The following is a 243,650-nucleotide window of genomic DNA, read 5'->3' as shown; positions in this document are numbered from 1 at the left end:
ATTGTGGGGTGTGTTTGGTGTCGGTGTCGGTGCTGGGGTTGGGATTAGGATGAGGGGTCTTTTTATATATTTTAATGTATTCTATTTTTAGTTGTTTTTATGTACAGCACTTTGTGTTACAATGTCATTGAAGCGCTTTATAAATAAAGTCTGATTGATTGATTGATTGATGATGATGCATTTGAAGCATTTCATTTTTTATTTTCCACCACATTTTAATTCCACCAGATTAGTTTTGTCCTGAAATATTGAAAACGTGCATGTATTTTTGGTAATTTCGGTTAATTTGGTGTTGATAATTATTGTTAGATAAAGTTATTTTAATTACTTTGCATGCGCAGTACTCTTTAATTGGCACAAGATGGCAGCAGAGCTCATTCTTCTTCAGGCTGCAGCGGCGAATTTCAAGTGCATCACATCTGTCAGTGACAGGCACGACGAAGCAGGACCGTTTCTGTGAAGTTTGACCAGTCCCTCTGTAGTTTGCATGAGGGAAATAAACAGCCTTCAATTTGTCACAGACACAGTGAAGTAATGTTCCCTTTTTTAGGTTACCTCCCTTGCTCTATTGCCCGCATTTACCGCCATATCCACTTGTATATTCTCCCAAAGGATGCCTTTAATCAATGTTTTATACCCTGAAACATGCTCCTGACGTGTGAGAAATGTGTCTTCAAATCAGGGACACTGCAGTGATTGTGACCCGCTTTTGGGATGCAGTGAGGAAGAGGAGAAGAAGGGGGCACCTCATGATCAGTGCAGAGAGACAGAGAGAGAGAGTCAGTCCCACAGTGTTTCCTCGGCAGAAGACAGTCCAGTCTGGTTGCTTCAGAGGAGACACAGACTCGACATGTCCCGAATTGTCTGCTGCAGGTAGGTGAAGAAATACCAGCTATTAGACTTTGCAGACACAGACTGCTTAATTAACATGGGAGCGTTTTCCCAACATGCTCGAATATTCCGTCTGCTATGTTAATTAAGCTTCAGCCTTTAATTGGTCTGCATGTGCATGTAGGTGACGGTGTTGGGAATCTGTCCTGTGAATGACACCAGCGGCTGTAGAGCTGTACACAGACAGCTGTCAGAGGGATAGAAGAGGATTTAACCTGGGCACGTCTCAGTTATTATGTGATGCCTTCAGGGGTAAAAGTTGAAGAAACAGTCGCAGGTTGAAATGGATCAGCAGCTTGGTAGGAATAAATCAACTTCGAGATCCTCAGTTAAAGCAGAGGCAGCTGTCCGTGGTTCTGAAACTGACTTTAGTATGATACAACAAAAATGTAAACTCTTACATAGAAGAAAACAATTTGATAGGTTTCAACTGCAGATTTAGTGCAATAGGAATAAAATAAATGTGCCTTTATTCAGGAATTTATCATCTGTTCCTTCATCCCTTTGAATAATTTGTGAAAGAAGACAGGAAAGCGATGATGTCTTGCAACATTTTAAGAGTAATTACGCAGTTTGAACAGTTTAACAAGTCAAATAAGTTTAACACGTAGAGCTGCAACTATATGTTTTCACTTTTGATTGTCTGCTGGATATTTTCTGGATTTGATGACTCATACTGCAAAAAAAAAAAAAAAAAAAAGCCAGTGACTTGTGAAAAATATGTTCATCACCATTTTCCAAAGTTGAATACTATATTTTAAAATGCCTTCTTACATCAAACCATCAGTATATATCTAAAAGATATTCAGTATGATTATCACAAAGACAAAAAACGCATCAAATCAGACAGATCATTTTGGATTTTTGTGCTTTAAAGCCGACTCAAATAATCAATAAGTCATCCAAATAACTTCTGATTATTTTTCTGTTCATCTTTTTCTTGTGTCATAGACTACAGCTTTAGTTCCATGGGTGAAAAAGCAGGTTTAATGCTTCATGTCTTGCTTTCAGGGTGACAACAGTGAAGCAGAAAAAGCTGAGTTAACTTCCATTTCCTCCAAAGTGGATTGATGGACCTCTGTTACGGCCAGGAGGACATGATTCTACATTCAGCACCTGTGGCACAATGTCCAATATGATCACCCTGACTGCCATCAGCATCTTGTACTTGCCTGTTTTGCTGTTTGAGGCATTCGTGCTGTCTAAAGGCAAGTATGAGAGGTCACTGGTGCCCAGTTCTGCTTCTCGCCTGGTGGCCAGGATGGACGGGGATATCATAATCGGGGCACTCTTCTCGGTTCACCACCAACCGTCAGCCGAGAAGGTGGCAGAGAGGAAATGTGGAGAAGTCAGAGAGCAGTACGGCATCCAGCGAGTGGAGGCCATGTTCCACACCTTGGACCGGATTAACTCGGACCCGAACCTGTTACCCAACATTACTTTGGGCTGTGAGATCAGGGACTCGTGCTGGCACTCGTCTGTGGCTCTGGAGCAGAGCATCGAGTTCATACGAGACTCACTCATCTCCATACGTGACGACAGGGACGGATCCAGGTGGTGCATCGAGGGGGTCCCTTCTAGTCAGCCGCCACCATCAAAGAAGCCCATCGCAGGGGTCATTGGGCCTGGATCGAGCTCAGTTGCGATCCAAGTTCAGAACCTTCTGCAGCTGTTTAACATCCCGCAGATCGCATACTCTGCCACCAGCATCGACCTCAGTGACAAGACGCTGTTTAAGTACTTCCTCCGGGTGGTGCCGTCAGACACTCTTCAGGCCCGGGCCCTGCTGGACATCGTCAAACGATACAACTGGACATACGTGTCTGCAGTGCACACAGAGGGTAAGACACATTTACAGACAATTAATGTTTATATAGCTTCTGACCTTTAACATTTAAGTTTATTTTGAGGTAGTGCCCTCTAGTGGCCTCAGTATGGAGGGAGCAAAAGATGAAGTCAAGTGATGTAATTAGAGAGAGCAGGTCCAAGAGGAGGGAGTCTTGAATGAGAAAATTGATGCTCTGGTAAGGATAGCCAGCCAGTTTTGTTTTGTTGTCATGGATTGTTTAAAACATGGACGTAGTCTCTGTGATGTCATCCATTGGTTTATTGGATAGACCTTTTGAAGCCCAGTGATGGCAGTCGCCAAATTGGAAAAGCTGACTCAACCTAACTTTTGAGAAACCTAATGAGAGGAGGCAACGAGGTGAGGTTGAGGCTTTTAGCCTTTTGGCAAGCAGCTTCCATGGACCCAGCCATCAGTGAACTCAGCCACGCATGATTGTGCAAATTTATATAAAACTCTAAGTCTTGATCAAATTGAAACAGATCACCCCCCCAAAAAAATCTTCCCCCCATACAGTGTATATGAATAAATAAATGAGCTACACACCAATTATTCTTTTTTAAACTAGGCTGCAAACATGTTTGATTTTGTTGTAAATAAGTGCATCTTTACATGGTGGTTAATGGGGATACCTGGGCTTTTACAGCTGGACACTTGAGGAATGCATGGCCAGCCCATGATATTGCATTAAAGCTGAACAATCATTCATGTTATTTTACTTTAAAGGTTTACTGCATCAGTTTGGTAAAAAATTGCAGACCCACAACATAAAATAATGATCGAAATTTAAGTGGCAAGACTAAGGGGATTCAAATTTTGCCCCAAGTATTTAAGTCTACCCTACATCTCCCATGATGCAACTCAATTCCATTTTTCATTTGCTTCACATAACCAGTTTGCAATGAAGGCTTGTTACTGTGTGATTGAAATCACAAGCCAAACTGAAATAACCCTGAAGAAATCAACATGACATCATCAGAGTTCGCTTGAAGTCTCTGAAATACCTCCTCCACCACACAAGACTTGATGTAACCGCAGGATGAGAACATTGCCTTGTTCCAGTTCAACTGGATTATATGTGTATAAAAAGTACCCATTACATGACTCAGTTGTTGCTTTCTTCAGATTATCATTGTAAATTAAAGTAAACAGAGGAAACATAGAGGGGTTATTTTGTTAACTTATCCATTTTAACCACTTCATCACTGTTGTAATCATTGCTGTATTTTCTATAACATCATAGCATGTTTCTCATGTGACTGATGTCAGAACTGCTGCTCTAACAGCAGGGGGCTGCAGACAGTTGTGTTCTTGTTTTTGAGGCTTATTCACTAGAGGTTTGTATAAACAGAGATAAACAGAGGGCATGTCAGAGGAGAGAACAGTGTTTACTGTGATCACATGTAAGGTCGACTTTTTAAAGAGAATGTACAGATTGTTTTTAGACATCAAAATAAAGAATGAAAACATTTAGAGGAGACATGACTCTTCTGAACAACTTTCTCTTTCCTTTCCTTTTCCTCTTTTCTTTTCTTTCCTCTTTTTCTTTTCTTTCCTTTCCTCTTTTTCTTTCCTTTCCTTTCCTTTCCTTTCCTCTTTTCCTTTCCTTTCCTTTTCTTTTCTTCCCTTTTCCTCCTTTTCTTTCCTTTTCTTTCCTTTTCCTCCTCTTCTTTCCTTTCTTTTCCTTTCCTTTCCTCTTTTTCCTTTCCTCTTTTTCCTTTCCTTTCCTCTTTTTCCTTTTCTTTTCTTTTCTTTTTTTTTCTTTTTTTCTTTTCTTTCCTTTCCTTTCCCCTTTTTCTTTTATTTTCTTTCCTCTCCTTTCCTTCTTTTCTTCTCTTTCCCTTCCTTTACTCTTTTTCTTTCCTTTCATTTCCTTTCTTCCTTTTCTTTCCTTTTGCTCCTTTTCTTTCCTTTTCTTTCCTTTTGCTCTTTTTCTTTCCTTTCTCTTCCTTTCCTTTCCTCTTTTTCTTTTGTTTTGTTTTGTTTTGTTTTCTTTACTTTCCTCCTTTTCTTTTATTTCCTTTCCTCTCCTTTCCTTCTTTTCTTCTCTTTCCCTTCCTTTCCTCTTCTTTGCTTTCCTTTCCTTTCCTTTCCTCTCAATTCCTTTCTTTGTTTTTCCTTTCCTTTCCTTTCCTCTCAATTGCTTTCCATTTCTTTCCTTTCCTCTCCTTTGCTTTCCCTTCCTTTCCTTTCCTGCTGTAACAACAGGTAGATCAATAGTTGATGAATAAAATCATTTTGGAAGAGATTTTACAAAACAAAGTAAAAGATCACAGAAAAGATGTGTAATAAGTAAAACAAAAGATCAGTGAAAAACATTGTATGATAGAAACACTTAAATGTCATATTTGATGGTAGATATTGATGTACTCCCTGAAAGAAACAAGCTAGTACAGCATTTCATTTCAGCAGAACATTAACAACAATACGAAAGCAAAATCCCAAGTCTTGATTTAGTCTCTAAGGTGACATGGACCCTAAGGTCCCGATATATCACGCAGTAACAAATAACAACCATGACATGTGTACCTGAATCTTTAGAAAGTTAACACAACTGCTGTCGATTTTTAATGAGGACATTTGAGGTGAGTTTGTTAAAACCTGATAACAATCTGATCTCACCAGTTTCCAGACTGAATTAAGATCCTAAAAATGACTTTTTGACTGTCTTGACGTTGTACCGTCCAAATGCTCCGTTTGTCCTCAGAAACATCAGCTGAGGTCACTCTAACCCCGTTTGCTCTGCTTGTTCTGCTCCTGATTCTATAAAAAGAAATCTGGAGACATTAAGGGCCTCTTAAATGCTAAAGGCAGAGCAGTGTGTTCTCAGCAAACCCTCCTGGAAATAATTTTAGTGAGAAAGAAGCACAATTAATCTCAAGTACTGAATACAGAGTGAAGCTGGAATGAATCCAAACCCATTGATTCTCTCCTTTCCTCCTGTGAATGACCCTCCCTTAACAGCTGCTGCTTTTTTTTTTCCCCTCAGGTAACTACGGAGAGAGCGGGATGGAGGTGTTCAAAGAGCTCGCCTCACAGGACGGCCTATGCGTCGCCCACTCTGACAAGATCTACAGCAACGCAGGCGAGAAGCACTTTGACAGGCTGCTGAGGAAGCTGCGCGAGCGTCTGCCTAAAGCTCGAGTTGTGGTGTGTTTCTGTGAAGGGATGACGGTGCGAGGGCTGCTCATGGCCATGAGACGGCTCGGAGTAGCTGGAGAGTTCCTCCTAATTGGCAGGTTTGTTGCAGATTGTTTCCCGTGGGGAGCTTTTGTTTGGTCTGTCAAGGTTTTTTTTGTCTTTATGGGATAAAAAGCAGACAAGTTTTCTAACAACATTGATGAAAAGAACCTCCTCTTTTATATTGTTCAAAGCTGCTTCTTACAAAAACATGAAACTCTGTCAACACACTAGAAACCAGACTTACTAGCATTAAAGTAAGAAACAAAAGAAATCATTGTTCATGAGAGTGGACCCATTTTCTTTCTTATTCTTCTCAATAATGAGGATCATTTTCCTGACAACCTTAATTTCAGTCTTATTCCTAACCTCTCTCTCTGAGCTGTAGTTCTTTCAATCATATCTTATTTCCCTCAGTAGTTCTTAGGAGATTATAGATATTCACATTTTCATTTTCGCTTGTGTTGGCCTCAGATTCAGAGTTGAGAAGTTCAATCTTTCAAAAATAAGACAGCCAGTCTTATTGTGTGCTTTCCAGAGGCAGATCACAGAATTCATGCATAAGCATTTGAAATGCTGAGAAGGATCCAAAGGGGAGAGGGAGACAGCGGCAAAGAAATCACAAAGCTCAGGACTTTTTCTAGAGCAACTTACAGACTTTCCTTCTTTTCTTTTTTAACAAGCAGAAATAAAAAAAACAAACATATTTTCTGAGGTCCGAGGTCTGCAGGGTCCAGAACTGACCAACTCCACAATTTCTGAACTATATGACCTTTTTGGCCTTTGTGACAGTGGAGGAGCCAACATCTGTCAACTAATCATCTTTTTAACATCCAACATAACAATCTGATAACTAATTAAAACTAAACTTCCCAAAAAAAAGGACACTAAAATCAACATAACAAGAACTAACAACAGCTACAACAGAGAGCATGTTTGAGAAAAAATATTAAATGAGTGTTTTGATTTTAAAGTTTGACCTATGTCCCATCTGTTAAAATGGAGGAGTTGGGCTTTACTGGTGCGTTCCATTTGATCTAGGAAATTGGGAATTCTGAGATGCCAGTTGGATACGTATTCTGGAATGCACCCAATTCCATGTTGGAAACTTCAGTAACCCCAAGCTTGAAATCCAAGATGGTTGCTTCCTGCATTAACAGTAAAATAGCTGCACTTCAAATAGTCTTTATTGACAACTCAGTCTTATTTTGTATATTAAAATCGATCTCACTGTTTGTATTGTGCAAGTTCTGTAGACATGTTTTCATGTTACTTTTGTGTGCTGACTATCACTTAGGGCCCGATCTACTAAAGGTTTGCATGTATAAAAAGACGCGCAAACTTGATAGCGCGCGCAAAGCAGACGTACTAACCTGATGCACCGAGGATTGCGTCTGTCAAATGAGCAAAATAGCATGCGCAATCCATTTAGTGTGTTTGCCTTCATGAATATGCAGAATACATGTTGATCATCAGAACGCGCAAAATACTGGGAGGAGGAGATGCAAATGTAATCATTTAGCACACGCAATGTGATCTATCAAACCTGCATCCGTTTGCGGTTGGTGTTTTTGCGTCTATATTTAGCACGTTTGAAAGGCAGGTGCAAACTGGCACAGCGTTACGCACAAATGGCTGCGGTCACTGTGGCGAGAAGGAGGCATAGGTGCAATGACAGATGACGGAGAGACAGAATCTTCCGTGCGCATGTCAACATATTTGGACTGTCAGAAATAAAAATAGTAGAGACATATCGTCTATCCAGCAATGCCATCTTTGAGCTGCTGGATGGCCTAATTAAGGGCTGATTTGGAGCCAGTCACAAAAAGGATCCATGCCATATTAGTGGTGAGTGTTGCCAAGAACCTCACAATACGATACGCATCACGATACGTGGGTCACGATACGATAGTATCACGATATCACAATATTGTGATATATTGTGATATTCTACACAGTACACTAAGAACAAAATAGAGATGGTGTATATGTAAATCACACAATATTACTCAAAATTGAAAAGACAAATGAAGTCAAAACTATTTGATTGAAAACAACTTTTCCACTTTAATGTTTTTGAATTACTGAAGTTGTATTTTAGTTCCAACTCGGCTAAAATGTGAATTTTCCATCGATATTAAGATTTTAAATATCGATATCATATTGCACGTCAAGGTATCGCGATATATTGCTGTATCAATATTTTTTCCCAACTCTATGCCATATCTCCTATGGAGAAATCCCTTGCATCACTGCATTTTCTTGCATGCTAACAATGCTAACAACAACAGGAGCTAATGCCTAAACAACTTTCTGTCTTTGTATCTTGAATGTGGTCAACTCAAATATGACAAAAACCCTTTGGACCAATACTGCATTCAGTCACCAGGGGGGGCTCTTCATGTTGTGGCTGCACTTCAGGGAGCAGTTTATGCTATCCATCGTCACATAAAGTCTGTGGCTGGAATATAACGGATAGTGATTATAGGATTAGATTTGAATGAGGCCAGTAAGTTATACAGATGCTGGCAAAACTGCATTTCTGTGAGGCCGTTTATTGGTATAATAAGACGTAGTTACAACCAGAATATGTGCTTTAAATAAAAAGTTCATATGGAACTAAAATCTTTTTTTTCCTTCTGGGAGGAAAAGAAGCTCTGAAAGCAGAAGCGGCTTTGAGTCAGGCTCAGTAATGAATAATGCATCCTCGCAGCGAGCTCTCCCTCTCTCACTGTCAGATCACAGGCAGGACGAGCTAATATGGGACAGCACCTCCAGCATAAGCCGAGGAGCGTGGAGTAGCTGAACATCAAAGCTCGTATCAGCACTTAAAGCAGACATTCCTTCTTTGGAGCGGAGTCTCAGCTCACCTCCAGTCCTGTTAGCAGCACCTGAAAACAAGCTAGCATAAAAGCTGGCCATGGTTCATTTACACAGAGCGCTTCATTAATGTGAGGCTGCTTTATTCACAAAGGCTGATGAGAAGGAGTCAAATCCTTTTTCTTTTCCAGCATGATGAAAAACAAGCATGAAAAAAAAAAACCTAAACTTCCACTCACCCCTTCCACTTGAATTTGCTCCGTAGCTTAAGTCTCCACGGAAGATAAAGAGGGCAAGTTTGGAAGAGTGTGTGTGTGTGTTTTCTTTCTGGGTCAAGGAGAACACTGAAAAAGGAAAATGTTTTTAGAGCAATGCAGTAAGTGAACACATGCAGGCCTGAGTAACAGGCCAGCCATAACGCCCAAGGTGCTGGTCATCAGCCATCCATCTTCTTCTTCTCTCTTCTGCTGCGTGGAGGATATAAAAAATGGCCGTTCTCACACTTCAGACTCCACAACACACTTTATATATATCTCTTTATTTAAACTCGAAAATCATTGAGAGCAAGCCCTCATTTACAATGACGACGAGTATATAAAAGAAACATTAAAATGCATGACAAGCAAATAAAAGATATAACCCTAAAAGAATGATGATCAATTAAAAACAGACAACAATTAAAAGTAATGTTACAACCATTGAAAAAATAATGTTACACAAAGTTAGTGAAAACAGGTACAATCAGAGGTTAAACATTTTAAAACTAATGATTTAAAATGATTAAAAGAAACCAGTGCATTTATTTTTAAAGTGCTTTGCAGGGAGTTCCATGCAGATGGTGCAAATACGCAAAAGGCAGATTTTCCCAGCTCAGAATGAACTCTGGGAACCTGGAGAGTGAGCCAACCAGTTGATCTGGTATGTTTTGCTCCAGAAGACCAAACTAGCATCGAAGATAAATATGACGGTAGCATTCCAATAAGTGCTTTATAAATAAACAAGTAAAAATGCAAATCACGTCTTTCTGCCAGAGAAGACCATCCCACCTTTTGGTAAAGTATGCAATGATGAGTGCTGGGTAACACTTTACAATAAGGGTCCCTTAATTAGCGTTAGTTAATGCATTATTAAGCATTAAGTAACAGTTTAATAATAGTTTAATAATCGTTATAATGTATTACCTAACATTAACTAACACATTAGTTAATGCATTAATAAGCAGTTAACTAATGTCCACTGTTCAGAGTTAATTAATACATTATTAAGCATTAATAAAAGTTACAAAACTTAATTAGTTAACCATTAGTGAATGCTTTCTGGACCCTTATTGTAAAGTGTAACACATGTATCCCTTAGGTAACGAATTATAAATGCTAAACTGCCTCATAAGCATTACTTAACCATAATTAAGCATTAGTGAATGCTTTTTGGACCCTTATTGTAAAGTGTAACACATGTATCCCTTAGGTAACACATACTCTGAAGCAAAATGAGTTGAAATGTATTTGAAGCAACACATATAAAGAATTCAACACATTTTATTTAGAATAAAACAGATAATCACAGATAACATCTCAACTGGCACAGAGAAGTACGGTGGCCCTGAGAGCTCACAGCACTGCAACTTAAGAAAACACATGCAAAAAGACAAAACACAAGAAAATTAAGAAAACATCTTCATCAATTTGACAACACATGCGCAGCATTTGGAAAACGCGATGCAAAGACCACAACACAATACATTAGAAAAACGCTGCAAATAGACAGCAACACAACAGAAGTGTTTCCAGAGGACACTTAAAAGTGATGCACACGCTTATGCTAATGCTGATGCTTATGAGTCAGTTTAGCATTTATAATGTGTTACTTAAGTGATGCATGTGTTACACTTTACAATAAGGGTCCAGAAAGCATTCACTAATGGTTAACTAATTAAGTTTTGTAACTTTTATTAATGCTTAATAATGTATTAATTAACTCTGAGCAGTGGACATTAATGAACTGCTTATTAATGCACTAACTAATGTGTTAGTTAATGTTAGGTAATACATTGTAACGATTATTAAACTATTATTAAACTGTTAATTAATGCTTAATAATGCATTAACTAACGCTAATTAAGGGACCCTTATTGTAAAGTGTTACCGAGTGGGGTAACTATCACCAGTAATAAAACGTAGGGCAGAGTGAAATACAGCATCAAGTGGCTTTAATGTAGAGGCTGAAGCATGCCTGTTATCAACTCTAAAGTGAAGTTCAAGCTGTGTAGGAAAGGATGTTATTGTGCTGTAATCATGTCTAGTTGACTCCTAGTCTCTTTGTTTTGTTAAATGATTCCTTAAATCTAGACCTGTCCGACACTTCAACTGTATTCTTTAGTTAAGTGAACTGGTTCCTGGTTTGGTGGTGTCAGATTCGTATTATAAGGTTGTACAGTGTGTGTGTGTGTGTGTGTGTTGTGTGTTGACGTCAGAGCTGTCGGTTTCTGGCACTCACAATGTTGGACCGAGGGGAGTGTGATGCTGAGAAGCAGATGGCCAGGTACCGTTGATACTGTCACACTGGACATTCATTGTCAGCTCATTCTTGGAAGTGCCAGCCAAGCCAAACGTGCTATTATTGGCTTCTGTTTCGCCAAATGTGGGCTTTTTGAAGGCTGGCTGGTGATATTTTTGTACTGCAGATGAACTGCATTTTTGTTGAGTCTTCTGTATCTGAAAAAGATTCTGTTTCAATCTCAACGATTTATTCTTTTGCCCCAGTTTTACATTTGTCTCTGCAGGGTAAAATAGCTGGTGAAGCAGCATGGGAACTGCATCAACACGACACCAAAAGCAACTGTTTTAAAGAATCTGAGCGGTTTGTTAATGTCAAAAGAGAAAAACAACAGAAAGACTCTATACCATTGCACAGCATATCTAATTAACCTTCTGTGAGGAGTCTCTAACTGGTAATAAAAAAGATTTAAAGATGATACTGATGCCTCTAAATGACATAAAAATGCAAACCAGACCATCAGCAAGGGTGTTGATTATGTTTTTATGTGATTTTTAATGCGGCTGCCACTGGAAACGTGTCAGATGTGATGATTTACTTCAAGCTGCTCAAACAACTTTGTTTTCATTTTCCACAGTGAAGATTAAAGATCAAATTAAAGAAACAACATGTTTTTTTAATGAGGAAACTCAAATGATCTTTATGTCCCGATTAGGGATGTACATTTTTAGTATTTTCCGTGATCGATTTTTGGAAATGTTAACGATCAATTATCGATTAATTGATAAAAAAATAATTATTATTCTTACGTCAAAAACAATGCCAAATAGGTTGTTTTCCCCCTCAATTATATTTTCTACAGCAACAAAATGCAAATAACTGACAGGATTGAATACGGGCACACGTTTGACACGCAGAATATCAACGATCAGGCTCATTAAAATATTCTCTGCGGACATAATCTTATAAACTGAAGGCTCATAATACTAACAGAAAAGTACTTCAGACTCTCAGTGTCCAGTTTTCTGTCTACTCGTTCTTATTGAGAAAAATCAACATGTGTATTCGGTCAGGTGTCAGCCAGGAGCACAACCGGGTCAGAATCAGTCCCGCTGGAGAAAAGCCCAGACGGCTCTGATGTTGCTGGTCTGTAAACGTAGCGTACCAGAATTTCCCACCTGTCTGTTGCCTTTGTATCCAAAGGTGGAAATATCCTGTTTAAAGCTGTCAACCTTTGTGTCCGTGTTGTTGTTGGCAGCAGTTTTGTATTGATCCTCTTTTAAAAAGCGCACGTGGAGACCTGACGCACAGCCGCAGCCGCCAGCTGAGCGTCTCCGCTGTGCGCAACACCTTTAAACAGCTGATTCACATCCAAACATGCTTTAAACTTAAAACACCTCCCTGTTAGCTGAATGTAATATGAGACCACATGATGTTTGTTCCACGTGACGGAAAATTGATAACAAAAATGTGTGTTTCGAGTCATTTCTTAACAATCAATTAATCGATAATCGATTAATTGTGGTCATCCCTAGTCCTGATGGCAATCAATACATAATGCGTTTTTAAAAAAGAGGTAAAAAAAAGCTGCTATCTACAGCTGGAGTAAACCTGGGAAAACACCAACCAATCACGGTCATTAAGGTCCAATTTATGAAACCAATCAAATCCCGTCCAGCCATTCTGCCCGCCTCCTGCAAAGCGTACATTTCCCCGGCGTGCACTCCGAGTCCCCGTCCCCTGCCTCTGCTTCCCCTGACTCTACTGACTACCCCTCTCGCTCGACCCCGGGCCTGTCCCCTCTGACCTGATGAGGTACTTTGGAAGCTCATCAGGACTGTAGTCCGGATCAGAGTCTAAAAAGCTCTCACCACAGGGGCTCTGACAAGCAAAAGAATTAATGACATTTAGTAAGTCCTACAGAAATGTAGATGTATTGTAGCGTCTGTCCGGATGCTGTAGGGATGACGAGCCGAGTCTTGAACACGTTGAGTTTTAATAACCGGTCACTGTCGGCCGTGATCACGCCAACCAACAAAACAACAATCAATGTTTGAATGAATGAAGAACTTCTCCTCTTGTCTCTCCTCTCTCCCGCTCGCTGTGAGTGCTAACAATAGCCATGTTTGTTTGTGTTTTTAACTTTCACTATGATAATGTTTTGGTGAGGACCGGTTTTGAATCAGTCACGATCATATGGCCATGAATCAGCGGCGCTTGTGCATGTGAGCTGGGGCGTCGTTTTGGAGGAGCTCCGAGGGGAGGGGGGGAGGGGGGGAGGGGGGGAGGGGTTAGACGGAGTCCTGAAGACATGCTACACTCAAACTCATCCTAGTTTTCCGTGACTACCAACCCTAGCTTTAACACATGTACAGGACAGGATTAGCAAAAAGGCTAGAGGTGCAGCTTTGTCCACAGGGGGTGCCAAAAACAACACAAACTGAAAGTCCCTCACAGGAGCTTTAAGAAACGACACTAAGAGTCTAAATGTATCTTTATATCTCTGTAAAGCTGGTACTTATGGCAGTGTGTTGAGCTCAATATTAACTATAGACAGTATAAAAGAAGTAACATTTATTTATTATGATATCATGGATGAAAAGTCAGGACAGTAACATCATTATCTGGAGACTTTCATGGCTGTAAAGAATTGTTGAGATGCCAAGCTTGTTGAAAGGCCGATGTTGCCATCCCTTGCTGTGAGCACAATTTAGAACAAAGCAGATGATAGTCAGGTCAGCATCATTTAGAAGCAGTAATATACTTTTATAACTCTTTAAAGTTATTGCCATTTTGCGTTTGTAATGTTATATCATGTTCTAATTGAGGTCATACTTCTCACTCATGCAGCTTCACACAGTATATGCATCACAGATTGGATTCCTCACTGCTTGATGTCGCGAAGCTGCATTTGCAACTCAAATGAGCCTTTATTGAGTTTTGAGTGTTGATTCAAATGTGAGGTGTCAAAAAGAAGCATTTGTTTCTCAGGCTTGATCTTTTGAGAAATGCAAAATGCAAAAAATGACATTTAAATAGCTGAGCATTTAAACTATAAATACAAACAATGACTGGTGAAGAAACAAAATCACACGTCCAGAGTCTGAGTCTGTGAGGAGGCCTGTAACAGAACTAATCTGTGAATTCTCACCAAACTTGTGATTGTGTCTGTGGAGACTTTTCTTTGGCCTATTTCGGCAAGTACAGTGCGTATCCACTCCACTCAGCAGGAAGGCTGAAACAGAAACAAAGTCAGGGCAACAAAAGGGAGAATCTTTCTGCAGGATTCAGTCTGACACCGGTTTGTGAAGTGGCATGTTGCTTCAAACGTGATAGACTTCTGCAGCATTGTGAAAGAACAAACCTTCTTCAGCCAGATACAGACTCAAATACAACTTTCAGAGTTTGCTAGCTGCAGAAACATGTCATATTAACAAATATAAACAGCATTTACAGTTGGGCTTTAAAATCTGGGTAGAAATATTGCATCTGCAAAAACAGCTGTCCTTAGATGCTTTGTACAGCACAAGGAATAAATGAATGTACAATTTGGCCAAAACATGTAAGTGATGAAAAGAAAACACTAATAGAGTGATTAAAATGATTAACAAAGTCTTTTTGTTAATCTTGGTTCATGTCATAAAAATTGAACAAGGACACATTCAGTCATTCAGTCAGTGCCAGCAACTAACTATTATCCTGTTTGTTTCTTTTTCAGAGCTCCTTTTACAAAGTCAAAGCTAGGTATATACACCATCCTTTAAATAAGCAGCTAAGTGAAGACAGAACATGATTGACCCAAGTTTTGCTGCACCAGCTACCAAAGAAATTCCCCCCAGCAGGATTAAAGATTAGGAAATAAAGCTGTGATTTAAATGACACATTGTTCTGACAGCTCAGAGAAATGCGGGGTACATTTTGTCATCATAAAACTTATATAAGACCTTCATTACACCTATTTTTATTCCTTGAAAAGTCTAAAAATGTGGTAACTTATGCAGCAGACAGATTTTGTAGCTGGACCTGGATCTACTGGTCTCTTTCTCCTCTCTGCAGTGACGGCTGGGCAGACAGGGTCGAGGTGGTGGAGGGATACGAGCAGGAGGCAGTGGGCGGCATCACCGTAAAGCTGCAGTCCGATGAGGTCTCCTCCTTTGACGACTACTTCCTGAAACTCAGACTCAGCACCAACACCCGTAACCCCTGGTTCCCCGAGTTCTGGCAGTACCGCTTTCAGTGCCGCCTTCCCGGACACCCGCTGGAGAACATGAATTATGCACGAAACTGCTCAGGTAGCTAAACTATCCGTCAGCCGGTTGTGATGTTTCCTGCAGTTTTTCAAGTTTACAGTTTCACGCCGGTGTGCACACCAGCTTGTCTTTTTGAACTGTTGTGATGTGTTCAATGCCCAGAGGACGAGCCAAAAGGTCCTATAACTGGAACATGTCCTTTAATTATGAAGTAGCCTGCCAGAAGGAAGACTTCTCTCTTAGTCAGTCTGATAACTTTTGTCATATTGTTTATTTTTGTGGCACTTGGCTTTACAGAGGATGATGATCTAGGTAAATTACATCCTTTTCTCTTGCAAAGGAACGTACTGAATGCATCGGCTTAAGTTCTTGGTTCCTCGAAACAGTGCTCATCAAGCATGTTTCACAAACATACCTTTGAGTTCTGCTTACACTGATTTCATTAAAACAAACGTACAGAATAAACAGCTTATATATTTACGTTTTCAATTAATATTATGAGTTTCATCAGATCATTGAATCTCTAAAATCCTGAACAAATTATTTTACTGGATCTTATGATAAACGTAAATATAAAATAATGCATGCAGCAAAAGACATTTTTTATAATTTCTCATAATATTCTTGAAAATATTTGATTTTATTTTATCCTCCCACATCTCCTCAATTTCTGCAGATTTCTAATAAATCCTTTCCTTTTTTATTTGTAGCATTATTCAAAGGAAACGAGTCCCTTTGCATGTAGCCACTTTCCTCAGTTTTTAAACTGTTTAATTTGTAAAGTTTTCACATCATTCTACTGAATAGAGCTTCTCCTCTTTTTTACGCACATGACTCAAGCTTTGATTCATAATTAAAAAGCTTGTATATTCAACAATAGTTCATTGAATTTTGATTTTGCCTCTTATTGTTAGTGGAGATATAGTTATTGTTTGCTGTCCTGTCACTTCTGTTGTTTTTATTTTATTATTTATATTTACTTTTTGGTGTAGAACTCCAGGATGGTGAGTGAATCCCTCTGAATGAAACTGTAGTCTCCTCACTTTACAATATGATATACATAGAGGTTAACTGATATTAAAATAGTATATTAGTATAAAGTTTGTATTTTGGAAAGCTATTTTCTCTGAATGTGCTTTAATCTCAGTTAACCTCTACTATATGAAGCTATTGGGATGTTTTTAGTTGTTTTTTATGTCCCTCCCCTGAGAGCCCAACAATTGACTCCGGTCCGCTCTCACTTTGTGTCTCACACCCGAACTGGCATTAAGACAGTCGTATAAAACAACCCAATAACACTCAGTGTGATGGTAACTGGCTGGTCCAGCTTAAACTGCATGTAGCCACAGATACAGCGAAGCCACATTGCGATTCACCAGATTAACATGACGGCCATGCTCCTCTGATATCTCACTCAGGGCGGGAAACCCAAATGCTGTTTTAATTTGGTTCTGCTGTTTCCCTGGTTGTAAGTCGTAGAAATGTACAATACATCATAACCTTTTCTATTCCAATGCTTCTTGTGACTGTAAAGACCACTCAGAGTGAAAATTAGAGGCCATATTTAAAGGTAAAACAACACATTTTAACCAAGCTAGCTGCTGTGAGGAACATTTGTTTTGTATCGATTCTGGCGCCCCCTTGAGGACAAAGTGTTACCTCTTATCTCTTGTCCTGTACATGCAAAAGTAGTGTTTTCAACAAAAGCCTCATCCTGTTGTCTTTTAACAGTCAACTTTATCAGGCAATGTGATTATTTTCCATGAAAACAGTCAAATAAAGTCTGTTTCTGAAGCAAGATGTCCATCAGCTAGTCTGACACCTACCCCCCCCAGGGCGGTTTCAGGCATTAAAAATGACAACAGAGAAGGTGTCAGTGTTGTTGTTGATGATCTTGTTTGCCACTGAAGGTCATAAAGAGGCATCAGTATCATTTTCAGTCTGTTTCTCAGCAAGTTCAAAACTCCTCACAGGGCCTTTAAGTTAGAGCAGCTAATGCTAGCACTGAACTACCTCCTAGCTAATAATGCTCTGGCAGGGAAGTATGCTACTATTGTTCTTCCTATGTGTAGTGTTACACTACCAAAATGTAATATTAGATTTAATCATTTTCCTAGCTAAGTGCGACATTAGCTAAAAGGTGGTTGAATGCTAACTTTACGCATGTCTGATAGTAGCTAACTGGTCATCTAACGTCTTGTTTTAGCCTGAAATATGGCCAGATTTCCCTCCAGATTTTAGCTGGTTGAATTAGAAATGGTGACATGATTTGTCAAATACCTTTAATTCAAGCGACTTACGACCTTGAAAACTCAGTGTGACATTACACCAACATTTGAGCTTCCCAGCCCAAGCATGATGTAAAACAAAAAATGGCCGTTGTGTGAATATGGTCATTAAATAACATATATTTACAAAAGCACTTATTTGTAGTTATGTTTAGACAGAGACGGATAACTAGATGTCCAATCCCACTGTGCAGCAGTCGCTCCTCTGTCTGCATGCTGTCATCCTGACATCATTTCATCGAGTCTGAACCTCACACAGCTCAGTGAGTGAGGCGAGCGTCTAAGCCAAGAAGCTGTTAAACTAGGTCATCACCAGCAGTTCCCATCGGACGTTCACCCAGCTGCTACGAGACTGAATTCAGTGTTCATGTGTTTGTTTGAATAGACACTCAGTTTCCCAGCAGCCTTTTTTATGACTTGATTTCACACAATGATGAAAACAACACGAGCAAGGGATGGTGATCCTCATAAAGCCTGTCAGCTTTAGAGTTTAGGAAAAAGACAAGTGTTGTTTCTGACAAGGTTAATGACGAATTATGTCACAGTGAAAATATATCTGCAAGGTAGGCATGAATGTTTGCCATGTCTCTGAGGACCTTGAAAGATACTGCAACTGATTACAGCATCAACAGCATCAGGGACAGGGAGTTTAACTACAAACTAAAAGATAGTCCATTTCAGTCCTGAGAGCGCCCTTAAATATTACACTTTACATTCTTATAGAATAAAAAATTTTTTTTTAGTAATGTTTTATAAAACAGTTCACCTTTGAGATTCTTTGTTCTTAAATTGAAAAATATCATGCTATCAGATGCACCTAATCTGATTTGCTTGTCTTGCTTCATAATAATGCTTTTGATAATAATCATCAAATTGATAGCAGCTCAGTCAATGTAATTGAATTTCAAATTCATATTTCAGTATCACTGCGACAGAGATTAAGTCTACAGAAGTCAAGAACAAGCTAATGTTGTTAAGTATAACATTTAAAGGGGAAAATCCTGTTATAGTTTGGCACGCTGTATCACTCCCCATCAGGAATTACATTATCAGCTGCTCCATCACTCTACACTTGCTTTTCATAAAATATGAAACAGCCTTTTGGAACAGATTCAGGGGAAACAGAAGGGTGAAGCAGAGAGTAAATCACTTTGAATCACTTTATTTTCAGTCCAGTTAGCAACTGCAAATGACCACCTTCCATGTATTTAGAATAAAACCTAGAATTCATGTCAAAAAAAAAGAAAACTTATCTTTTTGCGTGTGCTCATTAAAATTGATGATGACATTTCTATCAGCTCCAGAGGAAAGTTTAAAGTAAAATCAATGAAAGGAAGAAGGTCTTTGCTCAGACGAAGTTGCTTGTCACGTAAGGAAGGTCTCCTTTGTCTAAATTTGTTGTATTTCTCTTATCATTAGGAAAAAACTCAGACATTGCCTAGAATTTGATATCATCAATGGAAATAAGCATAGGCGTTTCAAGACCATTTTTGGGGGGTGCTGAAGGCCCTCTAAATTGAATACCAGCGCCCCTAAAATTTGAGAGATTTAAAAAATTTTTTTTTACTGTATGTCCTTTTTAACAAGCTAGAAAAGTTTCAAAACCATACAGTACTGGGTTGAAGTTGAAACGTAATATTTTAACAACAAAAATACAGCAGCTCCACCGCGTTTTACATGTTGTGCATTGCATTTCAAATGAAAGTCCAAAAAATAACTCCAATGTGAATTTATGGTATTTTTGGTTCACACTATAGGGTGCTGGTTTACTCCAGAAACATATACTGTTTATGTGTATGTTGAGGAGCTGCTGTATCAAAATGAGTTGTCTCTCCTCAGAAATTAGGGTTACCATGTTTCTCTTATGATTCCAATCCATTCCTCTTTTGCTGTGGCTCAGCATTTAAATAACCTTTATCAGATGTGATGGTTTAGTCACAGACTTTCCCAAAAAGTGTTTTACTTTTCTTTCACAAATGTGGGAATTAAATTGCATTAAAATGTACAAAACAGTGAAATGTATCTTGCCCGTGTCAGCACCTCTAAACATCCAATCCTAGAATCACCCCTGGTAAATTAACTCTGCACCTAGTTGATATCATCTTTGTTGGCCTCATAAAAACTGTCTTTCTAATTCCACTTGGCTGTTCAAAACAGTAGCCTTCTAGTGTGATTTGTTGCCACCATGGATGTATAATAGCTGCCGTGTCTACTGTTTTAGAGCTGCAAAGAGCCACTGTTTCAGAGAAGTCCTCAAACACATGGTATTGTGCTAGCAGATAGTGATGCATTAGTCAAAAGCTAGCAAAAAGACGGATTCTAGCACTTTTCTCCACATGTTTATTGGCTGAAATTTTTTGAATGATGATTAAAACCTTTAAAAACACTCATTAAATTAGTTTTCTGTTAAAGAGCAGTGTTTCTTCAACACTCTTCTGTGGGTGGTTATAAGAAGGGTGTATGAGCTGTGCTGCGGCTCTTGTGTTGCCTTTAGGTTAGGATTTTTTTCAGTGTAATGACTTAGGCTAGGAAACAATAGGCATCATATCACATGTACTGTATACACCTTGAGTAGTGTACAGCTGTCCAACATTACTGTTTATGTGACCCAATGGTGTAAACCAAGCACTGTTATTATCAGCCAATATACAAGTTTTAGTTTGAAATTAGTATGTGAAAGAGAAGAGCTGCCAACGCACGTACCTGGTCCACTTTTTCTACATAAACAGATTACAAGCATGGCCTATGAAATGACATTAAGCTGACATCTTACCTCAACATTGAGCAACTAAATAACCTGCTTAGTCTGCTTCTAGCTTGCATTACACTGAACTGATAGGGTGTGTTCGAACGTCACACGCTGTTTGTGTTCAAATTTGAATCATTTTTGTGTCATTCGCTCATCGTGTTTGTCTGAGATTAAACAAAACAAAGACAAGACAACAAATGTAAATGTATCAGAGAAGTTGGTTGTTTTTTTCCGCTTGAGGACACACAATTTCATTGGCACAGCATTTCAGACTGACTCTAATTGAGTCCTGACTCATAAATGCAGAAACGGAAAGGCTTGCCATGGTAACAAGCTTTCTTTGAAGCCATTTTCTGAGGCTTCCAGTTCCTCTAAAGCAGTCTCCCACTGAGGCAAAGAGGCGTGGAGCTGGCTGCCTGTTTTCAGAGAATAATTACAAGAATGTTCCAGTGAGCACCCTATCATTCCTTTGTAATATGTTAAATCATGTTAGATACACCTGTAAGGGACACCTGAATACAGACCAGATTTTGTACTGCATTAAGAAGCTACTGCTTGCATCAATAAAGCATCCCCTGTGAGGCCTCTCCTTGTAGAAATAAAAACAGTCCTGAAGATGAATCCTAACAGTTCTCTCATGTGTGGGCAGGTTATGAAAATCTTGAAGACAACTACGTTCAAGACAGTAAGATGGGCTTCGTCATCAATGCCATCTACGCCATGGCCCACGGGCTGCACGACATGCACACTGAACTCTGTCCGGGACACGTCGGTCTCTGTGACTACATGAAACCTGTCGATGGCAGCCACCTGCTGGACTTTCTTCTCAAGACGTCCTTCGCAGGGGTCTCTGGAGAGGACATTTGGTTTGACGAGAACGGAGACTCACCTGGGAGGTAAAATACACTTTCTTTGCATTCCTGAAGATTCTACATAGTAAAGTTCTCATATTTTGGTTTGCCAGAGGTTTGACACTCCAACCACTCAGGTAAAAGACACTCAGGGTGACCTACAACAAGAAGCAACTCAAAGCAACTCTCGTGTCTCTCCACTGTCAGGTACGAGATAATGAACTTTCAGCGTGTGGAGCCTGGTGTTTATGACTACATCAACATCGGCTCCTGGCATGAGGGCGTCCTCAGTCTGGAGGATGAAATGATGCAGATTAACCGCAGTGACATGGTCCGCTCTGTCTGCAGCGACCCCTGCTCCAAAGGAGAGATCAAGGTGACCTTTTGATGCTATATTTATAATGCATGTTGGCTGTAAATCTCCATGTATTAACTTTGAAGCCCAGTCATAGAAAAGCATTTACTCTTCTTTAAATAGGACAACAGTTCTGCATTTTATTAGATTACAAACTAAGCTTGGTTGACACATGGCTGAACGTACTTTTACATTTGTCTCTGCATGTTTTGTTGGTCAGGTGATCAGGAAGGGAGAGGTGAGCTGCTGCTGGATCTGCACTGCCTGTAAGGACAATGAGTACGTCCAGGATGAGTTCACATGCAAGGCCTGTGAGCTGGGCTGGTGGCCGGACCAAGAACTTGAAGGTAGGCAATCCATGCTCTCCTATTAGTGAACTCTGACCCCCTAAACACTGTTCAAGAGGATATGAATGGTTTCCTCAGAAAGTAAACTGATGTACCTTTTTCCCAGGGGTCAGAGGATTGATGACACCTTCATATTTTTGTTAAATTTACCTTTATATTCAACCAGTAGCATTTTATTTGGCCTAACATTGACAACAGACAACAGAGGAAAAAACTAGCTATGTCCTCTAATCAAAAGACTGTAATAAAGATGGATGACATGTCAGCTCCATTAAAGTGAAGCCTGCCTCCTGCCAGTTATATGATGTTATAAAATAGGGATATAACAAATAGGGGACAAATGTGGGACTTAGGGTGCTGTGTTTACACCAGATTATTAACAAACCCCTAAAGCTCACTGATTAGCGCGTTGTGAGTGTGTGTTTAGTCTGGGCAAAACCAATGCCTTTTAAAACTTTTGTATTGGAACACGTTTTCGTCTTGACTTAGCTGGCAACTTCCTGGTGCCTCAGCTGGTTGCCAACCAACCTAAAGATGACCTCAAGAGTGCCAGGAACAAGTCAAGCCAAGATAATAATCAGTGTTTAACACTCTGAGATCAAAAGGTGCTTCAAGGTCTATTTAACTGTTGGATAGAGCAAGGAGATCAGTTTCCTAGCCTGGGGAGCAGACAGATCTGTAAGATTGGTTTTGTTTGTACTTGCAGGTGTACTTCAGGCCAACTCAGGTGTACATCGGGCTATTCACAACTGTTTACTTAATGTTGGTTGGGTTTAAGCTTAGCCTAGACATTTTAGAAACTACCAAAGAAGATTCTTAATCTACTATACTCCCGCTGAAAAATCTGTAGTATGCACCTGTTGGAAATCCAACACTATTTTTCTTTTCAATTGGTCGTGCAATGTTAGACTGGAGCGGCGCAGCTCAACTTTTGAATGATCAGCAATGCATGTCATAACCCATGAGTCATGATATGTGACGTGTTGTGTCGTGTCATGTTCTTTCGTTTGGTGTCATTTTGTGTCGTTCCATGCTGTGCCGTGTCGTCGTTTCTTCTTTTTCTAACCCATGTATCACATTGTGTGTCATGTTGTATGGTGTCGTGTCATGCCATTTCTTGTTGTGTCGTGCCGTAACGTATCGTGTCGTATCAAGGGGTCGTTTGCCAGTACCCCGCCCTATGTCCAACTTGCTGTTTCCCACTGTTTGTGATTGTTATGCTATGCTAAGTTAAATGGCTGCTAGGTGTGACTTGCAAAAAAGAAAATCATCTAATTCTCAGCAAGGATGTGAGTAAGCAGATTTCCCAAAATGTCTGACTGCTGCTTTAAATCACCCAAATTGAATTTCTTGGTGCGATTAATTATAGACATTACCCCTCATGTAATTAAAACAGAATGATGTGCTGGTCTGTGATTTTCATCTTAATATCAATTTGAATTTAGGTTACTTCAGCGGCCACAGGCTGTGATCCTGTTGAATGACTGATGCTGTCAGAGATTAAAGGAGACTTTTTTTGCTTTTATAACAAGCTGTTGAAAGTTAAGTTCTTCAAAGCCTTTTCTCTCCTCATCCCCCGAACTGTTCTCCCCACTGTTTGTCCTGCTAAGATTTTCGCAGCACTATTTCATAAAACCTGTTCTGTCCTATTTTCATCGCTTTCCCATGACACCTGAGAGCCATTCATCATCCTCACCGTTTTATCCGACAGCAGCCCTACTTCACTTACCACTCTTCTGGCCCACTTTCAAAGGCCTTCTGTGCTGTTTCAAAGACAAGACACTTTCTTAATAGGATCATCCTGCCTCTCTCTGCACTGTTTCACTTTTTTTTTTTACTTTTAGCTACACATAGAGACGAGGAAATGTGAAGCCCTGGGATGACGTAAAAAATATTCTGGTGCAATTTCTAACCCCAGCCCTCCTTCTGTTACACAATGAATAAATAAACCAGCTTAGATTAGGTATTCAAAGTGTGTTCACAACATGAGGCAGGCAGGAGATCTAATTTAGATCCATGAAAAATGGAGTGATTTACTTTGTCCTGCTGCATTGCCCCCCTCTGTCGCTGGCCGCAACCCAGCCTGGCCACGGCTCAGTAGAAAAAGGTTTATTTATAGTTGAGCTAGAAACCTACTTTGGGACCTACTGTATTTTCTCTGACTTATATCTATTTGATTAATTTTGAATGTTTCCATACAATAAGGTCATAAAAGTCTAAAAGTTTTTGTTCTTCCTCTCAAAATGACCAGTTTTGGCATTTTTTTTACTCCAAAAAACACAAATCTGAGCACCAAACTGATGCTGAAATGATGAAAAATGCATGAGCTGCTCTGGGTATACTTGGCTGTGTGCTTATGCCGTTGTGTTTTTATCCTTTTATCTTTCTCAGTGTGTGAACCAATCACTCTGAACTGCCTGGAGTGGAGCAACCCAGAGTCCATCATCCAGGTGGTCTTCGCCTGCCTGGGTATCCTGATCACTTCATTTGTGACCTTTATCTTTGTCTTATATCGTGACACGCCTGTGGTCAAGTCCTCCAGCCGGGAGCTCTGCTACATCATCCTCGCTGGGATCTTCCTCGGCTATCTGTGCCCTTTCACCCTCATTGCCCGTCCAACGGTATTCTCCTGCTACCTCCAGAGGCTGCTTGTTGGACTCTCGGCTGCCATGTGCTACTCCGCCCTGGTCACCAAAACCAACCGCATCGCCCGTATTCTCGCAGGCAGCAAGAAGAAGATTTGCACCAGGAAACCAAGGTTCATGAGCGCTTGGGCTCAGGTGGTCATTGCCTTCATCTTGATCAGTGTCCAGCTCACTTTGGAGATCACCCTCATCATCATGGAGCCTCCTGAACCCATCAAATCCTACCCCAGCATCAGAGAAGTCTTCCTCATCTGCAACACCAGCAACTTAGGTGTTGTGGCTCCTCTGGGCTACAACGGCTTGCTTATCATGAGCTGCACTTATTACGCCTTCAAGACGCGCAATGTCCCTGCAAATTTCAATGAAGCCAAATACATCGCCTTCACAATGTACACCACCTGTATCATCTGGCTGGCTTTTGTGCCCATCTATTTTGGTAGCAACTATAAGATAATCACCACGTCCTTCTCCGTTAGCCTCAGTGTGACTGTAGCTTTGGGCTGTATGTTTACACCAAAGATGTACATCATCATTTGTAAACCGGAGCGAAACGTTCGCAGCGCCTTCACCACATCTGATGCTGTGCGCATGCACGTTGGGGATGGCAAGATAGCCTGCAGAAGCAACAGCCTGCTCAACATGTTCAAGAGGAAGAAGAACACAGGAAACGGCAGGTATGTTCTTTAATTGAGTCTGTGAGTCCTGCTCCTGAGGCACCTCAGGGATGCTGGTTTTACTGTAATTCCCTCTCAAAGGGAGACTGATGTCTTACTGTATTCACTTTGATAGAGACACCTGTTGCAAAGTGTGGCAGATATAGGTCAATGCTCAATTCACAAGGCATTTGACCTTTGAACTTATGGTACAATTAAAACAAGCGTCTCTGTGTGCTGAGGGATGGCAGGTGGAATCTCAGACAGTGAATAAAGGGTTTCTGCAGAGTTCACAAGACAAGTTTAAGAGTTAATGTAGCATGCTTGATACCACAGAAAATGGTAAACCAGCAGTAAACCAGCAGTAAACCAGTGGCCTTAAAGTATTTCTGACAGGCAATTTTCTTGTCCTATTTTTCCAGCAGAATTAAACCATGATTTCTGTTAATTGACATGCCCTGCTCTAATGGATAAAAATGAAGTGATGAATAAACCAATGAAAATTCCTGTAAGTCTTTGCTAACACCAACACTTAAACTTAGGTTGATGAGCTACTGCTGAAACTAGTAAGAGTGACAGTGCCTGTAATGGGTTTGCTGGTTCCTGCAACATAGCCCCGAACATTTCAGAACTAAAACTACTATCATCGGCAGGCAAGTAGGAATATTTAAAGGTCCCATATATTGGTATTTTTTATGTTTTACAACATGTCATAGTTGTCATTTAATCAAGGTTTGAATTCAAAACATATTTTATTGTATGGGACCTTTAAATGGATTTGTATTTATGTATTTATTTATTTAAAGGGACAGTGCATATTAATGAACATTTCAACGTTTGCATCAATGTAAAATGCCAGAGTTAGCCATAAGGCTAATTTTCATCCGTAGTCCCCGGCAGGTCAAAACAGAGTTCATGAAAACAGTACATCATGATAGCATGACAATGAAAACAATAATATATCACAAGAGCATAATAAATTATCCTAAAGTGCAAGTTAGTGCATTAAAGTGCATTAAAGTGCCATAGAGCATAATGACACGAATGTCCAGAGCTGGACCAGGTAAAACATGGACCAACATATCAGAATATCACACAAGTAAAAGTGCATACCTTAAACCCGTACAATAACACACACGCACATATACACACAGACGCACGCACATGCACGTACTCATCATAGACTGTATAAAATAGGTACACATACACACAGAGAGACAGGGAGAGACAGCAATGGATATAGATTAGTGATTACAGACCTGCTGTTTCTTGAGCCACAGTTAAATTGAAGGCTTTCTCTTAGTCCTTTCTCTCTTAAGTAAACTGACTTCAGTTAGGATTTGAAAGACCTGCAGATACCATAGAATATTATGCACAGTATATATTTTTTTAGATGAATGTATTCTTTATTTTCTTTATGCCTATATGAACCTCAGATGCTGTTTTTGTCTCCACTGTTCTGGGTTCCTGTGCAGTAACAGTCGTCTTTATTTTGTTCATAGTTCTAATGGAAAGTCTGTGTCATGGTCTGAACCAGGTGCAAGACATCCTCCAAAAGGGGATCACACGTGGCACAGATTGTCAGTACATGTGAAGAGACAGGAAGCAGGTTCCAATCAGATGGCTGTCATCAAACCCTTAACTAATACCTACCAAAACAGAGGCATGGAGTTCTCAAACCTAAGCACTAAGACTTTGTATAATGTGGCAGAGGAGGACGAGGGTGATCCAGTCAGATACAATCCCCCTTTCACTCCCCCCATGGTGGCCCACGGGCAGATTCCTGGCTGTGGGCTGATAAAAGACACAGAGCAGGGGATGGAGATGTATACACGTCAGCGTCTGCAGTCACTGTCCCACCACCCCATCATGGACCACCTGCAGCAGGCGAGCCTGGCTGCTAAATTCAACAGTGACATCCCTCAGCTTAATGATATGATTAGCATGCCTGAAGCTGTTAGCGGTGGCATGCCCGTGTACCACCAGGCCCACCTCATCCAGCAGGAACCCATCCTGCCTGTGCACCTTGACCCATTTGATGAGGAGCCCGACTCTCCTCCAGAGGAGGAGGAGGAGGAGGAGATAGAGAACGAGCAGTTTGGCCTTCTCCACGGCTACATGTACAACAACTCCCAGATCCATGACGAGGAGGAGGACTTGGTTGAGGTAAAACTAGCCATGGAGGACTCTGTGGCTCTGATGCCTCCCTCTCCTTTCCGAGATTGCGCTGCTCCTCCTGTGAGCCCTTTCCCCAACTCGCCTGTGTCCGAGTCGATTTTGTGCAGCCCTCCAAATGTGACATATGCCTCAGTCATCCTCAGAGACCTAAAGCAAAGCTCCTCAACTCTGTGAGGGTGCACACTCACATTACCTGTTGTAACATATTTTCAAGTTCATGATGACTCGTGTTGTATATGATGGAGTTTAAGGAACCATGAGGACTGACAAGTCATTTTCCACTCTGTAATTGATAGCTTTTACATGATAAAGATGAACGAAGCGCCATGTTTTGAAATTCTCTTTGATGTTGTCTACAGTAGTGAAAGGATCTGAGTGTTACAAACATATGCTTACAGAAGCTTTTAAGATAACATAGATTTTGTGCTTATCAGACAAACAACTAGGATTGCTTATGTACAGTCATTCATATAAATAGATTTACTAAAAAATAGGCAAAATATCAAGCAGATGAGTTTAATGATTTTAAACAGGACAACTTAAGGGTAAATATAATTTGTATGTGATGTAATTTGTTCCAATTTGTCTACAACATTTTACACAGTGTGTTTTGTGCTTACAAAGAATGACAGAAATCCTGATGAAATGATCGGACATGACATGGAAAACACAGTTTTCCTTTCTTAATAAGGAGAGTTTGAAGGGAAATATGATTCTACGATACAATACAAAGCAATACATAACAAGCAGTAGCTAAGTTTAGCATCAAGACCAGACTAGGTATGGGGGAGTAGCTAGCCTGGCTTAATCACAATCCTCATTTTTACACATTTTTTATGATGGATTCTATAATTAAGTGTTAAATAGTGAGCTGAAGATGTGTTAATAGGTACATTGTGAGACTTTTTGACAGAGGCGAGCTGTTGACCCTGTCTCCAGTTGTTATGCTAAGATGTGAAAGCAACCTTCTAGCATAAGCTTTATGAATTGTTTGTAAACATGAGCCAAGACAGTAAATTAGCGTGTTTCCCATAGACTGTATAAAATATGGACGTAGTATCCGTGACGTCACCCATCTGTTCCTGAACGCTGTTTTGAAGCCAATCGACGGCGGCAGCCATATTGGAAATACGGAACTCAACCAGGCGGAGTTTGAGCCTCCTAGCAAACAGCTATGTGTTCCCGATCGGGAGTCAAGTCAGTCATGACCTTATTTGGGCAAACACTCGTAATCTTGATATCTTCTGAACCGTTGCGTTAGAAATAAATTCACCCCCGTACAGTGTGTGCCGATAAAGAAATTAGCTACGTAGAGCCAAGCTGTTTTTTTAACCAGGCTGTAAACATGTTTATTAATGCTGCAAAGATCGTCTTTTTTGAATTGGGGTCTATGTGGTTTCCGGTGTTTCTGCAGCCAGCCTCAAGTGGATTCTCGATGTATTGCAATTTATAACTCTTCCACATGGGCTTCATAGTTTGAGACCGGGGGTTACCGCTTGGTGTTTCCCAAACATCTTCCTCTAAGCTTGGAGAGCAGAATAAAAGTGCTCTCTTTTGAGGGAATCAAAAGGTGGCACGTCCATAAAAACCTCTCGTTTGATAAAAAAGTGAAATAATTATCTGTGAACTTTTGACTGATACAGTACTGCCAGGCAATGCACTGACTGTATCACGAATGTAGCAGCAGACAAGTGCCACATTTTCATTGAACTCTTTGTTTTGTATGTTTATCTGATTTCTATGGTCTTGAAATGCAAGTTCAATTACTTTCAAGTTTGTATCTTTTCTATATAAATATCCAGTTTCATAATTGTAGAGATTAATGCATAAGATAAATAGCATACATATGTTTTGTGAATGTATGAATTGTGCGTCATATTTTGATATTAAGATGACATCTGTATGCATTACAGGATTAACTCATTTGCTGTGTGTGCTTCTATTGTGTGAATCAGTTTCGTTATAATAAGACTTTAAGAGCCTATGAAAACCATATAATGTGAAGTGCTAATGTTGCTGTTATAAGTACTACTTGAATAAGGTATTTGCAGCCTGAGATAAACACAGCATCATTAAGTCTGCTGTTTAAACAGATATTTACTGTAGAACATTTAAAAGAACACTTGTTTGATTGGAGTAAAGTACGTTTTATATGCTCTTGTCTCTTGTTTTTCCTGGTGTCTTCTTGGCCTTGACTTTGTCTACTCCAGTAAGTGTTTTAAATCAAAGGTCAAAGATTTACGGCCGTGCTTTGAAGGAAAAAGGAACAGTTAGAGTAAGAGACAGCACTGGTAAATGCAGGTCATTTAAAGCCTTTGAAGCATGTTTATGTTCTTTCACTTTTAGCTGGACATGAAGAAGACCTAGTTTTCTTCTAGCTTGGGACAAAGATTACACCTGTGCCTGTCAGCCATAACATGGCAGGGAGCTCTGTGACATTATGCACAGACAAGCTGTTTAAAGTTTTAGTCATTGGGGATTTAGGTGTTGGAAAGAGCAGCATTATCTTGCGCTATGTTAATAAACGCTTTGATGAAGGATACAAATCATCTATTGGAGTGGACTTTGCTCTGAAAACAATCGAATGGGATCGCAATACATTGGTGAGACTGCAGCTTTGGGATATTGCAGGTAAGTGTCAAGAAAATGTTGTTGCAGTTGTCTGCCTTAAGCCACAATGCAAAGAATTACATGCAAGGAACATGACTCTGTAGCTTCCAGTGTAACTTCTAGAATTATGCTTTAAAAATTAAATACAATTGCCTTGAAATCTGGGTCTAAAAATCAGTAACTTCAAAATACTGCCAAAAAATGAAGCTGCACTCATGACACATCTGATGCATATCACATCAAGCTAAAGCTACTTTAACCTTTGAACTACATGAACCTCAGCAAAGAGTGGTTTACATCCTTTTTTTGTGATAACAAATAGTTACCTAGTTTGAATCTACACTTCAACAACCCAAACTTTGCAGAATAGCACTGCAAAGGGTCTCTTTGGCATCTCTGCTCTTTTTAGCTGTATACTACATCCACAAGTACATTCAACATACTCCATTTACGTTTGAATCATTATTTTCAACAGCTGTTTTGGGCGAAAATTTGATATGGAAATGTTTTTTTTTTTCAGTTAGCTAGCTATCAGCGATTTCCCAAGACTGATTCAACTTAGCTATGACTGTGGCAACACACACATGTAGCCTCCTAGCTTGTGGTTGCAGTTATTATGAGTGTCCTACTTTTTAACGAGGCTATCAACTTAGCAAGCTAATTATCATCTCTGAGAAGTCAGTAAACACTTAAAAGGTACATTTCATTGTATTTATCTGTTGTTAAACTATCCATTGGTATATTTTATTTAAAGCACACAGCTAAATAATTATGAAACTAAATTTAAAGCTGCTGTTGGTAGGAATGGTGTTTAAAAACATTACTTTTTATCAGCTGGGTTTGGAGAAAAGGTCATAATACTAATCGGTACTCATCTGTAAGTGGAGTAATTTGAGACTATTGCGAAATCTCTGTGTTTTCCAATGCCTTTGTATCAAGCAAAGGTATTATTCCCCTCGTTCCTGTTATCACGAACCAATCATAGCTACTCCCCAACCCTCTGTCCTGATTGGTCGAGTGGCCGATTGGCTGGGAAGCCAATACTTCCTCATTAACGCGCACAACGATCTTTTGTGGGCAGGGTTACGACAGCAGAGAGGGGATGGGTAGTGTTGACATCAAGCAACAACCTCTGGTCTCAAACTATGAAGCCCATGTGGAAGTGTTATAAACTGCAATTCATCGAGAATCCACTTGAGGCTGGCTGCAGAAACACGGGGGGTGAATTTTTTTCTGACGCGACGGTTCAGAAGATATTAAGATTACGAGTTTTTGCCCAAATAAGGACATGACTGACGTGACTCCCGTTCGGGAAAACATAGCTGTTGGCTAAGATACTCAAACTCCGCCCCTTTACGTCACACTGTGCCTGGTTGAGTTCGGCATTTCAAAACAGCTTCAAAACAGCGCTAAGGAACAGATGGGTGATGTCACGGATACTACGTCCATATTTTATACAGTCTATGGTTGACATTTGAAGTCTCTCTCAGAACTGATGTTTATATCACGACTACCAACAACAGCTTTAATTCCTATGGGAAGTTTCAATATCTGTCAATTCTAAACTTGCTTTGTAGGGTAGCAGGAAACTGTCAGCACATCACTTTGAACTTAATTCTGTTGAAATTTGGTGAATTTGTGGATAAGTAACCTTAAACATATGTTAATAGTTTCCTTTCTTCATTAAATTGAATTGAATGATTCAAAGAGTCACTAAGCCACTCACACAGCAATACAAAAAATAGACCCTGTGTCATTGCAGTAAGGTAAAGATTGCATTTGACTACAAAAAAATAATTATATGTTTGTATGATGGATTTTCATTCTGCCTGGAAACTTTAGCTGGTTATATTAAAATGTTTTATTGAATGTTTTCACAGATCTTACTCTAATTGTAAGCTTTGTCCATTTTTCTAGATATAATGTTGTTAGCCTCTCACTTGTTATATTTTGATTGCGTTTGAGCTAACTTTAACCTGTGAGCATCTTCTAGGTATCATTGATTCTATCTTTAAAATTAATTTGATCACAAGCTTTGTTAAGGAACACTACACTGATTTATGTTTCAGGTCAGGAGAGGTTTAAGAAGATGTCCAGAGTGTACTACAAAGGTGCGTTTGGAGCCCTGGTGACCTTTGATGTTACAAAAAGCTCCACCTTGGAGGCCGCCTCAGAGTGGAAACAGGACCTCGATAGCAAAGTGTGTTTGGACAGCGGACGTCCGATCCCCGCCATCCTGCTGGCTAACAAATGTGACGTGGAAGGAAGAGACGCAGACGTGGTGTCCTCCTTGGACGACTTCTGTAAAGAGAACGGCTTCATGGGCTGGTTTGAGACCTCTGCAAAGGTGCATGTTACACTTCAGTCATTATAGGAGAAGAGAAATCTGTCTGCAGTAGCATTTAGAGATAAACAGACATTTCTCAGGGGTATTATTGGCAGAGTTAAGCCTGGGTGGAATAAAAAATCCTGTTACTGCTGAATCAAACTCTTAAATTCCTCTTTCATTGCTGGCTCTTTATTAATTGCAGCTTTTCTAGTTTCATAGTCCTCCACTGCGTATGACCAGTAGCTTCTGACGCCTCTTGTTATCACATGCAAAAGAAGTTACTTTATAACTGACATTCATTGAGTGAGTTACTGAGTCACTTCTCTGAATTTATGACTCCTCTCTGCTACTGTTTTATTGTGTTTATTATGTTTCAGCAGCATCACTGCTGTCTTAAAGCTCCTGTGAAGAGTTTCTAGCTGGTTATGAAACAGACTGAAATAAATATTAATGCCTTTTTATGAGCCACAAAAACAAACAAGCCCATCACTATAAGACCATCAGCACAAACAGAAGCTGTTGTTTATGCCTGAAACTGCTGCTAGGGGGGTTGATGACAAAGAAAAACTCAAACAGCATGCAACAGAAACAGACTTTTTTTATATTTCCACAGCACTGAGTTTCAGTGAGGGCAGCACGGTGATGAAGTGTTTTGCCTCACAGCAGGAAGGTTCCTGGCTGTAATCCTGGCTGGTGCATTTCACTGGGTACTCAGACTTCCTCCTACAGTCCAGTGAAATGCTCCCTAGGTTTATTGGTCACAGTATTGATTGATCAGTGATTTGACTGTGAAAAGAAAGCAGGATGAGATTTTGTCAGAACTCACTTCTGTTGCATGTACAGGATGAAATCAGTGTATAGATGCAATGTGCCACTTTGTCCACAGGGGGCGCCAAAAGTTGCTCATAGGAGCTTTAAAAAAAGCTGAGCAAATGTATTTTCAAATATCAACTTTTCCTAAGCCGGAAAAAGAGCACTGCTTTCACTTTTGGATTATCGACTGCTTTTTTAGTCTGAGGAAGTAGCTGAAATTACACATGATTATATTTGCCCATATTTATTTTTTATTTTTGTCCAAAATATAAAGAAAAGTAACATATTTTCTCAAAGGTATGTGGCAGGCATTCATTATTGAGTTGTTTGGGTGTTTTTGAAGTGAAAGCAAACCAACTAGAAGGTTATTTTTCCATAAGCAAAGTGTCTCTGCTTTTACATAACACTGTTTTAATTGATGGGCTTCCTTATGGAGTTATTTATGTAATAATGTGCTTCTTGATTGCTTTGCATTGCATATGACAGTCATTATATTGCATTATGCATTAAATCTCAGCTCTTCCTCTGTAGAGTCACCAGCAGGTCTTGCAGCCTACATTTAGAATTGTATGAGCTTGTACTGTGCTATAATTGTGAACTTTAACACCACAGCCTTACAACCTGCTCATAAAACATGTTCAAATATTAACAAGCAGGGGAAAACTCACAGCCAGGCTTTAACACTGTGCCAAAGATGTAGCGCAATGGATGCATACACAATGCACTAAATCACATCTCCCCCTTTACCATTTATAGGAAAATATAAATATTGATGAGGCAGGTGCCTTCCTTGTCAAACAAATGATGATCTGCGATGCTGGCCTGTACATTGAAAAGGACAACAAGGACGAGATCAAAGTGAGTCAACCTCCCGGGGAGAGTCAGAGCCAGACATTGTGCTGCTGGAGACCACAGCTTTGAGAGAAAGAGACAATCAACATCAGATAAACGCTTCATATTTTTATATTTCCGCCCTGCCATATTACCCACTTATGTGTGGACCGTGTGGGCTGCCTCATAAACACCTCTGCTGAGAAGATCAGGCTCTCTGATAGTCCAATGACACTGTCAGGCTAATAAAGAGATCAGCATGACACACACCCTGCTGGGAGAGGCTGTGACACTCCCTCAGATGCTAAGACTTGCTTGTGATTGACCGACTATAATGAGACAAGAGACTATGAAACCCTCAACACCACCTATTTCTAAAACTCAACAACAGCCACAGAAAGAAAGAAATGCACAAAGATGTCTGTCTGTATACAATCTGTGAAATATTCCCCATTAAATGACAACAAATTAAATCCCAGCTCTGAGTGTTACTCGTCTGTTATGCAACCCATGCATAAAATTATCTGTTAATGACTTCACAGTGAGATGAGCTGAGACCCGTGCATGAACACAACCCGGCTTGGTATGGCCAGTAGCAGAGAAAAGCTATCAGCGTGACCTCATTTTGGTGGAGGGAGGAAATGTGTGGGAATGCGCTACAAGCTACACACTACAGACACACACAGCCCAGAGAGGACGAAGTTACACAGCGTGTCAGAGTAGAAGGAACAGATCAGAGAGCATGTTTCCAATCAATGTTAGGCCACACATATCTGTAGATCCAGTACTCTGAGTCTGTGGAGTCCTGATCGTTAAATGAAGACACAACTACATGACTGTGTTTGGATTGTTTTCTGTACACTTTACAATAAGAACAGTTTTAGGATGTTCTCTTTGTGATGTAGACCAAACTATCACTATCATCAGCCACTGTCAGTACTACAGAAAAGAGCCATCAGAATAGTTCACAATATTGATTTCTGTGAACACACAAATTCATTGTTCCTCAAATCCAAAATATTGAAATTATTTGACCTTGTGGATTTTAAAACTGCACAAATTGTGTACAAAGCAAGGAAAAATCTCCTTCCAGGAAATATTCAAAGATTGTTCTTTGAAAGGGAGGGGGGTTCTAACTTCAGAGGGAAGTTAAGATTAAAGATGGTGAGTGTTCGGACCACAAGGAGAAGTTTTTTGTATTTCTGTGGAGTAAAACTGTGGAATAGTCTCAATATGGAGCTGCAGCAATGTCTGAACATAATCCAGTTCAGGAAGAAGTATAAAGAAATGATTTTCATGAGGTACAAGGAGGAAGACAAGTGTTGAGAATCACAAGGGGTTTGCTTTTGATTATAGGTGTAAATATGAAGATAATGAAGATTTGTTTTGTGGGAGTGCAGTAGTATAATGTCAGATAATAGTGAATGAAGGGACAGGATTAGATACATTTTAACTTCTTCCTACTCCTTTTCGTACATGTAAAGTAAAATGTAAAATGTTTTTTTCTATTTTACTTTCACATGTTTGAAATAAAGACAGCAAATTAAATCATTAATCCACTTAGCTACCGTCCCAAGCTTCTGAAACTCCTCATGATGCACTATTCTGAAAGCAGCAGTATGATTCCTCACAGAGTGAGCGACATGTTTGTATTGTCTTGTTGAAATCTGAGTAAAGTACAACCATGTCCTTAATGCTCCCTGACATGTAGTGAATGAAACAGGTTATTTTAGCACACCTATCCATCCTTTGCTGTCCTGTAGTTTTACTTCTCAGTGTCCTTGCTGTGCATCTTGGGAACTGCTCCACATCCTGCCACCTGATACCTACACACACAAGCTTTGTCCAAAATCAGGCCCCATCGGTGCACGTCTGCTTTTGATTTAAAACTTGCACCTGTCCACGTGTGAAACCCCATACTGCTTTTTAACACCAGCATTTATACACTTTGCTGATCAAGTAAGTTGCAAAATGAAAGCCAGGATGATAGTTTACCTCCACTGTGCCTGAGGGAAAGAGAGGAAAGAAGTAAAACACAACTTCTAATTCTGGATTTATGTCCCAGATACTGGAGACCTAAATTCAGAAGTCAAACAGGGAAGCATGGCCCTGATACTTTCCTACATTGACACAAAAGCTCAGCCTTTTAACTTGTTGTTTTTAAATACGACTGTCTGAATGGAAGCCCCGCTCTCCACCACAGATCCCATCACTTGTGCATTATTGATATTGCCCTATTTTATCTGCCCTCCAGTGTGCATTGTCACTGGCAGCTTCCTTCATATATTCATGATAGCATGAAAATTTCACTTTCCTCAAACTTGTGAATAGGTTGAAGAGGAGTGAAGCAGTAAATGTATCTCTGCTATGCTTCTTGTCGCACTCCTACAGTGTCTCCAGTGACCCATTTTAAAGTGGCTGTTCTGAATAAAGTATTAACTGAGTGTGGAAAGCAGACAGAGATACCAGGCTGGTGTTTCAATCTACACGTTTAATCAAATCTTTGACATTAGAGAAAAGAAAAAGAAAAAAAGAGTAAGAAAATGGCAAACACTGAATCTGTTCAAAACATGCCACAGGCTGAACGAACCTGACTGTTCAAAACAGGTCATATCCTGCATTATCAAGGCAACCAATCAGGGGTAAGCAATCCATATGTTGCTGTCCATGGTGCTGAATTTTGGCTGAAAGAGGAGCTCCCAATAAAACGCTGCCAGATTGCAGGAGGGGGGAATGTTAGCAGACTACGCCATCTAGTGTGCAAGACATGCATGTGCAAAAGGTGGCAGCTTTTAATTCAACTGAGTGAGGAAATATGACGCAGATGGGATTTTATGACTGATATGACACTGTGATTCATCTTTGTGAAGGGGTGGCTGCATGGGTAAAAAGTGAACTCAGCCAAAAAGTGAAAACTGCAAATGTCCTTCAAAAGACACTCCAGGGCACACTGTGGGGTTTGTGTGGAATATCAATCCCCCCTTTTTTTTTAACATGGCAGAATATCTTAAAAATAGCTGAGGCATTGTGACCGACTCAGGTCCTCGTCAGGTGGATGTGCATGTGATCGATACAAAGACCTAGCAGGGCTCCTACTTCTTTGTCTGTATGTATAACCGGCTAAAAACTCCTCACAGGAGTGTTTTTCTAAATAGCTGCATTCCAACACTCTATCTGATTACATTGATGCTAACTACAGTACATACTTTACAATATAGTTCATATCTACACAAACTGCCCCCAGTGACTGTGCCAGCAGTATGTGAATGGGATTAGTTCATTCTGATGGGCACTTATACACAGCAGCCTCTGCCATCAGTGTGTGAATGTGGTGAATGTAACATGTGATGTAAAATCACTGTGAGTGATCAGAAGATTAGGGAATGGGCTCTATGAACACAGTCCATTTACCATTTGTCACATCTTAATTTATCTTATGTGCTTTTATTTTCATAGTTTGACCTGGATTGAGATTAGATTTGCATTGGGTATGTGTATAAGTGGTATATTTTTAGCATGGAGACAAAAACATAAAACTGGAATATATCAGAACATTAAGAAATAATGTAACTAATGTAACTAATTAACATTCTTTTGTTTATTCACTTTTTCTCTCTTTGAGACTCCAAAGCCCTCACAGAGTAAATAACGTGTAACAATCAAAGTGACGTGCTTCACTTCATTATAAAACAGTGTCAGAATAAACCACAAAGCAGACTGTGTTCTTTTCCCCGTATGTTTGTTTCAGATGTATTATTTAAAGTGTACTTCTGTGTTCCTGACAATCTAATTTATTTAAATTACCATCTAGATTACAAAGCAGCAAGTAGAGAAATGTCAGCCAATGAAAGATATGGGAATCCAAAATGACAAACCACAAAGATGATCATCTTACGAGGTTTTCAGCAAACCAGATTATCTGGTTTTCGAATTCTCTGCGGAGGTCAAATAACCTCATTTTTCCTCCTTGGGGAACAGGAAGGAGGCAATACGGCCTATTTTCTGGGCACACACAATGAATGGGATCTTGAATTAAGAACAAAACCATTTACAAAGGAACAAACCTCCTATCATATTACTGTGGGAAAGATCTTCAGGAAAGGAGACGATGCATGAAAAGCCTTTAAAGCATGGTTTGAATAGTTCCCAACGAAATCTGTGGCACATGTTTCAGACTGCTCATGTTTGTGGTATTTAATTTAAGCAGACTTCAGGCTTTTGTAGCTATCACAAAGAAGACACATTTTTCTTTCCCAGCCTGGAGTTATTTATTTGTTGCTTCTCAGCCACCAGGGGGCCCCCTACAGCTAAAATGTGAACTTTGGGCTCCTTAATTATTCTTTACCACAATGAAAGTCAGGATTTATGTACATATATTGGGATAAAGAGACCCTTAAAAAATAAATAAAGCCGTCCAAAGACTTAAATATGACATTGTAATCATGTATAGTTTTATATTTGCATTTTCCTTGGCATAACTTAATCATTTCCTCAGTAAAATGTATTTGTTTTATTAACAGGGGTTAGAAGGACTCATTCAAATTAAACAAGTGCAACTATAAAGGAACTTACAATTAAAGGCACTCTTCTTACTTCTTAGAAGCCATTTCTTTTTTTCATAACATATTCAATTATTTTCTATACATTCTTGTTTATCTTTTGTGTTTGTTCAAGATTCAAGATTCAAGATTCAAGAAAGCTTTATTGCCAACAAGGAATTTGACGTGGTGAATGGAACACTACTTAACAAAAAGACAGTAAGAACACAACAAGACAGTAAGAGCAATAAATAATAATAATAATGATAGTCCAATACGCCTATATAAACCTAAACACAAATTCAAAAATTCTAAATGAAAATAAAAATACTATCTGTACAAAGAAAGGTATAGAAGTACTTTTAAAGACATGAACAATATGTTCTTATGTTCTGCCTTTTTATTTTTCTGTCACCAAGTAGGCTACATTAAAGTACATGGTCTAATGCCTTGTATCTTTACATAATAATAATAATAATAATAATAATAATAATAATAATAATAATAATATTATTATTATTATTATTATTATTATTATTATTACAATAATAGTAATAGTAATAATAATAGTAATAATAATAATAAATGTTGAACTAAATTTTTTTTTCCACAGGCCCTATTCCTCTTCCGTAATAGTATCAAACATGTAAAACAAACCGCTGTAACTGTTGTGAGTAAACGTTTGTTTGCTAATATTTCTATCGAGGTCACGTAATCTGATGGGTCACAATATTCACCATAACACCGGCACAGCATCCGGGTGAGCGCAGTGCGCAGACTCAATCCCCGCTGCAGTTGACTGCGTTTCCGTAGCCAGTTTGCTACCCGCTGAGCCCTGGCCGGGGACACAGCTCACGGAAACGATTGATCCCGATCGAATAACGTTAAAGCTGGCCACGTAAATGGCGGATTAACACTCATATCGGCAAGAACTCGCGGAATCAATGTTCGACACTCGGGTGCTTTTGGAGAGTGCGCTGGCAACACCCTCCGTAACATGTGAGATGTATAAAAGATATTAACTGTGCGTTATTACGGCTAACTAGCTAGCAGCTCCCCCTCTCTATCCAGTTTATGGTAGCTCGCTTCATCTGTTTCTTCAACCGTCGCGTCTGTACCGGAGGAAAATGAAGAAGTTTAAAATTAGGAAGGTGCTGGACGGGTTGACAGCAGCTTCCTCCTCCTCCTCCGCAACTGCCCAGCCGGGTGCTCCCAGGGAAAACGATGTCGTCCAGGAGACTCTCCAGTCGGAGCATTTCCAGCTCTGCAAGGTGGGTATCCGTCAATAGCGGCTATTATGAGAGTGTTTCTGCACACTGACAGTCAGATGACAGCAGCGTGACCAAACACTGGTGTTGTTTTCATGCATTTCTGCAGCACAGCTCAGTGGCATGAACTAAACACATCACTTAGCACGCAGCAGAATAAGAGAATAAAGAGAGTACAAGTTATATCTGTAGGGAAATCAACAGGGAAGGGTTTTTAATTACTGGCTGCTGAGCTTGGCTGTGTCCCATGGTTGTATCCGGGCTGTCAGAGCACCATGGCTGTTTGCATTGCACTGAATCGTTGCCTCAAGTCACTATTTTTCTAACCTTTCTGCAAGTTCCTCTCTCCCTGCAATTTGAGTTAAATGCCAGGCTCACAGTTTCTCAGTGCATCTTAATGAAACGCTCAGATTGTGTAGAATAAGATGTTAAAACGCCCTCTGTCCTCACCGGTCACCAAGAGATCCCTTCTCAGGATGATTCAGCCATGGAGGACACAATCCACATCCCTTGTTTTGTTAAAAAATGCATCCAGTTCAGCTCAGGCTAAGAGTGACAAATCAAGTGGATATTGTTCAATAAAGAAAGAAGAGCATGGCTTATTTCTGAGGGGAATATACACAAGCTGCAGATAAGGCAGCTGATGTAGCTCGATGTATTTGATGAGTTGAGACCTTTTCTTTGTGACCATGTAGAGGCGCACAGATGACTGCTGTCTTACATAGAAATATTGGGCGTTATGACTAGAGCTTGAATGACAGTTTTTTCAGACCATTGCAATCCTGATTTTGGAAGGGGAGAGCTTTATTGATCACTGGTGTGGCAGCCAGAAAATTAAGTTTGTGACAAGGAAGAAAAATAGACCTTTGATGCGTGGGTAAAGCAGCTATTACAAAACCAATATTAAAATGAGAGGGTTCACAGAAATCTGTTCTCAGATATCTTCATTATAGCATCATCATGTCAAATGCCCAACTACTTCTAGTGCAGATCCTAGCCTGCCAAGCTGTGATAATCTTCTATATGAGCTTCATACATGCAGAGAGATTTGAATGTGACAACATCATTGCCAAATGTTTTCTAAAGTTTTGTATTCCTGTGCAGTTTGGAAAACATGTACCGATACTAGAACATCAGTGCTGTGATTATATCGGCCCAATACTGGCCTAAGGATGTATCAGTCAGACTTGTTACTATTGTCAACCAATTAGAAAGCGGGTCACAGTGTGTATAGATACATATCTGGATAAAGCTTTATCAAGTGCATGGAAATAAAATCTCAAACGCTGCTGTTCACAGGAGGAACAGTGACACACTCTTGCAGTGCGAGTAAGTGGCCATTGTTTTTAAGCAGACTTCAAAGTGGCCTCATTGTTCAGCGCACATGATCCCCCCCCCCCCCCCCCCCCCCCCGCCCTCAGTGTAAATTTTTAGTCATGCATATTAGATTAATAATCCAGCCCGTAAGGTCTGCCTGCCTGGAGAGGTTTCTGCCTGTGTGAAATGTTTGAACATCACGGAGAGCCAGCCCACCAGCTCCTGCTGCCCCCCCCCCCCCAGCGGGGAGCAGAGCGGGTCAGGTCCCCAGGTTACAGGGCCATGGCATTACCTGTTACATAATGCTGCTGTTTGAGCTGCACACGGCTCATGCATGGCTGGGCAAGGTTTCCAACCTGAAACAATTGAGATGGATGATGATAACATTTTGGTGGCAGTTGATTGAGAGGGGGGGGGGGGTAGGATCCGTTCTATGAAGTGCACTCTGTTAGCTTAAGGAGGGATCAAATGAATTTATTGCAGATGTTTTAGAGGATTCAGCCTGCACACATGAAAAATGGATTTCATCCAAGCCCCCAGTTGCCTTCATGTTTATGCTCCATCTCATTATTTTTGATAATAAGACAAATTTTCCACATTAATGGATTAGATTTCTGGGAGCTTCTGAAAATGTTTTTTTTTTCTCTGGTAAAGGCAGCGTGACTGTGTAGCAGATGATTGATTATCTGACTGGAGCTCTAATATAAATTCTGCTTTTTCCTGCAGACTGTGCGTCATGGCTTCCCATATCAGCCATCCTCCATGGCTTTTGACCCCGTGCAGAAAATCTTGGCCATCGGGACTCAGACTGGAGCTATGAGGCTGTATCCTTTTCACTTTAAGGAGGAGCGCTACACAAGCTAAGTAAAGCTTGGATCATTCCAGTGAATTTTACTACATCCTGCACTCCCCTCATGCACACACACACACACACACACACACACACACACACACACACACACACACACACACACACACACACACACACACACACACACACACGCAAACAACACACACTTCCTGACATCCTTTTTGAAAATGTGACGTTACAGAGCCGCCCTTCAGCATTCCATAAAGCCTGGTGCAGAAAATGACCTGCCTTTTCCTCCTGTCATCCAACACAACACATCTAGAAACCCAAACCTCACAGCTGGGCAGCACAGGGCTCCGAGGTAGACGGTATAGCTGGAGTGTGTGTGTCTGTGCAGCCAGCAGCCTCCTTCTCCTGGAGCACCAGGCTCATTAGCGCTATCTCCGCAGTAGCATGAACAGCTCCTCCGCCATATGCCGAGGAGCCAACCTCATCAACTGTGCTGCCCGGTCCGTGCCAGGATGCCACTTCATATGTGCTGTAAACATCACCGGACCTGCACAACACACACACAATCAAGCTGCTACGGTGCCGCGAGGCCCCACGGGCAGCTGGGAGTCAGTTCTGTTTGTATTCAGGGATGAAGATTTGTTTTTACAGCTAACCAAGCTACTTCCATGAGTCACCGCAACAGAACTGCCTTCAGATTCCAGGCTATTAAACACGGCATGTGATAGTGAAGTCATGTCCAGGTTATTCTGTTTACAGCAGGTCCTCAAGGTTGGCCTGTTAGCGTGTAAATACAGGGTTTCCCTTTTGTGATGAGATCCTGCATGGGAGGCCGCCCACTTTATTTAGCTCCTCATTACAAGTGGCTTTGTCCTCGTCTTTATCCACTCTTCAGATTAAGAGAGCATTGTGTTTACAAGGCGACACCCAGAGAACACACACAAACACACACACACTGCTCCCATGTAGTCCTAATGTGCGAGGTGGAGCTGATGGGATTACTGTCATTCAGGCAATAGGTCCATTTATCAAAAGACAGGCTGCATCGATCCACCTCATTGCCCCCGGAGTTTGGAAACGCTGCCACAGCTCAGTAGACATAAGCTCAATGAGGTGTCTACAAGCAATAAATGTCTGCTTTTACAAGATCTGTCTCTACTACAGTGTTTTAATCAGTGTAACTGTAGATACTAACCCCCTCCTCTCCCCCCTGTCTCCGTCTTCTGATACGTGTTCCCTGAAGTTTCAGCCCTTTTTTTGTGTGTTGTTGGAGCAAAACGAAATGGCAATTAAAAATAATTTGACCCTCACAGGATTTGGAGGCCAGCAGTGACAGTCAAAGTTTAGAACTTTTTTAAAAAGGAAAAGTTGCAGCTGACTGCTCAGGCTCAAGTTTGTTTTGATGAGCTCCCATCACAGACACACTGTCAAACAGAGGAGCTAAGCAGCCTGTAGCTTCTTCCTCTTCTTTTTAAAACAAGGAAGTTCAAGAAAGAAGGCAGAGAAAAGTCACAGTTTTTCTTTTTCACGTCTCAGAGAGTGTGATCAAGATAACTTCCTGTCACGATGACTATCAGCTGGGTTCATGAGAAAACCTGCTGATGTTGAAACATTGTGGTGAACCGAGCTGGTTTACCCACAGAGGAAGTGTTGATGTTGACGTGGGGATGATTGAGTGTGTACTGGATGTCCTTGTTAAGGTGGAGAGCAGGATGTCCAGTTTGTAGGAGTTATTTTGGGGCTTATTGGACAGGAGAGCTGGAGATAGACAGAAAATGTGAGGAGAGTTGGGGACAAGGAGGACTGTGGGGCACCTGCTCTAAGACTTCTTTTTAAATACATGATCCCAGTTTAAAGCAGTTTGTTCTTCTGATCTGAATATTGCAGCAGGTACACTGAATGTAAGGCTGTGTCCACTGCTGTTTTTGATTTGGTATTCATATTGCTTGTTACATGCCACTAACAAACCAAAATTCTGGAGATGCGCAATATTTCAGCCACATATTGGTATCAGCGACCAGGTGACCGATATCGTCCTATTGGTGTGTACCCAGGGCGTAAAAATAACTCCCGCCAAGCACCAATGGCGAGTAAAAAATTAGTTGGGTGTGTAAAACAAAAACACACACCCGCCAGTGGCCGATGGAAAATGTTGTATTGCATGTGAGGTTCTGTTTCCATACTTTCGCCCATTTCTGCCGACTGTCAGGCTATTTTAACCCAAGCGGCGTGCTGTACTTGTGTTGTGATTTGGTACATTGGGAACAAGCGGCAACCTCCGGTCTCAAACTATGAAGCCCATGCGGAAGTGTTAGAAACTGCAATTCATCAGGAATCCACTTGAGGCTGGCTGCAGAAACACCCACTTTAACTATTCCATATAATGAGAGCACAGTAGGTCACTGTATCAACAGATATAAAGTTTAGTCAAATTGGCACAGCGGCCCACATGTTCACATACAAACAAAAAATCAATATGAAGTACTCGGCCTACTCACCACTGTCTGGACGAGCCTTAAGCTCCGTGGACTTGTCCACGATGCACTGTATGTCCATTCTTTGATCTGTCATTCTCAATAGATAACATGACATGTCCACTCAGTCTCTCCTGTCCCATCGTGCTCCTCAAGGGGTTTTAGTTAGTTTTAACTTGGAGAATGAGCGCTCACTGAGCTGCGCCAGGCAGCTCTGCGTAATTCCTCACCTCGTGCTTGCAGCAGTGTGTTGGGGTGAATTGACTCAAACATGTTCCCAGTTCCATTTAAGCTGGTGAATCTTTGGGACAGTTGCTGGATGATGATATCAGGCATTAAAAACGTTCACCGGAAAGTTGCTCCCTGGGACAGTGAGGCGACTGTCTTCATCCAAGTGACGCCTAACTTTTCTAGAGCAAGAGTGGCAGACTAAGCCTCATCAAATCTCTCTCTAAACTCCATCAAAACACTGATAGAGTTTTGGAGAAGAGTAGATGCGTTTATTTCATCGGCAGATCTTCTGTTTTTTCTCGCATCATTCACCTTTTCACAGATGGCCTCCCAAATCGTGTTTCTAACGCTGAGATGTCTCTGCTGGAGTTCACCGATGTGTTTATTTCCCTCCTCCACAAAGATCTCCAACTCCATGGCTTCAAACTTCATTTATCGCTTAAGACCACTCTGCTCTCTCAAACTCTCCATGATGACAGCCGATAGCACACGCAAAATCCTCGTGAAATAGGGCGGTCCGCACCACTTTTGCACTCGTTATCATTTGCGCACGCAGTCTTAGTAGATCACCCGCAACACGCCCAGAAATAACACGTGCAAAATTATTATTTGCACAAGCAAATTAGCGCTCGTTATTTGGGATCTTGGTAGATCAGGCCCTATGAGTTTTTGCCCAAATAAGGACATGACTGACTTGACTCCCAGTTGGGAACACATAGCTGTTGGCCAGGAGACTCAAACCCCGCCTCTGTACGTCACACTATGCCTGGTTGAGTTCCGCATTTCCAATATGGCTGCCACCGTCGATTGGCTTTAAAACAGCGCTCAGGAACAAATGGGTGACATCACGGATACTACATCCATTATTTATACAGTCTATGGTGGCGACACATTCCCAACGTGAAGCCACCACAAACAAAAAGGATAAACAAAGAGGCAGGAGACGATAGAGAAGAGGAGCAGACAGCTAAACGGAGTGATGTCACTATATATGACGTTTCAAAGAAAACTAGAACATTGACAAGGCTGGCCAACCTCGGTCCTGGCTAACGAAAATGAACACTCAAGAATAAAACCCAAGTACAAACACACAGGAGTGGATTTTTTTATTTGGCCGGTGAAAAATATTTTTGGCCTGTACATTTTTGGAGGTCACTAGCCAATGGTAGATGAGGTAAAAAGTGAATTTTACGCCCTGTGTGTACCCATTGCGGTAGCCATGGTTTATCTGTTTGCATCAATTTAGTCTAATCTTTATGATGACAAGCTAGTGAGTCTCGGTTTGAGCCTACTGTAAGGTTTGTGGTAATGGAAGGAAAAATACTGCCTATGAAAAAAACAAGAGCATTATCATGTTGGTCATTTTCATTATTTTTACCTTTTATTTTACTGCTTCTTTTTAACATTGTGGTCATTTGATAAACTTGCAACATGATCTTTTTTGTTTAAAAGAATAGGTGACGCTGTAGTTGGTGAGGTTGCGACAGCAGGGAAACTTTTAGATACATTGCAATAGGCGTCCTTACCCTATTTAAAATGAGTCCTGTCCTGCCCGCCTCCCACAGTTACTCTTCCCTGCATGTGTCTGATCTTATGACAGTACACATCAGCAGTACAATTTATAAAGACTCCCAAATAAAACAACACCATTTCTGAAATTTGTTTCACAATATGTCATCATCTACGTATGGACAAGGTTTGCTAACGACGTGGCGTTTCAAAACGATCCAAAACTAATGTAGAGCAGAATGACATTGATTGGCAACAACCAGCTGCACGTTCCTTTAAAACAGCGGTTTCGTATTGGATCTGAGACGTCACATCTCAATCAATTCTTTAACAGGAGGGATGTCCTGAAGGACCTCTCTCTCTTTGATTACTTGAGGAGCTTGTGTCAGGCGCTGCAGGTTGTTGTAAGTGAGAGGCAGAAAGCAGTGGGAGATTGTCTAGTTCATTGATTTGAGATGGCGATCTTATACAGATAAAAAACAAATATTTACTATATCAAAATCTTCGCTGAATATACTCGGTCAAACCCGCCCAGGTATCGTCTGTGTGTAATAGAAACATTGAATTGCTTCTTAGGGAGTTTGTGATTGTGAAGATAAAGAAGCTTTTGAAGCAGTTATCTTTTTGTGTGTGAAGAAAATAAGATTAAAGGATGTCTTGTAATTTTGGATTATCAAATGTGCTTATTTAAAGATGGCGTAGTGGGGATGGCAGGGTTCCCATGCATCCTGGAAAACCTGGAAAACAGTTGACCAGTTTTCCAGTCCTGGAAAACACCTGGAAAATGGGAGAAAAAGTAAAATGTCCTGGAAAATCACATATAGTCCTGGAAAATTATTCCAACATGACTGCGTGTGACCTGACAAGGTTAAAAAAAAACACATCCCCATTCAACATTTGTGGCCATTTCTGTCATTCAGTTCTATTTAGGTAAATGTATGCACTGATCCTCTGATTATCATTATTCATTTATTTATTTCAATAATCAATCAATCAATCAATCAATCTTTATTTGTATAGCGCCAAATCACAACAAACGTTATCTCAAGACGCTTTTACAAACATAGGAGGTCTAGACCACTCTATGTCAAATTATGAACAGAGACCCAACTTCAAGGCAGGGTAAGACTCAGTCTGACCCCACCTTAATCCACCATGAGCATTGCACATCGCAGTATTTAGCTAGTTACAGCGGTGAGGAAAAACTTCCTTTTAACAGGCAGAAACCTCCAGCAGGACCAGACTCATGTTAGACAGACATCATGCCTCGACCGAGTTAGGCAGCTTCCAGATTCCTTTGCTGGCTCTTTTGTTTGTTAATTGTTACTAATTTTATATTTTTTGAGAAAAGAGAAAGCTGAGATGAGAGTTGCCCATCATTGTTACTTGGTTGCACTAATAAAGTGAAGTGCTGTACATCTGTGGTTGCATTATTCTATAATCAATTTTCTATCATTTTGAAGCATGTAAGAGATGATTTCATGGATAGCCATATACTTTCAATGTAGACTTCCACTGAGAGGAACATATTAGACTATTTAGGAACTAAATTAGGAACTAAATTTAGACTGTCATACCAGCTTGATCATCACTGAAAATGTCCTTGAAATGTCCTGGAAAATGATCTCTGGAAAAGAGTGGGAACCCTGGGATGGGACCGACTTTAAAATGTTTCTTTTATAAAATATGACGACAGTCCGATCCGATCCGATGCGTCGTTCTTTTTCAGTTGACAGCAATGACTCAGTGTAGGACACGACCAAGCAGCAACCTCCGGTCTCAAAATATGAAGCCCATGCGGAAGTGTTATAAACTGCAGTTCATAGAGAATCCACTTGAGGCTGGCTGCAGAAACACCGGAAACCACATACACACCCATTCAAAGAAGACGATCTTTACAGCAGAAATAAACATGTTTACAGCCTGGTTAAAAAAATGAGTGTAGTCTGGATAGTTCATTTCTCAATCGGCACACACTGTAGTCTTCCAATGAGAGGCACAGCTGACTTGATTGACAGGTGGGAACACTGTAGCTGTTAGCTAGGAGGCTCAAACTCCGCCTCTTTACGTCACACTGGCTTGACAGCAGCAATATGGCCACCCCTGACGATTGGCCTCAAAACAGCGCTTCAGAAACAGATGGGTGTTGTCACGGATACTACGTCCATATTTTATACAGTCTATAGTTTATCAGTGTAATGTTTTTTATTTAATGTGATGAGGAGGGTGGTGGTGTTTGGCCTTCTTAGATGTGACAGGTGATGAAGGACATGAAGCGTAGGGGGGTAGAGAGCAGAGTAAGATCTGCACCAAAGAGTCGAGGATGAGGACTGTAGCCTCTGTACATGGGGCGCATGCTTTTAACTGCTCAGCCACCCAGCGCCCTTAAATTGTCATTTTCAACATCAGAGCCGTTATCAGCCCAGATTTCCTCCATCGATGCGTCCCTGCAAAACTCTGACACATTCAGTTAACTATTATCGCAGCACAATCACATGACTGAAAGCTGAAGGCAGGAACTGTTACTTGAACTTTGTCTCCTCAAGAGAGAGCTGTGTTTTTACACGCAGTCACACACACACAGCTGACTGGTGTGACTTGGCTTGCTGTGCTGCGGACACAATCCAAGACACAAAATACTGCATGTCCTGTTAATGAGGAAGAAGTCTAAACAGGATTTTGAGTCTGAAACATGGTCGCCTTACATGATCATACGAAAGGTTTAGCGTTTAATTGGCAGTGAGGAAGCGACAGAATGCCCTACTGAAATCTTGTTTTGTGGTTTGTCATTGTAATTTCCTGCTAGCCGTGAAAATAGCACGGCTCAGCAGCTCTATTAACCTACATTGCATCAGAATGCGCTCAGACTCCAGACACCTGTATACACACACTGATGACGCACAGAGAAATAAACAGGCAGTAACAGCACCTCGTATTAACAGATATTAGGCTGCTGAAGAGATGGAGCATGTAATAAGGAATATGAATACACCACAGTGTTACTCATTAACATGTTCTGCTCTTTAGACTGCTGCTCTTGCGCTTATGTATTCACAACCAGCGGCTAAGAAACAGACTTAATGACTCTTCCTCCTCTCTCCTGGACCTATGCGGACATGATTAATAATTCTGACAAATGTTTTACAGAACTTGTGGGGCCAGGAGCTAAAACTGGACATAAAAGGTCACAAGTTCAGTCTCTAACAGCCCTCGCCTGGCGCCGGCTGGAAGTCTGAAAGTCTGCGTTTGCCTCCATCCTTCCCATGTGCAGAAACGATGCCCACCGTTGAGTCCTGAAACTCCTCCGCAAACCCCACCTTAGTTTGTTTAAAGCACCGAGGGATGTTTGATCACAGCTGGGTTGATCCTGTTCGGTCGTATTCTGCTGTGTCAGCGCGAGGCGGCCTCAGAAAGTGAACACAGCTGTCTGTCTGTCTGCGGAGCTTTTCATCAGCATTATCACCTCAGAAGAATGAGATGCAGATCACCTCTTTTTTGTCTCTCTGTGATTTGATCTCATGCAGCTTCTTTCTTCCTTTGTTGGTGTGCATGATTGGTGCTCACACTATCCATCTGTGGAAGTGATTAAAGGCTGTTTGAAGGAGCTTTCCCTCATTATGCTCCTCATATCTGTGCTGTTTGTGGAGGTTTTAGTGGGATTCATTTCAGGCCTGGTGCCACTGTGGAGCTCTGTGGTGTTCCTGCCATGCTTGCAGGCACTTTGGCTCCTCTTTTAGATCACACAAAGGTCAAAATCGAGTCTCTGTATGTAGTTTTTGCTGAATGGGGTGCTCGGCTGTGTTTTTAGAATGGACAGATATAGCAGACGGGGATTCTCTGACCTGAACGTACTCTGGGATATATAGAAAGAGAGTGGAGTGCAGTTAATCATGCTGCCGTCATACTTGCTGACGCATGTGTATTAATAAGTCAGACAGGCCCACTGATTTTATTTATAACCCACTACTTCAACTTGTTTCATGTTCCTGCCAGGTTCTGTCTCAGAGTGCACTAAGTTACAAAAATGAAGAACTTAGGAAACTTGATGTAGATGCAAAAGTAGCTTTAATAGACTTAAAATCATGATCACTGTATAATCAGATAATCTGCATAACATGTGACATGGTTTCTCCTGTATTCTGCATGAACTGTTTTTGCATTCGATGGTTCTTCCTTGACTGATCTGACTTTCAGCTTCGGACGTGCGGGCGTGGAGTGCTACTGTCAGCATGAGAGCGGTGCTGCTGTCATCCAGCTTCAGTTCCTGATCAACGAGGTTTGTAGTCATAACCTGTCCCTCGTTTCCTTGTTTGGTTTTCTCCCTCTTTCAACTTTTCCCCCCTTTCACAGTAAGTCTGTCATCTGACTCCTGCTTGTCTGCTCTGATTTTACCATTTATTAAACTTATATAAAAAAGAAAAAGCAAGATCCATCTGGACAGAACAAACCACCTCATAACAGATCCTTGTCTCAGTTTGAAGAGGACTCGTACAGTTCTGGACTCCTGTGTCTGTATTTGTTATGTTGTCTGCTAATAAGCGTCGCAGGAGCTGTATTCCTCATCAGAGCTGCAAATCTGAACATCTCAGAAAAACAAATGCTTGGACACGAATCAGCATGATGAGAACTAAGCACGCTGACAGAAAGCATGTTACAGTAAAATGTCCCTGATGTGTTTTTTCATTTTAAAGTTTGATCCATGTCCCACCTGTTAACATGGAGGGGGCAGGCTTTATGATATACAGTACAGCCAGTCAGCAGGGGAGCACAATCTGTTTTGGCCTCACTTTTGGGGGCTGTCATGTCATCTATCTTTTTATTTTACCTACAGTTCTGACCCTATCCTGTAAAAACATTGACATATTCTCTCTGACCTGACGCATTGGTTTCTGGGTAGGGGTTTTGTAGCCAAATGATGTCGGTCTTCATATTGAGACATGAGAAATATGTCACATACTTTCACATTACCTGTGGTACCAGGGTTTTGTCAGGGATTTTTGTCATGTACTTAATTACTGTGTGTGTCATAGTTGAAAGGAGCGTTCTCTCTACACTGGAGGTGTACTCTAGGACAGGGGTTCCCAAAGTGTGGGTCGGGACCCCATGGGGGTTGCGAGACACCAATGTGGAGTTGTGAGATGTCTTCCAGATTTTAAATTTTTTTTTAAGTTATCCAAATTTGCTTATTTTACCCATTATTGCAAAATATAGACAAAAATAGTTCCATTTGGAATAAAACCCTGCAAATAAGTACATTTCATTAGTTCTCTGCCTTTCTTTGTTATTATTATTATTATTATTATTATTATTATTATTATTATTATTATTATTATTATTATTTATTTATTTTTAATTATTTTAATCATTATTATCTAAACCATTGTTTTAACATGTATTTACTTATTTTATTTATTTTGTGTTCATCTGATCTCGTTAACTCTACCTTATTTTTAACTTTTCTTTCCACTCTTACTTATTTTATTAATTTTACTGTGTTGATTTTCCTTTTTAAGTATTTCTTTCTTAATCATGCCTGTTATAATTTTACCATGGCTGTTGTTTTCTGTCTCTCTGTTATTCTGTGAAGCACTTTGGGCTACATGTTTTTATGTATGAAAGGTGCTATATAAATAAAGTTGAGTTGTTGCCAGATGTCTCCTAAAGTTAGAGTTAGGGTTAGCTAACAGTTGATTAACAAAAGGATCAGTATCAACCGGGTAATTCACAGCAGCACAGGAAACACAGCCACATCTGCATGCAGGTAAATTATTTTGAAGTATGAAGCAACATGTAACCACTTTGAGGGACAGTGGGGGTCACGAGTCTTTGGCACCTATATTTTGGGGGTTGCAGGTTAAAAAGTTTGGGAACCCCTGCTCTAGGACACCGACTGTAGCGCATCTCTCAAGCAAGCATGTTTTCAAAACCACCGGTTCCTGGCCAGAAGCCAGGCAAAAGTAAATACATAGAGAAAAGAAAATCACCAGAAGAGTCGAGGGAGAATGAAAGAGAGTATGAGGGCAGAAGGGAGAGAAAGTTCCAGCCGCACTGGAGTTGGCTGGAATATGATGCAACTAAATATTTAGTCTTTTGCCAAATCTGACAGTCACTGCCGGCATATGCTGATGGGTAAGTTCAGGATAGAAGATATAAGGTCACTTTTTAGGAACGCCTTTTAACTCTTCTGATGTGTACATAAATCAGGACATCTGCTAACTCAGCTACAGTAAAACTGACTGACCGCTGACTAGAGCTGGGCAATATTGAAAAATGTGTTATCACGATAAATATCAAATCATGATTTCATGTAGATTTAAAGGCAGGCTTTTGGTCCTGAGTGAAAGTTGGAGAAACAAGACTGTTTGTTAACTCAGCTCTGTTGTTTAGTTCTCTGATTAGCTTCTTGAATCACTCATTTCTGACGGTGATAACAGGAAGCAGGTCTTTTGTGTAAGATGAGATTTTTGTGAAGTTTTAGTTTGTAGACTCTTATTTTTCACAGGTTAAGATCTTTTGATTTAGATTTACAACTGTGTAGTAGAGTATTGTTTTGAGTAGTGCACTCGCCTTTAAGGTTACTCAAGGTTAATTGCTCAATTACAGGTTTAAATATCTTGTTTGTTTATCGAACATTTGCTACATTTATATGGAGAAAAAAATATATCACAATAATTATCATTACTGAATTATCGCCCAGCCCTACCGCTGACTGATAACTGCGTCAGCACAATCCCAACGCAGGGTTAACAGGTTAACCAGCCATTACTTAAACCTGCTGACCATGAAGGGCAAACAAAAGTGCACAATAATAGTGTTTCTCTGAGCATTTGGCCCCTCTGTCAGTCAGCCCAAGGTATTCAATCCTTGACTGTTATTTTCCAAATCAATAGTAATGTTCCTGGGCCAGTGGTTACAATGCTGGGGCCAGTGATCTTGGCCTGAAGGTTAATGTCAACCCCTGATGAGTCACTGGTAGTTGTGTGAACTGTGCTGTGACTGAACACATTAGGCACTTACACACTGCCATTTCAAAGCGGGTTATTTACGCCCCTCGTTCGCCTCCTCTGCTATGTGTAACGGGCTCGGGCCGTGCCTCTTGCTCTTCTGCAACGCCGTAATGTGATGTAATGACACCCTGGGACACCAATAATACGAGGTTTCAGGGTGCAATGTGTAAGAGGCTAATGTTGATGTTGAATCTGTGACCCATATATACCCCTCAGTGTTTCCTTTACTGCTGTGTTCTCATGATAAAAGCTTTAAATGTAGAGCCATGAATGAATGAACTCCTGTGTTTCTGACTAGGGGGCGCTGGTGAGTGCCTTAGCTGATGACAGCATCCACCTGTGGAACCTGAGGCAAAAAATCCCTGCAATCCTGCATTCTCTCAAGTTCAGCCGGGAGAGGTACAGTGACTTCTTTTTCTTTCTGCTTCTCTATTCACAGTGAGGCTGCAGTTTTCACTCACGCTGATGAAAGTTAAGAAATGTTGAAGAGGATTTCACAGCCGGACACATGCTTATCAGTTTATAAACAGCAGGGTTGTTGCAACACTGTTTTGGGGAAATAATGCACTGTAACTGTGGTACTGTTATTGTTGTTATAGGTTCAGGGAGCTCTGTAGCCAAACACATACAACACTGATGGGAATGTATCTCCAGCTGAGATAGCTTAGAACTCATCTCCAAACTTACATTTCAACCATGTTCTTGCACCTCTTCAGTCAATTCAAAATGCTACCCCCTGAAGTGTCTGCAAACTTCCCATATGTGAGTTTTGAATTGGGCGTTGTTATTCTTGAATATTCATAATGAAAATTACACAATTCATTTTGAGAGCTACTCACTAACATACCCAGAGAGCAGCTATTTGCCTTTTTAAACTCATCCTGAGCCTCCTCTGTGAGTGATAATCAACAGCTGCTTATTTTTAGCAGAGGGGCCATTGACTAAATGGTACTTAAAAACACTACAAAGCTATCATTTTTAGCACTGTACTCACAGCTTAGAGAGCAGCTAGGGGCTTTATTGCATGTGTATGCTAACTGTTATAACACAGAGGCTAAGCATCTCGTGACGATCGCTAATGAATGATGATCAGGCGGCATGGCGCCTGCTTCTACGATGGACTCCTCTCCACTGATTGTCCGTTATGTCATTGGTGTTTGCAGAGAGCTGTCAATCAAAACCCAGGGTCTCATTTATAAACGTTGCGTATGAACAAAACCGGGCTTAAAAGTGGAGTACGCCACTTTTCACACCAAGTTTGTGACGTGTAAAAACAAACTTGAAAATGTAAGCAACCTCTGACCCATGTGTACAAAGATTTTGGAGGCTGGGGACATTGGAGATGCAGGCGGTGAGAGGGTGAACTGAAGTCAGATTGCGTTTTTATACCTTTTACACTTTTAATTCCGTTAAAATCAACAGTTCCAAGTCACCAAGAAGAACTAAAACCAGCATATTTTATTCAGACCTGTGGCTGTAGTGAGCCATTTCCAAAAAGCTATGTGAAGATAAAAGCATGTCCTAAAGTCCAACAAATATTTAATCAGCTGCTCACACTCGTCACATCTTCCACACCTACTTTATTTGTTGTGTTTATGTTAAACCACGGGCAGTTCTCACACAGTTATGATGCATACTCATACTCAGTCATACTCCAGGTCAAGTTGGCGATGATGGAAGCAGCACATTAGAACTCTCACTCATGGATCAAACTTGTGTCAGATAATATCAGAGAGGGGGAGAGTCAGCTGATTGACGTGAGCACTCTGGCTTAATGTGAAAAATCAGTGTGGGTCCTGTAAACATGTAAACACTGCAGTGACACTCAGGTCTAATGATGAATGATGGATGCACCGGCACTGCTGAAGGACTTTGTGAAGCTGCAGCATCAACGTGGTGTCACTCTTTGATTTGATGTTCCTGAAAAACAAACAAACTAGGGATGTAAATTTCAAGTATTACCCCTGATCGATCTTTGGAAATGTTAATGATCAAATATCGATTAATCATTAAAAAAATGTTTTCCATGTCAAAAACAATGGCAAATGTGTTTTTTCCCCTGAATCAAATTTTCCTTCACGGCACAATGTATATAACTGACGGTATTTAATATCTAGGGATCGTATTGAGGAGTTCAAAATGTTAAACACGCTGAATATCAACGTGTGGAGCAGGATCATAATCTCAGCGGACATACAGTCATAAAAGTGAAGGCTCAGACTTCAACAAGGGAACTGAACAGAAACATATTTCAGACTCACAGTGTCCTAGGGGTGAGTATTGGCAAGAACCTCACGATACGATACGCATCACGATACCTGGGTCACGATGTGATAGTATCACGATATATCACGATATCACAATATTGTGATATATTGCGATATTCTACACAGTAAACTAAGAAAAAATAGGGATGGTGTATATGTAAATCACATAATATTACTCAAAATTGAAAGGACAAGTTAAGTCAAAACTATTCAATTGAATAGAACTTTTCCACTTTATTGTTTTTTTAAATACTGAAGTTGCATTTTAGTTCCAACTCGGTTAAAATGTGAATTTTTATTATTACAAAAATATCGATACTAAGAGATGAAATATCAATATCATATTGGAGGTGAAAGTATTGCGATATATTGCTGTATCGATATTTTTTCACAACTCTACAGTGTCCAGTTTTCTATCTACTCATTCTTATTGAGAAAAATAAGCATGTGAACGTGGTAAGGTGTCAGTTTGTAGTGCTAACGGGTCATAATCAGTCCGACAGTGGAGATAAAAAGCGCTCGTGGAGACCTGTCACTCAGCCGCAGCCCCCAGCTGAGTGTCTCCGCTGTGAGCAACACCTTCAGTCAGCTGATTCTGAAACATGCTTTAAACTTAAACCACCTCCCTGATAGCTGAACCAAATATGAGACCACATGATGTTTGTTCCATGTGATAGAAAATCGAAACAAAAAAATGTGTTTGAGTAAGTTCTTAACAATCAATTAATTGATACTTGATTAGTTGTTGACATCCCTAAAACAAGCCATATGTGCTGCTCTCTATCGTCCACTTCCTCCACAGGCTCCTCGCATCCTGGGTCAGAAACTTGTCCTCCTATTGACCTGCTCACTCATTCGTATGCATTTGTATTCCTAGCTTTAAGCTGCTTTATGTTCAACATGTATGGACGAATGTGTGTTTGAAGAGAGCGGAAGATGACGCTGATCCACTTGAGCATATTCTCAAAGTGTACATGCCCTGGGTTTTTATAATTCCCAAGGTTTTTTTTGGGCACACCTTTTCCAGGTTTTTAGCATCTGTACACTTTTAGCATGAATTGATTCTACACACTGTTTTATAAATGAGACTCCTGATCTGTCACCCCTAACACAGCTTTGAAAATAAGAGTTGAACTTGGTTTTCTAATTCTTATTCACATTTTATTTTGAATTCTAAATGCCTCTCGAATATTATGCCCTTAATGCATTTCTTTATATTAAATGCTCCATTTTCAAAAGCTTCAAGTTACATAAAAACATCCCTGAGAGATATGTGCATGAATAAAAAGTCACACACAGTAAACAGTAAAGTTCAGTGATGTACTGTTAACAATATAACTGTAGTGTATAGCTGAATGAGTCTCACCAGTTGAGAGAAGACAGCAATGTTTACTCTGCTCTTCCTCCCTGCTGCTCTATATATAGTCCGGCTTCATTAGTGTGACACAGAGCAAGGCCTTTGTAATTAAATCTTAGTCACTCGCTACTCCTTCCAGTTGGAGCACCATGATTAAGGACTGGGGTGACTCTTTGATGGGACTGAGTCATGATGAGATAATGAAAAGGCAGGTTGTGATGGATCCTCCTGATCTCCCCCCTGCAGAATCACGTACGTCCACCTGCCCTTCCAGAGCAAATGGCTTTACATCGGCACAGAAAGAGGAAACATCCACATCGTCAACGTGGAGTCCTTCACTCTCTCAGGCTACGTCATCATGTGGAACAAAGCCATCGAACTGTGAGTCTGTGTTTTTTTCCCTCTCTCTTTTGCTTACTGACTATTTGCATATCTTTTTTTTTTGCACTTGTGCGAGTTGACACCGAACCAGGAAACTCTGAAATACACAGGAGTGTGTTTGCAGATACAGTGTGTGTCCTGTGAGCTGAGAATACTGGAGCTCTGATCAGTGTGAGGGCGGCACGGAGGTGGTGATTGTGCCTTGCCAGAACTTGCTGCTGAGACTTCTGGGGGTGTTTGCGGACTGATTTAACGGAACATCTGTGATAGGAAATGCCCACTTGATAACCCCGGTGACTATCTCTGTGTCACCCACTCCCCCGTGTAAACACACCCACTGTAAGGGATCACAAGGAGCTTTACATCACATCCTGTGCATCAGTGAATTTTGAAGATTTCCTGCAGGAGTCAGATACACCTTGGCAGACACCATGCTCAGGTAGAATTAGATTTCAGTGTGAAAAATCTGTCACCCAGCACACTGACTAATTACTTCTAACTGTATTGGTCACAGTAGCATCGCACGGCCTGACTGTGAATGAAGGAGCCCTGAAAATAGAGAGTGTGACCATCACTTTCAGGTCAAACCCCAGCCTGTAGTGCAACTTCTTTCTTGTGCACCTGAAATCATTTCAGAAAGACTGGCAGCTCAAATTGGAGGAAGAGTATTATAGTGTGTTTATGTTTGTGACTGTGTGTGAGGCTGCTGGTGAATCTGATACATCGCTGTTTTAGATCTGGGAGTTGAAAGTGTCAGAACACCAAAGTATGCAATCAGCTCAGATAAATGTCTCAGAAACAGACAGCAGAGACCAGGAAATGATTCTGGCTGTCTGACTGTGCCGATGATTAAAGAAAAGAGCTCCTCATTGAAAAACAAAACATTCAGCCGTCTCTTTGTGGAGGAGTTTGGTAGAAAAGTCTTTCCAGCACACGTTGGCTGTAGTGACGCACAGCAATATCTGTGAGTTATTGGTAAAGTTAGATATCCGCATCAGTCCTGAATGAAGAATTCTGACATGACAGGCTGATAAAATGTTGCTTTAATAACGCTCACGTAACACAAGCTGCCGAAGCTTGACTCTTCAGGGTGTCAAATGCCATTCACTGACTGCACCCTCCAGAACAATCGCCTGCAGTTTGCACCTCTAAAAATGCCCCATAAAGAGAATAAATGTAAGTGACTTTAGTTGAAAGCATTGTTGTAGTATTTCTCACAGTGAGGGCCTGATTCACAGAAGGATTACGCAGCCTTTGCGCCAAAAAGACATTGTCTAATTCAGCATGCAAAGGGTTAAATGCTCCACAAACTGCGCTGCAGAGCAAATATCATCTCTATGTGCCAGTGTTGTTTGCATACATCTCAATGAGCCATTACACTTTCATTTGGAACAAAACAGGCCCTGTTCTATTCAAATAAGCCTCACTGCAAATAACACCTGATTCACAGCCATGTGCAGTTAGAGTGAAATATTTACCGTCTGCTGAGAGCTGGTGGTAACTGCACCGCTGGGTTTATAAGTGTTGTTACGCTCAAGCTTTCCAGTGATCAGAACATCAATTCCACCTCTGAATGACCTAAAAACTTACTGTTATTATAACGATCAGGGGTTAAATCAGTCTGTCTTTACACACAGCAGAGTGTGCTGCTGTTTGCTAGCTCGCCTACCGTCTGAGGTCGCCGTATTAGAAATGCTGACTCAACCTAACTTTCAGTCGACCTAGCAAGAGGCAAAGAGGCAGCGTGGAGGCGGGCCTTTAGCCTCCTCGTTAACAGCTACAGTGTGCCCGGCTGTCAGTCAAGTCGGCTGTGCCTCTACTTATGCAAAGCTCATAACCTTAATATCTTCTAAACTACTGGGTTAGAATAAAGATCTTCCCCTGTACCGGGTCGTAAACATGTTCATGTTTGCTGTAAAGATTGTGAATGGATGTGTATGTGGTTTCCAGTACTTCTGGAGAACAGCCTCAAGTGGACACTCGAGGAACTGCAGTTTTTAAGACTTCCACATTGACTTCACTTCTCAAGGCACAGGGAGATTTCAAAATAAAAGCACATCTCCAAGATACCAATGTAGATTGTTGTTTAGAATTTAAATCAGTTTGATTGGATCATTGCTCAGCCAATCACGGGATCAATCCAGAGTGATGGATTATTACATGCCCTGTACAAACAGGGAAAAGTCCATCATTTCTCTAAACCTTGAACTAGGGCTGGGCGATAATTTGATATCAATAACTATCGTGATATCATTTTTCTAAATATAAATTAGGGCTGCCAAGATTAGTCGACTAGTTGGCTAGTCGTTGACGACCAAAATTAGTCGACAACTTATTTAATAATCGACGTCATCGTTTATTTCTTAAAGCTTTGTTTTTCTCTCAAAACTGCCGCTGTACCTTCCGCTGTCTTGTCTGGCATTCTGTCCTTGATGCACATGCGCAGTAGTGGTAATCCGGGTCAGCCGTGATGACACCGTAAAAGTTATGCCCAAACAGTATCATGGCTAGCCGGCTAAGGAGCTCGAAAGTTTGGGAGCATCTTTCCAAAATAAAAGAGAAGGATATGCAATGCAAAGAACTTGCCTTGATGGTATTATGAGGTATGCACAAGCATCTGAAAAGGAAGCACGTCGTGGCTGATTCAATTTCTCACTAAGAGGGACAGCCATCTCGGTAAGCTAATTGGCTAGTTAGCTGCTAACATTAACGTAAACAGTGAGCTATTTACTTAGTATTCATAGTGCAACTATACATAGTGCATAGTTTTTGGCTCCATTTTACAATGCACTAAACATTTACAGCTAAAAATGTTAAAGGCCAGAGTTGTGCCTTCATTTTATTTTGCACTATCACATTAAAAAATGTCAGAAATGCTGCTACAAGCTGCAAAGTTCATTAAAAGTTGAATGAACTATCATCTTAATTGTCTTTATTTTTAGTTAGCAAATACCTTAAACACTTCAAGCTGGAAATGAATGATGGTTATATAAGCTGCAATTTATGTATGATCTGATTAGTCGACTAATCACAAAAATAATCGATGACTAGTCTATTATCAAATAATCGTTTGTGGCAGCCCTAATATAAATAAAACAAATGTGTGATAAAAATTCAGTATACTTAACAGAATAAGAAGACAGCATTTAACAGCCAATTATGTCGCAGGGTGAGAGGTAGGCGGGGCTTAAAGATGTTTCAAGCAGAATGTAAACACAGCTGAAACGGGCGACAGTGACACTGAAGAAAACACAAAACCTACCAGCTCAAAGCAGAGTCTTTAATCTGACACTGTGCTGACTCAGTGTTAACGATTAACTTGATTAACTACACTTTCAGGATGTGGGTAAATAAATCTGATTATGCTAATTATCTCAACCTGAGAAAAATAAGAATCTACAAACTAAAACTTCACAAAAATCTCCTCACACACAAAAGATCTGCTTCCTGTTAGCACCGTCAGAAATGATGGATTCAAGAAACTTATAGGAGATCTAAATCCAGATACAAGCTAACAACAAACTGTCTTCAACTTTCACTCTGGAGCAAAACATCTGCCTTTAAAGGTGACATCATGCAAAATCGACTTTTTAATGGTTCTCTACCTGAAATATGTGTCCCTGGCATGTCTACAAACCCCCCGAGAATGAAAAGAATCCATTCTGCCCCTGTTCTGATTTCTCCACCTTTCTGTAAATGTGTGTGAAACCAGCCGTTTCAGACTTCAGTGGTTTTGTTACGTAACAACAATATCCGGTCTGTCTGTGAGTCAGAGCTCGGAGCTTGTTCAGCCCATAGACTGTATAAAATACAACTCAACTCCTCCTCCATTTTTCATTCCCTGCACACGTGTGTGCTAACAAGGAGCTTAGGAGGGAGGCATGCTAGTTGTAGGCTGTCTTAATAAACACAAAGGTCGGTTTTACTCCCCACGTCTGCAGATTTGAAGATCTAGTGGATGATTTTTATTTTTCATGGAAAAGTCCTAGCGCTAGTTAGCATAGCCATATAGCTACATGTCGTAGCTGTAGCTGTGTACCAAGACACACGTCGACATGCTGACAAATAAAACAACAAGAAACACAGAATCTGTGACCAATCCTTCAGAAAGGTCCTGCTACAGGCGCCTCTCCGTCAGGATCAGATTCAGAGGGTTGAAATAACGCAGGTCTGTGAGCAGCCGCGTATATTCAGCCAACATGTAAACATTAGATCAACGTGCCGGAGAGCCGAGGCCACATCCACTTCCTGAGGGGGCGTGGTCAGAGAGAAAACAGAGTGTTCTGAGGAGGACTGAAGAAGAGGGCTTTTCAGGCATGCCAAAATCTGATTTCAAAGTGTTTTTTTGAGCATAAACTTTAAAGACATGTTTTGGGGACCTCTTAGACCAATATATATTGATGAAAAAAGCGTGATATGTCACCTTTAAATGTAAATGAAATATCGCCCAGCTCTGCCTTGAACATTAACTCACTCTCTTACAGACAGTTTGAAAGGATCAGAGTGGACTTCTTTATATTCTTATTTTCCTGCAGTAAACAAAGCCTTATATAAATAGTTTTTAGTCTCACATTCACACTTACAAATGGACCTTATATGATTCTACAGTGAAGAGAATACATCTATGGAAGTCTTAATATTCATATTAAGACTTTCAGGAAAGAGTAAGCTTACTGTTTAGTAAAATGGGGATGAGCCTGCCTTTAAGGCTATAACTCATACAGTCCGGATACTTTACTCTCATTCCACATTAAAAACAGTCGTGTAGATAAACGGCATCTCATGAAGTGATTACCGGCAGCTGGAGTTTCTCTCTCTTGTCCGTCCCTGCCTTTCTACTCAGTGCTACATCTGCGACTGTATCGACTCATCAGCAGCAATGAGATCATTAGCCGATGGAGCCAGACCACATTCAGAGGCAGCAACACTTTCTTTAGGCCAGACCTTCACTTCCTCTGTGGCCCTTGCTCTGTTGCCACGGTGATGCTGTCTCCACACGCTATAATCTCTCACAGACCCTCAAGTGACCCTGCTCTCCCTATCTCTCTCTCTCTATTTGTCTCTCTCATATGTCATGTCTCTCTCTGCTGCACTGATGCACATTTTCATCCTATATTCCTGCTTTTTTCCCCTCGTGCTCAAACAGAGACTCTGGCTTTTTATCTTGTCTTCTCCACCTCTAATTACCTCCCTCTCTTCTTCTCCCTCAGAAAGCTGAACATAAACAGTATTTATCTGACTTGTTTAACTCTTAAAAATGCACCATGTCATTATGCAGAATGAAAATACTGTTGGATTCTGACACAAACCTTCACTCTGTGTCTTCTTTATTCTATTCTTGTCTCTAAAACTTGCACAGATCCACCAAGACACACCCCGGGCCTGTGGTGCACATCAGTGATAACCCCATGGATGAAGGAAAGGTAACGCGTAGTTCAACTCTGCAGAGCCTGTGGATGTTCTTTAAGATTTACAAGATAACAACTTTATCCATTTTTTGTCACCTGATAGCGTACCTATCTTTTTTCCTCCTCCCCGGCGCAGACAATACGATGTCGATAAGTCTTGTTCAGACTCGGAGAGGAACGGTTGCAGACCATTTCCTACAAATTACAATGTCAATAACAAACATCACATTTTGTGTCTGAACTAATGAGCAGAGGCTCCTTGTTAGACTAATCGTTTACAGAAACAGTCCACTCTGTCACATAGAAGACGGACCAGAATGCATTGCTCACTGTAACAGTCTAAGTGACTGCGGTAGTGACCATATCCACACCCTGTTAGTCTTCATAAAATATTAAGCCAGCTAACAGATTAATTCACCCATACATCCCTCTTCGGTTGAATGCAACAGGTTAATGCAGCTTATTGAAGATTTCAAAAACACAGAGTGATAGTGTTAGTGTTAGTAAGTAGTGATTTAAAGTGTTTTGAAGTTCTTGTGGTGTCGCTGTAATGAGGAACATTTCTTCCCATGACACCAGATTTCTCTCAGATCCTCCAAGACTTCATCGTACGTGTTTTTCTTCCGATTCTAAGGATAATTATAGACGCACTACTGGCAAGAACACAATGTAAAAGCTATAAAAATACTGTGAATTGATACAAATTGTGTATACTTAGAATTATGATGCAGTGGTGTTAACTCCAGGCTGAGTTATATGGGCAGAAAGTGGTTTCACAGCAATCATCTGAGCTGTGCTCTGCTCCTCTTGTTATTGCAGCTTCTGATTGGATTTGAGTGCGGGGTTGTGGTGATGTGGGATTTGAAGTGCAAAAAAGCTGACTACCGCTACAATTATGATGAGGTAAGGCATTATTTCCTCTCTGCTCCATTGTTGTGAGGGTTAGTTTGTTCACTGTTTTCTCACTTTGGTCCCAACAACATGTGGGGTCATGGCGGGATTTATGTTTTATGTCACTTTCAACACACAAGAGTGAACGGAGACTAAACGTGTCCTCATGAGACCTGAAACGGCCGCCCATTAAACCTTTTTATGACTTTGTCTCAGGAGCTTCCATGGTACATGACTGTTTCACCAGTTGATCAATAAATAATAAAGCGTGTCATTCATGTAGAATTAAGACTTAGATAAGAATGATATCCAGTAGATTAAATAAAGTCCAACAATTTACTATGTTGTAATAATTACATTAAATCAGACTCTGCAAAAAGTTTCTTCTATGTTTCAACACGATAAAAAAAGATATAAAGGATATGATTGGTGATGGTGTGTATTTTTGGGAAGTCTGAATGATATTCTGTGAAAGACCCAAAAGCTACAATGAAAAGACATAACCTTATAGACAAAGCCTGAAACATCTTATCCCCCTGTGCCAAACAGCTCAACTGTTTTACAGAAACTATTAAAAACTCTTCAGTTAGCTAAACTGTTCAACTGAGCAACAGATCTGCAATCTTAGTGTAACTCATGAAGCGATATGAGACAGTACGATACAATACAATGCTGTACAATATGATACTGTAATGTACAATACGGTATGATACAATACGATACAGTAGGACACGATAAGATACACTATGATATGATACGACACGACATAACAAGATGCAATACGTTACGACCAGATACGTTACGACAGGATACGACAGGATACGTTAAAGCACGATGCGATAGGATAAGGTACAATATAGTACAATACAGTGCGGTACGATACAACAACATCTTTACAATATGATAAGATAATACAATACAGTAAGATGAGACATGACATGATACGATACGTTAAGGTTTGATACAATACTACAAGATACAATGCGATACGACAAGATACGATACAATAAGGTAAGATATAATACAGTACAGCATGAAATGATACCACAAGATCATTGTGGTACGATATGACAAGATACGACACGATACATTACAGCTAGTTACGATACAGCACAATACTTTACGATAAGGTACAATACAATACGGTGCGATACCACAAGATGATTACCATATGATAAGGTAGGATACTATACCATAAGACAAGGTATGACACGATACGTTACGACACGATTAGTTACGACACAATACGTTACTGCATGATACAATACAGCACGATATGATAAGGTACGATATGATACAATACTGTACAGTACGAAACTACAAGATCATTATGATACAATAAGGTACGGTACCATATAACAAGCTACAATACGTTACAGCACGTTACAGTACAGCATAATAAGTTACGATAAGGTACGATACGATACAATACGGTACGATAGCAAAAGATCGTTACAATATGATAAGGTATAATGCAATACAGTAAGACAAGATATGACATGATACGTTACGACATGATACGATATAATAAGGTATGATACAATACGATACGATACCACAAGATCATTATGGTACAATAAGGTACGGTACGATATGACACGATACAACACTAAACGTTACAGCACGATACAGCGCAATAAATATGTTATGATAAGGTACAATACGATACATTACGGAACGATACTAAAAGATCATTACGATATGATAAGGTATAATACAATACATTAAGACAAGAGATGACACGATATGATACATTAAGGTTTGATACAATACAACAAGATACGATACAGCACGATACATTAAGGTGATGAACACAATACATGAATGGCTCTGCAACTGCAGAGTTTTTCACGTGTTATTAAATTGATAAATTCCATGTCCTCTTAAGTTCGAAGCTCAATGTTGCTAATTGGCACAGATACAAGCCCCTTAAATGCCCACATAAGGGCAAGAGACTGCAGTGCTATGCACAGAATTCACAGACTGGATAGAAAAGGAGAGAGATCGGGAGTGCTTTACCTAAGGACAAGAAAATGACCTAATGGTCTCATCCTGATCGTTTTTTGTCTTTGTTTTAATTGTGACGCACTTGTGATGCAGCGATTCTGAAATAACTGCTATATTGGAAGACAGTCATGTAATGATAAATCACGGTATCAGATTAACTAAAGAATACAAGGTAAAAGGTATAGTGCAGGATTAATGCCAAAGGTACTAATCTGCATGTAAAAGCAGTCCCTAACAGATACACCCTTTACCCCTGTTTACATCACTTTCTCTGAAACCACAGTGAGCAGCAGTTTTAAGAACTTGTTCACCTGCTTTTTAAAGGTGAAAGTATATTTGTAAAACATTTTCAAAGCCTTGTGTTTTCAGTAGCAACAAATGAACCCGAGAGCCGCAGAGGCTGAAGAAGTCCGATGGGTTTAGAGGTTGACTAATGTGTTCTTGGTTGTGCTCTTGTTACTTGTTGACAGTAAGAGAGATATAGAACCTTTCACGTGATCTTGCCCACAGAGCTGTCACAAATGGTATTTGTTGTTGCACAGCTGTGAAATGTGCGTGCACTTTCTTCATCACGCTCTAATGATGTGCTGCTGTGGGTCTTTCAGGCGATCCACTCAGTCGCCTGGCACCACGAGGGTAAACAGTTTGTCTGCAGTCACTCTGATGGCACGCTGACCACATGGAATATACGAGCTCCAGCCAAGCCTGCGCAGATCATCACACCACATGGTAGATGCTTTTATTGTTTGCACACATACACACTCAATGAGGGGGATTCATGTGAAGCCAAGTGTGTCTTTAAAAGCACGAAGCTCAGAGTCCCTCCTGTCTTAGAGGTGTGACAGGTCTATAAAAGTTAGGGATTGCGGCAGCATGTTTATGCATGTATGTGTATATAGTACCCGTGCTAGTTGTAATAAAATGCATTGGTGTCTTTTTACCTCCCAGGAAAGCAACCTAAAGATGGAAAAAAGCCAGAGCCCTGCAAGCCTATCCTGAAGGTGGAGTACAAAACAACAAGGGCGGGGTAAGTGTGATGGAAGCAAGTCTCCACCCATCCTGTGTCTCAACTGACTCTGGTTTGAATCCATGTCCTGTTCTCAAAGTGCCCTTTCCTGTAATTCTGTCACAACAATAAAGAATCAAACAGGCTGGTCCTGTTGTTGGCCCTTCTGCCACGTCTAATTATTTCTCTGTTTCTCCGCTTGTTCTGTTGTGATAATTAGCTTAATTGTTTTCGATTATGACAAATGATCTGTCGTTGCATGTTGATTATGTTTTGATTATCATCAACATAATTATCATCATCTGAGGAGAACAAGATTTTTGCTTCAATGTCACAAAGAAGGACAAAACTTTAAAAGCCCTGACATAAAAATATTAACTATTCCTCTGAAGATGATCTAATTATCCATTACACTTTTTCCTCAGGTGTTAGAGGACAGGGATTAATATAGTCATCATTATAATTAAAAAGTAGACTCCTCCTTTTGTAGATGCTTCAGAAACGGGGGCAAAGTGTCTCCAGAGGAATCACAACAGTAAAAATTTGGATGTCCCTCTTCAGCCATTCACCACTGATTGGACTTTGTAGCTTTGGAATTTATTGAATAAGCAATTAAAATGTATGTGTGTGTGTGTGTGTGTGTTTCCTGTTCTCAGGGACCCATTCATGGTCCTATCAGGAGGCCTGTCTTACGATACAGTGGGGAGGAGAGCCTGTCTGACTGTGATGCATGGAAAGAGCACTGCCGTCCTGGAGATGGACTACCCCATTGTGGATTTCCTAACTCTGTGTGAAACTCCATATCCAAACGGTGAGCTGCCACACTCAGCCTGGGACCTTCACTTTATTTGTCTCAGTCTTTATCAACTCCCTGTCATGACATCTCAGTTAATTTTTTTGCTGTTGTGTGTCTTCTTTGTTGTTGTTGCCAGACTTCCAGGAGCCTTATGCTGTGGTTGTCCTCCTCGAGAAGGATTTGGTCGTAATAGACCTCGGACAGATCGGGTATTTATAATGCTTTCTTATTATAGCTCTATGGAAGAATTCTTCTGTCTGCCAAGGGCGTGTCTAGAGGGTTGCATGGGGACCCCTGGAAATCAGATTGCCGCCCTACAATCCTAAACTTTGATTGGCTATTTACCTTGTCAGAGGCGGAGCTTGTGTTCAATCATCCATTCAGGCTGCCACTAGCTTTCCTCACACTTTAAAGAAGCATATTTTAGTTTGTTGATACTGCAAATTGACAAACTTCATCTTTTTTGAGTTCCTGAATTATACAAGATTTATATGTAACCACTCTGTTAAGTTACTCTTTAAAGTAATAAAATTACACATGCATTACATGCCAGTTTTTATCTTAGCAGTTCAATTGCACGACCCATGCACAAAGGCTGCAGCCCTCACACTGGGTGACCTGGATCTGATTCCGACCTGCGGCCTTTTGCCCCATGTCACTCCCTAGTCTCGACCTAGTTTCCTTCTCTACCAACTCTCCTATCTAAATAAAGGCATAAAAGCACAAAGATAGACTTAAGAAATATACTGATACACTGGAATAAAACATCTGCATGATGCCTTAGAAATAAAACTCATTTGTGTGGTTGGTCTGCACAATTTTTTTCTTTTTTAAGTTATAATTTTTGGGGCATTTTTGCCTTAAATGGACAGGGCAGCTGAAGAGAGATACGAAATCTGGGGAGCAGAGAGGCGGGGAGGACATGCAGTAAATGGTTGAGGCTGGAATCGAACCTGCGACCACTGCGACAAGGGCTTTGGCCTCTGTATATGGGACGCGTGCTTAAACCACCGCTAGGTCAACGGCTCCCCTGGTCTGCACAATTTAATTTAATTTAATTTAATTTAATTTAATTTAATTTAACTTATTTTTATTTTTGGGGGACATTTTCGCCTTTAATGGACAGGACAGCTGAAGAGAGACAGGAAATGTGGGGAGTAGAGAGTGGGGGAGGACATGCAGTAAATCGTTGAGGCTGGAATTGAACCTACAACCTCTGCGGCGAGGGCTTTAGCCTTTGTATATGGGACCGCTAGGCCAACGCCATCTGGTCTGCACAATTTATTGCTCTTTCAGGCCACCCTAGATCAGACATAGTCTGGACACGCCCATGGTCATTGCAGGTCAAGCTTATAAACACACATTGTAAAATTTCACAATGTACAAACACACACTATACACATACACATTATACAAATACACTATACAAATATACATTATAAAAGGGTTCTGCTTGTTATAGCTGATCATCTCAGTCAGAAATATGTGATTCAAACGTTTCAGACTGTAATAGATGGCAGAATACAGTCACCAGGTGATTACACAACTGTGCTGTTGTCAGAACGAAAAAGTCCACAAGAGCTGTCACAGTTTTTCACAAACTCTTGTTCTCTAAAGGTCCCTGAAAAAAAAAACAGAAAGTCCAACTTTAATTAAATACAAGAGGGAATTGTTCTGTAGTCAAGCATTACTTTATTACTTTACCCTCAGTGTATTGCAACTCTGTTTACCATTTTATTCTAATCAGACAGAAAAAAGGAAACGCTTTAGTTTCAAATCCCAGGCTTCTGTCTTTGTTAAAAAAGAAAAGAAAACATTGTTTTTGCTGTTGCATCACGCAGCGCTGGTGAGTGTATATTATATTTTCACCCAGTTAGTTGAATGACTTGAACGCAAACCATCAATATATGGTTAAAGAAGATACACACCAAGCTGTGTGCCCAGATCACTGTGGTTGTTTTGAACTCAGTTTATAGAGAACTGAGTCATTACCAGGAGGATGAACTGAGGTTAAGGTTTGTCATATACCTGGATGTGAAAGTGCAGTGGTTACAGTCCACGTGACGTTTGTTTATTTAAATAATGGGATGTTTCCTTTTGGTTTCAAAATCAAATGAATTAGTTTAAATACAAATTCATCGTCATTTAAAGGAACTTGTTGACAGATCAGTCGAGAGTCTGCAGCAGCATTGATTTGCAGCAAAGGAGTTGTCGTTGCACCTCAAGATGATAGACATATGGAGATAACATGCAGACATGTTTACTTTGAAGTCTAACCTATGACACTTTGTCTTGGCAGGTACCCAATATTTGAGAATCCATATCCCCTGACTATCCATGAGTCACCGGTGACCTGCTGTGAGTACTATGCCGACTGCCCTGCTGAACTTATTCCTGCACTTTACTCTGTCGGCAGCCGGCAAAAGAGACAAGGCTACAGCAAGAAGGTAAATCACTCCACTGGGCATCTCATAGAATGCTTTTACATTACAATTAGGGATGCACTGATCCTTCTTTTTAGGTCCCTATACCGATATCGATACCTGGGCTTTGGTATCTGCCAATATCGATACTAGCCGATCTGATCCTGGTATTGAGTTAACAATCTCTATTCCTTAATGTGAGGATAGAATCATGTTTTGGCAACTTCAGGCTTTTCTGACTTGATGGTGAACTGTACCTGGGTTCCAAGTGCTAAACCAGAGGCTGGAATCCCTTCATTTCAAGGATCCGGAACAATTAAATCCAATAATAACCTGTCTGTTTTTTCACACTTTGAATCCATTAATAGAAGGTTTGCTGCTTTGCAGTCGGCTACAGCTGACGTAAACTTCCTCCTTTGAACTCCCATTATATTTTTAAGCGCGACTGCCATCCATCGAAACATTACCGCTGCACATGTATCAGGTTTCTGGCGGAGTTGTTAGCAAAAGAAGCGTGACATGCACCTAAACTGCAGAGCCTCTGTAGTTACCCTCCATCATGCTCCACTGGGCAAAAATGCACAGACCGGCCGGCTCTGATGACGTAGGAGACGCACATGGCTGTTGTAAACACAGAGAAGCATAGAACTGAGATGAATAGATCTGCCATATGGATCGGCACTATACATCGGCCCCTTGTCACTGATATCCGATCTAGCTTTTTGAGTCCGATCTAGCCGATATCCCATACCAGTATCAGATCGGTGCATCCCTAATTACAATAACAATTTAAAGCTCCTGTCAGTAACTTTCTGTTTGTGTTGTTTTTGGCGTCCCCTGAGGACAAAGTTATACCGCTTGTCTCTTTGCTGATCTTTCTCTAAACATGCATGTTTTCAGACAAAAGAAAACTTGTCCTGCTTCATTCTTTCAGTCTAATGTATCACTTAATGCAGATCTTTGCTGTGGACAATGTAAACAAGTTTTTCCTTAGATTACTTTCAATCCTCTAGTCTGACACCTACCCTCTCGCAGTGATTACAGGCATTAAAAATGACAGTAAAGACATTGTAAATCTTATTGGTGATGGTCTGATTTGCTTTTTTTTTAGGTCCTAATAAGGCATCCCTGTCAATTTCTGTTTCATAATCAGCTAAAAACTCCTCACAGGAGCTTTAAGGAAGCCTTAAAATATCGGTTTCATGTGAATTTCATTCTAAACTGAACACGTGTTTTTCCATTTTCACAGGAGTGGCCCGTCAGTGGAGGAAACTGGGGCCAAGGCACTCAGAGTTACCCAGAGATCATAATCACCGGGTAAGTGACTTCTTACTCACTAATAAAGTAATCAGTTTGCTATTAGAGTCAAATGACATCCCATGCATTGTTCCAGTGAACTAATAATATACATACATACTCTTTTATTCCTGGTCTCATAAACAGACATGCTGATGGATCAGTCAAATTCTGGGATGGTTCTGCATGTGAGTATTTTTATTTATCGATTCTAACTTATTCTAAGGAGCTTTTTATAATTATTTTTTGACTGTGGTTTGTCATGATATGTGACACATAGGTTTTTATCATTGAAATAGTAAAAGTCAAAGCAGTAAATATCTTTATTTGTTCAAATACTTTTATTTTGAAAGTGACAAATGCAGAGAATTAGAATCATGCAACGTTTTGAATTCAGGGCATATTATTGAGTTTAGCCTAGTCATAATATTAGGTTGTTCATACAAACTTGTTGATATGATGGTTTTGCAAATATCATGGTCATTCATGCATCATCTTTGAAACTGTGGAAAGAAAGAAGCAGAAAAAAAATGTATGCATGCATAAACAAAAGAGACAAAGTTTTGGATAGTATTCTGTATGTTTCAGTGACTTGCTTTCTTGACTTCAATATGTATGCTACATACAAGTGGTTCTACAAACATTGAGGTTAAGACTAATTTGAAAGAGCTTAGACTGATTCTCTTTGCCGTGGTAGGCTCTAAAGTAGCTTTCTTTTCTGTTTAAGCATCTGTATATTCAACAGTGTTGTCTGCATAGAGAGTAAATCTACTACCTAACACTGTTAAAGAAATAGTTCATACAGAAATCACATCAACTAATCCAGTAGGCACACTCACTCAATATTTGAAACACACTCTATCACACCTCTCTAACTCATATTCTTCTGTTCCTCTTTAAGTAATGCTTCAAGTGCTGTACAAGCTAAAGACTGCCAAGGTGTTTGAGAGGACTCGCGGCAAGGAGGAGAAGCCCAGCACAGATATTGTAGAGGAGGACCCGTTCGCTATCCAGACCTTGTCCTGGTGCCCTGAGAGCAGGATACTGAGTGTGGCAGGAGTGTCTGCCCACGTTATTGTCTATAGATTCAGCAAACAAGAGGTCACTACTGAAGTTGTGCAGGTAGGTGCACAGTTAATGTCTGTTCAGAAACATGCAGAATTATGGTTATGCATATGTATCACTGTGGAGGTCTTGGGATAGTTTAAAGGTCACATGTGGTTAGAAAAGAGAGATTTTCATTTGTTTTGTACGGTGGCCCTGAGAGCTCATAGCACTGCAACTTAAGAAAACACGTGCAAAAAGACAAAACACAAGCAAATTACAAAACACGTGCAAAAAGACAAAACACAAGCAAATTGAGAAAACATCTTCATCATTTGACAACACATGAGCAGCATTTAGAAAACGCACTGCAAAAGACCACAATACAACACTTTAGAAAGCGTGTTTTTCTAATGTGTTTTGTTGTGGTCTTTGCAGCTCGATTTTCTTATGTGTAGTTTTGAGATGTGACCGTTATTAAAAATGAGCATTTTTGACATCACCTCTTTTGTTTAGCTCTTGGAGGTGCGGATGCAAGGTGAGTTTAGTGACGGGGACTCTCCTGACCCAGGAGGGGAGCAGACTCCCACCCTGCCCACCCCGGCAGCTTCCTCCAGCCCTCAGGAGGGCGAGCTTCCAACTCAGCCCTCAACAGGCAGCAACTCTTCAGATGGACCGCGGGACAACATACCATGCCTGCAGTATGGACTTAAACATTACCTTCCCATTTTTTATGTGTGAATTTTACACTCGGCTACTAAACTCAATGCAAATCGTATGTAGTCCTCTTTACAAAAATGTTAAAATGATGTACACTACCAGTCAAAAGTTTGGAAACACCTTCTCATTCAAGGGTTTGTATTTATTGTAATGATTGTAAACACTGTAGATTAATACTGAAGACATCAAAACTATGAAAGAACATATATGGAATTATTGAATGAACCAAAAAGTGTTAAACAAAGCAGAATCTGTTTTATATTTTAGATTCTGTAAAGTAGCCCCCTTTTTCCTTCATGACAGCTTTGCACACTCTTGGTATTCTCTCAGTCTGCTTCATGAAGTGGTCTCCTGGAATGGTTTCTAATGAACATGAGCCTTGTCAAGAGTTCATTTGTAGAATGACTTGCCTTCTTAATGTGTTTGAGACCATCAGTTGTGTTGTTCAGAGGAAGGGTTAGTACACAATGGATAGCCCTATTTGACTACTGTTGTAATCCAGATTATGGTAAAACCAGATTATTTCATAGTTTTGATGTCTTCAGTATTAATCTACAATGTCGAAAATAATTAGAATCAATAAAAAACATTGAATGAGAAGGTGTGTCCAAACTTTTGACTGGTAGTGTAAATGTTGTGACAGTAAAAAGGCGAGTGAGAGAATAAGAGTGATAACAATGATGTTATTGTCAGTGTAGGTTACCCATAGCTGATCATTCTTTCTTCCATTCTTTCCTTGGTATTGTGCCCCCTCCTGTCTCACCCTGCTGTGTGTTTGATGCAGGGTGCGGAGCTCCCCGCTGAAGCAGTCTCCTGGCTACCAGGTGGAGCTGGTGACCCAGCTGGTGTGGGTGAGCGGGGAGCCACCTCAGCCAATCACAAGCCTGGCTATCAACTCCTCCTACGGCCTGTAAGTCCACGAAACCAGCACGCCTGATATTTTGACACAAGTTCACATTGCTCTATGCCAACACTTGTCTTGATAGTGATGGTTATCCCTTTCCTGTAGCTATCTTTGTGTGTCCAGAAGCTTTAATTGCATCCTGTCACACGGAAAGCTGTAAATAAAGCCTGCCTGTATCATTACAAGGAGTTAGAGCAAAAATAGCATCCTATTCTCAAGACCCGCTCAGTGTGTTCTATCTCCTTGTGTGTTTCAGTGTGGTGTTTGGAAACAGTAATGGTCTGGCTGTGGTGGACTACCTGCAGAAAACTCTGCTCCTCAACATGGGCACATCAGAGCTGTACAGCCCATCTGACCCCTATCAGAGGCAGCCTCGCTCCCCACGCAAACAACGGCAGCCCTCGGGAGGTAAGCTAGCGGCACAGGCTGCTCATACTTACATAAAGATTCACATTAAACACCTCCAGTATCTGTTACTTCTACATATTTTAAGATGCTTCACTGAAAGGCTCTGCCTGTATCTGTTGGAGGTTAGTTAGGGATGCAGGGCTGACACTTGGCAGCAGCTTTGACTTCGCACCATGAGCACCGCCCCCTGCAGTAGCTCTTGTCCCTCAACAGGGGGCATCACTGACAGATTCTCCATCTGTTCAGTTGGAAACACCAGATGATCTTTGCAGTTAGAGTGAATGCAGTATCAGTGCATCAATGTTTACTTTTGACTCTTGTAATGATAAAACACATGATTCAGATGGATTAGTTTGTTTCAGCCTTGTTGTTTCTGTCATGTCTTTTACGATGTTTTTGTCTCTGCCTAATCATCCTGTTTGTACTCATTCTTTTGGGTCTCAGAGGTCTGCTGCTAGATTTGGTTCTCTGTCGTGACAAGCACATTTTAATTAATGCACACTTCACAAATGATTCTGGTTACTCTTTTCTTTTAATGAGAAATCCTGCAGCAAGCCCCCGAGACTCGAATCTGTCTTTTTCTTTTGCACTTCTGATCATTTTCCTGTCTCACTGTTTCTACTGTCGGTCTCTCTCTGTGGTAAAGACGTTCCACCTGTGACTTCTTGCATGTCCAGACTTTCTAACTTGTATTCTGACTCTGTGAAAAAGCTTCGCACATCTCACTTCAGTAAGTCATGTTGTGTGAGATTTTCTTCCCCCTCTCTACAGTATATTTTCTCTCCTCTAGGGCTCCCCCTTTATTCTCATAAAGATACACTCCCTGATTTTGATGCAGCGACCCCAAAATCCCCCAAATCCTCTGTATTGACTTCTTTGAAACGAGAACGGTGAGCTTGGGAGACTTGAGTGCACAAAAACAGGCTGTGTATCTTTGATCCAAGCCACATATTTTCCTAGACAAACACCACTGGCACCTTGAGCCAACAGGCTTGTTCTAGATTTGTGGAGTGAAGTCAAATGTGGCTTATTTATTACTCTGTGTAGGTAGCTGTCCCTGTCTGTGTTCAAATTAGCAACCCTTTGTTATTTCTGCTGAATGTTCTGTAGGAGCTGACGTATACTTGCAGAGTAGAAGTAAATTCTGCTGTGTTTAATTAAAACCTTTGTTCCTCCTGCAGCACTCTGTGATTCCAACGATGGACCCAACCCTTCAGAGGACCGCTGCAAATCACCCACCTCAGGTAAGCTTCCGTGACCCCGTTCCTCCCAAAATAGGTCATTTTATCATTTTGAAATACCTTTTTTTTTCTTTCAATGATTCCATTTGTCACGTAGGCTCTACCTCACCTTGCAATTCAGATGATGATCGAAAGCAGAATTTCATAGAAAAGGGTACTGTATGTTTAAAAGCTGCATGCCTCCTCTGATTTGACTAGAAATGACTGCAGTTGTCTGATTTGTCTCTTTAAACCTTGTTTTCAGTGAAGTGCAAAAGCAGACGTTTTTCCAAGACGGTTGCACATGACTTTGGTACTGTATCATTCACGTGTCTTCTCTCTATAGACTGCATATAAAAAGTGGACATAGCCCTGTGAAACTATTTAGGTTTTCTCACCCTTTAAGTCTCAAATGTTGCATTTGGGCTGTTTTCATGATTGACTTTTAAAGCTAGAGGTAGTGATTTTTAGTTAAGAGGGTGGTGCTAATCCTTTAGCTAACACTAGCACTAGCTTAGTTAGCAAAGTACATCCAAAATTCGCTGAAATTGTGATCCTTATTGGAAAGCTAGTTTTAACTACTGAAGAAGAATGCTTTAAGTATAAAAAATGCTGAGTCATGTCATAAACACAAGTTACCCAGCTCTAATAAAAACAATAAGTGCTCAGTGAAGAAAAACCACCCTTTAACACCCTCATCTCAATATTTATGCTCAACCAGTAAGTCATATAAACAACACATGGCCTCTTATGCCCCCCAACACAGAGATGGGGATAGATGGGCAGCGACAGACAGTACAAACAGGCACCTCTCTTCACAGATGTTTTGTTAAGTAAGGCCCATGACGCCTAAAGGAGACTTAACAGTTTGCTCCAGCATTCAGGAACTACCCCCTACCATGCTAGCTCTCACCTCCCACCATAACCACACACCAAAAGAGAAAAAGAAAGAGAGAAAAGTGTGTGGAGCAATGTTCGAAAGAGGACAGGGAAAGTAGAGCAAGAGCAAGAAGCCTGTTTGGGGTAGGACTCAAAGGGTTGGGTTAGGCTGTATGCTCTACCTTCCCCTACTCCACCAATCTAAGAAGGTAAGAGAGGGGAGGAAAGAAAGAAAGAAAGAAAGAAAGAAAGAAAGAAAGAAAGAAAGAAAGAAAGAAAGAAAGAAAGAAAGAAATAGGTTTGTACAAGATGTTTCAAAAGGTCAGTAAAAGCAGAACCAAGGCTAGAAGCCTGTTTTAGCTAGGACTCACTCCCAGCACGTTAGGCTGTACACTGCCTCTCAGCCTATGCTGGAGTAGACTGTATGCTCTACCTTCCCCTACTCTACCACTCTAATGAGGGAAGGTATGAGAGAAAAGAGAGGAAGAAAGAGATATACAAGATATTGTAGAGAGGACAGGTAAGCCAGAGCAAGGGAAAGTAGCCTGTTCAGAGTACGGCCCATCCTCGCTGGGTGAGGCCGTACACTCTACCTCCCCTTACTCCCCCACATGTGTGAGGGAAGAGAGGAACAGCAAAGAGATGAGTCCGTAGCTGGATGTTACACAGGACTTCCACCAGATCTGTGTCTGGTCCGTCTCCGGTTCGGCCCCGTTCTCTCTGTCATCCATCAACACCCATCGGTTGCTTTTTCGGCAGGACCGCCGCACAGCTGGAGTCGTGTAACCGAGGTTTTCTCGGGGTAATTACTGAACCAAAGATAAACCTCCTCCTCCTCTCCCCAACCACGTCGTCTTTCTGGTCCTCTGAAAACCTCTCACCTGTTGACTCATGACTGTGTTATCACCAGATCGTATTTCACTTAACTACAACAACAAACCTTAAGGCCAAATTCCACCAGGTCTGTCTCCGATCCGTCTCCGATCCGTCTCCGATCCGTCTCCGATCCGTCTCCGATCCGTCTCCGATCCGTCTCCGATCCGTCTCCGATCCGTCTCCGATCCGTCACGGCAACAAATCTGATAGGTTTCTATTCTAGTCAATTTGTAAACCCCCACTGGATCTGCTCCGTTGCGTTCCAGCTGCGTCTCTGATCCGGCAGGTCAGAACGCAATGGTTCAGATACATGAGACTTCTATTTTCACCGGATGCCGGAGCACGACGCACCAATCTCAACAGAGCAGATGGAGCGGGACAGGAAGTCAGGTTTCACCAAAACAAAATGAAAACATCCGGTTAATTTTCAGAATAAAACACTCTGTGTTATCACCAGATCGTATTTCACTTAACTACAACAACAAACCAAAGTCATGATGAGCGGAGCCAGGCCTGGAGTCAACAGGTCAGAGGTTTTCAGAGGACCAGAAAGACAACATGGATGAAGAGAGGAGGAGGAGAATCCTTGATTCAGTGATTGCCGTGGGAAAACCTCGGTCACATGACTCCAGCTGTCCGGCGGTCCACCGGTGGGTGTTGACAGACGAGACAGCATGGAGCCGGACCGCAGCGGATCGGAGACGGAGTGGACACGGATCTGGTGGAAGTCCTGTGTTACTCCTCCACTCTAAGGAGGCAAGAGAGAGTAGGACACTTTTGTGGTTGCTGGGATAGCAGCATGTCAATCATGAAGCAGCCCCACCCTAAATCATGCCCTACTTCACATATACTTGACTCTAAATGGGTACTTTACAAGTCAGATCACTTTGTTACAGATCTCTACAAGATCAGATGTTTTTAAATGAGCTGCCCCCCTGCTGCCTGTTCTTAAATAGAATGCAGGGTTAAAGCACTGCTGCATAGTCTGCATGCTTTCAACCTGAGGCTATATCCACTCTTTATACACAGTCTGTGATCCTCTCTAATCACTGGTTCTCTCTCTCTCTCTCTGAATGACAGCGATCTAACCACACTGTGCCTTAATCCTGCGTCAGTCTGTGCATCTTGTGCCAATGAAAGAAAGACGTGCCATTATGAAATGTGATTTTGCTAATCTTGGTCTGGGAGTTATAAAGCTGATTTATGAAATTACTGAGGATTCTTTATCAATTGCATGACAGGATATCTTTCTTATTCCAGGCATTAGATTTTCTATGCATATCATTTTTTATGCTTTTTTTTAAAATGACTTAGCCGGTTGCAACACAAATCTGGACTGAAAGTAATCATACAAACCTGCCAAATGTTGCCTTAATACTCATTCAGAAGCATAGAAAATCTGCATCATGCCTTAGTCTTTACAGTACGAATGTCTAACCATGTCAGTTGAATGTTTCAGTAAATGATTTCTCTGTCTGTGTTTCTGATTCCAGGATTTCAGCTCAGTGTTTTAACTGTTTGGCTATCTGCTGATTTTCTCCTCCTCCTACTCCCTGTGCATAACTATGTTCACTGAATTGCAATTACTTTACTTCTCGTCCGCCTCTTGCCTTGTTTGATATTACAGGCCCTCTGCCGTCTGTGATGCCTCTCAGCCTCATTTGTATTCTCAGGGTTTCTCTGAGGGTGGTTATAGACTGAAACAGACAACTTTTGGGGGTTTTATTCTAAAAATTGGCAACACTCCTGGTAGCTGGCACCAACTAAAATCAATTAAGATGTTTTTGAAATAGAATATTGCTATCACAGAAGCACAGAGGGGCACCAAGTAAGACGGGAAGTACTGCATGTAGGTCCTCAACAGTTGTCCTCAAGTGTGTATCACCACCCTTAAGAATTTATATCATTATTTCTAATCAGTTTTCAATGATTGTGACAGAGAAAATACTGTCACAGGTAACTTAGAAATGATCTTTTTGTAATTTATTGAAATTATCTTTAAAAGAACTTGTAGCATCATTCTCACCTCATCAAATAGGAATGTTTGTTTCTGTTACAGCCAAGATGTCGCGGAAAATTAGCTCATCAGACCATGGTAAGCCAAATCCACCAGCTTCTAACAGCCTTCATGTTTTCCTACAGGTCTTTAAATTTTGTCTTTTGAAACTGCCGCTGCTTCGTGTTCAGCTCACAGCTGTCAAATAAGTCTGCTAATTGTTTAGGAGCAGGCCGGTGTACATGTGAGACTGCTGCTGTTTCGGGATGTTTTTTTTTTCCTGTGAGATCAGACAAATACTCTGTTTGCACTGTTAGCAGAGGAGAGGTCCAGGCGCTGGCACTCGATCAAGTGTAAGAAGCCCCTTTGTAGTGTGAACGAAGGCAAAAAGGAGACGGAGAGGAGCCAGAAGGGGGGCATCTCTAGAACTTTGTCAAATTACATCTCCTGTGAGTGGACCAGCCGTGGTCTGACTTGGTCTGAAGTGGGATAACCTGGTACTAACCCCCAACTGCTGCTGGGGCTTTTATTCTGAAAGGGCTGATATATGACACTAATCTTCTCACCGTGATTGTTTGATTCTTTTTGAGGAAGCTCAGCCGACTCGACTCCTCTAAGTGTGAAAAAATCCTGCTTTTCTTGTTTACAGTATCTCCCTGTGAAGCGCACACATGACGGGCGGAGTGTTTGAGCTTCCCTCTGTGTCTGTGTTTCTGTTGGGATCCATCATTAGCTTGTTTTAAAGAGGGTAAAAGCTTGTGCTTCAGCTGCCTTCAGCTCAGTAATGAGCCATGAATAATTCTTGCTCTTTAAATACCAGTTCTTCCTTGGGAGTCCCGGTAGTACTACATGCATTTCTTCAGCACTTTTTCACATTGAGAATGTTGTTGCCGGATTTAATTGCAAAAAAGACATTGCGGAAACCATTGCTGGAAAAAACATGATTGGCTATAAATTGTGCGAGAGCTTCTCAATGTCAAAAATCTGTTTTGGTGAGCAGACGTCGTCGTTAGGTGCAAAAAATAGACAGAGGGATATCAACGGGGACTGTGCTCCACTGAATGTAACGTCGCAGAAAAAAGCTTCATCATATTAACTTGTTGTTTTTTTGCCGTGTGGATTTCATGCCATTAACATCTCTTACTCTCCTGTTTGTGCAGTTAATCCTCTTCTAACTTCCTTTTATGCAGAACAAATAATTTCCTCATTCTCCTATTTTTCTTTCTGTTCTCCCTCCTGCCGCCCAGACGCCAAGGACAACTCATTCACCCGCTCACGTAGTTCTAGTGTCACCAGCATAGACAGAGAATCTCGAGAGGCCATCTCCGCCTTTCACTTCTGTGAGAGTTTCCCCAGGAAGAACGACAGCCTGGTCAGCCCCTGTCTGCTGGTGGGGACCACGCAGGGCGCCGTGATGATGGTGGCCCTCAGCCTGCCGCCCGGCGGGGACCAGAGGCTGCAGCAACCTGTCGGCATCTCCTCCTGCGGTAAGAAACACAGCTGGACTTGATCTTAGTCATAAGATGAGGAGTCTTATGAGACTTGGGACCATTTAAGTGCATTGTCAGTTAAAATGATCAGTTTAAGTTAGACTGCAACAGGACAGCAGCATGTTAAGGTTAGACTTGGGCTAAAAACTGAGTAATGATGGGTTAAAGTAGGATTTTGTATTCAGATCATTATTTCATTTTATTGCACCAAAAATGTGCAGGTCCTTGAGTACAACCTTAGAGTGTTGGAAAGAAGGAAATCATTTAAACCAGCACAGGTAGATAGGACAGAGGGGAACAGAGGGGAACAGAGGAGAACAGAGAGCTAAATTTAGATTGGGGTTTGGGCCACTTATTTGTGTTATGCAGTTGCTCCAAATGAAGATATCGACTCAGCTGTCCTCTCTGTTCTCTTTTAAGAAATGTTGCACCAAGTACTAAACTGCTTGGTGTTTGTTTACTGCAAGGCTTTCTTTTCCCACATTCAGAAAAACGAACTCTCTGATTCTTCTTTAGGAACCATGGCCAGCCTGAAAGGAGCCATTCTCACTATGGCCCTATTGGATGCTACTGGAGCTCTGCTGCCCCCTTCCTACGAGTCGTGGTATGACCCCAATGCATCAGATGAAGACAAGGAGAAGACCCGGAGACGCAGGCCGGCCTCCCCTCCCTCGTCACAGGAGGGTCAGGATTCACAGTTCGCAGTGCTGTGTTCGGAGAAACAAGCCAAAGTGCTGGCTATGCCCTCGCAGACCCGCATCTACAAACACAACATCACAGAGAGCTCCTTCGTGCTGAGGACGGATGTGGTGCAGATGGCAGGAACGTACTGCATCGCTTGTTTCTGTGCTAACGGACATATCATGACTCTAAGGTATCACTTCTGATTTCTACGCTCAGAAGGAACGTATTATTAGGATATATTTAGGTATAATTAAGTGTCCTCTCTGTTTCATGACAGTTTGCCCAGTTTAAGGCCTCTGCTGGACGTGAACTACCTGCCACTGACAGATATGAGGATAGCCAGAACGTTCGGCTTCTCTAACCTTGGTCAGGCCTTGTATCTCACCTCGGCCACTGAGATCCAGAGGATCACCTACAGCCAGGAGACCTGCGACAACCTGCAGGTCAGATACTCCTAATAGAATGAGATTTGCTCCGAGACCTTTGGTAACCTGCAGATCAGACACGCTTAGTGTCATTTAGTCTTTACTAAATCCAATAACTCTGGAGAGAAGAGTGTAATGCTGGAAGAAACAAACGAGGGTGCAAACTTTTTAGTTTGCGTTGTTCTTTCATTTAATGTTACACTCTTTTATTTTGCCTTCTCAGGCAGAATACCAAAGTCTTTAAACAGACACAAGAGGCCACATCAGGATTATTATTTAGTGCATTTATGTAGTAAAATAGGTCGTTATTATGTGCCTTGATGTGTTTCTTAATCTAAGCAAATTGTATGTAAGTTAACCCTCCTGTTATGTTTGTTTCTTAGGAACAGCAATAATGTTCCTGGGTCAATTTGACCCGGGGCATATTTAATCATCCAAAAGTGTCAGAACCCAAAAAAATCCAAATAAACATTTTTTAAATCTCATTATTAACTCCGTTACTAACCATTTAAATCAGGATTTAGTGCAATGGTGTTCTTTAATCCTCACAGATCATGGTTCATGAGGATAACTCACACGTTTTTCATTTAAATGAATGTTCAAACTTTTTTTAATGTACATTGGAAAGACCTAAATATAAATACAATAGATTTTTATGACAGATTTTTGTCTGTTGTATTTTAAATTGGGATTTTTTTTTTTTTTTATAAAGTGACACCTCTTCTGTCACATGCTGCCCAGATTTTGATGCTGTATTTAGCTGGTTTGGAGGGCTTATATTGCCTAAAATGGAAGGAACTTCTGAATGCCTCTAGCCTTTCATCCACTGTGACATTAGGGCCTGGGTTATAGAGTAGTGGAAGTTGCTCTACCCACTTGTCCCTCACTGTCCCAATGGCTGCCAGCTTGTCTCTATTTGATCCCAGCTCCTGCAGATATGTGAAATATGTGAAATGAACCATTTTCATTTTATATGTTGATTACGCTTATTAACTCAAACAGAAGAAGTTTCATTCTGAAAAAATATCATAAAAACATTTTTTCATTTTTTTTTTTACTTTGAAATGGGTCAATTAGACCCGCAATATAACAGGAGTGTTAATGTCCATTTAGCTGAACCATGGTATTTATATTGAAAACAATACTTCATACTTCAGGTCAGGTCATAATACCAGGAAATAATCAGACTGGCATAGGTTTACATTGATGTTTGTGTCGTCCTCAGGAGATGCTCAGTGAGTTATTCACTCCTGTGGAGACACCAGAGGCTCCTAACAGAGGTTTCTTCAAAGGACTTTTTGGGGGCGGAGCTCAGTCTCTGGACAGGGAGGACCTATGTGAGTATCCTGACATCACATTGAATATTTCAATGAAGGGGTTAAGTTAGACAAGGTGAATGAGTGCAAGATTATAAAAGTTAACTTGTGTCCTCATCCAGCTCTCCTTCTTCTCTGAGCTCTGCGGTTGACACACCTTTAAAAGTACACAAGGCAAATGTCACGACTATTTACACTGCTGCTGTTATCCCCACAACTCGTGGCTTAGGTTACTTTGTGTTAATTGGTAACTCAAAGATGCACTCACTTGATCCAATGCTGTTGCCAGGATTGTGGGACAGGATCCAATATTAAATATTAGTGCACCAAAACGGAAAAGGATGATTTTGCCACAGTGTCAACAAGCAGGACTAAGTTGTGCCAGAAGTATTTAACGCAGATATTATGATATGTGTGATCTGGTTATTTCTGGTGTTGATCGTGTTAGTCAGAGTTAACTACCATTGTCAAGGGGTTTTGACCAATCAGAATCAAGAAGTCAACACAGCCAGGTCATTGCTTAAACAGCTGGTTAATAAGGATGATTCATTTCTATTTTGCAGATTTGCTTGTTTATGTGTCTTTTTAGGGCAACATAATCACACATCCATTCACAAACATGGAACAGAAGACAGAAAGAGGGGATGAGGAAATGCATGGTATAGAGATTAAAGAGGGACATGATTATGAGGCAACTTTCAAGATGTGCAGAAATGCTTTTTCGTGGGATACATATTTAAATAACCACAACAGTGCAAATTTGAGATTATTTTATATGTTTTGGGGTCTTAAGGAAGTCGTAAAGTCTTCAGTGTGATTTTAAAAAGCGTGCAGTAACCCTTTAACATGTTAATCCTATTACTCTTTTTATCTTTGGTAGTCGGTGAAACAGCTGCCGGTAAGGCGTCTCGCAGCCTGGCGCAGCACATCCCCGGCCCCGGCAACATGGAGTGCATGAAGGGTGCAGCGTCCGGGGTGGTAGGTGACCTCGCCCGTGCTCGGATAGCTCTGGACGAGAGAGGTCAGAAACTGGGCGAGCTAGAGGAAAGAACAGCAGCCATGATGAGCAGCGCAGAGTCCTTCTCCAAACATGCCCATGTTGTACGCACCGGATAAGTCTTTGAGCAACTACAACACTATTTTCCCATGAACTCTTTCTCTCTTTCTGTTTCTGACTCATTCCTCCTCTTTTCTGCTTTCAGATGATGCTGAAGTACAAAGATAAGAAGTGGTACCAGCTCTGATGGCAGCGTGTGGAGCTTCGGACTCTGTAATCACGCACACCAGTATCTCTGAGGAGCTGCAGGTCCCAATTTTTTCTCTTCTCTATTTCTCTCCATGGGGGGTTCTGCTTTACAGACTCATGCTTCTGTTCTCAGCACAAATATCATACACTCTGGCATCACCTCAGTCACCTGAGGACTGCCGCCGAGTACACACTGGCCGAACCCACAGAGTGAGAATGGAAAGAAATGGAAGAAGAGAAGCCCCTCAGAATCTCTCTCTTTCCACTTCACCTGAGAGCGATGGAGTTTGTTTAACATCAGTCTGCAAAACTGGAGAGAGGGGACCTCTCATAACCATCCGTCATGCACTCAAGTATATCTTACATATATAGCCACACACCCTGCTGTTTTGTTCTGAAAGAGAAAAGACAATTCTGCAAATCCTGTACTTGCGGTGGCCTGATTGCAATTGCTCTCTTTTCCTTTCTCTGCCCTTTATGGTGTCTGCAAAACCCAGCGGACTAAAACGAGGAAAAAAGTCTGAAGATGCGTTTGTATCAAGTCGACATAGATGTGAATATCTATACGAGTGATTGAATCAATGAAGGACTTGAGTGTTTATTTTTCCAGTCTAAATTATTTTGAGAGTTTGATCTTTGAGTTTTTCTTTCCTTTGTTTTTGTATTCTTCGTCCAGAAAGGGCCTTTCAAGCACTTCAAGCAGTAGAGAGTAGACAGAGCAATGATGAACCTATTGCCTCTCACAGAATAAGGGCTGGTAGTACACTAGTTCATCAGAGACCATTCCTCTTACAGCATCCGCCAACCAAGTTGTTTTCGGTGAGTGAGGAACAAGTAGCGAGCTTTCTGGGAGTCCCTTTGGCTTTGTTTTAAATCCGATTATTTATTGGAGCAGTGTCGTTTATAGGAGTAAGTAGAAGAATTTGTACTATGGGCATTACATGTATTTGTTTGTCGTTTAGGTGCACAAAAAAGTGCTGAAAATGTTTACCCCTGATGAAGAGTTTACATTAATCTATCATAGACATGAAGAGTTGATACACTGGAAGCCCTGCTGCAGGTCTTCAAGCTTTTTATGGGGCTGTAGCTAAGTATGAGAAGGACGGCGTGTTGAAGGGCAAGACAAAGATTGTCCTCGCTATGTTTAGCATAAATGTATATTTTGGTTACAATTTTTAGTTTTTGTGATAAAGATTCTATCTATACATGATTATCAGATTTCTTTTTGTTTTTTTCCTGAACTTGATTTCTGTCTCGTTTCTCAATGTGTAGGGAAAAAAGCATGTGTCTCTAACAGCACAACGGTAAAGGATGCTGTCTTTGTATTCGTAGCTGCCAGTCGACATGACCAAGCACCCCTGAGTGTTTCACACACACTGTGCCGTTGGTCATCTCTCTGAACCATTCACTTCAAAACTGTTTCTCTTCTGCCTTTGCCTCATGACGCATATATGCTAACCTCTACCTATGTGTATGTCTGTGTGTTTGTGAACATACATATATTCTGGAATATGTGTATGGGCGCCAATATTTATAATACTACATAGATGCAGTGTATTACAATAGGTCTTTTGAGGTTTTTGTTTTTGCTTGACAGTGTTTTTCAATGTGATTAACTAGAGTTCTATTGTAATTAGATTTCTTTTTCATGAGGTGCAAGGATATGCTGCTATTTGTGTCAATGTAGGAGCATTATCTGTCGGTCTTTAATTTTGAAAAAGAGAGACAAGACTTTGTCGGTCCAGATTGCTGCCAAATGTTGTAAATAACACGACAGCTGGACACAAATCTGACAGTGCAGGTTCAGGCAACGTGACATACTGTACACTCGCGGCCATGTTCTTTTCCGACACCAAAGAGTTGCTTGATTTCACAGAGTTGTCTTGATTTTTTTTCTTTTATTCTCCCAAATAGTTTGGAGTCGGTCTGGATTTTTTTATCTCTCTTGACTCAATAAGTCTGCTGTGTGACAGAGGGAGAGAGTGGATTGGATTGAGCTTCTTTTATGGGCATGTCACCCTCATCACCCTAACTGCTGTGTTCAGAGGACAGGCAAGGTGAACCTGAAGAGTTTCATTCCAAAATGAGAGATCCACCAAAGAAAATCATGTCACACTGACTTTAGGAAAACAGTTGCAGACATGATCAAAAAATTTCAGACGTATTTGATTCATTTACTTAGAGTATTAAATCATATATACTTCAATCACGGCAAGAGTGTTTTCTCCAAGATGGATGTGAAGCCTTTTGGAATAAAACCCTTCACTTTTAGTTGACTGATTTTAACCATCACTGCTGTAAACTACTGAGATATAACCCATTGGAAAGAGCAGTGATGTGGTTTTGCACTATTTTTTGTATTTAGAATAATTCTGTTAGTATGATTTTTTATGTTTTGTGTCCCATTTTCTTGTTTTTTGAAAGGACCAAAACATGACAGAACCTATGCTTATCTGTGTCATTTGCCAATTATGCTGATTGCTTCACTCTCAGATTTGTTTTCATCGTCAGGTTAATGATTCTATGATATATTTATATATTTGAAGACAAATATATATATACTTTTGATTTCAATAATCTATTAAAGATACCTTTAATGTACTTTTGGGATAGAATCACTGTCCTAACTATGGTTGTGCATATTGATCCATCATCCAGACATGACAATAAACATTTTCTGGTTCTATATCGAACGTGCTCATCTCAGATTCAAGCTTTGCTACTGCAGGAGGGTCTTCTCCTCCTGGTGGGCCGCTGAGTCTTTCTACAAAGTGTGGCCTCGACTTTAAAGTGCTTCAGTTTGCAACATATATGTCCTAAATGGTCCCTTATTGCACATTGAAGGATGCATGATATTAAGTGTTTACAAACTTGAAACAACCATGTATTATCCCTCTTAGAGATTGTCTGTTCTGGCATTTGTATTTACCACCATGTTGAACAAAAACTGAAGTTCTTGTCACACATCCAGAGCGTGTCACACTTTTCTTTGATCATGCCAACTGTTAAAGTGTGAGAGAGTCTATTTATTTTATCGGTGCATCTGTTTCTATTACTGTTTGCTTCATGAAAACTTCTTGCTTTCCCTGCGCTGTAGAAATGCATAGAAAGCAAAGTTCGTCTCAGAGCAGCGTGCAGGAGAGCTGGAGGGTTTCTCAGTCGCCATACTTCCATCCATCCGTCCGTCTGTCTTCTGGGATGAATATCTGTGGAGTTGCAGTATTTTCTCATAGTAGGCAATTTTTGTACAGTTTTATTAAAATAAATTTCACATGGATGTCTGACTTAATCTGCTGCCACAAACAATTTAGACTGTAGATACAGTATATATATATTATTGTGCAATGGAAAATAAATGTAAAACCAATCATTACTTCTCTCGTCCTGTCTTCTCTGCCTCATGGTTTCTGATTTTGTTTCAAAGTTAAACCTTTACTGGTGCTTTTATCTAAATTCTCTGCAGGTCAGAGGTCAATCAGATCGTGAAACACTGCCTTGATCGCCTTGAGGGACAGCCGGTGCATCCCTGATCTATGACACAATTTAAATACATATAGAATTGAGGTAAAGAGGCTTCATCAAGTGGCACAAATCATTTGTTTCTTGTCTTTTATTTTGGTTAAAAAAAAAAGTGTTAGAAGATTTATCCTTTTAAAAAATATTTTATTGACTTGCTCTCCTGTTTCTTGCTTTACTCTATATTAAAGCTTGTAATATTGTAATTTCTATTCCCTAGAAAGGAACAATCTTTTGTTATGTCCGTTCCAACATTTTCCTCAACACACTCTTAAAAAATCTATTCTTTCATGCTTTGTGATTTATATAAAGATGTTGTGCAACCACTGGTAAAAATGACTAGAGTCAAGTAAAATTTGTGTTAAATCATAGGGATCCATTACTCTGAGAATACTAATATGTATATAAAGGTATTTGATTAACGATATATCCAGCTTAGACATTAAGGTGTTTTTGGTTTGGGTACACTGACTAAGCAACTTAAACATATTTTAATAGGAAAACAAAATTCTGAGGAAATATACAACAGAATGCAGAATGTGAAATGGACACAGGTGGAAGCGTTAACATTGCTTTACAGCAGCCCCACTAATGAGGCAGCCTGCAGTGTCTGCAGACATTATTTGCTTACTTTTCATCAGCCTCATGAGAGTAGCCATTGACCAGTGCTATTTCTTTAGTCATTAATAGGCCTGATTAATCGGTCTGTCTCTGTACTGTTGGTCTTCCATGTATTCTCCCTCTAACAAAACCTGGAATCAGATCATGGTACAAATTTATAACATTGCCTGCACGGAATAAAAAGAAAAGTGCCGTCTATATAATTTTTTTATTTTTATATACTTACTTACCTAGCCTTTGTACAGAAGCCCTAAAAGGACATGATTCAATACAAATGATTTTTTCTGTTTTCATGAGATAACAAGTTAATTTGGTAGTTATCTCGACTTACTTTTCCTGTGATAATGGGATCATTTATTTAATTTTATCCAGAGAACAAATAGCAGCCTTGTAGTATTTGTTGCATACATCTTATAGTTATAATTATGATTACTTTGTTTACCTATTTAGTGGTGCTAGTAACATTAGTGCATTACATTACATTACACATTAGTAATATACTGTATTATAATTATCTTTGCCATATTATATTATGTTATATTGCATTATTATTGTAACTACAACTCACGGTCATATTACATACCCATATTTATTTTTATTTATTGCTTAATTTGTCATTACCAGCCATAATCACACCATGTCAACCTGTCACTACTGACATTTTTAATACTGCCTGTAATTACTTCTATTTAATCTAAATTCCATTGTAACGTTGTATTTATCTAAATTGTATTCTAGCTTTATTTATCTATTTTTATTTTTACTTATCTTATTTTATTTGTATTTATTTATTTATTTATTTTATTTTATTTTATTTTATTTTTATTTTAGTTATTGAAACTTCTTTCTTGATTGTACTTATGTCTGGGTTGCTGTAAGAACTGAATCCCCCCCCCCCCCCCGGGGATCAATAAAGTAATATCTTATCTTATCTCTTATCTTAGATAAACCACCTGAAACGTCTTGTAAGAAAATGTATTTTTATTCTTTACTGAGGCAACATTTTCTTAACAAGGTTTGTGAAAAATAAATAAATAATAATAATTAAAGAATCAGATAACAGGTTTGTCCTCTTACCTGAAGTTTCTTGGTTACAGTATTTTCAAATGTGCTCCTTCTATGTTCAGTACAGAAGCCCTAAAAGAACATGATTAAATCCATTTATTTTCTCAGTTTTCTGGTTTTATTTTTCAGAATAGAGAAAATAAAATCAAACATGTCCTTTTATGCCTTCTGTATCTATGTGTACACGTGTAGATCTATTCTTTATTATTTTGCATCATTATGTGTCACCATGAGCAGATATTGTATCATCACACGCACCGCCTCCATCCACCACATCACACCCATCATCACAGACCGGATCAACTACAAAATACTTCTCCTCACCTTCAAATCCATACACAACCTCGCCCCTCCATATCTCTCTGACCTCCTCCATACTGCCACACCCGTCCACACCCTCAGATCCTCCTCCTCCATCCACCTTACTGTCCCTCCTGCTCGTCTTGTTACCATGGGGAGCAGAGCCTTCAGACGCTCTGCTCCCCAGTTCTGGAACTCTCTCCCAACTGACCTCCGTAACACTGACTCACTCCCACATTTTAAATCCAAACTCAAAACCCAACTGTTTAAACTGGCTTACTCCATCTGACCACAACTCCTCTGTCCATTCACTTCAAACTTTTTAAATTGTGTTTTATTTACTGTTTGTTAAACTCTGTTTGTTTTAATGTTGTAAGGTGACCTTGAGTTTGTCAAGAAAGGCGCCTATAAATAAAATGCATTATTATTATTATTATTATTATTATTATTATTATTATTATTATTATTATTATTATTATTATTATCTCCTCTCCTCTCCTCTCCTCTCCTCTCCTCTCCTCTCCTCTCCTCTCCTCTCCTCTCCTCTCCTCTCCTCTCCTCTCCCTCTCCTCTCCCCTCCTCTCCCTCTCCTCTCCTCTCCCTCTCCTCCTCCTCTCCTCTCCTTCTCCTCTCCCTCTCCCTCTCCCTCTCCTCTCCTCTCCTCTCCGTCCTCTCCTCTCCTCTCTTCTCCCTCTCCCTCTCCTCTCCTCTCCTCTCCTCTCCTCTCCTCTCCTCTCCTCTCCCTCTCCTTCTCCTTCTCCTCTCCCTCTCCCTCTCCTCTCCTCTCCTCTCCTCTCCTCTCCTCTCCCCTCCTCTCCTCTTCTTTCCTATCCTCTCCCTCTCCTCTCCTCTCCTCTCTCATCTCCTTTCCTCTCGTCTCCTCTCCTCAGTACTCTCTCATCTCCCTCTCCTCTCCTCTCCTCTCCTCTCCTCTCCTCTCCTCTCCTCTCCTCTCCTTCTCCTCTCCTCTCCTCTCCTCTCCTCTCCTCTCCTCTCCTCTCCTCTCCTCTCCCTCTCCTCTCCTCTCCCTCTCCCTCTCCCTCTCCTCTCCTCTCCTTCTCCTCTCCCTCTCCCTCTCCCTCTCCTCTCCTCTCCCTCTCCCTCTCCTCTCCTCTCCTTCTCCTCTCCCTCTCCTCTCCTCTTCTCTCCTCTCCTCTCCTCTCCTCTCCTCTCCTCTCCTCTCCTCTCCTCTCCTCTCCTCTCCCTCTCCCTCTCCCTCTCCCTCTCCGTCTCCCTGTCCTCTACCTCTCCTCTCCCCTGTAGGTCTGAATCGCCCCTGCAGGTGGCGCCAGTGCTCGAGGAAATCCCATGATCCACCGGGGCAGAGACCTCCTGCTGCAGAGAGAGGAGCCGGGGCTGAGGAGCAGCATCCTCACTCGGACCGAACCGAGTAGATGAGGCGGAGTGTCAGCTGAGACTGCTGGGATGAATGAAACAAAGACGGGGGACACTTTAACAGAGAAACCTTCAACCTGGTGAGACGGGGTTTCGTGAAGCCGGTAACTTTGAGGCTCAGTCGACGACAGAAAACTCCCTAAAGGTGTCTGAAGAGGGGAGTTACACACAGACGGACTCTAAGTGTGCGCTTAATGGTTCCAACAGTTCACTTCTGAGCTGTGCTGACTGAAAACAACAGTTCCTCCTACAAGGGATTCTTCCTTTGCCTCCTTAAATGTGAAAGGTAAAGGTTGAGTCTGTTTTTTACTGTTCACACTGAAGACTTGTGCAGAACAGGGTTTTAGTTCATTTAAAGGACGTTTAAGTTGCTTCAGTCATGCACCTGTCTGCTGTCCCACATGTTTACACTGTCTATAACAGTAGATGGGAGAATTGCATTGTTGAATGTGTGTAAGCTGGAAGTTACATGGACCCCAGAGCTGGATTGCCTGCAGCAGCAGTGGATATGAAGATGTGCACTTAAGGTAGGCTTCATCTGTACCCTGTTTTTAAGATGAGCCAAGGACCAAACCTTGTCCTGGAGTGGCTTTCTAAGCTCAATCTGTCCCAGTATGTGGAGTCCTTCATTGACAATGGCTATGATGATTTGGAAGTGTGCAAACAGATAGGACAGCCAGACCTGGATGCCATAGGTGTCCACATCGAGTACCACAGACACAGGTTGCTCGCAGCCGTAGAGAACCTAAAGGAGGAGGACAGAAGGAAAGCACCAAGCTTCTATTTTACCTTAGAGCCTCTGGGGACTTCAACCTGCAACCACTCCTCCTCACACCCTGACAGAGAGGATGACTTCAGGACTTTGGGGTCACACTCACACACATCAGGAAAACACCAGGCCTCCTGTCCTGGAAACCATAACCTGAGATTCACTGATTGTAATGACTTTGTGACTTATCCCAAACTGAAGCTCAAGGTGCTGATACGGGATAAACTGGCAAAGGATGGAATCAACCTGGGAGAGGCACCTTACACCCACAAGGTAGGCAAACTCTACTTTCTTTTTATAGAACATCACTCCATGCTGACTCTTGAAGTGCTGTCTTAAGGGGTTTGATACGCCTGCTGTGTTTGGTTTGTGATGAAGAGTGTGGCAAATTTATTTGATGGTGCTGACGTTCACTGATTGTTCTTTATTGCATCAAGGTTTGCTGTGGCCTCATGCTCACCCAACTCTGCTGACATTTGAAGTTATAAATAGAGTGATAGACCATATGTAGCTCTGGGCTCTGCTTTTGGCGTTATTCTGATGAATGAGAGAAGTAGAAAAAGTTTTGGCACACTGTGATCTTCATTATGCTTAAAAAATATTGCAAAATCCATACAAGGTAGGGCTTTAAGTTGATCTACACAATCTTAGTTTTTCTGTCATGCTCTTACAATACAAACCCAATTCAAGGAAAGTTCACGCTGCATAGAATGTTGATTTAAAATCAAATTTGGTTGGTTTGCAGATCATTTAAACCTCAAATATAATTGAAAATATCACAGACAACATATCAAGTGTTGGGAATGAAAATGTTTATTGTTGTATGAAAAAAATATGCTTTTTTAAAATTTGATACCAGAATTTTTTTTTTTTAAGTTGGGATGGGAACAAGAGAACACTGAAAAAGTTTTGCAATGCTTAAAGAAATGTCCAGAGGAACTAATAATATTAATTTGTAACAGGTTATCAACTTGATTGAGTATAAAGTGGGCGACCCAGAGAGAAGCAGAGTCTCAAAGGAAAGATGGAAAGAGGTTCATCACTCTCTGAGAGCCTTTGTAAGAAGTTACAGGATAATGTTTCTCAGTGTAAAATGCACTGAATTTAGGGATTTCATCATATTTAATACAAAATGTCATTCAAAGATTTGGAGAATCTTCAGAAATCTCTTTGCAAAAGGGCCCACAGGTGTCACTGCATTAAAAACCGACATTACTCTGTAGTGGAAATCACTGCATGGGCTCAAAATCACTTTAAAAAAAACCCCAATGTATTTCTTATAAGGCAAGAATCTGGGAACAGTTCCCTTTAAATACTCCAGAAACGTGTGTCCTTGTATCCCAAATGTTTCCAGTGTCCCTTGTCCCAACTTGTAGGGGCCAGAATGTTGATGTGCATGTCTTATTTGTTAACCGTGATTATTTCCTTTTTATGGTTGGCTTCATTTCCAGTTGGGTTCATGGGTGTGGTTTACCTTTTATCTACCTGTTCAGTTGTGTGGTGGGAGGCATACAAAGAGGGTGAGTGGGTTTGAATATATTTGTTGTCCGCCATCGCCACAGTCATCGTCATGAATCATCGTTTATTAAGATCTTTTGTGGTATTTGATTATTTTGAGCCTTTTGTTAATCAATAGAAAAACTTTCATGGACTTTGATTTTGATTTATGGCAAGACACGTCACAAACACGAGCTCACTTTAAAATTTAAAATGTGCATATCATTTGTAGAAAACAGCCAAATTGTCCAGTTGAAACATGATACATTATCTTTGCTCTATTTTCAGTTAATTAATTAAAGGGTTTCAATGATTTGCAAACCTTCAACTTTAGTTTTTATCAACAAACACAGCTTCCTAACTTTTCTGGAGTTGTGGTTGATCATTAACTTTTTAAAGAGTTGTTTTAAAGTCATATTCACTTTTCTGTACACTGCATGCACAATTATCAGGCATGTGAGTATTTTTGTGAATATGTTAAAAGCTATGTTAACAGTCGTTTTCAAATTTGTCAAGAAGTCAGATATTGAATATATTTCTTAAACTGTGTGGTTAAAATGATGCTTTTCAGCTGTATTTTTAAATAAATGCAGAATCTGCAGAAATGAGTGTGCCAAATTATTATGCAAGTTGATGATAAGAGCATATAACTTGTGAAAATTAAAAACTAGGCACCATTTTAAACGTTCTATTGATTGAAAATAATAATATTTACTACAACTGTTTTCAAACTTCAACAAAAACAACTGTTTTCTTTACATTTGTTACAAAATAAAACTGTTAATGTCTTTGAAACATTTCAAATCTTCAGTGTTTCTCTAATGTCCAATATAACCTCCTTTTCTTTCAGTGAGGGTCAGAGGTCACTGTAAACTGATTTAGTTTCTGATGACTTCTCTGCTGACTCTGTGAGCTGTACCTTGTATGTCTTTCCAAAGATGCTCTTTGAGCTGTATTTCTTGCCATTACTGTAAATTATCTTCTTTATTATTGACCACAAGTTCTCAGTCGGGTTGAGATCAGGTGAGCAGGCAGGCCAGTTCATGAGGCGATCCTCTTTTGTATTTTCCTGCATGGAGGAAAAGACATTCAGCTAAAGTGAAAAAGATGCTAGTGTTCATGCATGAGCACAATGCACCGTCACATGCCTCATGTTATTCTCATGACAGGATGGCATCTCAGGGCTTTAAAGAGGATCGCCTCATGAACTGGACTGCATGCTCACCTGATCTCAACCTGACTGAGAACTTGTGGTCAATACTGAAGAAGATAATTTACAGTAATGGCAAGAAATACAGCTCAGATCTCTTTGGAAAACCATACAAGGTACAGCTCACAGAGTCAGCAGAGAGGTCATCAGAAACTAAATCAGTTTACAGTGACCTCTGACCCTCACTGAAAGAAAAGGAGGTTATATTGGACATTTGAGAAACACTTTAGATGTTTCAAAGACATTAACAGTTTTATTTTGTACACAAATGTAAAGAAAACTGTTATTTTTGTTGAAGGTTGAATACAGCTGTAGTAAATATTATTATTTTCAATCAATAGAATGTTTAAAATGGTGCCTAGTTTTTAATTTTACAAGTTATATGCTCTTATCACCAACTTGCATAATAATTTGTCACGCTCATTTCTGCAGATTCTGCATTTATTTAAAAATACAACCAACGTAATTTGAAAAGCATAATTATAACCACACAGTTGAAGAAATATATTCACTATCTGACTTCTTGACAAATTTGAAAATGACAGTTAACATAGTTTTTAACATATTCACAAAAATACTCACGTACCTGATAATTGTGCACGCAGTGTAGTTGCTACCCCAGAATCACTAACAAGTATTACCCTCTTCATATAATTCCCAGAATGAAATTCAACATGGACAAGAAAATGCATGAATCGTTTTGCATTCAACTGATTTCAATGCTTTCCATCAAAGCTGTTTCTCTTGAATGTTGCTGTGCCATCTTTCTGTACTATAGATCATTCACAAATACAAAATTGGACATTGGAGCTACGCTGGCACAAACTTAAAGCATATGAAATTCATTTCTTTCCTCCTTGATTTTTAGATCAGTCGCTCTTTCATTCCCAGGACTGTTCAGGGGGCTTGATGGTAGTGTGTCCACATGATGAGCACAATAGTGATGTCTGAGTCTCTGCTCTGAAACACTGCAGATATTTTGGCATTATGTCATGCAGTTAATTCACAAATACCATGCTGCACATGTTTGGCTTCATGGAGGTCAAATTACCAGAATCAATCAGTTTGGGATTATTGTTCTGTTGCAGATAGCTCAGCTTGTAACTGTACGGCTAGACATAATCCTTACACTTCACAATATCCACATAAATATCGAACAACGGTTGACCTCTGACCTCTGTGTGCAGGTCAGTGGGACAATGGATCTGCCAGCGATGATGACAGATGTTTTCTGCACGGATCATACATTTACTGACAGCATGCTATTTAATTCCTGGGATCTTCTCTGCTCTGACAATCGTCCAGTCTGTGTTGACTGCAGAGACCCTCAGCTAATGTAATTGCAGAGGATAGTTATTCTGCTTTTGCCAAATCCATTCAGTCTTTAATACACTCAGTGACTCTGTCCGAGGCCAGCTGAGAGGCACATTTGGCACATTTTCAACAGTCTGTCAGTGTCAGTGGCCGGCATGATTGATGGGTACTGGATTTGATTGAATCACAGAAAACTGATGTTGACCATTAGACAAAACATGGTCCACTGGTGATATGATCTGTGTTAGCTGCATCCTCACAGACTGTCAGAACGGATCTCTGCGAAGTGGCTCTGTTTGACACGTCTCCAGAATATCCTTACACTTTTAGACCAGAGGCAGAGTTCCCGAGTTCCCGAGTTCCCGCTCCTGGCGGTGGCACTTAGCCAAGAGAGAACTTTACTTAACTTGAGTGCTTTTATACAAGCCTTCCTTTTGTGCCGCTTTATGTACCCCATAATGAAAGCTACACAATGTTTGGTTATTCCTGATTTATTCTAATAACGGCAATGTAATTGGAAACATTTATTTTACCCCTCTATGGTGCCATTGGCTTTAAAAACAGTTTGATCTTTACAGCAGCACTGTGCGTCTCTGCCGTGTTCTCGGATACAAACATACACTGTTCATGAAAGATTCAAAGGCTATAAACTACTAAGTGCAACTAGGCTCTCTGTGGTTCACTTCCAGCCTTTTCTTTTATAGCTAACATCCAGCTCTTGCATAGGCAGATTCATGCAGGAGAGTTTCTTTAATTTGTTCAACCAAAAAGCATCCTCATCAGCTGGAGTAAGCACACCCTGCTGGAGCACTAGTTCATCCACAGGGCAGAAAGTGTGAGGATGTTACTGAACCAGATTTTAGAATGGGAAAGAAGCTTTATTTATGCTCTGCTAGTTAGCTGATGCAGCATGTACAAAGTACAACTGATCTCCCCCATTCATGTTTAATTTTGCTTTTACAGCTTAACTCTGTGCTCAACATTTGGCAAAGGCATGGTATGTCATCCTGCTTCACTTCTGTAGGAAACAGGCCGGCGTTTTTGGGCTAATTAAAGTCCTCAGTACTCACATTATGAGGACAGGCATGAGGACTCCATTTATTCTTTGAATCTAGAGGATAAGCTTGATGGGGAGCAACTCTTGAGTGATCTGAAACAGGCTGAGAGAGGCTCTATGGCTCTTAGTTTAAAGCAACTTAATCTGTCTGGTTAATCAGATATTATCAGTTGCATAATAGTGTATAATGCAGTTATGTGCGCCGGTTCACTTTCTCACCAGGAATAGCACAGATCGGCGTAAGGCTAAGTTTGGCAGCAATACATTTTTGCCTCTTCTTTGAGGCATGTCCTCAGGCCCTGATCTGACTACTCATCAGGTCCTGATCTGACTACTCATCAGGTCCTGATCTGACTACTCATCAGGTCTAGCAGTTGTTTGGATGTGTAATCCCACTGCCTCAGGTTGGATAGTGCAATCAATTCCCAATGAGTAATGTGTGTTACTGACTCCCCAGCATGCATGACTAGATCACAAAGGTCCAGTGACGTTAAGAGGGAGAGAAAAAAAATGTAATGCGATAAAGGCTTGTCGAGCTGTAAGTGACCTAAACGCTGGCACATCTACCCTGATGTGAATTAGGGATCTGTACAAAACAGAGGTTATGCAAGAGCAACATGGCCAAAAAACAAATGTAGCCTAAAATGAATTCCAAGAACATTAACAAATGTGGACTTGTCCTTTACAAATGTAGAACCAAAACCTAACAAATCCAGATGGAGTTTTGATACAGATCCAAAGGTCTGCTCATCACATTGTACATTGCTTTGATGTTCACACAAACCCATATTGACCTGATCCAGGGGTAACCTGAGGTCTAAGTTTAAAGGTAGGTCGTTACAAAAGACATTCACAATCAGTTCAGCAAAACTGACTCCCTGCACAAAGTTAAATGTGCGTTTTGGTTAGTATAAAGTGTGTAACCTCAGTCTCATGATTCTACCAGTCAGGCGCCTGCGCAGGCCTTGGCGGCACCATGCAGTGCAATGTCAGCTTCCTTGGGGGTTGTCTTTTGGCTCTACATCTTACAATGGGTGTAAATGAAGGCACATTGTCCATTCTGTAGCGATGCACCGATCCCACTTTTTAGGTCCTGATACCGATATCGATACCTGGGCTTTGGTATCTGCCGATACCGATACGAGCCGATCCGATCCTGGTATTGATTCAACAATCTCTATTCCTTAATGTGAGGATAGAATCATGTTTTGGCAACTTCAGGCTTTTCTGACTTAGTAAACCAAAATAAAATAAACATTTTTAAAGTGACAGTATCATTAATCAAGAGATTATAAATGTGTACCAGCAGTTTGGTGAGTTTATCTTCATAACCAACAGATATTACAATACAACTGTAAACCTCAGCAGTGGATAAGAGGAATTAAATATTCTGTATAAAAAAACTGCTTCAAATGAGAAAATAAAAAGTATGTCAACGTAGTGTTTCCCCCAGAAGTACAGTGTACCTGTGGCAGAGAGGAGGGCTATTCAAATCATTGAATATAGCATTACTCTGCCCAGCTTTGCCCTTACTGTTTCCCTTCTCCGCATCTGCTATTGTGACAATATTAATCAGCAGCACATTTTATAAAGACACTGATGACGTAGGAGACACACATGGCTGTTGTAAACGCAGAAAAGCATAGAACTGAAATGAATAGATCTGCCATATGGATCGGCACTATATATCAGCCCTTTGTCACCGATATCCGATCTAGCTTTTTGAGTCTGATCTAGCCGATATCCGATACCAGGATCAGATCAGTGCATCACTATTCTGTATACTCTCAATGATGTTGACCAACCTGGTTTTTATGTTCAGTACTAAAGGAGAAATGCCAAACTCTCTAGAATGAGCATCAACACACCCTAAAAGAAGCAATGTGGAGGCATCTCCTCCATGCTTCCTCCCTTCTTGATGAAACACATAAACCCTGCTTTATGTTCATTTTAAAATTGGTTGTTACCTCCTTTAAGATGAATGAAAAGCTTTCCCGATGTGCATCAAATGATCAGCTTTGTCATCTAACAGCAAAGCATTCATTATGTTGATCACGTCCAGACCCTGATGGGAAGGATTCCCCTTTAAAGCCGTCTTAACAAAAGACTTCAAATCCCTAGAAGGCCTCATCAGAGTGCCCGCTCTGAAAAACATCCTCAGAATGGGGAACAAATGTTAGTTGCTCAGAAGATTCCCCTGTGTTGCGCTGCCAGAGGATCGGAGGACAAGCAAAAGCAGCAGGCCTCTTTTGTCCGAGGAAAAGCCCGTCTGAATGGAACCTGGCAAAATACGAGCTCTGCAGCAGCTGACAGCTGTCCCTGCTTTTGTCACAATGAAGAAGGGACTGAATGGAACTGTTTTCAATGAACAAGGTTGGGTTTAAAACACTAGCCCCGGTTTCACTATGAGGACTGGTGCTACATTATATTGAGGATGACCTGTAAATAAGAGAAGAGGTTTGCATTTTCATGGTTGGTTACATCAATTGTTTTTACATTAGTTGTTCATCCTTTAAAACAAGGCACCTTGTTACTTGTGTGTAGGGTTGCAAAATTCTGGGAATTCTCAAAGTTGGAAACTCTCCATGGGAATAAACGGGAATAAAGCAGGAATTGACTAAATTGAAGGTTGGGAACTTAAATATAGTTGGGGGAAATATATTTTAGCATAATCCTGACTGAAACAACCAGATTTCATCAAGTACAGTTGAATATCTCTGCTATTCCTCAATCACATGCACATAGCACACTGCTTACTGCAGGGCTATTGAGACCACGCCCCCTACATGCACTTTTTATTTGCATGTTGAATGGGACTTTGTTGGAGGGAGAGGGGCTCTTTTCATTTAACATTTTGAATGGGTTGGGTCAGGGGGATGAGTAATATTTAACTCAACATTCATGTTTTTGTTCTTCAATGAAAGAATTGATTGTTCAATAAAATATTTAACACTTGATAAAGTTCTACTTACAAATAAATCTGTTTGAATTGTATTATTTTGGATGGATGTCTGCTTAGAACAAAACAAATATTTAAGCTTGGATTTGATACCTTTCCATTAAATTCCCAGTTAATTCCCATAATTTCCAATTTGGTATATTTCCAAAATTCCCCAGATTAACTTCCCATGGAAATCTACTGGAAATGTTCAACCCCTTTGCAGCCCTACTTGTGTAAACGTTTAGCCAGCAATCACAGCAACAAGTTCCTGAGTTTGAGGACTGCTGTGAATTTCTGGTGTTTGCATCTCTTCCTGTTCCCCCGTCAGTCCCTCCCTTTGCATTAATCAGGTGAAACGTAATCTCAATATTTGTTTGAGTATGAATTGCTGTCTGCCTAAGATTACTCTGTGTCTGGCTGCGTGTATGACAATCCATAATGTAATCTATATAATCTATACATCCACATTTGGTCGTGTTGCATTATGATCTATCCATTACCGCCATCATCTTCCTTACCATGCAGTCTACCCTTGGGTGGGCCTGCTTATGGCCTCTATTCATGTTATGTCAGTATAGATTAAGTCAAACCACTGGGCCATTACAGGAATATTGCTGGATTATTGCACTGATGGTGCTGAGGGGGGGTGGTTGAACAGTATTGCACACAGCACTCAAAAGCTTAACATGCCATTAACATACTAGTCCCTCATAGTTTGGGCTTCCATACATTTGTGTCCGGCTTGTTTCTCGTGCAGTCGTCTGTTCCTCTCCTGCACATAACAGGACGGTACAAGGACAGCTGTGATTGTACCAGCACATTTTCAGCCACTCCACATCACATCACAGCTGAGTGGTATCAGAGCTGCATATGCTGCTCACACAGGGAATACTGTGCTATGTATAATGTAAACCTCTGTGTTAAGCAGGGCATAATCACTGACCTATATTTGTGAATTTAAGATTAGAATTGCCCGGGGTCAGTGGACTTCGAGGTCGAAGATCAGACCTGCGAGCAGCTTATTGGTCTTTGTGTATCTGGTTAATTTTCTCTTCAGACAGCTCTGTCGCTTTCACAGAGAAATTATTCAGGAGAGCATCTGGAAGGGCTTTACCATGAGACACCAAGACAAGTGAATCACGCACACAGCAACATAAATAAACATGCTTATTCTGGACTGAACAACTTGAAAACCAAAGAAGGGAGGGTCTGGTTTTTTAAGTGAAAAATATTTTGCTTGGGAAACAGTCCTCAGTCTTCCTTTGAGTTGCTTCAGCTATTGTATAACAATGCAAAGTAGGTCTTTGAGACTAATGGGCGCTCTCTGAATTTAAATCACTGTGCACTGGAGAAAACCTCCTTTGCTTTGTGGCAGACACACGCAAGAGACAGCTCAATTGAGAGAGGAAGTTTTTTAAGTCTCTATTGGAGCAAGTACACAGCCCAGCGCTGAATGCTTTGCATTTACACAGACTGTTTCTGGTCTTAGAGAATGATACATTGAGGTACATAAAACAGTACTCAGCTGTGGTCTGTTAACTTGATTTATAACGGTCACAAACACATATACACTCATTATTTCCCCAGGGCAAATTAATATGTCCGTCATAAAGCAGTTGAATGTTTGCACATCATCATTGATTACCAGTGGTGGACAATAACAAAGGAAATGTACTTGAGTACAGTACTTAAGTACATTTTTGGAGTATCTGTACTTTACTTGAGTATTATTGTTTGGGGTACTTATTACTTTTACTCCACTACATTCAGAAAACAATTATTGTACTTTTGACTCCACTACATTTCTATCAGTGCTCTAGTTACTCACTACTTTAGCTTTGATGTCAGCTCATGAATGTTCTTCTCTTTTCTGAAATCTGATCCTAAGACAGTAAACTGTGTTTGTGTAGTTCTGTTTGTCTCAGTGGTTTAGTCGTACCTGTATATTGTGCTTCTCCACGGTTGAACGTGGAGCAAACACAGAGCAGATTTCACTCAGATCAGACAGCTCAATTGAGAGAGGAAGTTTTTTAAGTCTCTATTGGAGCAAGTACACAGCCCAGCACTGAATGCTTTGCATTTACACAGACTGTTTCTGGTCTTAGAGAATGATACATTGAGGTACATAAAACAGTACTCAGCTGTGGTCTGTTAACTTGATTTATAACGGTCACAAACAAATATACACTCATTATTTCCCCAGGGCAAATAAATATGTCCGTCATAAAGCAGTTGAATGTTTGCACATCATCATTGATTACCAGTGGTGGACAATAACAAAGGAAATGTACTTGAGTACAGTACTTAAGTACATTTTTGGAGTTTCTGTACTTTACTTGAGTATTATTGTTTGGGGAACTTATTACTTTTACTCCACTACATTCAGAAGACAATTACTGTACTTTTGACTCCACTATATTTCTATCAGTGCTCTAGTTACTCACTACTTTAGCTTTGATGTCAGCTCATGAATTTCCTTCTATTTTCTGAAATCTGATAGATAAGACAGTAAACTGTGTTTGTGTAGTTCTGTTTGTCTCAGTGGTTTAGTCGTACCTGTATATCAAACACAGAGCAGATTTCATTCAGATCAGACAGTTCATTTAGAGGTGGTAATAATGGCTATAATTCTCCACCTGAGCACCCATGGTCATATCTTCAGCCCGTGTTAGAGGTTTTTGAAATGAAGAATGATACGTATGGTTTGAAATGTTCTCCCTGTTTCCTCACATACAAACAAACAAACATTCACAGTCCAACTCAACTCAACTCTACTCAGTCTGGGTTCCTTTTCCACCAGCCTAAGTACCGTCTCACGGTGGGCTGGGTCGTCATAACACAGCTGCGTGAAACTGCGTTAACATCATTTTGAATGCGACACAAACACAACAATCACAAACAATGGATGTTCCCGTTGGATCCGTTCGTCGGCCACCTGACCCAAAAAAGTCTGGACCTCGTCAACGGACCCTGGAGAAACTTTGCGTGCAGACATTGTTCAGTACTGATGTCGTTTTAAAAAAAATGGCGGGTTTGATTCCTGTGTTGGGCGTTGCGCTCATGACTCTTCAGTGACGACATTCTCTGACCAATCAGTGGCCAGCAGTCCGTCGATGTCACCTTTTGGTATCGGCTCAGCTCGCTTGGTGTCTGACACGAGGTACCGTGCCCATGGAAACACAACACAAACTGGGTAGAGTCGAGTCAAGTTGAGTAGAGTAGGTCTAAGACGGGCCGGTGGTAAAGGGCCACTAGTGTCTGTTTTTATTCCATGGTATAGTTTGTAGAGATTTCAAGTAATGGTTTCTAGATAAACATGATGTAACAGTATGTACTCCTATGTAGTCTTGACTGCCATCATGCTTTGTGAAAATACAAAGTTTAGAGATATTTTAAAAAGTACTTTGAATACTTCAGTATTTTTAAAAGCAAGTACTTCAGTACTTTAACTCAAGTAATAATCTGACTGAACAACTTTCACTTGTATTGGAGTAATATTTGACCTGGAGGATCTAAACTTTGACTTAAGTAATGAAGCTCCACCACTGTTGATTACCAAAGATAGATCAGTATGTGTACGTACGTATGCCCTGCAGTTTGAATTACATCTGAACCTTAACCTGTTTGGGAGAATTTTCCATTCTTTCAAGTTTCAAGTCTTAATATACAGCTCAACCAGGACAAAACTCAGGTTTTAGTCATTGGTACTGGACCTCAGAGAGAGAAACTGAACACCAAACTCCAAGCACTGGCTCTAAAACCATGTGAGCAGGTGAAGAACCTGGGTGTGATCTTTGACTCACACCTCAGTTTTGAGCCACACATTAGAGAAATAACAAAAAAGGCTTTTTATCACCTAAAAAACTTTTCCAAAGTGTGTCAGTTTCTCTCTCAAGCCAATGCAGAGACACTAGTTCATGCTTTTATAACCTGTAGAATTGAATATTGTATTGCTCTTTCTGGTCTTCCCAAAAAGAACATGTCTCAGCTTCAGCTGCTCCAAAACTGAGCTGCTAGAATGCTGACAAAGACCAGAAAGAGAGCCCACATCACACTAAATGTAAAGTCTCTGCATTGTCTTCCAGTATCTTTTAGAATAGATTTTAAGATTATTTTATTGGTTTTTAAATCTCGTAATGGTCTTGGCCCTTCTTATTTATCAGATTTGCTTTTATTGTATGAGCCAGTGAGAGCCCTCAGGTCTTCAGGTTTGTGGACTTTTAATTGTACCAAAATTAAGAACTAAGACCCACGGTGAGGCAGCTTTTTATTATCACGGCCCACGTCTGTGGAACACCCTATCTGAAGATCTGAGGGCTGCACAGAGCATCAACATTTTTAAAGCCAACTCAAGACCGACATTTTTAGTCTCGCTTTTAACTGAGTTTCATTCTTATTCTTAACAGTTTTATCTATTTATTTATTATCTATTTCAAAATTAGGCTCTTTTATTCTACTTTATTTATTTATTTATTTACTTATTTATTTTAAGTCTCACATCTTATTTTCTTTTAATGGTTTCATATTTTAGTCTTTTATTATCTTTGAAATTGAGTTTTAACATCTTGTTTTACCTCCAGTGTTTCCTCATTAAGATAACATGAGAGGGTTTCCTCAGTTCATTCAGCAAATTATTTAGATTAATTATTTTATTTTATTTATTTTATTGTTTTTATTACTATTGTTGCATATTGTATGGTTAACCTTAGGCTTGTGGGGTGGGTTTTGGGTTGGGGCTGGGGGTGGGATCTTTTTCTTCATTTATTCTATTTGAAGTTGTTTTTCTTGTGCAGCACTTTGTATTACAATGTCATTGTATGAATAGCGCTGATGGATTGAATATGAGAATATGGAAACATGTATGTTTACATTTGTTTGTTGTTTCCTCTCATGAAGTGTCCTACAAGAATAAGTAAAGCAGAAAACACAACTGAATCTCTGCTGGTGAACTTGTCTTAGTTCATGTACATTATTTTCTCAAATTAGATGAACCACTCAACTTGATGAATGAGCAGCTCTACATTGGACTTGTTAAATAGATTTTTTTTTCAGTGCTTGTTCATGACCATTCTCTCTCTCTCTCTCTCTCTCTCTTTGAGTATTGTGTCACCACCACAGGCCCTTTGACATCTATGAGCCATATAACATTGACCTTGATCACGTTCCATTACAAGGGTCAAACTCTGCTCTGTGCTGGGCTATTTTTACTACACGGGCAAAATGGGGCCGTTTCAGCAGTATTTTTACTCAGTCAAGCAGAGATCAGAAGGCTTCCCTTTGAAAGAGAGGGACCATTCATCTAATGCACTTTTTTTTTGTTATTTATTATGCATCAGGTTGTGCATTTTTCATGATTGGATGCAATGTTTTGCTACATTGTAAAGGTTTGATGTAATTTAGATCACTTCAAGACCCAAGGGCCTTACTTAAGCTGCACAGCTTTTTATTTCATTCATTCTGTTCATCTTTAACATTTTCTACTCTCATGACAAAAGCATTTTAAACAATGTTAGAAGTATGTTTCATATAAATGCATATATAACTGTCTAGACATCCTCTGGCTCACTGCAGTAATCCATCGTGGCGTGTTTGTCTGAAACATAAACACATTTTTGCGTGACAATCAAAGGGACTTTTCTCTTTTCACAGCCTTCATTAGTGATATTGTGAGCTATTAGTCCTATACGTCTTTTGAAATCAGGTCATGTATGGATTGCAGCTGATAACTTGTGTGTACATGCTCAGACCCAGTTTGTACATTAATGTTAATTCCACTTGGTGCATATTAATAATGTGACTCATTGTGATGCATTGCATTAAGTAAGGGCTTTTTAAACAGGATGTGGTGTTGATCAGCTCAGGATTATTCTTTCTTTTTAATAAAGACAGAACACATTACTATGGCAGGATCTCTCAGTTAAATGTCTTTTTTTCTATAATCTTTAACTTGTAATTATTATGCTGCATTTTAGTCTTAGTAATGTTCATCTGAAGAGCAAAGCTGCCTTCTGTGCAGCTTTTCAGCTATTGAATTTTGAATGAACACCCCCTTTTTTGCCCCAGATTGCATTCAAACAGAGCATCCAATTTGTGGGACATTGTATTGATTTTTCCGCCTAATTAAAAGCTTCATAAAGTCGAGCCCCAAACTCAAAATCTGATTAGAGGGGTTAGGAGGTAATATGATAAAGCAGCTGCCACTTTAAGCCATTTGGTCTGAGTTTGGATGTTAGAACTTTGGAGTCACTGCTTCATTTATCAATCTATTTGCACTCTCCAAGCAGTGCATTTGATATATGGATGAATATCAGAGAAAGACACTAATCCATGCTTTTGTCTTTATCTAAATGTGCCTTTTTCACATCCCCTCCACACAGACACTAAAAGATGCCCACAGCTCATTCAAAATGTAGAAGGATTAAAGGAAACCAGACAACCAGAGAGTAGACACGACAAATCTCTGCTGTTGTTTTGTATTCGGTTTCAGAAGCTTTTTTTACTGCTCAGCCCAGCACTTAGCTCTCTTCCCATAAAACCCAAATCTTTTCTGAATAATGCTTTCAGACAGTCATGAGCTAACTGCATTCCTCAGGTTGTCTGGAGCTAGAGTTTAACTATTTCCAGGTCCAAAGTCTCAGATGAGGCAGGTTAGATACTGTAGCATCCTTCCAGATTGCCTTTGAGATACTAGACTATATATTTTAATTCAAAACAAACAACATCCAAGTTTTCAATGTATCATATCTTGTGAGATATCAAATGTTGACAATGTTCTTGCTTTTGTTGTGTTACCATCTCCACTAACTCTCAGTCATGTTCATGTAGATCCAGAGGGATACAACTGTAGTGAAACGCACACAGACGAGAAGCCTGCAATTCTAGTCACAACTCTCTCATTTCTATTCAGTTTTTGTAAGCAGCATGTCTCCTAGAGGCTTTTGTGAATCAAACATGAGTTCAAACAAGAGTTAACCCTCACTTTCAGAGTGGGAACACCCACTGAAAACACCCACTGAAAACTCAGAGATCCTAACAGTTATCAATCAATCAATCAATCTTTATTTGTATAGCGCCAAATCACAACAAACGTTATCTCAAGACGCTTTTACAAACAGAGCAGGTCTAGACCACTCTATGTCAAATTATGAACAGAGACCCAACACCAAGACAGGATAAGACTCAGTCTGACCCCACCTTAATCCATCATGAGCATTGCACATCGCAGTATTTAGCTAGTTACAGCGGAGAGGAAAACCTTCCTTTTAACAGGCAGAAACCTCCAGCAGAACCAGACTCATGTTAGACACACATCTGCTGAGACCGAGTTGGGTCTGGAAAGACAGATAGAGGGGAGTAAGAGAGAGAGGTGATAGTAATGAGACGAGTCGTAGAAGCTGTTGCCGCTGGAGTCCAGCACGTCCGTATCAGCTGGAGTCCAGATCGTCCGCAGCAGGAGGACGTCTACGGCAGCTCAGAGGAACCTACGAGACAATGGAGCTCAGGGACTCCAGAAAGGTCTATGGTTAGTAACTTTAATGGGACAGGCAGAGTTAAAGTAAGTGATGAAGGGGTTGGGGGGAAGGGGGTGAGCTAGGATCCCAGTGTGTCAGTGTGCCAGTTCCCCCGGCAGTCTAGGCCTATAGCAGCATGACAAAAGCTGGTCCAAGCCTGATCCAGCTCTAACTATAAGCTTTGTCAAAAAGGAAAGTTTGAAGCCTACTCTTAAAAGTGGAGAGGGTGTCTGCCTCCCGGCAACTGCACTAACAAGCAAAGAATGGAGAGCAGTGTGGTAGAAGAGTCACCAAAACTTCAACCTTATTTAAAAAACACAACAAAAACGATAAAACAGTCTATATAAACAAATATGTTTGAGTCCTTCTTGCTATCTTCTGATTCCTAACCATAGACTGTATCAAATATAGACGTAGTATCCGTGACTTCACCCAAATCCTTTCCTGAGTGCTGTTTTGAAGCCAATCGACGGCGGCAGCCATATTGGAAATGCGAAACTCAACCAGGCAGAATGTGATGTAAAGGGGCGGAGTTTGAGCCTCCTAGCAAACAGCGTTGTGTTCCCAACCGGGAGTCAAGTCAGTCATGTCCTTATTTGGGCAAAAACACGTAATCTTAATATCTTCTGAACCGTAGCGTTAGAAATAAATTCACCCCCCGTACAGTGCGTGCTGATAGAGAGATTAGCTACGTAGAGCCAAGCCGTTTTTTTAACCAGGCTGTAAACATGTTTATTAATGCTGCAAAGATGGTCTTCTTTGAATTGGCGTCTATGTGGTTTCCGGTGTTTCTGCAGCCAGCCTCAAGTGGATTCTGGATGAACTGCAGTTTATAACACAACAACAATATTTTTAGCCTGTACATATTAGTCATGCCTATTGTTGTTCTTTTGTGTCTATAGTTGATTTTATTATCATTATTATATTTATATTTGTATTTGTATGTCTTATTCTTATGCCTTTGTACAAAGAGAGCACAGTTTACCAAGACAAATTCCTTGTGTGTTCAGCATGCCTGGCCAATAAAACTGATTCTGATTCTGAAGAAACACAGATGGAGACTATTTCAAATTTGACTAACTGACTAATCTAAGGTCAACACAGTCGCCTGCAAATTAATCCTGTACTGATAATCTCATATCAGGCAAAGATACCACCAGGAGGTCTACGACACATTTGGTGCCTCTTATTCTATCCTTGCAGGCATGCAGCCAGAGCATCTCCTCATCGATGCCCTAAGTAGGATTTTATTGGTTGTTTGAAACCAGCATACAGTGCTCTACTTCAACACCCGTCTGAGGTTGATTCCATTGACCCAGCATTCTCTGTACAGTATGTCCCGCTTCCACAACCCACTTCCTTAATTGGTTTGAATAAAGGTTAAACACAACTTTACTTTGGGACTAATGATACCATCAAATGACGTGTTATTAATGACCTGACTGATCTTAAAACTAGAAGTGAGAGATGACAAGAGAAGTGGGCAAGTTTTGGTAAGGGAGGCATGTCGATGAAGTGGATCAAAGGTCAAATGCAAACTGTCCTGTGTGATCAAGACCTTCAGAAATGCATGTAAGACACCACTCTTATAGACAATTTTATTAGAAAAAATGTAGCTGTGCTATGTTTATGCTCCTGAATGACAGGCCTGCACAATAACATGCAATATGTGATAACATAGTTCAAAGTTTGACATTTTAAAGGGTGCATTTGAGCAATAACTCACAGTTATGTCTTGCTGCTGTTCAACAAAAAAAGAGCTAGTTATTTTACTGCATCAAAAGGGTGTGAAAGCCTTCGTGCCCAGTCTTCCATCCATTAGGGAAACATATATAAATGTATTTACTCTGAGCTTTGAGTGTGTTTACTCTGTAGGCTCATTTTGTGATGAAGATTAAATTGCATGCAGCTCTACTGTACATGTCATGTATATTTCTGAAAAGGTCAGCGACACTTCCGTGATTTGACTTGATAGCTTTCAGTCAATCTCAGGCTTCCAATCCATCTGTGTGATGTGTTGGTGCATTAGTTATACAGTACTTGAGGGCCAAAGGGGATAAGCCTTATGTCACTGTTACAGCTGGTGCACTGTACCATGACATGACATTCATCCATCCATGTCAGGAAGGCACTGCAGATCTTTTTTTTCTGTTTTCTAGCAGTTGCTTTGGTACACTTGATGTTAGATAGCATCCAAAGAACCTATTTTTCAACATTGAGGAAATCCAGTACTGTATTAGATTTGCTGTTATTGTAGCTCCTGAGTGGTAACATGGTGGTTGTTGGTAGGGATGCATGATATTATCAGCTCATTATCAGTATCAGCCGATATTGGCTTTAAAGGTGACATATCACGCTTTTTTCATCAATATATATTGGTCTAAGAGGTCCCCAAAACATGTCTTTAAAGTTTATGCTCAAAAAAACACTTTGAAATCAGATTTTGGTCTGCCTGAAAATCCCTCTTCTTCAGTCCTCCTCAGAACACTCTGTTTTCCCTCTGACCACGCCCCCTCAGGAAGTGGATGTGCCCTCGGCTCTCCAGCACGTTGATCTAATGTTTACATGTTGGCTGAATATACACGGCTGCTCCCAGATAGCGTTACTTCAACCCTCTGAATCTGATCCAGAATCTGATCCTGACGGAGAGGCGCCTGCAGCAGGACCTTTCTGAAGGATTGGTCACAGATTTAGTGTTTCTTGTTGTTTTATTTATCAGTATGTCGACGTGTGTCTTGGTACACAGCTACGAACATGTAGCTATGTGGCTATGCTAACTAGCGCTAGCACTTATCCATGATAAATAAAAATCATCCACTAGATCTTCAAATCTGCAGACGTGGGGAGTAAAACCGACCTCTGCCAGAAAGGCAGCGGGACCTTTCTGAAGGATTGGTCACAGATTCTGTGTTTCTTGTTGTTTGATTTGTTAGTATGTCGACGTGTGTCTTGGTACACAGCTACAGCTACAGCTACAGCTACAAACATGTAGCTATGTAGCTATGCTAACTAGCGCTAGCACTTATCCATGATAAATAAAAATCTTCCACTAGATCTTCAAATCTGCAGACGTGGGGAGTAAAACTGACCTCTGTGTTTATTAAGACAGCCTACAACTAGCATGCCTCCCTCCTAAGCTCCTTGTTAGCACACATGTGTGCAGGGAATGAAAAACGGAGGAGGGGTTGAGTTGTATTTTATACAGTCTATGGGCTGAACAAGCTCCAAGCTCTGACTCCGTGACAGACCGGATATTGTTGTTACGTAACAAAAACACTGAAGTCTGAAACGGCTCGTTTCACACACATTTACAGAAAGGTGGAGAAATCAGAACAGGGGCAGAATGGATTTTTTTCATTCTCGGGGGGTTTGTAGACATGCCAGGGAAACATATTTCAGGTAGAGAACCATTAAAAAGTCCATTTTGCATGATATGTCACCTTTAAAATAAACTATCAGATATCGGCCAAGACGCCGTTATCCGCCGATATAATGAACCGATAAAATAATGTGCTGCTGCACACATGTTGGGCTCATGTTTTAAGTTAAATCTGAATTTAAGCAGCAGGCTGTGAGGTACATGTAGCTGACTAATTTAGGCACATTTACTGTCAAAGAGTAAACCATTTAATTTAATTTGGGTTTAATTGCTGTACAGTTGGAGTTTTCACATGTTCCCTGTGAACAGGTTAGGTTTACTTACTGTGGCAAATGTGAAATTGGCCAAATTTGCCCTGGTTGTGGGGATTGTTATGATTGTCTCAGGGGGAGCATCATCCAAGTTTTAAGTAGGATGTATCTGTTTGTATGAATTTTGTTTGAAAGCAATTGTCACAAATAAATATGCAGTTTTAAATATTTTTCTTATTTTGCACAAGAAATTAATATTACATAACAAATGTGATAAGAGTATCACCATAATACTGTACGCTAATTCCAATACTGAAGAGAATTGATGATCTCTGCAATTAAGTGTGCAGAAAAAATATCGGTATCGGTAAATGTAAAATTGTAAAGTTGTAAAATATCGGCATATCGGATATCGGCAAAAAATCCAATATCGTGCATCCCTAGCTGTAGGCTATCCCGCTGAGAACAGTCAGAGAAGTGATATTTCAGTAATTCTCTCAAATGGACTGCTGCATTCTGTCCTTTCTACTGTAAATCCAACTGTGAGGACGAGGGTGAAACAACAGTCACACATCAGCTCTGGTTTGACTGTTTGTCCAGTGACCTGCAGTCCCATGTAGAAGCTTCCCGACAGAGTCTGCTGCTCCCTCCGTCCACTGGTACTCTGCAGTAGAAGAGTTCACTGCTTGGACTCCATCCAGCTGTGTGGTATTGGTTGGATCAGACCAAGGTCTGCCCATGCTGTACAACCAGCATTGTACCTGACCTTTCATCGAGGCTGTGGGCTCTTTTGTGGAGAAACAGTCAAGGTCACACTGACTCCTGTAGTGCAGTGAATACTGTGTCTTCATAACATGACCCACATTCTTCTCCTCTTCCTCTCCACATCAGCTAAGAACCTCTTCTCTTATAAATTACATATGACACGTCTACTGACACCATTGCATACATTAAACCACAACAAACTGTTAGCTGAGCTGCTTCCCTGATGATCAATTTGCATAATGTATGGCAGTTCTCTGATTCACTGCAATGTGAAATTAAGAGGATATGATTCTTAAATCCATCCCTACTGTCCTGTATTTGGTTTCCTGAGAATATGTAATGTGCTTACTTGATATCCCCTTGTCAGCATACATAATGTATTCATTCCAAGAAAAAAATATGTATAAAATTCTATAGTTATATGGAGCAGCTGTAGCACATTTGTTTGCTTGCCTCAGATTCAGCCATTAGCCTCTTTTTTCAGGCTCAGTGGATTGTTATGAGCTTATGTGAACTGTTTGTCATTTTGTTAGCTCATGTGGAAAGCATATAGAATGTTATCTGCTGAATATACATATTGCAAGTCTGAAAAATGAGGGGGAAATAACCTTAAAGTACGATTAATGCTCATAATTCTAAGATAAAGGAATGTTTTTGTGCTGATGCTGGTTAGATGTAGTCAATGTAAGTGGAGCAACAATTACTGTGTTTTCTTCCATTTAAATCAAACCCATCTGTTTGTATAGACTTGAAACCCGAGCTTTCAATAAATCACAACAACTTAGCATTATTCTGAAAGTAGGAAATACAAAACATGTATACTGATTGATTATGTAATTCAAGATTTTTCTCAGAGAGCATGATAAAAAGCATAGCCTGCCTTTTAGTCAACATCTGATCCACTGCCTCCAGTCTCCAGATCACGCAACCATTATCCAAATCGACAAATTGGGCCGATGAGTAATTCAATCTAGACCACAATTCAAACTCATGCAACTCTAACACAAACTGCATCCTCCTCTGTTTCTCAAAGAGAACGAACAGCACACTTTGAATGTTTACTTGTTAAAGCTCAATGTTATGGTGTTTGTTAAACTGGGGCGGCTGTGTTTGGGAGCACCTGTCAGGGTTAGATCAAGTTTATGGAGTCAAAGTGAGGTTATTGCTCAGGGGGCTGTTCCAGAAAAAGTGCTGCTCTATGCAATACAAATTCAGGCACTGCTAGTGTGCTATGTTGCACCTCTGCTGGCCTTCATCAAAAATGCATTACTTTTCTGTGTTGCAAATTTTTAAAAGGGGTAAACACTTGGATCCACTTAAGTGTAATAGACTCAAGTCACGCAATAAAGAAAAACATAGCCATTACTCATTTTAAGACCTTCACAGCAGCACTGAGCAGCCTGGTGTTGAAGTGAAGGGTTTAGTTGTTGATAGAAGCCTGGAAAAAAATGTTTATTTTGTTGTTCTGTTTCTTTTGGAAATCATTAAATTCTATTCAAGATAATTAAAGCTAGGGTTTGTAGTCACGGAAAACTAGCATGAATGTGAATGTAGCATTTCCTCAGGACTTTGTCTCCTGATGGCAGGGATTGGTTGGTGTTTTCTAGGGGTGAGCCTGACTAAGGATTTTCTTAGTCGAATCTGATTCATCAGATTTTGCTCATAGTCGACGAATAGTGGAATGTTTGTTGTTTTTCCTTATTGACCCAAAGTCTGCATGATGGTGACCTCATGACAATATTACACATAACCCTTTACAATTAAGAGACTCATAGCTTAAAGTAAAAGGGACAACAGAATATTATAAGTATAAAACTTCATGCAAAAACAACGAGGTGATGAAGGAGAGAGAAAACTCAAATAAGGCCACCATCCATTAAACATGGAACAACGCTCCACTATAGAGAAAGGAATCAGGAGATATTTAAACAGTGTTCACACAGCAGAGAGCAGCACTGCAGAGGGTAGTTTGTCCAACTTAAGACTAAACATTTGTATAATGTTCAAAATCAAACCTGAACCAGCTAAAGGGTTTTTAAATCTCTTAACAGAACCTTTTAAAACAGTCTTTCATCACGTCTTTGTCCGCTTGAGTCTTTTCAAACTGTACGTGAGGAAAACCATCGTGTGTACGGGCAGAAGTGCGCTCCTGTCTTTGTTGACTGTAAATCCTGTCTTTGAGAATATCCTCTCTGATGGTGTGGAGGTGGATGGGATGCTGTGGATTGTTTTTGAGGCTTCAGACAGCTTTGGGTATTCCTCCTCGTTCTTTTGGCCCCGTACAGTTTTTGTGTGGTCCAGTAATCCTTGATCTCACAGCCCTCTTCATGAAGCTGCTCCTCATCTTCATCACTATTTTTAGGATCAACTGAAGTTTTATTTCCTGACATTTTGAGCTGCCATGAACGTAGAAAGATTTAAAGACTAGCTGAGGTACGTCTGCTCCACAGCTCCCGCTAAATGATCCACCTTTAATTACCAGGGGAGATTTAATTACCACTTTAAGGAGATTCAACACTTCAAGAGCTGTTCTCAGAATTACATTAAATAAGTCTATATTTATATCAAAATAGGCTAAATGAGACACTATTTTTACGGGAAACAGGAAAATAATGGTAAATGGACTTGTACTTATATAGCGCTTTTCTAGTCTGGCTGACTACTCAAAGCGCTTTTACACACTACTCGTCACATTCATCCATTCATACCCATTCACTCACTGATGGTAGAGGCTGCCAATGTAAGGGACCTTCAGTATTAGCTAATCTCATTCGTACACATTCACACACCGCTGAACAACCGAGGGAGCAATTTGGGGTTCAGTGTCTTGCTCAAGGACATTTCGGCATGTGACTGCCGGAGCTGGGATCGAACCGCCAACTTTCCGACTGATAGACGACCGACTCTACCCACTGAGCCACAGCCGCCTTAGACATTGAGCACCCCCATGGTTTGAATGGAATGATCCACGTTATATATGCAAATATTTGACTATGAGATTGGCAGTCGACTAAGGCTCGTTAGAACGAATCGTCGAATATTCGACTATTTGGGGTCAGCCCTAGTGTTCTCCCAGGTTTACTCCAGCTGTAGATAGCAGCTTTTTTTACCTCTTTTTTAAGAACCCATTATGTAGTGATTCCCATCAGGACATAAAGATCATTTTAACCAGTATAACAAAAAGTGGATCTAAATCTGACTACCAACCCCAGCTTTAAGAGATTTTTTTGCAACTTGAAAATATGTTATACGCTAACATTTGCTAGTAATCATAGACTATAAATAATGGACGTAGTATCCGTGACGTCACCCATCTGTCTCTGAGCACTGTTTTGAAGCCAATCGTTGGCGGGAGACATATTGGTATTGCTGAACTCAACCAAACTTAGTGTGAGGTAAAGAGGCGGGGTTTGACAGCTACAATGTTCAAGCCCTTACAGTCAAGTCAGTCATGTCCTTATTTGGGCAAAACTCGTAATCTTAATATCTTCTGAACCGTTGCATTTGAAAAAAATTCACCCCCGTACAGTGTGTGCTGATAGAGAGATTAGCTATGTAGAGCCAAGCTGTTTTTTGAACCAGGCTGTAAACATGTTTATTATTTATGCTGTAAGATCGTCTTCTTTGAATGGGTGTGTATGTGTTTTCCGATGTTTTTGCAGCCAGCCTCTAGTGGACGCTCGATGAATTGCAGTTTATAACCCTTCCGCATGGGCTTCATATTTTGAGACCGGAGGTTGCCGCTTGTTAGTAATTAAAAAATGTTTACTAGTTAGTGTCTAAATCTTGCATCCAGCATGTCTGTTCAAAGACAAGTTTAAAAAACAACATACTTCAAATCAACAAAACGTGACCTTGCATAAAGCCTTGAATTCTTTGTCTTGTTTTTCATCAACTTATTCCAGGCTGCATATCTCTTTCATCTTATCTGAAGACATGTAGCAACTCTTTGAATAATGGATATCACTGGTTTTCCTGCCTCAGTGACGGTGCAGATGCCTGTTCCTCTAAAAGAGCTTTTGAGTAGCAGGCCGAGCCTCATGGGAAGGCAGAGTGGAGGAGTACAGTGGAGTGGAGTTCTTTCTGTAATAGTTTTGTAAGACTGGGCATCCCTGAGGTGAACACTGGCCAGCAGAGGAACGGTGATAGTACTGTAAAAGTATCATCAGAGTAGCACTGAGTGGGTGTTGTTGTGCTGTAAACTGCAGGAATCAGGGCAAAAAGGATTCTTGCACTCTGGGAGGCTTACCATATACCTATATTGATTTATATCTGCACAGTACACGAGTGCAGTTTCACCTTGTGGTCAGTTTTCTCAAGCTTTTCCTTGAGAACCTTCAAAGTTAGCGGTGGTAATGTTTCTCTGTGGACGTGGCGGTGCAGGAGGGTTTGGTAGGGCTCCTCTCTTTTGCTTACATTTTTAAGTCTCACTGTTTACAGTAGAGTCTTTGTAGACAAGGAGGATTAGGGAAAGGGTTGTTTCTGTTAGTATGCTTAGTCTTTAATCTTACAGTAGTGTTGGGGGTTACCAACTGTCAATGCAATATAGAGATTAAAGACTGATGGTTGAAAAGGTCAGCTAAACAATAAACATAAAAAAACATGGTTCAGTTGACATCATGGGATGATATGTTGTGTTGAATCGGATTAGGTTGCAATATCAAATTATCTGGGTTTTTTTTCTGACATGACATTAGATTAACATGTTTACAAACCCTCAGCTTTGATAGTTAGGTCCAGTTCATGTAAGGTCTTCTTGTTCTAAACTTGAGAATTGAGGATTGATCCCTAAATCTGTGTGTTTTCATACAGGTCACACTTTCATTATTTGTGTCAAAGTAGATCTCAAGGAGGAAGGGCGGGGGTGGGATAATGTTATAAGATAAGAGATAAGAGATTCCTTTACTCGTCCCACAACGGGGAAATTCAAGTGTTACAGTAACAAAGTAGACAGTGCAAATAAATATATAAAGCAAACAAGAGCCTATAAATGAACAATTATTAAAACTTTATTAGCAATTAGAATTAAAATCAAAATTAAAGAGGTAAAAAATAAGCATATCTTACACACACATATATATATTATTGGTTATAGAGTCTGACCACTGCAGGAAGAAAAGACCTGTGGTATCTCTCTGTGAGACACCGCGGGTGAAGAAGTCTGTCACTGAACGAGCTCCTTAGTGTTGTTATGGTCTCCTGGAGGGGGTCTGACGTGTTGTCCATCAGAGAAGATAGCTTTGCTATCATCCTCCTGTCAGACACCACCTCCACAGGGTCCAGAGGGCAGCCCAGGACAGAGCTGGCCTTCTTCACCAGTCTGTTCAGCTTCTTCCTGTCAGCAGCAGAGATGCTGCTTCCCCAGCAGACCACTCCAAAGAAGATGGCTGATGCCACCACAGAGTCAAAGAAGGACCTCAGAAGAGCCCCCTCCACACCAAAAGACCTGAGTCTCCTGAGCAGAAAGAGTCTGCTTTGTCCCTTTTTGTACAGTGCATTTGAGTTGTCTGACCAGTCCAGTTTATTGTTCAGGTGAACACCCAGGTACTTGTAAGATTTCACAATCTCAATGTCTGTTCCCCTCCACCCTGTTCACTGGTGTGGGAGGAGGGGGCTTGTGTCTTCTGAAATCCACCACCAGCTCTTTGGTCTTTTCCTGCGTTGAGCTGGAGGTGGTTTCTCTGGCACCAGACTGCAAAATCCTGCGTCAGCTCTCTGTACTCCCTGTCGTCCCCATTGGTGATTAGGCCAACAATGGCGGAGTCGTCAGAGAACTTTTGCAGGTAGCAGCTCGCTGTGTTGTGGGTGAAGTCTGCAGTGTAGAGGGTGAACAGGAATGGAGCCAGAACCGTTCCCTGGGGGGCCCCCGTGCTGCAGACGATGGTGTCAGACTGACACCTCTGGGCCCTCACATACTGCGGACGATCGGTGAGGTAGTCCAGAATATATATATATAATTATAGGCACTTTATTACCGTCTGAAGATGTACATGCCATACTGCCTCTGTTTTTATACCTGTATTGCACACTGATTACCTCATACAGAGATATGTGTATGCACTGATTTTGTTTTTATATGTACTGTCTGCCAAAGAAAATCAATAAATAGAGATAAGTAGATCTCAGACCAACCACAAAAATACTCTTTCACACTGCATTCCAGTTGAAGAGTAAATCTGTTACCTTCTATTTCTAGAATTAGAACTGATTTAAAAGCTGAATCTAGAAAAAACTACATGGTTAACATGTGGTTTTCATTCTGAAACTTCAGCGATGTGTGAGCAGAAGTGGAATTAACTGGCCATTTCAATTAATTATCACTTGATTAGAGAAGTCCCTCTGGCACAGTTATATCGACCCTACTCAGTCTGTCTAATTGTAGTTCAGATCCCAGGTTACAGTCAGTGAAAGTCTTTGTTTCAATCCACATCTTTAAGGTGGGAAAGAACTAAAAATCATCCTTTTTATTGAGAGAGTCATTGTATGTTGATTGTGCATTATTTCCATTGCTTTCTAGATAATTACTTATTGATAAACAATGGCTTCAACACAACAGCTGCTTTAATTATTCATGATGTAATTGGGGTCATGTATTTTCTGTGGTGTTCAGGAACAATCACAGATTACTAACATTACCTTTGAGGAGAAAAGGACATTTAAAGTTGTTTTTATACACTTTTCACTGATAGAACATAATTGCATTATGGGTCTAATTTGATCTGAAAAGCTGGACTTTAAGCACTGCAGTGATTTTCTTCCCTGTGGTTCAATCTGATACTGTGTGGAAGGCACGTGTGGACGTACTGTTTGTCACTGAGAGTAGGGGATGTGGGGGACTACTTTGTGATTCAAGTGACTGACCTTGATGTGATCTGATAATGTCACACAGAACCAGGGGAAGGGGCATTGCAGTCCCTCTGTCCGTGTGCAGCAGTATTTTTTTCTCGCTCTGTGTTCTAATGCAGAGGTTATACGGTGTTTCAACATCCCATTGCATCACCATGAAACAATGTGCATAGATCGGATGTATTCAGTTTCACTTTCTAAGGATATAAGATCTCAGCTGCAAATCTGTGAGGCTTTGAACGCCATCCCCAGTACAATGAGTAATGTGGAGCTTTATTTGTGATGCTTAAAGAGCTGAGAAATGTTTGAAAAACTGGCTGCAGCATTTCAGAAATGTGCTGGTTCAAAAGGATAATCCACAGACCTCACTGTGAACAGATTCCACAGTGGAAACACCTGCCTCTGAGATTACTAAAAACTGGCATGATAACAAACCAGTAATATGAAGCACTTTAAATCCATCCCCACCTCTGCCTCACCTCTTATTTATGCAAAGGTACAGAGGGATTTCCAAAAGCTCTGTCAGAAGTCATCAGGGATTATTCAGCTATTTGGGTCGGTATTACTTTTTGTATTCTGTACACGTATTATACCAAAACACACAAACTGTCTCCGTCTTCTACCACCGGCATTATTTTCTGAACGGTGAAGTCTGGGTAGTTGTCAGCTCAGCGGCACCCCGAAGGAGTGCCTGAGTGTCGCTTTGTGCCTCATGGAGTCTGTTTTAGAAGACTGACAGGACGCCCAGGAGCTACTTCATTCAAGACTCACCCTGACCTGTCTCGGTGCCCACTCTGGTCAAGGCACCAACAGTCACCCGTCTACACATGACAGCTGTGGTAGCCACTGAAGCCCGGAGTTCACCTTTGCACTAACAGGTTCAGATGTTGGCTTGTCTGCTGGCGTTTACTTGGCTTTCACTGGGAAAAAAAAACAATTCCATATGGCACAATGAGGCCACCATACCACCGCACCAAGACCTCTGGCCCCAAGTCTGGTGGGTTCCAGTCTGGGTGATTCACGGGTGAAAGTGGAAGTGCCTCCAGTCACACATCTAATGATTCTCATAGTAATACTTTTGGAAATGGAGAGATCTGACTCATCAAGGTCTTGATCCTCAGCCTGGCTCTTGAGTTTTATCTGAATGGACAGTTTGCATCTTTCCTAAATGTCACATGGTTATGATGTCACCGTTATAAGCTGTGCCAAGCTTTTATTGACATTTAGATACAGAAAATCCTGGAAAAAGGTTGTGCACAACAGATAGTTTAAAGGTGAACATATTGGACTCTTCATTTGGGTAAAATGTCAGTTTGTTTAGAGAACATGTATTTATTCAGCTTTCAAGGATACATGTGTGAAAATCTCTTCAAAATAAAAGAAAAGACATTCATTTATAAACAAGGAGCGAAAGAAAATAGTCTTTGCAGCTGAAATTAAAAGGAAGTCAAAATAGTTGAAGCATTTGTTTTAATCTCTTTGCTGCAGCAGATGGATGGGGGTTATCTAAAGGGCAGGGTGGGGGTGTGCCTTTTAGGAAAGTGTTAACGGTGCTGGAGTATGTTGCTTTAGACGGACACTATGAAATCTGTTTTTGATTTTATCCAGATGAAGTTTTTTTCCATTTAGATTTTTCTGCATTCTGGGAAACGTTCAGAAGTTGAATGCCACCCACAAAGTATTGTTTTCTATTTTTACAAACATTTTATTTGAGCAATACATTATATTGAATTTTTAAAAATTCAAGAAAAACAAATGCACGAAAAAATGATCACCATTAATGAATTAATTTAACAAGAGTACAGTCTAACGTGCTCTTTTTGTAAAGTGCCTTGGGATCGTTGATAGTGATTTGGCACTTTGAAAATACAAATTGATTGATTGAACACATACTCTCTCAATATATATAGACATGTACACTACCAGTCAAAAGTTTGGAAACACCTTCTCATTCAGTGTTTGTATTTATTTTTAATGATTGTAAACACTGTAGATTAATACTGAAGACATCAACACTATGAAATAACATATATGGAATTATTGAATTAACAACAAAGTGTTGAACAAAGCAGAATATGTTTTATATTTTAGATTCTGTAAAGTAGCCCCCTTTTTCCTTCATGACAGCTTTGCACACTCTTGGTATTCTCTCAGTCTGCTTCATGAAGTGGTCTCCTGGAATGGTTTCTAATGAACATGAGCCTTGTCAAGAGTTCATTTGTAGAATGACTTGCCTTCTTAATGTGTTTGAGACCATCAGTTGTGTTGTTCAGAGGTAGGGTTAGTACACAATGGATAGCCCTATTTGACTACTGTTGTAATCCAGATTATGGCAAAACCAGATTATTTCATAGTTTTGATGTCTTCAGTATTAATCTACAATGTTGAAAATAATTACAATAAATAAAAACATTGAATGAGAAGGTGTGTCCAAACTTTTGACTGGTAGTGTGTATATGGAAAACAATAAACTGACCTCTGCTAACTGAAATGACCGTACTCTTGACTCTTGACTCGTGACTTTGAAGTGAGCAAACACTGCGTTCCGCCGGTCGCTTCCTCAGGTTTTCCCATCAAAATTTAAACGGGCATTCACAGCTGTGAACAATACCCATGGTCACATGACCAATCAACATTTCACCATTCAATATCACACAGTTTATTGTATGTTGACATATGCTGTTCCCTCACAGTAAAGTCAGAGTAAAGTCATTTCAGTGTGTGGAGGTCCTGGGCACCTGAATACATAGGTTGGCTGTGCATGGAGAGCCCTATTTAGCCCATATATTGAATTCACAAGACTCTCCTATGGTTCCTCAATTTGATTCATGATAATGTCTGTTATCATATTTCCATCGGGAAGCCAGAAGAACTTCAGTCAGCAGACCGAAGAGAAGTTTCAGGCTAAAATGTCATTGTGGTTTACTTGGTCTCTTTTGTTGGACTTCCTGTCTCTGTTTTTACTGTCAAATTGTTTGTGGTTCTTCAAATGCGTTGCATGACATGAATTTTGTGTGATTCCTGGAAGACGCCTTGTTTGCACACCATGAGCCAGCGTCCGCCCGCAGGCAGGGATGATTCTATTTGTGTCTCACATCCTCTGTGCCTTCATGTTTCATGCTCGAGTGTTTCAGTGTCTAAACATATTAATGATAATACTCATTTTCCTGACAGTGGATCTGTGTCACGCAATTACATGGTTAAAACTTTGACGGCTTGAACTTTAAGATGTTAGTGTTCAAAGTCTCTCTTGATGAAACAACGGAGTAAACAAGTGAGAGGTCAGAGTCGCTGACATTTAGCTTTCAGCTTTTCGAAATTTCCCAGCTGAGGCATCCTAGCAGAAAAATTGATCCAAAAGAGCCACACATTCTCCATGGATGACATGAGTCAGACCGACCCAGACAGATTTTATGGATGAAAAGGAAGTTGTGTTTTTTGTGTGTGTGTGTGTGTTTACTGGTAGGGATCATGGGTTCAGACAGTGTTTTTTAAGATGCTGATATTTCCTTTTGGGTGTTTGTCGACCATGTCGGAGGGAAAGAACTAAGACCATTTATATATCATCAAAGTAGACTAGTGCATTGAAATGCATGGAGCTTCATCAATTAACTTTGCACTGAGTCTAAAGCGTGGTGTGTATCGACTGCCTTCCTTGCCTTTAATGTCATACTCAAGGTTACGTCCATTTCCGTCTCCTGCTCTCATTACTCTCACAGTTTCATCTGATGCCTATTAGAAAGTATCAGTAATTGCCTCCGTGGTGGCCAATAAAATCTGTGTGAGGAACGTGACTGTGTTCATCTATTAGCTCATTAGCTCTTCAGAATGACACATTTATGGCTTTCCCCATCGAAGTTTTACATACTGGATTGCATGCCATGGGGTTTTATTATGCTGTAAAACTGGTTTTGTTCTTTAATCCACTTCCTTTGTTCTTTGACGAACAGAGGAACCCCAGAGGCATGATAAATACGTAGGTCTGATATAATGGATGTGTTCGGTGTTTAGCCATGCTTTAAAACACCAGAGCAGAGGTAATGTTGAAATCCTCGTTGTTTTCCCAAAATGTTCCACTTTGTGATCATCAGAGCGGATCCTCATCGTGCCCCCTTTACTGAGATTTTCCCACAGGACAGTGTCTGGACCATTGCCGCTAATGAAACTGTTCCAGTGGCTGTCCTCGATTTTCATACCGCTCTGTGAATGTGATTAGGTTTGACTTTCTGTGTTAATCAATACAGAATGAATCACTAAAGGGACCTTCAGACACAATGTGACAGCAGCAATGCTGTCCTCTGAAACCAGTTATTTTAAATCACTTGTGCTGCACCACAACAGCTTCCCCTGCGTCATGCAGAGTGTAAGCTGCTCTACGCTGTGAGACAACACTCGATGTGTGCTCATCGATGGATAAGCTCACATCAAAGGGCCCTGGAATTGGCAGCTTGGCCTTTATTTAAAACATCCCAACATGGAGCGCAGTGATTGAGAATCAAGGCTCCCTTTGGATGGTCACTGTCAGTTCAAGTGATATAATCAGTTCCACACTTTATAAGCATGATGTTAACATCTCAGCATCCACAAACAGTACTCACCACTGTAGGCTCATTTACTGAGCTAATGATAGTCAGCTTCACTCTGAAACAAAGAGTTAATTCAGTCTTGATGACAAATTTGACATCCATGCCACTATCATTTAAGGTTGGTAGATTTGAATAAAGTGAAATTTACTCTCTACAGCTACTTAGAAAAAAGTTTCTGTTTTTACTAAAAACTATATCTTTGTTCTTTTGTTTCTTTTTTTAAGATGCTTTAGGTGACATGGTTTCATATGCATACTCTCTGGAAACAGCAGACTTCATTATTATCTATTTGGAAAACAAGTGTTGATGCTGTCATATGTTCTCCGTCAATATGTTGATATCTGTTCTTGAAAAGACAACTGTAGGTTCACATTTTTTAATGTTTTTTTAGGTGTCATTCACACTAGAGAGAGCGATTAATTGGTGCAGTCGATTAATCGGTTGGACTGATTGATCAGGCTGATTAAAGGCACTTTGAAATAGTCAGCCTCGTCTAATTGCTGCATTCAGGAAGTGTATTGAAATAATAATAATAATGAGAATGTCTGCAGACACTGCAGGGGGCTTTGCCAGTGTGGCTGCTGTTGTGATGACATGTTTTCTCATCCTAAATTAGATTAGATTAGATTAGATTAGATTAGATTAGATTAGATTAGATTAGAAATACTTTATTCATGCCGGGGGAAATTCAGTCATTAAAGTTGCTCCTATACACAATAAGTAAGAATATCAAATAATATTAATAGAATAAGAAGTTAATAAGATATAAATACAAATAATAATGATAATAAAAATATGTACAGAAGACAAAATAAGCTATGTAGAAATGACAGCATATCAAATCCAAAACAGCTACTGGCTGGTGTTTAATGTGCATTCTGTTGTTGTATGATGTGTAGAATAGTGCAGTTTAGTATTGCTTCCAACATAAATATCATGTTCTGAGATCTAAAGCAATGTATCTATTTTTTCATTGATTAATTAATTCCATCTAAACATGATACTTGCTAAGATAACCACGTATATTTGATTGTAATGTGCATGGAGTAATGGATGGTATACTATTAAATTGTTTTATTTTATCATATGCAAAAATAACAACAGCAACATGAAATCGGCATCACATATCAGCCATCAGCTAACCTGCCCAAATTATCGACATCTGCCCTTGAAAAAACAATTACAGTTCACCACTAATTCAAACCACCTCCATTCTAAAAAAAAAATTGCTCTTTTTTTAAACATTCATTACTGATTTTTGTTGATGTGATCTCAAACAGCCCGTCTAGACTGACAGTGTTTAATCTGAGGAGATGATTGAAGCTCTGGTAACAATAGCTGCTCATCCATATTTATAAAACCTCAAGTTGGAAAGTTGTATCAGTCCTAGTTAGAGCTGCTGAGTTATTTTTGGCTTGTTGTTTTTATCTCTGAGAGAGAAATAATTAGCCAGCCTCTGCACACAGCCTCAGCTGCTTCCCTAAATTCAGCTGAGATACAGCTGGATGGAAGACAAAAAAACAAAGAAGCTCAGTGTTTATTGAAAACAGACTGAAAATATCAAACTTATGGATTCTGATAAGGTGCATAATTTAATCAAATCGGGAAGACATGACTGTGATTTTGTGAACAGGTACAGCAGAGGAACATATGAAGACGTTAGAGCAGGGGTGTCCAAAGTACGGCCCGGGGGCCAATTGCGGCCCAAGGTCCATTTAATTATGGCCCCAAGCTTCCATCTTTAAATGTGTTATTATAGCAAAGAAATTAATCACATTCTGAATCATCTGTACATTTGCAGTTTCTTTCAAGCGCACAAACAAAACTAAAGTCAACCCAGAAACATCTCAAAAAGCTTCACATGGACTACTTTTATAAATTCAAAGCTCTGAATATTCTGCAGGAATATAATTAGGAGGAAACACAAGAACTCTTAAAGTTGACAGGTTTTTTCAAATTAATGTTTTTATCATGATGTGAAAATGTTCTTGATGAACAATAAAAGTTCAGAAGACACAAGACAAGATCAAAATTATGAAATTGTGCAGAAAAGGCAAAATTTGGTGCATAAAAAATAGTTCAGAATGCAGGAAAATAATTATTTAGCTCTTAAAATGTCGTCTGCTGGTCAGAAAAGTCTTAAAAACAACATGAAAAAGAAGTGTGATGAAATCCAGATCGTGATCCTGTCATAGAAAAATAACGAGACAATATTTTTTCCCCACATTGCCCGACCTTAAGGAAAACATTCTACAGAAGAAGATAAAGTTTGCTAATGTATAAGTGGCTTGTGGAGAACTGAGGACTTCCTAGTTACTGATTTATTGAGAAAAACATGTAAAATAATTGTTATAAAATAGAGATTTCATATATAACTTTTAGGATTCCTAAGTCACCTAAGTCTCAGTAGGAGCCACTGGCCCTGAAGTATTCTGACAACATCAAATGTGGCCCTCTTTGAAAAAAGTTTGGACACCACTGCGTTAGAGCTTTCAAAGGTAACCACTGTTATATACCAACACACAACCATTACAGTGTTGAATTCCCCCAAAGTTAAGTTCAGACAAACACGCTCTGCCAACTTCTGTTTTATACTAAGTGTCTACCTGTTAGTACAAAGGGAACATTTGAAAGAGGATGTGAGTGTTGGGATGATAACCGTGATAGGGAAGCTACACAAAAATGCACGATCTGCATTTCTGTGAGAAACGACAGGAAGTAGTTTGACAGTTATTGTAACTGCTCGTCCTGCAGGATGGACAAAGCAAATAAAGATGTCCTCCCTGAACCCTGCTGTGGCCAAAGTGTGCAGGTGACCTTCTTTAAGGGTCGTTTGGTTTTATTTTAACATGATAAGAAAAATCAACACATGATAACAAAAACAACAGTTCCTCACTTTTAAATCTATCAAACTTATTAAATATCAAACATGTAATGACGAAAACAACTGATTCCTTTTACATTCAAACATGCTCACAGTATGTTAAAGAATACACTTTTATATGTTAGCTAGCCTCTACTCTGAGAGGTACAGCTTAAGCTAATAGAAACAGGATCATGCATTCAATTCATGAGTGAGTAAACAACTGACTGAACCTCCAAGCTCATTTAGATCTCTCCACACATAATCACTCTTCCACGTGCAGCTGAGACAAACAGAGGGCCACAGCTGAGTTTGCATTTCAACAAGGCTGCGTGCAAGCTGATTGAAGGTTACATGCAAAGTTATTCTATTCTGCTCCTCTGCCGTGTTATAAGTTAAAATCTTCTCTTCTTTATACTTGCCTGTTAATGTTGAGAACTATCGCTGTCTGTGGTGAACCCTTAAAGTTTCATCACCACTTCCTTGTTCATTTCTTGTCTCATTTCTTCCTCACCTTGTCGTGGCCTTCGTGTAACCTGCAGGTGGAAAGCTTCTTACTAAACCACTAAACCACAGTGTGCCATTGTATGAGCCTTTTTATTATAGTATCCATTTTTAAATGCACAGTCATAATTTAGAACCTCTAAGAATGGAATTCGTGACATAATGTGACAGCATAATGCCTCTTTTCATGCATCATCAAGCAAATGCAGGCACCCAGCTGTAGTCCAGAGTGGTAGGCAGAGTGGGTGACAATGCTACGGAATGATAAGGGATCACGTTAAAGAGAGAGAGAGGGAGGGAGAGAGGGAGAGAGAGAAACAGGGAGAGAGAGAGAGAGGGAGAGGGATGAAGAAGAACAAAGACGAGACAAGATAAGAAATGAGAACACAAGAGTTATGAAAAAGGAGATCAGGAGAGAGAGGTTGTGGTGGAGTGTGAATTTAATCAAAGGTTGGCCCTGCCATGACAAAAGGCTGCACGGAGAGGTCAAGATTTCAATTCAGAAAACCATCCATTGGTTATTGAAGTTTGAAATCCCTCTGAGGGTGTGAGGGCCTGATTTGGATGAGCACTCAACCACAGCTTGTCTAGTCCACATCGGTCTGACCCTGAGAACCAAAACGATTAACATAACTTAAGTTTTCATGTGAGTGAAACTCTGATTTACTTTGTTCAGTAAGAGCCGACTCAGATGCGAGTATCAGTCCTTTGAATCTTTTATTGTCTCCATGATATTGATGCTGAATCTTAAAATTAAGCACTTTTCATTAGTTTCTTTATAAGTCATGGGGGAGGACTCATTTATTATCACAATTAAATTAAATTGCACTCAGAGCCATATGATATAAATTGTACAACCCACTACATGGAGAGGGTTTATAATGCATGAATTTAATCACTGAATTTTTTATTCCTGAGTGCTTCTGCTTGACTTAATACGGTTTATGCATTTTGCATTATTAAAGTTTGTATGATATTTTTACAACACGGCCATTCAGTTCTTGTAAATGCGACCCAGGAAAACCCTGTGTTCAGCTTTCTCCTTCAGAGCTCAGATTCAAAGAGCTCTTCACAGAAACTATAGTGATGAAAGCGTTGGTGTGGTGTCTGAATGAGGAAAACAATTCAATGTAGAGATACCTAAACTAACATGATTCCATTTTTTTAAATACTAAATTCAAAAGAAATCTGATGAAGTTTAATTATGTTGATATTAACTTTTATTTGCAGAAGTTTCAAGAGCAGGAAATATTTAATTGCTGACAGCACACACTAGAGGTGTGAAAAAATATGGATACAGCAATATACACTTGAGGTCAAAATGATTATCCCCCCAAGAATTCTGGAACATTTTCCTTAAATTCTGCCCAATGTTTGAATCATTGATAAAACTTGATATAAGCAAACATTCACCAGTGTTCTTTAGTAGCTTTGGTACATTTTGGAATGTAAAATACATTTTTAGGATAACTTTATATCAAATATAGTGAAAAATGGGGTGGTCAAAATGATTAGCCCCCATGTGATTTTTTTCTTTTAAAACATACCTGAGCAGTCAGTTTGTTTCCTAACAACACCTGTAGGTCTGTTGGCTTCCTAACAACACCTGAGCATTCAAACAGCATTGAGATTTACTTAAGGGACTCCAAACAGGGCACTTGAACACGTTATTGAGAGGGACTACTCTTACTAACCATGCCAAAGACAAAGGAAATCAGTCTTGAGCTCAGAAAGAAGATAACGGAGGCTCATAACAAGGGGGAAGGCTATACTGTCATTTCCATGCGTTTTACAGTGTCTAAAATAGCTGTACGTCGCATCATTGCAAAGTACAAGGAGACAAACTCTGTTAGAAACAAACCTAGGCGTGGTAGAAAACACAAGATTTCACTAACTTTGCAGAGGAAAGTAGTCGAAGATGTCAACAAGAAGCCCCGGACATCTGCCAAGGTGATTGTTGCTGACCTGACCTCCTCTGGAGTTGATGTTTGAAGGAGCACAGTTATGAGGGATCTTCATCGTTGTGGGCTTCAGGACCATCGTCCCAGAAGAACCCCTTTACTCAAAGAGCAGCACGTCAGAGCCAAACTGAGGTTTGCCCGAGAACATTTGAAAGGTAAAGATGAGTTTTGGAAGTCCATCTTTTGGTCTGATGGAACTTTTTGGGCATATGGATGTTGTTCATGTTTGGCCAAGAAAGGGAGAGTCCTTCAACCCTTAGAACACGGTCCTCAGAATTAAACATGGTGGAGGGAGCATCTTACTGTGGGGCTGTTTTGCAGCCTCAGGCACAGGGAGTCTTGTTCTGGTGCATGGCATCATGAAAAAAGAAAGTTATGTTGACATTTTGAGGGATAATGTGAAGAACTCTGCTCTTAGTCTAGGCTTTGGTCGGCGCTGGGTCTTCCAACAAGGCAATGATCCAAAGCTTACGTCAAAATTGGTCAAACAGTTCTTAAAGGACACCAAAACCAAGGTCCTGGAGTGGCCTGTACAGAGCCCAGATCCCAATTATGTTGAGAATCTGTGGCGGGTGCTCAAAGTGAATGTCCATGCTCAGAAACCATGTATTTTGGACCAGCTGGAACAATTTACATTGGAAAAATGGGCCAAAATCCCTCCAGAGACGTGTGCCAACCTTGTAGAGAACTACTTGAAGAGATTGTTCTCTCAGGTGTGGCTCAGAACGGGCGCACTATTGACTACTTAGGGCCAGGGGGCTAATCATTTTGGACATGCCATTTTTACCTTTTCTTGTTTCAATTCATTGCATCAATAAAATATCTAAGTCAAACATAGTGAACATTTTAACTTTGTTATTTTGGAAACACATAAACTATGAACACTTGTTTTTAACAGTGATTTTCATGGAGAAATCAAGGGTTTGATCTGATTTCACAAGGGGGGCTAATCATTTTGACCTCAACTGTATCGCAATACTTTGACCTCTGATATAATATCGATATTTCAACACTTAATATCGATTTTTTGTTAAAATAAAAATTCATATTTAAGCCGAGTTGGAACTAAAATACGACTTCAGTATTTCAAAAACAATAAAGTGGAAAAGTTGTTTCAGTCAAATAGTTTTGACTTAATTTGTCTTTTCAATTTTGTCAGTAATATTGTGTGATTTAAATATACACCATCTCTATTTTGTTCTTAGTTAACTGTGTAGAATATCACATTATATAACAATATTGTGATATCGTGATATATCGTGATACTATCGCAATGTGACCCAAGTATTGTGATGCGTATCGTATCGTGAAGTTCTTGCCATAACTCACCCCTAGCACACACCCGTCTGTTGGTTCTTACACGTTTTCTCAAGGAAGTACAGTCATGATGCAGAGAGATGAGAAAAACCATGGCTCCATTTTACAATGCAATCCATTCAGCGAGAAGCTCTGATTCATTAAGATTGACACAACGCATTGATTGAGAAATGTGTCTGAGGATGTCAGCTTCCTCAGAGGGCCAAATATTGACCAAGAGATCAATTCCAATGAGTGATTATGCATATTTAATCACACTGTCAGCTCTATTGACTTTTCCTGTCTTGAGGAAAGAAAGATCTAATCCAGGTTTTCTAAATTCCACCATGAAAATGATTTGAGAGAAATATATTAAGCTCCAGGAGTTTCAAAAGCTTCCCTATAAAAAGCAGATGAAGAATCTCATCCATCAGAAGAGATGTCAGACACTGAAAGTGAGCCCTCTCTGGGATGTTGGACGGGATTTCATCTTCATTTAAAGATCCTCATGCAATTCTTATGATGTCAGAGCATGCTTGGCTAGCTGCGGTTAGCATCCATTAATGGGTGTAGTGGCTGGAAGGTGGAAGCCCTTGGAACGGCAGAGGAGGAGAACGTCTGCAACATCTGGGAGCTTAGAGCAGGAAGCAAATCGAGTCGGACAGGAGATGTTGTCATCAGGTCTGTTGGGCTGTTTGTAGTTGTCAAAGGGAGGCATGTGTGATCAGTGAGCACAATCTGAACGTTTGAAGAACATCACCCAAGTGTTACTCTGCAGCTCTGTGAGAAACAGATCTCCCAGAGGGGCGAGGGAGCTGACAGAGATACAAGCTCTGATACGAGATAACAGGGTGAAGTGTTGTCAGGAGCATCTTAGAGGGATCTTAGTAAGCTCTATTTGTACACTGATTCCTAAATATCTGTCAGTGTCTGCAGAAAAGAACACGTGTACACTGCAAATAATTTGGCACTTGCAAAGATTTGAATTCTTAGATTGAGACATGTTAGATGAAGGACCTTGTTTTTAGAGTTCTTTACTTGTTTTTAATCTTTGTATGTATGGTTGAATCTTAAATTGATTATGAACATGTCTTTTTGTCTCAATTAGTCTGAAAAGTCTCATCAAAATAAAACTTGTTCCAAGATGGAGTAACAACTTCAAGTTGCTTGATTCAAAAAGGCATCTATTCAAGACACAGTTCAGCTTGTATCTTATTGATTGCTCACAGTTCTGCTGTATGGTGATATATAGTATATGTTGTTAGTCCTGACATGTATTAAATGTTGACAGTAATCCAGCTTGCTGTTGTGGTTTCTGTAGAAACATTTCAGAGGTATATTCTAAGAATAAGACCTGGTTTAAAGATTTTAGTTTTGGTTTTGAGATGGATTAGGGTTTATTTTAAGATGAGCCAGTTTATATCAAGAAACAGTGTAATCATAGTTTTCTAATGTTGAGTCATTTTTCACTTAAACTGGTGTTGTTTTTCTTCCCCAGGCCTTCATTTGCTCAAATTAAGTATCAGAATCAGAATCAGAATCAGAATCAGCTTTATTGGCCAGGTATGCTTGAACACACAAGGAACTTGAACTGTGCTCTCTTTGTACAAGGCATAAATAAATACAAAATAATGGAATGACATTTTCTTTGCTTATATTCAGTATATTTCACTTCTAACTGTGCTGTAGGAAGTTTGTTTTCAAGTAGTTTGAGCTAAAAAATCATCATATTCTACTTATTTCAAACCTTTTTAATACTTTTCAGAGCCTGCTTATTTCTAGATTTAACAATCTCCTTTAAAGATTTCTTATCAAGTAAAATGAACTTGCTGCACAGACTTGCTTCTTTTTACCCTTTTTGCAGTGTAACAGCTGGGTTGATCAAATTGGCTGTGCATGTTCTCCACCTCTCTGATTGACTTTAATGTAAACAGCCACCATGCTTGAAATCCCTTCATAAGCACTATACTTTGTTTTTCAAATGAGTCACTTCAGGTCATAGATCTGTTTCTTCTGTTTTACCTAACTCATTTCTGTGCACTGTGCCGTGTTGTTTTCCAGAGTCTCCCCTCCCTGTTTTTCCCATGAAAACTTTGAAACGAGAAACGTCCACAGGGTATTTTCTTTCCTGATTGCACCAATCCACTTGTTTTTCACACCATGTGCAATGACCTCATTCTGGGGCCCCACGATCTTACGTTGCGTGATTGACAGCTGCCCTTGACTCCTGCGTGGTGTCTCGCGAAAGGATCAGTGGGTGCTGTGGTCATGTGAGGGCTGAGCTGCTGCACTGATGATATAGCAGGAGACGGTGTGAGCAGGCAGTCGTGTCTTATAGGATCACGACACACTCGCACAAGGGTAATTACCCCAGAAAGTGGGGTGAGGGGCAGATGAAATGATTTCAGCACCTCTGAATTAAACATGGTCCAAGGGACACTCACAATCCACAGGCTGCTTCTCTCCCAGCTCAGAGCCATTCATAGAGCCTTTCACAGCCCAGGAATACTCACGGTCTGTTTAGGTGTGAATCGTATTGAATTTAAAAGAGAGAGGTCTCTATTTGTTTTCAGCGCCACTGAATTAAACATGCTCCATGGACTAGGAACAATCTACAGGCTGCCCCCCTGTGCAAAAACACACCCAAATCCAGAGGGGATTTAATACACACACACAATTTCCATGCGTGTAATTTAACTGAAATTTAAAGGGGATGATTCTCTATTTGATCTCTGCTCTGCTGAATTAAACATGCACCAAGGAGCAGGGACAATTCAGTAGCTACACAGGGTGCTTTTGCAATAATAGGTTATGCATATTACCAAATGTGAATTGTGCTGCATTCATAGTGAACGGCTCTTTGGAGACCATTTCCTACGGTCTTAATCTGGCCCATGTGTTTGTGGCTAATGTTTAAAATCCCTGATCAGGTTTTCATTTAGTGTCAGAGACAAAAGGTTTGTTTATGTGCCTCCTGTTTGCCCTCCTAATCTTCTTTGGAGTTCACTCCTGCATCCTTTTTTTAAAATCCTAACTCCTGGCTGGTTTCCCTCGGTGTCATGAATTTTTATATCTGCTGCACGCGAGAAAACAATGCTGTTTCTCAATCCCTCATTGAAAACAGCCACCATCCTTTTATATCCTTCACACAAATCCTGATCCTCTAACACTGCTTCAGAGTCAGTGCTGTTTAGTATCAGCAAACCTTCTCTCAAATCATGTTGGTGGCTTTTCCTCTTTTGTCGACGAGCATGAGAGAGCTGGTGAGCAGTGCAGCCGCTCTTTGTCTCTGTCAGCAGGGAGATATTTGCTCGGTGAGTGACGGGAGGGGAAAAGTGGGAGCAGAGCTGTGTGTTGCTGACCTCACCATGCAGTTCAAACATGACCAGGTACTCTATATTCAGTGTGTGTTTCTGTGAGTGACAGCGTGCACGTCATGGTGCGACCCTTCTCATCAGAGCCTCATTTGGGACTTGTCAAAACCCACTCACCACTCAGACATGAATGGTTACGATCTTCCACTGATCCCCTTATTCTCCTCAGGGGGCCCTGGGGCTGTCGATCTGGACTTGGCCCTTGGGTGCTCCGGAACAGCAGTAATTCTCCCTCTCTCACACACACACACACACACACACACACACACACACACGCACACACATTTCTTAAGTCTATAAGATATCACTACAGACACATGAATGAAACAGATTTTGATTGCTTAGTCTTGCATGAACTTTTAGACTTGCATTCGAGGTGTTATAAAGGAAATTGACACCCTAGTGTGTTATGCCCAACATTATACTGTTGGTACCAATGGTACAAAGTCAGTTGCACAGTTTAAAGCCACATAGTTGACAGTCATTTGAAAGTTGTTTTATACATGGTGGAATTGAGATGTTATTAAATTCAATATATATATATAAGTTTAGTTCTATGTTCTTAAATTGCAAATATATAATAAAGGCAGAGCGTAAAAACCCTCAGGATTCAAGTTTGAGTGATTTAAATGTTAAAACTATATCACTAATGATTACATGGCTGTCCATGTTGTGCTAAAGTGACCTTAAATAGCCTGTCCAGGGCTCCACTGTATGATCTGTATCTTCAATCAGCTCACAGAGATTGGCACCATGACAGGTTAGTCTTAGAACTGGAGTTCAGAGATTGTGTGATTGATAGTGAGCCCAATCCCCTGATCATATGCGCTAGTCTTTCCACCTTCTTTCACTCCGCTGAGCTCAGAGAGATCTCCTCAGGGATCAAAGATCAGCGGAGTGCTCACGCGCTCCAGGTTGGCACAGAGAAAAATCAGGTGCCTTGATGTTGATCGGAAAGGAGCTGGCTGACAGGGAGGAGTGGCGTCTGTCTCCATCTCCGTCTCCTCCTGTGCTCCGATGTGATGGGCAGAGCGCCGCTGTGTAGCCAGGCGGAAAACTGCCCTTTCTGGCATGAGCTGTTTCAGCCCTTTGGCACCATAAGCAGAACACAACACTCCACCATCTCCACCGTCCATCTGCAGCTTGGTTTAATCTGCTGCCTCCCGCTGCAGATCTGACACTGCTATTGTTACCCCCTACTGCTGCTGCTGCTCACTGCACTGGAGTCAGAAGTCAGTCACTAAAGATAGAGATTAGAGGTTGTAGGATCGTGATTGGACAAAGATGCTGAGGGTTATTTTGCCACATTTAATCTCACAGACAAATGCCAGAAGCAAAGGAGGTCACCGCCCTGAAACTTAATGCCTGACTGATATGATGCCTTTGTTGATTTTTGTGGAAACATTGCAGCAGAGGAGGAAATACCCTAACACTGTTTTTTCTGGATTGACCTTACAACTCTACTCAGAGGCTCAGTTGTAAAGTGACCCCTTTATTAGCTTATTAATGCACTCAGAATTTCACCTTACATTTCATTACACTGAAAGCTTTTATACAAAGAAAAAAAAAGCTCACCATCAACACTTTGTATAGATGAATATATATAATATTAAGTTTCCACTTCACTGTGTCTTATTTCCATCTGTTTTTATCACCCTGAGCTCTCTATAGATGACACATCCACTGAGTAACTGACTGAAAGAATGATGTGGATTTAAGAGCTACTATTTGCTGCCACCTTCTGGTCCACAAACTGCAAGTGTTCAAATAGATTTGAAGGCCCTCAAAGTCTGGTAACATTCATCCAACATCTACAAAGATGGTCTTTATTCCTAAGTAGATCTGCAGCGTCATCAGTGTTCAGGGACTGGACTTGATCCTTTCCTACTAGAGGTGGAGACATAATCAACGCAGCGCTCTGAAGACAGGCCAATTGGATTGAAACTCTTACAACAGAAATCTCTTTTGGTAAAATTCACCTATTTATTTTCTTTATTTTTTCTTTATAGTTTTAATAATTTTGTCATCTTTTTTTAATATTCATTCATTTGCAGAATTTTATGTCTTCATGCAACAGAAAAGTGTATCTGCTTCAATCAATAAAAAGAAAAGGATGAAAAAGAAGGGAGCTGAAGTAATAATAGAAACATAAGGAGAAAAACAAGCAAACAAAAAAGGGTGGACAAATTGTCACATAAGATCATAACCTAGTCACTTCATTATTTCATAGCAAAAAAATAAAGATAATTAATAAAATAGTAATAAATCAATCAATCTTTATTTGTATAGCGCCAAATCACAACAAACATTATCTCAAGACTCTTTTACAAACAGAGCAGGTCTAGACCACTCTATTTTAAATTATGAACAGAGACCCAACACCAAGACAGGATAAGACTCAGTCTGACCCCACCTTAATCCACCATGAGCATTGTACATCGCAGTATTTAGCTAGTTACAGCGGAGAGGACAAACTTCCTTTAACAGGCAGAAACCTCGAGCAGAACCAGACTCATGTTAGACACACATCTGCTGAGACCGAGTTGGGTCTGGAAAGATGGATAGAGGAGAATAAGAGAGAGAGGGAGCGGTGATAGTGATGAGATCCATCCATCCATCCATTATCTTGACCACTTATCCCATTAGGGGTCACGGGGGGCTAGAGCCTATCCCAGCTGGCTTCGGGCGGAAGGTTGGGTACACCCTGGACAGGTCACCAACCTATCGGAGGGCTAACACATGGAGACAGACAACCATTCACACACACACTCACACCTACGGGCAATTTAGAGTGATCAATCAACCTGGTAAGCATGTTTTTGCACTGTCAACCCACACATACACAGGGAGAACATGCAAACTCCACACAGAAAGGCACCTGCCCAGCCGGGGATTTGAACCAGGAACCTTCTAGCTGTGAGGCAACAGCGCTTAGTGATGAGATGAGTAGTAATATTAATAAAAAAACTACTTCTTTTTGTTTTTCACAATTATGGGATGCAGGACCTAACGTCTCCATGGACCTAAGATTACATTTACAAATTAGATCTCATCCTTCGAACAGCTATCCAAAGAGATTTGAAAATCTGCAATGCACACCTGATCTAGATTGTGTTTGCACCATGTCTGTGTCCATCTATAGACTCTAAAGAACACATAGAAGCAGCACTCAGGAAGCTTTAAAACAAAGCCTGAAATAAGTCAGTGTGCACACACAGGCCTTCTTTGTTCCTCTCAGTGCTTGCTGTCCCTGTACTGAGAAGAACCTGATCCTGCTGACTGTAGCTGGAAGATGTGCTGATTAAACAAATCACAGATGCTCAACCGGTCATGTTGACATATTTATTTTCATTCAGTCGTCATTTTTTTTGATAAGATCCCACAGATCAATTTCACTGACTTTTTTTTTCAGATTCATTAAAGCTCCAGTGAGGGGATTTTTACCTTGTTATGAAACAGCCTGGAATTAACGCTGATGTCTCTTTATAGCCTATTAAAGCAAACGGGGCCATCAGCAGCAAGACTGAAAACTTCTATAATGTTATTATTAATGTTGAAAACCACTCATGCAGGGTAGGTGTCAGTTAAGACGATTTACAGCACTCTTCTTCAACAGCCTTTTTTCACACTTTCTGTGGTGAAGATTCTCAATATGTGACACATTTTGTTATAAAAAGTTGTGTGTTTACATTTTACAGCCATGCTCAGTCTCTGATAATACCTCTCTAGTAGTGTGAGATTCAGAAACGGAGAAAATCACAGCGACTGTCGCAAATGTTCTCTTCTTATGTGATTTAATGCAGTTAGCATTCTTCTTCTTCTCTTTGCAAATGCGGTTAGCAAACAGCTCTAAGATAATCAAAAGCCACCATCTGGATCTGGCGGGAATACCGTATTACAACCGGGTACCAGTAAAAATGATGAAAAAATTGCACTTTTTTAAAATGAGAAAATATTCAAAGTAACTCTTTGATTTTTACAAAGTGAACGAATAATCAAATATTGGAAAATCATTGTCCATCCCTACCTCGTACCTCTATGCTGAACTTGTCCTGAACATGTGCCACTCACTCCCTGAGTATGTGCTGTGGAAAAGTTAAAGAACCGTTTGTCAGAAAATGTTGGGGCGCTGGTGGCCTAGCTGTCTAGGCGTCCCACCCGTAGAGGCTGTGGTCCTCGTCGCAGAGGTCGCCGGTCCGACTCCTGGCCGGGTGACTGTTTGCTGCATGTCTTCCCCCACTCTCTTCTTCCCACGTTTCCTGTCTCTCTTCAGCTGCCCTATCCAATAAAGGTGAAAAAAGCCCCAAAATATATATATATATATAAAAAAGAAAAAGTAAAAGTTACACATAAATCAATATAGAATAAAAGAGGTCTAGTTTTGTCCACAGGGGGCGCCATAATCAACACAAACCAAAAGTTTGTCCGAGGAGCTATAAATCTAGTTAGCATTTCCTTTTAGCGGGATGAACCTTCACCAGTATTTAAAGGTACTGTGAGGAACTTTTGTTTTGTATCGATTCTGGCGCCCCCCTTGTGGACAAAGTGATACCTCTTATCTCTTGTCCTTTACATGCAAAAGTAGTGTTTTCAACTAAAGCCTCATCCTGTTGTGTTCAACAGTCAACTTTATCAGGCAATGTGATTATTTTCCATGAAAACAGTCGAACAAAGGCTGTTTCTGAAGCAAGATGTCCATCATCTGGTCTGACACCTACCCCCCCCAGGGCGGTTTCAGGCATTAAAAATTACAACAGAGAAGGTGTCAGTGTTGCTGCTGATGGACTTGTTTGCTATTGAAGGTCATAAAGAGGCATCAGTATCATTTTCAGTCTGTTTCTCAGCCATTTCAAAACTCCTCACAGGGCCTTTAATGATAGGGAAATTTGAAGGCTCCCTGTAGATGTGTTTACCTGTGGTAGCACTATGGCACAGTGTTTTCACATGTGACAACCCTTTTGTTTGTGTTATACAGCACACATGTGAGATACACAGATTTGTTGTAATGACTGTAACCTATGAACGACTGTTGATGGCTGTAACACGTGAAGAAATAGAGCAGAAATGCCAACACAAAAGTAGTGAAGAAGAAGGCTACAAGTTCAAAAACATGTTTAAAAAATCACATTTTGAGCACAAATCAACTTTAGATATTTGAATGAGAAGTTGATGTGAGAACTCAAGGATGCTCATGACATTTTGTGATGACACATGTAATCACAAGAAAAGTCCACTGGGTATCTTTAAGCCTCTTTAAAAACACAGTTGATTAAGTGTACAGTTGAGTAGGACGTTTAAAGACAATAAACAGTCATTAAAGGTTGACAGCCTTCTTTAATACTGGGTCAGGGAGAAATCTCCATATCAGCAGAGGGAGACATATCTGACCGGTATTTAACATTTCTACGAATGCCTGACACATCACTCCAACTCACTGCAGACATAAACACGCAGGCTCACTCTCACACACTGAGAACTGGTGGTTTATTTGAACATGTGAGTCAGCCAGTCCCTGTGGGCCGCAGCTGGAGAGAGTAGAGCGCCCCACCCAGCAGCACCAGCGTCACATGTGGTTGCAACTCCCCTCTAACCTCCCCCTTACCCCAAACTCGCCCCCCTCCTCCTCCTGATTTATGCGTGCCGGACACCCCTCCCCTTCACTTCAGGATGTATTGTCCTCCACTCACCGAGCTGAGTCAAAGTTTCAAAACGGTGTCGTTCACTCGCAGCAGAGTGGAGCGACTGAAGAGAAGCTAGTGCTGGGGAGCTACTGTTGGCAGCCAGATGCCTGTTTGTGGTGAGTGTATTTTTATGTTTGTACCGGAATGTGCTCCTATGGTTAGAGCTGGTAGTTTCCCCTTGATTCAATGGGAAAACTTCAAGTCATATGTCCTTGTTTTTATGGAAACTTTTAAGGCATGCATCTTTCCCTGTGAGGCTGATTTATTCAGCTAATGAAGTTCACTTCATTCATTTAGCAGATGAAATAAAGACAAGTCAGAGCTTGTTCTCATGATCTTGATGACACATGACCACACCGCTTATAACGTCTGAAGTCTCTTATATGTTCTTTTACGTTTATATTTGTGACATTTTGGACATTTCTGCTGAAGTGATAATCCTTGAGTGACATTTGATCAAAGTGAAATACTTTGAATGGTTAGAAGATGAATGATGAGGCTGTACAAAGGGTTTGGTAAGGCTTTAGAGAGTTAGTCATTCAACATGAGATCTATTTTATCATAGAAGAGTTGACCTATGCACACATTGTTTTCAGTGGATTGTATTTAACCTAAAGACCTATTTGGCAAACCTGCTCTGTTGCGTCAGTCAGATGAAGTATTCTCTGACTTACTTATCTCTTATCAGAGCTCATCATAAAACATATTGTTTTATTTAAATCCCCTGACACTTACTGTGTTGACTCTTGGAGCAAGTCGATACTTCGCCAACTCTTGTGTTCAACCAGGATGAAGTGATACTATTTGCTGATACTTTGTGACCCAGGTCTGGTTTCTGAAAGGGTGAGACAGGACAGAGGAACTGTAAAAACACTCATTAGACACTCAGGGCCCCGGGGGCACGTGGATCTTTTGTCTGCCTATGAGATGCTGAGCTCCTGAGAAATGTGACACCACACTCTCCTTTTCAAGCCTCAGTGGTTGATGTCTCATGCTGCAATTTTGGCTTACAGACCATTAATTTGGAGACAGAGGGAAACACAAGGCACAGTGGAATATTTTCTCAATCTGAAAGTATTTCAAGCTGGTAATTGGTACTCCATCATCATTGTTTATTTGATCTAGCATCCAGGTCAGTTTGTTTTCCTTGCTTAAGCAGTGTTTACATTCATCTGTTACAGGGATGTACACATGCACCGTGTCTAATAAGCACTCAGGGCAAAGCAATATCATGTGGCTGTGTCACAATAGACTGTTTATGTGGATCAGCAGCAGTCTGAGGCAGAAGAGCGTCCACAGCCAGGCACTGCGGAGCTTCTCAGCCGGCCTCGGCCTCGTTTCTTAACTGTATGAAAAGGAGCCAGATTTTCAGGCCTTTTCCACCCCGGGGGCATGTCATTTACTAAATGAATGGCCCTCTTCTCTGGACAGTTGAGCCAGTCACAGTCTGTCATGCCACAAGACAAGTGAGCCCACAGTATTACTTTTCACTGCAGAGGACTGTATACAGAGAGAACATTTGCATCTCTTCAGGAAATGGTACAAGTGAAGTTAGATAATATTAATGTGTGAAACAACTCATGGACAGACTGGATACTTATTAATCATCTCACAGCTTGTATTGTCTACACAGTCATAACTTCTATATACAAATGATACATAAGAGTGTAGAATCTAGAAACAGGGGTCTGGATTTTGTAGTACATTTGTAGTCTGAGCAGTATTAGCCAATCATGAATCAGCAGGCTTTGGAGTATACAGGAAGACCTTTTAGTATGGAGAGCAAAAGCAGGTAAAACACACAACACCGGCTTCTATTGGCGATCATTTGATAACAATTTATTTTTCTCTATAAACAGATGTGTTCATGCAAGTGCCGCTAACAATCAGTTCTAAATTCAACATTTAAACTTGAGTGACAACGCAGCCTGACGTTGTTTTTTACACAAGCCAATCAGCATTTAGATTGTCATACTTCCTGGTATGCACCAGAAATGATCAATCCAACCTACATTCAACTAACAACCAATTTAAAAGTCATTCACTCCTCCTCACACAGACAGACCTGAGAAAGTTTGCACCTTTACTTCACACACATCTCTTTGGTGGTGTCGTTATTTCAGCAGACTTAGGACCTGTAAAATTCTCAGTTAATCGTGAGAAAGTTGGTTTCTTTGTGGGTTCACACTGCTGAAGTAAGCCTCTGTGTAAGGTTGGTCCTACTGATGACTTCTTGGAACAGATGAACAGGAGTTAGCCAAAGGGGGTGTTATGAGCCAAAAACTATAAATCTATGTTGCAGATGTAAACACCACACAAATGGAAGTCGTGTCTATAAGGCTTGAATGCTATACTGGAAATAATGAAAGGTTAACATCAATTCCCAGAGGCATATCACTTGGTGTCATCAGATGATTGCTGGTGGATTCCCAAACTGATACAGTATTAACTCATGATCTCCTTACATGTTGGATAGCCCTCAGAAATCAGTTAATTTATAACTCCAATAAAGCTCTGGGAAACCTACTGGGGAAAAAAACATATTCATTTAAAGATGATTAAACAAACAAGGTATCCAAACCATCAATGAGCCTGAACTTAAAGGTTTTTACTTTTCTAGACTTAACAGGATTTCATAGGTAGAGAGATCCGTCACTCAGGAGTGGGTTGGATCAAATGGAAGTAAACCAGTGAGTTAACATTTGTGATCATCAGCTGGATGGAAACATAGCTTCTGATGTTCTGTTTATGTCATGTCAAGTGTTGATTTTGGCGCCCCCTGTGGACAAAGTGATACCTCACACTAGGGATGGGCATTTCAAGCCAAAATACTATTCGATAATCATTGGCATCTATTCGACTATTATTCAAATAATCACTCCCCCCTCTAACACACACACACACACACACACACACACACACACACACACACACACACACACACACACACACACACACACAGCTGCTAGCGGGCACGGACAGCGTCTGTCTCGGTCTCCATGTTGGTGTTTCTGTGACATGGCGTGGCGTGTTTGTTTACAGTTAGCATTCTTCTTCTTCTGTTTGCTAATGCGGTTAGCAAACAGCTTTAAGACGCTCTACAGCCACCTTCTGGAGGGAATACCGTATTACAACCGGGTACCAGTAAAAATGATGAAAAAATTGCACTTTTAAAATGAGAAAATATTCAAAGTAACTCTTCGATTTTTACAAAGTGAATGAATAATCAAATATTCAAAAATCATTGTCCATCCCTACCTCGTACCTCTGTGCTGAACTTGTCCTGAACATGTGCCACTCACTCCCTGAGTATGTGCTGTGGAAAAGTTAAAGAACCGTTTCTTCAGCCTGCTGTGTATGACATGGTCTGACACCCACCTCTTTGCAGCTGTTTCAGGCATTAAGAATTACAACATCAAAGTTATCAGTGATGTCGTTGATGATGGTCTTGTTTCCTTTCCTTGATCATAAAAAGGCATCTCTGTTCTTTTCAGTCAGTTTCATTACCGGGTTAAAATTCCCTACAGAGATGTTCAGAGAAGTTAAGGAGTGTGTTGCTGTTACTGACAAAATCCAAAGTACCTGCACTGACAGATTTAAATAACCTCTTCAGTCGGGCACAAGTCTTATTCCTCTTTAGGACTAGAATGAACACATGTGGTTTGTTTCCTTCAAAGGTCTCTAAGGCCATAAAACTCAGCGAAATTCCTCAAATGATTTATCTATTTCATGTCTTTTTTCCACGTAACTTAAAGTAGCACAATCAGAGGAAGCTTAAAAAGGTTACATCCAGAAGAATCTGCTGTATTTCAGGACAAAAGCTCATCGGGCTGAGTGATTCCTTCTTCTTGTGATTTACGGAAGACTGAACCCTGGCCTCTTGAATCAGCTCTCGATGACTGTGAGAGAGCGTAGTGAGAGTCGTAGCTGCGTCACAAGGTACTTCCTCCTCTCTGGGGTCAGGTCTGAGGAGGTCTGAGGAGGTGAGAGGGGTCATCAAGCAGGAAGACAACAAGCTGGCAAAGACTGAGGCAATATCACAGCTGGAGGTCTCTGATACTTTGACACTCCTGCTGCTTTATCTGAGAGTTTCCTGTCTGTTTGTTTTGCTGGTGACCGTACTAAACCTTGAAACAATGGCTTTAATCATTCAGCGTTTACAGTGTTTGCTGCCGTTTGGCATCTTGCTCAAGCACTGTTGGGTGTCGTTTTCCTCTTCTGGTCTCTGGTGATATCTCCTTAAAGGTCTCTTTATCTCTTTTAGGATGGCTCCGTGGGGAACCTTGATGACCTGGTGCAGGAGTATTCACAGTATTACGGCACCTCCCTGAGCGACGTGTGTGAAAGGATGGAGGAGCTACGGAAGCGCAAAGTAGATGCAGAGATGGTAAGAAAAAACCCTCATCAGTCTTTTGCTTAGAAGTTTAGATCCTTACTCATCAAAAATAATCTTATCCTGGCACAATTTGTTAAGTTAAGTGCTGCCATCTTCCTTCTCACTGGGATTATTTTGAAAACAAGTTCATTCACTTTCTTGAAAGATGGGCACCAGCTTAGCATAAGCCTAGAAACACGAGGGAGCTGCTGGTTCTGTCAGAAGGTGGCGAAATCTGGCTGCCAGCTGCTTCAAAACTATCTTATGCATGTACTTAAATAAGTTTGTTTACCAAGCCTGACTGTTTCTCCTTTTTAAGCCAAGCTAAGCCAATCAGCTCGTGGCTGTAGGATCATTTTGTGTAATAAAAACATGATACTGGTATTCATTTTTCATCTAATGCTCTGCAAAAAAATGTGCAAGCATGGTTCTTAAAATGTTGAATATTTCCTTTAACTTAGTGTATTTGCTTTTGTGTGGTTTCAAGTGTCTGTAAATGTTGTGTTTTCACTGTTAGCTTCTTTTGAACACTTTACACGTTTGTTCCAGATTCAGGTTTAAAAATACAAACAGTTCAGTCCCAGTCTCAGTCTGTTTCCTGAACTGAAAGAAGTCCAAACACCTGCAGACTCCAGCACAGCACTAACAGAGGTCCTAACCAGTGGCACAGAACTGTAGACCAGTGTTAGTCCTTATTGTGGGCTGGCAGATTCAGCAAACTGAATATTATTTCTATTTCTGTGTTCTGGTGACACTATAATTTACTCCTCCACTTCCTCTGCCTGTGTGTTTCAGGGAAAGGTTGACTCAGTGGCCACATCACTGCAGCTCCGCTCTCAGCTCCAGGTGAGTGTCCAGTTCTGAGTGTGTCAGACCCCAAGAGGAGAAGACTTCCTCCCCTGTGCGTCAGCAGAGAGGCTGATAAGAGGCAGGAGAAACTGCTTGGTCATTATTATCCTGATCAAAACCAGAGAGGAGGATTTAAAAAGTGACGTTTGAAGGACTGTGATGAAGAGTTGAGACTTATTTGGAATGTTAGAAAATAGATCCTTAAAAATAATTATCTTTTAGTGTGGTTTTTGTTGCCACTATTCTAAGATCTATCACAAACAGAAAAATACCAACATTATTTTTTTTATTACTGTTTAGTTGATTGTAAAAATGGTTGTTATTCGAGTTTTATGGAAAAATATGACTTAAGAGACACAAAGCAGCTCTAAATTGAGGCTTTGGTTCTTAATATATTTAATTATGCTCTTTTTTCATCCTCTGTAGGAATCCCTTGGACTCAGCAGTACCACCTCAACTCCAGAGACAGAGAGAAGGTAAAAAAAAGAACAAAACTAATGAATGACTTTATAATTCAGTGTACGTTCAGTGATCACAGACTCAGTATCACTGACGAGGTGAGGCACTGGGCATCAGTAGGAACACATGATTGGAAGGGAAAGCACCAATAATCACTGTAATGTAACATAACATGACATGGGACTGAAAGTGTTGTGTCTCTACCAACTCCATTATTGTATCATTCTGACATGATGTATCACTTCTTAAGCTGACCTGCTCTTCCTCCTCTATCTCTCTGTCACCTGGTGGACATCTGCCTCTCCTCTGCTTCCTGACGCCCTCTCATCTCATTTATGAAACATTTCTGTGTCACCTCAAACTTCCTTCCTCCCCCCATTGTTTTTCTTTGAGGGATTTCAGAGATGAGTCATATGTTGTCATTGGAAAGCTGAACGTGATAAAGGAATGGGGTCATGACTAATAATAAAGCAGCATATTGCTCTCATTAAGCTTGTTAAAGAGTCTGGTCTGTAACGTTCGCAACTCAGACGGAAACACTTTAGACACGTCGTTTTTTATAGCTCATGTTCAATAAGGTTATGCCACTGCCCCCTAGTGGGACAAGTGTACACTGATGCAGAAGGGAACTGAAACTAGTATAAATAACATAATTAATGTTTTAACATCAGTGTTTTAAGCATTATTTTAGCAGATATCTGATGAGTTTGAGGTTTTTCTTTCTTCTCTGTGAGTTTTTCCAATGAAATCAAGATGAACTGGTGCTTTACATTTCTTGCTTCTATCAGGGTGGGCTTTGTTCACCAGCTACAAAACTTCTTTACTTTAGTAGATATACATTTAAAAGTCATCTATATATGTACATATATAGATATATATTTGTATAGTAGAATTTGAGAGAGGTTGTAAGTGTTGATGTCTCCCTCTGTAGTCCTGAATAGTTTTATTATGAGGATGGCGATGTGGATGGCATAATCATTGTTTCACTTGATGTGTGGCTCTCAAAAGAAATTGAAGCTATAAGATATTTTTGGCAACCAAATCAAAATATTATTATTTAGCAATGATAAGATTTGGTTCCAGAAAATTCTCCAGAAAATGTTCCAGAGACACTGAGTCCCTTTTTAAAAAACAGATGTCAGCTTCTAGATTTCATAGCAATTATTATTATATTTCTTCAATTCTTTATTTTTGTTATTGGACAGCAGTTTGTTAAACAGAGCATTGACATATAAAAGAGAGAATAGTGTTCATTTCCTCTTCAGTCCTCCATTTTTAAAGATTATTAGAGCTAAATACAACCTGGGGGAGACAATATGTATACATTAGAGTGAGCCAGAAGCATTTCAGGAAGAGATAAGTGACAGAAAATTGATCACACACAAATAAAACAAGATTTCATAACAACTTTTGCTTGTGACAAACAACATTTTTAGTGGCAAAGCTAAAGAAGTCAAGTAAAGAAGTAATTATCTAAATAATAAACCACAACAAATTTCTGATCTGTTGGCATCTCATACTCTGACCCAACACCAGCAACAAGTGTCAAGAGAGAGAGAGAGAGAGAGAGAGAGGAGAGAGAGAGGAGAGAGAGAGAGAGAGAGAAAGAGCAAGAGCAAGAGCAAGAGAGAGAGAGAGAGAGAGAGAGAGAGAGAGATGTTTGTTGTTGTTAGTATTATTTTTGTTGTTGTTGTTAGTATTATTATTTTTATTTTTATTATCATTATTATCTTTATTATTCATATATTTTCTTTCTTCTATACAGCTCTGTTAGTTTAACATTGAATCTTATTATTCTGTAATTGTTTATAATTTTGTGTTTTATTTCTTTTTAAGCTTTAGCAATGATTACACATGTTTTCCATGCTAATAAAGCCCTTTGAATTGAATTGAATTGAAATTGAGAGTGACAGAGAGAGAGAGGGACAGAGAGACAGAGAGAGAGAGAGAGAGAGAGAGAGACAGAGACAGAGAGAGAGAGAGAGAGAGAGAGAGAGAGAGAGAGAGAGAGAGAGTTATTGAGAACTGACAGCCCAGAGAGATGTAGATTGAGAGACAGGGTGTGAGGCAGACAGACAGATATAGCTCCCAAACAGTCCAGAGACACGTAGAGTGAGAGACAGACACACAAACAGAGGAAGAGAGAGAGAGTGAGGGTGAAAGTGTGCAGAGAATGCAGAGGCCACGTTAGCGCTGCTGCGGCTGCAAAACCCTGACTGGACATGAAAAAAGGCTCCATTGTTCCTGCGATGGCCGGAGAGCACTGACCTCTGTTCATCAGCCAAGAGCAGCCCGTCTTTTTCATCACTTTTGACTACTTTGATTTCCCCCTCACTGTGATGCCAGTGTCATGAGAGACAGAGCGCTTTTGTGATTCTTTACTTTTTTTATTTTTGAGCTGACGCAAGTCGAAGGGATAGAAAGACATGATCTGGGAGATGGTAGGATAGGAGGGAAAATGAAGAAAATAACTTGGGAAAACAGGTACTGTGCTGCTCCGGGCTTTAAATCCACATCTGAACTCTTTAAATTAAGTTAATGATGTGTTTGGTTTTTAGGTTTCCTGTGCACAAATCCAGCTCTGATGATGGATCAGGAGGTAAATATTATTTGTATTCCTTTTGCATCTGTCATAAACTTAAAACCTGTTGTCCAATCAGAGGGGTGCATTTTTACAGCATTTTATACACTAAATTGAGCTAGAAAAATGTCTGTTTTTTTTGCATGTGTAAGTGATTCTATGTTTAGACAATCAAATATTTGTCTTTGTCTGTAATGACATTGTAGACTGATAGTGTTTTGAATAGTAAGAGCAGCATGATGTGAGAGAAAAAATAACAACAAAGTCATACATTGTCTCTAATATGTAGATATTTATGTGTAATCTGAGATGATGCTGTTTAGATTTAAGTTTCGTAACACTCTAAATCAAAATAAATGTATTTTGCAGGAAAATGGGACGGAAAGAGAAAGAACAAGTCTTTTTGGAACAGTTTTCGAAAGTCACAGAAAGGAGTGATGCGGCAGATTTCAAAAGGTACCAAATAATACGAAAAAATGATCCACAGTAATGATGTACTCTACATCATCTCATTGAAAGGACTTATTCAAGCTGAAAGTTCTTTTTTTTGACCTGACAGGTGATGATGTTGGTTTTGTGGCCAGTGAAATCACCATGAGTGATGAAGAGCGCATACAGCTGATGATGATGGTGAAGGAGAACATGATCTCTATAGAGGAAGCTCTGGCGCGGGTATAATTTGCTCTTTCCTCTCATGTTAAAGTCACAGCTGCTGTTTTTTCTACTTCTGCACAGGTTCAGTAGTTCTTATATAGAGAGAAAATGTTGCTGCTTATCAGTTGTGACTTTTATATATCTCCAAGGGCTCCTTCAATGGTTCTAACTAAACCTTTGGGCAGCTCTAAACACATTAAAACAAAGGAAGTAGTCTTTGTTGTTTGACTGTTTGTTCAGTTCAAGTAAAAACACTCTGTGGTAAATAACAGCCTGTTGACTCATGTGCTCCAGCTCTGCAGCATGTACTAACAGGGTTGTGTTTTGTTGCAGTTGAAGGAGTTTGAGGTACAAAACAGACAGACGTGCAGGTCTGACCCCACAGAGTGGACCGATCCCTCCAGCCCCAACACAAACGAGTCGCTCAACTGCACCGTAAGTCTCTCCTGGTCCGAACGCATCTTAGCTGTGTTTAACGCTGAGTCACAACATCAGGCGGTGTTTTAAGCGCGAAGGTCTCAGATCCATCGGTGCCAAGGCTGCTGAGCTGTTGACAGCCCCTCTCTCTCTCTCCCTATGTCCCTGTCCCAGCCATGAACCAGGGCCCCTCTAAAGCCCTGCAGCTCAGAGCCTTCTCCCAACTGCAGGGCACAGGGCGGACTTCTATTCATCGGTGTCAAAGCGCTAACCCCCTATTGTGCTGCAGTGAGCGGGTGGATTCAGCACAGGGCTGTGTTATGCAGGCCACAGCTCTTTTATGCATGGGTGGGGTGATTAGGGGCTCAGGTTCAGGGCACATTTTTCAGATTCGTCTGGATGGCCTGACTGTTTCTCTTTGCTGCGTGTGTGTGTGTGTTTGTCTCTTGTCACTTGTGATATAGTTTCTACCTCCCCTGCTGTTATTGTTGATTATAGACCATGTTTATGCACATAAAGGTTCTGTTGCACATTCAAACCGGCTCATCAGCTTTCACTCTCTCTGTTGACGTGTATTCTGGGATGTTTGGGCTCATGTTTTGGTCAGAAGATGAAACGGTGGTTTATGATAGAGAGTTCACAAATACCACCGACCTTATTCAGAGACCATCTGCTCACATCGCAGTTTAGGTGATTTCCAAGAAGCTCATTCCCAAATATAGAAAAGCTTTTCTAGTTTGTAGTGAAGCAGAGCATATCAGAGAGCTGTGTGCCTGAGCATCACTGTCCTCTCAACATCAGTGGTTTCCTACCACATGGTTATAATTAGGTTACATGTAGCTTCTACAGCAGGTGTTTACAAAAGCCCCTGCAGCTTGAACGCAGCTTAGAAACCTTTTTTATTACAAGGAGCTGCTACAAGTGGAGTACAATAATTATAACATGCATTATAACATGCCTCTTATACCCCAAACATTCTAAAGAACAAATGAAAATGTGCTTGGTATGATTTCTTAAAATAAGATGTAATAATTAGAAAACTGTGATCTTAAAATTAGCAGGGAAAATTTATTTTAATCAATATTTTATCAGTATTTTAAAGCTGAGTGTCTCAGAATAAGACAGGAATGATAACAATTAGTATTTTTTCACTCAAAAATAGATTTTTGCACGAATACATTTCATGTCATATCATCTTATAGTGAGCTGGATATACTAATATTCAGTCACGTTGTTTTTTAGGATAAGCCAGCTATGCTCTAAAGGAGGTGTTTCATTGTGTGCATGTAGTTTGAGGATTTATATTTTGATCTGATTTAGAAGAAACAGTGCCTGAAAACTGTAACCCACCCTTAAAAAAACAACTTCTCTTTCTTCCTTTCCTTCTTTCTTTCCTTCTTTCTTCATATCCTTCTTTCTTTCCTTCTTTCTTTCTTTTTCTTTCTTTCCTTCTTTCTTTCTTTTTCTTTCTTTCTTTCTTTCTTTCTTTCTTTTATCAATGGAGCTGTTTTCTGATAGATTCTCCAATAAAATGCATTTACTTAAATCAAGTAAAGGGTTTGTCTTAAATCAAGATTATCCATCTTCTACAAATAAGATATCAGCTTGAAAAATGTCTGAAATGTAAAATAAACCTTGTTTCTTCTAAATTAAAACTCAAAACAAGATCATTTCAAGATTGTTTGACTGAACAAGATATTTAAGATGCATTGTCTTACACAAGCCCCTCTTTGTTGCTCAAATGTTACTTGTTAAGTAAATTTATCTTAAATCAAGTGGGAGAAGACATTTAGACTAAAAATGAGACAATTTCACTTGGTAAGATTTTGAGTGTTTGCAGTGCAGTGCTGATTTCCCTCTCTGTGGTGGGACAAATGTTTTATAAGAAGTGTCTCTGCTCTACCCATCAGCCCTGTGACCTGTCAGACAACGAGCAAGAGGAGTCTGTTACATTCAGGAGACTCCACAAACTGGTCAACTCCACCCGTAAGGTGAAGAAGAAGCTGATCAGGATCGATGAGTCCAAGAAGCCCGGAGCAGACGGTACAAAAACCCCTACAGGCTAGAACTCATAAAGCACACAGTGGTCATGGCAGCTGTCTAACTTTTCACCGTCCTGTTTGTGATGCAAAGCCAAGATCTAAAAACCAGGGGGGGTTTCCAGTAATACCTCACTGTGTATTCAAACAATTTGTCCACCTGAGACAGCACAGTGCTGAATGTGACGGAGAGTCTAGACAGAGTTCTTGTAATTGTGTTTTCTGTAATGACTGTTTGACTTTGCAGTTGTTCGAGAATAACAGTATTTATTCTGTGTTTACTGGAGTTGTTAAGTCTTGTAGAATATGTGTTTTGAAGAAAAGCTTTTCTCTGACATCTTCCTGACATATTCTCAACGTCTGCTCAGCAAAACATAAAATAATCAGTGGGGGCAGCAAATTATCTCTGCAGGCTGGGAAAACCACTGAAACAATTCACTTCTGGAAACTGCAACACATCAAAAACGACTCAAAACTGGGAGCATAACAGTGTTTTAGTTGAGATTTTAATGCATCAAAATTGTTAAATTTGAACATTACTTTCAGGATTACTGAGCTAGTTTGTTGTAGAAAGCATGACTAGCTGATACCTCTAAAAGGTTTACATGTTTCCATTTTATACCCCCCTCTTTTGACCCTGCAGAGAGCGTAAACACAGACAGTCTTCCCTACGGAGATGCTGCTGCCTCCCTGTACTCGGGTGTGCAGAAGAGGCCTGCTGTGTGCCCCGTGGATGCCCTGGCTTCAGCTCTGCAGGAGCACCTGGCCTATGACAGAGACTCTGACAGCCTGACCACCTCCCCCTCCTCCAGCAGCCTGGACACCTGCAGCAGCCAGAAGATGTTCCAGGCCTTCAGAGAGTCCGGCGGGGGGAGCCCTGTTCGCCAGGAGACGAATGTAACAGGAGAGGTGGGGGAGGCAGGCGAGGGCAGCAGATCCTCCTTCTCTGAAACGGACGCTTGTAATGACGAGGAGCACAAAATCGCTCGCTCGCTCACTGACGGAGAGCTGCGTCACCGGATCCTCAGCCCAGTCAGCAACCACGGGGTGAGTACAGAGGAGCTACTGTTGGGACGTTTGTATTTGGGAAGTGATTAGTTTTGAAGCCACTGCTCCGACTTAATCAACGTTACCCTCAGGCAGTGAGTGTAAGTAAGTAAGCAAGCAGTGAATAAATCATTGGGATAAGCTTTCTGCTCAGAGACGAGTTTGAAAGTGATACAAACTATCACAAAGAACCCCAATCCAGCGCAGGACGTTCTGTATGGCCTGAAACCTGGTCTCACTATGATCATACATTAGACCCTATGCTCTCCTATTGTTATTTTTATGTCCAATATAGACTCTGTGGTTGTCTCATCAACGCTTCATCAAACTGAAACCAATCAGCTAAGTTTAGAGCTTCAGTGAAAAGAAGAGACCATCCTTTCACTTTTGTATATTTCTGTCAAAGATGTGTGTAGATGTTGTGAATCAGTGTCTCAGTAATGATAATAATAATCTTTATTTATACAGCACTTTTCAAAACAAGGTTACAAAGTGCTTTACAAACAAGAAAGAAACTAAAAGACAAAGAAAGAGAAATGTGAGGAAGAAAATAAAAGAAGAGAGGTAACAGCAGAAAGAAGTATAGAGATATAAAGGAAGATAAAAAGGTTATGACTGATAACAAATAAAAGGAAATAAAACAATAATGGAAGAATAAAAACAACAAAAGATAAACATTAAAGCATTTAAAAGATCAGAAATATAAAATATATACATCCATCCATCCATTATCTTGACCACTTATCCCGTTAGGGGTCACGGCGGGGCTGGAGCCTATCCCAGCTGGTTTCAGGTGGAAGGCAGGGTACATCCTGGACAGGTCGCCAACCTATCACAGGGCATAACAAAATGTCAATTAATAGAATTACAAAAACCTGCCAATGAAACCGCCTGAAAAAGGATAAAAACCTGTGCTCATGAGCAGTGATGATAAAGTGTAATCTAATCCCAATCCTCACCTTCATCTCTTCTTTTCAACAGAGAGCTTGTAGCTTTGGAGGATTTGACCTGACCAGCCGCTCAGTGCATGCAGTCAGCATCGATCTTGAAAACACTGTATGTATCTTTTTCAAAAATGAGAGTGAAAAAGTAGGATTCAAAAAAAGATGAACTGTTTTGATTTATTATTTGTCTTTCTCTTTTCTTTGTCTGTAAATCAGAATAAAGATGGAGACGCTGGCAGAGATCCTGTGAAGTCTCCGGCGACATCTCGCATTTCCCTCGGTAAAAAAGTGAAGTCTGTGAGAGAAACGATGAGAAAACACATCTCCAAGAGATACCACAGCTCGCTCTCTGAGCAGGTATTTATCACCATCACTGTTGTAGATTATCTGTATGGGTTATGTTTCAAGCACAGGTGATCATGTCTTTGTTCTCTGCGTCTTAGTCGAGCCCAGACCGCATCTCCAGCTGCCCTCACTCCCCTCACACAGACTCTGACTCTTTGGAGAAACCCAAACTGAAGCTGGGAGGATCCGTAGAGAGCCTGAGGAGTTCCCTCAGTGGACAAAGCTCCATGAGTAAGTCTGCGTGTTTCCACGAGACAGATCTGGGTGGACTTGTAAATAACTCTCAGTGTTTGTTTGAACGTGGCCTCAGAGCAGCAGATGTGAGGTTTTTATCAGGAGAGGGTTTCAAGGTCATGAAATAATCTTTGTGCTAGTCTAAACTTTCAGGTTTTATTGTTTGTCTGTCTTGAACTTTGTGTAATGTTTGGCACTTGAACTCTGCACGGTTCTGTGAGAATGTGAAAAATATTTTCAACACGTCTTTGACTCTGACTGAAGTGTCTCATTTGTCCTCTGGTTGTTTGTGTAGGTGGTCAGACTGTGGGCACCACTGACTCCTCCAACAGCAACAGAGAGAGCGTGAAGTCAGAGGACGGGGAGGAGGACGAGCTGCCTTACCGTGGACCCTTCTGTGGACGAGCTCTCGTTCACACTGACTTCACCCCGAGCCCTTACGACACTGACTCCCTCAAACTGAAGGTATAAAACTCATCAATCAGTAAACCAAACGAACACAGTGATGAGCTTATAAGACACTGAAGCTCCACTGTCCTCTTTCTCACAGAGTGGAGACGTCATAGACGTTATTAGTAAGCCTCCAATGGGTACGTGGATGGGAATGCTCAACGGGAAAGTCGGCACCTTCAAGTTTATATATGTGGACGTCCTGAACAAAGAAGAGGTGAAGCCCAAGAAGACGCGCAGAAGGAGGAAGGCCCGACAACCCAAACCCACGTCTGTAGAGGAGCTCCTGGATCGCATCAACCTCAAAGTAATAAACACTATAGATTCAATGCTGCTTGTTCCCCCCTCTGCCTGAAGTGTAAAACAGAAGTAGCTACTCTAACTCACTGCCTCTGGTCTTGCTGGAAAAAACTAAGATTCTGGCACCTCATAGGTCAAGAAATTAAGAATATCTTAGCCACTAATCTAGAAAACAACCCATTATGTATGCTCCTTGGAACACGAAATCGAAATGTTACTAACAAATCTCAAAGAAATCTTTATAATATTTTAACATTTTGTGCAAGGAAGTGCATACTCTTGAACTGGATAACAGACAAAGTCCTAATACAACACAGTGGCATAGATTAATCCTTGAATATGTCTCTCTTGACTACTTAATTTGTGTGTTGCATTCTAAAGACGACGTATTTCTTAATTCTTGGGAGCCCTTTATCTCCTATACTGGAGGGAATGTTTCTTCTCTTCTTGTTAGGGGGTTTGTGTAGGACTAAATATGTACATATGTTTGTAGGATGATGTCATACCCAGGTCCCCCTCTCAAGTTTCAATTTTTTGCTGGATTTGTGAGCTGAGTGTTTTGTTTAATTTTTGTTCGTCCTTTTGTTTGTATATATATATATATATATATATATATATATATATATATATATATATATATAAAAAAGTAATAAACACTAACACATCTTTCATACAGGAGACATTTTTATTCCCAAATATGTACAACCAAGAGAAAAAACAACCCTGATGAATGACTGTTTGAAACTGGTCCAAGTTTTATCTAAAGAAATACATTCTCACTGATAACAGAGTCGCAGTTGCCGCTTCATATTACATGCCAACCATGAGATTCTCAGTTAGCTTACCTAGAAGACTGGATAGAAAGGGAGAGCTAGCTGTACTGAGAATGTAGATATGGCAGAGGTGTTCATCTTAGTTTGTTTGGGTTTTTGACAACATGATAGATTTTTACTGATCTGTTTTTTCATCCTCGATCCTCCTCTCCTCACAGGAACACCTTCCCACCTTCCTCTTTAACGGTTATGAGGATCTGGACACTTTCAAGCTGCTGGAGGAGGAGGACCTGGATGAACTGAGCATCAGAGACCCTCAGCACAGAGCGGTGCTGCTCACCGCCGTGGAGCTGCTGCAGGAGTATGACGGTGGGTCAAGTAATCATCAGGGTGTGACATCTCACCTGAGTACTACACAATGCTCGAAAAAATACATTTAATTGAAATATTGCAAGAGAGTAATTTATGAAAAATGACTTTAAATAAAAGGTTACATGATCCACCTTTTTATGGAAATTTATAGACTTGCAACTAAGTTATGTATCAATCAATCAGAATTTATTTATAAAGAGCTTTTCTTACAATGCCATTGTAACACAAAGTGCTGTACATAAAAACAAATTAAAATAGAATAAATTTAAAAAAGATATATATAAAAATAAAAGTAAAAAGACCCCCCCATCCTAATTCCACCCCCAGCCCCGACCCCAAACCCACCCCACAATCCTCAGGTTAAGAACGCAATATATGCAACAATAATAAAAATAACAATACAAATAAAATAAATAAAGAAAAAAGAAGTTGCTGAATGAACTGAGGAAACGATCTCATGATATCTTATGAGGAAACGCTGGAGGTAAAATAGGATGTTAAAACTCAACACAGGAAATTAAAGTCACCAAGATAAAATACATTTCTAAGATAATAAAAGACTAAAATATTAAACCATTAAAAGAAAATAAGATGCTATACTTAAGATAAATAAAATATAATTCATAAATAAAATTAATTCAATAAATAAATAAATAAAGTAAGGTGAAATCAAACTGTTATAAGAATAAAACTCTGTTCAAAGTGAGACTAAAAAGGTCGGTCTTGAGTTTGCTTACAGCTCACAAATTTCAAAGTCTAGAAATATATCAAGCTCTGATATCTTCAAAAGAACACTCACCCCTGCAGAGCTTTTCAGCCGTTTGTTCCAGAGATCATAAGATGTGACGGTCTGCCCTCTCTTGGTTGACTTGTGCATTGCAGGAAGCAGCGACCCCGAGCGTGGCAGTCAGTCCGGAGGCTCCCAGGAGAAGCTGCTCCTGGAGCGGCGCGGCCTGGTGGGAGACTCCCCGCGGGACTCCGGCTGCTACGAGAGCAACGAAAACCTGGAGAACGGTAATGACAGCCTGAGTCGCCTGTGAACTCCTCTCTGCTCTTCTTCTGCCTCGTTTTCACTAGAACACGGACTCGCCTGGTCTTCAGTGTTTCTTAATGCTCAAGCATTCCAAGCCGACAAAATCAGCTTTCATTCGCTTCTGGAAAAAGACTCTACTCTTACTTCTGATGCTCTTCTTTTTTTACAAGCATCCTCTTCTTCTGTTTCTGCATCATTGAATCAAGCAGTGAGTCGCTTTTTGTCTCTTTAGTGCTTTTGGGAATTGACACTTCTTGCCTTTCATCATGAGTGTTAAATTCTCCACATAGAAAGAGAAAGTACTACAGAGTTCTCTTAACTCATGTGAAACTGAGCACTGACCTCATTAGACATTAAAGCAGCTGTAAGTAAACTTAATGTGGAGCTGCTTGTTGGTCTTCTCACATGTAGACCTGCAGCTGTGAGCCGTGTGGTGGTTTTTGCGTTTGCTAAAAATGTGACCGTGGAACCGATAGTTAGAAAAAAACCTTTGTCAGTTATTGCAGTACACATTTACTGTGAATGCTTGCTTTATTCATAGCTATACCATGCTTATTGTGTGAAGGTTTCAGTCTTAAAATGTCAGCGCCTGCAGTCATGCGTACTGTAACAGGTTCTTGTGAATTTGGATACATCCCGTGGTTTGAGATCTCTCAGCCGCGCCTGTACAGAGTGTATTTCTCTCAAGATTTTGCTGTTTGTGTGTTTATTTTTTTAGTCCAGTGAAATATAATGTTGCACAATATTTTATCATGTGCCTGAAAACTGCAGCACGCAGGAGAATTTAAATACTTACTTTAAACTTTACTTGTTAAAAATGGCATTTTGTATAAATGTGAATGCACTAAAATGCAGACTAAGGGCAGAATGGTTTAACACACTTTGACGTTAAACTCTAACAGAACTGAGGCAGTGTCTGAAGTCTGAGCATTTTCTGAAGTGTGCTTCTGTCATGGTTGAGCGTGAGGAATAAATTGCTCCATGCTTTACCTGACTCGACTGCTTCCTTCTTTTCTTTCAGGCATCATTCATGTCTCAGCGCACATTCTTCTTTCAAACAGCCACACTTATTCAAACACTCGTCACTCTGCTGTTAAAGTTCTGACAGATACATCACCTGCACACACTTGTTTATTTCAGGAAGGGACAAAAAGACATCTTCCTCCATGAGCAGGTCCTCCTCTGGTTTTGAGTCAAGTCACCTCCTCACCCAAAAGAGCCCAGCCCTCCCTCATCCCTTGACCTCCACTTGTTCCAGTAAGACTTCACTCCAAAGTAAACCATCATGCCTCCCCTTTATCTCATCACAACTAAGACCCCCTGAGAAGAGCGTAAATCCTCTAAGCCCGCCAAAAGGTCAGCCTCACAGCAGAGCTGTTGGCAGGAGCCAGAGCTGCTTGGATCTCAGAAGAATCTCAGCACCAGAGCTTCTAAGGCGAAGTTTGTCCCTGACCACCCACCCCAGACACTGGACTGTGACCCTCTGCACCAGCAAGATTACACAGCTCACAATAAATCCTCCAAAACAGAGTGAGGTCATGTCTTCCAGCACATCTTTTAACGCCGAGTCCACCTTTTTCAACACAGACGCTGCAGAAGTGTTTGCACCAAAACAAGCAGAATCAACACAGAGCACACACCTCCAGCTGCCGCCCACAGACCCAGAAGGAAGGTTGGATCATGTTTTAACTGCAGCTTCCACAACAAACCCACTCACAGAGATCCTGACAACACAGACTGTCAGCATGAACAACTTCACAAACCACATCTCTTCAGAGGACAAGAGGAGTTTCTCAATATCTGCCAGTTCTGCAGCCCGCAGACTGAAAACACAGAGAAACAAGAAGACGTCCTTACGCTCAGTGAATCTGGCTGTCCAGATAGAGGAGGGACTCTAGCTGCAGGGTATGAAAAGGTATTGCCTCCAGAAATACAACAAACTGTCTCTTTTGAGGTGATAAAAGTAGCTGTTGGATGATAAAGATCTTAGAACCATTTTTTGGAACATTTTTCCCCAAAAAATAACCTGTTTTTTAAATGTAGCCATGGGTTTGAAGTGTGTAATACAAAACGCTCATTTGAGGTCAAAATGTGAGATTTCTATATCAGAGGGAGAACTGCAGACATGCATCAAATGTGTTCAGCATTTCAACCTTTTTTAAGTATTCCCCAACAGATATTTTTCACATCATCTTATCTTCATATAGAAAGTCTAGTGGAATATGTTTTTCCTTAGGAACAGACCCAAGTTTAGGACAATGTTTACGCTTTACAAAATCAGCAGATTCCACATCAAACAAGGCTGTTTCAAATAAATTTGAAGGTCCCATATAACTAGAAACATTTATTTTCCTTGCCTAATTATATACACTTTAGACTTCTTCAGGCTTGGCAACCCTGAGAACTTATAATTGGAAAAGCCTCTGCACTGTTGCTGTGGCCCAACTACACGGGAAACATGGCTCCTACAAGGTGATTGGAATTAGCTTTTTATTTTTAACAACAATGTACCGGCTACAGTTGGTGCTAATTGTTTGTCCTTGTAAACTGCTTCACCCCACTACTTCAATAAAGTGGGCCGACCACTTAAAGTTACACATGAAAGGCAAGAAAGTAGTAATAACACTCAAGTTTAAACGTACCATTCAGGGACCTGCTGTTGTAACCACAGCTGCAACGCTTCAACAATTGTGGTCTCCTGTTTGGGTCGGATTCTGGAGTAGTTTACTGCCGCTGTATTTGTTTTGGTGTTTTTCTGCCTCTGCATTTGTCTGCACAGGTCTGCAGCCTCACCCCTCACACAACGCTCAGGCAGCCAATCAGTGCAGGGCATCGTTATCACAGCATCCCTGCCCTCTCTTAACACTGCACTCATAATGAGGTTAGAAAGTGAGAGGCTGCAGATCCTTCACTGACGCTGAGTTTTTTATGCTTTTTGTAACTGAATTCAAACTTTGCTTGAAAGACAGCGAGGACATGATGACGTGATTTTTTAAGCATATATTTGTATGTGTGTACATAGATGCCATCAGGGCTAACTGGAGCCCTTGGATAGTACAGAGCTATCAACAATGTTTTGAGTAACACAGAGCCTTTTCCTGAAGTCACAGGTCCCAAACGTTTTGATACATGCATCAACTGACAAGAAATGAAGACAGGAATTAAAAAAGCACTGGAAAATCTTATTATATTTCATCATGTAATTGACACGGTAAACTTTTAGTAGTTCTCAGAAGTTTAATTTGCACATTTGAAATCCATTTATTAATAGCATTCTACCCCAAAAAACATTTGTCTTACATGTAATCTTTATTTCACAATAATGGTAAGTTGTGTTCAATATTTCCTGCTTATTAATTTAATATTAAAGTGTTTCTTTTTGTATTCATTCTGTATGGCTGTTGATCATTGTTTCACCCCTACAGCGAAGCCCCACACAAAATTTGATTTACTTTTTTTTCTGAAAGCAAACTTGCTTCTTGAAGGTAACTGTTAATGAAACCTAGAGGTCGAAATTAACACAGAAATATACAGTATATTATAAAATTCTCTCATAAGTTCTAATGTCTATAACTATTGCTTCTCAGTTATTTTACTGATGAACCCTTTATTATACAGAAACGATCTCTCTATGTACAAAGTGCAAATTCATGAACCCTTCTTGCTCCAGTGTTAATAATCAAAGTGTTATCATTAAAGAGTGAATAGATGTAGTGTTAGACGTGGCTCACAGCTTAGCCTGTAGCGGCATTTCACTGAGGCATTGCTTCACCAGCCCAAGAGCGTCCTGAGCAGTCCCCCAGGCAAAGGTGACTCCCCACGCTCCATGGCCGTAGTTGTGCACCACAGGCACCTTCCGACCCTGCAGCTGCACCACCTCCCTCTCCACCCTCACGTTCTTCCTGCTGGGTCTCAGCCCCACCCACTTTTTAAGGACTTTAGCTTTGCTGAGCGATGGCTCCAGTTTGCTGCAGCGCTCCAGGATGCTTTTTGTGTCTTCTTCGTCAATGTTTAAACTCCAGTCGTCTTGCTGCCTCGTGCCGCCTATGGTGACGGAGTGTATGCCAGGGTAGATGTAGGTCTTCCCATCCCCATCCCTGATGAAGTGATTCAGCCAGGGGGCCTCCATGCTTAGGACCTGGCCTCTGACTGGGTATATATTGCTGTCATGCACCAGTGTTTTGGAGCCCAGACCAGAGCAGTTTACAATGAGGTCATAGTTGCTCAGCTCCTGGAGACTGTTGACCTTCCTCTTTTCTACCTGACCGCCAGCTTTTCTGAATCTGTGTAAAAACATAAAGTCTTGTATTTACCATGAACTCATCATGATTTTTAGCTGTTGAAAATTAGAAAGCACACTAGCTTTTGGCATAGTAACGAGAGTTTAAAATGGGAGACTCACCTGTTTTCGAGCCATGGCAGGTGGTTGGAACATTCACACTTTACAGTGGTAAACGCCTGGCCAAACTTGTGATCTGGAAACCTTTTCATTTCCTCATCAGTCATGAATCGAAAGCCAATCATACACTCTGAAAAATGGGGTTTTGTATTGGCTGGAACTTCCTTAAAAATCTGCCATCTAGAGTAAAACAAATACAAAAATTCACTGCATGTAGAGAGATTGTTTCCAACAGTGACAGAATATTTGCCTCTTTGTGTAGCCCTGTATTAAAGTTAATACCCAGAGCTCATTATAACTCCAGCTTCCGGAGCATGTTCGGATTGAGCAATGGCCAACAGGCAATCAAAGCTGTCCTTGAACCAGCGTCTTTGTCTTTCCAAGGGAATATCTGATTGAAACACATAGCACAATCTATCATTTTCAACATGCAAAACTGATGTGTGACAGAGTCTAAACTCAAATGCATTAGAGAGGATTTTTGCCCTTGCAGAATGATACTCACTGCACAGGTTCTGAAAGTATTGGGTGAAAGGCAGATTGCTATACAGAACAATTGTTGCATACCTGGAAACGTTCCAGGATACACAATCCCAGCAGCTCCGTCACTGGTGGTGTCTGGACTGAACTTCTCAGCTATTAGAGTTACAGAGCAGAAAGGAAGATCTTCAGCGATGGAGACAGCTGTAGAGAGGCCCACCGCACCTGCTCCCACCACTGCGACCCGGACTCCTTTCATCCTGAACAGGTTAGAGGTAAATGAGTCAGAGACGTGTTAAATGCTGCAGGACAACCTTTGTTATGATCCTTAACTTGAATTCCCATAAAATCATGAACTTTGCTCAACTTAACTGACTGCACAGTCCAAGGAGCAATTATACAATGCAATACTTCAGTCTCTGTATTACACAACAAGCATTGTAAACCAGTTGACACAGTCCCAGTGCTGTCAGTGCTGCAAACAGAGCTGGTATTCTCTAATGTGCATGCACTAAGGACTAATTTATGCTGTTGCTCTTGCTCACATCTTCTGACTGAAGTATCAGATACCGATTATATGTGCATTAGCAATATGACTTAATACAAATGATTAATCCTGTAGCAAAACAAGTAAGAGAAATATTTCATTTAGCTGGTGGAGAGGGTAGAGTCTATGCAAAATGCTGTACTAACTTTCAGACAACTTAATGTGCAACAACTCATCATAAGTAAAATAATCACATAAATACAGTTCAGATAAAACTGATTTATATCATTTTGCATATCTGCTCCATTTTAGTTAGCATAACAGTGGAGTACATATATGGAATACAAATCAGATTGCAGTACGATGTAAACAGACTAAGCTCCTTTAACTTTTAGAGCTGTTTGTGGATTTATGTTTCATTAAGTGGTGTTAAAATCAATGTCGTAGTCTTAAAAATGTTCCTTCGTACCAAAATACAAAGGTTAAGAGAGCGTGTATTCCAACACTGAGTGCAACCAAGATGAGCATTATTATGTAATGCAGGTATGCTACAGGTAATTTATTAAACCTTGTAGAAAGTACAGACACTTACGGATTAGTAACAATGTTCAAGGTGAAGCCAGAGGGGTCGAAATCATATTGAAACGTGCCTGATGGCTGACAAGATGTTACAGTAGAACACCAGGTATCTTTAACTTACCTGTTCTGAAGCGGTATCCACTCCTGTCACTGTAGTGAGAGCTGTCAGTAAATGTCTGTCTCGTCCTGACTTGCAATCCCCGGTGCATACGTCACTCTTGTCTGCAGAGAAGACGGAAATATACATACATGTAACTCAAATGCATAAAAACGTCTGGCTCACATTGAAAGTCTTCCCTACATAGCTCGATATACACGTTTTTAAACGAAAACTAGAAAGGTTGCATTCCTGAAAGCAAATGCGTTGAAATGCTGAAGCTGAAGGCTGAAAGCTGTGAAACACAGCTGAACATGTGGAAGAGTAGTAGAAGTAGTTGAATTAGTGGAAGTAAAAGAAGTGAAAGGAGTGGAAAAAGCAGAAGGAGTGGAAGAAGTGGAAATAGTAAAAGTAAAAGAAGTGAAAGGAGTGGAAAAAGCAGGAGTGGAAAAAGTAGAAGGATTGGGAAAAGTAGAAGTGGAAAAAGTAGAAGTGGTAGCACCTATTAAGCTGCATGACAAACTATGAAAATGTTTGTGTGTGTGTATGTGTATATGTGTGTTTGTGTGTGTGTGTGTGTGTGTGTGTGTGTGTGTGTATAAATTTGTTTGCGTGTGTGTGTGTATGTGTGTGTTTGTGTTTATGTATAAATGTGTGTGTGTGTGTGTGTGTGTGTGTGTGTGTGTGTGTGTGTGTGTGTGTGTGTGTGTATCAGTCAGCACTGATGAGTCTGAATCACCTGTGTGCGTGTGTCTGTGTGCGCATGCATGTGTGTGTGTGTGTGTGTGTTTGTCACTCACTGATGAGGCCATCTTTTTTTTTTTTTTCTTTTTTTTTACGTTACGTGAAAGACTTCAACTGACTGGTAATTAACCTCTTTTTAAAGAACACTATGAATCAAGAGAAGCTCGCCAAGCTCCAGGCACAAGTCCAGATAGGTGGAAAGGGAACCGCACGCAGGAAGAAAAAGGTCGTTCACAAAACGGCAACAGCTGACGACAAAAAACTCCAGGGCTCGCTGAAGAAACTGGCCGTGAACAACATCGCAGGGATTGAAGAGGTGAACATGATTAAAGATGACGGCACAGTGATCCACTTCAACAACCCCAAAGTGCAGGCGTTTCTGTCTGCGAACACCTTCGCCATCACGGGCCACGCCGAGACCAAGCAGCTGACAGAGATGCTGCCCGGCATCCTGAGCCAGCTGGGAGCCGACAGCCTCACTAGCAGTGTTGGGGTAGTTACTCAGAAAAAGTAATGTATTACATATTACTAGTTACTTTTTAGAAAAGTAATACATTACTTTACTTAGTTACTCTCTGCCAAAAGTAACTAGTTACACTACTAGTTACATTACTTTTGCAATACTCCATAAAATGACCTTAGATGTATATAAACTTAAATCTTACATATGTCATCATCAGCACAAATACTAGTTAAAGAAGGAAACACAAGGTCTACCTCTTATGCTCTTTAATATATTCAAGGCAACAGCAGAGTTGTCAGTCCAAACATCATTGGACATTAAAACGGGTCAAAATATAGGCTACAGGCACTGTAGGCTTGTCTCAAAACAATATTATTTTAAAAATGGGAAACTCTTGTCACCATTAAATGTCTGTTTCTTGTTTAAGAACATGAGACAAGTAACTTCAAACATGGTGTCTTTAAAATACAACCCATGACCACCTGTTTTATAAACACACAAAATCATATTAATATATGCTAGAAATATTAATAACCAAAATTGCAACGCAATTAGAGATAGTGGCATCTATCACAATTTTAAACAAGGAGACTTTTTAAGAAAAAAAGCCGTGCATATGAGAAATAACATTAACTTGGATTTAACAGGCTCAACACTCGTATACAGTAGCTCACTCACCAGATCATGGCTTCTTACTGAACATGCTTCTCAAAGAAGTGGTTATACCTCATGAGGAGGAGTCTTTCAAACCTTTTCTCAGACAACCTATTCCTCCTCGGAGTCAGCACAAGACTGCCCAGGCTAAACAGTCTTTCAACTGGTGCACTTGAAGGTGTTGCTGTGTTATATTTCATGGATATAGTCTTAATTGTTGGGAAACGGTGCAGGATCTCAAACTCTGACCCTGACTTCAGATAGTCAATTACTTCTGACGGTGGCCGTCCGCTCCCGGTTACCTGTATTTTGCCCAGTATGTTGCGAAAAGGTTAAAATCCAGTCTGGGCTGTTTAACCAGTGTCATGCTGTTATCTTGTGCATCACTCTGGATCGGGGGGTCTTTAGCCACCAGCTTTGTATTAGCATGTTGCCTCTGCAGGTGTTAGGACAGATTGGACGTGGAGTTCGTCGCGGTGGAAAGTTGTTTCGGTCCAGGGCACAGTCTATACTTCACCGTCAAATTCTTGTCCTTTCATGTCACATAGTCGAAGTAATGTGCATAACTCCAAAGAAAGATGCCTCGAAAGATGCTTTAATCTGGGCGTCTCTATCGTCTCCGCTCTCACCCTCCATGACCTCTGGCCTAATTCACAGACACGTCATGTGAATAGGGTCAGAGGGCACCGCGGGGTCGCGCATGAAAAGGGGCGTTTGTTTGAGAGGCACCCTACTGCAGGCAAGATGGCGCCGCCACAACATCCACACCGGAAGTCCATACCGGAAGTCCATACCGAAAGTGATTCTTTAACCCCCTCTCTACCCAATGCCGGATGCTTCGAACTGGAAGTTTCTTCTTCGTGTAGCGTATTGATTGCATTAGTCTGTCGCTGCTAAATCAATTAGCAGAAAGCTAATTGTGATAGAGAGAGTGAGTGAGAGAGATCCCGCTGTGTATGAAGAACAGAATAATGTAGAGTGTTAGTGTGTGTGGGGGGAGGGGATGAGAAGGAAAAGACTGTAAGTAAGAGGGAAAATACACTCAAGCTGTACACAGAGATCTATATTCACCACAAAAACAACAGAGGCTCCCCAGAAATGTGTACTGTACATCTATCATCAGTGGCTGACAGTGGTGCCTCAAGTTGAAATATTTTAGTCCTAATATTTTATGTTGATTTGGAGTTTGTAATAGCAAAAGTGCATTGTTCTTTTTCAAGTACAACATTATCAATACAAAAGGGTTAAGACATCATACATATAACATTAAAAGAACATAAAATAAAGTATAATTCTACATTTCAAGTAGGGGTTGGATGGAAAGAAACAGTAGCTATGTATACATTTGCAGTTTTTCTAGTCATTCTAATTGAAGGTTCCAACTTCAATGTTTTCATGGACGCCAAATAAAGTGATCTTGTTAAGACATTGGTGTACATGCATCAAGCATTCAATCTGAATAAAACTGTTTGACAAGCTCAGAGTGTTTACGCCCATCTAATGTCTCAAAATAGAAGGAGAAACCATTCCCTCCGTTTGTTCTTGTGGTTAATGAACACCCCTGTCACTGTGTCATTGTAACGTGTTACAAATTATGTTAAAAAAGAAACAGTCACCACACACCTCTACATTTTCCTCCTCCACTCGCCCCTGCACCATAGATAACATTCTGCTCTTCTCTTGTGACTGTGGATCTACTCTGGATCTGTATTTCATTCATTCATTAATCTATACATGTGATCACATAGGCAGACAGCATGCAAGGTAATTTGGAACAAACACTACAGCAAACTTAGATAATGTGACAAGTCCCCATGAAAAGAGACTCCTGCACGCTGCACAGTTATCATAATGAACCTGTGGGGAACAGCTGTGCAGGAAGGAAGAGGGGTCACTGGGGGAATCAGTCAAAGGCAAGCAGGTGTGCAGGGGCAGGACACACACCACAGGTGAGGTACAGTCAGGCTAACACAACATAAAATAACATATGACCCAGACAAAACAAGAGAGGCATATGCAGATGTCATCACGGCAGCATCATAATCAGCTTTAAGTATTTCAACACACACTCGGAACAAAAGGCTGTGCATGGCTGAGACGTTAACACTATAACTTAGTGATTCGTGCAGGCTTCTAAGTAACTTGAATTCTCAACAGCCTATACACTTTTGGAGTCAATCAACTAGTCAATAATACTGATACGATTAAAATGTAAGTGCAAAAAAGTTCATAGAATTACGCGTAAACCTACGTGTTTTTGAAGGCTTTTATTTTGCGTTCACGTTCCTGTTTTTCAAGGCTTTTATTTTTTTTGAAGGCTTTTATTTTTGTAACTTCTGGTATGGACTTCCGGTGTGGGTGTTATTGCAACGTTTTTAGCTTTGTAACTTCCGGTATGGACTTCCGGTGTGGATGTTGTGCCATCTTGCCTGCAGTAGGGTACTCTTGGAGTTTGTTTTGTTGTTCTGTACTCCCCTTATTTACACAGTCTATGGTCCTCAAGTTAGGCAGGTAGGTGAAGAGCTTAAAATAACCCAAGTAACGAGATCATTATTTGATTAGTAACGGTAATGTAATTACTATATGAGCAACAATAACGCGTTACATTACTGCGTTACAGACAAATGTAATCCTGTTACAGTAACGCGTTACTTTGTACCGCGTTACCCCCAACACTGTTCACTAGCCCGCGCCAGCTGGTAGAGCAGTTCCCACGGCAACCAATGGACATGAAAGCAGTGAAGGAGGAAATTGCAGAAGAAGAGGACGATGATGTACCAGATCTCGTGGAGAACTTCGATGAAGCCTCAAAGAATGAAGCAAACTGATGAACCCTCTCTCCCCCCTCCTCCGTCAACCGTTTTATTGTTTACCTCTTACGGACTCACAAAGGGCATTTCCTCTTGTGGGGTTGTTAAAGGTGCAACGCATCATCTCCAGAGACATGAATCACTCCGGGTCAGGCTGTGAAAACAGCACAACAACATGCAGATACAGTGGGGTTTTGATATCTGTCAGCATTGTGTCCAGGATATCACAGCTACGTCGCCTCCATGCACGTGTAGATCTAATCTCGTCAGGACACCAACTCTCGCGATAAGTTTGTCAACATTCACGTCCTCGTCCAACGAAAGTAGAAGGTAAGGTCCTTAAAGCTCACTATTTTGAAATAATCCGCGGTTTACTGTGAGAGCTTTCACGTCGCTCTACAAATCTTAACAAATCTAACCACCACAGTATTTTGTCGTTTCGCTCTTAGCTTCAGTTTTAGGCTCATACATTCATGCTAGCTGTGTGCTGCTTTGGGCTAGCAGCTAGCATGAATTGTTTGAAAGTTAGCCTGCTTGCTAACCTGCAAGTTGTGTGGACTCACTGCTTGTGTACAAATCACTACACAGGCTTTATCTGTAGTTCTAAGACCAGAGACTACATATCTGTGTAGGTTAGACCAAATATGTTGAGGATACCATACAGTTAAGGGAGATAAAGGCATGGATAATTTATCTTCGTGGATGTAAGCAGCATTATTTTATATATATTCTTCTGTTGCAGAATGCTCTCCTTGATAAGTTGTCCTCACCACATCGACAATAGTGTCTCCTCCATCTCTACAAGTAAAGAGTAGTGTGATTTAGTGTGAATGGTACACAACATATTCTCAGTGCCTTGGCCTGTATGACATCAAGCCTTTTAAGGTGTCTTAGCAGCTGTTTAATAACAAAGATAAACATAATCAAGTCTTGATGTTATTATAGCCCTGTAGTTCATGAGTTTTATGTCCTTGTCAGCCTCCAATGTGCAGCCAGAAAGGGAACACATCACACCCATTAAAATCATAATGATTCATTTCTGTTAGGTTTTACTAAACTTAGATATTCTCTCTTCCTTAACATGCATTCTTTTAATCATCACTATATTATACTATATTAGACTATTAAGTATTTAAATACATAATTAGTGATTCTAATAGAAATATAGATTTTTCATTTGACATTTCAATTATTTATCGATGATAGTATTTTCATCATCCATCTCTTTTTTCTTCAATAAATCACTTCAAAGTTCATAAAGATGCATGTGTGTGTATCTGTGTTTATTTGTATATATGTGTATTTTTATTTATTTCTTTTATTATTTCTCTTAAGTTATTTTGTCATTTAAAATTATTTTTCAACAAAAAAATTCTTCACGTTTTCTATCAATTTATTTATGTATATTTTATTTTTAATTTTATCAATTTTATTTCATTTCACATGTCTGAACCCCTTTATGATTGTATTTGTTTTGTCTTGTTGATACATTTAAAAAGTTACAATTAAAAAAAAAAAATATATATATATATATATATATATATATATATATATCGGTTCATAGTTTTTTCTTTTCCCATCACAATTCCAAAAGAAGCTTATGTTCAATCAGCAGTGTATTTAATACAATTAAAAAAACATATTAAAAGAATAGAAATGGAAAAAATACAGACAAAAATAATATTTGCGAGAGTTAAATGCTGAAAATGGTTATCATAGATTAAAAATCTGAAGTCTAATTTGATATACTGTCAATCAATGAGCCAATTAACAACTAACATGAAAGTTTGTTAAAAACAACAAACATCCTCAGCTCCAGCCCCAGAACAAAAGGATCCGGTTGACTTTTGCATAATTCTCTGTTGGTGGAAATGACATGTTTTTAGTAATGAGTCTAAGATGGGAGTTAAAATCAAATCATTGATAACTGTATCTCTTTTTCTTTTCCTCAGATTTGCTTTCTCAGCAGAGGCGATCGTTTCGCTGAGATAATGTCTCAGGAATCAAAAACCAGGACTCCATCTGTCATGTCTCTTCATTCATCTTCACATATGCAGAGCATCCTGAGCAAATTCAACAAGCTCCGGGAAAAGGACCTTCTGTGTGACATCACTCTAGTCGTGGAGGATGTGCATTTCAAGGCGCACAAAGCCCTGCTGGCAGCGAGCAGCAACTTCTTCTCCCTCATGTTCACAACAGAAGAACAGAGGTCAGGTCAGTCTACCTACAGGATGGAAGGTATGGCAGCTGGGATGTTTGCAGCTGTTCTGGATTTCATCTACAGCGCTCAGATCTCTGTGGAGGAGGGCGCCACAGAGAAGCTTCTGGCCACAGCTCGTCTTATGGAGGTCAACGACCTCGTCATGGGGCTCGATGATCTCTTATGCTCTGCTACAGCTGAGAAGGGACACAAACCGAAGGGGCCAGATCTGCTAAAACGCAAAAGAGGACGACCAAAGAAAACCGTACATGTGCCTGTAACAGAGCCTGAGGGGAGAGGTGAACCACAGGAGAACACAGAGGAGGTGCAGGATGGAGGCGTGGACTGTGATGATGGAGTAACGGAGCCTAAAGACGATGCCGATTATAACCCAGCAGAGCACAAGGGTCGACAGAGCAAACGTAAGATCAAGCCGCCTGTAAAGTTTGAGAGCTACAAGGTGGGAGGGGACACACAAGAACAAAAAGAGCCTGGGAAGAGAGGCAGGACGAGGAAATACCCCAATGTTGAGGTTCCATGTGAGGAGTGTGGCAAAGTGTTCAAAAACCCACACTTCCTGAAGATTCACCAGAGGACTCACACAGGTAATGAGGGCGTGAGGGGGGATTGAAAGTATACTTATAATGATTCTCTCCCTGACCAATGCAAAATCATTTTGTAAAGAGAAAACCTGCACAAGTCCCTCAATGCTTATCTAAGTAGCTGCAGTGTTAGTCCTCTGCAGGTGATCCAGAACTTCCTTCCACTTTACAATTTTTTATTACTGCATTAACACTAAAATCAAGAGTATTACACAATTATCAAAGCCTTACACTCAAGGAGAAAACATCAGCCCACATCTCCACCACTATAAGCACGTCAGCCTCACACTTTCTGCTAAACAATACACACAGTGATTTACAAAACACTGAACACACTTTTATATATTAGACACAGAAGTATTTCATGATGTCACTTCCTTCAATTCTAAAGCACTTACTGTCACATGACCACACCTATGAGCCGATTGGTTAAACACAGCCATCAGGTGTACAAACACATGACTGCTTAATTTTAGACACACCAATCAGGTTTAAGCACTAGGCTGTTTCTGAAACGGCCTGCTACATACTACTTACTAATGTAGTAGGCAGTAGGTATTGCCTTCTACATACTGCGTTTGAATTTAGTATGTAGTCTGACTGTTCCGTCCGATCTGTCATGCAGCATGCTGAGCCAGACTTCGCTGGATTTCCTGTTTCGGAAAGCGGAAGTAAACAACGGCGAAGCCGATAAATAAAAAGCTTATTTAGCATCCATTTATGATTTAAAAAGTTAGGAAGTAGTTTATATGTAATTTGATAACTTTCACAGCACCCAAAAATGGATTTCATCCCGTCAAAAAATGAGGAAAAAGAAAAAGCAGAAGAGCGCTGTGCATTATGGGAAACAGTACGCGAGGCAGACTGGTCCGATGCATACTGAGATATTTTCCCGAATCAGTAGACATCCGGGGAGTTTTGGCTTACTGCAGATTTTTGCTCTTGTTCACATACTACTTACTACATACTGAATTTTGGACATATCAGTACGTACTGCTAGTATAGTAGGCGATTTCGGAAACAGCCTATGACAATGCAGCAGGTGAGTTCACCTGTCTTCAGCTGCATCCAGTATTTGATGTTTGTCTGATATTTGCTGAGCTTACAGTGTTACACACACACTACTGTAGCAGCATGAAAACTGGGACATGTTTTGTTGTGATTCTCCATGTTGACATGTTGACTGATTTGGGTATATAGAGTGACTCTGATCACTGAGAAGTAGAATATAAAGTGTTTTAGGTCAGCAGTAGTAGTGTGTAACTGGTTCAAACAGAATGAAGTCATATGAAACGTGTGTGTTTCATATGGTAACAAAATATGGTTTTGATAAATTAGTGTATGGTTTTTACAAGAGTGTTTCATTTTTCAAAGGATCTGAGGTGTTCTGCTACTTGTGTGTGTGTGGTTGTGTGAAGTGTGTGTAGTGTTTTGACAAAATGGGCTCTGTTTTCAAAATCGTGATTAAGCAATGGTAAAAAACTGTAAACACGTCTCTGTATTTCTTATGTTTCCCCAGGAGAGAAGCCTTTTCGCTGCTCGGTTTGTGGAAAGTGTTTCACGCAGAAGTACAGTCTACTGGTTCACCAGCGCATGCACACTGGAGAGAGGCCGTTTGTCTGCACCATCTGCTCGAAGGCGCTCTCCACCAAAAACTCCCTGCAAGAGCACATGAACCTCCATGAAAGTACGGTTTGATTATGATCATAGATGTACAAAAAGTACAACTCTGAGAATGAGTTCCTGCTTTAAATTTGACATTTGACCCTTAATGAAATTGTTAAAAATCATTCCCATGGTTATCAAAGTCTATAGCATGACTGTTTTGTTCTCTGCTGCATTTATACATTATTTCTCTATCCTTGCATCCTCAGAGGAGAAATCCTTCAGCTGTGAGAAATGTGGGAAGACGTTCACTCAGAAGAGGCAGCTCAGAAGCCATTACAAAGTTCACACAGGTGAGAACTGAACACTTCCAGTGCGGCTGGTATTTTTTTATTCTTCACTGAATAATGTTTGTTTATTTTTTCATTGAAGGTAAATCTCTGCCCGAATGTGATCTGTGTCATCACAAGTTTTTGGACACGGCTCAGCTGAAGAAGCACCTGAGGATTCACACAGGTACAGTCAGATGAGACTGCAGCATAACTCCTGCTCCAACACTGATGTTGATGTGTCATGTCTACTAATTATCTAAAGCAGGGGTTCCCAAAGTGGGAGTCCCGAGACACAAATGGGGGGTCGTGAGATGTCTTCAGAATGTTGTTTTTTTAAAGTTATCTAAAGATAGTACATTTTACTCATCATAGTAAAAAATATCCACAAAAATAGTAGCTGAACTTGAAATAAAACCTTGAAAATAGAAAATGTGATGAGTTTTCTGCCTTTCCTTGTTTCCAGATGACTCCTAAGTTTAGGGTTAGTGAACAGTTAATGATCAAAAGCATCAGTAGCAGCAGGTTCATTCATAACAGCACAGGAAACACAGACACATGCTCATATAGGTAGGGTCATTTTCTGCAGACCAGCTAAATGAAGCCACATTAAACCACTTTGAGGGACAGTGGGGGTCATGAGTCTTTGGCACCTATATTTTGGGGGTTGCAGGGGCTGAAAAGTTTGGGAACCCCTGATCTAAAGCACGTTCTGCTGACTAAGCTAATGGTGTTAATATCTTTGCTGCAGGGGAGAAACCGTTCACTTGTGAGATTTGTGGGAAGTGTTTTACAACCAAGAGCACACTGCAGACTCACATCAGAATCCACAAGTGAGTTATATGTTCTGGATCTTCATACAATAATTTTTTTAAATGTCATTATTATTACCAAAACTGATTTCAATTTGAAGTAAGCTTTTATTGATCAAGTTTAATTTCCGCAGAGGAGAGAAACCGTACAACTGCAACATCTGCAAGAAATCCTTCTCAGACCCCAGCGCCAGACGTCGACACGTCGCCTCTCACTCAGGGAAGAAACCCTTCACCTGCTCCTTCTGCAGCCTCTCCTTCACCCGCCTCGACAACCTGAAAACACACACCAAAACCCACAACAAGGAAAGAGTGACAGACGCTTCATCAGACGCAGCAGACACAGGAGCTGCAGCGCCCCAGGAGGAGGTGAAGAACCTCCTGCAGCTGCAGCCGTACCAGCTGCCCTCCTCCTCCGAGCAGGAGATCCAGCTGGTAGTGACGGCAGACGTGGACAACATTAACTTTGTGCCGGGTGAGAATCAGGAGATAAGCATCATCACTTCAGAGGGGGAGACAGCAGAATCAGCCCACTCCAGACTCACCCTCCTCACCCAGTCGACGGGAAACATCCAGAACGTTGCTCTGGTCACACAAGGCGGCGTGGTGGACCAGAACCCTCAGATCCAGACTATCAGCATGCTGGAGGGTCAGGTGACGCACCAGCCGGAGCAGATGCATGTCATCACGCTGAGTAAAGAAGCCATGGAGCATCTGCAGGCTCATCATGGACCCCCGCAGCCTCTTCAGGTCACACAGAGACCCGTCCAGCAGCTGCAGGTGATGCAGCAGCCGATCCAGCAGCTGGAGTCATCGCAGGGACAGGCGGGGAGGGAACAGCACAACCAGGCCATTCACATCAGCAGCCAGAGCAGCCAGCCCATCTCCATCAGTCAGACCAGCCAGCAGATCTCCAACCACCACATCCAGGGGCAGACGTTCCAGATCCAGGCCGGGACCGTGTCCTACCTGTACACCACCGGGCTGCAGGAGAGCTGAGAGAGAGCAGGGACTGAAAGGTGCCAGATTCAGAGTGAAGATGCTGCTACAGGGAAGGTTAATGTGATAAACTATGAACAAAACTATCATAAGGATGTTTTAGTTTCCATCAGTGAACATCGCTGGTTTCACTTCATGTCAGCACCGTCGATCTCAGAGTGGGGACTTTCTTAAACAAGTGACCGAGTATCGTGAGCCCCCTCCACATATGAACCCTGACATTGTTTAGATAACTTCAGGACATTCAGGCTCTCATCTTTTCATGACCTAGTTATTCACCTCAGGACTTGATTTACTCCCTTTGGTTTTGGTTACAGCTGGATCACACATGAAGGAGCAGCAGGAGGAGGAGTCTCCAGTAATGACAGCTGTTTCTGTGTTTATATATGTGTTTATATATCAGGTCAGTTACATATCATGATAGAGTATCAGGACCTTTCCAGAGCACAAACATGACAGCACAAACATGATACTGAAAACTGAGGTGAGTCGTGAAGAGAAACTCATGGTGGATTAAGATGAGATAAGACAGTCTTTTATTGCATGATGGGACAGGGTCTTATCTTATCTTGATAGTGGGTCTATGTTAATGATATAAACAAAGAGTACGAGCTAGACCTGCTCTTCTTCAAAGCATCTTGAGATAAGATTTGTTGAGAAGATTGATCAATCAAAATAAGACATTTGTGGAAATCACTGTTGCGTGGGGCTAAAATGTTGAAATGTAGAGTCGGTGCTGCACTGGAGTGTGTACAGAATAACGACCTTCATGGATGAAATTCTCTGGAAAAAGAATCCCTTTTGAAATAAAAACAAGACAAACAATCACCAGAGTTTATCTTAGCTTTTAATATTAGCATGATTTACTGACATGCAGCTGCAAACACAGTAAATCATTCAGATTTATCATTCACTCACATTCAGCTGTGAGTAAAGACGCAGAGTGCTCTGCATGTCAGACAGCAGCTGACTTGTTAAACACGTCTGTGTTGCTGAGTAGAAACCAGTGGGTTGAATCTCACAGGTTGGGTAGAGTCGTCCCAGCGGTCAGGAGACGCAGGCGAGACGGATCCTGAGAAAAACAGCAGAGACTGAGCGGGATGATTGTGTTCCTGTTAGAGAGCAGAACTGTTAACTGTATAACATGATAACATAAACACAGACGGATGTGAAATGTACTGTCCTCTTTTAGAGATGATTTGTGTCCACATCCCGTGTAAACAGATTAACTACAGTATGCTGACCTTATATGGCAATTTGATGCTTTGGAGAGGACTGTTAGGGTTTCATGATATTTTTCGCACAGCTTTGTTTAGCGTTGGTAGTGTTTCAACTTTGGATTTAGATTTCCTCTTAAAGGTGACATATTACGCTCTTTTTCATCAAATCATATTGGTCTAAGAGGTCCCCAAAACATGTCAAAACCTGTAAACCCCTCTTTTTCAGCCCTGCTCAGAACAGTCTGTTTTCTGTGTCTGTGCCTTTAAATGAGAATGAGCTCTCTGACCACGCCCCCTCAGGAAGTGGATGTGGCCTCGGCTCTCCAGCATGTTGATCTAATGTTTACATGTTGGCTGAATATACATGGCTGCTCACAGACCTGCGTTACTTCAACCCTCTGAATCTGATCCAGAATCTGATCCTGACGGAGAGGCGCCTGCAGCAGGACCTTTCTGAACCAGATTTAGTGTTTCTTGTTGTTTTATTTGTCAGTATGTAGACGTGTGTCTTGGTACACAGCTACAAACATGTAGCTATGTAGCTATGCTAACTAGCGCTAGCAGTTTTCCATGAAAAATATAATTCATCCACTAGATCTTCAAATCTGCAGACGTGGGGAGTAAAACCGACCTTTGTGTTTATTAAGACAGCCAGCAACTAGCATGCCTCCCTCCTAAGCTCCTTGTTAGCACACGTGTTCAGGGAATGAAAAACGGAGGAGGGGTTGAGTTGTATTTTATACAGTCTATGGGCTGAACAAGCTCCGAGCTCTGACTCCGTGACAGACCGGATATTGTTGTTACGTAACAAAAACACTGAAGTCTGAAACGGCTCGTTTCACACACATTTACAGAAAGGTGGAGAAATCAAAACAGGGGCAGAATGGATTTTTTTCATTCTCGGGGGGTTTGTAGACATGCCAGGGAAACATATTTCAGGTAGAGAACCATTAAAAAGTCCATTTTGCATGATATGTCACCTTTAATTACCATGGCCCTGAAATGCAAAACACGACAACAAATCACAAAACACTACATTAACGTCTAACAGAAAGATAGGTACCTGCAGGCAACATGAAATGCTGCTGATTGGACACATGCACTGTCCGTCTTAACCATAGACTGTGTATATATAATGGACAGTGTTGCTCCACCTTTTCCTAGTGAACGGTTTTGAAGCCGAAATATCCCGTTCCAGAACGCTGATATCTTGTACATTTTCTGCAGCCAGAATCTGTGCAGTAGGGAATTTGTGTGTTTCCACGATAACAAGCTCCACCCTACAGCGTTCAGTCACGAGGTCCTACAGAGTTTCTCTCTACAGCAGCTGTCAATTAAAGCAAACCTGGATGTTAAACCCCGTTTTTTTAACCTCTGATAACTAATGAAAAAGAAACTATACAGAAAAAAGAGTCCTTGAACACAAAACAGTCAAATACTAACTACATATCACCACAGCATAAAGATGTGACAAACATTCGTACCAGGTTGTTACAGATGGAGGTAGTCTGTGACCTCCAGGGCTCCTAACGAGCCCATCATAGAGAGCACCTGTCCTCATTACACCCAGCTTGAGCTCATCAGCCTGGCTGCTCAATAGAAGGAGCTCCTTTCCCTCAGTTAGGGAGAAGACAACACCTTCAGTTGTGTCCTCTGAGTTTTGTTTGAAGAGTGTGTTGTGAGAGAGTGTGTATGTTTGTGGATGTGTTGTGGAGGGAAGGAGGGTGGCAAAAAGATAATTAAAAAGAGGATTGATCTCTCAGGAGATTTTTTCAGATTACAGTTGGTTTAGGCCTGTTCCTTAGTTTGTCTACTCTTTGTAGTAGAATTAGTGGGTGGCTGTGGAGCTTTACACCTCCACTCCACCTTTTAGACCCCAAAGGCCTTACATTAGTTTGTATTTGAGGGTCTTAAGTTTCTTTTTGTTAGTGTCCCTGTCCATGACCTCTGACCTTCATGTCATGCGGCTTGCAGACACGTAACACCGGTGTATTTATTTTTTAAAGTTTGACTGCAGCCCCATTCAAATGAATGGGGGAGACGGAGTTTATGACCTATACAGCAGCCAGCCACCAGGGGGAGCAGCTCTTTGCGGCGGCCTCACTTCGAGCCGAGCAAGATGACGTCCATTTTTTTTTACAGTCTATGGTCTTAACATTTTAACTTTCGGCGACCTCTTTGCCACAATTTAAACAATACATCTTAGTATTTTTACACCTCTTTTATACCCCTGTTAGCTTTCTCTGTCTGCATATCAACAAAGACTCATGAAGCATTTCCCTCAAAATGACGGACAGTGTGTTTGTCCAATCAGTGACGATCCTTAGCACGTCAGGTACCTACCTTGTCTGTCTTTTTTTTTTTTTGCATTTCAGGGCCCCCGTAGTTTCTTATAAATAAAAGTTGACAAAACAGTTAAAACATCAGACGCCCCATGTACAGAAGCCATCGTCCTTGAAGCTGGTTTGATTCTGACCCTCAGATCTTTGCGATGTGTCTGTCCTCACTCTCTCTCTTTAGTTTCCTGCTCTATCCACTGTCCTATCTGTATGAAGGCATAAAGTCCCAAAAGAATACTTAATACATTCAGAGCCTGTTCTCTTCAACAGCAGATTTAATATTTCCAGTGTTCTACTTCTAAACAAACAAAGATAAGTAAGCACTTTTCAGAGCTTAAACTTGAGTTGAACTTTGGAACTCTTCTTCTGCGTCTCTGTAACTCACTGCTTTAGGTCTGTCTATCCGTGCGTTTGAACGGCTCCTGGCTGTTTCTGCTCTCTGCTGTCGTCGCTCTGCAGCCAAGTCCTGAGGTGTGCCATCGTTTGTGAGTCTGCCAAGCTGCGGGGCCGACTGCTGAGCGGCCCTGTGTGAACCTGCGTCACAGATAGAACAGAGACTGAGTTTTTACCTCTGTGAGGTGAAAATACAATCCGTGATAAAATTTAACATGCCATCACAAAAAGTTATGAGTATCTGGAGAGCGTGATGGGTTTCATTTCACTTCTGAACCGCATGAGCAGGTAGGAATAAAAGCCAGGAGTTTGATTTGTGAGCGGATGATAACTTCAGCACAGTGAGATGAAGGGGAGACTGTGCTGGGTTCAGTACCTGCTGAGGGACTTCTAGCGCTCAATCTGCTGACTGACAGCGTGTAATGAGTCCTGCCCTGCCCTGTGAGCAAACAAGGAGGGAAACGTCAAGACAAATCATACGAAGCCAACAGAGAAACTTGAAACTGAGTTATCCACAGAAACTGACTGAATCCAGAGAGGCTGCATCATACTGTGTGTTTACTTTATGGAGATCGCTTTTCTGTTTTGTTTTAAGTGGGGTGCAAGCAAGCGGTAACCTTCAGTCTAAAAATATGAGTCCAATTCAGAAGTGATAAAAACTGCAGTTCAGGGGGCCTAGACCCCAGGGTGGCCTAGCAGTCTAAGCGCTCCACATATAGAGGTTTTAGTCCTCGTCTCAGAGGTCGCAGGTTCGATTCCAGCCTCAAACATTTGCTGCATGTCCTCCCCCTCTCTCTGCTCCCCACATTTACTGTCTCACTTCAGCTGTCCTATCCATAAAGGCAAACATGCCCAAAAAATATAACTTTAAAAAAAACAACTGCAGTTCATCAAGGATCCACTTGAGGCTGGCTCCGGAAGTACAGGAAACCACATACACACCAATTCAACAAAGACGATCTTTACAGCAGAAATAAACATGTTTACAGCCTGGTTCAAAAGACGAGTGTAGTCTGGATAGCTCATTTCTTGATCAGCACACACTGTATGGGGGGTGAATTTTTTTGTAACGTGGCAATTTCAAAGATATTAAGATTACGAGTCTTCCAATGAGAGGCACAGCTGACTTGATTGACAGGCGTGAACACTGTAGCTGTTGGCCACAACGATTGGCCTCAAAACAGCGCTTCAGAAACAGATGGGTGACGTCACAGATACTACGTCCATTTATACAGTCTATGGGTACGAGGGGTACGAACTCTGCAGCCCGCATCATTACCAGAACCCACTCCTTTCACCACATCACCCCCGTCCTCCAGCAGCTTCACTGGCTCCCGGTCAAACTCAGAATTAATTTCAAAATCCCCCTGTGCACATTCAAGGCCATTCACAACCTCTCCCCTCCGTATCTGTCTGATCTCCTCCACATTGTCACCCCCTCTCGCTCCCTCAGGTCTTCCTCCTCCCTCCACCTCTCTGTGCCCTCTGCCCGTCTCAGCACCATGTGGAGCAGAGCTTTCAGTCACTTTGCTCCCCAACTCTGGAACTCACTCCCACCTGACATCCGTAACTCCGACTCACTACCCCTGTTCAAATCCAAACTTAAAACTTACCTGTTTCAAATTGCATTCCTTGTCTAATTGCACTGCCTCATTTTAACTTGATGTAACTCTGCTTGTTTTTATTTATTTCATCACGTTGTTTTTATTTATTGTGTTTTGATCTGTCTGTAAAGTGACCTTGAGTGCTTTGAAAGGCGCTTCTAAATAAAATGTATTATTATTATTATTATTACGAGGTACATGTTAATAGTAGGGATCCCCTGAGGGTCACATTTCATATTGACCAAGTGCCTCATACAACCCCACTTCAGAAAACCTGAACTACCCCTTTAAGTTTACCTGTTGTTGAGATGCTCCTGGAGAGAGCTGCCTCCATGTCGTTCACCTGGTTCTGCAGTTTGACCACCTGCTGGAAGGCTTCTTGTTTGAAGCTGCGCTCATGTTGGAGCTGCCCCCTCACCTATATCAGTGCATCAGAGAACAGGAAGACATTACTTGACGTTAAAGTTGAGCTCTTTAATGTTTAGCTGTTAGCTAGCTTCACAGCTCACTGATCTCAATGTCTGTCTGCTGATCCAGCGCTCAGGTTCGGATCCTTTAAATGGATGTAATGACTTTGATGTTTCTCTGGCCAGAATTTCAGTTTGTGAAAAAATTGAGACATTAGCAAATGTTAGGAATGATAACAGGCAGTACTAGGATGGTTACGTGGTAAACTTTGAACCTATCAAATGTTAGCATGATTGTCTTGTTAGCATTATCATTTGACTACTGAATGTTTAAATGGGAAAATGAAGATACCAACAGCAAAGAATAAAAAATACTTTATGCTATTCAAATGCTTAAGAAGAGGATTTTATGTTAATTTTTTAGGCTTCATATTTTCCCTCTGACAGCTTTCTAGTAACGTCACATGATTAGCTCAAACGTCACATGATAGCTCAAACATCTTTACTTATCTCAGACTGGTGTATTTGAAACCACTCATATTAGCCTTCGTATAAAAAACTTAATTTCAGCTACTGTCTCTTTAAGGCCCTTCCAGCATTCTGGAAACCTCCTTTGCTGTTGTCATGTAACAAAGTCATTTTTGTATTTTTAAATGACACATTTCCTTTTTAGGAGATTCACCAACTAGTGATGTCACAAATTGCGTAAATCTCGTGTTGATCTCACTGAATTCTTGTGTGACTTTTTGAACAAGCTGGTCAGAGCAGCCTACAGTTTAATCAAGGGATTACTCCAACACATGTTCACCTCACTATATGAAACTTTGCACACTAACAAAATAACACAGTTTAACATGTTTACACTGATCCATTTGACACCACAAAATTCACACAACCAGGGACCAAAGAAGGAAGGCTTATTTTGCCCAATACTGTTAAATCTATAGTATAGGACATGGTTTTCAGAGGAGTAGATCAGCATCTAACAGACACTTCTGTGCAGTCTGTGACCATCATGTTCTACACACATAACTCAGATAAAGATCTACACACCTGTCGGATCTCTTTGGCGCTGCGTTGTCTGTGTATCTGGTTCATCCTGCTGCCCTGGTCCAGCTGCTCGCTGAGCGCTCTGAGCCGTCTCTCTCTGTCCTCCACGTCCACTCTCATTTGTTCCAGACTCTGCACGCAATAGCTGTCCAGCTCCTGCCGGCTCCGGGCCTCCTGAGCGGACTGATGCCGTGCGACACGCAGCTCCTCTGTCTGAGTGTCAGCAGGGATTTAGTGATAAACCCAACTTCACAGTTTCTCAGCCTCTCAGGGTCTGACATTATGAAAGTTTGAAAATGTCATCGCTCACGACACCAAAAAGTTTGACACGAATCAAAGTTTAAAGGGAGTAAAGTTGGTTCAGAGTTTGTAGTTTTGATATTTATCCCCAAAAAAGTCTCAATAAATACTAATGAACAAATCCAGACAGAGGCCTCGACCACCTGGAATTAAATATAGTTTACACAATCACTACAACAGTTTGTTTCCTGATAACCTCCAGGATTACTACACCAGACTAAGATCAATATTTTTATCATCCCACTTGGTAATCTGTTAGAATTAGTCAGTTTAAAACTCAAAACTCAGTGGTCTAGGGTGTTGTTGGCCTAGTGGTTTAAGTATGCATCCAATATACAATAGTCCTCATAGTAGCTGCCCATTTGGAGTATCACAAGGCTCTGTGTTGGGACCAATCCTATTTAGTCTTTACATAAACGACTTACCAAATGCTTGTCCAAATGCTAACATGCAGTTATATGCAGATGACAGTTGTATATGCACACGCAAAGACAAAGCATGATGCTGCCGCACAATGATCTGGAGCTATGATACCAGTATCTCACTGGCTTCAAAACTCTTGTTTACATCTTAATACAAAGAAAACTGTATGCATGTTTTTTTCTCGCCAGTCAGCAGAGGACCAACAGCAACCATGTGTTTAGATCAACGGAGACAGACTTGAAGTGGTGAAAAAGTTCAAGGATCTTGGGGTAGTTTTTGACTTCAATCTCACCTTTAAAGAACACATTAAAAAAATCTCAAATATCATAAAGTTCAACCTCTAAAAATTCAGTAATATAAGACCTTTCCTCACTTCAAGGTAAGCAAAACCTATATGCACGCAATGATATTTTCTCACATCACTTATTGTTTTACAACTTGGTCACACACAACAGCCAGCACTTTTCAACCCATCAAGTCTCTCTTTTAGAAGACCATCAAAATTTTAGACGGGAAACCTCTCAACTTCCATTATTGCAATATAGTCAGGAAGTATAATAAAACAGTGAAAAATTTCAAACCTACACTGACATTTGTCTGGGTTTTAAAGTTTTAAATGGGCTTGCCCCTACATCATTGCTCAAATTTATAAAAAAAAAATACAATATGATAAATACTACAGTCATGGCCAAAAGTTTTGAGAATGACCCAACTATTAATTTTCACAAAGTCTGCTGTTTCAGTTTTTATAATGGCAATTTGCATATACTCCAGAATGTTATGAGGAGTGATCAGCTCAACTGCAATTAATTGCAAAGTCCCTCTTTGCCTTGAAAATGAACTTTATCACCAAAAACACATTTCCACTGCATTTCAGCCCTGCCACAAAAGGACCAGCTAACATCATTTCAATGACACACAGGTGTCACACACATTAACACAGGTGTGGGTGTTGATGAGGACAAGGCTGGCAATCAATCTGTCATGATTGAGTGACTGGACACTTTAAAAGGAAGATGGTGCATGACACCATTGTTCCTCATCTGTTAGCTATGGTTACCTGCAAGGAAACACGTGCAGCCATCATTGCATTGCACAAAAAGGGCCTAACAGGGAAGTTTATAGCAGCGAGTAAGATTGCACCTCAGTCAACCGTCTATCGAATTATCAAGAACTTCAAGGAGAGAGGTTCAATTGTTGCCAAACAGGCTCCAGGGCGCCCAAGAAAGTCCAGCAAGCGCCAGGACCGTCTCCTGAAGGTGTTACAGCTGCAGGATCGGGCCACCACCCGTGCAGGGCTTGCTCAGGAATGGCAGCAGGCAGGTGTGAGTGCATCTGCACGCACAGTGAGGCGAAAACTTTTGGAGGAAGGCCTGGTGTCAAGGAGGGCAGCAAAGAAGCCACTTCTCTCCAGTAAAAACATCAGGGACAGACTGATATTCTGCAGAAGGTACAGGGACTGGACTGCTGAGGACTGGGGTAAAGTCATTTTCTCTGATGAATCCCCTTTCCCATTGTTTGGGGCATCTGGAGGAAGGCTTGTTCGGAGAAGACGAGGTGAGCGCTACCATCAGTCCTGTCTCTTGCCAACAGTGAAGCATCCTGAGACCATTCATGTGTGGGGTTGCTTTTCGGTCAAGGGAGTGGGCTCTCTCACAATCTTGCCTAAAAACACAGCCATGAATAAAGAATGGTACCAGAACGTCCTCCGAGAGCAACTTCTCCCAACCATCCAAGGGCAGTTTGGTGATGAAGAATGCCTTTTCCAGCATGATGGAGCACCTTGCCATAAAGCAAAAGTCAGAACAAAATGGCTCGGGGAACAAAACATTAAGATTTTGGGCCCTTGGCCAGGAAACTCCCCAGATCTTAATCCCATTGAGAACTTGTGGTCAATCCTCAAGAGGCGGGTGGACAATCAAAAACCCACAAATTCTGACAAACTCCAAGCATTGATTATGCAAGAATGGACTGCCATCAGTCAGGATTTGGTCCAGAAGTTGATTGGCAGCATGCCAGGGAGAATTGCAGAGGTCTTGAAAAAGAAGGGTCAACACTGCAAATATTGACTTATTGCATGAATTGTGTGTAATTCTCAATAAAAGCTTTTGATACTTATGAAATGCTTCTAATTGTATTTCATTATACCATAGAAACATCTGACAAAAACACCTAAAAACCCTGAAGCAGCAGACTTTGTGAAAATGTAATATTTGTGTCATTCTCAAAACTTTTGGCCATGACTGTAGACCACAAACTAGAGGGGACTGTGATGTACCGAGACGAAAAAACTAATTCAGCCAAATGGTAGAGTCTGTCAGAGGCACACAGTCCTGGAACAAACTACCAACGCACATTGGGGAGATTGAGAACTACTGTACCTTTAAAAAAAAAAAATTAAAAATTAAAAATAAACCAGTCATGTATTCATGAATAATCTTTTTCCTCATTTGATGCCCGTCCCGGGGGCTTTGGCCTCACCTTCCATCCTGTTTTTATAATGTCACAAACGTTTTGTATGTAAAATGTGTTTGTAAATCAGTTCCTGTAGTGTCCTGTTAACTGTTTTGTGACATCCTGTAGTTTTAAAACTTGTTGTTTTATGTTTGTACCTGCCTTAGGACTACGGATGAAATTTACCTATTGTGCTAACTCCAGCATATTTACATTGAGGCACACTGTTGAAATGTTGATTAATGTGCATTGTCCTAATCAAATAAACTCAAATTAAATTAAACAAAATCGCAGTGATCGCTGGTTTGACTCCTGACCTTGACCATTTGCTTCATGTCTTCCCCCTCTCTCTACTCCAATCATCTCCTGTCTCCTCAGCTAAAATACCCAAGTTTTGATGTTCATGCAGCAGAAACTCTCACGTACCTTCCTGTTGAGCCGCGTCCTGTTGCAGCTGCTTTCAGCCTGACAGCGGGTCAACTCGGTCCTCACGGCCTCCAGCTCTTCCTGCAGGATTATCACCTCCTCTTCCGCTCTCATCTTCACTCTGAGGGCCTCACAGCGACAGGTGATCTCCATCTACACGTAAAGAAAACTGTCCATCACTCTTCTTACTGTGATCACTGGGACACGCTCACTTTGATTTGAATAGGAGTTTAGAGACACAGGGGTAACGATGATGCTGAGCTATTTCAAGAGAATGTAAAAACATTATTTGACAAATATATAATACAGTTTGAAAATAAAATATTCTGTGTACAGTGTTCCTCAACTCATATAAGTTTCATAAATAAAGAAATCTTTTTAAATCAGGCATTTCAGGCAAACTTGTTCTGTCCACAAGGGAATAAAAACATGATCTGACTTATGATGTGAAAATAAATGTCCTCAATTTTAAAATTTTAAATCTTGTTTGAATTAATTCAACATATTCAAGTTTACCAGATTAGGGTTCAAAGTGAGGACACAGAGGAAAAGAGACTGAGGCTATACACTCCTGTGTGTGTTCATTGAACACTTGAGTCCACTTTGCTTTAGTTTCTGTCTTGCAGCGATGTAAAGAATCATCAGTGTTAAATGTTCTGAAACTGACCTGCTGAGATTGAAGCAGCTGTCGGTGAAGTTTCTCCTGCTCCACCAGCTGCCTCCAGCGCCTCACAGTTTTCAGTTTACAGAGCAGAGCGCTCAGCCGCCTGTTCTCCTGCTGCAGCTCGTGGACCTCTTCTTTCTGACAACACAGGTAGGTGAGAACGAGCAGTTCATGTCAGTTCTTCCTCAACAAAACAGCTACTACACAAAATGAATGTCTTCTCTTTTGTTTATCCACATCTCTGTAATCCTGAACCTGTGACTTTGTGAGTGTGAGTCCATGGTCGTCTTTGGTGCAGCCGTATTTCCTCTTGAGCTTGATCATTCTTTCCACTCCCTCCCCTCGAGTTCTGTTCACCATCTCGCTCACGTCCTGCTCCATCTGCAGACGCTGCTCATCCAGTCCACCCTGAAACACACACAGAGTAAAGAAGATGCAACAATTAAAATGTGGACACAGTTTTTAAAACAAAAAAGAAGAAATTTCATCGTTTCAACAAGTGACTTTATTAAAGAGAGTTGGTGTGTAAAAATAAAGGATCAAAATGTTCAAAAAGGTGAAGATGAAGCTTCAAAGCAGAAGGAGTTTATCTGTTTTTTCCACTCTGGCTTTAGAAATGAGTCAAAGGAGGACAAACCTCTAAATGCAAAACTTCAAATAGTATAAGATGCAAAAAAAAAAAGTTATGCAAATGATTAATTCAGAAGAATCAACATGCAGTTTGTCACCTTTAGCTGGATGCAGGTGGAGCAGAGGTGTCGGATCAAAGGCTCATACTCTTCTCTAAACCTCAGACTGAGTCTGTCCTCTTGAGTCCTCTTCTCCTCCTCCAGGTGAGCCACCTGAGCCTGCAGCGCTGAGATCTCCAACATCATGTCACGACACACAGCAGACACCTGTCGAACAGAAACACAACACAGACATGTTTACTGAGATAAGACATGGAACCAGAAGATTTTCACATGGCTGCGATCTGACTTTATGTTGCAGGTAGTGTAGTCGCCCCCTGCTGGCAGACAGAACAAACAGCTCATCCCACATACAGATTTCATGATATCAGTAACAACCTTCTTCTGTTGGTGATCATGTTCAAGAAAAAAATCACTTCTTTTTACTGAGAAGTCATATCTAAAAGCAACCTCCAGAGAAAGTGAAGTCCAATAGGTTACCTCTTTGTGAGAGCTGCTGGTCTGAGAGTCCTTTAGATGCTTTAAATCCTGAAGTTAAAAACAGACCAGAGGATTCATTTACACACAAAATCAAAAACAGCCATGATTCTGCGAGCAATACCTCTGCACATGATGATGACATTCTATAAACACTTTGGGTGTATTATGTGACGAGGTACCTGTTCCCTGTGATACAGCAGCTGAGTCTCCTGCTGGAGGATCTGCTCATAAAACTGCGAGTGAAGCAGGAAGCTGCGACGCTCTCGTTCCATCACGGAGCAGCCGAGGCGAGTGAGACTCTGCTGGAGGAGATCCTGAGAGACACACAGCTGGAGGAAGAGATTCAAGGGCTTTATTATCATGCTTGTAAACATCTGTAGGATCATCATCATCAGCACAGACATGCAGGAGAAAAATCACTGCAATTTCTAAAAAAATAACTACAAATCTTTATAAATGCTAAAAATGTTCATTATTATATTTTTTGATAACAATCTTGAATGTAAGTTAATCTGTAAGTTAAGTGTTTTTACAAAGTGGTGTTTAGTTAAAAGTACAAGTGTTTCCTCCACATTCCATTAACATCATAAAACTTGTGTATAATAATAATAATAATAATAATAATAATAATAATAATAATAATAATAATAATAACAATAATAACAATAATAATACTAATAATAATACTACTACTACTACTAATAATAATAATAATAATAATAACAATAATAACAATAATAATACTAATAATACTACTACTACTAATAATAATAATAATAATAACAATAATAATAATAATAATAATAATAACAATAATAATAATAATAATAATGCTAATACTAATACAAATACTACTACTAATAATAATAATACTAATAATAACAATAATAATAATAATAATAATTAATAACACATCTAAATAATAATAATAAGAATAACAATAACCATAACAATAATAATAATAATAAATCATAATAATAATAACAATAACCATAACAATAATATTAATAATAATAACAACAATAATAATAATAACAATAACAATAATAATATTAATAATAACAACAATAACAATAATAATAGTAATAATAATAACAACAACAATAATAATAATAATAATAATAATAATAATAAGTAATAATAATAATAATAAGTAATAATAATTATCATTATTATTATTATTATTATTATTATTATTATTATTATTATTATTATTATTATAAGATTACAGGATGTGGTTATCATGCATCACCTTTCCCTCAGCCTCCTCAGCTCCCTCCATCAGCTGCCAGATGAACGTTTCCACAATCTGCGGCCGCTCAGAGGACACACTGTGCTTCATGGTGGATGTCTTCCACAGCTCTGACCACACACAGGCAAGTGTAGATGTGATTTAAGTCTCTGTTTAGTATTCATGCAATGCTTACAGGTTGGTTTTGTGTTCTTGTGTACCTGTGGGGAGACGCGTGTCGTGTCGAGTCCGCTCTGAAAGCACCAGAGTGGTCTCTCTGTTGATCCTCCTCTGCACCGCTCGGATCATGTCACACTCTGTGCTCTCCAGCAGTTTGTGGAGCTGAGAGATAAAAGGTGTGTTTCAAAAAGATAATGAGGTCTTGTTACAGAAACACACGATGATATTTGATACGGTTACTGAGTGTTCTGTACCTGCCAGGTTTTCACGTCCACCTCTGAAGCTCCAGGAGGAGGCAGGAGGGACTGACGGCCTGAGAGTAAGACCTCATAGTCCTGCTCTTTACCCATGTGTCGAGCCAGAGCTCTCATACTGGGGTAAAAGATCTCAGCTCTGCAGAGTACAAAGAGATGAAATATGAGATTAAACAGAGATTATAATACTCTCTCTGCAGCCTTGGTTATATTGTCTATCTAATCTTAATCTTAACCGTCTCTTTAGAGAATAGTTTTTGCAGTTGTTTTTAGACAGTGGAAACACTTTTAAAACACTTTAAAGTAATTTAATTGCACTTAGACTTTTTAAAAATGTTTGGACATATCTTAAAAATTTCAAATAAACATCAACAACTAATTAACAAATGTAACTCGTTCCATCCTGTACCTGTAAAGTTTGACAAACTGTTGATAGACACCGGCCGTCGTGAACACTTGAACGCCCAGATGAGTTCGAATCCAGCTCTCCTTGAACACCTGAAGCTGCTTTGTGAGCAAGAGGAAACCTCTGAGCACAGACTGAACCCTGATCGGATCCTGAGGAAGAGGAGCAGAGTCTGACACAGATGTCTTCTCTTCTTCATCAGCTTCCATGCAGAGTTCATCCTCCTGAAACAAAGACAAACTGTATCAGAAAATTCTCTCTCTTTCTTTTTGTATACAGATCTTGTTTGTCTGCATAACCAAATATTGCATTAAAACTTAAAAAAGTCTTACCTCTTCAGGTTTTCTTTGGTGCAGGAGGTCATCCTTGATGCCATGAAGACAAACAGGCCCCGCCTCTTGACTGCAGTTCAGGACGTCCTCCATGAGCAGAGAGACACCGAGGGTCGCTGCATTGGCCTGCAGTCTGCTGCGATCACTCAGACCACTCAGACACAGCTGCAGATTTACAAACACCCTCCATGTTATCTTTACAGAATCATGTGGTTTGTGGAGATATATTGTTCTCAGTTCATACCACTAATCAGTAAAAGTAATAGATGTGGAACCTGCATGCAGTGTTCGATGGGAGGGACGTCCCAAACACGCAGAGGGAACAATCCATGACAGGCCAAGAAACTTCTCCATGGGTACATCCTCTGTGCCTGCAGGAGAAGAAAACATCCTGACCTCAATTATCAAACGTCAAACCAGGATGAGACTTCTCCACTGACATCACTTCAGTCAGTCTCACCTGACAGCTTCGAGTCTGCAGAGGTCGGGGCACACGCAGAGTGAGGCTCATCAGGTTGACCTGGAGGCTGTCACTCAGCAGAGGGAGAGCGCTCACCATGTTGTCGTTTACGCATTGATAAGAACCAACATCACCGGAGGAGAGAAACACCTCCCTGAACACAAAGGAGACAACATTAACTTGATGCATTGGTCATACATTCGACTCCCAGGCTCGACCCTTTAATGCATGTCTCTGCTGTCTCTCTGCGGCTGTCCTGTCGCCCTCCTCCACACTGACCTGATGAGTTGTCTCACAGCCGTATCAAACTGCAGCAGGAGGACGCTCCTGCGCAGCTGCAGCAGACAGCAGACAGACTCTGGGCTGCTGGGATCAGACAAACAGTTGACCTGATGCTGGATCTCCTGCAGCTCTGCTCCTGCAGAGGAAAACACACATAATGAGATTAATTGGACTGTCAATCAAATTTTAACAGTGTAACTCTTCCAATCTGTCTGTATTAGATACTACATATGTCCTGTCAGTGATGTCACGCTGAGATTCTAAAATAAAATCATTAACTGACCTTGAAGCATGCCCAAAAAATGTATGTTCTGAGTGACATGATCTGAGTTGTATGAACCTGCCCTGATATTACATTCATGACCTTTAACCTCAGTTCAGGCTGATCTGCAGCAGGTTTAGGTTAAAGCCAAGCGGCAAACTCCGGTCTCAAACTATGAAGCCCATGCAGAAGTGTTATAAACTGCAATACATTGAGAATCCACTTGAGGCTGGCTGCAGAAACACTGCAAACCACATACACACCAATTCAAAGAAGACGATCTTTGCAGCATTAATAAACATGTTTACAGCCTGGTTTAAAAAACGGCTTGGCTCTACATAGTTAATCTCTCTATCAGCACACACTGTACGGGGGTGAATTTTTTTCTAACGTAACAGTTCAGAAGATATTAAGATTACAAGTTTTTGCCCAAATAAGGACATGACTGACTTGACTCCCGGTCGGGAACACATAGCTGTTGACTATGAGGCTCAAACTCCGCCTCTTTACGTCACACTCTGCCTGGTTGAGTCCCGCATTTCCAATATGGCTACCGCCGTCGATTGGCTTCAAAACAGCGCTCAGGAACAGATGGGTGACGTCACGGATACTACGTCCATATTTTATACAGTCTATGGTTAAAGCTCATACACAGTCATCTTCACAGGAGTTATGGTGACTTCTTCAAGCCTATCAACCAGGTTCAAATAAAACTGCCACCCCCAGGTCCAAGATATGGGGCTCAGGTGATCGTCTGACTTTGACCCAAAAAGCACAGATTTCTATGCGTCCTAAATCTTTGCTGATGAAAGAGCAACAGCCCTGTGAGGTTTTGAGAAAGGCACAAGGTGTTTCAAAGTTTCTCTTACCAATGCCTTCAGTTCCTCCCCATCCAGCTGACAGTGAGCCCTGTTCATCCTCTCTCCTCCTGCAGCTTAATGAGTCGTCAGCGTTTCCCAGTCTGGAGAAACTAACCAGGTAACAAACAACATCATGAAGAGCTGAGGCGATCTGCAGAGTGTGATGAAGAGCTGAGGCACAGGCCTGTTAGAGTCAGATCAACAGAGGAGAGAATTATAAACAACGTACAAGCTAAATGTCTCATGTGCTGCAGTGCTGGATTAAAGGATGTGTTTGAGGCTCTTACTGGAACTTGTTGTGTTTTGAACATGTACAGGGTTTCAGAGAAGTGAGGGATGAACCACAGGTTGAGGACAGTTTTGCCGTCTGCAGATAAAAGCTGCTGCTGCTGCTCGCACTGAGGGGTCCTGTTTGGGAGAAGGCATGAATCAACATATCGGGTGATCACTATACATTATATCTGGGGAGTTTTAAGTTTATTCTTTAACTTGTGTGCTTCCATTTTCAGAGATGGGACAGTGGATAGAGAGGGAGTCAGGTAAGAGTTTGTGTTCCAGATGCCAAAATAAAAACGTAAGAGGACAGGGCGTTTGCAGTGAGGGTGTCATTCTGGCAGCACTCTGACTGGGAATTAAAAATGTTGTCTTATAGTCAGAAAAACCACTCTCCGTGTTAATGCCACAATATCACCCATAGAGCAGCTACCGCTTCAGTGTCCAACTAAGAAATCTATAACTCGTTTCTATAATGTCTTAAGCCAGACTGATGAGTTGAACGTTCCAGCTGCTACAAAAACATGGGATGATGAACTTGGAGTGAATATTGGTGAGGATAAATTGGACGCGATATGGAACCATACAAGAAAGATATCGGTTTGTAATCGGGCTAGACTACTGCAATTTCAAATCCTGCACCGCCTGCAGATCTCTCCCAGTCAAAGACATAAAATGAATCCCCAACTCTCACCTCTGTGTTTAAAATGTAAGATATTGGGTTGACATTTTGCAAGATATGGAAAAAATTCTTGGTGTGACTTTGTACATGAATCCTCTCTCTCTGCTCCTGGGTTATCCATGTCAAGATGCTACTGTTGGTACCTGCTCTGGCAGACTGTATAATATTCTTACATATGCTGCCAGGAAGAATATATTCTTGTCATGGATAAGTGAAAAACCACCATCTAAGGCTAACTGGCACAAGATAATCTTGGAGTGTTTTCCTGTTGAGTACTTAACCTGTTTGCTTCACTCCAAAAAAGTACAATTCATGCGAATATGGACCCCGTATCTCCGCTTCTCAAACTCTACTGTGGCTTCCACTCTTGAAAGTATTATGCTTGACTAACTCTGGACGCTGCACTCATTTTGAGAGGAAAGGAAAAAAAAAAACCAACCCCAATACTAATAATCTACCTATGTGTTGTATGCTTTTGTTTTGTTTTCATATCTGTATATATGGAAATATATGTGTATGTATATATGGATGTGTGTATATATATACACATATATATATATATGTATATATATATGTTTTTTTTTCTTTTCTTTATTATTTATGATGGATGTGCAGACCAATGTTGTGCAAGTTTTTTGTTACTGTTATTTGTGAAAAAAAAAAGAATAAAACCCAATAAATATATTTTGCAAAAAAAAAAATTTTGTCTTGTGATGTGATAATAAATAAAGCTGGTGGTACCTGGAGTCAGGGCAGAGGTCACCTCCTGAATCCAGAGTGACTTTGTGGTTGATTGCTCGTCCCATCATGAAGTGGGTCTTTTGGATGGAGGGTATTTCCTCTAAAAGGGAAGTTAAACTGTAGTAATATTCAACAACCTGTGCTCTCACACAGTACTGAGATATCCGGGAGCTGAATCTGTGGAGAAACAAGCAGACACAGACTTTACCTCCGACCTGAGGGTGTGTTTTGTCTTAGAGCGAAGAGATTCAGATGTTTTTACAGACTTACTTCGTGAGAAAGTCGATTATGAGCCTCCTTTTGATCTCTGCTGCTTCCTCCTGCAACCAGAGAGAAATTAATTTGACTTCATGGACAAACAATCACATTTATCTTCCTGCTCATCCGCCTGACGATCCACCTCTGTGGGTAACTCACTGGAGTTTGTATGAGACCCCCCACAGCCTGTTTCTTCTCCATGTATGAATTCAGCATCTCGTCACGCAGACCCACTTTTTCCAGCTGGATGGACACAAAAGCTTCCATCAGCCTGCAGAAACAAACACAGTTCTGTTTACTGAAGTGCAGAAATTACAGCGCTGTTTATCATCGGCAGCAGGATTTCATCTTCAGGTGGGGGAAAGTACCTCTCTCTGGACGTGGGGGGAGTTCTTGTTGTGTCTTTAGAGGGTGAGGAGTTTTTGGTGTCACATTGAGGATCAGAGTCAGACTTCACTTTTTTATTAGAAAGAACAGCTTCAGTCTGAGAATCAAAGAGAAGAAACACATTAAAGAGCAGTTTATGTAAATGTGACAATATGTTAGTGTTGGAAAAGAAACAAAGTCCAACACTTCAGTAAAAGTGAACACTCTCCTTTAATTTAAGAAACCCCCTTTGTGATTGGTGTTCCATAAAATATGTCATTCTTTGATAGTTAACACTGATGCATCAATGTTTTTGTAGCATTAAACTGTTTCTTTCAGTATTCAAATGTTGCAAAGGGTTGTGTCAGTCCACAGGTTCAAAAGCTGAATCTGTGCAGGTGTATGATGATTAACAGGGCAGAATGTGGATGGCTGTTCCATCTCCCCATCTCCTGAAATCCACAAACTGGGTGTCATTCTTGACTCCACCCTCTCCTTCCAGTCACACATCAAATCAGTCACAAAGTCTGCCTTCTACCACCTGAAGAACATCTCCCGTCTGCGTCCATCTCTCTCCGATTCAGTTGCCCAGAACCTCATCCACGCTTTCATTACCTCCCAGCTGGATTATTGCAATGGAGTCCTGTTCGGGGTACCCAGCAATGCCCTGGACTCAGGCTCCAATACGTGCAGAACTCAGCTGACAGGGTTCTCACGCACACCAAGCCCTGGCAGCACATCACCCCTACTCTCAGTCACCTCCAAGTACTGCAACTCCTATAAACTCCTCCTCCTCACCTACAAATCCCTGCATGCCCTCGCCCCCCAATACCTGGCTGACCTCCTCCACCAACACACTCCATCCTGGAACCTAAGGTCTTAGGACCTGGATCTCCTCTCCATCCCCCGGACTAAGCTGCGGACCTTTGGAGACAGAGCCTTCAGTGTGGCAGCCCCTACTCTGTGGAACTCTCTCCCTCCACATCCGCAGCGCACCAACCCTGGACACTTCTAAGAAGGCAGCCAAAACACACCTTTTCCTCAAGGCCTTTCCCGTTAGATATTCCCACCTACCCCCCAGACCCCCTACCTGACCCTGTGAAGCAACCTTGGGTTTTTTGAAAGGCGCTATATAAATACCAGTTATTATTATTATTATTATTATTATTGTTATTATTATTATTATTATTATTATTATTATTATTATAAAAGAAAGAAAAGCAACAATATGATATGATGAATATTTTCATATTTTCTCAAACTTTACTTTTTTTTTTTTTTTTTTTTTACTTTTTATTTATATACTTTTTTCAATTGACACACAACAAGCACACATACATACAGGAGATGTATTCCCTTACACTTAATCTTTACATCTTAATGAGAAAATGTCCTATAACTAGAATCGTCGTCATTACATTCTTATCTTAATTCACAGTATAGATTCATTGCTTATAGTTTACACTTACAGAGGTGTATTTAGGGAAACACTGAACTGGAATCAATAAATCAAATCAAATCAAATAAATAAATAAATAAATAAAACAAGAGTTGACTAGAGCTCAGGCATCGCCTGTATCACTGGTGCCCATGTATTGAGAAACTTGTTTGTCTTCAGCTGTAACCTTGCTGTGATTTTTTTCCATTATAAGGACAGCTTTAACTCTGCCTCTCCATTGCGAAATGATGGGAGGAAGTGGATTCAACCAGGACATTGTAATTGTTTTTTTGGCTGTTAAAAGCAAAATTCTTAGTAAAGATATTAAGTCTGCATCTTTAATGTATCAGGGGTTATGCCGAGTATGAAGAGAGAAGGATTTAAAAGGATTTAAAGAAAATGTGATCCCAAAGATTTGTTGGAGTTCTTTTTGGATGTTTTTCCAAAAATCACTAAGTTTTGGGCATTCCCAAAATATATGGGTGAAGTTCCTGACTAACCCACAGTCCCTCCAACACAACTCAGATGTGTTACTGTATTTGGAGGTTATAGAAGGAGTATTAAAATACTGCATTTTGACCTTCCAATCAAATTCCCTCCATGCCGGGCTGTGTGTCAGTCTGTGTCCTGCTCTAAATGTTTCCATCCAGTCTTCATCTGTTATTATGATGTTTGCTTCCATTTCCCATTTTACTTTCACCCCTAAGTTGTCATCCCCAGATTCGTGTTGCAATGCTTTATAAATTCTTGAAATCACTCCTTTTTTAACTTCATTCTCTTTAAATGACAGGAACACTTCCTCTAGTTCGGATGTTGTTTTACAAATATTATCCCATTGTTTATGTCTTTGAAGGTAATTTCGGAGTTGTAGAAATTTATAAAAATCATGTGTTGGGAGGTTAAATTCCCTTTTAAGTTGCTCGAAAGATTTCATGGTTTGATCAGTGAACATTTGTGCGATATATGTTAACCCTTTGTTTGCCCAATTCTTGTACCCTGAATCCATAGTTGATGGTACAAAGTCTGGGTTTGCTGCTATTTTCGTGACCCTGCAGCCAAACATTACTTTTAATTGTTGATTGCTGATTACAATTCTGCCTTGTTTGGTCTTTATATGTTATTTAAATGAAACCACAAGAGAAGATCAAGGGTAAAAGTCTTGTCAACAGAACTGCTCTTAACTAATCTAATCGTGACGTGAAGCCCAAACTATGCACTGCTTTAGTGAGCAGGCACACAGGTAAAAAAGTTAGGAATAACAGCTTTAACCATCAAAATGTATTCAGTGTTGAAAGCATAACCCAAAGATCCTGTGAGGACCCTTTGACTCCTTATGAAACAGACTGAATTCTTACATGTGTGGTTCACAGCACTGGTTCTCTTCTAATGGTTTCCCAGGATAAAATCAGAAAAGAGTAAAGAGTCATTGTTTCGTCCAGAGGGGGCGCCAAACCAACACAACCTGAAGGTTCCCCAGAGGAGTCTTATGAAGAAGTGTGTCATGTTTCCATATTAAAGCTGGGGTTGGCAGTCTCGGAAAACTAGCATGAATTTGAATGTAGCATTTCCTCAGGACTCCGTCTAACCCCTCCCCTCCTCCCTCCTCCCTCCCTCCTCCCTCCTCCAAAACGACGCCCACGCCCACGCCCACGGATTTGAATGGTTTAAAATTTTGGCACCCAAAAAAGGCTGATTGGTTGGTGTTTTCCCAGGTTTACTCCGGCTGTAGATAGCAGCTTTCTTCCTTCTTTTTTAAGAACACATTATGTATTGATTGCCATCAGGACATAAAGATCATTTTAACCAGTATAACAAAAAGTGGATCTAAATCTGATTACCAACCCCAGCTTTAAGTCTTACATTGAAAAGTTCCTACAGCTGGAGCTGCAGATAGATGTGGTCAGGGAGTGAAAGTGAAAGGAAAATACTTTCCACTTAAATGCATTTGAGTAAATCTAATTGTACTAAGTCAGATTCTTCACCTCAGCTGATGACGTTGCCTTTTCCGCCCAGTGACACACAGAAACCAGCTTCACAGCACTCATCAGAGCGTTCTTCTGTGTGACCTGACAGGCCAGAGTCACCTGCAGGTTTTCTAAACTCTGTCTGTTCAGAAGCTGGAAGAGATAAGAGTCCGTTCAGTCATTTAAAGGATCATTTACAGTGTTAGGCGTTAATAGTTTAATTTATCCACATACATGTGTGACTGACTCCTCCGAGCTGAAGCTGAACCTCCCGATCTGGTTCTCGTCCAGCTCCTGGATGGTGAGAGGCAGGTGGGACGGGATGAACCTGCAGCACAGAGAGCAGACTTCACTTCACTTGGAGTGAATCAGCAATAATAAAGCACTGATCTTACTTTGAGAAATGTTTATGAATGCAGTGTACTCCTGTGTTTACAAAAACACATGAGCCTTAGTATCATAAAGAAGGTCTTAATAATGAAAACAGATCATGTGTAGTGGTTTTGAACCTGTCAACACAGCTGTCGTCCTCCAGTATGGCTGTGATGAAAACAGGACTCTGCTCTGTTTTGTATTTCTGGTCAGCGACTTCAAATCGCACCGGTCTCAGGTAAAGGTGGTAATCATCAAAGCCGAGCTCTGCGGCCACGTTTCTGTACAAGCTAGGGAGAAATGACAAATGTTACAGTCTGGATTGAAGACTTAGCAGTGAGTATCAAAACTCACAGGCTTTAAAACAATATTCTACAACCAATAGATGCAACCGATGCCTCCCGACCACGTTAACAAATTTAGCTCTATGTACAGTTGTGTTCAAAATAATAGCAGTGTGAGTAAAAAGGTGGGTAAACGTCAAAATCCCTCAAATAAATTGTATTTTAATGAACACAAATGCATTGAGGACACAGCACTTTCTATTTCAAAGCAAGAAAATTGGAAAAAGTAATTGAATTTGATAATATTTTACAGAAAGTCAAGAAATATAATGTTCAAAAAAATAGCAGTGTTGACATCTGTCTTTACAAATTCAAAAATGTACTGTGTAAACTAAGAAATGCTTGAAGATTCAACTTTCCTGAGAATCATAAACTAATATTTAGTTGCATAACCACGGTTTCTGATAACTGCTTCACATCTGTGGTGCATGGAGTCGACCAACTTCTGGCACCGGTCAACAGGTATTGCAGCCCAGGACAATTATACTACGCTCCACAATTCCTCTGAATTTCTTGGTTTTGCCTCATGAACAGCATTTTTCATGTCAGCCCACAAGTTTTCTATGGGATTAAGGTCCGGGGATTGTGCTGGCCACTCCATTACTTGAATGTAGTTTGTCTGGAACCATGATTTTGCTTGCTTGCTGGTGTGTTTGGGGTCATTGTCTTGTTGAAACACCCATTTCAAGGGCATTTCCTCTTCAGCATACGGCAACATGACTTCTTCCAGTATTCTGATGTACTCAAACTGATCCATGATCCCTGGTATGCGATAAATAGGACCAACACCATAGTACGAGAAACATCCCCATACCTTCATGCTTGCACCACCATGCTTCACCGTCTTCACTGTGTACTGTGGCTTGAATTCAGTGTTTGCAGGACATCTGACAAACTGTGTGTGGCCCTTAGACCCAAAAAGAACAAACTTACTCTCATCAGTCCACAAAATATTACGCCATTTCTTTTTAGGCCAGTCAATGTGTTCTTTGGCAAATTTTAACCACTTCAGCACGTCTTTTTTTTAACAATGGGACTTTGCGGGGGCTTCTTGCTGGTAGCTTGGCTTCACATAGATGTCGTCTGATTGTTACAGTACTCACAGGCAACCTTAGATCTTCTTTGATCCTCCTGGAGCTGATCATTGGCTTTGATTCGATTCATTTCTTAATCAAAGAACGCTCTTCTTCTGAACAGTGTCTTGAACGACCCATTTTACTCTGTTTTTCAAGGACAAATGCACAGCCAGCATATGCAGCGTCAGTTGCCTTGATCCTTAAATGAGGGCCACCTGTTTAACACCTGTTTTTTTCACATTATCAATGACCTCACTTATTGAACTCAGCACTGCGATTTTTTTGAACACGCCCCTTTCAGTTAATGATTCAGTTTCACAGAATCAGCAGCATGCACGCCATGCCTGTTGGGTCTGTTGGTTTTCTATACCTTTACTAAACCTTCTAGAAACTTACTTGCAGTGTAGAAGTTGAAATTTTAACAAAAACAGTGATTTATCTTGCAAGTGATGAGGGACTGCTATTATTTTGAACACAACTGTATTACCGCCTATCTTGGCAATAAGGTTAGGTCATAACTCTCAAAAACAATTTCTACTCTAATAAAGGAACCAATAAGCATCCATCTATCAAGATCATCTATATCATCCTCTAATTAGATTTCTTTGAACGCAGATATGAGAGTTATCTGAACTGTGCCAGATGAGCAGTCTCTGAGGCCGACTCCAGCAGACGATGGCGGACGGTGACGAGCTCCAGCAGCTTGGAGAAAGTCTCCACAGTGTACGCTTGTTTCTCTCGTCCCTGAATCATCTCCTCCTCTTCTGCAGATCTCACCAAAGACAGCCCAAAGTTCTGGACCAGAATGGGGTCCTCGAAAAACACATCTGAAAACAACTAACAGAGGAAAAAATGTAACTTATCTGTTGCATTCACAGTCTCAGTTCATTCAGTTTCATTCACAAGGGCAGTAGACTTACATCCTTCTGTATCTGAGTGCTGTAGGAGTCTCCAGGTGGAGGCAGGTTGCTCCAGCTCTGCAGGGCCTCCTGGAGGAGCTTCCTTTTGAGGCCGAGTTTGTCCGTGCTGCTGGTGGCTCGGTGCAGCTGACAGAGCTCAGAATGAGCCTGATCTAAACCGTCGTAGACCGCAGAGGCGAGGCAGAGTGAGGGGTGAACCTCCAGGAGGAACACATTCATCACTTCAGGGCTGCAAACACAACATGATGAGCTAAATATAAAGATTCAAGGCTGTAATACAGAACTTTTGGAGGATAAAAGTCAAGAGTGGTTAGAAATGAATAGTATTAACTCACCTGCTGCCTCCAAGTGAGACCAGGTGGTTGGGAGTGTAGTTTGGTGGAAGGCCGTAATCATAAATGGAGCCTTTGTGGTCGTCTCTCCAGATGCGATGGAGGTACTGACGCTGTTTATCAATCTAATGAGACGAATGAAGCGATCTTAACAACATTTAAATTACAAACACAGGAAGTTTAAGTTTGAAAGCATCCTCATGAACACAGACTGTTTTATTCAACTTCAAGAATTGATTGAAATGAGTCATATTTCAACAAACATTCATTTCATTGAGACTAACAATCATTATTTGTTGATCTGCTGATAAGTTCCTTGATTATTGGTCAAGAGGAGCCAAAGGGAAGTCTAAAAATACCCCAAAATAATCTAATTGTATACCATTTATGACAAAAAAGCACAAGAATACATTTTGCATATGAATATTAGAATGGCCGAAAGTAGAACATTTTTCCCTTTTGAAAAACTCAGAGAATGTTCCCTGTTACTTTTCGTGCAATCGAAGAACAAATAAACAACCTTTGCATCTTAATTAAAAAAAACAGCGAGATTACTTGAATACAATCTTTGCAGACTTTTACCTGGTTGTCCAGAATGTTTCTGATCAGCTGCTGGTGGATCTGCAGGCAGTCTATCTCAGCTCTGTAGACCTCAACAAAGTAGTCCTGGTTCAGATCCAGGTGTGGTCGACTGTGCATGATGTCAGTGATCACTCGAGCCAATGCAAACTTCTCCTCAGTCCCTGCCGTGTGCTGGTAGGCCTCAAAGTAACAGTTCAAGAGCTGCAGATCAAAACAGATGTTAGAAAGATGAAAGAGAAAATTCATGTGTATCCAGAACTCACCTTTAGAAATCAAGGTATCAAATAAAGTCAAAGTCAAAGTCTTCTTTATTGTCAAAAACTGCAGTATGCACCAGACATACAGGAGATTTGATCCCAGACCCTAGTACTGACAACAACAGATACACATAGGAAATAGCTAGAAAAAGATATGCTAAAATTAAAAAGAGTAAGCTAATAAAGATAATAAATACAGTTTAAAACAGTGCAAAAATGTTGCTATAGTGCAATTTAAAATCAAAGTGAGTCTTTCAGTCCTGAGGATGACAGACCTCAGCGTTGATTTGGGGGGGGTTCAGTGACTGGGTTAAGTCTGTGAGGGGGGCACTATGGGAAGAGGGGGCAAAACAGGGAGAGAGCTCAGCATCCTGACTGCCTGGTGAATAAATCTGTCCCTCAGTCTGCTGGTTCTGGCCCAGAGACTGCGTAGTCTTCTTCCTGATGGAAGCAGGCTGAAGAGGCTGTGACGGGTGGGAGGGGTCACCTGCTATGCACAGGACTTTTTGGTAGAGGCGGGAAGAATAGGGTGCCTCTCTCCCCTCCCTCCATGAGGGAGGGGAGAGAGGCACAGGCACCAACAATCTTCTCAGCTGTTCTCACGATGCGCTGGAGGGTCATTCGGCAGGACTCAGTGCAGGCTCCGTACCACACAGTGATGCTGCTGGTGAGAATGCTCTGGATGGTGCCTCTGTAGAAGGTGCACATGATGGGGGCAGGGGCTCTAGAAAGTAGAGGCGCTGACGTGCCTTTTTGGTCAGTGATGCGGTGTTGGTGGTCCAGGTGAGGTCTTCAGTGATTTGCACACCCAGGAACTTGGTGCTGCCCACCCTCTCCATAGCAGCACCGTTGATAGTCAGAGGAGCGGGCTGGGTGAGTGTTCTCCTGAAGTCCACAACAATCTCCTTCATCTTCTCCAGGTTCAGAGAAAGATTGTTGTTCTATGTCTTTCCACAAGACCAGGCGGCTCACCTAAGTCCTGTAGTTCGTCTCATCCCCGTTGTTGATGAGACCCACCATGGTCGTGTCATCAGTAAACTTAGTAAAAAAGGTTAGAGCTGTGCAGCGGTGTGCAGTCGTGGGTCAGTGAGGTAACAACAAAAAGTGTTCTTATCATCTCACCTGTACTTTGCTCTCCAGAAACTCTGTCTCGCATGTCCACAAGTCCAGAAGCACAGCAACACGATCGATTTCAGTCCCGGCCCAGGAGTGGATGCCTGCTCTCTCTGTGTTTCCCGCTCTCTTCTTCCCGTCTCTGTGGATGAAGTGTGAGCTGATGAGGAGGAGCTCATTCTCCAGCTCCGTGAGGTCCTTCAGAGCCACGTCGTACACGATATAGAGCCCTGTCTGGTCCTGAGTGTGGATGAACCGCTCCTCTGTGACGTAAAAGTCATGAAGATTCTCCACCTCGGCAAACTCCATGAACTCTGAGCAGCGGACCTGGAGTGTGAAGAAGTCATTCACTGTGTTCATTTAAGAGACATTTATTCTTTCTATTAGAGGGTGACGGCCTAACCTAGCATGGAGACACTTTCATCAACTACAACTTAACAAACCCCAAGAGCATCAGTCAAAACAAGATTCATTCATTTTTTATAAATACAGAAATAGAACATTATCAGAAACAAAGCTGATCATCTTCTGTATAGACCGACACGTTCTCTCACCCTGTAGTCAACAGGAGAGTTATGGATGAACTGGTGTGAGCCGAGACCTCCTGCCTCGCCTCCTCCTCCTCTGGCTGCGTTCATCCATCCTGTTTCCTCCGCTGTGCTGCACAGCTCTCCCTCCTCTATCTGCAGACCTGCCAGGTCAAAGGTCAAAGTCCTCTCCCCGGAGCGAAGGTAGTTCAGCAACCCGAGAGAGACACGCTATGGGCAGAAATAAAAGCTTTGGCTCCCCTCTGTTTCCTCTTAAACACTGGTCACTTTGACGTATTCTCGTGCTGCTACGTGTCAACGTGCTGCCTCACCTGAAGCCGTCTGAGTTTGAGATGTCGCAGGTAAACCAGGGACAGGTAAGCTCCACTGGTTAAGATTGGATCTGAGGCTCCGTCCCCTGAAGAATCGTCCAGACCCAGGAGCTGCAGGCTATCCTCCAAAGAGTAGCTGTGTTTATAGAGGAAGGAATGGCACAGGAGAATAGACTTCTTCTAAGTACTCCTGGCTGTAATGCATTGAGGCTGAGTGAAAACTGAGCTAATGTATCTTTAATCATACTCACCTTTTATTTGTTGCACTTGAGCTTTGACTCTTGAGACTCTTGTTACCCTGACCTCCTCTGCCTGCAGATCTGCTCGACCAATCATCAGTTCCCTAACAAACAAACGTCACTTTTAATAAAATGTCTTCCGAAACAGGACGCACTGAAGGAAGCTGAGACTTTTCTTTTTCAGCCTCTCTGAGCAGAAAACTGGATGATACATGCCTGAGTGAGAGCGGCAGCGCTGTAAACAGTGGTCCAGATCTCAGAGATCATGTGTCTCTTTGTGTTACTGCAGAGTGCGGATGATGAGCTCAGTGCAGGTTGTGTATCGCCAACATTAGCAGCGCGTTCTTTTAAAGCTGCAGCCACGTGGAGAACGTCAGGAACCTGGCGAGATGATGGACACAGAGGTCTGTTTGAATAGTTGTAGACAACAGTTGTACACACGTTCTTAATATTCAATATCATGGCATAGATTTAACATTGTTACCTGCAGGAACCTGCTGTGCATCTTCAGCAGCTCGTCCACAGATTTCTTTTCCTTCAGCTTTGTGATGAGCTTCTGCTGCCATGGATCATGTTTGGGCTTCACCTGCAAGACAGAAAAAGTCAACATCTAATGACCTCCCATGTCTTAAATAACAATAATAATAATAATAATAACTTTATTTAAAACGCACCTTTAAAGACAAATGTTTACAAAGTGCTTTGACAAACAAAGCATGGTTCAAAGAACAAAGTAAACCTTTTGACAGACAGGGAGGAGGGATTTTAACAAAACACAATACAACGTGAGGTTAAAAAGAATACACGTTAATTAAACAGAATGAAGTGATGTGACAAGAGACCAATAAATCATTGTTTAAGAGGTTTTTCAAGGATAAATAACTAAATAAATAAAAACAGATAAGTAAATAAACTTTTTATTGTCCTTTTAAAGGCATTAAAAGGACAATAAAAAGGTTTTCAGAATAAGAGGAAGACATCAGCAAAATTAGAAAAAGTGAAAAGAATAAATTAGGAACATTAAAAATAATAAATAATAAATAAAATAAAAATATAACGTTTTTACAAAAAAATAATAATAATAAATGAAAACAATAAATAATAAAATAAAATGTAGTATCATAATTACTTGGATAAAAATTAAAAATAATAATGAAATAGAAGTGAAAGTAGTTAGAAGGATGAAGTCACACAAAAGCAAGTCTGTAAAAATGGGTTTTAAGAAGAGATTTAAAAGATGTCACTGTATTACATGGGATGAGACGAGAAGAGACAACTTTGCAAGATATTCTAGTACCAAATAGCTTCAAAATAACAAAGTATGAGTAGCACAAAGGGCATCACATGTATCTGAACTACAACAACATAAAGGGAATAAATGTAACTGTGAAAGGGTTATTATAACCTTTATTTAACCAGGAAATGCTCATTGAGATTAAAAGTCTCTTTTCCAAGAGAGTCCTGGCCAAGAGAGGCAGCAGCACAGTTACAGAGTTACAATTTTACAATAGACATGAACACAAATATCAGACGCATACAACAGCTACACAACAGGTACCTCCAAAAAAACAGCATGTCACATTTAAACAAAACATCTGCAGACAGATGCTTCAGCCTCCAAGTCATTTAAGGACCGCTTAAAAGCATTCAAAGATATCATATCAGACACTTTTAGATCCTTCTGTAAAGCATTCCAGGTCGAGGGAGCAGCAAACCTGAAGGCCTTTTTCCCAAGTTCAGTCCTGACCCTCGGAACAGATAGTAATAAAAGATCCTGAGATCAAAGATATCCTAAGTTCTTTTGTGCAATATATGCAAGGAGATAAGAGGGAAGTAGTCCTAGGATGCATTTATCAATAAGAAGATGCCAATGTTTTTTCCTGCGTGACGACAGGGAGGACTATCCTATTCTTGAGTACTGCACACTGTGATGAGTCATCGTATTAAAATTGGTGATAAACCTCAAAGCTTCATGATACAGTGTCAAGCATGTGCAAGCTTTGAGCAGAGGCGTGCATATATATATATATGTATTCCAGCGCAGACAGAAAAGTTGCAGCAACCAGTTTTCCTTTGCTTCAAAAGAAAGGCAGGCTCTAATTCTAAAATAAAAACCAGCTTTAATTTCAACCTTTTTAGCAAGCTGCTGGATGTGAGGGGTAAAAGTTAAAGTATCATCAATTCAAATGAAAAGGTATCTATAGTGGGAAACAAGTTCAATCTGCATCCCCTCACGGGTGCATATTAATGGCAAGTTTGCAGGCTTTGATTTTTTTGTTGGAGAACAGCATAGTTTTTGTCTTATCAGCATTTAAAATAAGTTTTAAATCATAAACATTCTGTTGAATTGTATTAAAAGCAGTTTGTTACTGTGTCAGGGCCTGATCTGTGGTGGGTGCAGAGCAATACAGAGCAAAGTGGGCCTTAATCAAGATGAGAGCTGATGTTGCACAGGATAGTAAAAGTGAAAGCAAGTTTGCACATAGTGTAAGAAAGTGTTATACAAGCATGAAGGCGTCAGGGCTTGTGTTACACTTTCACAGGGTTTGCAATAAAGTAAAATACTTTGAATAATAAAGATGGACAGCAACCTGAAGAAATAGAAAACACTCCACAGAAATAGAAATGTTATAATTATTATAATCTATTTTTTAACATTTAGTCATTTTTTAATTTCTTGAATGTATCTGATTTTTTTTAACTTTAACTGATTTTTAATTCTGATGTCTACCCTTATTCATTTTATTAATTGTACTAATTTTATTGTATTGATTATTTTTAAAGTATTTTTTATGATTATGCATTTTTATTATTTAACCCATCTCTGTTGTTTTCTGTCTCTCTGCTCTTTTGGCTGCATGCTCGTCCATATGAAAGGTGCTATATAAATAAAGTTGAGTTGAGAAATAGTTTGTCACTTTGTTGTCGTTCATCAAAGACATATTTAAGTTCATCAGAAAAAATGAAAGCTACTGACGAGAGCTGCATTTAAGCAGATTGGTAACAGGAATCAAGAGTAGATCAAACCAATAAATCAACCAGAAACAAACATGATGAAAAGATTTGCAAGGAAAACATATTTTTTGAAAATGAGAAAATTATGTAGAGACAACTAGTTTAGCATGCAAGCTCTTTGTGTTAAAATAATAATAATATAAGTTAAGTTATGCTTTAACAACATGAAAAGAGAAACTGAGCATGAGCATTTTTTGGATTCTCTCAAAATCCAAAGTTTTAAGGACAAAAAAGTTTACAGACCAAGATAAAGGTCTTCACCCTTACCCTAACCCTTTACCACACACTGAGGAGGTTTTTAATGAGGGCACTTTTCCAGGGACTGTTTAAGACCATGGTGTTCTTTCATTTAGGAAAAGACAGTCAAGGTGCTGAGTCAGAACTGAAAAGTTTCAAAGTTGCTGAAAAGTAAACAAAAACAGGAGCTCACAGCAAGCTTTTATTAGTCCACTCTATTTCTCTCTGACAAACTAAGAACCATCTGTCTGCCCAGAAAAAAAACCCAAAGAAAAAGTATTTAGAGACTATTTGTTATTCAGTTGATGCAGTCTCACCTGTATGAAGGGGATCCAGTTGGCTTCTTTCCTCAGAGCCTGGCACGCACTCTTCCTCCCCCACTGGCTCTGTTTGACCTCCGAACAATCAGACTGAGGAAACGTTTTCATCTCCTCTTGTTGTCTGAAAATCTGTCTGAACTCTCTCCACACCTGCTCAGGAAGAGGCAAACATTCAGTGGAATCCATGCCATTTAGATGCACAGACTGAGACGCTGCAGGGGTTTTGTTTCTGTGGTGTGTTAAGGGTCAGTTTCATAACGTTACCATGCAGAACAACTCCATCTCATCTGCTGTGGTCCTGAGTTTTTGGGTGTCGTAGGACAGGTCGAAGTAATCCATCAAACCCTGCAGCTCAGGTTGGAACTCCTCCAATTGAGCAGAGTACAGAGGGACAGCCGATCTTGAGATACCTGTGGATGAATTTATTCAGTGATAAGCTTTGTTTCTTTGCTGGTTTGTAACATATTTAACATATAAAATAAGTAAATGTTATGATGTTAATATTTTTGTTGTTTTGTAAGGGGTCAGTGGACTTTTGTCATGTTACACAGATAACAAATCCCTTTAAATTTGAAGCCTTCTTGACTTCAGAACAAGACTTGACAAATGAATGTTACCCCAAGATCCATTTAGAAGCTGTCCCCAGCTTTAGGTAGTGCTCCTTCTCTTGATTTTGCTCAGTTGAAATGATATGATAGATGTTTTAACTTCCACTGGTGATGATGTAACTTCATCCATTGATCCTGGTGACTGCTCTGACTTTTCTAACAGCCTCACAATAAGCAGAAATTCCCACTTTTATTTAAGAAACATCAGAATCTTACCATCAGAATGTTGAGTCTCGTGTGAAGTTTCCTTGTAAACTTCTGGTTGTTCATCTTTTCTTTCACATGCAGGTATGTAGTGCAGCACCTGTGGAAGAAGTGTTCTCCTTACTTATTTGGTTACTGTATTTATTTGAGTATGCACAACACTGACTCAGGGAAGAACATCAACGTAACTTGAAGGATGTTTTACCCTGAGAAAGTTGTGAACGGTCTGAACACAGTGCAGATGGCAAACGAGCCATCGAAGGTAAATGAGCACATCGTCCTGAGTGAGCAGTTCGGTGGTGTTTCCACGGCCGGTCAGGATCTTCTCTCTGCTGGTTGACAGTCTGCGAGCTCTCTGAACTGCATCCTCGTGCTCATTTGTCAAATACAACATCTGATCCTGAGGGAGAACAAGTCTGATGAGGATGATTTATCAGGCAGTCGAGTACAGGCGAGAGAAGCTTATAAATTCCTTAAAGCTGCTGTGAGGAACTTTTGTTTTGAATCGATTCTGGCGCCCCCTTTGTGGACAAAGTGATACCTCTTATCTCTTGTCCTGTACATGTAAAAGTAGTGTTTTCAACAAAAACCTCATCCTGTTGTCTTTTAACAGTCAACTTTATCAGGCAATGTGATTATTTTCCATGAAAACAGTCAAATAAAGGCTGCTTCTGAAGCAAGATGTCCATCATCTGGTCTGACACCTACCCCCTCAGGGCGGTTTCAGGCATTAAAAATGTCAACAGAGAAGGTGTCAGTGTTGTTGCTGATGGTCTTGTTTGCTATTGAAGGTCATAAAGAGCATCAGTATCATTTTTTAGTCTGTTTCTCAGCCCCTTCAAAACTCCTCACAGGGCCTTTAACTGACAGGATGTGATTGTTTTTTCTCCTCCTTCATTCTTTGTGAAGAGAGAATACAAAAGTAAGGGGTTACCCTAAAAGAACAACTACTTTGAAACCGTATCTCTTCTGGAATATTGGTATGTTTACATATTTGCTAAAAAGTTTTCAGAATTATAAACTGGATTTCATTATGAAGGCCTTCCTCAAAAAATGTAGTGCCAGAAATGTTCAGTGCTCCTAGTTTGATATATGTATTTACATTTTTAGAGTCTCTGTTTATATATCTTCTAAATATCGTCTCTCTGCAAAATAAATATACTCAACATGCCATGAGTTTATTTCTTGTTTAAACAGCTTACACAACAATCGATCATAATTCCTATTATGGGCCTGATTCTCTGATATATTCTCTCCATGTCTTAGTGTGTGATAGAAAAATGTCTGTTTGGGTATTTGGAGGTGGGGATGATGGTGGGGGTGTTAACTTTCATTTGTAGAAACTGTAAAGAGGATTTGACACCAGTAGAAAACTTCCTGTCATAATGAGTCTTTTGATGTTTTGCCAGGATGTGGTTCAGGATGTCACCTTGTAATGAGGATAAAGCTTCTCAATGACGCTGGTGTGGCGACAGAATCTCCTCCATCTCAGCATGAGGAGATATTTGATCTGAGCCAGGTGATATGATCTGTCAGTGTAGAACTGTGGAGAAATACACAATAGAGAAATAAGTATAATTGAGCTCTCTCTTCTTTCTTTCTGTTCCTTTCTGCTGGATCAACTCGCTTTAAACAACATTTGGTTTCCTGCAGTGTTTGCATTGTTCTCACCTGGTGCAGTAATAGAGGCAGACTGTCAGGAGTGTACTCTGAACTCAGGCAACTCTCCAGCTCTCTCTGCATGAGGTCGGCCGAAGACTGAACGGGTAAAGCTTCAGCCACCTGCACACCAACCAGGAAAGAGTGGAGCTCAGGAAATGCTTAAGACTTTAACTTACCAATATATATGTTTTCCACAAGCTGTTTCTAAGGACACAGAAACTGACTATTTATTTTTATAATCTAATTGTACAGCCTTCAGGGCGTGCTTGGTGGAAATTAAGTAATGATTTTCAGTCTCACCTGAAGCCCGTTCCTCAGTGCTTGTTCCCTCTCAGCACGAAAGAAAGAAAGATCTTTTTGAGGTGGAACAGAACTGAAACAAAGCCAAGAATTAGTTCTAAAGTGATTTGTTTTGTGTCAAACTGCATTTAAAGCAGACAACACCTAACCTAAAAGTAGAAATAATGACATCTGTTGGGTATATGAAATTGTCAGATCTTATCTCACTTGGCGCCTTTGGGTCCATCTTAAATGACAGACCCCAGAACAGTGCCTGTGTTTTTAAATGCTGTTTTTGTGATCACAAATTTCACTTTATTTGCAAATTAGTTGCATTTTTAAATTATTGATTGTTTCTACATACTGTCTGTACATACAGTTGTGCTCATACATTTACATACCCTGGCAGAATTTGGGATTTTCTTTTGCCGTTTTTTCAGAGAATATGAATGATAAGAGAATAACTTTTTTTTCACTCATGGTTAGTGGTTGGGTGAAGCCATTTATTTTCAAACAACTGTGTTTACTCTTTATATATCATAAAAACAACAGAAACTACCCAAGAAATCATACATTCTGCCAGGGTATGTAAACTTATGAGCACAACTGTATGCGCCATGCTGTTGAGTTATGCTATTTATTTTGACATGTGCTGCTGACCTCTTGGCCAGATTGCCCTTGTAAAAAAAAAAGACTGTTGTTATTAGCTAATGCAAGCTAACATTAGCAACATGCTATATGGGACTTTACAGGATCAAATTGCTGATTCTTGTTGTTATATGTTCGGTGTCACAATGTTAAAGCTGTATCATTTCGACTTTCAGTGTCTTTAACATTTCTACATTTAAGATTTTAAAGCTGTTTTGACGTTGGGTTACCAGTTTTGACAGAACTCAGTAGTCCTTCGCACTGTAAAGTAGTGTGTAAAGCTAAATGCTACTAACAGCGTGCTACCTTAATGAAGTATTCTTGATATTCATTACTGTAATTTTATAAAGTGCTATTTGTTTTGGAAATATTATTTTGATTCTTCTTGTTAATGACAGTGAAGTCGCCAGTTTGTAATATTCTGTTAAAGCTGCTGTTGGTAGGAATGGTGTAAAAAATGTTACTTTTTGTCTGCTGGGTTTGGAGAAAAGGTCAAAATACCCATCAGTACTCATCTGTAAGTGGAGTAATTTGAGACTATTGGGAAATCTCTGTGTTTTGCTTTTGTATCAAGCAATGTTATTATTCCCCTTGTTCCCGTTATGACAGACCAATCAGAGCTAATCTCCAATCCTCTGTCCTGATTGGTTAAGGGGCGGCCCCTACTACCTCCTCTGATTGGTTATGAGTCCGGCACTATCATGACTGCACACGCCGATCTGTGTTGGGGGGCTAAGAGGAAATCTCGTAGGAAGGGATAGTGTTGACATTCGAAGTCCCTCTCTCTGAACAGATGTTTACTCTGTGACTACCAACAGCAGCTTTAATCATGTTCAACAACATATTTAGCATGTTAGCATGCTAATAAAAACTGAACAAGTAAAGCAAAGGCTGATAAATTCTGCAATGATTTGGACATGACAGAATTTGAGAAATTTGGATTTTGAGCATATGACGCATAATTAAAAACAAATTAAAGATAGTCTCCAATGTTTAAATGTTCAATATATATATATTTTTTTTTTAATGTTTTATTGTATTTTATATTAATAGCAATACTTTGATTTCCTGTGCAATACCTCAATAACCATGTGCAATATTGTAATCTAATCCATAACCCACTTTATTATTATATTCATCTGCTAAAAAGTGCACTCTGGCTTAGAAACATTAAAGCAAATGTATTTATGTCTTTAAATAGTACTTTTCTACTTCTTTGTACAGTTAGTATTTTTACTTAAAATGTTTATATTTAGGTTTCTATAATATTGTCCCTTCTGTCTTGTTAAGTACCGGTGTTCTGTCAAATTCCTTGTGTGTGTGAGCTCACTTGGCAATAAAGCTTTCTTGATTCTTCTAGTTTGAGATTTTTTAACAAAAACCCAAATTTGTGCTAACTACATTCCCAAATATAAAACTTCCGCCACACCTGTAACACCTGGAGTGTGCTCCTCCTCGGGGGAATCCATTCTCTTCAATTTCCGCGTTGAGTGCTGAGATTTGTTGAGACAGCTCTGCTTCCATCTGCTGCACTTTTACAGAGGAGGAAACTCTGTACACATCACACATGGCTGACCTCTTTATATCAGATCAACATATGTAGAAAGGGTTAATCCAAAGAAATGAGACACTGTAAAAAATAAAATAAAATACACCTTCAGGTCTTACTAAATCTCTGCCTCAGCTGACTGGCTTGTTGTAGTGTAGTCATGGAGACAAGCAGCCTTCTTCTTCCACTCCTGTCCTTCCTCTGGATCATCAGTGACCGCATTTAACCTGTAGAGGGCTCTAATGTTACACTGCAGTCCTTATTTTGTAACATTGATGATGTCAGTGCTGTTGTGCTTTTAAGATACTCACCATTTTAACAGTAAATATGAATAGCACACATTACAGTACGATAGAACATTATGCAAAGTGTATGAGTTATAAACAGCTCCTACCTCAGCAGTCATGCATTACAAAACATGGACTTAATGCAAGTGTGTCCATTCCTCTTGGATACAGCGTGTGATTGGTTCTTAGCTCATAGTGTGATTATCCAATAGGAAATCAGCTCCACAATGACTGCAGAGTCAGGTCTGCAGCTGTGTGCAATTCCACTAGAGACAGAAATAAAACAAAGGTAAATGAAAGAAACTGCAGGTTTTCAGTGGTTCTTTAAGCTTTATTTACATGCACCGTCTCTGATACAACCAAGATAGGAATAGGAATTACAACTGGCAATGACAACTTTAGGTCTCTTTTTTCTGTTTTGTAGGAGCAATAGGATTAAATGGAGTTGAACTATTGGCAGTGAACATTACTAAAATTAATGTGGGAAGAAATAAGTATCAAGTCAGTATTTTGATTTGCTTTTAGATGAAATCATCAACATCAAGGTTAAAAAAAAAGGATATTTGGAAGCACAGTTGTGCAAAATGTATTTTTGTCAAATGAAAAATTGAGCAATTGGCATCAAATTAATATCAGTCCAACTCAAACATATACCATTTAGATTAGATTTTGTTCTTACTCTAAAGCTGAACGGTGTTTCAGCATTCATCCAGCACCATTTTCAGCGTGGTGTTGTTTTAATCAATAACAAATGGGCAGGTCAATTCAAACAAAAGTGCTTTTTAAAAGCTCTACCACAGGTCATATGGAAAAAGCATAACATACGTACATGGGGGAAAAGGAAATAAATACATTTTCAATTTAACAAGAAGACAAATTCAGTGAAAACGATCCAGCTGATAAAAATGTAAACTTAAAAAAATTCATCCTGCTGTTCCTACAAAAACTGTGCTGATGTATTTTTCTTTTTGCCCTTATAGCACTTGTTTCTTATATTTATACACTGTATATCCTCTTTTTCCACTTTAAATGTGGAAATATTTTGGCAATATTTAAAATACTGTGTTTTTTCTGTCTTAAATGGCAAAAAATGGCTCTAAGATACTACACGACCTCTTCTCACAGGGTTGGAAACACATAATATTTTTTCCAGCACCTGCTATAGTGCTGATAACATATGGGAGGCTACTCATGCTGCTCCATCTGCAGCCACTCCCTGCTATCTTCTTATTCATAGCACCAAGAACTCCTTCAAATTAACAAACACCAAAATATTGTAGTAGAGTGCTGTAGAGTCTCTGTGGGTGGTTATTTCAATCCAAATAGTCTTAAGTGTTTGCTAAATGGTGTCATCTACAGCTAAATGATGCTGCTTCCTGCTAAACATGGTTTTTAAACTCTGTATACCGAGCTGTACTCCAATATTGCAGCAAGTGGGAGAGAGAGAGGAGGAGGAAGAGGAAGAGGAGGAGGAGGAGGAGGAGGAGGGGGAAGGAAGATGGTGAAAAGGGATCTGCAGCAGAAACACCATATTATCAAGACTTCAGTAATGCACCTCTTCAGAAGGAATATTCACAGTAATGTCACTAAAATCACAGGGTCAAATCTGCTAAATGAAAATAAAATGTTACATACAAAAGAAACACACAATGTAGATCAGTTCACATCTTGATAACATATTAACCTCTACAGATTGATATTTGGTGCGTGACTCTGTGCATCATGGGGGAAAAAAAGCTTTTCATTAACACTTCTTTTTAAAATCTTTTTAGTCCATTTAGGCTACGTCTCTCAATGAAAGTTTAAAAAATAAAAATCATGTCAAGTATCCTCCACTGGATCGTAATATTGTAACATTCTCTGCAGCTTTTTCTGTAAACAGGCTGTCAGCCACAACAGGCTGACAGCTGGTTTGGCAAAAATGTTGTTTTAGGTATGAAAGGGTGTGAAGAGGAGAGAAAGCAGGGTGAAAACATTATTCATGTTCAGTTTTCATGTATCACTTTGTGATACTGCGTGAGTGATTCCCTGAGACTAACACGAGTTGATGCTTTTTATATAGTTTAGACAAAATGTCCTGTATTTCCATTCCAGTCAATTCTGTTTCTCACACCGCCCAGGCATTGATCATTTTAAAGACTTTTTACTCCTCTGTGAAGACACTATTGTGTGTCTCAGACACTTAAATACAGTACCAAACTTAATGCCTCACATAAGAAATAAAAAAGACTACATGAATACGCTTTACATACTTTCCCTCTATTTGCACAATGCAGAACAATGAACCCCAATTTACATTCCCCCCATTTCTCTTTTTCCCCCCGCTCTGGCAGAGCTTCTCAGCTTGGAACCCAGCTCTGAGGGGAGGTCTGTTTCGAGCTGGAGAAACTCCCTGAATTCCTGTTGCCATTCTGAGCGGAGGTGATGCAGGAGTCAAAGCTGAGGTCCAGGCAATCTGCTTCCATCAGTTCATTGCGGATGATGGAGTCCATGTCACACTCCAGGCTGCCATTGAACACGTCAAGGTCCAGATCAGCGGGGAAGCGGTCCTGGCCAGACAAACCAGAGCCGAGCTGCATAGAGGCGTTCTTGCTGGGAGACTTCAGGTGCGGTTGCTTGGTGCCGCCGTGTCCGGCGTCGTTGTCAGAGGTTGACAAGCCAGCTTGCCAACCAGGCACTGAAGAGCTTTGGCCCTGACCTGCACCAGTGTGGTTCACCGACATGTGGTCTTTGCGGAGCAGCATGGCATTTCGGCGGGAGTTTTGCAGGGCGATGGCGGTGCTGGCCTGCGACATCAGCGGGTCGGTCTGAGTGAGCATGACGTTGCTGTGGTCGTGGGAGTCTAGGCTGAGCAGATCCTGCAGGCTCTGGTGGTCGCTAAAGTGCGAGATGCAGGAGAAGGTGGTCTGCTTGTTCTCCTGGATGGTTTGCATGGGTGACTGACGCAGGCTTACGATGGACGGCGGGCTAAAAAGAGGGTTAGGCCCATAGCTGCCAGAGGGGCTACCCAGACTGCTTCCTGAGCAGCTGAAGGTAAACACTGAGCTCCCCTGACCGTTGGCTCCGTTGTCTTCCTCTCCAGGAGGAGGCTGCTGGGACGCTGTCAGGCTGATATTGTCTAAAAGGTCGTCCATCAGGTTGTCAGAGAGCCCATCGTTGAGGTTCATGGTACCTGCCAGGTCAGAGAGGCCTGTGGGACCTGTGGACGGGGACATGCTGCTGGGACTGGAATACAGCATAGGAGAGAGGGGCGAGTCGTCATCAGGCACCTCGTCCAGTTCCAGGTTGGCCAGGATTGGGGACAGACGACCGCTGAGTGTGCTGGCGTTGGAATTGGTCCGGGAGCGGAAGTCTGTCCAGGCGTCCAGCTCGTCGCTGCTGCGGGAGGTGGGACTTCCCGTCCACTTGGAGAGGCTGGATGAGCTCTCTGAGCTGCCGTCTTGAGCTGCCTGCAGCGAGGCTTTCTTCTTGGTAGCACGTCCACGTGCTCCTTTGATGTATTTGCTGTTATCCATCGATACAGCCCGTCGTCTTGGGGCTTTGCCTCCTTTCCCACCTTCTGGGTTGACCATCCACCAGGAGCTTTTCCCTGTTCCTTCATTCTGGACTTTCACAAAACGACTATGGAGGGACAGATTGTGTCGGATGGAATTCTGCAATAAAACAGATGAGAACAATCAACTGGATGTTAAAAAAACATTGCAGGGTCATTCCTGTTAAACTTGGGTCTTATTTGTAAATGATCTCATCATGCCTACCCCCTTTGTTACTGTAGTAAAAGCTGAAATTATTGTAACATCAAGGAAAGCTACAAGCCAAGAGGGCTGCGAACAAGCCACCAGTTTAGCCCCGTTTGAGTGGTTCCCATATCAAAATTGCATTGGTACTGTACTGATACTGCCTAACATGTGTTGTCGGTATAAGCAAGTACTCCAGTCAATGCAGTGATTGGACACCAGAATCTATTAGCCTCCACAATTCAGTCAGTGAAATAAAAACAACAACAATAACAGAGCATGTCTAGCTGAGATGTAATGTCAATCTGAATCTGCAATATCAGCCATTTTTCCTGGCAGATTCAATTGGCCCCCATTTCCATAAACCCTGACTCAGGTCAGACCAATCACAAAATCGTATCTAATAAGAGACGGTTTTAATCACATTACAGGCACTTTGGGTAAAAACCAAAATGGCTGCAGCTGATCTGAAACATTCTGAATCCCATCTATCATGACAAAAACAATAATTGGTGTCCGCTTCTGAATCATGTTATACCAAAGGACTGTGTGTTATGTTGTTTTAAAAGGACTACGAGCGTGGTGTTTCAACTAGCTACCTGGCCTAGAACTCGGTAGTTATGTCTCAACTTTTGGTTGTACCTCTATCCTGTAGTATTGAGAGGCATCTGCAAATTTATCTGAGAATGCAAGGGCCAACAATTTATTGTCATTTATTTATTTATTTTACTTTTCTTGTAAAATATTTGAAAATTCCTGTAAGAGGAAGAAAATGACTCTTTTGTTGAACTGCTTTCAACTGACTGTGCTCTCATGTTCTCAGTAAGGCCAGGGCATGTGAAAAGGAGTCAGAGGAAGGTAGTATTTGATTCAAAGCAGAACAGGTTGGTAACCCCTGCATTGAAGGGTAAAAAAGTAAGACTTAAAAGAAGGAATTTCAAATGCTACAGGCCTCCCATAAATAAAAACGAGAGTCTTTGTTGCTAAACTATTACAACAATGAACAATTCTGGCACTGCAGTGCTTTCCAAGATACAATTCTTCTTTGCACCTCACACTGTGACCTATTTCTGGCTGCTCAGAAAGGTCTACAGGATTTCCCTGGAGATGTTCCCAACCATGTACAAAATTAAACAGCTGGAGTCTGCGCGACTGGCCCTCACTAAGTCACACTGCAGTAACTCAAGGAGAAAAGTCTGCAGTGATGTCTGCAGCCCAAAAAGAAAGCTTCAGTGGGAGAGGGTCCAGCATAATTCTCTTAAGTTTGAATTAAGTTGAGTAAACCAAGGTCCCGTTTAAATCCATCTCTGTGAAGACTAAACTAAACAAACTTCAGACAAGCTCAATATTTAAAAAGTTCAACTACATAGTTCTGTGCATGTCCCTAACAATATGGACCCTATAACAGACAGCTGTAAATAAAGGCTGCTTTGTGACAACTAAGAGATCACGAATGAGTGTTAGCCACTGTTCATGTCTGAACGCAATGAGTCAATGGAATGACCCGCTGAGATCAAACTTCCAGCAAAGCCCTCGCTTCAAGCCAATTAAAGGATTAGGCCAAACACAAGCAAACACTTTCATCACTTACAACAACAAAGCACATGTGACTCTAAGAAATACAACTACAGGTACCTCATTACTCATTCCTCTCTTTTGCCCATTCCAACACTACACAAATTAGCTTGAATTGTTGGAGGATTTAGCTAATCAAATAGACAAATGAAGCTGGCACACTGCAGGGCACCAATATCCACTTATTTAATATAGCACCAGAGTGACGTTTTGAGCACAACCATCCTTCATCAGGCTTTTGCTAATCACTCAGAATTAACCAATGATCTCCTAATTAGGTTAAAGTTCTGACTTTAAAGTGAAAGGTTATGTGTCCCTCTATTTTTATTCTTGTCAGTGAAATCCCACAAAAATAATTGTGAAGCCATGTACTTGGGTAATGTATTGGTTGACACATGGAACATCAATGACAAAAAACTGTTAGCTATACTATTGGCAGCCAGTAAGAAATCCATCACAAGAAAATGGTTAAAAGTAGAACCTCCCACTGTTGATGAATGGATTGAAATTATCCATGAGATTTATGTTATGGAGAAGATATCTTTTTCCCTAAAAGTTGAAAAAGGAACATTTTATAAGATCTGGACCAAATGGACTGAGTACGTAAAACCAATAAGATCTGACTTCACTTGACTTTTACTGTGCTTTGTGTAAACCTGCTCTCTTTTTTTCCATTGTGTTTTTAATTGTCTGAGGGGTGCGCTTCCCGGTTCTTACTTGTTTTGTTTTGTTATTGTTTCTAACTGAGATAAATACTGGTCCGTAACAGAAAATCCTGGAAGGGCAATAAGTGTAAAATTATCTGACTTTTCTGTGTCCATCTTTATTTATTTTTCTTGAAAGACTAAGGTTGCTATTAATGTATGTGATGGATTGAATTTGCCTTTCCAAATAAAAAGATAATTTCAAAAAAAAAGAAATCCCACAAAAAGATGATACCAACAGTGTGCTGGTTTATCCCTCAATACTTTTCTACTCTTCTGCAGTCTGCCCCTAGAACCAGTTATTTCTTCGTGATAAAGAAAAGTCTTTAAAAAGATAATTCATGTTAAAAAAGTTCATCTTAATAAAGAATAGACAGATTGAGAAAGTCACTGTCAAGATTAAATCAACACAAGTAGCTTGCCAACAGTCCACCATTGCTGTCCATTAACTAAACAAATCTGCCCGCCCAAACCTCCACAGCTCACAATGTGAAAAGCTTTATGTAGTTTCTTGAAGCTGTACTAAAATATGTTGTAAAACTGGTAAGATGTGAACTAAGCCTGGCTGTTAGTTTCAATGTTTTTCTAGGATTTGTGCTGTATGGTTTGTGTGAAGTACCCTTGGCTAGGTAGCTTGTTTTGATAAGCTGTATTCAAATATGTTGCTTAGTTATTTCATACAGCAGTGGACATTAGTTTTCAATAGATTATTTATAAATATTATTCACACAAAATTCAATGGTAAGAGAAGATCATAATCTAAAGGTCATAAAGCTATGGCAGTAATCGTTGGCCTAGGCTGGTACACGCATCTCTAAAGCTGACTGACACTGAACATTTTTTATTATTAATGCATAAAAAGACGGGATTAATAAAAAAGGTAAAATTGCCATGTTGGGGACAGAGCCCCCTTGTTTTTTCTGTTTTGAGTTTTTCTTTCATTTTTCACTTTGTAAGTTAAGCTAACTGTGTATTAATCATAGACTGTATAGAAAATGGACAGTGTCGCTCCGCTTTTTCCCATTGCAGTTTTGAAGCTGAAATATCTCATTCCAGAACACAGACATCTTATAAATTTTCTGCAGCCAGAGTCTGCGCAGTAGGGAATTTGTTTGTTTCCACGGTAACAAGCTCCACCCTACAGCATACCGTCCCCAGGTCCTAAGGAGTTTCTCTCTACGGCAGCTGTCAATCAAAGTAAACCCGGATGTAAGACCCCATTTTTTAACCTCTGATAGCTAACGAGAAATAAACTTTTCAGAAAAAAGAGGCCTTGAACACAAAACAGTCAAATAATAATTACATATCACCTCAGCATACGGATGTCAGAAACATTCGTACCACGTGTATTTATTTTTTAAAAGGTGACATATCACGCTTTTTTCATCAATATATATTGGTCTAAGAGGTCCCCAAAACATGTCTTTAAAGTTTATGCTCAAAAAAACACTTTGAAATCAGATTTTGGTCTGCCTGAAAAACCCTCTTCTTCAGTCCTCCTCAGAACAATCTGTTTTCTCTCTGACCACGCCCCCTCAGGAAGTGGATGTGCCTCGGCTTCCCAGCACGTTGATCTAATGTTTACATGTTGGCTGAATATACACGGCTGCTCAGAGATCGCGTTACTTCAACCCTCTGAATCTGATCCAGAATCTGATCCTGACGGAGAGGCGCCTGTAGCAGGACCTTTCTGAACCATTGGTCACAGATTTAGTGTTTCTTGTTGTTTTATTTATCAGTATGTAGACGTGTGTCTTGGTACACAGCTACGAACATGTAGCTATGTGGCTATGCTAACTAGCGCTAGCACTTATCCATGATAAATAAAAATCATCCACTATATCTTCAAATCTGCAGACGTGGGGAGTAAAACCGACCTCTGCCAGAAAGGCAGCGGGACCTTTCTAAAGGATTGGTCACAGATTTAGTGTTTCTTGTTGTTTTATTTGTCAGTATGTAGACGTGTGTCTTGGTACACAGCTACAGCTACGACATGTAGCTATGTAGCTATGCTAACTAGCGCTAGCACTTATCCATGATAAATAAAAATCATCCACTAGATCTTCAAATCTGCAGACGTGGGGAGTAAAACTGACCTTGGTGTTTATTAAGACAGCCTACAACTAGCATGCCTCCCTCCTAAGCTCCTTGTTAGCACACATTTGTGCAGGTAATGAAAAACGGAGGGGGGATTCAGTATTATTTTATACAGTCTATGGGCTGAACAAGCTCCGAGCTCTGACTCCGTTACAGACCAGATATTGTTGTTACGTAACAAAAACACAGAAGTCTGAAACGGCTCGTTTCACACACATTTACAGAAAGGTGGAGAAATCAGAACAGGGGCAGAATGGATTTTTTTCATTCTCAGGGGGTTTGTAGACATGCCAGGAACACATATTTCAGGTAAAGAACCATTAAAAAGTCAATTTTGCATGACATGTCACCTTTAAAGTTTGACTGCAGCCCCATTCAAATGAATGGGGGAGACGGAGTTTTTGACCTATACTGCAGCCAGCCACCAGGGGGAGCAGTTTTTGTGGCAGCCTCACTTCGAGCCGAGCGAGATGATGTCCATTTTATATACAGTCAATGGTATTAATTAGCTAGATCAAATTACATGTCCCAAATATACACGGTCTGCTGCATGGAGAGGCCGCTCCAGTAACAGCTGGGCTAATGGTTTAAGTTGTTAAACATGAGTAAAAGTTAATTTGTTTGAGACTGTTTAATACCCTGGAGTAATTAAGCTTTAGCATGTATTTACAGCAGAGGGATTGTGTATTTGGGATAAACTGGAAATTAACTACAGTGGCCATGCTTTTGTTATAAAGTCACATGTGAGCCATCGCAAAAGTGTAGCTTGAATCCAACTACAATGGAGTTCTATTCCACACAGAAATATGCACCAGCTTTGGTTACACAGACAGATCTTGTTACTGGGATTGAGTTGTTTGTTTTTGTTTGTTTGTTTGTTTTGGTCTTTTTGCTGGCAATAAGGAGAACACTGAACCTCACCAAATTCGACCTACAAACAAATCTTTCACTTGTGTCGATGGTATTGAACCAACTCTCCACTGTTTCTCCTTAGATTTAACATCTCCATTCCCATTAGCTAGCTTCATTAAAATAGAACAGGCAGTTGTTTAAAGAGTGCAAATACGAAGAGAGGTGATCCCAGTACCATGGATATGCCGGTATTATACATTACATTTGAAGACTGAACAGCAGTGGTCTGTTCATGCTGAAATTAACAGACTTCATTTTTAAAGACACAGGGGAGTGGACACAATACAAGCAACAGCTGTCCTGGTCAGCCCAGTGAAATCCAATACATCAGCTTTGCAATAAGTAAACCTTTGTGACACTTGAATTCTGCTTCAGCCTGAGAGAGAAGCTTTAAATCAACTCTGTGGTCAAGGAACAGTCTGTAAATTGTTAAGTTGGTGTATTGGTTTGTATAATATTACAACAGGCGGGCAAAACACCAGCGTCACTTTGCAAACGGCACACAACATTGCCATAAAAACATCCTCAACCATAATAAATGTCTTAAGAATGTAATGTACTCCTCTTTAATGAAACAGAAAGGTTGTGAGTTGCAAAGAGAGCGGTATTTGTTAGATATGTTGGATTTGAATACATTATGCTAATCAGGTGATACTGTTATTCTCTCTTCTTCATGTAAACAGCTATTTAAGGGTTGTTGTGGTACAGGATAAACACTAATTCGACTCTAAATGTGCAAATCAACACATTCCTGTTATATTCAGGGAGGTAGAACAAACAGTTCAGCAGCTTAAGCTCCCAGGCATGCTTGTTAAGTGGTCATTATATTTATCTATACAGCCTCATAGATATGCTAGATTTCCTGGTGCTGCTCAGGTAGATACAGAAGAAGCCAAACAACGTTTCAGAGATAAATCACAAAGAGCTACTCCCGCCTGCCCCTCCCCCATGCAGCCATAACAGCGCTGCAGCAGCACCCTCAGTGCAAAAGCCTCGTTCTGAGCGAGGACTGGAGCGATGCCAGTTTAGCCAGAGCCGGATCCAAAGAGAAACACTGAGCTTCTCTCTCACACTCACACTCACACACACACTCACACACACACACACACACACACACACACACACACACACTGCCACACATTGACCTACATAATTTATAGTCAGCTGATTGATTCTTGTGCCCAGGCCACATGAAAAAGACAGGGTGCCACACAGCAGGGCCGAGCTGAGTCGCTGGTCATCCCTACAGGAGCTGTTTGGATTCACAACAAGAGAGGAAATCTAGCCTCATGTTGGAGCTACACACAGAGGGTTGTCGTTGAATCTGTGTTATCCTGGTTAGTGACTGTTAGGGGGTGTGACAATCTGGATTTACATCTAACAGAGCAGGGAGCAGGGATTGGAAGTGTATTTGGCTTAATTACATGTGAAGTAGAATGAATAGCTTTGGATGCATGGAGGGGGCTATATATAGAATCCAGAGTTCTGTGTTATGTTTCTGCTTTCAAGTCCAAACCTGACATGCTGAAGATGTTTTAATGTACACAGACCCTCCAGCAGATGACCACCCTTTGACTAATTGCTGTATGTGACACGGCTACGAAAGCATCTCTTCAGAAATGCTGATGTCAGCGCGTCAGCAACCCCACGATTAACCCTTTCCTCTGCAAGCCAAAATCTGGCTGCAGCCACTGACTGCATCTAGTGACAAACAAGCAACTAAACATGAATGAAAACCGACCGCCACTAATCTGAAGCATTAACTAACCAGCTGATGCTGTGCAGACTAATCAGCTATTAGCATCAATTTGTTTCCAAACACACAGTTCATATTCAGATCTCTCATCACAGTGATGAGGTATGGAGCAGCGTCTTGACTGTAATTTCTTCAAGAAGAAACTCCCTAGAATCAGCCTGCATCACATCCACAGTTGTGCAGGATTACAAACCTATTTCCAGAGTTTTTCTACCCCCACCATCTAAATCCTGCAAAGCTCAAAGCTTTCATCAGACTTGATTCCATGACAGATGAATTGGTTTTCCAGGCCGGACTAATCCTTAAAATCAAACAGAAGCAGGGCCCCACTGAAGCTCGTAAGAAGCCCCTCTGCTGCTGCAGCGTGAGCAGTTTGTCTGAAAGTGAAATTCACTTTGCATTCCCTGTTTTGAGTCTTGGCTCTCATACAATCTCTTTACTGGGCTAGAGCCTGTGTTTTTCTTGAGTACATGTAATTTGATGCACACACTACAAAGACCCTGACAACAGCATGGAAATAAATAATGTCATCAAAATATGTCCTGGAATAAACCTAAAATATTATAACATAAATAAACATAAATAAATATGTCACAATGAACCCAAGATGTATCAACACTACTCAAATAAACCATAATAATACCCCTCAACATAAATGATGCACCTAAATATGACTTACTTTAACCACCAAAATATATATTATAAACCCAAATAGGCCTTATACTTCATCCAAACATAAATAAAAGACTCAAGTATGTCCAATATTACAACTACAGGTAAATAGTGCACCCAAAAACGCCTCAAAATAACCCCAAAATTGGAAAATGTACACCCCAATATGACCAAAAATGACCCTCTATGAAAACAATAAGTCTGAAGGTAATCAACGTCCCCATGTGTTCCTTACACTATACATAAACAAACAGTGAGACCAAAATACACCTCAAAACAAACCATCAAATATCACCTGATCACCTGATCAGTGAGAGATGATTAACCTCATTAATGAGAAATTAATTGAACATAATGATATCTACTTTTCACTCAACTTGCATTCTCACCCTCCTCCATCCTTGTATTAAAACATGTGTTAATGTGTTTCTCGTGTATTACATGACCACAGTATGGTCTTTGTTATGATAGCAGCAGCAGCAGCAGCATGTCACCGCTCACCTTCCAGCCAGCAGAGCTGTTGCTGTCGCCTTTGTCCTTGAAATATGGCACAGACCTCACCATCCAGTCATAGATTTGGGACAAGGTCAGCCTCTTCTCGGGGGAGCTCTCGATGGCTTGGGTAATGAGGTCTGCATAGGAGTAATTGCCCCAGGCGTTCCTGCGGGCGGAGGACTTCCTCAGCTGCTGGGAGGCAGAGCCGCCCAGAGCCGCTGTGGGGGTCTGCGCCGAGGAAGGCGAGCCGTCGGCGGCCTCCTCCTTATTGGGTCCCCGCTGGACCTCCACGGGCTGGGAGATGGAGCTCGCCTCCCGGGATTTAACACCACCACCACTACCACCGCTGGATTTCTGCGCGTCCCCGCTCTCCGTGCTGCCTCCCTCCTCATCATCATCTTCTTCTTCAGGGATTACGTCAGTGTCATTTGTCCCGGGTTTGCCCGCACCAGACTCCGGACGAGGCAGCGGCCAAGTGCAGGATCGTGGCCGCTTCTGAGGCTCGAAATCCGGATCTATCTCCACGTTTAAGGGAGGCTCGTTGCCGTCGCGCGGAGCCTCAGCCATGTTGCTCGCAATATCTCAGTCGCTACACAAAGGCTTATAAAATCACTCAGGTCGCATTCCATCAATGTTCTGTGCGGGCTTCAGTTTATTTACTATGCACGGTATGCAAATGTCCAGCAGCCTGCAGCCCAGTCCCAGCACGTGTCCGTCTTTCTATCCTCCTGCAAGGCGTCTATCCGCAGCGCACAGATCCGATCGGGGCAGTCCAGCATTAACAAAACATTGCCTTTTCTCCTGCACAGCCCACACCCTGGCCAACATGCATTGCAATTTCTCGAAATGTATAGTTAAAGAGAGGAAGAGCCAGTCTTCTTAGAGGAATCCAACACGGCGTTCCTTCACAAGCGCCCGCGTCCTGCTGCACCGCGATCCTGCGACGTGCATACCAGAGAAAATGAAAATGACTACAACTAATGCCACCACATCAGCTTTATCTCTCCGCACACAGCTGCCATCTTGACCATTTCCTTTCTCAAGTTCTTTATCATCCGTGCAGAGAGCTGCCAGTCGCCTGCTGTCCAGATACCATCAAGGCGGAGATTGCTTTCTCAAGGCCCTGCAGCTCGTTTTTTCTCCCTTTAAAATGCAGCTACTAGACTCAACTCCCCCATCCTAGAATGAACAAAATACTGATGCATCCTGGCTCTACGTCTCTGGCATCTTGAACAGGCCAGCACGGTGTCCTCCGTGTGGCCAGCTGCCTGCAAACACACTTCATTCAATCTGCTGCTGCTGCTGCTGTGCTTCGCGCAAACGCTCGGAGTCCAAGAGGAAGAAAAAAAAATCCACACGATCCTGCCCCCTGGACTGCACTGAAATTAAAGTGACAGTATGTGGATGTCTGCAGGCCGGTGACATCACTGTTTACTCATGAACATAAGAACAAGAGGAGTGTCTTACACAACACAATGTCTTACACCACAAACACACTAATAGGTCTGTTAGTATTTGACTCATTAATAAAACAACAGGACCTGGACTCGCCTGCATTTCTGTGCAGCTGCACATTCAGTCTGTTACTGCAAGACTAGATCCCAAATTTTAAATATACCAAAACATATTTTTGGAGGAATTTTTATCAGGTTATAAGACATTCTGAAATGTACAGTGATGCCTTTATATGGACTAGGAAAGCAAACAAGGCCATCAGTACGGTGGCCCTGAAGGACAAAACACATTTACCAAAGATGATACACTTTTGAAAAGTTGGAGACAAATTTACATTTTGGAAAACATATTTACAATTTATGAAACAAAATTACATCAGCAAAACACTTTTACCAAGAACAAAAACAAATTTACATTTAAGAAATCAAATTTACAAAAGATGAAACACTTTTACCATTTCTGAAAAAAATTAACATTTCATTTTCACGGAAAGGGAATGTACCAAATACCTGAAGTGACCCGGATGTGATGGAGTGAGGGGTCATTTAGTTTGTTTTGATGGAGAGAAACCAAACGGAGATGGACATGGTTTACATATTAGGACATCCTCGGGTCTCAGAGTGAGGCGTCAGACCTCAGATGAAAAAGCATCATCCGGAAATGCTCAATCGTATCTCCTCAAAACCTTCATCATGTGTCAGAATTCAGATGAAACGGCCTCAGACCACATCGCCTCAGGCTAAACGGAGTCAGGCTAAAAGGAGTCAGACTTAACGGTGAAAGTGTTCTGTCGTTTGTAAAATTGTCTCCAACTTTTTTTTTTTAAAGTTATATTTTTTGGGCTTTTTGCCTTTATTCCATAGGACAGCTGAAGAGAGACAGGAAATATGGGGAGTAGAGAGTGGAGGAAGACATGCAGGATATGGTCGACCGGTCAGAAATGTCTTCTATGTAACCCTTTCATTTTGCAAAGTTATTCCGCGGGCCGGATTGGAACCTCCGGCAGGCCGGTTTTGGCCCGCGGGCTGCATGTTTGACACCCCTGGTATAGAACAACATCAGCAAAGAGAGGAGAGGTCTCACTTTAACACACACCGAAATTATTCACAGGAGCTTCAAGAGAATTTGTCTTTAACTTTTTTGAAGTACATAAGTTGTTTTTTATCACTTTTTAAGCCTTTTGGGCTGCATGTTTATATGTATGAAAGGTGCTATATAAATAAAGTTGAGTACCCTTTTCTATAAAGAAGCCTATTTATATGTATATGTATATATAAATATACATATATATAGTAATTCTTTAAGTCATTTTTTTGAAAGGTCAAAATATATTTTAGGTCCTGCTGCCTTTCTGGCAGAGGTCGGTTTTACTCCCCACGTCTGCAGATTTGAAGATCTAGTGGATGATTTTTATTTATCATGGATAAGTGCTAGCGCTAGTTAGCATAGCCACATAGCTACATGCTCGTAGCTGTGTACCAAGACACACGTCGACATACTGACAAATGAAACAACAAGAAACACTAAATCTGTGACCAATCCTTCAGAAAGGTCCTGCTGCAGGCGCCTCTCCGTCAGGATCAGATTCTGGATCAGATTCAGAGGGTTGAAGTAACGTGATCTCTGAGCAGCCGTGTATATTCAGCCAACATGTAAACATAAGATCAACGTGCTGGACAGCCGAGGCACATCCACTTCCCGAGGGGGCGTGGTCAGAGAGAAAACAGACCGTTCTGAACAGGACTGAAGAAGAGGGTTTTTCAGGCAGACCAAAATCGGATTTCAAAGTGTTTTTTTGAGCATAAACTTTAAAGACATGTTTTGGGGACCTCTTAGACCAATATATATTGATGAAAAAAGCGTGATATGTCCCCTTTAAAGCTGATTCTTTTATAAGATCCTTGATAATGTGGTCAATAAGAGGAGGAGGAACCTTTCCTCTGAACAGCTGGACATTGATGGATTTTAAGTAAGGATTTAGAGTCCATTAATGCACTGAGACAGCACGAGTGAGTTACATATGACCACCCAATTCCTTTAGACAGAGGACTTATCTCCTCATTCTTCCTGTTAGATCTAAGTGTAGAGTTTGGCACAACTGAGCATCACATCCTGTTACAGAGACTGGAACACTTAATTGGATTCCTTAATTAAAGGAACCACATTAAGTTGGTTTAGATCCTGTTTATCAGATCGATCTGAGTTTGTACATGGTAATGATAAGCCCTCAATGCATTGCCAAAGTTATTCATGGAGTTCCGCAAGGTTTGGTGGTCGAACAAATTCTGTTCATCTGGGAAATAGAATTTGGAAACACTCTGTGAATTTTATACCGATGATATCTAATTATACTTATCGATAAAGCAACATGAACCAGAAGGTAAACTATATTTTAAACATGCCATGAGAACATTGAGGATGAGCAGCAGTGTTCTGCGCATGGCTCAAGACTCATTAGAGACACATTATCAAATGTAGAAGCTTCCCTGATGGCATCACAGTGACATCCAGCACCATCCTAAGGAACATGAGGCGTATAGTTGGTACGGATATGTCCTTGAAGTCTCACATGATATATCTCATGGGCAGCCCTTTTCACGCAAAGTGTAGAGCATGTCATGTCTCAAACGTAGTTTATGCATTTGTTACTGAAGGCTGATTTATTATCAGGCTGGCTGCTCTGACAAGTCTCCAATGATTGTACAGCAGGTCCAAAATGCTGCTTCACGTGTCCTGACAAGAACTAGGAGAAGACATATATCTTCCATATTAGCTGCTCTGCACTACCTTTCAAATCTAAACTAGAATAACAATCCTTCTTCTCAGCAACAAAGTCTTTATTGGAAAGGAACCATCATATGAAGAGCTCATAGTGCTCTATTATCTGTCTAGACCATTGTGCTTGCTGATTGCTGGGCCTGCTTGTGGTATCTGGAGTCTCTAAAAGTAGTACAGAGCTTTTAATTATAAGGCCCCTCTCCAATAGACTCTTTGATATGGTTGAGTCTGTATATAATGTAAGCATAACAAAAACAATTGAAGTCTGTATGCTTAATTACCTGGAATCATTTAAAAGCTGCTAATGAAAATGCAGAGGTAGGTTTTTAACTTCTTTTAGGTTATTCAAAATGCACTTAACATTATTCCCTGAGAGCATCATGTTTGCAGAATGCAGGCCAGCCTGTTTACTGTAAGTCTCATAACGTAGTGTGGAGGTAGAGCCTTTATTCAATACCCCTCTCCTGTGGAATCATGGATTTAGTTAGGACTCTGGGTAATCAGATGTGACCTTGCCGTCTTTTTCTTTTTTATTAAATTACATTTTTGTCATTATTGATAGGACAGCTGAAGAGAGACAGGAAATGTGGGGCAGACGGGGGGGCATGCAGCAAATGGCAGTGGCCAGGAGTCGAACCAGCAACCGCTGTGACGAAGACTATAGCCTCTGTACATGGGGCGTGCACTTAAACTGCTAGACCATCGGCACCCGGACCTTCTTGTCTTTTATAGGAGCAAAAAACCCCGTTATGATACCGATTCTTTAAATAGAAAAGTAAATAGACTTGTACACTTTATTTTCTCAACTGGAATCATATTGTGGCAACTGATGCAAACACAGAGATCTTGGTTTGCACTCTTTTTATGACCTGACATAAAAAATCAATTTTGCACACACACATGATTCATGTTTTGTTGGCTGATTCTGATGTCGCATTTTAGACTTAAGATTTTAATGTTTGGTTGTTTTATCGAACCAAATTGCTGAGACTGAAAGCATTTATACCTAATCCCCAGAGGATTAAGTAGTTTCAGTGAAAAGAAGGCTTTAAAACATTATTTAGAGCTACACTGAAAAATGTGGAAAAGTCTGCAGCGTTGAAAAACCACAAATCTATTTTTTGGTGGCTTAGGAGTTTCTTGGCACCTCGGAGGATTTGTATTTGACTTGGGTTTTGCAAAATCTTGGCCGCATTATTGGCTGCAAGTAAAATGCAGTGATTAAGAAGCTTTCCCGAGGATTTCCTGAAGTGTGAGAGGAGATTTACAGGAAATGTGGATGAAAAACTGATTACTGGTTTACCATAAAATAAATCAGCTGACTGCTGTTCTCAAACATTCACTGTGAAGATGTCAGAATTTAAGATGTGCTGACATCAAAATGTATTCAGTAGAGATACGAATAGAGGTGGGAAGAAGTCCATATTATATAAAAGAACGTGTGATAGAAACAAATAATATATCTCTAATGTCAGAAATGATGGAAGATTAAAAACTGGATGAGTTATGATGTTGTTTGTCTGCTGTTTTACAGGGAACAATCTCTGAATAAATCCTTCCTGATATCATGGCATTGATTTAACACAGGCTGAATCTTTTAGCCTAACAATAACAAACATTTATAATTAAAGCAAAGATGAGACCAAAGATGTTCAGCTTTTTAAAGACAAAGAAGAACTTTTTAGGATGTACAGAATTTAGAACAGAGCGTTTTGAGGCAAATTTGTTACTTTGGGCCTGATTAATAAATTAACATATGACTCTACCAGGCTGGATTAAACTGATGAGTATTATAGCTGTTAATCTGACCCTTCTGCAATTTACAACCACAGATTTAATGCAACAAAACATCAACATGATTCCCTCTCTGCACCAGTAACACTTTTGTTTAGGTTTTTCACACCTACAACTCCCACAGTGTTCTAGGTTTCAGAGGCCAGTGTGTATTTTCTCTGTATTTTTTTGCTGAGTTCTGTGTTCTTTTATTATTAGAGTCCAGTCAGCTGTTCATAGAGGCCTGTGTAAGTTGTCCAGCTCACAGTAGGACTCAAACTCATGAGAATCAAGTTGCAGCTCTCCGTCAACATCACCATGGTTGGAAGTAAAAAAAAAAAAGGTAAATGGACTTGTACTTAAATAGCACTTTCCTAGTCTATGTGACCACTCAAAGCAATTTTATGCTACTGGTCACATTCACCAATTCACACCCATTCACTCACTGATAGCAGAGGCTGCTATATAGTAGAGGCCACCAGTATTAGCTAATTCCATTCATGTCTTGCTCAAAGACACTTCGGCATGTGATTGCCGGAGCTGGGATCAAACTGTCAACCTTCCAATTGATAGACGACCGACTCTACCCACCGAGCCACAGCCGAGTCAGATTTGAAAGATGACTGATTTTAAAAACTACAGGTAAACAAAAACAACCTCTCAATTACAGGAACAATGAGTAGATGTGAAAAAGGTAATTTGCTTTTTTCCACCCCTGGGTTGGAGTGCAATTCTTCAGTTCAGCAGGAACCATCTCATGATTGAGCTTCATCTAAGACCTGACTAGTTTCAGGATGGTGACGGACTGAAGCTGAAAATCCTCTACTGAAGGAAAGATGAGTCCTCAAGCGAAAACCGAGGCTGCTGTTGTGATGCTCTGCGCTCTTGTTGCATGTTTCTTGTTGAGTTTGTGTTCGGTATCATCATCTCTTTTAAAAGTTAAGCTCACCTTGGTAGTGTCATTGCTGTTTGCACCCGATGTCCATGCAGTAGTTTGTGGCAGTTCAACATTGAGGTAAAAAATCAGGCAACATTTGAAACCTCAGCAACTCATCATTTGTGCGTTTATGTAGCAGATACATAAGAATACAGCGTACCCGGGAAGCCCTGTGATACATGTCGTTTTCTTTTTATCCAACAGATGAAAAAAGTGATAAATGGAGTCAAATCATCAAGTAAGAACACACTGCTTGAACCCAGAGAAACAATCTGTCACCCCTGTATTCAAGCTTGTGTTAGAGTCATGTACAACTCATTGAGATATATTTTATATATATTTCATAAACATGATATAGCTCAAAGATTAAAATGTCAAATCTTCATAAAAGTCCTTTAAGAATCATGAGTTGTGCAGCTCCTTTTCCCCCACATGTCTATAAAAGTAAATACAGTTGGACCACTATATGATTAAAAGCAATATGACACCTTCAAAATGATCCATAAAGTGCATTGTCTCAATAAAATCATAAAAGGCTGTAAGCTTTCAATAAATATTCTCTGTACAGTATTTGCACACCTCCAGCTGAGCGGTCCATTAACAGGTTGAGTAGGAGTGGTGTTCAGTCTGTGTGGTTTTGGCAAAGAGGAGAACAGTTTACGGAGGTTGTGCAAAATGGACGAGTTATTTCAAAACGCTGCACCTATGATTTCAAACTTCTGTCTCCTTCGATCCAGTACTCCTCCGTCTGCATCTCTGTCAGTCGAGACACCGTCCTCTGGAAGGCGAAGCGTTCCTCTTCTCCACTGAAGATTGACAGACCGCTGGCCTCTTCCTGTTGAAAAACAGAGTTAGACATTAGAGGAAGTAAAACGACAACGTTCAGTGAATCTATTCCTGTACTGGACATGTTGAGGTGTGTGGTCAGTAATAATAAGACCTCAGAAGACCCTTAACCTTAACCTCAGTTTCATTACAGAAATGTTAATGCATCAATTTTTGTATTTCGTCTTCTTTGCTCTCTGATAATAGCTCCATGTTTACATAAACCACTTTAGATCATGTTCACAGCCTGATCAGAATAAAAACACCTCATGTAAACACCTCAGTCTGAAGACACTCTCCTGATCTGGTCCATTTCAGAGGGAAATTCCATTCTGATCCAGAGGGGTGGTTCATGCCGTTTGAAGCTCAGTATTGGTTTGCCATGTGAACACTTTCTACAGTCAATGTTTCTTTCTGTGCTCACAACAAAGACTGATAACGTACAGCTGGTTAGTAAAAGCTCCTTTCACCAACAGCCTCAGTGGTTTTAATTATCTACACATATGAGGAAAGGACACACCCCAACATGAAAAACTGGTTTAACTGTGAAAACAGAGTCTGAGCTCTCACCCTTTTCAGCCCCAGATCGTCCATCAGGATGTGGCTTTCATCATGACTGTGATCCCCGTCCTGCACAAAGAGATCCTCTAGAGGATGATCTCCTAGAATCACAACACGAACCTGAAAGATGATCAAAAACACTGTGTTAATAACCGTCCTGAAGAAAATCAAAACTAGAATCTGGTGCTTTCATGACAGTAAAGCGTGAGCAGATAACAGCTTGTGTACCTTGTGGTCGTAGAGAGCATCCACCAGCGTTATGAGCCGCCTGGCTTGAGTTTTCTTGTTCAGCGTCAGCAGAGGAATGTGACGAATAAAGATGGTGTCAAACAGACGAGACATCTCCAGGTAGTCGCTGGCCCCTAAAGGCTGGAACACTTACACCGTCACAACACTGAAAATCTTTATTTTATAAAACCTAAACTACAGATACTGAAGGTGCTGTAAAGCTTCCACACTCTGTCTGAAGTCCTTGGTTTTTTTGAAGCCCCTAACTTTGGGACTTTGTCCTGACATGTCCAAAAGTGTTTCAGCTGTTTGAATGTGACTTGTGAGTGAGTCATGTGAGACAACCAAGAACAGTCCACACCAGGGAAACTTTGTTTTACACTCTTGTCAAGTTCCCTGTGTTGTAAATCACATCACAAGGGCTGAAGAACGGGGACATAGTCAAAAACAAGTCTCTCGTTGTCTGCATATTTGTTGCCACAAGGACTTGAACTAAAGAAGATATCAGTCATATTTTATAGTTCATCGTTTGGTGTATGATACATTTCCTTTAAAGGTGACATATCATGCTAAATCGACTTTTTAATGGTTCTTTACCTGAAATATGTTTCCCTGGCATGTCTACAAACCCCCCGAGAATGAAAAGAATCCATTCTGCCCCTGTTCTGATTTCTCCACCTTTCTGTAAATGTGTGTGAAACCAGCCGTTTCAGACTTCAGTGTTTTTGTTACGTCACAACAATATCCGGTCTGTCACGGAGTCAGAGCTCGGAGCTTGTTCAGCCCATAGACTGTATAAAATACAACTCAACCCCTCCTCTGTTTTACATTACCTGCACACATGTGTGCTAACAAGGAGCTTAGGAGGGAGGCATGCTAGTTGTAGGCTGTCTTAATAAACACAAAGGTCGGTTTTACTCCCCACGTCTGCAGATTTGAAGATCTAGTGGATGATTTTTATTTTCCATGGAAAAGTGCTAGCGCTAGTTAGCATAGCTACATGTCGTAGCTGTAGCTGTGTACCAAGACACACGACGACATACTGACAAATAAAACAACAAGAAACACAGAATCTGTGACCAATCCTTCAGAAAGGTCCTGCTGCCTTTCTGGCAGAGGTCGGTTTTACTCCCCACTAGGGATGACCACAATTAATCGATTATCGATTAATTGATTGTTAAGAAATTACTCGAAACACACATTTTTATTATCAATTTTCCGTCCCGTGGAACAAACATCATGTGGTCTCATATTACACTCATCTATCAGGGAGGTGTTTTAAGTTTAAAGCATGTTTCATGTGGATCAGCTGTTAAAGGTGTTGCGCACAGCGGAGACGCTCAGCTGGAGGCTGCGGCTGTGCGTCAGGTCTCCATGCGCGCTTTTTAAAAGAGGATCAATACAAAACTGCTGCCAACAACAACACGGACACAAAGGTTCATAACTATAAACATGACATTTCCACCTTTGGATCCGAAGGCAACAGACAGGTGGGAAATTCAGGTACGCTATGTTTGCAGACCAGCAACATCAGAGCCGTCTGAGCTTTTCTGCCGCCTGACTGATTCTGACCCGGTTGCGCTCCTGGCTGACACCTGACCGAATACACATGTTTATTTTTCTCAATAAGAACGAGTAGACAGAAAACTGGACACTGAGAGTCTGAAGTACTTTTCTGTTAGTATTATGAGCCTTCACTTTATAAGACTATGTCCGCGGAGAATATCTTAATGAGCCTGATCGTTGAGTGTCAAACATGTACCCGTATTCAATCCCGTCAGTTATTTGCATTTTGTTGCTGTAGAAAATATAATTTAGGGGTAAAACAACGTATTTGGTATTGTTTTTGACGTAAGAATAATAATGTTTTTTTTATCAATTAATCGATAATTGATCATTAACATTTCCAAAAATCGATCACGGAAAATACTTAAAATGTACATCCCTACTCCCCACGTCTGCAGATTTGAAGATCTAGTGGATGATTTTTATTTATCATGGATAAGTGCTAGTGCTAGTTAGCATAGCCACATAGCTACATGTTCGTAGCTGTGTACCAAGACACACGTCGACATACTGATAAATAAAACAACAAGAAACACTAAATCTGTGACCAATCCTTCAGAAAGGTCCTGCTGCAGGCGCCTCTCCGTCAGGATCAGATTCTGGATCAGATTCAGAGGGTTGAAGTAACGTGATCTGTGAGCAGCCGTGTATATTCAAACTTTAAAGACATGTTTTGGGGACCTCTTAGACCAATATATATTGATGAAAAAAGCGTGATATGTAACCTTCAAAACGTTCAAAATCCTACAATTTCAAAGCCCAAAGTGACGTCTCTAACGTGGGTCCTAACTCGAACCTCCAGTCTGAACTCTGACAACTCTTTACTCACTGTCACAGATGACAGAGAAAAGCAGCAAACTTTCACATTTGAGATGTCACAACCAGTATGACGATGATAAAGATTATTTCTCAATCATGTTCAGTCAGTTGTGAGTAAAACCTCAGACAGACTGAGGAACGATTGTGATGAACTAACACTTTTCTAAAATAAAATCAAAGAACAGAAGCCTAACCTGATGCTCATACAGAGTTTTGCCATGATCAAGTGATGAAATATTGCATTATTTATATTTATATATGAATAAAAAGGTAAGGGACTGACTTACTCGATCACACAGCTCCTCAAACGTACAGTCTGCGATGGTCCCACATGCTTTTTCCAAACGCACTTTCCTGTTGTTAACATTCAGGACTCTTGGTCGTGTTACTGTGAAAAGAACCGTGCATTAAGTACAACATGTAATCAGTTAAACAGATAAATCAGCTGTATTATAAAGTCCATCTGAGGGGCCACTCACTGTCATTCTGCTTGAAAGCCAGCTCATCAAACATCTTGTCTAATGTCGCTTCTACATCAGGTTCACTGGTGCTGCAGGAAATTGAACACAGAAACATTCCTGCTCATAACGGATCAACATCTGACATGCAACGACTGATCAGTTTACTGTGTGGGTTTCTTACACAAAGTAGAGTTTCCCAGCTGAGGGTCTGTTCCTTTTTCGGTAATCTATGCCAGAATCCAGACGCAGAGTCTGACAGTGATTCTGCAAGAGAGGGAGGAGCAATTAAGAAGAAGTGACACTCCAATAAAGAAAAGAGAGGGAGACTTTCTTCTCTGCTGATACAGGTGTTGTACTCGTACCTGCAACACAGCGATGAAAGGGACGAAGTTGACTCTCTGTAAACCGTTTTTATACAAGTCTGAGAATAAAGAGTGGGACATGAACGTGTTAGATTTATCTTAAAAAGGAGACTGACTGATCAATAATCTAAAGACACACAAAGCATACAGTCTCTGAAGTATCACAGAAAAGTAAGACCGACTGTGTGAATATCATAACCATGTTAAATGTCTAACCAGATTAAAGGCCTAAAGCGCTGAGATCAGCTGTGGAACAAAGAGCAGTTTCTTCAGGTTTATGGAAACCTGTTATAGATACACAACAACATTTGCTCCTCACCTACAGGCGGACGATTAGAAGTGGCCACAACGACGACACCGTTTAGAAACAGATTCTCAAAGAGCTGCTTCAGAATCATGGCATCAGCAATATCAGTGACCTGAAACATGTGAAACAAGCACATTTACTGATACAGCATTAATACAAATATCTTAAAATAATACACACACATCCAGCATGAGCATCCTGCCATTGTCTAACATAACCTGGTTCAGGTCTGAGGTGTGTTCAAACATTGAGAGATTACCACCTGAAACTCATCAAAGCACAGCAGACAGGCCTCCTCACTGATCTCCTCGGCGACTGGAGCAATAGGGTCGTAGGATTTGGCCATTTTTCCTGCTTTCCTTTTCGGCATACTCTGCTTGAGCCGATGGATCCCTGAAGACAAACAAAAAGAGCAAAATTCATTTAAATGTAGGAAAATCACAAGCTGATACGCATGTATACCACCTTACCCGGTATAGAAAAAAATCACAGTAAATTCAATAGATGTGGCATGTCGGGTGCTTAGTTTGGAGCTGAACTTTAAAAAAAATCTGAAGTCAGACTGAACAAGATGACTTTTACCTCATGATGCAATAAGAGCATAGATTAAGAGAGACTTCATATTTTTCCTATTTTTCAATTTACAGTGATAGATGTACCTCTTTGAAATGGCTCATCCTAAGAGTTGGGAAACAAAGAAGTAAGTCTCTGCAGTAGCAACAGGACTTACAGTGCCAAAGAAACAGATCAGATTTCACAGATTGTTTTTTCCCCCACCAGTTTTCCTTTTAATTACACCAGCCAAAGAAGTTCTGTCTATGCTTCTGTTCGTCAGCAGGAATACCTGAGAACTGGTCTGAGGAAGTAATGTGCCAAGGAAGTACCCAGAGCACTTATGAATAGTAGCAGGTATGACTCAAACAAGACTTGGCACAGGTCTGTGCTCACTGAATTTCCCTCTGGTTAAACCAAACAAACATGTCACCTTCACTCAGCAAACTAACATCTCTAACACAGTGCAGCCTTCGTACAAACATGACTTCGACTCACGCTTATGCACATCCAACATAAAACCATGGAAGTGAACCCTCTTCTTCTTTTCAGTCTCAACATATGAGTAAAACATATCCATCACCATCGTCTTTCCTGTGCCTGAAACAGGAAAGAGGATGTGAGTTAAACGGTTGCAGTTAAATATAAGGGAGAGTTGTTGTTTTTTTATTTGTATCTCTGCATCCAGTCTCTCTTACCTACATCACCGAAGATGTAGTAACCTTGTGGAGGTTTTGGTTTGGTGAAAAACTGAAAGACATGTTTGAAGAGCAGAATTAACAGCCAAAATAAATAAAAGTCTAATTACTAACATCAACAATTTCTGAAGACTACTTTCCAAATTCAAAGACGATGGACAAAATAAAGGGGGGAAACAGTATAAAGTGTGTTAGTAAAGGTGTCTAGCCGCTACAGGCCTCAATGAGCAAGGCTGCTTGGCAAAGGCACTACAAGTCTTTGTACTGAGGATAAACTCACATTTGTTGTTTTTGTTGTCTAATATGCAGAGGTGTGTCCAGACTTTCTGACTTGGGCGGTTGAGGCATTATCTTGTGCAGGAGCAACATGAAGTCATAAATCATATCATATCATATCTGCTTTAAATACTAACAGATAAGTATCTGGCTGATGTTACACTCCTTTATATATATATTTTGTTTTTAAAAAAGTAACACAACAGAATGAAAATATCTAGATGTCTAAATTGAACTCTTTAAAGACTCAAAAAAAAATATTTCTAGATAAAAATAAAAATAAATAAGATGTCAAATGTCACAATTTTAAGTCAAAGACACTGTCTTCCACTGAAATCCAAAGAAAGCTATTTGGGGTGATACAATAGTTGACCATTCAGTTTTCAAGAAGGGCCCCAGCAAACCCCGACCCCCCCCCTTTGGACGCTGCCCTGCTAATAAGTTGTAGAGATGTGACGTTCGCGAACGAGTCGGTCTTTTGAACGACTCTTTTAAGTGAACGATGTTAACTGATTCGCAGTTGCGAGCCGTTCATTTGGGAGCAGTTTTTATATGCAGATTGCCCACACTGCCTTCACGTGTCACCTGCGTGCCCCGTGAGTCTTTTGTTCACACTTATTGTCTACACTTTGTTATTGTTTACATTGTTTTGATGTGGATTCGAGTCAGGAAGCTGTGCTCCTGTTTGTAAAGTAGTTCAGGTGTAGAAACAACAGGTGGGGTAGTACAATTTTGCATTCACATTTATTTTTATTCTAGTTGTATTTATATTTTTGATATACATATATATTTATTCTTATTTATTATTTTTATATTTTTTTCTGTATTGTTAAAATGTTCTTGTGTGGAACATTTTACAGTAAAGTTGTTTTGCATGGAAGTTATCTGTAGCCTGCGTAGTTTTTATAGTGCCACAAAGTTTTTTAGGTGAGGGGAAATTCAAAATAGCGATCTCACTGTGGAAGCACGGGTATATGGCACCATCTCATGGAATGTTTACAATGCCCAATGAAATTATAATCAATATTTCAGAATAATTCCCACCAATAGAGTATACAGACCTGATCAAAATCTTAAGACCAGTTGAAAAATTGCTAGAATTTGCATTTTGCACATTTGGATCTTAATGAGGTTTTAAGTAGAGCTACAATATGCAAAAGCAAGAAGGGGGAGTGAGACAAAAAGCACTTTGAAAAAGTAATTTATTGAAAACAACAATTAAAGTGAAATAGGCTGTTTATCAGCTGATCAAAAGTTTAAGACCACAGGCTATAAAAGCCAAAATCTGCTCCAGATTTTCATTTTCTGTCAGGCATTCACACTGTCATGCCCTCCTGATGGCTGAAGCTAAGAAGCTTTCTCTTTTTGAACGTGGTCGGACTGTCGAGCTGCATAAGCAAGGCCTCTCGCAGCGTGCCGTTGTTGCTGAGGTTGGACGCAGTAAGACAGTCATTCTAAATTGTTTGAAAGATCCGGAGCATTATGGAACAAAAAAGTCAAGTGGTAGACCCAAAAAAATTACACCAGCGCTGAGCCGGAGGATCCGATTGGCTGTCCGTCGAGACACAGGGCGGTCCTCGACCCAAATGAAGGCCCTTACTGGTGCAGACTGCAGCGCAATAACCATCAGACGGCATCTGCTGGAAAAGGGTTTCAAAAACAGAATTCAAAGACCTCGTCTCCTTCAACGCCACAAAACTGCCCGTTTAGACTTTGCCAAGGAGCATCAAACATGGGACATTGAAAGGTAGAAAAAAGTTTTATTCTCTGATGAGAAAAAATTGAACCTTGACGGTCCAGATGGCTTCCAACGTTACTGGCATGACAAGGAGATCCCACCTGAGAGGTTTTCTACCCGGCACAGTGGAGGGGGGTCCATCATGATCTGGGGTGCTTTTTCAGTCAGTGGAACACTGGAGCTTCAGGTGGTGCAGGGTCGTCAAACGGCGGCTGGTTACGTGCAGATGTTGCAGCGGTCATCCCTCATGACTGAGGGCCCTCGTCTGTGTGGTAACAGCTGGGTTTTTCAACAGGACAACGCTGCAGTTCACAATGAAGGACTTCTTCAGGGAGAATAACATCACTCTTTTGGACCATCCTGCATGTTCCCCTGATTTAAATCCCATAGAGAACATTTGGGGATGGATGGCAAGGGAAGTTTATAAAAATGGCCATCAGTTCCCGACAGTTGATGCCCTTCGTGAAGCCATCTTCACCACTTGGAGCAATGTTCCCACTAGCCTCCTGGAAACACTCGCATCAAGCATGCCCAAACAAATTTTTGAAGTGATTAACAAGAACGGTGGAGCTACTCATTACTGAGTCCTACTGAGAACATTTTTTGTCCTGGTTTGGAGAGTTTTTTGTTATTTTTTGAGTGATGGTCTTAAACTTTTGATCAGCTGATAAACAGCCTATTTCAGTTTAATTTTTGTTTTCAATAAATTACTTTTTCAAAGTGCTTTTTGTCTCACTCCCCCTTCTTGCTTTTGCATATTGTAGCTCTACTTAAAACCTCATTAAGATACAAATGTGCAAAATGCAAATTCTAGCAATTTCTGATCCAAATTTTATTTATTTATTTATTATTTAAAAGGACCATGCATATTAATTAACACTTCTGTAAATATGCCAGAGTTAGCCAAAAGGCTAGTTTACATCCGTAATCCCCCAGATGTTAAAAAGACTCCCTAAAAAGATCAAGATTAAACAGAAATAAAATAGGGTAAAATAAGATCAGAATAAGAAGGTACAGGAGAAACCAAAACAAACAAGAGAAGAAAAGAAAAGTACAAATAGCACCATACGATTAAAAATATGACAGTCTTTGAGAAAGTGTCCATGGACATAAAATACATGGAGCAAGACAATCAGGAAGCAGCAATGAGGAAATGTTAAAGAAGACACATGCAGACACAACAGGACAACAGTTAACAGTGCTGCACATATTTGCATCAGGCAGTGACCAATCATTGAACTAGCTGCATGCAATTCAAATGAGGCAACATATAGACTGAGCGACAGATGAGCACAACGAATAGAAACAAGCAACAGTAAGTTAAAAAACACAGGACATTTATCTTATCACTGCTACCAGTGATTGTTTCCTTAATAAAAACACTTCCCCCTGGTTGACTTCTAATAAATAAATAAATAAATATAACACTGAGCCAAAGAGCCAGTCTTTTGAACGGCTCTTTAAAAGGAATGGCTCCTCAAGATCCGGTTCCCTTCAAGGAGTCATAAATCCCATCTCTAATAAGTTAGTAAAAGAAATGCCAACGGAATTTTTCCACCTGAATTGATGACAGTATGGAAACACCTGTTATCATTGAGTGTCTCTCAGTCTACCTTGGAGAATATAGACGTCGGTGTGTTGCTGTATCCTCTCAGTCTCTTGTGGAGCTGGTCCAGGGTCTGCATCACCGCTTTCTGATGCTCATCCTCCTTCAGCGTCCCGTCCCTGATCAGTCCGTTATAGTGGTCCAGAGGCCCGCGGAACCCGGCGGTGCTGGCACTGCTCTCCTCCACCACCTGCTGGGCTTCCACTGAGTAACCTTTACAAAGACAACAACACCCAAAACAACGCTTCATCAGCTCTTATGTGTACGATTAAAGACCTTCACTGCTTCACACACATGTTCGTACTGATGACTGACATTACTGCTGAGGACGAAGAGCAAAGGTTAGTGACAGCTGGGCGTTGACAGCTGACAGAGCAGGATAGAAACAGTGAATAAACAAGGTAAGGTTGCTCAAAGGCACTTTCTGCTTCAGTTTCAGGTTAACATTATAAAGTATACACAGCAGTGAGAACAGCTGACTTAAAGTCGACTTTTCAGCAGCTTTTGCTGTAAATTAGCATAACACAACAAGTCCCACCCATTTAAAACACTGTTTCTATAACTATTTAACAAATACAAAGCCTCACCTCGTCTACAGAGCTCTGCCAGAGATTTAAACAGCTTTATGGAAGGATATTGCTCTTTTAAAAGCAGCCTACACCCTACTGAAGCTGAGGGTGACATCTTTGAAAACAGCGGTATGCGCACCGCCATCTTGGCTTCAAACGGTGTCAACGTAACTTTATTAACAAACACAAAACAAACAAGAGTTTCCGGTTGTTGGCCAGCAGGGGGCGGAGTTTCACCCTGGTTATAAAGATTGTTTTATTTTGCATTTAAGTACAATACAAATTATTTTATCAGAGATAAAATACTAATTATTTTAACAGAGGTAAAATACTAATTATTTTATCAGAGATAAAATACTAATTATTTTAACAGAGGTAAAATACTAATTATTTTATCAGAGATAGAATACTAATTATTTTAACAGAGGTAAAATACTAATTATTTTAACAGAGGTTAAATACTAATTATTTTAACAGAGGTAAAATACTAATTATTTTATCAGAGATAAAATACTAATTATTTTAACAGAGGTAAAATGCTAATTATTTTAACAGAGGTAAAATGCTAATTATTTTAACAGAGGTAAAATGCTAATTATTTTAACAGAGGTAAAATGCTAATTATTTTAACAGAGGTAAAATACTAATTATTTTAACAGAGGTAAAATGCTAATTATTTTAACAGAGGTAAAATACTAATTATTTTAACAGAGGTAAAATGCTAATTATTTTAACAGAGGTAAAATGCTAATTATTTTAACAGAGGTAAAATGCTAATTATTTTAACAGAGGTAAAATACTAATTATTTTAACAGAGGTTAAATGCTAATTATTTTAACAGAGGTAAAATACTAATTATTTTAACAGAGGTAAAATGCTAATTATTTTAACAGAGGTAAAATGCAAATTATTTTAACAGAGGTAAAATACAAATTATTTTAACAGAGGTAAAATACTAATTATTTTAACAGAGGTAAAATGCAAATTATTTTATCAGAGGGAAAGTACAAATTATTTTATCAGAGGTAAAGCCATTTCATGATCATATTAAACAAGCTAGTAAAGTAAGTAAAAGATGGACTGTAGATGTGCTGATGAATTCAAAAGGAGTCTCTCAATGACAAAGTCTTCAATAAGCTTCACATGGACATACAAAGTTGTAAATAACATTAAAAACTACAAACTGATATGAAAAACAATGTTAATTTTTAAAGAACAACATAGAGTTAATGATGAAACTAATTAAGACCGTATTCTAACAGGTAAGGGAGGATAATAAATAGCCTATGTAGAAATACATTATAATAACATACAATACAATACATAAGCCTAATAATTTTAATAAACATAGACTTGTGCAGGATATCAAGGAATAGATCAACATTGTCTTAAAGAAAGGGCCGATGCTTAGAAAAAAAGTCTTCAGTCTTATTAAAATCAGCTTGATCAGAACTAACTGTTGTCATAAAGCATGTTTGAGAATAAAATATTTGATATATTTTAATTTTCTAGTTTAAACCCATGTTCTATCTGTTATAATATTATAACATAATATTATAACATAATATAATATAATGTAATGCAATGTAATATAATATAATATAATACAATACAATAGAGAAAAAATATTTTATATATTTTAATTTTCTAGTTTAAAGCCTTGTTCTATCTGTTATAATATAATATAATATAATATAATATAATATAATATAATATAATATAATATAATATAATATAATATAATATAATATAATATAATATTATATAATACAATACAATATAATATAATTGGGGAAGTTGTGGTTTGTGTGTATCACCTGAAAAATGTACTTAGCCTGTATTTAAGAGCTTGGAACCAGAGTATGCTTTCCTTAAATAGTGCTCTTTAATCAAAACACTGAATAAATGGACTTTAACATCTGTAATATTGTTGTAATATCAGATACCTGTAGTTTGACAATTAAAGCTAGATCTGCAACAAAAAGTTATTTTATCACTGGATAAATGTGATGATCATTTTCTGTAAATCTTTCCATGAGGTAAAATAGGAGAAATAAGAGGACTACTCCTGTTTTAGTTCTTTAGCGTTTTTCTACTTTTAGTTTACTTACAAATATGACAGAAAACCAGCGAGCTGCTCCTCTCATTTGGAAATCCTTAACCAGGAAATACTCAGCAATATTGCTACCTCAAATGATCTTATGGTAATCAAAGTTGGTGTTCATTATGTCCGTCAATGCACCTGCCTAAAATATGAAACACTCACTTTCTAATAAATGTGAATATAACATTTAAAACACAGAATATCTGGACGGATAACAAGCTGCGAAGAGAGAGATAAAATAACACTCTCAGACATTTTCATGTGAATATTCTCATTATAATCTCAGAGCAGAAACTCGGTCTAATTATACCTCCACAGCGCCGAGCAGACCAAACATCACCGCAGACAACCGACAGGGTGTTACAGGGGCTTACAGGCTTGTTGCCATGACAACAGAGCAGCCTCCCCCTCCTCCCTGCTCTTTCCCTCTTGCTCCTCTGTCTCTTTAATGCACACACACGCACAGACACACACACACGCACACACTGTCACTCTCTTGTCTGTCTGTCTCTGGTGTACACACACACACACACACACACATGTACAGTATTACAGTGGAATCCGCTGTGCCGTGCTCTGCTACTGGAAACAGGAAAAATAGGAAACACAGTAAGGAGCAAACGGAGACTCCACATCCGTTTGGATGGTGAGTGCCTGCTTAGCTGTTATCGTTTGTTTACCTGCTGTATCTGCATGTAAATCTGCTCTACATAGGATCAGTTCTGGAGGTGTAATTGTGTTCCTTCATTCATACTAGCATGGTACATGAGCCGCTCGTTTCCCTTTCCTCGCACTGCATCTTCTTCTTTCCTTATTTTTGAAAGATTAGGGTGGAAGCTGTCATCGTAATGGTAATTCATAGCTGGGTAGCCATGGTGAAGTCAATTTCCCCCCCTCCCTCTGCCGCTGCTGAATGCATTAGTCTAATGAGATGTCTGCAGCCTGTGTGCCAAGCAGCAGCAGCAGCAGCAGCAGCGGCAGCAGCGGCAGCAGTGTGTTAACCAAAAGGGGACAAAGCCTCAAACAGCAAGGGCAAGATGGCTTTCCCTGCATTGTTAGGGCTTTAGCTTTATAGTCACCTTAAGACTCGTGGGATTTAGGACAAAAGGGGCTCGGCTCTTGGGCTTTCACAATAGAAGACATCAGGTAATGAACACCCCCCTTCCTCCTCCTCCTCCTCCTCCTCCTCCTCCTCTGTCAGGTTTATTGGTGTGTTATCAGTGCAGGATGGAGGTGCTGTTTCCACCTCAGCTCATGCATGGCTGCCTTTTGTGTTCTGTGATTATGACCATGCTCTGCTTAATGCTGCCTCTCTGAACCGCACTGCTCAGCTGAGTGTTCTGCAGTCTGTGACAGTTTGCATGTTGCTGTTGTACACTTTAACCATAGCTGCTCTGAACTGATGCTAACGCTGCCCTGTAATATGTGACAAGGTGGGATTGACGTGCAAGAAGAAAGTGCATGTTCCTTTTGCATTTCTGCGGCTTGAGCTTGAGTTCTTTCTCTTTGTCTGCAGCTCCAAATGAGTGTACCTGCAGCGACAGCACAGAAATCAGACGGCAACAACAACAACAGT

General features: G+C 40.6%; 12 protein-coding genes across 22 annotated transcripts in view; 7 read left to right on the top strand and 5 right to left on the bottom strand.

The window, feature by feature from the left end:
• The first annotated feature begins 1,960 nt into the window (after positions 1-1,960).
• On the top strand, positions 1,961-27,975 carry grm1b (glutamate receptor, metabotropic 1b). The gene is made up of 8 exons (XM_034674390.1): positions 1,961-2,732; positions 5,727-5,976; positions 15,290-15,525; positions 21,170-21,416; positions 21,579-21,747; positions 21,947-22,073; positions 24,465-25,392; positions 26,874-27,975. The coding sequence occupies exons 1-8, from the start codon at positions 2,018-2,020 to the stop codon at positions 27,721-27,723; spliced, it is 3,522 nt and encodes a 1,173-aa protein (XP_034530281.1). The 5' UTR covers positions 1,961-2,017; the 3' UTR covers positions 27,724-27,975.
• Positions 27,976-29,923: 1,948 nt separating this feature from the next.
• Positions 29,924-34,591, top strand: rab32b (RAB32b, member RAS oncogene family). The gene is made up of 3 exons (XM_034674389.1): positions 29,924-30,180; positions 32,229-32,506; positions 34,058-34,591. The coding sequence occupies exons 1-3, from the start codon at positions 29,967-29,969 to the stop codon at positions 34,220-34,222; spliced, it is 657 nt and encodes a 218-aa protein (XP_034530280.1). The 5' UTR covers positions 29,924-29,966; the 3' UTR covers positions 34,223-34,591.
• A 4,862-nt stretch (positions 34,592-39,453) lies between these two features.
• On the top strand, positions 39,454-87,709 carry stxbp5b (syntaxin binding protein 5b (tomosyn)). Of its 7 annotated transcripts, XM_034674964.1 has the most exons (29): positions 39,454-39,941; positions 41,982-42,079; positions 50,484-50,565; positions 53,595-53,695; positions 57,167-57,301; positions 62,661-62,724; positions 63,529-63,612; positions 66,213-66,336; positions 66,556-66,634; positions 67,270-67,424; positions 67,546-67,618; positions 69,709-69,856; positions 71,082-71,149; positions 71,276-71,316; positions 72,030-72,250; positions 72,689-72,873; positions 73,677-73,802; positions 74,053-74,204; positions 75,386-75,448; positions 75,543-75,599; positions 75,690-75,737; positions 79,239-79,274; positions 79,496-79,624; positions 80,423-80,662; positions 81,182-81,539; positions 81,627-81,792; positions 83,000-83,111; positions 83,971-84,191; positions 84,293-87,709. In XM_034674964.1, exons 1-29 carry the CDS (start codon positions 39,798-39,800, stop codon positions 84,332-84,334), a joined length of 3,552 nt encoding a protein of 1,183 aa, XP_034530855.1. In that variant the 5' UTR covers positions 39,454-39,797; the 3' UTR covers positions 84,335-87,709. The 7 variants fall into 7 exon arrangements, with proteins under 7 accessions (XP_034530855.1, XP_034530856.1, XP_034530858.1 ...); XM_034674965.1 differs by lacking the exon at positions 75,543-75,599; XM_034674967.1 differs by lacking the exon at positions 79,496-79,624.
• Positions 87,710-91,164: 3,455 nt separating this feature from the next.
• Positions 91,165-157,926, top strand: sash1b (SAM and SH3 domain containing 1b). Of its 2 annotated transcripts, XM_034675509.1 has the most exons (19): positions 91,165-91,519; positions 91,657-92,275; positions 143,303-143,425; positions 144,209-144,259; positions 144,689-144,738; positions 147,280-147,320; positions 147,672-147,758; positions 147,862-147,974; positions 148,290-148,391; positions 150,284-150,416; positions 151,056-151,459; positions 152,441-152,515; positions 152,620-152,760; positions 152,847-152,979; positions 153,278-153,447; positions 153,533-153,739; positions 154,724-154,874; positions 155,760-155,891; positions 157,051-157,926. In XM_034675509.1, exons 2-19 carry the CDS (start codon positions 91,790-91,792, stop codon positions 157,806-157,808), a joined length of 3,357 nt encoding a protein of 1,118 aa, XP_034531400.1. In that variant the 5' UTR covers positions 91,165-91,519; positions 91,657-91,789; the 3' UTR covers positions 157,809-157,926. The 2 variants fall into 2 exon arrangements, with proteins under 2 accessions (XP_034531400.1, XP_034531401.1); XM_034675510.1 differs by lacking the exons at positions 91,165-91,519; positions 91,657-92,275 and adding an exon at positions 139,038-139,154.
• A 969-nt stretch (positions 157,927-158,895) lies between these two features.
• On the bottom strand, positions 158,896-164,247 carry ddo (D-aspartate oxidase). Of its 2 annotated transcripts, none has more exons than XM_034675514.1 (6): positions 164,116-164,247; positions 161,977-162,077; positions 160,877-161,049; positions 160,592-160,700; positions 160,313-160,489; positions 158,896-160,193 (listed from the first exon to the last, which is right to left on the bottom strand). In XM_034675514.1, the coding sequence occupies exons 3-6, from the start codon at positions 161,046-161,048 to the stop codon at positions 159,638-159,640; spliced, it is 1,014 nt and encodes a 337-aa protein (XP_034531405.1). In that variant the 5' UTR covers position 161,049; positions 161,977-162,077; positions 164,116-164,247; the 3' UTR covers positions 158,896-159,637. The 2 variants fall into 2 exon arrangements, with proteins under 2 accessions (XP_034531405.1, XP_034531404.1); XM_034675513.1 differs by lacking the exon at positions 164,116-164,247 and adding an exon at positions 163,838-164,084.
• LOC117806564 (transcription factor BTF3 homolog 4-like) lies at positions 162,815-166,661 on the top strand. The gene is made up of 2 exons (XM_034675515.1): positions 162,815-163,189; positions 166,510-166,661. The coding sequence occupies exons 1-2, from the start codon at positions 162,845-162,847 to the stop codon at positions 166,639-166,641; spliced, it is 477 nt and encodes a 158-aa protein (XP_034531406.1). The 5' UTR covers positions 162,815-162,844; the 3' UTR covers positions 166,642-166,661.
• zbtb24 (zinc finger and BTB domain containing 24) lies at positions 166,220-174,344 on the top strand. Of its 2 annotated transcripts, none has more exons than XM_034675512.1 (7): positions 166,220-166,953; positions 168,576-169,428; positions 170,945-171,112; positions 171,300-171,383; positions 171,463-171,546; positions 172,111-172,192; positions 172,306-174,344. In XM_034675512.1, exons 2-7 carry the CDS (start codon positions 168,615-168,617, stop codon positions 173,168-173,170), a joined length of 2,097 nt encoding a protein of 698 aa, XP_034531403.1. In that variant the 5' UTR covers positions 166,220-166,953; positions 168,576-168,614; the 3' UTR covers positions 173,171-174,344. The 2 variants fall into 2 exon arrangements, with proteins under 2 accessions (XP_034531403.1, XP_034531402.1); XM_034675511.1 differs by lacking the exon at positions 166,220-166,953 and adding an exon at positions 167,071-167,327.
• Positions 173,998-201,595, bottom strand: si:ch73-242m19.1 (coiled-coil domain-containing protein 162). The gene is made up of 35 exons (XM_034675508.1): positions 201,464-201,595; positions 201,159-201,362; positions 200,614-200,931; positions 199,235-199,435; positions 198,656-198,777; positions 198,321-198,549; positions 198,035-198,237; positions 196,118-196,270; positions 195,843-195,936; positions 195,627-195,761; positions 192,209-192,324; positions 192,000-192,111; positions 191,853-191,902; positions 191,583-191,759; positions 190,174-190,294; positions 189,896-190,070; positions 188,762-188,900; positions 188,483-188,636; positions 188,298-188,393; positions 188,023-188,187; positions 187,694-187,914; positions 187,285-187,423; positions 187,072-187,192; positions 186,872-186,981; positions 185,799-185,948; positions 185,620-185,667; positions 185,179-185,346; positions 184,706-184,858; positions 184,454-184,588; positions 183,787-183,939; positions 180,187-180,396; positions 179,024-179,144; positions 177,499-177,561; positions 177,115-177,263; positions 173,998-174,242 (listed from the first exon to the last, which is right to left on the bottom strand). The coding sequence occupies exons 2-35, from the start codon at positions 201,240-201,242 to the stop codon at positions 174,189-174,191; spliced, it is 4,839 nt and encodes a 1,612-aa protein (XP_034531399.1). The 5' UTR covers positions 201,243-201,362; positions 201,464-201,595; the 3' UTR covers positions 173,998-174,188.
• On the bottom strand, positions 201,440-210,756 carry LOC117806459 (putative uncharacterized protein C6orf183). The gene is made up of 14 exons (XM_034675404.1): positions 210,619-210,756; positions 210,344-210,451; positions 210,105-210,251; positions 208,049-208,121; positions 207,758-207,868; positions 207,516-207,629; positions 206,292-206,486; positions 206,099-206,186; positions 205,539-205,684; positions 205,272-205,424; positions 202,187-202,288; positions 201,919-202,083; positions 201,715-201,806; positions 201,440-201,599 (listed from the first exon to the last, which is right to left on the bottom strand). The coding sequence occupies exons 3-14, from the start codon at positions 210,242-210,244 to the stop codon at positions 201,440-201,442; spliced, it is 1,539 nt and encodes a 512-aa protein (XP_034531295.1). The 5' UTR covers positions 210,245-210,251; positions 210,344-210,451; positions 210,619-210,756.
• Positions 210,757-210,827: 71 nt separating this feature from the next.
• On the bottom strand, positions 210,828-223,864 carry foxo3a (forkhead box O3A). The gene is made up of 2 exons (XM_034674971.1): positions 222,466-223,864; positions 210,828-214,164 (listed from the first exon to the last, which is right to left on the bottom strand). Exons 1-2 carry the CDS (start codon positions 223,024-223,026, stop codon positions 212,851-212,853), a joined length of 1,875 nt encoding a protein of 624 aa, XP_034530862.1. The 5' UTR covers positions 223,027-223,864; the 3' UTR covers positions 210,828-212,850.
• Positions 223,865-229,498: 5,634 nt separating this feature from the next.
• afg1la (AFG1 like ATPase a) lies at positions 229,499-240,154 on the bottom strand. The gene is made up of 13 exons (XM_034674791.1): positions 239,989-240,154; positions 239,409-239,614; positions 235,782-235,833; positions 235,582-235,683; positions 234,794-234,924; positions 234,544-234,643; positions 234,225-234,283; positions 234,044-234,126; positions 233,881-233,951; positions 233,689-233,789; positions 231,017-231,157; positions 230,798-230,908; positions 229,499-230,237 (listed from the first exon to the last, which is right to left on the bottom strand). The coding sequence occupies exons 1-13, from the start codon at positions 240,113-240,115 to the stop codon at positions 230,106-230,108; spliced, it is 1,416 nt and encodes a 471-aa protein (XP_034530682.1). The 5' UTR covers positions 240,116-240,154; the 3' UTR covers positions 229,499-230,105.
• Positions 239,749-243,650, top strand: part of LOC117806106 (sex comb on midleg-like protein 4) — an 8,662-nt gene continuing 4,760 nt past the window's right edge. Inside the window, exons 1-2 of one of the 2 annotated variants that reach the window (XM_034674793.1) lie at positions 239,749-239,802; positions 243,591-243,650. The exon at positions 243,591-243,650 is cut by the window's right edge and continues 183 nt beyond it. In XM_034674793.1, coding sequence (XP_034530684.1) covers positions 243,597-243,650 — 54 coding nt within the window. In that variant the 5' untranslated portion in view covers positions 239,749-239,802; positions 243,591-243,596. Of the gene's footprint in view, positions 239,803-242,523; positions 242,721-243,590 lie in introns of those variants that run through there. The other variant, XM_034674792.1, reaches the window with a different exon arrangement.

The sequence above is a fragment of the Notolabrus celidotus genome, chromosome 22, assembly GCF_009762535.1.
Source record: "Notolabrus celidotus isolate fNotCel1 chromosome 22, fNotCel1.pri, whole genome shotgun sequence".
Taxonomy (NCBI): Eukaryota; Metazoa; Chordata; class Actinopteri; order Labriformes; family Labridae; genus Notolabrus; species Notolabrus celidotus.
The sequence above is the reverse complement of the archived record's forward strand: the minus strand, read 5'-3'. Positions and strand labels throughout refer to the sequence as shown.

What these genes read in the sequence shown, in the direction of transcription:
- grm1b (XM_034674390.1), top strand. Translation starts at nt 2,018, where the DNA reads ATGTCCAATATGATCACCCTGACTGCCATCAGCATCTTGTACTTGCCT. An exon ending in GAGTTCCTCCTAATTGGCAG is followed by an intron (nt 5,977 to 15,289) that starts GTTTGTTGCAGA and finishes TCCTCTCTGCAG; the next exon opens with TGACGGCTGGGCAGACAGGG. An exon ending in GCTCCAAAGGAGAGATCAAG is followed by an intron (nt 21,748 to 21,946) that starts GTGACCTTTTGA and finishes TTTGTTGGTCAG; the next exon opens with GTGATCAGGAAGGGAGAGGT.
- rab32b (XM_034674389.1), top strand. Translation starts at nt 29,967, where the DNA reads ATGGCAGGGAGCTCTGTGACATTATGCACAGACAAGCTGTTTAAAGTT. An exon ending in GCAGCTTTGGGATATTGCAG is followed by an intron (nt 30,181 to 32,228) that starts GTAAGTGTCAAG and finishes TTTATGTTTCAG; the next exon opens with GTCAGGAGAGGTTTAAGAAG. An exon ending in GGTTTGAGACCTCTGCAAAG is followed by an intron (nt 32,507 to 34,057) that starts GTGCATGTTACA and finishes TACCATTTATAG; the next exon opens with GAAAATATAAATATTGATGA.
- stxbp5b (XM_034674964.1), top strand. Translation starts at nt 39,798, where the DNA reads ATGAAGAAGTTTAAAATTAGGAAGGTGCTGGACGGGTTGACAGCAGCT. An exon ending in ACCCCATGGATGAAGGAAAG is followed by an intron (nt 62,725 to 63,528) that starts GTAACGCGTAGT and finishes TTGTTATTGCAG; the next exon opens with CTTCTGATTGGATTTGAGTG. An exon ending in ATAGACCTCGGACAGATCGG is followed by an intron (nt 67,619 to 69,708) that starts GTATTTATAATG and finishes TTGTCTTGGCAG; the next exon opens with GTACCCAATATTTGAGAATC.
- sash1b (XM_034675509.1), top strand. Translation starts at nt 91,790, where the DNA reads ATGAGCCAAGGACCAAACCTTGTCCTGGAGTGGCTTTCTAAGCTCAAT. An exon ending in CTCTGATGATGGATCAGGAG is followed by an intron (nt 147,321 to 147,671) that starts GTAAATATTATT and finishes TGTATTTTGCAG; the next exon opens with GAAAATGGGACGGAAAGAGA. An exon ending in GATGCGGCAGATTTCAAAAG is followed by an intron (nt 147,759 to 147,861) that starts GTACCAAATAAT and finishes TTGACCTGACAG; the next exon opens with GTGATGATGTTGGTTTTGTG.
- ddo (XM_034675514.1), bottom strand. Translation starts at nt 161,048, where the DNA reads ATGAAAGGAGTCCGGGTCGCAGTGGTGGGAGCAGGTGCGGTGGGCCTC. An exon ending in GGAGTTATAATGAGCTCTGG is followed by an intron (nt 160,490 to 160,591) that starts GTATTAACTTTA and finishes GTTTTACTCTAG; the next exon opens with ATGGCAGATTTTTAAGGAAG. An exon ending in CTGCCATGGCTCGAAAACAG is followed by an intron (nt 160,194 to 160,312) that starts GTGAGTCTCCCA and finishes GTTTTTACACAG; the next exon opens with ATTCAGAAAAGCTGGCGGTC.
- LOC117806564 (XM_034675515.1), top strand. Translation starts at nt 162,845, where the DNA reads ATGAATCAAGAGAAGCTCGCCAAGCTCCAGGCACAAGTCCAGATAGGT. An exon ending in GCCTCACTAGCAGTGTTGGG is followed by an intron (nt 163,190 to 166,509) that starts GTAGTTACTCAG and finishes AGCCCGCGCCAG; the next exon opens with CTGGTAGAGCAGTTCCCACG.
- zbtb24 (XM_034675512.1), top strand. Translation starts at nt 168,615, where the DNA reads ATGTCTCAGGAATCAAAAACCAGGACTCCATCTGTCATGTCTCTTCAT. An exon ending in GCACCTGAGGATTCACACAG is followed by an intron (nt 171,547 to 172,110) that starts GTACAGTCAGAT and finishes TCTTTGCTGCAG; the next exon opens with GGGAGAAACCGTTCACTTGT. An exon ending in ACTCACATCAGAATCCACAA is followed by an intron (nt 172,193 to 172,305) that starts GTGAGTTATATG and finishes TAATTTCCGCAG; the next exon opens with AGGAGAGAAACCGTACAACT.
- si:ch73-242m19.1 (XM_034675508.1), bottom strand. Translation starts at nt 201,242, where the DNA reads ATGAACGCAGCCAGAGGAGGAGGAGGCGAGGCAGGAGGTCTCGGCTCA. An exon ending in GAGACTGCTCATCTGGCACA is followed by an intron (nt 196,271 to 198,034) that starts GTTCAGATAACT and finishes ATTTCTCCCTAG; the next exon opens with CTTGTACAGAAACGTGGCCG. An exon ending in CAGGAGCATCTCAACAACAG is followed by an intron (nt 177,562 to 179,023) that starts GTAAACTTAAAG and finishes GTTTGCTCACAG; the next exon opens with GGCAGGGCAGGACTCATTAC.
- LOC117806459 (XM_034675404.1), bottom strand. Translation starts at nt 210,244, where the DNA reads ATGTGTGATGTGTACAGAGTTTCCTCCTCTGTAAAAGTGCAGCAGATG. An exon ending in GCACACTCCAGGTGTTACAG is followed by an intron (nt 208,122 to 210,104) that starts GTGTGGCGGAAG and finishes GCTTTGTTTCAG; the next exon opens with TTCTGTTCCACCTCAAAAAG. An exon ending in CCGTTCACAACTTTCTCAGG is followed by an intron (nt 206,187 to 206,291) that starts GTAAAACATCCT and finishes CTTCTTCCACAG; the next exon opens with GTGCTGCACTACATACCTGC.
- foxo3a (XM_034674971.1), bottom strand. Translation starts at nt 223,026, where the DNA reads ATGGCTGAGGCTCCGCGCGACGGCAACGAGCCTCCCTTAAACGTGGAG. An exon ending in ACAGCTCTGCTGGCTGGAAG is followed by an intron (nt 214,165 to 222,465) that starts GTGAGCGGTGAC and finishes GTTTTATTGCAG; the next exon opens with AATTCCATCCGACACAATCT.
- afg1la (XM_034674791.1), bottom strand. Translation starts at nt 240,115, where the DNA reads ATGGCGGTGCGCATACCGCTGTTTTCAAAGATGTCACCCTCAGCTTCA. An exon ending in TTCTAATCGTCCGCCTGTAG is followed by an intron (nt 234,284 to 234,543) that starts GTGAGGAGCAAA and finishes CTTTATTCTCAG; the next exon opens with ACTTGTATAAAAACGGTTTA. An exon ending in TTGAGGAGCTGTGTGATCGA is followed by an intron (nt 231,158 to 233,688) that starts GTAAGTCAGTCC and finishes TAAGTGTTCCAG; the next exon opens with CCTTTAGGGGCCAGCGACTA.